Source organism: Tenrec ecaudatus, chromosome 4 (assembly GCF_050624435.1).
Source record: "Tenrec ecaudatus isolate mTenEca1 chromosome 4, mTenEca1.hap1, whole genome shotgun sequence".
NCBI classification, from domain to species: domain Eukaryota; kingdom Metazoa; phylum Chordata; class Mammalia; order Afrosoricida; family Tenrecidae; genus Tenrec; species Tenrec ecaudatus.
The window spans coordinates 92,959,651-93,219,005 of NC_134533.1; the positions used below are offsets into that span (position 1 = coordinate 92,959,651).

General features: G+C 41.0%; 4 protein-coding genes and 1 non-coding gene across 8 annotated transcripts; 1 reads left to right on the forward strand and 4 right to left on the reverse strand.

The window, feature by feature from the left end:
- Nucleotides 1-27,130: 27,130 nt before the first annotated feature.
- Nucleotides 27,131-27,631, reverse strand: LOC142445964 (high mobility group protein B1-like; the record flags this gene model as incomplete). The annotated part of the gene is made up of 1 exon (XM_075547809.1): nt 27,131-27,631. A coding segment is annotated over one exon (501 nt), but the record flags the coding sequence as incomplete, so codon positions are not given.
- LOC142447499 (U6 spliceosomal RNA) lies at nt 27,631-27,734 on the reverse strand. The gene has a single exon (XR_012784197.1). It is a non-coding gene; the product is annotated as a U6 spliceosomal RNA (small nuclear RNA).
- A 50,300-nt stretch (nt 27,735-78,034) lies between these two features.
- Nucleotides 78,035-100,170, reverse strand: FAM76B (family with sequence similarity 76 member B). 2 transcript variants are annotated; one of them, XM_075546479.1, is made up of 10 exons: nt 99,984-100,170; nt 99,097-99,161; nt 97,870-97,924; nt 96,860-97,015; nt 95,660-95,862; nt 88,939-88,986; nt 88,651-88,731; nt 87,899-88,031; nt 85,527-85,628; nt 78,035-80,696 (listed from the first exon to the last, which is right to left on the reverse strand). In XM_075546479.1, exons 1-10 carry the CDS (start codon nt 100,068-100,070, stop codon nt 80,607-80,609), a joined length of 1,020 nt encoding a protein of 339 aa, XP_075402594.1. In that variant the 5' UTR covers nt 100,071-100,170; the 3' UTR covers nt 78,035-80,606. The 2 variants fall into 2 exon arrangements, with proteins under 2 accessions (XP_075402594.1, XP_075402593.1); XM_075546478.1 differs by having other exon boundaries at nt 78,036-80,696; nt 87,899-88,034; nt 99,984-100,168.
- Nucleotides 100,171-101,107: 937 nt separating this feature from the next.
- On the forward strand, nt 101,108-124,954 carry CEP57 (centrosomal protein 57). 2 transcript variants are annotated; one of them, XM_075546480.1, is made up of 11 exons: nt 101,108-101,359; nt 110,671-110,821; nt 111,530-111,709; nt 112,004-112,125; nt 112,225-112,341; nt 112,967-113,044; nt 114,596-114,703; nt 115,223-115,300; nt 118,948-119,189; nt 121,878-122,022; nt 123,692-124,954. In XM_075546480.1, exons 1-11 carry the CDS (start codon nt 101,309-101,311, stop codon nt 123,923-123,925), a joined length of 1,506 nt encoding a protein of 501 aa, XP_075402595.1. In that variant the 5' UTR covers nt 101,108-101,308; the 3' UTR covers nt 123,926-124,954. The 2 variants fall into 2 exon arrangements, with proteins under 2 accessions (XP_075402595.1, XP_075402596.1); XM_075546481.1 differs by lacking the exon at nt 101,108-101,359 and adding an exon at nt 101,593-101,736.
- A 5,244-nt stretch (nt 124,955-130,198) lies between these two features.
- Nucleotides 130,199-223,308, reverse strand: MTMR2 (myotubularin related protein 2). 2 transcript variants are annotated; one of them, XM_075546482.1, is made up of 15 exons: nt 223,072-223,308; nt 191,321-191,426; nt 180,604-180,679; nt 175,249-175,343; nt 174,969-175,079; nt 167,615-167,716; nt 166,336-166,419; nt 159,702-159,851; nt 158,763-158,951; nt 152,066-152,251; nt 147,105-147,311; nt 142,253-142,345; nt 135,282-135,395; nt 132,188-132,364; nt 130,199-131,465 (listed from the first exon to the last, which is right to left on the reverse strand). In XM_075546482.1, the coding sequence occupies exons 1-15, from the start codon at nt 223,149-223,151 to the stop codon at nt 131,304-131,306; spliced, it is 1,932 nt and encodes a 643-aa protein (XP_075402597.1). In that variant the 5' UTR covers nt 223,152-223,308; the 3' UTR covers nt 130,199-131,303. The 2 variants fall into 2 exon arrangements, with proteins under 2 accessions (XP_075402597.1, XP_075402598.1); XM_075546483.1 differs by lacking the exon at nt 223,072-223,308 and adding an exon at nt 213,185-213,242.
- Between the last annotated feature and the right edge of the window lie 36,047 nt (nt 223,309-259,355).

Genomic DNA, 259,355 nt, shown 5'->3' on the forward strand with positions numbered 1-259,355 from the left:
AAGCGAAGGAGGACAATGTGGACAAGGTGCCCCCTTTTGCCCCTCCCTCACCTCTGTTCCTTTCACACAAGCCTTTCTCAGCTCCCAAACTCCATCCATGGAAGAATAAGAAAAAGGCTGACCCTTGAGAGAAGTGTTTGAGAACTTGGAATGAGTGAATATTTGTCCAAATGAGATCGTCACTGAGTTTAGGGGTAAAGAAACAGCGGTTGAAGGGGTATGTTGTAGAATATCACTTATGACTGGAAATGTTTTGCCCTGCTCAAGAACCTTGGACAAAGGGGGAGAATGGAGGGTGCCACGTACCCTGGGGAAACGAGTGGCCATCCTTCGGTTTCCCACAAAGGTTTGGTTTTCTCTCTAAGCTCGGTGTCTGACTGGGCTTCCTGGGTTCACAGCAGTAGCTATCTGAATTTTACACAAAGCCATCACGTCAACCAGCCGGGATCCCATCGATCTAGCTGGATTGTGGAAAGACACGTGTGGCTTAAAGAATGTAGGCTTTAAGGAAGAGCAATGAAGAGCCCCTGAAGGTCTCTAGATGGATGTGTAACATGACCAAAAATAAACAAAAATGCTTCCATCAGCAGCTGCATGCAGGGTAGATTGGAGCAGAGAGACTCGGGAAGCTACTGTGGCTGTCCAGGCATGAAGCAAAAGGGAAGATTCCACAGTATCCATGGAAACAGAAGGGGAAAGATATGAAAATTACTTTGGAGGCGGAAACAACAGAACCGATTGCTGATTGGATGGGAGCACATGGAAAAGGCGGCGGTACTAACTGACTCCGGGGTGAGTTTAGGAAGCTGTCCATGTAAATGTGACACAGAGACGCTCATCAGGAGGGCTGCTTTTGTGAGGGAAAAATTGAACGTTTTGTTTAGGGCACACTGGGTTTCACACAAAGACAAAATGCTTACATGGAAACGCTGCGTCTATTCATTTCGAAGGATGAGACTAGGCATCGCTTGCCACTAACTTTGTTCTCCATCGTTTCAAAGGCATTGGAAGCTCTTTTTGGTGAAGGTTTTTAGGAAGAAAATTGCCACTTCTTTTGAATTTGCTGAACCATGAGAAGGGTTATTACCATGGTCATCATCAATCTCGTCTTTAAGTTAACCCAAACCCAAAGTCACTCCCATTGCAGTCCAAGTTGATGCCAACTCACAGTGCCCCCTACAGGACAGAGTAGAACTGCCCCACGTGGTTTCCAGGGCTAACGTCTGTACACACCCAGCGTGCCAGATCTCTCTGCATGGGTTCAAACTGTTAACCTTTGAATTAGCGGCCAAGTGCTTAACCACCAGACCTCCTCTTCAAGTTAACACAAAGTGTTATTCAACATCTATTCGTGCTCATCGCTTTTTTAAGACCTACTTCAAATAACAAATTCTATGGCTTTAAGATATCTCCACTCTGAGACATCCACTATTTATAGAATAAGTACTTACCTATAAAGTTCATGGCCCAGTCAAGTTGACACATGACCTTAACCATCACAGTCAGCATTACTCTTGCCTAGTTCCTGGCATTGGTTACTGGTGGATTGACCCCATCAATGTGCAAGTCGGATAATAGACTTTTTACTGCTGTTGCAAATGCAAAATGTCAGATAAGATAGTGGATGAGAAGTAGGTATGATTAGTATTAACGTTCATCTGAGATTTAGTTGACTCTTTATTCCTATTATGTCATACTCTTCACAGATGCCAGAACTTGTGCAAGCCCGTGTACCTATTCCATAGGAAACGTGGACATTCGACACAACACATTCCCAGTATGTTGCACTGAATGACTTGAATGTTCTTCAAAGTCCCAATGTTTCATGAGGAAACAACTACTTTTTTATAGCCTCAGAGAATACCGGTCATGAGGGCCACTTTTTAAATGAAAAACTCTTTCCCTGACTTTTTCAAGCAGGGCTTCTTCTCTTGGAAAGATCCCAAAATGGCCTGCGTATCTCTGCACATGTGAGCAGCACTCTTCTCATTCACACATTGCTGTTGGCGTTGTATTCTCGGTCTTCAGAAGGAGGGAGTTGTTCTTTGCAGGGAGGTGTTGGGCATCTCCTGAGATCAATGTGAGAAGAGCTCTCTCCCACGAAGTCTCTCATGTCTTATAGAGGAAGGTCCATGGCAAGAAGGGAGAGAGAAGGATGGACATGTTTTCCTTCTTGAAGTTCTATGTGATCTGGTTCTGAAACACTTTGACCATGTGGACAGGAACCTGGCCTGGGGTCCTATCAGTCGCTTCAGGTTTTGGATCCATCAGTGGGAAAGCTGTGGATTTCTGTGCCAGTGTTTCCTCTACTGTAGAAGAGACTTCCCAAAGCCTTTACAGGATGCTGAGAAGAACAACAACTTCAATCAAGATGCAGACAGGCATGACTCCAGGTGAAAATCTGCAGGTGGGTGGAGTTCCCACTCCCACCGAGAGAAAACAATGGATTCATTTAGGCTTCTCTCTGAGTTGTAACCGCCCCACAAGTACTTACATAACACATTTTCTTCAAGTTCCCCTTAAATTGTTCACTGTACTAAGTAGAGGGTCTTTTTTTTTTTTAAGGGTGTTTCATCTTTCACAGCAAGTTCAATATATGAAAGTTTCAATTCTTTGCTACCCACACAGTTTCCTCTGGGGCCTTAGCCTTACCAGTGTGCTATGACTCACCACTTTACTCTTCATAAATAGATGCTACATGGTGTCCCTGATTCTATTGGAAATGGAGGATAAAAATATCCAAGAAAATGTTTTTAATGAATGCAGTGGGATTTGAATGGTGCGATAGAATTTTTGTTTTTTTTCCCCTTTTCTACTCCCCAAACTTCTTTTCATAAGCAGAGGTCAACAGAGATCAAATAATTCTATTCTCATATTTCTCACTCCCCAAAATAATTAAGCCTTTTTTGGAGGGGGGCGCACACTGAGGTCTCTCATAATGGAATGTGGGTTTTTTGTTGAACTTTGTTTTCCCTATTATTTTTTATTTATTAAATACTTTTATTTGAGGCTCTCACATCTCTTATCACAATCCATACATTCATCCAGGTGTCATGCACATTTGTACATATGCTGCCACCATCATTTTCAAAGCATTTTCTTTCTACCTGAGCCCTTGGTATAAGCTCATTTTCCCCCTCCCTCCCTCCCTCATGCACCCTTGATAAGTCATAGATTATTATTTTCAAATCTTACATCATCCTCTGTCACCCTCCACCCACTTTTCTGCTGTTCATCCCCCTACCCCAAGGAGGGGGTTATGTTGACCCTTGAGATTGATTCCCCCCTTCTCCCCTCAGCCTCCCCTAGTCCTCTGGTATCTCTATTCTCCTTGTTGGTTCTGAGGGGGTTATATATCCTGGATTCTCTGTTGGTGGGCTCTTATCTGTAGCAGTATGCATGTTTTGGTCTAATCCAATTTGTAAGGTAGAATTGAAGCCATGCTAGTGGTGGGGAGGAAGCATTAAAGAACTAGAGGGAAGTTGTGTGTTTCATCGGTGCTATACTACACCCTGACTGGCTCATCTCTTCCTTGGGACCCTTCTGTGAGGGGATGTCCAATTGTCTACAGATGGGTTTTGGATCTCCAATCCTCGCCTCCCCACCGCCCCTGGTGTGATTTTATTTTGGGTCTTAGATGCCTGATACATTATCCCATTGATACCTCATGATCACACAGGCTGGCCTGCTTCTTCCAAGTGGGCTTTGTTGCTTCTCAGCTAGATGGCTGCTTGCTTATCTTCAAGCTTCCCAGATGCTATATCTTCTGATAGCCAGTTGCCATCAGCTTTCTTCACCACATTTGCTTATGCACCCATTTTGTCTTCAGTAATCATGTCGGGGAGGTGAGCATCACAGGATGCCAGATTATTAGAACAAAGTATTCTTGTGTTGAGGGAGTACTTGAGTGGAGGCCCAATGTCCATCTGCTCCCTTAATTCTTAACATATAAGTACACAGATCTTTTCCCTCTCATTATATCTAAATATATAATCATATACAATGCTTGTATCTAGACCTCTATAAATGTCCTTTGTTTCCTGGTTCTTTCCTCCATTTCCTTTTACTTTCTTCTTTTCCCACCATCATGCTCAGCCTTCATTCAGGCTTAGTAATTCCTCACTGTTACATTGCCCTTGACTAAGCCCCATTAGGCATCCTACACGCCTTCTTTCCATTGATTTTACTTCACTTGCTGTCCCTTGTTGCTAGGTTGGTTGCCCCTCTCCCTTCCTATCCCCCACCTCCCCTTCTCCCATATTCCCCAAAGAACCATCGGTTCCATTGTTTTTGTCTCCAAACTGTTTATCTCGTCTATCATGTCTATCTAGAGAGAGATGCAGAGACATTAATAAATGCAAAAACCAGGCAAAGCCAAACAAAACAACAAAATAAAAGATAAAACCAACTAAACAATATCAACAACAACAACAAACCTCAAAATAACAACATAAAGAAAGCCAATGACAAAAAAGGAAAAGCCTATAAATAGGTCAAGGTCAGTTGGCCTTTGCAAGTGTTTTGCAGTCAAATCTGATAGGGTCCACACTCTGTCTCCAAAGTCTATTTTTGGTATTCCCCGGGGATTTCTTTACTTTGCTTCCCTAGCTGCTCTGTTGCATGCCCCTGGTGTTTTTCCCTAGAATGATGTGGTCAGATTGGGCACAATTCCCACAGTGTCTCCAGTGTGTCCCCCATAGTGCTATGGTTCTGTGACAGACATCATGTCTCTTGGTGGGTTCAGCCCTAACTCCTCTCTGTGCATTTTCTGCTCTGAGCAGGAATATTGTCCTCAGGACTTGGTGGGCCAGTATGTGTTCCCCTCCCTCTCCATCCCTCTTCGTTTCTCCTTTGTGTTCTAATCAGATGCGCCCTCTCCAAAAACTGTAGCTTTAGTGCTAGCCTCTGAAGTGCATTCTTCTGGGTGGGGGTGTCTACATAGTTGGGATTGAGGCAGGCCCGCAGACCTCTCTATAAGTTCCCTGGTACATGCCAGTATGTTGTATTCATGTGTTGGCACACCAGGTTGTGTTGGCACACCAGGTTGAAGTCTGGTTTCTCTCCCCCTCTCCTGTGGAGATATAAACAATACCCTCCCCTTGGGTGGGTTAGTGCTCTGCTCACCCCCCACCCATGTCTTTTTTTCTTTTCTCCTCCTATTTAGGTGGCTCCCATATGTATCCCTGGATTGGGTTTGATCCCTACCATAATACCTGCACCTCACCCCAGGAATGAATATATATATATTAGCTTTCCCTATGCCTCATTTTTTAAGCTTACCTCTCCTCCTATTTTATGCTCTCTTACTCATTCTTAGATCAACGAGGGTTTCCCTATTGGCCCCAGAATTAATGGGGTCACTTGCCCCAGCCAAAATTTTTATCGGGCTGTCATTGTTCTGGGTTACAAGGATGCCTGAAAATCCCCAAGGGCTCAGACTCAAGGAAAGCAAATATTCCCAGGGTATTTCAAAGCAGAGCTGGATGCAGTGAGCATTGCCACATTCCAATGGGCATGGTGGCCTAAAAGTAGCAACGGAAAAGAGGCAAAGTGCCTGCCTGAACACTGATACCACATTCTTCCAAGAGACTGCCACGGAAAGTGCTTCCCGTGGAATGCACGTGCATGTGCGTCTTGTGAGCAGAGGCACAGAGTGCCATTGCTCTGACCTGCCTTTTCAAGGATGTTTGCAGAGAAAATCGCCTTGGACAATAGTTTCTCCCACGGAGGAGGCAGAGAGTAGACCTGCTTACTTCTGACCATGGAAAAAGATCTGGGCTCTGAAGTTCAGAGTTGCTTTTTCAAGAACCACTGACTGTGCACCGATTACCCGACCTTCCTCATATTACCGGTGGGACTGGGGTCTTGGGAAAACCATCACAAGAAAGTTACAATATTCTGAAATGATATCCTCTGTCTCTGATCCTGGAATCTCACATGTCTTTTACCAGCATCAACAGAGCTGTACAAGCTAATTGGTAAAGTAGGGTAAAATCCAAGACTCTTCACAATTCTTGACAATTGCTCAGTATAATTATTTTTCAAATTGTCAGTAGGAATATTAGGCAAATAAAAATTAAGAGGCTAATATTTCTTCTCTATCAACATCTTGAAATTGTTAAGTATATCTGCCCCTCCCCCCTTAGTTCCCACCTCCATCCCTAATGCACCTTTTTACCTTTTGTAACGATGGGCCTTAATGGCCCATTTATTCAGTAGAGTGGATTTCTAAAACTCCATCTCCAGATTACAGTTTGTGTGCCAAGATTAAATTTGCTTTTATTAATAGAGAAAGGAGTTGAACTGCATATTAGAACTGACGTTTCAACCACTTCATCAACAAATGCATCCTAAGTACCTTCTTATGACTGTTCTAAGTGCTACCATAAAGCAGCCTCCATTCTCAAAGCATTTTAACTTCCTTTACTCTGGTAAGGAAAGGTTTCCCAATAAAAACAACCCAAATGTTCATGGTACCCATTTAGAGAGAGCAACCAAGAAAAACATTTTATAAAGGAGCTTTACATTTTTTTCTCTCCAGTGTACTCTGCTTCCAAAGAGGTAGAATCAATACCCTTCTGAATTTCCAGAACTTCTGACCTTCAGGGAGCCCAAAGACTTAAGAGTTCAGATCTAACAAGCGAACATTCTTTCAGTACTAATAAATTATTGTTATAATACAAGAAAGCATTGCTATCTGTCACTTCCAGTTATTTCGGTGTACAATGACTATTTGTCAGGGGGGAAGCAATGAGTTATCGTAGGGTTCTAAGAGCTTGGATAGGAGCCATGTGAACCTATGAGGGTTACTCAACAAATATTGCTACTTGGGTCCCAGGTCATACACGCATGGACTTGCTCCAAACAAATTGTCTGTATGCTCAGTGGATGGCCATGGGCACATTCTCTGTTCTCTACTCATGAAAGTGCCGTTGAGAGAAAAATCCAATCGAAACAGAAACTTCTGAGGGGATCCAGTAGACCAGTGGAACTCAAGGCTGAGAAGTCAGCTCAGAAGGTTATGGTGACAGTTCCTTGAGATGCTACAGGGATGACCTTGAAGGATTCAGGGAGGTCATGGGAGCATATTAGGAAGACTAAAAGAAAAAAAATTCAATTAAAAACCCTCATTGTAGGAAAATGATCAACAAATTTGTGCTGAGGATTTTTTCCCTTCTTTTCATCATGACAATGCACCTGCTCATTCGTCAAGAAAAGCAAGAGCTGTCCTATGAGAATTTCATTAGGAAGCCTTACCCCATCTGTTCTATAGCCCTGGTTCTGCTCCTTCAATCTTGTTTTTATTCTCAAAACTCAAAGAACATTTAAAAAGAAGGCAATTTGTGTCCCTCAAGAATACCAGAAGTGCTGTTTTGATGGGGAGCAAATAAAAGAATGGAGAATTCTTAGGGGTAAAGATTAAAGAGATAGAAATACTGCCTTCACAAGTGTATAGACCTACATGGAAGATATGTTGATATTTTACATTTTGATATTGTTCTTTAATAGAGGCTTCTGTGATATGATCACAATGCTTTTTAAACTTATCTTTGCATGTACACACACCTATAGTTCTGTATGTAACCCACTGCTAGCTAATTGATTCCCACTCACAGCAGCCCTGTGTGGGGTCTCTGAGAGTGTGCCTCTTTCCAGGAGCAGCAGTCTCATCTTTCCCACAGAGCTATGGCTGAGTTTGAACCTCAGATCTTGCAGTCAGCAGTCTGCCACCTACCCCGCACATCAGGGATCCTTCATTTATACACATGCATATATACATGCATATAAACACACATGTACATATAAATATGCAAAGATCCAAATACACATGAGGGGCCTTCACAAAATTGGTGGGGAAATAAAATTAAAAGATAATAGACATGGAGCATACAGGAGGAACATTATGACTCCTTCTTAGACATAATAAAGCTCATCAAGGGAATGGGGGATCAGGACCTTAGTTTCAGGGAACAACACGGTCTATTGGCATGCCATAATTCACAAAGACAATACTCTACATTCTACCTGGGTGAATAGCAGCTGAGGTCTTAAATGTTTGTGAGCAGTCACCTCAGGAGAGAACAGTGGCAAAAATTAAAAGACACATGGAACTAATGGACCACAAAAACATCAGTTTTCACAACCCTGAGACCAGAAGAACTAGATAGTGCCCAGCTACAATCAGCAACTACTCAGAATAGGATTACATTAAAAGGTCTTGGATAAAGTAAAAGGTCTTGGACAAAAACTGGAACCCAAACTCAAAATTACAAAAGAGGCCGTGCTTACTGGCCAGAAAGAAACAGGTAGGACCTCTGAGGCTCTGCCACTGATCCTTCATGTCTGGAATTAAACTCACCCTTGTGGTAGAATAATGAACAATTTAAGACTCAAGAGAGTAAGGAAAGAAGGAGTAAAGGAAACAGGAAATGCAGGAAGTGGGTTAAACAATGACACTTTGAGGGGATTACAATCGATGGGCTGACACAAAATGTGTATGAATTGTTGAATGAAAAACTGATGGTCTGTTCTGTAACTTTCACCTAATCACAAGAAAATAAAGTATGAGCTCTAATATTTTGAACAGGGGAGAGAATAGAATTGATCCTTGAACTTTTTCAAGCCCCCTTGCATATGTACGTACACACATGGTTGTAGATCTGTGCACAGTCATCCCTTGATGTCTGCGGGGACATGGTTCCAGGAACCCAGCAGGTCCTAACATCTGAGGATATTTGAGTCCCTTGCATAAAATGGCATCGTATTTGCATATACACATCCTCTGAAACAATGCAACCCACTGCCATTGAGTCAGAATTGGTGGATTTAAACTTCCTAATGTTTGACCTGTAGAACTTCCAGGGCTTCTTGAGAACATCCTACCATGCACTTTAAATCATCTTTGAGTTACTTAGAACACCTACCGGAAGGTACATTCTGTGTAAATAGCCCTTGATGCTCCTTCTGAGCCTCTTTGACCTATTGGTTTTCTGTCACCTCTGATCTTTTCCATCAATCGTTGGTTGAATACCAGTGACTGTGAGGAATGTGAGTGTGTGTGTGTGTGTGTGTGTGTGTGTGCATGTGTGTAAAATGAAGTCCGGCAAAGGAGCGAGTTAAGTCATCCCCAGGTAAGGAGCAGCATATCCTCATTGAAAGAACTAAAACCTCCAGGAGTCCCAGCCTTAGCACACCGGTAGGTCCGTGTCGCGGTGCTTGAGGAAGAGGGACGGTGACAGAGCAAAGGCATCTGCTGGCAACGCTTCTGAAGGGGTGTAAACTCTGGATAGCTACATACAGGCAGCCTGAGAATTCTCTCCAAGGAGTTTAAAAGCTCTGCTTCAAGAAATAAATATTCTAACACAGACCTAAGGGGGACATGGACTAGCAATGCCACAGAGGTGATCACAGAAGCACCTTCTAGAATTAGATGAAAAGGAGGGCACAGGAGGGTGAGCTGGGAGGAGACATTTCCCTTACGCATTCCCAGCATTGACCAGTTCACAAATGAGTTAAAGCAGGAATTCCTGTGATTCCGGATAATCTATGACCCTGCCTGGGTGTCGTTCTATCTCATCCTGCTGGGCACAGCGTCTCTGTGAGTCAGAACCTACTGGACAGCACCTAGCAACAACACGGGTTTCACTGGTCACAGTTAATCCTTACTGCGTGTCCATTATAACATCCACTGTTAAAATACAGCAAAGAGGAATCATGAAGAAGGATGTGGGCTCGATGTGCCCAACAGACAATCACTATCAAGGCTCCGGTGAGGAGCGTATGAAACATCGCTCTTCCAGAACATTGTTCCAGGGAGAGTACTCTGTCTCTTCTCCTCTCTGGGCATGCAGGGCACAGGGTGACAGAAGTATGACCCCAAGAGACTTTTGTGTGATATATTACTGTCCTCAGAGGGTGTGTTTTGACAGAATTAAATAGCCTGCCTGCTCTCAAGGCAGCCCCCTCATCAGCTTGCTGTGCTTGAAACTCTCCCCTCCTTGTGCTAAAGCAAACATCGTGTTAGAATGCTAATCGATCAGAGAAGATGATAAACACATTCAGCCCGAAGCTTGGACTCAAAACACCAAAGGAGGCCATTTGTTCAGAGAAGCTGCCAAAAGGTCTTGCTTCCAATGGCCATATTTTTCCAATCTAAATTTTGCTCATGTGGTTAGGCACGTAGAAATGTGATTATAAACTTCTTTTTAAAAAATTGAAATCACAGCTGTGCCCATAAGACTGGGATATCACGTTACCTGCGCATGCAGCCAGAGAGTAACAGAGGGGAGGAAGGGCACTGGGTCCAGGAATGAACGGCAGAGTACAGGGCGGCCCTCACCAGGCAGCATCGCAGACCTCATACTGGGGATGGCGGGAGAGGAAGGAAATAAAATTAACGCAGTGTTGCCCCTAGGTAGCCACAATGTTTCCACGTAGCCCTCACCACTCTTGCTGCAGGTCTTCAGAAAAACAAGTGCGGGAAACGTGGGCAAGGAAGACCCTCCCTTCTCTACCATACAATCTGGAAAGGGTGATGTCCCCTTCCATTCAGGGAGACCCGAGCCCTCCTCAGTGACAAGCCCTGGGCTGGGTGCTCGCCCTCCACTGGTCCAAGAACCAGTCTGTACAGGGCACGTTTCCATAACCACACGCCACTCAGGCCACCTCCTGCCTCCCCGATGCTGAGCCTCCCCAAGGCTCAGCGCAAACAGAAATCCACTTTTCTTCACACTTTGATGAACGGGCTTACTGATTTCTACAAAGACTTTATCTGTTTATTATTTGTTGCCACGTGTAACAATGTCACGCAAGCCCTAAGAAGGGGGTAAAGTGGGCCTTCAATGGGCACAGGTGGCTTTCATGTGAAAGGCTTTCACTTACCTGCAAAGGAGCCCTGGGGATATTTTCGGAAAGTCAATGTCCCAGCCCCCACTGTCAAGACAGCGCAAACGAGCTAAGGAGTGAAACAAACTAAAGTGGCTACGTGATAAATGAAGGGACCTGCGGATTCTTTCCATAGGTTGGGAAGCTCCCACCATCTGGAAGCCTTGCTGGGGGCTCCTGCCCTGGTTGGAGAGCGCCACCTACTGTGTCTGCCCTGGGAACGCCTCCAGGAACAGCCTGGAGCTTGGAAACCGCAGGGCCCACTGCAATCTCGCTACAGCTCCCTTTACCACAGGTGCCTTCCTGGGCAAAGAGGACGGGGCTTGGTGCTGCGGGGGCGGATTGGGGACTTCTTCCTCTCTCTGCCATCAGGTCGATTCTGATTCACAGCAACTCTGTCCTACAGAAAACCCCGTCTTTCTCCCCCAAAGCTGCAGTGGTTTCGAACGATGGAGGGAGCGCCACGGCAGAGCACCAGGCTCCTGCTGGCCACCCTGACGCCCAGCTTGAGGTAAGGATGTGGAAGATGGTACCAGAAGTCCTCTAGCTCAGGCCGCATCGAATGATGAGCCACAGGCCACGAGAAGAAAAGAATAAGGCAGAGAAGGAGAGCCAAGGAGACACCAAATAAAATAGCAAAGAAACATTACTAACTGCTCACCTAGGCAAATGATCTAAGCGTTCTCTGTTTAGATAGGCAGCTCTGAAATGGGGCTGGCAACAGCATTTTCCTCATTGCTTCCCTCATGCGGCTGATGTGAAATTAAATGAGTCCACACATGTAGAGTATATACAATCGTGCCTGCCACAAAGTGTTTCATAATGTTGTTATTATATGTTGTGGGTATGGTAGTCTTAGACAAATTTTAAAGACATCTTTGCAGGGGGTGGTGTAACTCTGGGTGGACAAGAGAAACAAATCCATGGACACACGAGCCCCTAATAAAATGTGAACAAAAAAAAGAAAATGATTAGGGCAAAGAATGTACAGATGTGCTTTATACCATTGATATATGTATATGTATGGATTGTGATAAGAGTTGTATGCGCCCCTAATAAAATGTTTTTTAAAAAAGAGATCTATATACAAGACCAATTGAACATTGAGAAAACATCCCAGCCCAGTACAGATCAAGTCCATAAGTCCAATATTAGCCCATATGTCTGATAGCAATCTATAAAGTCCTCTTCAAACTCACAAGACATAGGCAATGATGCCAAATGCAGTCTCCCAGAGTGTGAGCAGCGTCTCCCACCTCCAAGGAGGAAGTACCAGATTTCCCAGAATTCTCAGGAGAAGCCCAAGTTCACACAGAGGCCTCATTGGCTATGATCTGATTGACAAGCTAGACTCCACCCCTACACTATTAACCCTGAAATTGACAAATGATTATCTATCTACCACAGGGGGGCAGAGGAGAAGAGGAGCTGATCCCAAGGGCTCAATAGGAAGTAACTAACTAGAAAAGAGTGATGGCAACATACTGTATATACTCAGGCATAAGCTGAGTTTTTCAGCACAAAAAACGTGCTGAAAAACTGGGGTTCGGCTTATACACGGGCCAGTGGTACTCCAGTGAGGTGTAACACCTCGCTGGGGCGCCCCCCTCAGGTAACGGGACGAGCACCCACTATCTCGCGGGTGATTGCCGTTTCTCCGCTGCTCATTCAAAGCCCCGCTGACACTGCAGGGCTTTGAATGTTTGTTTACTCACATCTAACCAAGCAGAGCCATCCTATGATGTGTATCTTTGAATAAGCCTTTTAAAGACCGTGTGCGAAGGATGTGGCATGAATGGATGTCATCTGGTCAAGCCTGACTAACAAAAGGAGGAAATCTCATGAAGCCTGACGTAGAGTTAATAGCAAAGTGGGTTCGAGATGCCTGGGAAGACATTCCAGAAGACACGGTGCAACGTGCCTTCCAGAAATGTAGTATTAGTAATGCTATGGATGGCAGTGAAGACTGCTCTTTGTATGAAAATGACAGCAGTGATGGTGATGACGGCGATCTCAGTGAGGACAGCGTCTATGATGACCTCACACCAGCTGAAGCTCTGCATTGGGATACGGATGATGATGAGGAATCCAGTTTTGAAGGATTTTAACTCTTTACATTTTAGCTTGGTTGCTCATTGAGCTCAGGGTATAGTACTCTTAAGGTATCATTGTTGATACCTTATTGTTTTTGTTGAACCTATTTTCCACTTATTGTGCTGTTTACTAATGTTAAATGACTTGTTGTCCTTTTATTTATGTTTTTTATTTAAAATAAATATTTAAATTCATTATCCCACTGATATCTCAATTTTTAGTAATTTTATTTTCATTTGTTTTTATTATTGAAACTTACCAATAGCTTCTGCATCTTCCACCCTAGGCTTATACTCGAGTCAATCAGTTTTTCTGGTTTCCCAGGTCATAATTAGGTACCTCGGCTTATACTCAGGTTGGCTTATATTTGAGAAAATACGGTATGTACAAATATGCCTGATACAATTGATGTATGGATCGTAGTAAGCATTGCAAGAGCTCTCAATAAAACAATTTTTTTAATTAAAAATAATGTCATCTTTGCATTGTGTCAAGGAATATTCAAGAGGAAGAATGGACTTCACAATTGTAGCCCCAAGCCTGTGGATCCGGAGATGGGAATGCGCTCAACCCTTTGCTGGGGCTCAGCTCTACTACCAGAACCACCTCTCAGTGCTGCGGAAAAGGTGTGCCAGTCATTTGACCAGCTCAGACTGGATACACTTGGCGCTAAACTCCATTTGGAGTGAAGAGGGAGTGAGGCACTTTATCAATATCTGTCTCTTTCCTGTAATTTCTGTTCTTTTTATCAAGATAATTTATGTATGTCTTACCAGAAAAGTGAGGCTTTCCTAATTTTGGCAGACACTAGGACAAAAAGTTCTAGTCAAAGAAAAAAGGGGGAGGGTAATGAATTAAGTAGACATAAAGCAGAATTTAATCAATCTTTCTTTCACTTTCCGTTTCTACTTACTGAAAACATACTTGATTATCTTTTCCATTTTGGCTGTCTTCCCAACACATTACTTATAAGATCTTATTACCTCATCCTTAGAATATTATAATAGCCATGAAAAACAATGTACAGATTCCACATTTGGTCCTAAATCTTCTAGTTCATCGCAGCTGAAGGGGTAGGAAACTTTTCTTTGCTTTTAAAGTCTCACATTCACTCAATAATCCTGAGCCTCATTTCAATCCCTCACTCGTGGTGGGGAAAGGCATGACTCCATTTGTTCTCACGAATAGTCAGAAACAGGTTCGTGGCTGTATCTGTCTGTGAATGCAGCCAGCGATTGCTTAAGGCACAAGGGTGCAGGGGTGGCGTTGGAGATGAGCCCTGTTCTCAAGGATCTCACACTGGATTCAGAGAGACAAGCACTACAATAAACAAGTCAACAAATAAAGAAGAGAGTGGCTTCGGCTTGCAATCACTTCTAGGAAGGTTAGAAAGAAGCCGGCACCACAGCATGTGCGGGAGGGCTTCCTTGAGCTGCGGTTCAAAGGGGCTGAAGGATCCAGACCTTTCGAGAACAAGGCAGGGGAAACTCAAGCCTGGAAAGCATTTGGTTTGTAGCTAGAGCACATTCTCTTTGTCCCAAGGCCTCTTTGAAGAATCCCCCCCCAAAAAATAACCACGCCCAACTTCATCTTCCTAATCTCGCTTCTCTTTCCTTTCCTGACAAAAATAAAATGCAGTGTTTTTACATTGCGTAACAAATCTAAATCCCTAAGGCTGCATCATCTAGCCCAGGCCATTTTCCTAACTTTACCTGCCGCCATGCCTCCATATTCAGTCTACCTCAGGTTGGATTCTGTACTGTGTTGGGGCAGGAGTCGGCACCCTTTGGCAGCTGATGGTCCAGTCCTGTGCCTAAGAACAATATAAAAAGTATTTAAGAGCCATAAATACATTTTGACAAATGAAATCACATGATCTGAACCACATCCTTGAAAACCGTTCAGCTTTACTTCAGAGCCACGCGCGCCTACCGCAGAGCCACCTACGGCGGCGTGTGAGTCGCAGTTTGCAGACCCTTGCCCTAGAGAAAGAAGTCCAGTGGCACTCACCTATGGAGAAGAAAGAGATTTAATATGAAGAAGGAGTTGTTCAACAAAACGGCATCCCGGCCCTGTCTAGTTCCTATACCTCGGGGCTTGGTCCGACCTATGTATCTCTCAAGGATGAGTTGCAATGTTTTTCTCTCTTCATAGAAGTTTTCCGTCTAGTCCTCATAATTCTTTAAGTCACACACCGTCGATATAATTCCGTGGCACACACCCTGCCTCATAAAAACCATGTAGGCTTTATCATTTAATCTATTCATTTACATAGTCATGTGCTGTAGAGTTATGTCGGCGCTGCTTTTCCAGCTCCTGTCAGGCAGCCGTAATAACTGATATTTATTCATATCAAACAGGGCCTTCCATCTGAAAAGTACTTTCTCTTGATCTGATCCAGATCTTTTTTTCATTTCACTTTGAGTAATTCCTCACAGGGTTATCTTCATACGATACCGCTGACTATAGTGAGCAGTTTCATACCCTGCATCCTCTTAGCATCAACACATAGCAAGCAGGAAGATGAGGTAAATATGGGCCACAGTGGAAAGAAGTACTGGCGAAATTGAGCTAGTGGTGAGTTTTGTTTGTTTGTGTTCTTTGCTTTTTTTCTTTGATTCTAGAGGTTTCTCATTACCCAATAATCTTGAGCTTAATTTCGATCACTCCATCATGGTAAGGAAAACTGTGAATTTCATGTTTTCATTAATATTCAGAAACAGATTAATGCATTCAACCCAAACTATGAAGCATCACGGCTAAAATTAAAAAGGTTAGAGAAAGAGAACTGAGTTCCATTTCCATCTCTACCATTTATAGTTCACGGATGAGAAGGTTTTAGGGTTGCCACGACCAAATGCCATGAACTAATGGCTTAAACCAGGAGCCTTGGGGTGTAGCGGGTGACACACTGGACTGTGCGAGTCGGACCCGCCACTGCTCATGACCTCATGCTAACCTGACAGAGAATATCGCTTAGAACTCGTTTCCAAACAAGGGTACAGGGAGAGGTCCCAAGGGCTAGACTATCAGCATATCTTTTTTCCCCAAGGAACACAGTCACCTTGGGCAAATTTCCTGACGAAATTGAACTTGTTTCCTCCTATGTGAAAAGGAGATAACGTTCACCTCATGGGATTCGGTGGGAATCAAAGGAGCAGTAGGTGTAAGCACTTACCACAGGACTCGGTTCTAAGGGTTCTTGGTGGTTTTGTTTAGGTTCACATGGCCTAGCAGGGACTTTGGCCCACAGGAAGTACATAATATACTATGTAAATGAGAGCAGAATAGCCAAGAATAGGTCCAACCCGATCCCAGACCTTAGCTTGGCCATGCAATGGCAGACAGAACTATCTGAGAATTCAGCTCCAGGCTGCAGGCCTCAAGCCCAACATCTGTCCAAATACGAGTAGTTCGCTCAGGAGAACTCGCCCTTTCTACTCCCACACTGCCTGGTTTATGAATCCTTCTCTCCATTTCTACTTCTGTCTCCTTCTTTCCTGATCCAGTAGGATGTCTTCTTCGGTCTGACCCTTGTCTCTTTGAGGACACAGTTGGACAGTCATAGGCTGAGTCCGTAGGCTCTCGGCTCTGAGGGAAAGTTGTTTTCGCCTCCAATTCTGGCTCTGCAAAAGCCATCCTGTCCAAGGAAACCCTTCCATGGGGATCCCACCAAGGGATCCATCATTCTAAGGTAAGTATTTTTTGTACCATAAATTCCCTGATTGGCTTCTGGGAGGAGAAAGTATTCCGAACCAGAATAATTTCATAAAACTAGCTACCTGACCAAGGGGAAGAGATAGGCTGCAATCACCTGAATAAGAAACTAGCTAACATAGGCAACATATATCAGTCATACACTTATGAGATGAAAAATACACAATTCTGTGATCATATTTTCATTGGTTATTAGAAAATAAAGTATCTAGAAAAAAAGTCCTGCATTTATCATAGCTTATCCACTATTATAGACTAATGTTCATTACTGTTACTTCTTGAGCATTATAGTTACTATATATCATACATAATGCATACAAGCATACACTATGAGCTACTACAATAGGCATCCTGCAAGCATGATGTGTCAAGACCCAATGCAGCGGAATGACTATATCTGGGTCAAAACGTCCCCTTGCTTGCTTTCAGCACCATCCCCTGCCACACTGTCTAACTTTCAGTTTTCCTTACTATTTTGCTTTCAGCTTATTGTCTACGAATAGCCTTTACGTGTGGACTGACTTTGCCTTAAAGTGTTGTATGTGCAGTATAGATAATCTTAAAATACAGTACTTCACAATGGCATTTGCACTTTTATATGGGGCTCTTAAACAGCTCAGGAGAATGACCCTCTCTCAGGTGTCTTCACAAAGGTTGAACATTGCTTCTGTTCCTGAAATGACTTCCTTTGTGGACTTGGTCCCTCCACCACAAATGTTGGAGTCCAGCAGAGCAGGCGTAAGCAGGAGAGTGAGGGAAGGAAGACGCAGACTGCGGCCTGACCCTCTCCTTCCCTGGGCCCTGTGCATTGAGCAGCTCCATCATTGGCCCCCAGCTACTCCAAGCATGTTCAGGAAAGTCAAGGCCAGCTCTGAAAAATCTTCTCTTGGGTTGGCTTCTGACAGCAACTTTTCCTTGACAAGTGATAGCTCTTTTCTGGCAGCTCAACCCTGCGAAGGCTGGGTTTGCCGAAGCGCACAGTGGCCAGAGGTTTCAAAGCATCCCATTTTACACAGAAACTACGAACACAGAGAGAAAACAGCAGTGTTCCCAGCAGCACGACTCTTAAGGGCTCGTCATAAAGCCATACAGTTCAGCCTTCTCGGTGTTATTTCCAAAGGGCAGAAAATCAATAACAAACAAACAGAAAACTCCAGACCTGTTGGTGTTGATTCTGATTCAGAGTGAGCCTGCAGGACAGGGTAGGAAGACCTACAGCCTGTGTCTAAGGGTATCATTGTTTCAGGAGCACACTGCCACATCTTTCTCCCATTCAGGGACCGAAGGGTTTGAATCCCAGACAGCCACCAACCTTTCAGTTAGCAGCCAAGTGCTTTACCACTGCGCCATCGGGCCTCCTTTGCACAGGGATGAGAAGACCTAAATTCCGTGGCTCCAGAAACCCTAATAGTCCATTACTGTATTTTCCCCTAGGCCCACATCAATATCATGGAACTCACCAACTTATTTTGCTAACGAGAAAAACGAGCTATAGCTGGAAGGAAACTGTGAAAGAAAACCAAAACAACCAGTAAAAACACAACAGAATATAAAATAGCATGGCTGAGATACCAGAGTAACATATAGTCAGTTAATATGGCCCGACTAGCCACGATTCCTTATTTGGTGTCTGATAATTGTGGACTCTGTACCTGGGGTTCTGATCTCATTGTGGAGGGAGCACTCTGCTAAGGGATTAAGGTGGGGTTAAGTCCTGACTTTAGTAGAGGGAGTGAGACAAGCCATGCCCTTTAGGTATCTTTATGACTTTAAGGGTTGGATTTAAGACATCCTCCTTGGCTTTCCTTGGAGGTTATGGTTAACTAAAAGAAAAACCGCACCTCCATCAGAGCTATTCCTCGGTGTAGAAGAGTCACCTGGGACACAGAATCAGCTGAGGACAATTGACGAGAATTTCTGAGATCTCTGAAGTGGGGGAGGCCACCAAGACAAGACGCAGCAGACACTGGGATATCAGAAGCTCAGAGGAGCAGCACCGAGACTCTGGGGCACCTTCTCCTTGCCTGGCCAAGACTAGGAAACCATGAGACAGAGTGATGGGTGGACTGGCCCATGGAGACAAAGGCCAAGGGATCACATGGGTGAGAGGCAGAGGACCAGGAGAGAGACTTGGCTGCTGGCTGAGAAGAGGGGTTGTTATGGACCAATAACTGCATCCTTACTGTTTGCTGATCCTGACTTGTGGGGACCTACGCGTTTCCCTAATAAGCCCCTTTGATGGTCAATATTGTCTGTGAGTTCTGTGTAGCCATGGCAATGAATGATCGAAACCAGCAAAGATGTGTGGGAGGAACAGTTGGTGTCAAATAGGTAAAGAAGGATGGGCTGTGAACACTTGCCTGACGCCTACTTCATGGTATTAAGAAGCCAGAAGAGGTCAGATTTGCGCCCCCCCCCCTCCATGCCATTTATTGTAAGTGTCAGACTAAGCTCCTGTAAGATGATTCCTGCCATGATGGGAAGGTCAAAGACTTACTAGCTGACATTTATAAGGAGGCATACTAGAAGGAAAGATTCCAGCTTCATATACTAGTCCAAGTTTGTGTTGTGTTAGTCAGGTTATACCTTACTATAATTCTGAGGTAAATATTTTTGTACCATAAGTTCCTAGATTGGCTTCTGGGAGGAGAAAGTATTCCAAACCAGAAAAACTTCATAAAATAGCTACCTGACCAATTTGTGCAAACATGAGAGATAGAAAGAAAAAGCACAGAGAGATTAAACAGGGCAGCTAAGGAAAATTCCAGCCCATAGAGTACAACCAAATAAAAAATGGTATTAAGCCCGGTATAAAAGACAGAATGCTAATCAGGCTGGGTAGTGGGAGAGTGGAACTATTTCTAGCATCTTTCCCAAACCTCACATATCCATCCACACATAGAGTCTGATGAGCAAAACCTAGGGAAAACTCCCACCCTTCCATTTGAGTGACGTGCACAGTCATTGATGGGTGTGAGTCCTCCAGGGTGACAGACAGTGAGAGAAAGGGTGAGACTCATCAGCAAAATGGGAAAAACACAAAGCTGGAATCAGAGAACTAGAATTGGATTGGGGTCCTCAGACTTATAGACTCGATATAGACTGGGCTGCGATGTCTTCTCAATATTCAACTGCTCTTGTATATAAAGCTCTTTCTTATACACATGAGTGTCTATGAATTTGTTCCTCTAGTCAACCCAGACTCACACAAGGGCCTTCTCTCTTTTTCACTTCTCCTCTACTTTACCAAACATGGTGTCCTTCTCCAGGGACTGGTCTCTCCTGACAACATGTCCAAAGTATGTAAGACTAAGTCTCACCATCCTTACCTCTAAGGAACACTCTGGTAGTATTTTTTCCAAGGGAGTCATTTTAAAAGTCCATGGTCTCTGGGTAAATTCAAACCATCAACCCTGTAGGTAGCAGCCCAGCTCTTAAGAATTTGTACTGCCTTGGGATCCTTCCTAAAGCATGAGGGGGTAGGGGAGCAAAGCAGTAATAGCTATCTTACAAGTTTAAATTAAACATTGAATAAGATGACATATGTGATCATGAAATTAGATAAATGATCATTGAATTTGAATTACATCACTCATACTTGTGATATTTTAGTAAAACAGTTATGTCAAATTCTACTCGCTATTTTTATTTTACCTTATTTTATTTGTATCAACTTTTGTACAGTTTTAGTTTGTTGTTGTTTTTGTACTGGTTTATATTAAAAGATTTTTTGGCTATCATTTTGTGGTAATGATAGTTCTCAAAGAAAAGACTCTCTGCTCTCTACCCAATGGAATTTACTGGAATAAGATTTAGGAAGTTAAGAAAAAATAACTTGTGTACAGATAGAGTATTTGATTCAACATGGGCATTTCCTGTAGGTTTGGGCTTCTGCTTGTGGTGCTGTCAGTGACTCAGTGTGCAGCTGCTCGATGTACAGATGTGATGGCAGCATTAAAAGGAGAAAAGGTTTGGAACTATCTCAAGGAATCTGAATTCTATTCTCATCAGTGCTATCCGTTAGCTTTAAGTGGCACACGCAACCTCTCTAACCCAAAGTCGAAGAAATGCTGTCTACCACCATAGATAGATAGATAGACAGATAGATAGATAGATAGATAGGCATCATAGAATCTCACCACACAACGAGGCTTCTGAAAGCCTACACATTTCTAGACAGCATCTTATTTATCTCTTGCTATCTGTGCATTCTGTCATGTAACACAGATCAGCTCAAACTGCGGGACCTGTGGTTAACCACTCAACACCTAACACAGAGCCTTGGTTCTGAGTTGGGAGGCTCACCAGTGGCTCCTGAGGAGAAACAAAGGGTTGTCTAGTCCCGTAAGCAATTACAGTCTTGGAGAGTCACAAGGGCAATTCTCCCCAGTCCTTCAGGGTCCCTGTGGGCTGGAAATGACTCGATGGTGATGATGTAACACAACAAGCATTAGCGACTGGCGCACACACTCATCCTCTATAAGACCTGTGGTTTGGGGGATCCGATGAGAAGCTTAGGCTTAAACAGACACACTCCTACTTCCATCTAATTTGTTTTCTCACCTAACTAATGATTACTTGCTCTTTGGGAATCCAAAGTGACCATTGGCGACACTGACAAAACCATCGATTATTTCAGGCTTTTGTGGTTATAATACTCACGTTGAAATTGTAGAACCTCAGGATAAGGGTCAGATGACTTTTTTAAAAACCCACAGAGTATGTAGCGCTCCCTGGCATTGTCCCTTTCTCCTTACCATGCACCTCTCTACCTCAACCCACTTAAATTCCAAGAGAAAAAAAAATCAATAGGGGTCAATGAATCCCCTGTGGGTTTATCCTGCTCTCATTAAGTAGAATCGTGCCTGGAGTTTACAGGCTGTCCTAAACTGCAGTCCCAATTTAGCTGAGGCAGAGACTGTCCAGCACAGTCAAGGTGAACATCTAGCAAAGCACTTTGGAGACCTTCCTGGGAGAAAGCCGAAGCCATTAGTCACCAGAACAACAAGGGACACACACTTGTCCTAGAGATCGGTTCCTGCACCTCCTCCCCCGGCGGGGCCCCGACCAGCCTCCACCTGCCCTTCCATCAGTCACGACTGTGCTCTGTTGTCCATGAAATAATACCCAAGGGAACAGGAACTCAACCTTCACTCCTTTTTTATCTGGAATCTAATTTTTTTAATAGGGTACATTTTCTACTATGTGCCCCAGAAATGTTTATATCCACCTACTGCCGTGGCCTTGGTTCTAACCCAGACCAGCCCTGTGTAGGGTTCCTTAGGCTGTACATCTTAACCAGAACAGACAGCCTCATCTTTCTTCCACCTAGTGGCTGGTGGTTTTGAACCACCGACTTTGCTGTCCATACTTACCCTACAATGCTACCAGGGCTCCTTTCTAGATGTAGTTTTAAAACAAACACCCAAGAATTCTTAAAATCAGATCATTAACAAGGAATTCTGCTAGCCAGACTTTTCCCTAGAGAATTTCCTTTGTCTGAGAGAGTGGATAAATACTCATACATATTCCACTGTGCAGGTCGTTTGTAAAATAACCATCTTACAAGGTAAAGACACTCAGATTCAATGGTTTTCTTTGGCATGGTGTTAATTCTAGAGTGCTATCACTTCATGCATGGCCACACGCTATCACATCTCCCAGTGCAGACTTGTGTGCTGATATGATGACTAAGAAGTAGGAAGAAAGACCTGGAAATCTGCTTTTAAAAATCAGCTGATGGACACCCCATAGATCAAAAATATTTGATTTGAAACTCACCATGAGAATGGCTCAGGCCTGGGCAGCACTTTGTGTCACTGGGGACACCGAGTCAGGGGACAACGCTGCTTCAACTAACAAGAAGAGCAACCGCATCTCAGGCACTGCGTGTCCCGTGAAAGACACAAATCAAAGAGCTCAAGGTTCCTGCTGTCACAAGAACACTCCCTGTCTGTGCTGTATTTCAAGCCCTGCTGATAATCGCTGTTTATCAGGCCTCCGCTAAGTGGGAGCAACTGGGGCAATGTCTGGGTCGAAGACATTAAGGTCTGGTTCTGGGAGTTATTGTCCTCTGTTGACATTTGTGGACAACTACCGAATGCCGAGGGAATGGTCTCCAATTGCACAACGCAGCAGAAGCAATTACCACATTTGAACCCAAATAACCCTCCACACTTACTGCCATCAAGTCCACTCGGACGTACAGTGACCCCACAGGACAGGGTAGAACTGGGAAGCGGGGGAGGTTCTGGTATGGTAATGTTAGATGACCTGTCTTTCTCCCCTGGAAACTGCTGCCCTTGTGGATAGCAGCCCCACACAGAAACGCTGTGCTGCCGGGACCTGCTTAATTGAAGACCCCCGTTGGCTGCCTAACAGCCAGAACCTGAGAGTAAAGGAATTTTACTATAATGAAAAGACACTTTGACTTACTATGATGCAAAAAATGTAAATCATTCTATGAACGAGACAAAAGGGATTATTGTTAGATCTCTTTTGTGGGAGAAATATACCTTGGTCCTTGGCTTCACTGGAGAAAGAATTCACTCGGAAGCCTGGATCGCGATCAAAGTGAGTTCTATGAAAGCCAAAAGAAGCTTCAGGTTTACACAGGCATCTCAGGGCCTTTCACTCCAGCTGGGGAGTCCTGAGGCCAGAGGAGATTGCTGCCCGGCCTCCAGGAGCAGCTTGAGAAGCAGAAGGGGCCACAAGGCTCGGGATTCTGGCTTTGCAGGTCCTCCGCTGGGAGACGTGGTCGACAATCCTGCTCAACCCCATTGGCTGAATTGAATTCACCTGGCCCAGATGGGCCAATCCAGGTGTAATGCCCACCTAGGTGTATCACCCCTTCCTGGCCGTAAGCTCGAACCTCTCAGCATGTGCAATGCACACCCCAATCCCTGTGCTAGCTACCTAACATTATGTCAACTATACACTCCTGGGGAAGGGTAGGGGTCGGGCCAAAACTATCAACTGGGTCAGAGCCTGATGACCCCTCCTTGGTGTCATAAACCTTTTCGTATAAGAGTGAGAGACACTGGAAACCTCTGTGCCCCTTCGCCTTCCTGCTTATTGGGACTTTGCCTATCCCCAGAGTGGCCCCCATGGGGCTGTCAGCCACCTGAATGTTTCCACCGACTTTGGATCCATGGGACGCTGCCCTCCTGGCCAGTGATCTTCCTGCTTGCTGCTTCCCCTTGCTGTCACAGGCCTGCGCTGTGTGGGTCTGAGAGGGCCCTGACTTGCGTCAGACTTGTGGACTTGAGTTGGACGGGGCTGGCTGTCTTCTTAATAGAACAGCACTTCCTCATATAATGGTCTTTCTTACACATATGAGCGCCGCTGGATTTTTTTCCCCTTAGAAAACGTGGCCTAACACGCACACAGCTTCTTCAATTCACGAATGTTAATACAGTATTGCAGGTTGTTCCCCAGAGGCAGCGGAAGATAGTTTAGCTAAATGTCAAAACAAAATTGCTGAAAACAGGGGCTATTAACTCAGAGTAATTTCACATCGGACGCTACAGAATTTCACTTCCCCATGTAGCTTTTCAAAAGGGAGAGGACAGTCAATTGGATGTCTCACGTAAAACGGGCCTGCCTGATTGCCTCGCTGAAGAGCATCTTAAGTTTAGGGTTTCTTCCACCGTGTGACTTGAAGGGAGAAAAATAAACAATAACCCTCAACAAACAACGGCATCACTGTCTTGCTCGTGTATTCAAATGAGTTGACAAGCGGTCGATACCGTATGCTCCAAACGATAGAGCTACGTGGTGCCCTTAACAAAAATATGTGGGGGTGATGAAGATTTAAGGATCCCTGGTGGTGCTATGGGGTAAGCACTGGGCTTCTAACCACCAGGCTGGCAGTTCAAAACCACCAGCTGCTCTGTGGGAGAAAGATGAGGCTTGCTTCTCTATTCCTGTGCAGGTCTGATGTCTCAGGACTCCTCTGTAGGGTTGATGTGAGTCTGACTGCATGGCAGCAGGGCTGGGTTTGGTTATGAAGCTTTCCAGAGTCTCTAGGTGCCAAATGGATAGGCACCCAACTAGGGCCTGAAAGGCATGCAGCTCACCCCCACCCCCATCCCCATCCCCAACTACCACCACTACCACCTACCCCTCCCACCTCCCCACCCCCTGCCAGAGGCACCTGGGAAGACAGGCCTAGTGACCTTGAAGGCAGTAGGGTCATTGTGACTTGACCCTACTCCTTGGTTACCAGCACCACCACCAATGAAAGCGTTGAGACAGAGCCAAGGAGCTGTTCCCGTCTCTCACCACAAAGTGCAGCACTGCGTTCTGGGCAAAGGTGTGTGTGTGGGGGGGGGGGGGGTCTGTAGTGATCAAGCCAGCGCAGGAGGAGAGGAGGCAACCACCTGCAGATGACTGAAAACTATGCTAATGCGAGAAGACCCATGGTGATTGGCATCCTGAAAGGGAGACAGATGTTTCCTGGAATGAAGCATTTTCGAACAAGCTGCTGGCCGTGCTGTGGCTAGGCTTACTTCTGCAGCGCCATCTCGGCATTGGTCATAGGCACACCGGAACTATTGGCACAGCTAAGCTTCTCCCTTTGCATCCCCAGCAATGACAGAGGCCCAGCAAAGAGCCAGCTCATTCATTACAAGGCCGTTGCTAATACTGCCTTGTATTTGAAATGTGTTTTAACGTCTCTAAGGGGTTGTTATGTTCTGTGACACTTGCTTTAGGAACACTGCCTCTGCTCACATGCTACGCTCCTCAGTAATGCACCCCCATGCCTCCTTTTTCACAAAAACCATCTCGAGTGGATTGACTCCTTATATCTCTCCTTTTCCTATTAAATATCGTGAAGGAAGAAAACAATCCTCTTTTAACACAGCTCCACCTGACAAGTAGAACCTGAAGGTATCGAAATCTATTATAATGAAATCAAAACCAGCTTCATTCTATTCTACAGTCACAGTTCCATATGTGGCACTAGACGTTTCTCATTCCCTTGGGTAAACAAGTGGTCTATTGGGTCTTACCATTTATCAGTGTTTTTCTCGAATGCAACACTGGTTTCTGATTGCAAGACACACATATGGAATATGGGGTGTCCTCCTTAATTCTCAAAACTCAAACCAAACCCATTGCCATTGAATTAGCCCTGACTTGTAGGAGAACAAACAGAACTGCCCCTACAGAACTATTCTGGAGGACAGACTGCAAACCTTTCAGAAATCTTGCTCCCACCAAGGCCTCAGGGATCCGAAACGCTGCCTTAGTTAGCAGCCCAACCCTAACCCACTACGCCACTGAGCTCTTATCATCCAGAGCACAGCGACACGAACATACTTTCATGTGCTAAGTGATGATCGGCTGTGTCACATACATGGTCTTATATCAACATGTCAAAAAAATATGCAGCACTAAGTTACGGGCCCCGCTTTTTTTCCTACCAACTAAGGAAATAGGTTCAGAGATAGAACATTTGTCATAAGTCCATGATGACTCCTGACAGTCCCTTCTGTATCAGAGAAGAACTGCGTGCTGTAGGAGTTTCAATGGCCGACTGAAGTGGATCCCCAGGACTTTCTTCCAAGGTGCCTTTAAGTGGATGCTGCTATCCTTTCGGTTAACAGTCAATTGTTTAAACCTTTTACACCAGAGAGAGGCTTGCCGTTACATACCAATAGGGAGTTACAGGTTTTGCCCTGGCCAGAGTGTTTAAATCACTCTAACTGAAAAAAATGTGTACTGGCTTAAGATTGAATTAATGGGTGGTCTCACCAGATACTAAAAGCATTTGTTGTGCATGACCCTATGCAAAAAAAGAAAGAAAGAGAAATGGAAAATCATCCAGAGGGAATGGTCATATACCTTTCAAACAGTCGGGGAAGATTTCATAACAAAGATGGAACTGGCTGTAGTTGCAGTTATTCAAAGATAGCCTGGTTTTTAAAATAAAGCACCCCCTTGTTAATGGCATTTCTGCCCCCTATCCTTAAGATGGCAAACTTTTCTCTAGCTCAGTGGTTCTCAACCTTCCTAAGGCCGTGACCTTTTAATACAGTTCCTCATGTTGTGGTAATGCCCCCAACCAGAAAATTATTTTGTTGCTACTTCATAATCATAATTTTGCTGCTGTTATGAATTGGGAGACCCCTGTGAAAGGGTCATTTGAGCCCCAAAGGGGTCGCGACCCACAGGCTGAGAACTGCTGCAGCTGTCTCACAGAAGGGCTTCATGAAAAACAAAAAAAACAAAAACCATGAGAAAGGATTCGGGAAGCAGTGAAATGACCACCTTATACTTTCTTTATCCAGTGCAGGGGCAGTGAATTATTTAATGTGACTCTTCTTCTTTTTTTTTTTTACATTTCAATTTTTTTTCTTTAAAAGGAGTGAGTTGTGTACAGGGGGGTTAAATGCTTTATAGACAAGAAAAAAACTGTGCTAGCACCAACTTATTCATCATCATCTTCATCTTCTTCGTCCTCCTCCTCATCTTCCTCCTCCTCCTCCTCCTTCTTTTTCTTGCTTTGCTCGGCCTTGACAACTCCCTTTTTGGCAGCGTCGGGCTTCCCTTTAGGCCGGTACATGGCGATATCCTTTTCATATTTCTCCTTCAGCTTGGCGGCCTTCTTCTCGTAAGGTTGCTGGTCATCGGCCACAGTATTATCCCACATCTCTCCCAACTTCTTCGCAACGTCCCCGATGGACAGGCCAGGGTGCTCGCCTTTGATTTTGGGGTGATACTCAGAGCAAAACAAGAAAAAGGCCGAAGGAGGCCTCTTGGGTGCATTGGGATCCTTGAACTTCTTTTTTGTCTCCCCTTTAGGAGGGATATAAGTTTTCATTTCTCTCTCATAACAGGCCTTGTCCGCCTTAGCCATGTCTTCAAATTTCCCCTTCTCTTTAGCAGACATGGTCTTCCACCTCTCTGAGCACTTCTTAGAAAACTCTGAAAAATATGGAACGTTTCACGAATTTGCGTGTCATCCTTGCGCAGGGGCCATGCTAATCTCTGTGTCATTCCAATTTTAGTCTATGTCCTGCCCAAGCGAGCACTAATGTGACTCTTCTAATCAAAGTGCTCCTAACTCCCACCAGATGACCTTTCCTACATGGGTCTGAGTAAGAAGGTGGGGGAGCTGACTGGATGGCAATGAGGAAGAAAAGAGTGGCTAGAAAAGTTAGGTGCACGTTATCCTGTATCTTTTTATTTTTTTAGTAGTCTATTAAGTGGGCAATAACACTATGAAAATGTGAAACAGAAGCAACGAAATGACCACATGCTGTTAGAAAAAATGCTGAACACAGACCTGCCACAAAGTTGTACACACACACGCACACACACACACACACACACACACACACACGCACACACCCCACCCAGCAAAGTGCATTAAGGAAAAGAGCGATGCCTTACACTACTTCATAGGTGATTTAAGGATTTTCGAAGCAAACTTTTGTCCCTACAAATTTTACATCTAGTGTTGCCTCCTGACCTTCCCAGGATGTAAAAGTCACTTCCACTGGATGTGCATTTTTACCTGGAGAAGAAGTCTGTCTTTTGACATATTCTCGAGGAGTACTTAACCAACAACAATAAGAACCACTGATTTTCCACATCGAATCTTATCTGTTCTTTAAAATCTAACCAATGCAGGCTACCCTCTTGTTGAAAACATTTTAAAAGAATAGAAGAAAAAGAAGAAGGAGGAGGAGGAGGAGGAGGAGGAGAAGGAGGATTATGTGGCAAGCCTCGGCATGATTTCTTGCTTTGCCAAACTCTACCAAGGCTTAGCCAAATTAAACACTATTTGTGTGAGAGGGCCTCAAATTTCTTATTGATAAAACAAGGATATGGCCTAAAAGATCGTCTCCAAATTGAGTATTTCCATGAAGCATGAACAAATGGTCCCTTTCCCCAGACACATCTATTCATTTAACACAATGAGATACAACCCGACAAAACCGACATTGGCAAGATGGCAGAGCAGCAGAGACCCTCCGCCGTCGCCGGTAAAAGGAATGCTAAGTGATAAATCCACTTGGGAAAACTCACTCACTGCCATCAAGTCAATGCCGACCCGCAGCGACCCTATGGGACAGAGCAGAACTGCTCCTTTGAGTTTCCAAGACTTTGGAAGAACAGCTCGGTGTCTATTTTTAAAATAAAGTCTCACTATGCAATCCTACAATCACCCTCCTAAATATTTACCGAAACAAATAGAAAATTTATATCCACACAAACACCTGCACACCAGTGTTTACAGCAACTGTATTTATAATCACTCCAAACTGACATTAACCAAGATGTCCTCCAAGAGGAGAAATGCGTACATCTGACTAGTATTTGGCAATGAAAATAAATATGCTATCAAGCCACACAATGACATGGATGAATGTTAAATGTGTGTTACTAAGTGGGGGGAGAGGGGGAGGCAGGGGTGGGGAAAATCCACTCTGAAAAAGTCATATACTGTATCCTTCCAGTTATAAAACATTCTGGAAAGGGTCAACTATATAGATGGTAAACATATCTATATAGTCGCTAAGGATTCCCGAGGAAGAGGAGTTGAACAGATTAAGTGCAAGCAAGGGATTTCTAGGGTGGTGAAATTATCTGAATAATAATGTAATGAGAAACACAAGAAATCAAACATTTCACACAGCCTTAGAACTTTAGTGTATGCAAATACAAGGGAGCTTCAAAATTTTCGTGGATGACCCATGGCCCTACGGGGGACAACACTGGAGACTCAGTGTCGGGATTGGCCTGAACTGACCCTGCAACACCGAGACAAAACACTGAAGGTGTGCGGCAGAGCAATGTGGGGAGCAGAGGAGGGAGCCCCGAGGGAGTACAAAGGATAGACTCAGGGGCCAGAGCATGGCACCCCATCGGACTTGACTGGAGGACACGCCTAGAGTTCAAAAATCAGACCTTGATCTACTTACAGGTTTCTCTTTCTTTTTAAAATTTTTTCTTTTTTAAAATCAATTCCTTCTTTTATGGGTCATTGGTTGTCTTTTTTGTTGTCATCGTTGTGTTGTCTTTTGTTGCTTTGTCTTGGTATGCCCTTTTTTGGTGCATGTTATTATCCCTACAGATCTATCTTGATAAGATAGGCTGGAAGAACAGTCTAGAGGAGAAAACAATGAGACCAATGGTTCCAGGGGGACATGGAGAAGTGGAGGTGGGGAAAAGGAAGTGGTGTTGACCAACCCAGGGACAAGGGAACAACAAGTGATCCAAATCGGTGTGTAGGGTGTGACCAAGGGTAATGTAACCAAGAGGAATTACTGAAACCCAAATGAAGGCTGAGCATGATTGTGGGACAAGAGAAAGTAAAAGGAAATAGAGGAAAGAGCTAGGAGGCAAAGGGCATTTATAGAAATCTAAATAAAGGCATGTACATGTGTAAATATATATATGAGGATGGGAAAATAGATCTATGTACATATATTTATAGGTTTAGTATGAAGGTACTAGATGGACATTGAGCCTCCACTCAAGTACTCCCTCAATGCAAGAATACTTTGTTCTATTAAACTGGCATTCCATGATGCTCACCTTCCCGACACAATCGCTGAAGACAAAGCAGGTGAATAAGCAAATGTGGTGAAGAAAGCTGATGGTGACTGGCTATCAAGAGATAGCATCTAGGGTCTTAAAGGCTTGAAGGTAAACAAGCAGCCATCTAGTTCAGGAGCAACAAAGCCCACTTGGAAGAAGCACACCAGCCTGAGTGATCATGAGGTGTCGAAGGGATCAGTTATCAGGAATCAAAGAACAAAATATCATATCATTGTGTGCTCATCTCCCTGATATGATTGCTAAGACAAATGGGTGCATAAACAAATGTATTGAGGAAAGCTGATGGTGCTCAGCTATCAAAAGATAGAGCATCTGGGGTCTTAAAGGCTTGAAGATAAACAAGTGGCCATCTAGCTTAGAAGCAACAAAGCCCACATAGAAGAAGCACACCAGCCTGTGTGACCACTAGGTGTCGAAGAGATCAGGTATTAGGCATCAAAGAACAAAATATTATATCATTGTGAATGAGGGGGAGTGCAGAGTGGGAACCCAATGCCCATCAGTAGCCAACTGGACACCCTCTTACTGAAGGGTTGTGGGGAGGAGATGAGCCAGTCAGTTGCAGGGTAGCAATGATGAAACATACAACTTTCCTCTACTTCTTAAATGCTTCCTTTCCCCACTATCATGATCTCATTTCTACCTTACAAATCTGGCTAGACCAGAGGATATACACTGGTACACACAGGAACTGGAAACATAGGGAATCCAGGACAGATGAACCCGCCAGGACCAGTGGAGAGAGTGGCGATACCTGGAGGATGGAGGGAAGGTTGGAGTTGGGTAGAAAGGGGGAACCAATTACAAGATTCTAGATATAACCTCCTCCCTGGGGGATGGACAACAGAAAAGTAGGTGAAGGGAGATGTCAGACAGTGTAAGATATGACAAAATAATAATAATTTATGAATCTTGAAGGAGGGGGGAGGGAAGGGGAAAATGAGGAGCTGATATTAAGGGCTCAAGTAGAAGCAAATGTTTTGAGATTGATAATAGCAACAAATGTACAAATGTGCTTGACCCAATGGATGCATGTATAGATTGTGATAAGAATTGCACGAGCCCCCAATAAAATGTTTTAAATAATTTCATGGAAAAATGGAATGAAAAAATAATGGATTTTTAAAAATTAACTTTTTGAAGCCCTTGTAATTAAAAAAAATACGTAGGCTACAGGGAATTCCAGGAAGGAATAAAAATGTGGCAAAAGGATTTAAATATATTACAAATGAACCAAACAACCTCACTGAAGGAGGCAGGGAAAGGTGTTAAGTAAGTTTGGACTTGCGTTGAGCCTGTAGACTTCAAGGGATATGGAAATGTAAGTGAACACGATGCTCAGTCAGTGACGTTCTCACAGGGCACACTGCTGAAACCACTGCACACGTACACTGGAACGCAATAACTAACTAAGTGGATGGAAGATGGACAGAGCCAGGTTACAAATAAGTAATGTAAAGGAGCTCAGATATACATGTGCCGATGGATTAAATTTGGAGACTTCAGGGTAAACTCACGTTTAGCTTAATGTAGGCAGAGCTGAGCACACGTAGAAACACTTAGAGATATCTACCTATGCATAGATTAAATAGAAACACAGGGATCACCTTTTGCCATCATCTGTGAGAACCTAGAAGCAACAGGCATTTAGCACCCAGATCTTGATTTCCAACACCATTCCCAAGGAAAGGGACTCGAACACCCTGGAGAAAATGGCGCTGGCTTTATCCTGCCTTGCCTTTCTCCAGGAGAGAGGCTGCTGGGTTTGAGCTGCCAGCCTGGGGTTGGCAGGACTCTTCCTGCAGAGATGGATGCTTATGTTAAAATTTAACATCTTATCTTTGATTTCTTTTTTGATGCCTTTTTATTTGCTCTAGTTTTTATTTTCTACTTTCTTTTGGGCTGAAGTTTTTGTTTTAGTTTGTTGTTTTTGTTGGCTTTTTGTTTGGGGGTGATTTTTGTATGGTTTTCTTTATATGAAATCCTGGAGAGATAGATCTACAGAGACAGTAACTACATTCATATTTCTTAGAATTATGGTAAGGGAGATTGGAGGGAAATCGCGAGCTAATAATAATGGGTCCAGGAATGAAGAAACTGTTCCAAAATGGATGGTGGTAATGACTGCACAACTCTTTTAAATATATTTAAATCCTTGATTTGTATGTTATGCAAATTATACGTTAATAAAACTGTTAAAATATTTCAGATGAACCCGGAGCAAAGCCTGAGAAGCGAGCACAGTCAGGATGGGATGGTAAGACTCACACACATTCTGTGAACATGTTAGCAGGAGGGACCCGACCCCAGAGAAGGGCCTCATGCTTGGTCAAGTAGAGAGTGAGCGGAAACAAAGGCAGACCCTGGAGGAGGGCAGCAATGGGCTGGAACACAGGAAAGATCGCAGGGACGGCACAAGACAGGCAGTCTTTTATTCCTCTGTACACAGACTTACTCTGAGCAGGAACCAACCCAATGGTGCTTAACAGCAACAACCATGTAAGACGACAGACAGGATGAGAGGAAAGCGGGTGTGGGATAGTATACTTGCAACAATTCATTAAGTATGAAACTGTTACAAAATTAAATGTTAATTAAAAAAAACCTCCTTTCTACATTTAACAACTGTGACCAAGCTCTTTAAGCCCGTGCACTGTGGTCCTGGATGGGAGTGCACTGTGTGTGACACAGACCTGGCCTAGGCCTTGGGGAACTTATGCTTAATTTGAAGCAGTGAGGTGCAACAAAATAATAATAATAACAATAACAATAATAAACAAATCAACTCACTGCCATCCGAATCAATGCTGACTCATAGCGATCCTTTGTGGCTTTCCAAGATTGTAACTGTTTACGGAGTAGAAAGTCCAGTCTTTCTCCCAAGGAGATGCTGGTGGTTTCGAACTTTGGACCATGTGGATCACAGCCCAACAGGTAACCACTGCACCACAATACAAATAAAGACACAGCCCGTGTTGTAATGAGTTTATAAAGTCTAATAGCTGCAGAGAATGAAGTGGCATCCTGAGCCTGGCCTAAAGAGATGCTTCATACACATTACAGCCAGGGGTGGCATTTTAATAGAAACGGGTGGTCATTTTCTGTTTATGACAGAGGGAAGTATAAGGAAGGGTGTGAGGGAAGGGCAGCACATGAATGGGTGTATTAGAAGGAGAAGTCCTGGCATCAAATTCCATATCTCTTTTTAAATTAGTCACATGAAATCTTCAAGCTTCAATTATCTTGCCAGTAAAATTCCAGTCATAACACCTATTCTGAAGAGTTGGTACAAAGATTAGATTGTGTGATTCTACAAACTTCCCGGCACCCTGAATGTTCACTTCCAATGGGTTAGCTGGGAGCACAAGACCATGTGCTGAGGCCTGACCATGTCTGCTCCAGCACACTGTCTTTAGGACTCTTTCTCCAGGGAGTTCACAGACCACAGAACTGCTAACTATGTTTGCCCCCAAATTCCCAATATACCTCTCTCCTGGAGAACTCTTGCCTCTCCATACTTGCCTTTCTTATTGTGATAGTCAGGGGGCAGTATGCCAACATGGGTCCTGTCGGAACATGTTCCTGTAAGAACAGAGTTTACCCGTCAATCAGGTGGCAGCTTGATGAGAGGATGACCAAGATCATTGGCTCTCTGGAGGCTGGCCCCACTCTCTCACACTACTTCCACTTACCTGTTGATAAGCCACGAGGAGCCATGCCTAGACCTGCAAGAGTCCTGGAGATACTTTCACCACCAATGGATCCACAAGGCTTTGCACCCACCAGCCTGTGATCTTCCTGCTTTTTGCATCATTGTATGTGCTGCATGAGTCTGAAGAGGGGTTTTGGACTAATATCAGGCTTATGGGCTAATGTCAGACTTATGGACTTGATCTGCCGGGGCTGGGGTGTTTTCTTAATATACAATTACTCTTTAATATAAAACTCTTTCTTATACATAGATGAGTGTCTCTGGATTTGTTTCTCTAGTCAACCCAGGCTAACACACTTATCTATGAAAGTCTAGAATAGACTGGCTCTATAACTCAGCAGGGCTGTACAAGACATAAAACATGTTCTTTCTAGTTACTTTGCTTTCATACAAGGAAACTCAATTTATCTGGCAGCGGATATAGGAAGCTTTGTCCAATTTATTCCTGGGAGCAGGGATTATGCTCTTATGGAGAAAAAGACAAAACCACATTGGAACACAAAATCTAGGAGATGCTATCGCATTAATTTGCACACTATGAATTCAGATTCTTGACAATTTACATAAAATGCATGCAGTCCACTGAATAATAAAAATAGGTGCTGGTCATTATAGTGGACCAGCATTGAGTAATACATTCTATTTACGTTAATTGACTTGGTAAAATATTCCATTTTGAATGACAAGGGGGTATCAAAGAACCCGGAATTACGCTGGGTGGAGTGGAACTTTCATAGTACGCATTTGCCCTTGTAGATGAGCATCTAGCAACTCACAATGAGTTAGCGCACCCATTGGCATCACCTGGGAAGGTTCTAGCTGGTAATTTTTTCCATAAAAGCAGCTTCTCTGAACCTCATTTTTTTTTATGACCAGTTTAAGAGAGACAGCGTGGGGCTATGAAATTTTGTTCCCTGCTCTAGAAAAATGCCACAGAAACTGTTCTGATGTTGAACGCAGCTTACAAGGACAGCACTATGGGAAAACTCAAGTGTAGAAGTAGTTTTCTTGTTTCAGAAAAGGTGAAATGTCGATTGATAACAAACCTTGTTCTGGACATCCATGAACTTCCGAACGGATGAAAATGTCCTCATAGTGTATTTGGAGTTCGTTGCACCAGGTCAGACTGATAATCAAGCTTTCTATTTCGAGGTTCTGAAAAGATTGCATAACCGTGTGACAAAAGAAGCCTGATTTGTGGCAGGTGGGGCACTGGTTTTGCTACCACGACAATGCACCTGCTCATGCAGCCATCTCAGTGCTCCAGTTTGTAGCAAACAGAGCATGCATCTCTTGCTCCATGCACCTTACTCACCTGATCTTACTCGGTGTGACTTCTTTTTGTTTCCGGGAATGAAGAGGAACATGAAAGGACAAAAATTTGACCACATAGAAGAGGTGATGAAAAAGTGAGGGAGGCGCAGTCAGCCATCCAAGCAGGTGAGTTTGAAAAATGTTTCCAAGAGTAGAATAGCAGGTTTTCCAAATGTGTTAAGTGTAATGGAGAATATTTTGGAAGGGATAGGTTGTTTTGTTTTTGTTTTTTAAATTAAATAAATAGCTTTGAAAATGTATCTGTTTTGAGGGGTACCCCCTCATATATTAAATGTACCCATCACCCATTCCTACTCGCAGCAACCCTATACAGGGTTTCTGCAGCTGTAAACCTTTCTGGAGAAAATCGTCACATCCGTCTCCCACAGAGCAATAGATGGGTTTGAACCACCAACCTTGAGGTTCCCAGTTCAATGCTGACCCCACAAGCACGATGAGAGCTCCTACATTAAATGTATAGAAGCATACATTTTAACAAGCATATTTGAGTGTTTGGGTCACAATCATTCTGGGCACATGCGATTGGACCCCATTAGTATTCTCAAAGTTGAAGCCAAGCAGAAAATCATCAAAATATCTGTGCATGAACTAGTGCTAGACACACCATGCCGCTCGACTAGGAGTACCAGGGGGCCTCCCAATGAGGTGGTGCTTACCTGGACAGTCAGATACACTTACATCTCCTCTCCACCCGTGCCCAGGAGGCAGGAAGCTGCCATTACTGACTTCATTTAATTGAATGCAGCGGGGCATCTCTAGCACAAATCGAAGAAGTGGGTAGCTTTGCATCATCCCCACCAGCTCTGCAGGAAACACAGGATTCGACGTTATCCCACCTCCTCTCTCTGCATCCTAAAATCTGGTGAAGGCCCTGACTATTTAGGCAGAATCAACATTTATATCAACATTTCTATCTTTATCTGTAACACGAAGCTCTCGCTCAGCCTGCTATGAGGATGGAATAAGAGAAGAACGTGTCCCCTGGAACAAATACCAGAGAGATTACCAAGAAGGCTGTGATAGAAACCCATGCCTGGTGACATTTTTAATGAATTCTTTAATATTGCAAGGGGTTTTCCAAATGTTGTGAAAATATAGACTTGAGATAATCAGCATTTCCATGAACTTTTTGAAGCCCCTTTGTATATAAATTTTATTTTACAAAATAAAATATCTTCATTCCAATGCCTCATATTGCCTTACCAATTTTAGCTATTCATAATATTTTTTCCCCTATGGAACTACCCAAAGTACAATGAAAAGGGGTAAATTAAGAGAATGTGTTTTTAATACAAGCAACAAGATAAAACTCTTAACAGCCTTCTGTTCGTTATTTTTATTAATAGTACCCTACATTTTATTCTTCATGATTTTTTATAAATTTTCTTAATTTTATGCCCATTGGTCTGTTTTGTAGATGAAAAAATGTGTTCATAAATGCTACATTAAAGTCATATAGCAAGTAACTGTTGAATTCAGGATCAGATTTCAGGTCTCCTGGCTATAAAGTCCATGCTATTTGCAGTGCAATAATATAGTGGCACATATGGTTAAGCATGCAACTGTGGGAGGAAAGGCTGATGGTTCAAGTCTGCACAGAGACATTTGTGAAGACAATTGACTTCCGATAATACCATAACCTGGAAAACAAAACTGCACATATGAAGTCTCCATGAGTCAGGATAGACTTGATGACTGTTAGTAATAGTTTTCGTGTCAACTTGGGTGGCCCAGAATTCTCCCCTGATGATAAAACATAGTGTGGTCAACTCTTTGATAGGATCTTCTGTGAAGCAGCCAAGCAGTCGTGGGAAGAATGAAGGATACAATTGAAGGAAGCTTCATTTGGGGCGTGGCCAGCTCCTAGTATAGATTGACACTGTGCAGAAGATTGCATCACTTCCTCTGCTGGCTCTGGACCCTGCGTCTGATTTGTTTTCTATCGTTTGCCTGTCCCAGAAGCCATCATCTGACTGTTGATCTCAGAATCATTCAGCTTGCATCCACCAGCCTGTCATTTTCCTGTTTCATCTTCTTGTTTCCTGTTCATCAGTCCCTGTAGCTGCACAAATCAGGAGAAGCCTCCAGCTCACATCTCTCCCTGGTTGGGGAGGAGGGGTGTAGTGTTACATGCTGGGCTGCTAGCCACAAGATCAGCAGTTCAAGACCACCAGTGAATCTGTGGGAGAAAGACAAGGCTTTCTATTCTCATAAAGAGTTTCCGCCTCAGAAACCCACATAGGCAGTTCTACTTTGTCCTGACTTGATGTCAGTGAGTTTGGTGTGGTCGGTTTACATGTACAAATACACACACATCCAAGTGTCACTGGTTTTGCTTCTCTAGAGAACCCACCCCGTCTACCACAGTGGCAAATAACAATACAACTGAAGAGAGAGTGGTTTTATCAAAAGGTTATGATTCAAATTAAATTTTTATAAAATGTAAAGAAGCCAATGCGATTGTGTTAACCTTTGTCATATCTCAGGACAATTCAGCTACCAAACCATGTGTTCAGTTATGGGATGCTGAAGACAAATCACAGTGGGATTCAAGCCCACAACGTTGACTAATCTGAGAGCCTCCCTCTGTAAGATAACCCCCTCCCTGCGAAAAAAGAAGTAAAATAAAAGTAAATCAACTGCCAGAGCCCATTTAAACTCATAGTGGCCATCTCCTGTGGCTCCGTGGCATAAAAGATGAGTGAGGTGCCCCATCATTCTCCTGGCGTATGGACTGGGGCTACCACTTTACTGTTAGTGGTCCAGGATGGCAGTGGGAGTTGGTTTTGTTTAGTTGTGTTTTGTTTTATGTACTTGAGAATTCTGAAGACATGGACTTATTTGGATCATAGAAAGGTAACTTGGTTGGAAACTGTACAATTCTACTTGACAGGATTGAATTATGGAATGATAGATGTATTAAATCCCAACAAATGAGGAAAAAATGTGACTCTGTGCAGGGATATAGGAAGGCTATTATTATTAATACCATTTGACATGCAGATGACACCACCTAACTTGCTGAAAGTGTGAACTTGAAGCACTTGCTGATGAAGATCAAGAATTGCAGCCTTCAGTCTGGATTACAACTCAATGTAAAGAAGACCAAAGAATGTGGCATCAGGATTGGAGGAAGGCTTATTAACATCCTGCGATGTGCAGATAACACAACCTTGCTTGCTGAAAGCGAGGAGGACTTGAAGCGTGTGCTGATGAAGATTAAGAATTGCAGCCTTCAGTATAGATTACAGCTCGGCACAAAGAAAATCAAAATCCGCACAACTGGACCATTCAGTAACATCTTGAGAAGTGGAAAAAAGATTGAGGTTGTCAAGGATTGTTTTCTTGCTTGAATGTACAAGGAATGCTCAAGGAAGCAGCAGTCAGGAAGCCAAAAGCCATGTTGCATTAGGTAAATCTGCTGCATAAGCTATCTTTAGAGTATTGAAGAGTAATGGTGTTACTTTGAGGAGCCCAGGTCCAAGTCATAGTCCACTGAAAGTTGGACTCTGAATAAGGAAGACCAGAGAAGAACCGACGCACTTGAATTGTGGAGCTGGAGAAGGACATTGAAAGTGCCGTGGACTGCTAAAAGGACAAACCGAGTTGTCTCTAAGGCCAGAGTGCTCCGTAGAGACAAAGATAGCAAGACTTCATCTTACATCTATTGGACATACTGTCAGGAGAGCCCAGTCCCTGGAGAAGGACATCATGCTTGGCGGGGAAGAAGGGCAGTGAAAAAGAGGAAGGTCCTCACCAAGATGGATGGACACAGTAGCTGCACCAAAAGCTCAGGCGAAAGACTAATTGTGAGGATGACGGAGGAACTGCCGTTGAGCACAGGGTCTCCATAGGTTGCAGTCAACTCAATGGCACCCAACAACGACAGTGCGCAGGGATGAATGGATCACATCTCATACGTCCGTACTTGCATCAGTCAAGGTTCCTCTCACTGGAAATGACAGGCCCCAACTTGAACACAGAAATTTCTTACAAAAACAGAGAAGCCAAGATCACGTGCCTGGACTTCATGACCTTAAAGACTTTGTTTGTGTTAGGTGGAAGCTTTCATTTGGTCCAGGGTTGGGGGAAGGAGGGGAAGGAGATCGAAGAAGCTAGAAGACAGACCAGACAACTCTAAGAAGGGTTCCCTGTGTGGGGGTAAAAATTTTAAAAATCTGAATAGACCTGGGTTCAGAGAGATGCTCTCGAAGAGTGCCCACACCTAAGTAGAGAGGTCTTGACAAAGGTGGGGATTGGTAAGATCTTGAACTTTTGTAAATGAAAGCAAAGGGGCCGAAAATTCTGGGTATTATGCTAATGTGAATTCATTTCTACCCAGAGACTGGTGAGGCCTGGGGACAGGACTTACAGGTTTATTAGAAGTATGATACCAAGCAGGGAGAGAGGGAATCTCCCCACTCCAGTGGTACACACAACATGAGAGTACTGCATGAATGTGGTTTGGCACAATGAAAGAGCTGCAGTGCTGGGGACAACAGGTGGTGAGCGGGGAGGAGGGGGCACAGGCAAGCACCCTGGGCAGCAGCATCTGCTTTTAAGCTGATCGGCAAAGAAGTAAAAAGGTGGTGTTTGGGTGGGCGCATTCTGGTGAAACACTGAGGATCACCCAGAATAACTGGTAGAGATGCTTAAGGAACCTACAAGTGAATGAGGCAGAGACAAAGAAAGAATCTACATGTACCGCTATTCTGACCCTGTTGTTTTTACCCCCTACCTAGGGTGACTTGAGAAACACCATGCACCCATGAATAAAAATGTGTAGCTATATCTCTCTGTCTCTTAAGAGGTCTCTGAGGATTTCTTCTTAAGCACACAACTAAAAACACAAGTTGCCATCAAATTGATGCCAACTCATGGTGATTCCATGTGTATCAGGGTAGAAATGTACCCCACAGAGCTTTCTATGGTTGATGGTCCAGATGTAGATTGTCAGCCTCTTCTTCCCACAGGCCTCTGGGTGGGCTTGAACCCCAAACCATTCAATTAGCAGCTGAGCACATTAACCTTTTGCACTCCTTCGGGTGTCTAACTGTATGACTACATGGTACTTAATGTCAGGGAAGTTGTTGTGATGTTTATCTGCTCTTGTTCTGAACGGTGCCTGGTAGGAACTCAGGAAATGCTTACTGCTGTGATGTTCATCATGATGCCGCGCACACATGACATTGTCAGCCTCGTTTCCATTCAAAACCAAGGATTCCACCAGTGATACTAGTCAAAATGTCTTGAAGTGATGCATATGGATATGGCTATAGAGATCTTTTGAAATTCATAACACATCAGTTATGTTTCTCTTAAAAATATGCTTTGTGTTACATATGACTTGTACTCTTGATAATGTATAAATGACAGCTAATTATAAAAAAAGGCAAATAGTATTTTAAACACTGATCATTCCAACATTTTTTTGAGTAAATATATGGACAGGTAAAGGAAGTAATGCTTTCTCATCTACTTCTGTGGTAGATTTAGAAAGCTTCTTCCATAGGTGTGCAGGAAGGGGATAGCACTTCAGGGTGAGAAGAGCTTGGGTTTAAAGTCAATTCGACTAAAAATCTCATCTTTATTCTGCCAGTATCTAGTCATGTGACCTTAGATTAGTGGACCTCAGTTTTCTCCTCTGTATAGTGGGACTACCACTAATCTCACCACTGTCGCTCAAAGAACTTGTACATAGAAGCACTGAAAAAAATCACTACCATTGAGTCAACGCTAATTCAATGAACCTATAGGATGGGATAGAACTGCTCCTTTGGGTTTCCAAGGCCATTCATCTTTATAGGACTGGACAGCCTCATCCTTCTCCCATGGAGCCACTGGTGGAGTCCGGTAACCTTATGATTAGCCATCCATGGTATATCCCAGTAAGTCCCCAGGGCTCTTTTTTTTAAAAAAAATCATTTTATTAGGGGCTGAAACTCTTATCACAATCCATCCATACATCAATTGTGTAAAGCACATTTGTACATTTGTTGCCATCATCATTCTCAAAACATTTGCTCTCCACTTAAGCCCCTGGTATCAGCTCCTCATTTTTCCCTATCCATCCCCGCTCCTACCTCCCTCATGAATCCTTGATAATTTATAATTACTATTTTGTCCTATCTTGCACCATCCGATGTCTCACTTCACCCACTTTTCTGTTGTCTGTCCCCCAGGGAGGAGGTTATATATAGATCCTTGTAATTGGTTCCCCCTTTCCACCCCACCCTCCGTCCACCCTCCTGGTATTGCCACTCAAACCACTGGTCCTGAAGAGATCATTCTCCCTGGATTCCTTGTGTTTCCATTTCTGATATATACCAGTGTACATCCACTTGTCTAGCCAGATTTGTAAGATAGAATTGGGATCATGATAGTGGTGAGGGGAGGAAGCACTTAGGAATTAGATGAAAGTTGTATGTTTCATCATTGCTACATCACACCCTGATTCTTCTCCTCCCCGAGACCCTTTTGTAAGGAGATGTCCAGTGGCCTAAAAATGGGCTTTGGGTCTCTACTCCTCACTCCCTATCTCATTCACAATGATATGATTTTTTTGTTCTGATGATGCCTGATACCTGATCCCTTCAACACCTCATGATCGCACAGGATGGTGTACTTCTTCCATGTGGGCTTTGTTGCTTCTGAGCTAGATGGCCACTTGTTTACCTTCAAGTCTTTAAGACCCCAGATGCTATATCTTTTGATAGCTGGGCACCATCAGCTTTCATCACATTTGCTTATGCACCTATTTGTCTTCAGCGATTATATCAGGGGGGTGAGCACACAACGATATGATTTTTTTGTTCTTTGATGCCTGATAACTGATCCCTTTGGTACCTCATGGTCACGCAGACTGGTGTGCTTCTTCCATGTGGGCTTTTTGCTTCTGAGCTAGATGGTTCCTTGTTTATCTTCAAGCCTTTAAGACCCTAGAAGCTATTTCTTTTGATAGCCGGGCACCATCAGCTTTCTTCACCACATTTGCTTATTTACCCACTTTGTCTTCAGCAATTATGTCAGGAAGACGAGCATCATGGAATGCCAGTTTAATAGAACAAAGTGTTCTTGCATTGAGGGAGTACTTGAGTGGAGGCCCAATGTCCATCTGCTACCTTCATACTAAACCTATAAATATATGCGCATAAATCTATTTCCCCATCCTCATATATAAATATATTTACATATGTACATGCCTTTATTTAGACCTCTATAAATGCCCTTTGCCTCCTAGCTCTTTCCTCCATTTCCTTTGACTTTCCTCTTGTCCCATTATCATGCTCAGCCTTCATTTGGGTTTCAGTAATTCCCCTAGATTACATTACATTACCCTTGATCACACCCCTACCAGGCCTCCTACACTTTCCTCACCACCGATTTGGATCACTTGTTGTTCCCTTGTCCCTGGGTTTGTTAACACCACTACCTTTCCCCCCACCTCCCCTTCTCCCATGTGCCCCCCGGAACTGTCAGTCCTGTTGTTTTCTCCTCCAGATTGTTCATCCAGCCTATCTTATTTAGACAGACCTGTGGAGATAATAACATGCACAAAACAAGACAAAGCAAATCCAAGCAACAAAATAAAAGAAAACAACAAGTCAATGACAAAAGCAAAACACAACAATAATAAAGAAGAGCTTGTAGTTAGTTCAAGGACTGTTTGTTGGCCTTTAGGAGTCTTTTCCAGTCAAGTCTGTTGGGGTGCCAAGCCCTGGCCCCAAAGTCTATTTTCGGTATTCCCTGAGAACTTTATTGCTCTGTTCCCCTTGCTGTTGTGTTCCACGCCCTTAGTGTTTTGCCTTGGTGTGGTGGGATCAGATTGGGCATAATTCCCACACTGTGTCTCCAGTGTTTTCCCCTGTAGGGCTATGGGTCAGTGAGGGATGTCGTGTCTCATAGTGGGGCCAGCCATGTGGTCTTCATGTGGATTGGCTGCTCTCAGCAGGAATATCATTTTCAGGGCTTGACGGGCCAGGATGTGCTCCACTCTCTCTTCCTCTGCTTTCATTTGCTCCCGTGTGTTCTGATCAGACATTCCACATGGCTCCTTAGTACAAAGAAGGTGATAAAAAATTACCTCTCTATGGAAAGCCAACAAACAAACTCATTGCCATTGAGTTGATTCCAACTCATAATGACCTTCTAGGACAGAATATAACTGCCCCTGTGAGTTTCTGAGACTGGAAACTCTTTCCTGGAGAAGCCTCATCTCCTGCCCGGTGGCTGGTCATTTCCACCTGCTGACATCATGGTTAGCAGCCCAGACAGAAGCCCGCCATGCCGGCAGGGAACCTAAGGGAGCAGGACTGTATTAAAAATACCCACGCTGGGAAATAGCTTATTAAAGGCCTTTTCTTCATCAGAATGATGTCTTTCTCTTGTTTTCTCCATTTTCCATCAAGTAGACTCTGATTCATTTTCCCAAAGGCTTACTTTTTGATAATTGTATTGATTCTTTAAAATTTATGGGGGGAATTGTACGAAATAGCAATTGATGCTATGAGTTGATCTCATGTGGCGAGTAGTCTCTCTAACATGAACAGCCACACAGCTGCTCTGGCCATCAGTGGCTGTCAAAGGATCAATATGTGTATGTTTGCCACTGCAAAACGGTCCCTACAGCGGCTCCTTCCCCGTTGGTTCAAGGGCAAAGTTGTCCCTCAGAGGAAAAGGAGAACTCACTGCATATGGTAAAATCACTCATTTCATTCTATGACCTTCACTGATAACTACACTCCGTGGAAGAATGATATGAATCCGTCTGGAAGGAATCCGCAGGAAGGGTGCTAGAAGGTAGTGGCTTGAGGGCTTAAAAAGGCCAGAACACGGGTAAGAGGAATATGTTCCTCAGCGTTGGCAACTCTTGTCAAACAAGCCTGTCAGCACGTTTCCCTCCACCTAGGACATTAGTTCTTATTTTTAGTCTCTCATTAAACTCAGTAAGACAGGTGTCTGCAGAATGTGAAATTTCATTGATATGCTTGCTCTGCATATAGATAGAAATCGCATGGTCCCTTATTATCAGTAATGTTTGCTATACAGGTAGAAGCTTACAAGCTTGTTAATAATGGGATTAAAGGAGATCTTTAGTTTCCCTGTAGTGCAGATGCCGCTTCAAGTAACAATCTTTAGTAAAATCTTAGCTAAGTGTCAGCTAAGTGTCTTGGTTAAGTGTCCTGCTGCTGATGTTGTGTGTTTTAAACCAACTCACAAAATGAAGAACTGGGCACAGACCTGGTAGAAAAGTAGATTGCCCAGCCTATTTATTGTACAAGTGAGCAAATCAGAGCTCTCTCATAAGAGCTCATCTTCGTTAATGACAATTCTACCTTTCTAGATGCACAAGTCAAAATCTGGAGCCATATTGGATTCCATCTTCTTCTTTCTTAACTCAAGTCCACCTTACTCACAAATCCCATCATCTGTACTTTCGATCCCCACAATTACAATTCTTGTTAGCATCACCATTGTTGTGCCCGTACCCAACCTTCACAACTCTCTACCACGGCTTATTGCTGTGATCTTTTAACGCATGAGCTTGTTAAAATACCGTATAAACTCGAATATAAGCTGACCCGAGTATAAGCCGAGGTACCTAATTATGACCTGGGAAACCAGAAAACTGATTGACTCGAGTATAAGCCTAGGGTGGAAAATGAAGAAGCTATTGGTGAGTTTCAATAATTAAAAACAAATGAAAATAAAATTACTAAAAATGGAGATATCAGTGGGGTAATGTATTTAAATATTTATTTTAAATTAAAAAATAAATAAAAGGACAAGTCATTTAACATTAGTAAACCAGCACAGTAAGTGGAAAATAGGTTCAACAAAACAATAAGGTATCAACAATGATACCTTAAGAATACTATTCCTTGAGCTCAATCAGCAACCAAGCTAACTTGTAAAGAATTGAAATCCTTCAAAACTGGATTCCTCATCATCATCTGTATCCCAATGCAGAGCTTCAGCTGGTGTGAGGTCATCATAGACGTTGTCCTCACTGAGATTGCCGTCATCACCATCACTGCTGTCATTTTCATACAAAGCGCAGTCTTCACTGCCATCCATAGCATTACTAATACTACATTTCTGGAAGGCATGTTGCACCATGTCTTCTGGAATGTCTTCTCATGCATCTCAAACCCACTTTGCTATTAACTCCATGTCAGGCTTCATGAGATTTCCTCCTTTTGTTAGTCGGGCTTGACCAGATGACATCCATCCATGCCACATCCTTTGCACACGGTCTTTAAAAGGCTGCAGTACAGAGGCTGCAGTACAGATGTAAGCCCACCTGGAATCACGGCTAAAGTAACTTGACTAGATTTTTGCCAGTTTTTTTATGTCATCCGATAGGTGGGCTCTGAACATATCCCAAACAAGTAACGATGGCTTTTTCTTTAAGGCTCCTCCTGGTCATCGGTTCCAAATTTCTTCCAGCCATTTTTCTGTTCCATCTTCATCCATCCAGCCTTTAACATGTGCATGCATAGTAATTCTTGGTGGGAAATTGATCTTTTTAGACAAGGTCTTTCTTCTAAAAATAATGACAGGACGCAGCTTAGTTCCATTAGCCAAACATGATAGAACAACTGTAAAGTGGTTTGTTTTTTTTTCAGTTCCTGTGGTTTTGAGAAAAATGTTTTTTTCTCCTAAACTTGCCACAGTTCTGTTGCTTGGAAGATCAAAAGTCATGGCAGTTTCCTCCATATTCCCAATATCTGCCAGGTCATAATTATAAATCCTTCTTTGTTTTATAATCAGTGACTGGAATGACATAATTTTTTCTTCAAGATTTCTGGGAAATCTTTGTTCTTTGTCTCAAACATACCTGTAGGCTAAACCTATGCACGAAGCGGGTACACCATCCTGCTGACGCAGCAAATTTTTTAATGCCTGGTGCTTTATATGTCATCCTTAGCCGTTTGTAGAGCACGTATGCAGATTCCCATGTGTGTTACACAGTAACCATTTTGATGACACTCCATAACCCATTTATGCAATTCACTCTCTAGAGCCCCATAAAAAGACGTGAAACCATGTCCAGCTTTCTTAGCTTTTGGAATCAATTCCAAGTAGCCTTCATTTTCCACCACTCCCTCACTTGCTTTTCGTCAACACAGAATTCCCTATTTGCAATATTGTTATTGCTCTCTTCTGCTCTTGACACAACCTTCATTTTGAATCCAGCTTCATATGACCTACGTTTTTGTTTTGGTTCAAGAGTATCCATTTCTAATAGAATATAAAAACAAGACTTTGAAAAAGAACTTTCATGGTAATGCCACCCCCACCCCCCACCCCCGCGACGTGTTAGCCTGGAGGAGGGGGAAGGAGTCCGTGCAGGGGGGGGGGGGGATCCAGGATGTAAATTAACACAGAGACCAGAGGGGAGAGACAGAGTGCAGCCACAGACACATCCTTACCAGTTCAGCTGCAGGCGTAAGTGAATCACTAAAGGTGCTTCTGCAAATTGGAGCCGTCCTTGTCATAGGACGGCTCTGATTGGTTAGATGTGAGTAAACAAACATTCAAAGCCCTGCAGTGTCAGCGGAGCTTTGAATGAACAGCAGAGAAACGGCAATCACCCATGATATAACGGGCGCTTGACCCGTTACCTGGGGGGGGGGGGGCTGTGAGATGTTACACCTCGCTGGGGTACCACTGACCCATGTATAAGCCGAACCCGTTTTTCAGCGCATTTTTTGTGCTGAAAAACTCGGCTTATACACGTGTATATATGGTACATGTCTGATCAGCTCATTCCTCAGCTCAGAATCTTGCAGCGGGTTCATAAGTCATTCAAAGAAAAAGCTAAAGGCCTTACAATACCATACAAGGCCTTACATGATCCACTGAATCCCCCATACCTTTGTGACCTCATCTCCTGCTACACTCTTCCCCCCCCCCACACACACACACACTCTAACCCAGATACTCAGATCTCCTGCTTGCCCAGGTATACACTTTTTTAGAAGCCTGAGCTATGATGTACACACAGTAAAAATGCACAAATAATAAATGTACAGTTAAGACCGACACTGGAAGTGATAGCCATCCTTGTCTCCACTACCTAATTAAGACATAGAATATTTCCTCTTCTTCAGAAAGTCTCCTCGGGTCCTTTCCCACTCAATTCACATCCATCCTCATGGACAGCTCCTGCTCTCATGTCTGTCACCATAGATGAGGTTTTCCTGTTTTGAGAATTAATATAAGTGGAGCCAAATAGTATAAATGTCAATTCTGTATCCGGTTCCCTTAACTCAACATATTGTTACTGAGGCTCTTTCATGCTGTAGCATGCATGCATACTTATTTGCCTTTTAATTGCCACAAATACTCCATGACATGAATATGCCATAATTCATCTTCTGTTGATGGGCGTTAGGGAGGTGTTTATCTTTAAACCAATATGGCTAGAGCTATGACTGATATAAATATGAATATTCATGTTCAAGCATTTGTGCGGACACATGTTTTCATTTCTCTTAGCAAATATCTAGGAATGAGATGATTGGATGACAGAGTTAAGTGTGTTTAACTGACTTGCTTCTGTCCCTTGTTCTTGCTACACCCTTCACCTGCCATGGTCTTCCCCAAGCATCACATAGCTCACCCCCTTATTTCTTCCAGGCCACCCTCCCCTTCCCCTCAACCCTAGTTCTCACCGCTCTTAGTACACTTTCTAGTTTTTCCATAGCACTCTCTAAAATAGTATATCATGTTCGTTGACTCAGCGTTCCCACATTAGGATTACAGCAGGGCTTTTAAAAAATAAAATGTCTCATTTCTTAATGTATCACCATTGCATAGACCAAACTAAAAATCAAACTCACTGTCATTGAGTAGACTCCGACTCATAGCACCCATAAAGGACAGTGTAGATATGCCCCTATGCATTTCTGAAGCCGTTACTATTCACAAGCGTAGAAAGTTCCGTCTTTCTCCCAATAAGTTGCTGGCAGTTTTGAACTGTTGACCTTGAAGTTAGCAGCCCGATGTGTATCCGCTATTCCAGGGCTCTAAGAGATATTTATTAAATGGAAAGATGAAACAAGGGGAAGGAGAGGTCAAAGGGTAATTGATTAGTATTAACAAATTAATGATAATCATTATTATTGTTGATAATAATAAATTAATTATTAATGAGAGCAATACCATTCCAGTAGACACTAAAGATCTATTTATTAAATGGAGAGAGAGGTCAGAAGGTAATGTCTGAAATGCCTTTCAAAATGTTTCTGCTCTCTTCTCTGTGACTTCTCAGGTCTCCTAAGCGCCCAGGTGGTGCCCAGATGCTCCCACTGAATTCGCTGACGCTCTGTCGGGACTGTGCTGCTGTTTGTGGATTTCCCATCCTGCTTCCCATTAGCACATGCAAGCCGGTCTGTGGTGTAGAGAGCTTCCATCTCAGTGGGAGTTCCTCTAAAGTCTCACATCGGACAAGAGGCTTGGGCTTCAGCTTTGTGGGACCTGTAAGGTCTCCTTCGTCTCAACCTAGTTGTAAGGGGAGTTCCGGGCCTCCTTCTGGTCTCCCATTCACGAGCTCCCTGTGCAGCAGCCCTGGCCCCGAAGAGGCTCCATCTCCAGAGTTTTTTCATTAAAAGACTCATGAATTATGGTTCTCTTCAAAGCATCTGCTACAAAAAAACAAAACAAAAACCTAGCTATGATTTGCTACCTTACCTGGCAGAAAAATTTAAATGCAGCATTTCCTCAGCCCTTTCAAAGACAAGCCTCACAAACAGAACAACAGAACAAGGACCACTGTTTATCAAGGCCTCTCCTTTTGAGAACATCAAAAAGAGGTGATAACTCTGCCTTGCCCATAACAGTAATTCATGCTTTAGGCATGGTCCATTCATGGTCCTGCTACTCTGGTAACTCACTCACTCACGGCCATCCAATCGATGCCAAAGCACAGTGACCGAGACGACAGAGTGGAACTGCGCCTGTGTGTTGCTGAGCCTGTCACTCTCTGAGGGAGCAGAAAGCCTTGTCCTTTGCCCTCTAAATGCCTCGAAAGCCTCACTCCTCTCACCAGCTCAGAGAGGGGCAGTGGAAGGCTATGGGTAAACAGTGAAAACCCAACATCAATTTGCAGAGTTCCCAAGTGGATTAAACCTCCATTGACTTCCTTCTGACCAGTAACCAGGAATGTGAATGACCTCTTCCTCAGGCGTTGTGCATTAAAAAGTGGATTACAACCATTCCCCTCAACAGCCCAGTGAAGGGTCGTCTCCCTTATGGGCTAAGCTGGATGTCTCCTTGACTGAGAATGTTCTACTGGTGCTGCCTAGTTATGAGGCATGCCCAGACTGTCAAGGTCAGAAGACCCTGGACCAATCTTGTCAGCTCTTCGGTGTAGCATTATGCACATGTCCCCATCTTGGTCCAATTCCCATTTCTATAGTCCCACCTGTAGTTGTGATGTATCCATCTTCCACCTATCATGCTTCTGTGACAACTTGCCTTATCATTAGCCTCTGGCTCTCTGTGAATCCTCCAACAGCATTATGGACTTGTGCTCATGGACGCCCACATCTGCACGCGCTGTCTTTCTTTGCCTTCTCTTTTCCTGTTTAAGATTTAATAAATGTTTTCCTTAGATTACATTTGAGATTTGGGGGTCTCTTCTGCACCCTGCAACAGAACTCACTTAAAATGCATATCACCGGAAGTTTGAGTGGTGTTGAAGGAGCTGAGAAGTCAAACAAAATGGTGAAGAAACCCAGAAATTAGCCACGTCGGAGAGCCATTACTGTCCCTAGGCTAAAAAAATCGAGAACAGAAACAAATTTAGTGGGTCCTGGACCGATTGCCCCTGGGATGCAGGTGGTCTCATGACAGGCTTCCTGGACAGGAGTGAAAGCCATGGAAAGCTACACAGTTAAGCCAGGGATACCCCCGAAGAAGGGCTAAAAGGAACAAAATTCCCTGACATCCTCCTTTCTCTCACCCTTCAATCTCCTGCCAGGCTTCCCACTGGCCACACCCAGCCAAGACCCAACTAACACAGGAATCTGAGAAAGGACACATAGGGGTCAGCCCCATGGAGCAGGGGAAGGCAAAGAATAACCCAAGGGCAGGAAAAGCTAGAAGGAACACGCAAAATAGAATTTGGAATACATTCAATAATTTGTATCAAAGTACATGGCTCTTGGCCAAGTGCTATTTCAGTCCCATTTTAAAAAATTTTTTATTTCAGTCCCATTTCAAAATACATATTAGCATAAGGAAGGGTAAAGGGCTCATACTCTCTTCTTTCAGAGGGGAAAAAATGAAAGAATGACTACTCAATAGGAAAACATGTCTAGAATAGACACATGCTCAAGCAGAGCACGGGAAGGGGGGTCTTGTTAGAAATTCTGCTCAACATAACCGTCAGCGGTGAAGAAAGGAGGCCAGAAGTTTCCAAGTTATTTCTAGCTCCTCCCTTCCCCAGCCCACGCCACCTGGCCCCTTCCAGTTGCAGCACAGGAAAAAAAATACTAACAGTAGAGGTTCAGAGATTATCTTGATACTAATCTTGATGGTGTGTATATTTTTAGAGAAAGGAGACTAGGAAACAAAATAAAATTTGAAGGTAACAGGTTTTTTTTCCCTTCTTCTCTGGCTTTCTACTTCCCTTAACAACCAAAAAAGCAGCCTACAAAATAGATATGTCCATGAAATGCAAGAATTCATATAGTTTTTAAACTTTTCATTCACTAGGCAAAATGTTATGATGAGACTTACAATTAGGCTATTTGGCATAAGGACTAACTAAATTACGAGTACTCGACAGTATCCAGGATTTTGAGTCCTAAGACATGGACCTGAGTGAGTGACTTCCTTTCGGCAAACAACTCAACATCTCTGCACCTCTCAACCAAAAAGCTAACTCACTGCCAGTCTACACTGGTCCACAGTGACCCTATAGGGCAGGGCAGAACTTCCCCTGCGAGCTTCTGAGATTAGAACTGTTCCCGGGAGTAGAAAGTCTCACCTCTTTCCCTCCTAGCGGCTGGTGACTTCGAACAGCCAACCTTGCAGATCACAGTCCAACAAGAAAGCACTGCGCCACCAGGGCTCCTCCCAGCCTCTCTATGGTTCTGGTCAGGTCAATTAAAATAAAGTAATTAAAATCATGGCACTACCCTACAAGGTCATCATAAATCCTGATTAAATAAAATTGAGTAGGCAACCATATGGCATAAATGTTGCCTCTCTTAATTTCCCTTTTTATGTCAGGACACAACAATAAACCATCCTTTTATCCTACGCAAAGAAAACCAAAACACCAAACACTGTAGAGTCAGAAGCAGCCCTTAAAATAGCCACTATATAATTAACACAATCTTCAGAAAACAACTACAGGATTAGAGAAGGAAAAACACAGACAATTTTCAAAGCCTCCTTCTTGGTCGCAGCAGCTAAATGAAGACCCAACAAACTCACTCATGGTACCCAGATGTGCTAATGAATCTTTCCAGCCCTAAATATTCCAGATGTGTAGGACTCAGCTGGGTCTGAGAAGTCATTAAATAAGATAACCAATGGCTTTACTCCAGTGGATTAAAAAATATCAGAAGAAATGAAGATCACCTGGGAATTTTTGTCTTCACAGAATTGACAGGCACAGCACAAATAAAGGAAAAATTTTGTCGGTCCAGGATTCTTGCAACAGTTTTGTTACTGGATACCCCCCTAGGAAAACACACTTCTGACCAAATCATCGATTTCTAGTTTTAACTTCCATTCAGACTCCAAGAACCATCCATTGCAAATCCGCTCATCTTCTTTCCAAAGGCTTCATAGAACGACCTCCATTTCAGTCCCTTGGAGAAACTCAGCAGAGTATTCATGATACAGTATGTTTTGAACGCGTACGGGGTGCCATGCACTCTGGTAGACATGTGGGAGATACTGAGGAACAAAACAAAGCGATATGCAGGCTGCGGAGACAGGCACGAACCAAGAAACACATACCATACAGAGATAAGTACCCAGAATTTTAGTAGATCATAAATGTTCGCGCTTTAAGGATGTACTGTAAACAGGCAAAGTAGGATCAGGAATGTTTTATGTCGGGCTTGGGGTTGGGTAGGAATTTAACCCGCCACCTTCTCAATGGTCAACATTCACAAGAGTACGATTTCAATGAAAACACACAGTCCTTCCTCTGAAACAAGGTTCTAGTCTGGCAAATAATCATTGTGTTCCTTTCTTGTTCAAACAAGTAATGGAATTTTACATGGTAGTTTTCACTCTTGGGATTTCCACATCAGATTTTGTGGAACGACATATTGAAATACTCTGGTTTCAACATCCATTATATTTTATTAGTGCTAATTCAGCTTCTCAATTTTTCCATCTTCCCTTCACAAATAGGATAATTACCCGTCCGGGTCCTTTGACGTCAGAATAGTCCAACCACGCTCGGTGTTTTACCAGTTCAATTTAAGACTTTCATTCGGTTCTCTGTCCTCACTGGAACATCCTAGGTTCTGTTGCTCTTCATAAAGCCTCACTGACTCTGGGCAAAAGTTTGAAATAAGTAAACTCTAGGTGAGAACCTCTCCACAACTTATTTGTGGCCTCTTGAGTTCTTTTATCACTATGCCTCCTGTTATTTTTATTTCTTCTTTCACAGTCAAGAGTGAACATGGTTCCCTTGAATCAAGAGCCAGACACAAATTAGTCAGAAGGCCGTTTATAAGAAACAGAATCAAAAGTTCAGCAAGTTTGGCTGACCACCTTCATTTGTGCCCTGGCGGCACAATTGTGAAACCCTCGCTGGCTAGCCCAAAGGTCAGGGGTGGCACCCACCCACTGCTTCTCCAGGAGAAAGATGCCCGGCTGCTTCAGTAACTGCTGACAGCCTTGCAAACCCCACGGGCAGGTCCAATCCACCCCAAAGGGTTGCTTTGTGGCAAATCCACTAGATAGCTACAGGGGCTTTTCGTTTGGGTTGAGTTGTTTAGCTGTTAGCAGGAGTCCACAACACTCATTCAATCCAGATACCTAAGTCCCTTTAGCAGCCAATGTCCAAAACGAAAACACTAGATGTGAACAGCCAACCATTGTAAAGGGCATGCGGGATACTTGCACATCTAAACTTTAAACGTGAACCTGTGTAACCGGGAGCCTATCCGTTTGGATGTTCCTGGTTCTTACACAGGTATCTCACTCAGTAAACTCCTTTGACTCCCATGGAGTCATTGAGCACATTGTTCTTTGAACACTCCCTTCTACTCCTCCTTCCGGTTGACAATGTCCTAATGACACACCCATCTCCCCAGCCCCAGGTTTAGCCCTTGCGGGCCACTAAGCTGAAGACTTTCCAGGTAGTTGCTTGGCAATAAATTAATTCATATTTAATTGAGGTAGAGAAAAATAATTGCTTTAAGTGGAAGGGGATGGTTTCCTGGCTCCGTTTTACTTGGCTCGCGATCCCCAGAGCTCCCTGTATACCAGTAGCCAATGTACTTTTGCTGTATGAGGATGGCTGGCTGAAAAACATGACGGAGTGAAATGGAATTCTGACAGGCGGAAGACAAGGGGAATGTTGAGTTTAAGTAGGTGAAAGAGCGATGGGATCATGTTTCGCCTCTCACCTTTGGCTTCATCCCATTCTCTCGCATATTTTTATTTCACCATGGCTTATTTTAACTGCTTGTATCTACTACTGACTCCCTGAGTTCCTTGAGAGCCTATTTTTATAATATCAGCTCTTTGTGATCTTCTCTCGCTGGCAGGCACTATGGGAGAGCTCTCATTGCACACTCACTCCTTGTTTCCAGCCAGAAAGGAGAGCAGAAAGTTCCAGCAAGGAAACGCTTGGGATGAACTTGAATGTCTCTGGGAGTCTAACTTCATTCTTCCACTCATGACTTAACCTCATAGGTGAGTGTGGGAGAGAAAATCAGCAGGTTGGACTTTGACCTATTTATCTTCTTTTTTTTTTTTTTAACAATTTATTGGGGCTCATACAATTCTTATCACAGTTCATACATATACATACATCAATTGTATAAAGCACATCTATACAGTCTTTGCCCTAATCATTTTTTTCTCCTCTTTTCTTTTTTTACATTTTATTAGGGACTCATACAACTCTTATCACAATCCATACATATACATACATCAATTGTATAAAGCACATCCATACATTCCCTGCCCCAATCATTCTCAAGACCTATTTATCTTCTTGCACTCAATATACCCATCGTCTCTTCCCTCTCGTGGGGCAAGTGTATTCGGCCAGACCCTGTGGAGGGTGGAAGAAGCTATGGTAGCCTAACTCTTCCAGGAGCTTGATTGGCAAATCTGCCTTCCCAGTTATGAAGCCATATGTGGCCCACTCCGATGACAGTTCTAAACCATGTCTCTAATCAGCCTTACTAACAGACTCAGTTTTAAAGTCTCTGATATCTGCATCTACTCCTGTTAGTCTAGGGTATGACTCATAATACTTATTAGAATATCTTGTTGAACCAAAAAAAAAAGTGACTTTAATCAAACAGCATTGTCAAAGTGTTTGTGGTGGTTGCATGGGAATGTGAAGAATAAGCCAGATGCAATGTACAATGCAACTCCACCGCTCGGCAAATTGGCAAATCAGGGTTCATTCCAAAAATCATTAATGTACTCGCCACTCTAGAAAACAGATTCAGGACAGGAGGTGCTGAAAAGCCGCCAACCTTGATGCTGATTCAACGTCTCCACTATATCATTCATGAGTTGACCTTGAGCTAGGGTACATCACAGCAATATTTGATATCTTTATCCCTGGGATTGCCTTCTCAAAGTTTGATCTGTGGAGCTCCGGTTGAGCAAAGCACTCTTTGTAAACAGCAAGAATAGGTTCTAAAAGAAAAAATAAAGCATCATGGTCAAGAGTATGAATTCTTGAACCCATTCCCAGAGATCACCTTTCAGCTAAACCATAGACAGGCCAAGCAGTGAAGGATAAAGACCCTAAGAAAAAATGTCCTCCTCAGAGCAATCCACCATTGCGACCCTGGCTACACAAGGGAGAAGAAGAAACCACTCCTCACTAGCCCAGTGCCTAGTGCTAGAAGGTAGAAGTCAGTTATGTCTTATCTGAACCTTATTCTGACATCAACCACGCCTCTTGCAACACTCTACTTGTCTGCTGGACACAATGATACATTGCAGTAGCCACACAGAAGTCACAGGCAATACTTAAGATTATAGGGGTTTGGTAGGGAAGTTAAGAGGTTAACACAAGCTAGATTCCAAAAACATAAAGGATATAATCTTTCGTGTGCAGTACTTTTCCCCAACCAGCAGTCAAGTCTCTCTCTCTGATCCTCTGCCTCTCAGCCACATGGTCCCTTGGCCTCTGGTCTGCATGGGCTAGAAAGCCTGCTTGATACTCTGGCTCACGGTCTCAGAGTACTGCTCCTCTGCTCTGTCTCATGGTCTCCTTGCGTGAGCCTCTGGTCTTGATGAACATGACTTCTACGGCCTCCTCCACTTCAAGCAGGGAGGGATTTTGAAAGCTCTCTGCTAGCAGCTCTTCTTCTTTGATGGTCCCAGGAATTCTATTTTTTCCTGCTGCTGAGACAGCTCTCTTAAAGGGTGGTGTGGTTTTTGTCTTTCAGCAAACATACACAATGAAACAGTGGTGATTTGTTCCCTGTGCATCTAGTTAGAATGGAGACTCAGAGTTCATTCCACCTCAACTTGACTATTTGAATACAAGCAAAGTCCCTCCAAAATGAAATTATAACCACAGCCATCTCATTGCCATTGAATCAATTTTCAGTCATACTGTGACCCACTAGCAGACAGAAGAGTGTCTGGGGTCTTAAAGGCTTGTCTTAAAATAAGCAGAAATCTAAGGGAGGTGTCAGCTAAGTCCACATGGAAGGAGCGCATCAGCCTGTGTGACTCAATGATTGTAAGAAAATTCAAGCACAGAAGAGGGAATTGCATTATGGCTTACATTCTCAACACCCAGTTTTCTGTGAAGGATGACACAGTGAATGACAGTGAAAATCTAACATCCATTTGCAGAGTCCCCACGTGGATTAAGCTTCCACTGAATTCCCTTGGACTATTGACCAGGCATGGGAATAGTCTTGCCCTCAGACACAGTGCAAGGTCAAGAAGATTAATGCAGATATAGTGAGGTTAAAATTTAACACATTATCATTAGTTTTCTCTCTTGGCCCACCTTCAATACGTTCTAGTTTCTATTACTTTCTGTTTTCACTTGGATTGAGGTTTTTCTGTTTTACTTTGTTGTTGTTGGGGTTTTTTGTATGGTTTTCTTTATATGAAGTCTAGGACAGATAAGTCTATTGAGACAGTAATTATTTTAATCATTCTTTAGAGGTTTAGAAGTTTGAAAGCTAATAATAATAGGCACAAGAATGAAGAAAATGTTCTCAAATGGATCATCGCGATGACTGCACAACTCTTTTTAATATAGTCAAGTATGTAAAATACATGTCAGTCAAACTTGTAGCCTATTCTGACTCACAGTGACCCTCTCAAGCAGAACAGAGATGCCCCTGTGACTTTCCGAGGCTGTAAATCTTTACAGGAGCTGACAGTCTCATCTTTCCCCCACAGAGTAGATGGAGTTTCGAACCACTGGCCTGGCTGTTACAGTCTATTACATAATACACTAGGCTCCCAGCACTCTTAACCACAGGCATAGAGGCTAGAATTTACACTACATCATAAAAGGAATTATGGCTAGAAGGGGCATGTTGATTGACTATATCTCAGACCAAACACAAATTTCAGAAGGACAGGAAAGAGGGCTGAGTAGAAGCAGGATGTGAGAAGAATGCTATTGTACTGAAGGGATTACAGCTAATATTGCAAAACAAAATGTGTATAAATTGTTGAATGGGAAATTAATTTTCTCTGTAAACATCCACCCAAACCACAATAAAAGGCTCAAAAACGGTATAGGTTCCACAGTCAAGCTTCTTGGGTTCAACTTCCATCAAAGTCCCTCCTTATATAACTAATATAAAGTTTTTTAAGCATCCCAGGCCTTAAGATTGTTATTCGATAAATAATCGTCTACATGTTATAAAATAATGACCTGAAATAGATCATCTATGTGAAGCATAACTCACTGCCACCCAGTCAGTTCTGACTCATAGTGGCCGTCTAGGACCTAGTAGAAGAGGCCCTGTGGGTTTCTGAGACTGTAACTCTTTACTGGAGTAGAAAGCCTCATTTTCTCCCTCAGTTTCAAACCACTGACCTTGGGGTTTCAGTACAATTCATAACCATGACATAATCATGGCTCCATGGGAGTGTGTGTTTGTGTGTGTGAATATTTCTTTTCTTTTAATAAATCATTTTATTGGGGGCTCATACAGCTCTTATCACAATCCACCCATGTGTCAAGCACATTTGTACATAGGTTGCCATCATCATTTTCAAAACATTTTCTTTCTACTTGAGCCCTTGATATCAGCTCTTAATTCCCCATCCCCCTTCCCACCCTCATGAACCCTTAATAATTTATAGTTTTTAAAATAAATAAATAATAATAATTGATAGGTTCCCCCTCCCTATGTCTTACAGGGACTACTGTCTCCTTTCACCCATTTTCTGTTGTCCATCCCCCTAGGAGAGGGTTATATGTAGATCATTGTGCATCAGTTCCCCCTTTCTCCCCTACCTTCCCCTTCCCCTCCTGGTATCTCTATTCTCATTATTGGTCCTGAGGGGTTTATCTGTCCTGGATTACCTGTGTTGTGAGGTCTTTTCTGTACCTGTGTACATGCTGTGGTCTAGCCAGAAAGGTAGAATTGGGGTCATGATAGAGTGTGTGTGTGTGGGGGGGGGGGAGTATTAAAGAACTCAAGGAAAGATGTTTTGTTGGTGCTATCCTGCATCCTGATTGGCTCATCTCTTCTTTGTGAAAGGGATGTCCAATTGTCTCCATATGGGCTTTGGGTCTTCACTCTGCACTCCCCTTCATTCACAATGACATGATTTTTTGTTCTAGATCTTTGATGCCTGATACACGATCCCATAGACACCTCATGATCACACAGGCTGGTGTGCTTCTTTCATGTTGGCTTTCTTGCTTCTCAGGTAGATATCCACTTGCTTGTCTTCAAGCCTTTAAGACCCCAGACGCTGTATCTTTTGATAGCTGGACACCATCAGGTTTCTTCAACACATTTGCTTATGTGCCCACTTTGTGATGGGAAGGTGAGCATCATGGAATGCTGGATTATAGAACAAAGTGTTCTTGCATTGAGGGAGTATTTGAGTCGAGGCCAAATGTGCATCTGCTACCATAATACTAAACCCATAAATATATGTGCATAGATCTATTTCTCCATGAGACTTTCTACTCCCATAAAGAGTTACAGTTTCAGGAGCTCACTGGGGCAGTTCTACCCTGTCCTATAGGCCTTATGTGAGTCAGTATTGACTCAATGACAGTGAATATAGTGTTTTTTGGTCTATGCAAAGCATTAGATGCACAAAATAGTTAGTATACTAGGGGGTACCCCCCAAAAATCGATGCTTTTTTTTTTATGTGATGGGGACAGTGAATTTGGAGTTTGCTCCACCAGGTCAGACTCTTAATCAAGCTTTCCATTGAGAGGTTCTGCAAAGATTTGTAACAGTGCAACAAAAATGACCTGATTTATGGCAGATGCAGGACTGTTTTTGCCACCACGACAGTGTGCCTGCTCATGCCGCCATCTCAGTGTGCCAGTTTCTTCCCCAACAATCAGCATGCCTCTCTTGCCCCATGCACCTGACCCACCTGACCCCACTCCGTGCGACTTCTTTTTGTTTCCGTGAATAAAGCCGGACATGAAAGCACAGTGATTTGAAGACGTAGAAGAGGTGAGGGAAAAAACAAGGGAGGTGCTGTCAGCCATCCAAACAGATGAATTTGAAAAATGTCTCCAAGAATGGAATCGCAGATTTGACAAATCTGTCAAGTGTAATGGAGAGTACTTTGAAGGTGATAAAGTTGTTTTGTCAAAAAAAATTTAAATACATAGCTCTGGGGAAAGAAAATCCATTTTGGGGGATACCTCCTCATACAAGCGCTCAATGAATGGTTGTTGATAGTGGTGGGTGGCTTCTAGTTGATTCTGACTCACAGTTCCCCACAGTGACACGCTAGCCCCGTGAGTTAGATGTAGAACAACTAGCAGCAGGTCAGAGACTCAAACCTGCCAGCCACCCCGAGGGGCAATGACGAGGCTGCCTGCTTCTCCAAAGCATGCTGGTTCCAGAACCCCCCCTCAAAGTCACTGTGAGTCAGAATCGGTTCGATGGTAGGTCATTTGGGAGTCTGGGGATCTTTAAAAGGGACCATTTTCTCCCACAGAGCCTCTGGTGGGTTTGAACCTCTTACCATTCCATTTATAACCAAGTCTCTAACCATTAGGCCCCCAGGACTCCTTCACCACCAGGAGATTTTCAACAAATGGTAGCTTTCTTCGTAAGCCTGACAACTAAATTACCCCCCCTCTCTTAGAGCTTTGCAATGCAGGGCAGGCTCTGGAAAACCCAACCCTAAAAAAGATCTTTTCACCTTTATTCAACTTAGCATGTCTCCATTGTCTCCATTATGTGTCACCGAGAACCCTTCTTCTGTGGACTGGACACATCCCGACAGGAACGTCGGGAAGCACTGCCATGGGGCTGTGGATCTGGCTGAGGGCCACACACCCCCTGAGTGTCCATTCTACCTCAAAAACTCAGATGAGATTTAAAATCATACCCCCACTTGGTTGGTGGGGCGCGTATGAGGTCTAACCATACTGCCTCCCATCACCATCTGCCTTTTTGCGACCAGCACTAAGCACAGGCCTTGGCTAATGGAACATGCAGGGCGGGACCCCGCAGGCAGTGATCTCTGTACATATTTTTACTCGTCATCCAAAGAAATCAGAGATGAAAGCAACATCTAATGGCTGAGAATACATAAATAGCCATTTCCATTCACTTTCAATTACCCTGTAGAGGAATCTGGTCACAGATGAGCTCAGTAAATTCACAATATGTTACCCTCAGTAGCCAAGCTGAGCAAAATCACCCAATTTGTTAGCCCATTAATCCTTTAAAGCATGCCAACCTGAATCACTTTATGGCTTCCATTGCTTAATGGTAAAGAAAAGAAGACCCCCGGGATGCCCAGGTGTGACCTTCAGTGAGGCAAATGCACAGCAATTGTCCCGCTAACAAGGACGGAGCTTGTACTGCGTACATGTGGCCCACACCAGGGTGAACAGGGCTTATTCTGAACCCCAGTTTGCACAATAGGCCTTTCACAAAGTCAACTTGGAGCAACGGCCGCTGAAAAGCAGGGTCCTATTTCTATCTGTGTCCCCAGGGATTTGCATACAGGCAGCTGCATCGTGGTAGCTCACCAAATTTTTAAGTGAAAGATTAAGTTGAGAGGCAGTCACCCTGGGGAGGAGGAATAAATCTATTTTACTGATTGGTCTGAAGGTGGAGCTCGAAGTTCCTTTTGCTTGCTTCTCCCTGTGAAGCGGGCTTCGGAAGTGCTGAGACTCTCCGAGGACAATAGAGTACCCACCACAACACGGTCTCTGCACCCTACTCCAAAGGCTGTAATCTTGCCTTCATTTTATGAGGGCTTCAACCTTCTAGTAGCTGCGTGACTTTGGGCAAGTAAATCAGACCACCTGAGCTACAAAACTGCCAGATAGTGATAACAGTCAGAGTTGTCAGGAGGAGTAAATAAATTGCACATCTGTGTTTGCACATGTCTATGTTAGAAGAGGAGTGTGCTGTAGGCAGTGTATGGTTAGGTGCCACTGAACTGATTTCCACCTCATACCAACTCCATGAGCCAGAGCAAACACCTCCCCCGGCTTTCTCAGCTGTACTCCGTGTGAAGGCAGAGCTCCAAATCCCTCGGAGCCATGGGTGAGCTTCAAACCATGCACTTCCAAGCAGCCGAGCGTCTCACTGTTGCACCACTAGGGCTCCTTAAGGACTAGCTAAAACCCGTTGTCCTTGAGTAGATTCCAACCTATCATGACCGTATAGGACAGAAGAGAACTGCTCACTAGGGTTTCTAACGTGACCAATCTGTACAAAAGAGTCGATCGATCACATTGTTCTCCTGCACAGCAGCTGGTCGCTTTGAGCACCGTCTACCTGAAGCTAATCACATTGGTGGTTAATGGTCAGAAAGAATTCAATGGAGGCTTAATCTGTGCCGAGCTTTAAAAAATAGATTTAGGTCCCAACTAATAACAATTAGTTCTAATGTAACCATTAACTAAGGGAATCGCAGAATGCAGTGGAGAGTGATGAATGCAGATGCTTAGGTTGAAACTGAATACCTTAGCATGTGTTTTCCCTTTTGACCTATTTTAAATTTATTCTGGTTTTTATTCTTTTCTGCTTTCTTTTGAATCGAGCCTTTTCCGTGTTTTGGTGTTGTTGTTGTTGTTGTGGGGTTTTGTGCGACTTTCTTTATAGGAGCCTGAGGAAAAGCAACTCTACAGTTAGTAACTAGATGAAAAGGTTCTTCAGGGGATATCCAGATAGGCTGGGGGAAATGGGGAACAAATAATAATGAGGAGAAGAAAGAAGAAAATGTTCTAAAATTGATTGGAGTGATGATTGCACAGCTCTTTACTATGTTTAACCCGTTGAACTGTATGGCATGTGGCTATGTTGGTAAAGCTTACCATTTAAAGTGTTTTAGTGGATGTGGGCTCTCACCGTCAACTGTAGCGTTCCTCAGCCAGTGCTCAGACTCAAGTCCTTATAGACCGCCCCTCCCCACCCCCATGCTCCTCTCCGCTCTCCCGGATTAGAGTCCATGACTGCCTGTCGCCCATAATCCAAAATCAATTGCTTTACGTGTTTTTGTCTAATGTTTCTAGTTGTTTTTGGTGAAAGGGAAAATCTATTCTGTTAACTTTGTCACGCCCGGAAGTGAAAATCAAAAACTGTATTTTGCTCACTATTCGATTTTAAGCAAAATGGTAGCCTGACGTTGGTCAGCAACACATTTATTTAAAATTGACTGAATCTCCTCCTTCACAGGACATGCTCTTGTTAGCTGTCCTTGAGTTGACCTCTGGCTCATAAGGACCCTGTGCCCAATGGAGCTAAATGCTGTCCACTCCTACGGCACAACTATGATTGGCTGCAGATTGGACCAGTGTCATCCATTAGGTTCTCATGGGATAAGTTTCTGAAGCAGATTTCCAAGTCTTCCTACTCTGCCTTAGTCTGGACACGCTGCCGGACTACTGTCAGCATGTACAGGAGGTGCACTGGCTGGAACTGAATCCCGGTCTCCAGCACAGGGGATGTGCATTCCATCATGGAACCACTAATGCCCGTCTCTTGGAGTCCATAGTATTCCTTTTTTGTTAACAAACAAACCTTGAGGAAGAGTGGAGAATAAATAGATAAGCAAAAAAAGCCCAGAAGGCATTTGTGTCACCAGGATTTCCATAAAGAGACTCTGAACACTTCGCACTTGGCAGCAACCCCCTTGCTTAACCACCTTCCCTCACCCGCATCCTTGCCGCTGCATCCCCGGGTACCACGCCTCTCTCAAAATGTCCCCCAACAGAATCCCGCCTAATGCTCCATCTGTTCAGAGCCCAACCCCCTGTTCAGAGACTGTGTCAATGGACCACACATCAGGGAAGCTGGGAGATTCACTCAGGATTTATGGCCTTTAGTGAGGTGAACACCTGTTCGTTTCAGCAGATGCCTTCTGGAGATAACAGCTCTGTCTTTGTGGTCTAACCCCAAAGAGAACATATAATCAACCCAGATAGGAGCAGAAGCCCCCTGACCAGTCAGTGGTGGTGAACATTTTAATGAGATCAGGCCTTAAATGAATCTCCTGAAGGTAGTTAATAAGATGGGAGAACTTATAATAATGTTTAACCAAAGTATATCTCTCTTTCCAGTCTCCAAAAAAACAAGAAAAGGACACTTTCAAAGCAATTCCTATTTAATTGACCTCTGAGGGGTAATATGGTTCTACCTTGAGAGTGTTTACAGGGTTGTTTGTTTTTTGCCATTTTAAGAAAGTTGCTAAAGTGATGTTTAGACTCCTCTGTTTATTCATTCAAGAAACACTTATTTTATCCACACGCCGTGTCATGTCCAGTGCTACCCACTCCTTGGTGATGACTGAATGCACGGAGCCTTTCTGTGGGGCTGAATGGATGGATCCATCCCCAGGAGCTCACAGACTCCTGGAGGGGTACCCGAGGAACTGGGCCATCACAATAAAGGATGAAGTCCTTTGTCAGAAACAGGCTCAGAGAACTAAGGGCACAGAAGAGGGAGGAATTCTCTCTGCCCACAGGAAAGTTTTCCCACGCAAGTGTCCTCTCTGCTGTTGACTAGGATCAACAAAGCTCAGCTTCTCCAATCTGACGCCATTTTGAACGGAAGGCATTGCCATGTCAATACCCAAAGGAGCCAAACCGATTGCTGTCGAGTCAGTTCTGACTCACAGGGACCCTAGATAGGGTTTCTGAGGTGTTGATCATCTTTATGGGAGCCTCGCCTTTCTCCCTCAGAGCAGCTGGTAGGTTTGACCCTGAAACCCTTGATTAGCAGGCCACCACTTAGACATCGGCACCAGGGCAAGAGATAAAGGAAGCAGAGGAAACACCATACAACAAAGAGGCTGTGTGGTGTAACACCAGAGGAATTTCTCAGTTCAGGTTGAGGGAGGCGATCCTCCTGTTCAGTGCTCAGATCACCATCACAGAGAGGCAGAGGACGCCAGGGGCATGTCTCAGGTGGTTAAACGGAGGAGGGAGGCGAGCCAGCGTGCTGCGAAGGTGCTGAAGGAATAACAGCAAATGAAGGGACTAAAGTCACCGAGCAACAAGCATGCTTTCGGTCCTAACCTGAGCTTCATGAATGGGGTTCTGATGGACTGGAGATTAAAAAAACAACAGCCCTCCCTGAAATTATCTTCACATTTTTGGGTATGTACACATATGCACTTTTTCTAAAAAGAGGCTCAACAGCATTGATCAGATCTTCAAGGCGATGTGTTGGTTTTAGTGCTGCCGGGTCAGTTTGGCCTGCTACTAACCCCATGTACAATGGGACAAAGCACCACCTGATTCGACATCAGCCTCACCATCATTGACACCAAGCCCGTTGTTGCAGCCCCTGTGTCAATGCCCCTGACAGGAGCTGAGTCAGTGATGCTAACCATACACATGTAAAGAGGCGAACTTTTCTGTCAGGAATGTGCCTCACTCGTTTGTAGGAGAGGTTTACATTCAGTCTGATCCAAAAGACATAAGATGACGTCTCACCGGTTCTAAGGAACATTCTGACCGTCCGTCTTCGGAGACATATTTACGTGTTCATTTTTCTGGCAGCCTATGGTATATTTCATCTTCTTTGCCAGCGTCATCATTCAAATGTATTGATTCTTGTCTGGCCTTCTGTGTTGGTTACACAATTTTATGCCAATCTGCTCAAAGAATGGAGGGGTGGAGTCTAACCTATCAATCTGGTCACAGCCTGATTGATCCCTCCTTGTGGGTGTGGTCTTCTCATGAGGATTCTGGGAACTTCCTTTTCCTTCCCTGGAGGTGGGACACACTCTCTCTGCTACATATTCCTGTTGCCAAGCCACATGGAAGTACACTGATGACAGCCAGAGTCCTGGAGCTGGAGGAGCCATGTGGAGACCCACCCCAACACTGAGATGCTTCTACCGCCACTGGATCCACAAGGCTTCTCACCCCTGGCCTGTGATCTTTCTGCATTTGGTATCATTGCACATGCTATGTGAGTCTAAAGAGGAATTTATGGACTGGTATCAGACATATGGTGGGCTAATATAGGACGTATGGACTTGATCTGGACTGGGTTGGAATGGCTAACAAAGATATGAAAAAAAAATGCTTCCAGGAGATGCAAATCAAAACAACAATGAGATATTACTAGACACTGACAATGACAGCCCAAGGTAAAAAAAAAAAAAAGCAATGGCTGGAGAGGGTGCAGAGAGACTGGAACTCTCATACACTGATGGTAAGTCTGTAAATTTGTGGAACCATTGTGGAAAAGTAATTGACCCTACTTTAAACAACTGGGAAGAGAAATTCCATACCAGCCAGCAATACTTCAGCTGAGTATATATACCCTATAGAAGAGCCACAATATGAATGGACATTATGTACTTCCATGTTCACAATAGCAAGAAGCCAGAAACAACGCAGATGGCCATGAGTAGAAGATGGCGCAAGGGAAACTGGGCACACGCACACAGTGGATCACGATGCATTGCGACCACACGGAGCAGCTCATGGGTAGGCCTGGCGAACCCACAGCTGAGTGGTTAGTCAGTCACTGAAGGGCAGCTGTATGAGGCCGTGGCCGTCAGGACACAACCACGACTAAGACTTGCTTACAGCAAAAGGAACAGGAGAACAGACTTTAGCGGTTCCCAAGGGACGCAGAGGAAGGGTGGGAAAATGAAGTGGTGGATTAGAAGGTTGACGGGTGTTGAGTGAAAGGATAGGGGTGGCGGGTAGGAAGTGGGAGATATAAAGATCCATGAGAGAAATCTGGGGAGGAGGTGGCATAGACTACAGGGGAATGGGTGGTAAGTGGCTTGAACGGTTAAATGCAGAGTTGATGGTTTGGAATGTAACCCCCTCACCTAATTCACAGTTAAAAATTCATTTTAAAATGATCTTTTTAAGAACTGGAAACACAGGGAATCCAGGATGGATGATCCCTTCAGGACCAGTGGTGAGAGTGGCAAAACCGGGAAGGTAGAAGGAGGGTGGGTTGGAAAGGGGAAACCAATTACAGGGATCTATATATAACCTGCTCCCTGGGGGATGGACAACAGAAAAGTGGGTGAAGGGAGACGTTGGACAGTGTAAGATTTGACAAAATAATAATTTATAATTTATCAAGGGTTCATGAGGGAGGGGGGAGCAGGGATGGAGGGGGGAAAATCAGGAGCTGATGCCAGGGGCTTAAGTGGAGAGCAAATGTTTTGAGAATTATGATGGCAATGAAAGGACAAATGTGCTTTACACAATTGATGTAGTATGTATGGATTCTGATAAGAGTTGTATGAGGCCCCAATAAAATGATGAAAAACAACAATAAAACGATCTTTTGCTGCTTTCAAGGATGATGTTCTTGCTGCCCTCCCACAACTCAGCTCAGTAGTGTTCAATGCATCACATCCATTCTTGAGACGTTTTCTGAGTTTGCGTGGGATACACTCAAGGTGGTATTTTGGGCCTCAGAAAACTGTTTTAATTGCTTTCAATTTCAAGCTGACTTCCCGATGAGTGGTGGGTGGCCTTTTCTACTGTTGGCCCCCAGTCCTGTTTTGACTGATGATCTTGAGCTTTGCCATCATATGGTTCATCTGGTGAAGTTCAAGGGAACAGTTTTCTTTATGTTGTTGAAAAAGGGTGTTTGCAATTGAAAAATCATTGGTCTTGCAAAGTTCTATCATGGGCTCTCCAGCTTGGTTTCCATCACCAAGGTCAAATTCTGTTTCCAACTTTTACAATCAATGAAACTTGTATGCATGTTGATCAATTTCAGAGGAAGTGGGTAGGATTCTTCAATATTTTCATCATTGGCGTTAGTGGTTGATGTGTGTATTTAAATACTTGCATTGATTTGTCTTCCTTGTAGGTATATTGATATATTCCTGTCACAGACGGCATTGTAAAAGAAATCAGGAAATGTTCTATTTGATGAGGAATGTAACACTCTTGAATTAGTCCTTCTCAGCACCGTAAACCAGATGATTCTCCCCAGTTATCCACATACGGTCATTCTTGATGTGTCTGTATATACCTCCACCAGTTTCTTCCTCCCTCACGGATTGGAAACAAATCCCAGATAACACAGTATTTTAATCACACACATGTCAGTGTGTTCCTTAAAAGGCAAGCATTGGTGTGATCATGAGGTGTTGAAGGGATCAGTTATCAGGCATCAAAGAACAAAAAATCCTATCATTGTGTGCTCACCTTCCTGATCGCTGAAGACAAATAGCTACATAAGCAAATGTGGTGAAGAAAGCTGATGGTGCCCAGCTGTCAAAAGAGATAGTGTCTGGGGTCTTAAAGGCTTGAAGGTAAACAAGCGGCCATCTAGCTCAGAAGCAACAAAGCCCACGTGGAAGCACACCAGCCTGTGTGATCAAGAGGTGACAAAGGGATCAGGTATCAGGCATCATTAGAACAAAATATCATATCATTGTGAATGCATGGGGAGTGCGGAGTGGAGACCCAAAACCCACTTGTAGGCCACTGGACATCTCCTTACAGAAGGGTCTTGTGGATTAGATGAGCCAGTCAGGGTGCAATATAGCAATGATAAAAAATACGACTTTCCTCTCGTTCCTAAATGCTCCCCCCCACCCACCCACTACCATGATCCCAATTCTACCTTACAAATCTGGCTAGATCAGCGAACAGATAGGAACTGGAAACACAGGGAATCCAGGGCAGATGAGCCCTTCAGGACCAGTGGTGTGAGTGGCGAAACTGTGAGGGTGGAGGGAGGGTGGGTTGGAAAGGGGGAACTGATTACATGTATCTACATATAACCTCTTCCCTGAGGGACAGACAACAGAAAAGTGGGTGAGGGGAGATGTTGGACAGTGCAAGATATGACAAAATAATAATTTATAAGTTATCAAGGGTTCCTAAGGGAGGGGGGAGCAGGGATGGAGGGGGAAAAATGAGGAACTGATGCCAGAGGCTTGGGTGGCGAACAAATGTTTTGAGAATTATAAGGGCAATGAATGAACAAATGTGCTTTACACAATTGATGTATGTATGGATTATGGTGAGTTGTATGAGCCCCAATGAAACGATTAAAAAAAAAAGGCAAGCACTCCTTTTCGAACATGATGGCAATGATTACACTCACATTTTTAAAAACACGACCACAGTCCAGCTGATGGTGTTGACTTGGTTTGCCCCATTAGTAACCGGCCTAGTTCTTTCTCTACATGGCTTGCCACCCCGCTTCCTTCAAAATCCTGCCTCAGGTTTACACCAGTATCAGTGTTTGGGAGGCCTGATCAAGAAATGGACTGGGAGGCCTCAGTATTCAATATGAAGGGTTAAATACATTTCTAGCAAAGTCCTTTTGGCCTCAAATTGTGTCTGTTATCACGAAGCACCAGCTGTTTTCCAGTTGACGTGTCAGATTAGAACCGAGCCCTTAGGGTTTGGGTGACTATTTTGTCAGCGGTCATCACCAGGTCCGTCCCCACCCCCCACCCCGCCCCAATCTCCAGGCATCACTGGTACTTAAGCCATGAACCTTTTGGCAGACAGCGGTAACCTTGTGTAGCGCCCAGAGACTCCGGGATTGGCTGTGGCTATTATCTCCTCTCAAGTGAGCACGAGGAGGTCAGGCTACTGTGGACCCGGCTGGCTTTGAAAGTAGATCACCTGGCCTTTCGCTCCACTGAAACTGGTCTGGCTAGTGTACCTCAAATCTGAGCCCTGGAGGAGTCACACAGGCTCCCTCTGCTGGCAATGTTCAGGGCCTCTGAAATGCTGCTTCTCGCGATTCTATTTGACATGTACAGCTCTGGGGTTCGAAAGCTACCTGCGTGTTACTAGGACCTTTTAAAAATAAGGAAACTGGATGCAAAAATATAGATAAATAAGTTATTTTCTCAAGATCTCCTGATGCCACGCCTCATGTTTATTTCCCTATCTCACAAAGACTGTGATTCAGTAATCAATTCAACAGAAACCCCGTCTAGAAGGCATGTGACTGCATAGAAAGCCTTTCTCTTTGGAAGAGACAAAAAGGAAAGAGATAGAAAGCACACCAGAGTGCAGGCTTGCTGGTCGGACGGAGGCTAGTGGAATGCCAAGACTATGGGCCTTGGGCACCCTTCAGGTCTGAAACTAAGTTTACCTCCCTTTTCCGCCAAACAATAAATAGGCCTATAAGGAGAACAATGATACCAGTGAATGGAATAATTGACCATTTGGGATTGAGGAGGGCAGCAGTCACTCAAGGACAGAGAGTCCAGAAAGGCTAGGGGAAGAGGAGGAACAGAGACAGGAAATGCATTGTGGGGAATGCATTCAAAGAGATGAAACAACATGCACGGATCATTCAAAGGAAAACTGATGAGCTGCTCGGTAAACTTTCACTCACTTCACAGTATAGTGAATTTTAATATATATATTAAATAGGTATCAAGGTTGTTGTGTGTTTTTTTTAGGTAAACAAGTACCCTTGAGCTATTCCATTTAAGTCTGCCTTTTCAGGAACCAACATTAGACAATTACTACACAGCAGGCAAGGGGACCCGCAGTTCATATGTCCTTGCCAACTTGACATGGGCCACCTGATTTACTGTCATGTCAGCAATAAGGAAACGGGCTGAGAGAGGTGAAGTCACTGAACCAATGCTGCAGCCTGGTAATGGCAGAGCCTGGGTTGGAAGCACGCTCTCACACGGAAGGCTGGATCATCATTCCCTGTGGCTTCTCTATTTCACACTTCACCAAGCCCGATGTGAATTATGGAAAGGTTGGATTATGGCGATCACAATCCAAAATTCCAAAAATGTCGGAAAAGGTTCACCAAATATTGGTTTGAAACTTTTATTTTTAATTACACATTAGCAATCAGAGTATGAGTTCTGTTGGTCTAGTGGTTACGTGTTGGGTGCTAACAGCAAGGTCAGCACTTCGAAACCATGAGCTGCTCCGTGGGAGAAAGATGGGGCTTTCTACTCCCTAGAGTTCCCGGCAGGGTGCAGTATAGAACCAACGAACCATACAACTTTTTTCTAGTTCTGTAATGCTTCCTCCCCGCACTATCCTGACCCCCAAGTCTACCTTACAAATCCCTAGACCAGAGCATGTACACTGGTACAGAGAAGAGCTGGAAACACAGGGAATCCAGGGCAAACACAGGGAATCCAGGGCAGATAGATCCTCAGGACAAAAAATGAGAGTAGCCATACCAGGAGGGGAAGGGGAAGATGGGGAGTGGGGATGGGGAGAAAGGGGGAACTGATCACAATGATCAACATATAACCCCCTCCCCGGGGGACGGATAACAGAAAAGTGGGTGAAGGGAGACATCGGTCAGTGCAAGACATGAAAAAAAAAAGATAAATTATCAAGGTTTCATGAGGGAGGGAGGGCAGGGGAGGGGAAAATGAGCTGATACCAGGGGCTCAAGTAGAAAGAAAATGTTTTGAAAATGATGAGGGCAACAAATGTACAAATGTGCTTGACACAATGGATGTATGTATGGATTGTGATAAGAGCTGTACGAGCCCTCAATAAAATGATTTTTTTTTAAGCATTCGAGTCTTGGAGCCCACCCCACCCCACCCCAGGCCGTCCCCCCCCCCCCCCCCCCGTCCCATAGGTTCACTGTGAGTTGGCATCAACTCAGTGACAGTGGATTTGAGTTGTTGGTTTTAGCAGTCAGGAGAAATTACTTTCCTGATTACTTCTTACTTTGCAGTTTAGGGTATGTGAGTTGATCTTATACTCTGTGTATCTTTGCTAAAGTTTATCTTTATTGTTATTATTTTATTTACATAATTAAACTTATTCACATAAGATAATAAAATATTAAAAAGCCCTCAAGCAATAATTCATTAATAAATGCATACCCATATAGTTTTTCCTATGAAACCCATTGCCATAAGTTGATTCCAATTCACTGTGACCATATAAAGCAGGGTAAACTCCTCCAGGGCTTCCCTGGCTATACACTTTACAAAAGAAGATTGCCACATCTCCCTCTCAAAGAGCAGCTGATGGGTTCGAACCATCGACCTGTAGGTTAACAGCGGTGGCCTCTAAGCCACTGCACCCCAGGGGTCCTTTTCAAAAACAGTGGCCCTGAATTAAAAAGAGATCTTTCCAGAGACAAAATTATATGTTCAAACTCACTTTTATTGCGCGAACCACTTGACTGGATTGGCAAACTGTATCCGGGAATTGTGCAAAAGGAATCGCTTCTGCAAGTGAGCTCACGTACGTACGTAACAAAACCTTCTGTTACAACAATGACTGCTTTTCATTACAGTGACTCCTGGGAAGGGCTTCTGGATGTACAGTTGTTAAGCAAAATAAAGGGTGGCAGTTTAAACCCACCAGTTCCTTTGCAGAGAGAGGTGTGGTCGCTTGCTTCTGAAATTATTTATAACCTAGGAAACACTGCAGGGCAGTTTTAGTCTCTGTTCGGGTCGCTGCCCTGGGAATGAAGGCAGTGGTTTGGGTTTGTTATTTAGTAGTGAAGTGCTCCCTCTGGTGGACATAAGTAGGAACTTAAACAAACGTGTAAATCTTTCCAAGCATTTCATTTCCCTTAACACTTCAATCATAGAATCAGAGACAGGCAACAACCGCTTGGTGGATAGGCGACATAAGCTGTAGTGTCATAGAAAGACAGGTCTTAAAGCCCAGACCTTTCAGGGCCCTGTAAGAGCTCCGCTGCTCAGCCTTGGCTCTATGGCATCCTGAGTTACCTGACATGCTTGTGGGTGAGACTGTCCTGTAAGATGTCTAGCAGCCTTCCTAGTCTCTGCCAACTTGGTGCCAGTATCAACTGCCCCCAACTGTGACCATCAAAATGGCCTCCATAGCTGGCCAGAGAAATGACACGGCACGACTCATCTTTTAAGGGGCTTAGTCTTTTCTTTGCTTCTCCGTACCAGTGAGGAGGGGAGTTGGTGAGCAGTGGTCAAGTCCCGGGGTTTTAGGGGTTGGAAGGACAGACGCAGAGTGAGAGAGGAGGAGAAGCATTGAAGATGACTCCCAGGGTTTGGGCCTGAACACAGAACTGGGGGAACTGAGTTGCCTGCAGCCGAGGTGGAAAGACTTCAAGAGGAGCTGGCTCCGGAGGTCTGTGGACCAGAGGGAAGAGGAACTCATGGCGGTGGAAATGTTCCTCTTGAGAGTGGAGCTGTCATGTAGCATTTGATATATGGTCTGGAAATTAGGGAACAGGCCCAGGTTGTTGCTCTGTTTGAGAATCATTAGCTTGTAGATGATATTTAATGAGCTCACCCAGGAGGTGAATTCTAAGTTTAAAACACCACACAGAACAAGCTCAGAAGATATGCAAGGACTGAGCCCAGGGGGCTATTAATCTTCCAATGTAAGGGATTAGGAGAAGAAATCGGTAAAGGAAGCAGGCAGTCAGCAAAGTAGGAGCAAAACAGACATGCATATTATTCTGGAATTTATGAACCTTTGCACATAATTCTCCTTGTACAAAACTGTTTCACGTTAGGAACTGCTTTCCTAGTTACCATTTGTGAATACCGATAATGCACCATACTTTCCGCAGTAATTTACTCTCCAGGGGGTCCCTTCCTGATTACAGGCTTCTGGAAATGAAGACCCATCCTTGCATCTCAGTAGCACCTGGTGCCCCGATGCTAATGTAGCAGTGCACTCTGTTCCGCGACTATTGACAGTGCACAGCAACCCCCCCCTCTGGCGTGAAAAGGCCTATACGATACCATTGATTTAGATTCTCAACTACTTTAACTTCAGCTGTAACTCAGAGATGACTGCTTTTCCAGGGCTCTCAGCTAACTCCCAGCATGCTCCATGCTGGGTACATCAGACTTCAGATCCTACCATGAAAGGGTATCCTTGCCTTGCCTCCAACTAGGGTGTCTCGGCTTTCCATGGGTTCATATATGAAAAGCAGAACACTGCTTCCATGCATAAGAAGTAGGAAGCCTTGTCAGTTGCCATCGAGTGGGCTCCGATTCGTGGCAAACTTATGCACAACCCAATGCAACATTGGCCAGCCCCGCATTTGGCCTCTCCTGGCCGGCACGTTGAAGCCCGCCACTGCAGCTCTGAAGAGATCTACCTCACCAAGCGTCTTCCACACCCGCCCTGGCCTTCTGCTTCACCACCATGGTGCTCTCCCCCGAGACTGACCCCTGCTGTTGCTGTGCCCAAAGCAAACTGCCCAGTGGTCGGTAGTGATCCATAAGACCTTCCTGGGCTAAATTTTAGAAGTGAATTGCCTTCCTCCCTAGCCTGTCGCAATCAAGCAGCACTGCTGACACGTGTCTATCAGGGATTACTGGTGGCACTGCAGCCAGCATCCCAGAGACGCTCAAGCCACCACGGGGTGAGAGACTGAGAGGGGTGGTAAATGAAGCCAATGAAGCCACTGATTAGCCAGCCCTAAGAATCACATCAATGGGTAGTCTTGGAAGCTGAAAAGCACTTCAGTTACATGTTACCGTGAGTTTTTGTTTTGCATTTTAAAGTAATTTCAAACAGCAAGATAACCTCCTAATCATATTGCAACTTTACTATGTGCCAGATATTATGTAAAGTGCTTTGTAAATTGATATTTTATTTAACAACGATTAGCCACAAACCCATGTTGGAAAAGGTCTCAAGTTCTGTGAGAAGCCTTAAACACAGACAAAAGTGAGCAAAGCAATACCATGATCCTCCATGTCCTCCAGAAATTAACCTCCCACAGTTCATCTCTGTCCTCATTACTCCCCTCCCAGATGATATTCTTTGGATACAAAATATCATCTCTTCATGGTTATTTTAGGTGTGTCCAACAGAAACTGAAGATGCCATTTTTACACCTAAAGAACGACCATTTCTAAATCTCACCACATCTATCTCACCACAACTATCGTTAACCTGTGAATGGTTAGGTTTGTTTGATTCGAGATGCACATCTGGTCCCAGAACTGTGTTTGGTCGAGACTCCCAGGTTCTCCCGCCATTGCTCTCTCTGCTTCCCTTGCACTTAACTAAGAGAAGATCGTGTCATTTGCATCCTGTTGGTATCAATCAACGGGAGCCTGGAACTGATTTCCTATAAAGGGGCATATACATATCAGATGCCGGCGCGATCCTTTTGGTCAAAAGTTAACTCTATTAGATTGCATATGCTCTTCCACCAGAGAGCAAATAATTCCAGATGGCCCTTTTTGTGATTTGAGAGGCTACGGATGCCACTACGTACCTCATATGCAACGGACAGAAATTCCACGAGGGAGCGGCTTCACTGGCATCCCGGGTTAGTCGTGAGGTTGTCCAAAGGGCAACCATCTGAACTCGCCAGCTGCTTTGCAGTAAAAAGACTTTCTAATTCTATGAAGATTTCCAGCCTCGGGCACCCAAAGGGACAGTCTACTCTGCCCAGAGTCCCGATGAGTCAGAATTGACGTGGTGGCGGTGGGCAGGCTTGATATTTTCATCCTTCCTCTTTCCTCAATGGGAATGCTTTCACAGAGAAACTACCCCATAACTACAGTAGTTCATATGAGAAATGCAGAAAACACTGGTTCCTTTTCTTACCAATTTCCCCAATAATATCTGTTTCCTAGCACCCTGTAAGTGACCAACAGTGCTTCGTTTGTGTATGGTTTGCTTCTTCATGAGCCCTGGCTATGGAAGCATTGTACTGCTACCCAAGTGGCTGACAGTGTAAGCCACCACTGCGTAGAAGGAAGAGGAGGCAGCCGGCGGAAGGCAGTGAACGCAGTTCCTCGGTGTCGCTACACGTCAGAGCAGCCTCGGTGGCAATGGGTTTGGGGAGCTGCTTTGCCGTCTGGCATGACAAGGTGTCCCAGGCTTACCTCGAACACTTCCTGCTGAGATGCGGAGACAGGGGCCCTTTCGCCCACACAGTCAAGTCCCTTCTAGGGAGAACGGTGTTCCTGGAAACCAACTTTGCATATATTCTATTAGTTTGCCGACCATTTCTAGCCATTTCGGTTAGCAGAACAAGGAAATATGTCTTTTTATTTTTGTCAAAGAAGAAACAATGCCAAGTTAACATGGAAAACGCTAATTAAAAACACAGCAACACAGACTGTAACTTATATTTATCTCTTTTCTCTCTAGCCAAGAATCCAGGCCCTACGTGACAAATAGACGGATGGAATTAGAAATCATAGAAATATACACTTGCCTTACCCCACACTCTCAGAATAACAACACTGTCACCAACAATATGACTGTCCACAGTGTAACATTTGTGCCGCTCATTGTTCCTTAGGGATAAGCTATCCCTGGAGGGAGGCGTAAACCAGTGCATTTCATGACTCGGAACACACAAGTCCAGTGGAAATCAGATGATGTATAAAGGCTCAGTTGCCTCCAGGCTCCCTCAGTTGGTGGCAGCGGTCGCTGCATGTTCTGCCCACCCCACCTCATCGTGGCACTGTGGACAGCAGGACACACCGCCCCGTCCGGGCCATCCTCACAGGCGGTGCTCTCCCAGCATTGTTGCAGCCATGTGCCAAGCTAGCGCATTGAGTCTTCCTCTGTCCTGCTAAGCCCGTACTTTGAGAGGCATGCCTTCCAGGGACCGGTGTCTCCTGACAACATACTCGAAAGTATGAAAGTCTCGTTCGTCATCTTCTCCTAAGGCGCATCCGGCTGTACTTCTTCCAGGAAAGATTTGTTGAATCTCTTGGAAATCCATGAGAAATTTAATATTCTTTGCCACTACCATAACTGACAGGCATCAACTGTTCCCCTCTTCCTTATTCATTATTGAGCATGTACAGGAGACTGTTGACCACATCAGGGTTTCTCGTGTTTACTGGTCCCATTTGAAGGCTTTTTTCTTTACATTGAGGTATCCACACCAAAAGGCTATAGTTATTGATCTTCATTACTGTTTCAGGTCCTTATTTGCAGCCAGCAATGTTGTCATGTGCCAGTCACAGGTTGATGAAACTTTCTCCAATCCCAACGCTGTCTTCTTCATAGCGTCAGCTTCTTGAATGGTTTGCTCAGTGTCCAGATGGAGCCAGGATGGTGAAACAACCCTGATGCAGGTTCCCTGAGTTTAAACCCCATGGTATCCTCATGTCCCATTCCAACTGTTACTTGGTCCGCGCACGGGTTATGCTTAAGCACAAAGAAGCATTCTGGAATTCACCTTCTTCACAATGTTATCCCTAATTTATGATCCAGTCAAAAATGTTTGCATCGTCAGCAGCTACCTACTGGGGGAAAATGTGTATGATTTACTATATAAGCCTTAAATTGCTTTTGAAAAAATAATTAAGACACTTGTGTGCATGTGTTGCTCCATTCTACTGTGAATGGTAATATATGCTGTTTTTCATTTGCTTCTCAGTTAACAATGAATCCTAGTTTTTCACAGCTGTGTAATATCCATTATGTAGATGTACCATACTTGGTTAGCCAGTAACTAAGAGAGGCAAAATAAAAAATAAAAATTACAAGTCCACTGCCATTGATTCGATTCAGTGACCTTCTAAAATCATTGCACTACTATGCTACATGCTTCCTGCGAGTCTTTTGCCAATCCTGTAGTTGAGACAGACTTACTTAACCAAAGGTACAGCAGGTCATCCTCGTATGTGATTAAGTCAATTGTCCTGAGCAATCAGGGCCTTAGTTTCAGGGTCCCTTGGCGTAACATAGTTCACAGAGGCAATGTTGCTCATTCTAATGTGGTGAATAGTATCATCCAACATGCAACCATCACTTCCTGTCCAGAGGAAGGAGGACAACAAAATTCAAGAGGCTCGCCAATACTTAGACCAATGGACTATGAGAACATTTGGTCCAATGGACGAATGGGCCAAGCAAACACCAGTCTCCACAAGGCTGAGAGCACAGGAACTAGATGGTGCACAGGTACCGCCCTCTTCAAGTGAGGGCAATGGGAGGAAATGTTGGTCAGCCTCATCATCTTGGGAGAGCAGATTGATTCCTACCAGGCTGAATTTTCGCAATTTCAGAAAAGCATTCATCTTTTAGAGTTCGGTTTCCAAGGCTAACTACAGTAATCGTTTCTCTCGAGGTGTGCCTAGCGCCGCATTCCATGTATAACCCCGCCGCCAGGGTTCAACATGAAAGAAGGTACCCTTGTCAAAAGCAAGTGATGCACCTGGATTCTTAATGTGTAAAATGACCGAATCTTCCCTTCTTTTCAAAAAATCTAGTAGTATCGCCACTCAAGTCGCTTTAGAACGAGGTCCTAAATAACCTGTTTATTCAATTCTTCCCCAAAATACCTTCCACTTATCATCCCTTAATTATTAACTACTTTCTGACGACTTGCCCCCCTTCCCAGCCCCCACTCCACCCCCGCTGGCCCACCCAAGGAAAAATTTCATAAAAACAGTCTAAAAAATTTGGCCTCGGCTACTTTTCTCAAATTTGTATTAGGGCATCATACTGTGAGATAAGGGTTAAAACAACGAAACAACTTATGGTAGATTGGACAATATTACCCCTAATACCTGCAAATGTGCTTTCTCCTATGTAGAGATTTTAAAGGTTTGATTAATTATGAGTCTCAGACAGGAAGATCATCCTGGCTCATCTAGGTGGGTCTAATGATGTTAAAAGCAGTGTCCTCATAAACATAAAGAGGAAGAAGCCATAACCGGAGAAACATGGACAGTGGGAGCCGAGATTTGAAACGTTACCTTTTAGCTCTGAAGATGGAGGAAAGGGCCACGAGCCAAGGAACCCAAGGACCACGGCCCAAAGCGACGTGGCTTGATGCTTCCCCCGAGCTTCCATAAGGTACAAGTCCTCACAGCACGGTGAAACGGACTTGGGGCATAATGGTGTCAAAAGTGTAAGACAATTCATTTGCCTTGTTTTAACTCACTAAGTTTGTGTTAATGAAGGCACTAATACCCAGTTTTTTGACAAGTTTTTATTGTGAAATATTAGATTTAGAAAAAAAAGTACAAAATGTCAACAATCAGATGTATACAAGTACAGTATTTCAATAGTCTATACATGTGAACAGATTACCAGGTTCACTGCAGAATGCATATTTAGACCAATAAATCTAAAAAGGATTGCAATATTCACAAGCTATTGATTCATAAATAACCTGACCCAAAATGGTCCTTTCACTGATAAATGCTAATAGCTGAAAACAAGCTAAAAACACAATACAGCACACCATAATATCTCCTTACATATCCACATTTAAAAGATTATCAGCTCATTGTGTCAATACACTACAGATCCAGGACCGAGACACAGTTACTAGTTTATACAATTTCAAGACTTAAGTTATAAAATAAGATCATGGAATAAAGATAGGGCATTTAATTAGGACTGAATATGGTGAAGCATCTGAGAGGTTTTAGCCTTGGGCTTTACAGAGTTTATTTAGACGGATGGATCCTTTGTGACGTTCTAAAAAGGGAGTGGGGACAGACTGACTTTCGTAGCAGTGTCTTTAAGAAGAACTAGCACGCAGTGTATGTTAAAACCACAGTGACCACTGTGAACTGACAAGTGTCATGAAACCAGAACAGATACTATTATCAATAGTAAAGAAAAGTAACAACTAGCTTGAATGTAGGAAGTCCTCAAACATTTAAATCTATGTTATGGAAGCATCCTTGATATCATGGTTGAGAATACTAAATTTAAGATCATTACACACAAACTTCATAAAAATAAAGTAGTTAACTTTTCAAAGTCTGACTGAGTCAACCTTTTGCTGCTGCTAGAAATTATGCCAAGTTAAGTATCTTCAAACTGGACAAACACGTGGTATAATTTTATCACGAGTAACTATAATGGACAACATCTGTAAATGGAGGCGCTGAGGATGTTCCGTGGAGCTGCCAGACTGGGAAGAAAGGCCTGGTCATGTGCTTCCAAAGTATCAACTAAGGAAACCCCACAGATCCCACCAGTCTGACACGGGTCAGCAGAGTCAAGGGCAGCTAACACCAGTGTAGGAGTAAAGAATTGTTACAATCTTCATGTGTTCTTAGGAAACACAATCTTTGACAGACATTCATAATCAGTGCTTATTTATAACTACGATTTTCAAAATGAACCAATTTAATAGCTTTCCCTAAGTTCCTACATGGGGGGAAAAAAATCACTCTGCATAGATGCTTTCAGAAATTGAACTAAAGTCTGAACTGATCAAGTTCTTACTTTTAAATTACTCAAGTAATTAATTTCAGGCTGTAAACCACTGGATCAGAAATATAATTTAGTAACTTCACTACCCATCTCGCCCTTGTGTAACCTTTTATAGATAGCTCTGAAGATGCCAAGACAGTTTCCTTATAAATAGTGCCCAAATTTTATAGAAAATTCCAATTTATTCAAAGTAAAATCACCTATTAGATGGAAAAGTTATACAAATTAAGGAGTGTACATAAATATTAACTTAGATAACCACAGATATATGGAAAGGAGAAAAGATCAGTGTAGAAACATTATAAAATTTATAAAAGCAAAATATGTAACTCATATAGTATGAACATGAAGCCATGTAACATAAAAAATAAAATTACCAAAAGTGATTTAATATTAAATCTTTGGGGAAGTATTTTGACATAATCCAATGACCAATAGCTTCCCCTATCACATAGAAATAAACCACAAAATCATCTAAAATCTATATGTATTATCAGTTAGTTCTTAATGTACCTTTTACTAGCAACTTTGATTTTCTCTTGAAATAGGCTTCTGTACATATGCATTTATATACAAACATTTATTAAACATGATTTTAAAACAAACTTTATATACAAAAGATCAGCATTCCTATAAATAAAAACATTAGGTGGCAAAAAGGCACTTGTAAGTAAAAATCTACAGTTTTTACAAACCAAAAACACATTTTACCGTGATACTGTACAATAAAATTGTCCTATGCCAATAATGAAAATACGAAGTTACTAACTAATGTTAATGATGTAATTTTTGAAAACATATTTACATATACTCTGAAGTTTAATAAAAGCACCGTGATTCTTTCCTAAGTTCATGTTGATGCAAAGTAAAAACACAATTACCCCCCCAAACCAGTGTTCACCGTTTTCCTTAAAATCTTTGCATTTCTAAATTGAAAATTGTTTATCTGAAGTTAGCATCGTGTAAAAATAAAACAAAACAAATAAAACCCCCAAACTCCCTGCTACTTTGACGTTTTCAAACCATATCTACTCTATTATTGCATGTTGTGTTTTCATTAAGAGCACTACCCATGCACTCCTGTACAACTGTTCAATACTATTGCTGGCAAAAAAGTTCCTGGGTATCAAATCATTAAAAAGTTACTCCAAACCAGTTGAAGTTTTATTTGAATTCTTTGACAACTTAAAAAACGCTGCATCTCGGTTACAAAAGTGAATAGGAAACACGCCAAACCATTTGGTGTGCAAAAATAATGTTCACCGCACCGGATTTAAGGGCTGCACTGAGTTTCTTTTCCAAAGGGGCGTGTGGGTAGCGACACTAACTGAATGAGTACTCCCTCAAGGAGAGGTCAGTATACTTCCGCTTCTGTCAAACTTTTTACCCTTTGACAATGCTGCAACCTGCTTGAGCAGCTCTCTGTTTTTGGCCTGTGGGAAACAAAAACATTTAATGTATTTTTAAAAAGTGTAGTATCCTTATTAAGACTTATGCTGACTACTGAACTCTGCTCTTTTCCTGTATCTATAAAATGATGTCAGTGGAACAATAATCACATGGAAAGTGGTCTATTTAAGTTCATCTCTCTTCAAGTTGAATCGGCGGAAGAAAGATCCTTGATAGGTTTTATCGGCCTACTTTGTAGTTATCTAAGGATACAATTGCTTAAGAAAATATCACTTGAAAACGAATTCATTTAAAGAGGGTCCTCATTTAAGAAAAGGGTTGGGCTTTATCTTACCATCAAACCAACAAAAAACAATTACTGCTATTTAAAAAAGCAATGTTTTATAATAAAAAATGAATCAAGGACTGACTTGGAAGGAATATTTTCCAATAAACCGCATGGTGTTGCTCATATGTTTACCTTTCTATAGTATAATCATAAAAGGTCAGGTGTTTTGGCAAAAACATTCAAAGCTTTTTTAAAAAATCCCTTTGCCAAACAGATTCAGCAGCAATCAAGTGATGTCCTTTCGAAGTCTGCTCCTAAGGTTAGTTTCCTTTCACGGTGCTCGCTCCTTCGGCGCTGACTTTGTATGGTTTGCACAGCTACACGGCAATGTTTGCCAGGTCAGGAAAGCCTGATCATTTGGGGGTAAAGATTTTAAATCCAACCTGCCAATGGTCTAAACTGAAGTTGCACTTCAATATTAAATATTCTATCAATCGTTGACAAAGAAACTGCCATTGAGCAAGTGAGCTTCAGTGAGCACTTTCATATTTAGAGAGCCACTGCCTTTCTTATGCAGCCTCTTACCTGTGGGAACTTGGACAACAAGGATTCCCAGTGTACAAACGATCAACTACTTTGAAAGTTTAAAGCCAAATGAGAGGGAGCTTTGAAAACCATCTTGAACTTGAATGCTGTCTTAAATGTAACAATTGAAAAAAAATGCTCTGGCTTACGGTTGAAAGTCATTTTTGTTTCATGGTCTCAACATTTCTTAACCTCAGTGTCATCTTCTCTCTAGCCAAGCCTGCCTTAGACCTCGTGTAGCAGTCTCTTGAAATACGATGTTTAGGAAATGTGTTAAAGTTAGAAAGTTTTAAGGAACACCTTCAAAAAGTTTCTGAAAATTTTCAGGTTTTGTGCTTCTAGCCTCTTCTCCAATGCAACTTTCTCCAATTTAATGCCGATGGCCATCAAATTGCAAATATTCTCAATGTTATGTATTTATCAAATAGCCTTTTCTTTTTGGCAGCATGATTGACAAGGTTCTAGATATAGTTTCGTTAATGAAGACTTCCAATTTCCAAAACCAGTGTTTTAAAAAAAATTTCAAACTGACCTGTCTCAGAAAATGGTTGGGCAAATCAGTGAGACTGTCTGATGTTAGCGATAAGCTGATAAGTCCTATAAGTCCTAGTCAATGTGGGAGTTCCCCTTTTGTAACCTAACAGCCTATCATCTAATTATAACAAACAATAGACTCTCTGACAAAAGACAGAAAACATTAGAAGCCAAAAATCTAAAGACAATTTAATGAATGACATTAAAAAAAATAATTTTTCAGATTTGCTTAAAAGTGACTACGACAGGTCTGTAAGTTATACTGATAAGAAAATGTTTATATTGACATATCAAATTATTTAAAAGTGAAATCTTCAAATTATTTTCTCAATCAAGAAATAAATCATAAAAAGCTAAATTAAAAAAATTCATATTCTAAATGTGAAATGTAAGTACTCAAGCATTAGGTCTTGAAAGCAGTTTCTATTATGTTGGACACTTCCACCAATCCTCAATTTGCATATTTTAGTGTTTTAATCAATCACATAATATTTACTTATTTATAAATCATGTAAGAAAAAAGTATTTATGAAAAACAAACATGCTATCAGTTGTCAAATGAACACAAATCCAAATGCTTTACTCTAATGTGAATACATTAGAATTGAATTTCATAAAGAATATATAGTTTCATAAAATTAGGATATTTTGTCAGCTCCCCCTTCTGAAAAAAAATCAATAATATGATTTATGAACTCTTTTAAGAAAGTAAAAAATTGGTTAGAAATGCTGGCACGAAGGGAAGATGATTTGGATCAAGAGTTATATCAACCCTGCTTGGAAACCCAGCTCCGTAACTTGTCTCAGTGGTAAAACTAACACCGAGTCACATGCCTCCCACTAATGTTTAGGACTTTGTTAAGAAGTAAAGCACAATAGCTGGTGTGCACGGCAGACTTAGCTGTTAGTTCCCTCTCCGTTATATCCAGTCACCTACTAAACAAAAGCTAACATTTTTATTTGAGCTTCTTTGTATTTCACATCATTTGGAGGATGGTTGTTGCTTTTTTGTTTTGGGACTTTAAACAATTTTTGTTGTGATGCTCAGTACTTAATAGGCTTGGTGATTAAAAATGCTTCCACACTAATGTGAGCAAGGTAAGCTTCTTGTTACAGCCTTGGAAACCCTTAAACACATGTAACTAACTCCTTTTCTGGCCTTAGTCAAGAATCTTATTAGCACCCACCACCCACAAGCAACACGCATTGCCAGCACGATGATTCCAACTCAGTGACCCTATAGGACAAGGTGAATTAATGGCTCCCTGGGGTTCCTAGAGCTCTAACTACTAGAAGAAGATTTTAAGTGACAAGCTCATTTATTTCCTGTGGAGCAACAGATAGATTTGAACTGTTAACCTTGGAGTTTGCAGCCCCACACATAACCCACTATGCCACCAGGTCTGCTTTCTTACGAGTACAGTGCTGGTTCAAGGGGATGGAGATAAGGAAGGCACCTTAGTATCAGTGATGAATGGCTTCAGTAACAACCCAAAAGATACAGAAAAGTAGTCTAATAATAAGGATAAACCAGATAAAAATCAGTGATATGTAAAGTATGAGTCAGAGTCAAAAGACGTAGACTAGCGTACACCACATACACACATCCCCAACAAACAGCCTGGTGTCGAGGTGATTCAACTCACAATGACCCTACAGGACAGAGTTCTTCTCCACAGGGTTTCCAGGGCTGTAACCTTTAGAGGCAGACTGCCTCACTTATCTCCACTAGAAAGGCCAGTGGGTTCAAACTGCAGCCCTCCCATTTCTAAGACAAGTGCTTACCCACTAGACTACCAGAGACGTCTACTTATTAATTGTATGGCCACAGTTTTTCATGGTGAAAATGTCATACTTGTATAGAAATATTAGTTACTCTTTCAGCTACCAATCAAAAGAGATGGACTTAAGACACCAATCAGGATATGATGCCAGGGGTTTCGTTCTTACAACGATGTTAAAAAACCACAAAACAAAAAACCCACACTTCTTTTTTGAACAGCGGTACGTATCACATATAAATCTTATTTACAGTACTGCTAGCAGTTGTTCTTTATCTCAGTCTGAATTTACTCCAGAATTTTTGTGACATCTTGTTAAATCAGCGATCCCCTTTTGAAATGTTTTGTTCTAAGGAATTCTGCCTGAGTGACGACTATCATTCATTCACAAAGTACCCGAATGCCTCCAATGTGCCACCTTCTACACAATTTTTCTCTAAAATATTCTTTGGATGGACATTAAGGTCAGGCTTAAGAGTTGGGAAAACTACACTTCTAATTTCAAAGGTTTCCTACATTGACTTTTCAATCTTATTAATTTTAAGCTACTTGAAAAGATGTAGCAAGAGCACAAAACCAAAACATAATAATAGCAAGATTCCCTGGGGCTAAAAAAACAGGTCAGTATTAATCTTTTCTTCCCAAGCTGCTCCCTCTAATCAGTCAGTTGCCTAAGTACTGGCATCATCTGTACCTTTAAGACTTAAACGTAACCTTAAAAACACCTCTCTTTGGAGTAATTCTACAGTTTTAAAATGTGTCAATGGAACATGTAATTAATTTAGTGTAGTCAGATTTCTAGATTCCTGACCACGGGTGAGGAATGCTTCAGTGAGATGGATGCCCACTCCCTCTGCTAGTCAGATGTCAAACCTCTCTGTTACTGTGGGGACTTGTTGCTTTATCACAGATCACAGTGCTCTTTGTGTTTAATCCTGTTTATTGGGTCACTAGATGCTTCCTGCCATGACCAACTGCAGCACCATATTTGGCACTTTGCAAATCACATGACCGGGGCTAACAAGCATTCACACCTTGAATCAGGAACGAATTATACATTTCCTAACCTAAAAGTCACTGAGTATTGGCAAGTGTTGGTATACCCATGTCCTTCCCATGTCTGGGGGAAATAGGAAGAATAACTATACAGAGAGTGCATTAGCCAAGTGCTCAACTGTGAACAAAATGGTCACAGGTTCAAACCCACCACCAGGCACTGAGGGAGAGAGGCCTGGCAGTCTGTGTCTATAAAATCACCCTTTTAGAAGCCTGAAAAGGCAGTTCTACATTGTCCTACTGGGTGGCTAAGAATCAAAATTAAACAATGACAATGGATTTGACTTGAGCTTTTGTTTTCATAAATCTAATTTTAAATTTTGTACTTCGGGTTCTATGACCAATTCAACATAATCTGATAATATCCTCCTCTATAAAAACCCAGTTTGAGATTTAGGGCCGAGTTTCCAAGATTGCTGCACCGAATCACACTTTTTAATGGCACCAGGCGCTAACAACAACTCCAATGTCAAATTCGAAGCTGACAATGTATTAAATACTAATAAAAGCTCCAATTGAATATACACTCCAATACGCATACAAACCAGTCTAAGACAGTGAATGCTGTCACTTAAGTTTATTTAGACACCTTTCCTAGCAACTCAGTGTATGTAAATAATGCTACTTACCTGTAGTTGTTCCACAGTTTCTTTGTGAGCTTTTTCCATACTGTTCATCTTTGTTCTCAAATTTGACTCTTGATACTGAAAGTCTGCCTTTAGTTCAGTTAGCTGAGGGATTAAAAAAAGAAAAATAATGTCCACAAAAATAAATGAACATTTCTTCACAGTAAACCACACCCTTCATTATAAATATGTAAGATGCTCATAGCAATGTCCTGAGTTTTATTTAGAATCTGTTTTGTAAAGTGGCGAACTCCACCTACTTTATGACATACAAAAAACCCAAACCCATCACCACTGAGTCAATTCCAACTCATAGTGATCCTATAGGACGGAGCAGTAACTTTACAGAAGCAGTCTGGCATCTCTCTCCCTGAGAGTGACAGGTGGGCTGAGTGTTGATTAGTCGCTAAGCATCTAACCCCTGGGCAGTCAGGGCTCCCCAGACTTCCCGATGCAGTGAGATCATATCTGACCATCAGCAAAACTTCTGAGAAGATGGCCCTGTCTGCTTTAAACATTGAGTACCTCAATTCAAAGTAAGGTGACTGGTATGCCCATAGGAAAGCGTTAAGGGCCAATACCTTGGGATATGCTTTAAATAAAGTCTGGTCCACATTAGCAAATGTGCTTCACAAAGAAAACATTAAAACTGGTTTCAGGTTAAAATCATTTTTCCAACAAAATTTTTTTTAACATTGGGCAAGTATAAAGAGACAGTGTTTATTAAGCAATATAAACACATTATGATTTACATTCAGATGTAAGGACCTTTGACTACCCAACAGTTGTAAAACCAGAGAACAAAGCACAGATATACAGCTAGTGTGAAATGAAAAGGGAGGAGGTTCCCTTTACATTTTGGGAGGAAATCACATATAGGTAAAGAAAAGAAGTGTTTTCAGGAAGCAAACATGTCTACACAACAATTATTTCATAAATACACATGACATATACCAAAGTACAAAATCTTGCACCTTTAAACTTTTTTTAAAACTCGGTATTACACATTTTCATTCCAGAAAGTACCAAATTGACAAAAGCTGCAGACTGTTTTAAAGTGACTTTCATTACGTAAGCTTTAAAGGTTAACATGTTTGACATCGAAATAACCTGGTAGTTAGTTAGCAACCTGAAAGGGTACAACAAAAAAGAGAGACAAAGTCTTAGGGATTTACGTTTCTGAGTAAAAGTCACTGCTTTTGTCACAGTAAAAGAATAATTGAATTTTCTCTTCCTTTTTTATGTATCACAAAGGAATTCATATTTAGAAATGCCAATTTTCTACACTAAGAGTTGTTTCCAAATTGTGAACTTTCAGAAGGTAAAATTAAGTCTTATTCTTATGTCATCCTCATGACCTGGTACAGTGCCTGACTCTTGAAGTCATTCGATAGCTTTCAGTGCAACAAGTTCAGAAACGTAACTTTCAATTAACAAACATATTTAATATCACTCCTGATCTGAGACAGGAAGTTCCAATAAGTATATTTCCTTAGCACAAAATGAGCTTGCACACTTATTTACGTGCCAAAGACTACCAAAGAAGAAGTTCCTGTAACATCATTTTTTACCAATTATTTTATGTTCATTAAACAAATACAGCTATGATCCATATATCTAAGATGCTGTATCAAATTTCATTCTTAAATCCCAAGAGTCCACACAGTAGCCCATTTACATCTGTTTCAAATTAAGACATTAGGGCACTATTAATTTTTAAATTATGTTGAATAAAATCTAAGTATTACTCAGAAAAAATGACAATTCTAATGTACTTAGTTCAATTAATTCCTAGAACTAAAATTTCTAAAAAGCCTTTCTACCTATCTTCATTAGAGGATTTAGATTACAATTGGACTTTTGTAAGGTTATCTTGTAGGATGGAGGACAAACACCAACAAATTACTAAACTCTGTGTAAGGAGACCTGATGGGCTGTCAGGGAAGAGTTGGGCTACTAACCACAAGTCCAATAGTTCAAATCTACCAGGTGCTCCCCAGGAGCAAGCTCAAGCCGTCTGCTCCTAGAAAGATTTATGAAGACTCAAAAACCCTTCACAGGGTCGCTCTGAAGCAGTGTCAACTTGATGGCAGTGGTTTGGTGTTTGGGAGTCCTGGCAGGGAAGTGGTTAAGCTCTTGGCTGCTATCCGAAGGGTGGTGATTCAAACCTTCAGTCTTCTGGGGGGAAAAGTTTTGGCAGTCTGCTGTTATAAGATTTACAGCCTTGGAAATTGTATGGGGACAGGTCTACTGTGTCCTAGACGCTTCACTATGGATCACAATTGATGGCAACAAGTTTTAAAAAGAAGATCTACATTTAGCAAGCAAGAGGCAAGACAGACATCTTCCCAAGCTTCCACAAACCATGTTTTCACCTTTTTATCTTTCTCTAAAATGGTCTGGTCTCTCTGCTGTAAAAGACGCTTTAGGGACATCACTTCTTCCTTCAGCTGACTGATGAGGACAAAATTGTCTGTTCCCCCACTATCTGCTGACTGATTTAGAGAGCTACTAAAAAGAAAAAAAGAAAACACAATCAAACAATACAGCAGAGAAACTAGCGAGTGTTCAAATTGCATAAATTAGACAAGTCCACAAACATCCTTAAGGCTAATGCAAAAAAATATGTACCTGACAGAAATGGATGCAACTGGCAAATTACCTTACTAATGGCACACATTACATACACCTGCAGAAATATAATTCAGTATTAGCTTTTAGGGGGTCAATACTTCTAGTGTAAAGCAAAAGGCAGCCAATTTGTACAGTAACACGAGCAAACTCTTGGCTAATGAACAAAACCAAAATCACATATTTCAAATTTTAAAAAAGGTCAATTTAAAATAATACATCTAGTTGTGTCTCTATGAAGGATAATTAAAGAATTGTTCTCAATTTAGATGTTTTCCTCTTGCAAAACCCAAATTTATTTCCCAATAGAACCTAGTTCAGTGCCACTTTATTGCCAAAATTAAGTTTAAAAAAGTTGAAGCTTGATTATGTTTACTCTCCTAGATGATGCAAAGTCAATGTAGGAGATATGTTTCTATTCCTTTAATCATAATTGGCAATCAATGATTGTTCCACTCAGCTAAATTTTCCTAACACTAATGCAATTCATTTTTACCTATCTCCATTAGATGGCTTAGATTCCAATTTGGGCTTTTTCTTTGGAGTTTCATTCTGAATTGCTGCAGAGGATTTATGGCTGAAACCAAACAATAAGAATAATTAGAATAAAAAGGTCAGAGACTACAAATGATAAGCTAGTTATCTTCCAAATATTACTGAACATTTGATTTTCTTAAAACCTACGGAATGATTTAGTTCTTTCCTAAAATAACTAAGTTGAAGATATGTCACATTTAAAAATATTTATTTCAAAATACTTAAAAATACATATTAATGTATTTACCTTTGTTTCCACAGTCCCTGCTCTTGTTCTGGACTCAAATTGCTGATTCTGAAAAATACATAAATGATATCTAATAGCAGTATTTATCTAAAAGTGTAATTTATTAATAGTAATTTGGTCAGAAGGCACATTCAATTAAAATTTTAGACTAAGCCAATATATCTTGAATAATTCAGAATCTAATGAGATAAATTTTAATGCAATGATGACTAGTCAACCTTAGTGAAGGCAGGAGACTGACTTTTCCTTGTAATGAGACCATCTATAATTAAACGCTTGGGTATATGGGCATGAACACCGTCACAACAGTAGAAAATCTATGCCTCATTGTACAGACTGCCCTTATTACTTCATAAAGAATAGGGTGTATCTCACTTTAAAGTCAGACCTTCCTAATGATTCTAAGCAGAAATTTTCCCTGTAGAGGAACTTATATTGTCAAAATTTGTGTGAGGTTGAATCAAGAAATACACTAATTTGTTTTTTTACCCCCTATTTTCCATAAGAACCTTGAAATATAGTCAATTACTTACGGCCTGTCTAGCTATAATTCCTCATGTGATATATTTGGCTATAGTCCCATTTTGGTGGGAGTTCTCTGTTATTCTAATGGTCAGAATCGAAGTAGGGCTAAGTCTTGCTCTTAGTAGATGATGTGAATCAAGTCACATCCTTTGGTTCCTTAGGGCTGTCTTAAGACCACTAGAAGGTGTGACTTAAGACACCCTCCTCTGCTTTCTTTGGGGGTGTGGTTAGCTAACTCATTGCCCTCAAGGTATTTCAGACTCATAGCAGCCCTATCAGACAGAATACAACAAACTACTCAGGTGGGTTTGCACGATTACAAATCTTTACCGTAGTAGAAAGCCTCATCTTTCTCCTCGGATGGGCCGGTGGTTTTGAACTGCTGATGTAGTAGTTAGCAGCTCAAAGCAAAACCCACTCAAGGGCAGGCTTGAAAAGAATGGGAATTTCAGAACACTTCATTGTGTTTATGCAGATGCTGTACATGACACGGGAATACTGTATTGTTTAAAATCAAGAAAGGTGTGTATCAAGCTTTATCCTCTCACGCAGAGAAGTAGTCAGAGAAACTGGATTATATGAAGAACAATGTGACATCAGGATTTGGAGGAAGCATTAACAACTTTCCTTGTGCAGATGAGTGCGCTTACTGAAAGTAGAAGATTTGAAGTGCTTGTTGATGAGATCAAGGACTGCAGCCTTTACTATGGGTTACAAACTCAATGAGAAAGAGCCGAAATCCTCACAACTCAACCAAGAGGTAACTTCATGACGAATGTAGGAAAGATTGAAGTTGTGAAAGATTTGATCTTTCTTGGATCAACGCTCATGGAAGCAGCAGTCAAGAGATCAAAGGACGAACTCACTCACCCACCCACTCACTCTCTCAGTCTCTCTCTCACTCACTCATTCACTCTCTCACTCACTTACTCTCTCACACTCACTCACTCTCTCTCTCACTTACTCACTGTCTCACTCTCTCACATTCACTCAGTCTAACTCTCTCACACTCACGCTCAAGAAAAAAAAAAAGAGAGAGATCAAAGGTCACATTATATTAGGTAAATCTGCTAATATAAGACCTCTTTAAAAGTGTTGAAAAACAAGAATTTTACTTTGAGGACTAAGGTGCCATGACCCAAGCCATGGTATTTTCAATCACCTCACAGACATGTGCAAGTTGGGCACTGAATAAGGAAGACCGAAGAATTGACTGCTAAAGTACAATGGATTGCTAAAAGAACCAACAAACCTGTCTTGGAAAAAACAGTCAGAATGCTCCCTAACTGCAAAGATGTTGAGATTTTTGTCTCAGATACTTTGGACATGCTACCAGGCAGGACCAATGCCTGGCAAAGGGCACCATGTGTGGTAGAGGGCCCTCAACAAGAAGGACTGACACAGTAGCTACAACAATGCGCTCAAACTTAACAACTATGAAGATGATACAGAATTGGTAGTGTTTCGTTCTGTTTTACAGAATAACGAGTCAGAAATGGCACCTAAAAAGACTAATAGTGTGGGCTCAAAGACAAAACTTAGACCTACATCCAAGCTATTCCTTAGAGCTATCTCAGACAGAGAGAAATTCAGGCCTCTCAGAAGAGGACGTTATCAGATCTCTGCCTAAAGTGGTAGAGCCCTAGAACAGAAGCACAAGACACTGTGGCCCAGAAACTATGGGGCTGAGCAAGGGAAGTGCTGAGACTATGGACTATGAGGTGGACGCCAAGGGATCTCATACCCGAGAAGCCAAGGACAAGACTTGGTTGCTGGCTGAGGAGAGGTATTGCTGTGGACCAATGACTGTATCCATACTGTTTACTAACTTGTGGTAGGTAACCTATTAACTTCTCTCATAACACCCCACAATTCTGAGTATGGTCATTGCAAAAAAAAACCTATCAAAACCAGCATACAAGAGCTGTGGGAAGAGTAGCTGTCAGAGTAGGTTAAGAAGGATGGAAGGTGAAGGCATGTTTGCTCCTGCCTCTTGGCAATAGGGAAGAAGGAGGTCAGGTATGTCCTTCCATGCCGTTTAACGCAAACTCTAAAGTCCCGAGATTTTCCTTTAGTCGGTACTCTGGAGTCCTTTCAAGCTGAAAGTACTGGAAATGTCACAGTAACTGATGATACCAAAGTACACATAATATGCCTTTTAACTGAGCTGCTAACTAAGTCCAAAGCACATCAGACGTGGCTAAGACTCGAGCATTTGATTTGACCTTATACAAAACCCTACTGCCAGCAACTTAGTGATGCTGTAAGTTGTCAGACTATAAGTCTTTGTGGGCAGAAAGACTCCTCTTTCCCCCAGAGTGGATGGTGGGTTTGGACCACCGCAAGTTGTTTACATTCCCTCCACTTCAATGTCCTGATCTGTACCTACACCTGTAGTAGGAACGAACTAGACACGAAGAGTAAATGAGTAAAAGCTCTTAGAATGAGCTGGCCTAGATATACAAGGGAGCTTTTTAAAGGTTCATAAAAAAAAAAATTCCATCACTTTTAAATTCCATTTTTCCATGAACATTTTGAAGCCACACGTATATGTGCATATATCTATACATGTACATCCCCCAAACACCGCATTGCCATCAAGCTGATGCTAACTTACAGCAGGACACAGGGTAAAACTGCCTGGGACTGTGACTCTTTACTGGGAAGAACTTCCCGTCTCTCCCATGAGCAGCTGGTGGTTTTATACTGACCTTGAAGTCAGCAGCTCAACAAGTAACCACTCCACCATCAGGGCTCCTTATGGATATCCACACACGCACAAAACACACACACTGTTAACAAGTCAATTCCCACCCACAGGGACCCTGCAGGACAGAGAAGAACTGTCCACAGTGCTTCCTAACTCGTGATTATTACAGAAGCAGTGTGTAGTACCTTTCTCCCCCACCCCTACCACACACGTATAAAATTAAAACAAAAGCAAGGGCAGAACACATTCTCAAGAATGAGCTGTAAATAAACATCAAATTGGGGGACTAAAATCAACAATGCCAATGGCTGTACTTATATCAACCTGAGGTACTTTTAACTTATAGGAAGAAATGGTGACCCTACTGAGGAATTCAGCTTGAGTTGCCTTTTTGCTTTATTCACACACTTCATTATAAAACTACAAAATCATCCCGGGTCTAAGAGTACGATCCAGATCTCAAAGTGAGAACAATCACAGTAACGAGAAATGTTGGAATTTATAATCATAGCTTCTGAAGGCTGGCCACTACTGGATGCAGGTTGCTCTTAGTTCCCCTCTCCCAACACCACCATATACAAGTCAGAAAAGGTAATGCTACAAAGTCAGAGAAAACTTTAGGTGGTATTCAGAACTCTTGGACTTACGGTTTGGATGTGCTCAAAGGACTCAATCATTTTCTAAGGTTCTTTGAGTGAGTTTGGGGAACAAAAAGAAGCCTACGGCATCAAGATCAGGCCTGGAGGGTAGATGGGATAAAGTGTCTCTCCAAAATTCTCCAATAACAGCTCTGGCTATCTTCGAAGAATGAGCAGGTGCATTATCATGATGGAAAAATACTCATTAGCATAACTTTTGTGGTCCCTTTCTCACCAATGTTATTTTTCACATTCTTAAAATTTATTCCAACAAGCCTTCATGACTGCACTGACCTGGGACTTGAATGTAACTGGCCCAGCAGATCCTCTTGGAAGCCAGGTCTGACTGGACGTTTTTGGCAAGCACCCTAACGAGACTTCCACGCATATGAGTAAGAGAACCTACTGGCAGCCACTCACCCATCACAGGCTTGTCTAAACACATTCATGGGGAATAAACCACGCCTGTATAAACTAGAACTCGACTAGCAATATTTTTAACTCAACCTCGTATTAGAATATGTATATTCCTCATAATGATTTTAATCTACTAAAGATAAGACTATACAAAAAGGCTGCCTATTTAGTGGATATATTTTTACTGTTCAGTTAGTGTCTCTTGAGTACTCAAAAGGAAAATAAAAGTTAAAGTCAAAACCTTCCTTTACTTTTCAAACTTGTTACTGCCTTATAGTGAATGAGGAGGGGAGTGCGGGGTGGAGACCCAAAGCCCATTTGAAGGCCACTGGAGATCCCCCTTCTGTAAGGGGGTCAGTCAGGGTGCGATGTGGCCGTGATGGGAGGTACAGGTTTCCTCTGGTTCCTAGGTGCTTCCTTCCCCCACACTATCATGGTCCCAATTCTACCTTGCAGGTCTAGCTAGACCAGAGGATATACACTGGTACAGATAGGAACCAGAAACTCAGGGAATCCAGGGCGGATGATCCCTTCAGGACCAGTGGTGTGAGTGGTGATACTGGGAGGGGAGAGGGAGGGTGAGTCTGAAGGGGGAACCGATTATAAAGATCTACATGTGACCTCCTCCCTTGGGGACGGACAACAGAAAAGTGGATGAAGGGACACGTCCTACAGGCAAGATATGACAAAATAATAATTTATAAATTATAAAGGGTTCATGAAGGCAGGGAAAAAATTAGGAGCTGATGCCAGGGGCTTAGGTGGAGAGCAAATGTTTTCAGAATAATGAGGGCAACGAATGTACAAATGTGCTTTACATAATTGATTATGTATGGATTGTGGTAAGAATTGTATGAGCCCCTAATAAAACAATTAAAAAACCCCAAAAAACTTGTTACTGTCCATGGAATTTGATTTTTAGAAACATGCTCTAAAAAAAAATAAAGAAACATGCTGTGTTCTTTCACATCATACCAAGAGACATTTATCTTAAGGAAAGTGACATTTCAGCAGTTTTCGGAACAGGTCTGAAAAGTGGCATTTTGACTTATTTTCTTAGAGAGAAGCAAAAACAAAGTAGATTGTACATTCCTCTGCTCTTCCCCATAATCTAATACAAAAAGCAGTTGATTTCTTTTCAAATAGCAGGAGTAAGCCACTAGTTTGCTCTTGTTCACTGACATCCAGTTAATGCCAACGCATGGAGACCCATGGGCTCGGGGAAGAGCTCCTCCACGGGACATTTCAGGACTGTGAGCCCTTCTGAGCGGAGGCTGTCTTCTCAGGTGGGGGGGGGGGGGGCATTACGTATGGTACACGGTGCTGTAATGGCTACATGTTCAGCTGCAGAACAGAAAAGTCAGTGGTTCTAATGGACCCAGCGGCTCTGTAAGAGAAAGATGTGTCAATCTTCTCTTGAAAAGCTAACAGCCTAACAAGCCCCATGGAGCCCTCTCATTCCACCACATAGGGCTGCTATGAGTCGAAGTCCAAGCAACTGAGAGCACTACAACATAGCAGTCAAACGGCAAAATCACTGAAGAAAATACTATCAGCGACGCATGGAACTCAATCATCTATTATGTGCCTGCCTACATAAAATGAAATCTTGTTAATAAGACAGAACTCTATAATTACTCCCAAATACCATGATATGTTTCTAAACTGCAGTAGGGGTCCAATCGGGTTTCTCTAAATATAATTATTTTTGAACAACTACTTGCAATTTTAAAGACTCAAAGATAACCGGGAAAAAGCAGTGCATTCTTTTGAACATGAGCATCATTTCTCTGCCTTCTCCAGAGGAGTTCTCTTCCATTCTCTGCTCTTGATTTTCCCACGAAGACTAAATGGCATCCAAAAAACTCTTTATGCAAGAAGCATACTACCACTATGCAGCTTCTTCTTTTGTCCTCAAAGCTACTTACATTTTCAGGGCCTCTTCAGATTTTTTAATGTTTCTATCATGACCACAAAAGATAATGCTGAAATCTGTGTATTTCCTCTTTACTGGTTTAAATTTGCATGTGTTTTTTTCACTAAAACAAATTAATGATACTGGAAATAAAACTTTTACATAAAAATCCCAGTAATTCTTTAAACAAAGAAAGAATATCGTGGCTTTTGATAATGTAAATCAGTAAGATATCAATTAATGTTGGTATATAATTTTTTACTTTATGGAGTAATCATAATCTTATCTAGTAGTTCCTTAAATCCTATTATGGAAAATAACTAAACTCACTACTGGTGTCTAATTTTATAAACTCAGAAAGGTGGAGAAGTAGCTTTATACACTGATCGAAAAGCTTACCACGTATAATGGAAACTAGACTAGCACAGTTACTATTTGTACGAGGACAAGCCCCAACGTATGTCGTTAAGATGCCAGGGAGAATTTCCGCAAACACGCTTTCACAGTGCCACTTACTTGTGCTGGCCACTGCTGTGACGGTGGTGGTGGTGGTGGTGGTGGTGGTGGTGGTGTTTGGAATGATGCTGGTCTTTCTCGGTAAGAGAGGAAGAGGATGAATTTGAATGCGAGGACCCCAGGCTCTTCCTTTGCTCCTTTGTCTTCTGCAAAACTCTCTTGTATGATAGCGTGCAGAGCCAGCACAGTAACTTCCCATCAACCTTTTAGGAAAACAGCTGTAGTCGATCAAATGCATCCACAAATTGACTTTAAGGGAAATCGGGTAAAATTGAATGTTCAACTTCCAGCTGGATCTCATATACATACACACAAAGACTTTTGAAAAGTGGAAGCAGAATTAAAAACTTTCCTTGAACTTGGGAAATGCTTTTTAGAGGATAACATCAGCGAGGATGGTATGTGAATATCCCATTAGTTTGAAGATATTTTTTAATTTGGAGAAATATTTTTTTCTTTTAACTGGAAAGTAAGCACATACTGATGATATACACATCAAAGGAGTCTTACGTAGACACTCAACTGGATTCTAAATTACAATGTAATTGCTAAAATGGTAGTAATTTCCCACTAAAGATCACAAATTCAGAGAATGAAGGAACCTGCACGACACACATGTATGTTGGGGAAAGTGAAGACCAACAGAGGAGTGAGCTTCTGTGTTCAGTGTGTCCGCAAAAGAACTGCTGAACGAATACGTCTTACAACTAGGTTGAACGCATACAATGCTTTGGAAATTGTGGGGTGCCCCTCCCAGACCGCTCTCTTCAACATCAACTGAAACCGAGGTAGCTGACCTGCAGAGGCATGCGACACTCACATACACTCTGATTAAGCCACTGTAGGTACAGAAAAGCAAACAATGGTTTCAAATTTGAGGCCAAAGTCAAAAGGTACGTGCCATATCCAGTAGTGTTTCACACTAACAACTTCAGGGATCAGCAAAAGAGTAACTAAAATAACTATTTAATTTCCTGAAACAGCCGGAGATCACCCCAAAGTCCAGAATTTTAAATCACAGTGATTCCAACTGATCAACCTACATGCCACAAAAAAGGAGAAAATGTCGTATTCCTGCACTTTGATCTCTGCGTTCAAAGATCCAAGGGTAGAGCATCTCTCAGCAGCATTGTTATTACAATAATCCCCAACTAGTTTGGTGTTTTATTTGGTTTCCAGATGTCAAGCCAAACGACATACCTTTCTTCTTCCTTCTTCCTTCCGATCGAAAGCGCATTGTTGCTTGCACTGTTCACAAGTCTGAGGTGGTCCATATTTTTTTTCTGAATTTGTACAACGCTGACACTTGGTGCCAATAAATGCTGCAATTATGTTACAGTACTGACAAGGTTTGGGCTGAAAAACAAATAAAAATTTATCTTAAATATGCATTTAGAAAGACTAGAAATATGCTGCACACAACACACAAGTCTTGCCAAGTCTGTTTTTCTATCATATTCAAGCGCATTTACCATGTGTGTATTCATTCATGTATTTGTTCATTCAACCATACTCCACTGGAATTTTTAAAATAAGATCATGAGACTTTTATGATTTCACATTTAATAAAATACAAAAACAGGTTATGAAGAATGAAAATAAAAGGTACACACACAAGCTTCATATATTCAGAATTTGGGAGAATGAATTATCACTAACATCCTTGCTACCTTATTACAGTATTAATTTTAAAAGGCATATATTAACTTTTCACTAGGCACAGGTAAGGATGGGACGAGGAATATAAACTATAGGTGAATTTTCAATTTACGTAAAAGACCCAAACAGGATTTTATAGAGCCCTAAAACTAGAATTCTTATCAGTAATCCTTGCAATGCACACGTAGAAACTGAAGACAATTGACTAGAACAGTGGCATGAAGTTTGCAAATAAACATTTGAATTATGCTACTTATTAAATTCTTAAAAAGAGAAGTCTGGGAAAACTATGGAAAACTGAGTTCTCCACATTCAAGAATTTGCTGTATTTGACTCTTTTAAGAGAAGAATGATTTCATAAATTTCAAAATAAAATTCAACATACATAAAATACATATCGGAGTTCCATTGTTAAATTTGGAACACCTCCCCAATCACACTACAGTTCCATGTTATTTTTGACACATTAAAATGATTAAGAACACAGCAACACATTTTTAAAAGGAAGATCTTTGTGAAAAACAAATTGACTGTTACATAAACATACTTACTGTGCCAAACTGCTTCACATTTTGAGCACACTTCTTACATATTGTGTGAGTTTTGCTGAAAAGAAAAGTATATAAATGCTCAAATGTATATGGCTTTCTGAAGTAACAGCATGATGATGAGCTAAAGTAAAGGGATGAGTCAAAAGATTTACAGTACTTAAAAGGATTTAACAGGGACCAAGATTTTTTTTTAAACTACAAAGAAATCTTGCTAGGGTTCTATGATCCAAATTTACTTCCCTCCCAAATGTTAATTTAAGATAAATGATTTTATATTTAGTGTGTATTTCTCATAAAGACAGAAAGCAGTGTTTCTTATCTTACCTCAATGTTTACCTAGGTCCAAAATCTTCACACAGAAAGCTTTACGTATCAGTACCCTCTTAACTTGGACCATCTTCAGCGTAACGAATGTCTATACCTACTTATAGGAACTCTGTTGGTGTCGTGGTTATGTTTTGAGCTGCCAACTGCAAGGTCAGTAGTTCGAAACCACCAGCTGCTCCAAGAGAGAAAGATAAGGCTTTCTACTCCTGTAAAGAATTACAGTCTTGGAAACTCACATGGGGCAGTCCTACCCTGTCCTACATGGTCACTATGCATTGGCACGGACTAAATGGCAGTAAATTTGTGGTTTTATACTTACTAATAGTTATTTTCTCTTCTTTGGGTTACTTTCTTGCGTGGTTTCTCTAAGTCAGTGGTTCTCAATCCTCCTAAGGCTCCGACCCTTTAATGTAGTTCCTCAGGTTGTGGTGACCACCAACCATAAAATTATTTTCGTTGCTACTTCGTAACTGTAATTTTGCTACTGTTATGAATCAGGACACCCCTGTGAAAGGGCCGTTTGACCCCTAAGGAGTTGCGACCCACAAGTTGAGAACCACTACTTTAGACCTTTCTTCAGATTCACATTAGTAGTAATGTTTTACCAATTTTTAATAAAATGTTTCTAAAATAATTTAATAGCAGTTGTTTAAATTTGTTAGCAGGGCTGTATATTTCCATCAGGTAATTTACCCTGTATTTCTTCATGTACAAATAAGCAGTTTGTGTATGTGTGTGTGAACATTCTCCAAAGGATTTCCAACCTTAATTTGCAAAGTGAAACCATCTAAAAAATAATTTATTACAACTAGGCGACTGCCAACCCCAAGTGTTTAAAGACAATGCTTGGTCTTTGACAATCAAAAACTGTTCAACAAAAATGATTCACAATCAACAAACCTCTCTTGCTGAAATTCTGATCTGCAGTAAGTACATTTTACAATAGGGTGTGCGATCCGACATTCCTGCAATGAAACAATACATTCATCAGTACATCAGTCAATACGTGGCTTAAAGTCTCAAATCTTACTCTTGGGTGGGAAATCATTGCATAGCCTAGTTAGATGTTGAAAACATCAACACAACCTGTGTCCTGACGTGGACAAATGAATGATCAATCATGGAGGTGGCCAAGTACAGTATAATTTCTTAGGGAAGGCATAGGTGTCTTTGTTTCTATTAGATGTGGGTATGCTCCAAATAAATTACAAAAGCTGTCGGGGCCGATCTCAAGGACGGGTTAAATACGAAACTACTTATTATTTTGCACCGTTGCTCACAGACAGCATCCCGGCTTTATGGGATGGAAGGTGCTCCAAATCAGAGCATTCTGTGCCCAAGCCAGTCGCTTCGCTTTCCTGAACAGGGGAGGAGGATGCCATCAGCTTTGCGGCTTCGGGTTCCTAGCAAGAAAGTGCAAAAGCCGTCCCCTGCCTCCTGGTGGAAGGAGAGGACAGATCAGGTAGAAAATCGAGATGAAAACATCTCCACCCCAGGGTCTCTGCGGCATAGACAGGTGGCTGCTTCACTGGGACCCTTCCGAGACCCCCGTCCTGGGCCTCTCAGAAGAGGGCAAGATGCGTATCCCTCTGTAAGGACCTGCTCCCCCTAATCACTAGGCCCCTGGGTCTAAAGGGGTCCCCGACCGGGGAAAGGCTCCAGATCCCCACATCCCCGAGGAGCCGGCAGAGAGCGAGGCTGCAGTGCAGCGGGGCCCCGGCCCCGCGGGGTCCGGCCGAGGAAACCCCGCCCGTCGGCCCGCCCGCCCGCGCCCAGCGCCCACGGACCTTGCAGAGCTGCTGCCCCTGGGAGAGCTCCTCGAAGGGATAGCGCTGGGTGCACTTGGTGCAGGCGTACAGGGCCGAGGCCGCCATCCTGCTCGTCAGGCGCCGCCGCCGCCGCCCGCTGCGAGGCGGAGTCCCACGGAAGACTCAGGCACGGCCGCCACCGCCGCCGCCTGGGCCACAAGCCCCTCCTCCCCCCTCCCCGCGCCGCGCGCCCACCAGGGCCTCTTCGGGAGAGCCCGCGGGCCGGCGAGCGACGCCGTCGTCTCCCTCCGCCTCTACTTCCGCCCCCAGCCCTCCCGGCGACGCCGTCCCCGCCGCTCCCGCCTAGGCCCGATAGCGGCGGAGGGAGACGAAACGGAGAGTTGAGGCAATCTAGCTGTGCGGCCGCGGCGGATCCGCTTCCTTCTCCGCCTTCCTTCCCCGCCCCTGATTGGCCACGGGAGCTCTTGCGTCATTCGGTCGCCCCTCCCAACCCTTCACCCCAGCGACGCCGGGAGCTCCTACAAAGGGAGGAAGTGGTTGGCCAATGAGAGCGCCACGCTCGCGGCGCGCGAAATCGCCTTTAAACCCGCTCCGCCCAAAGGCCCGGGTCGCAGCGCTTTCTAGCAGCCAGTCCTCGGTTGGGGTGGGAGCCTCGCAATCTGATTGGGCAGAGGTTCGCGAAATGTTTCCCTTCGGTAGCGACGCTTCCTTTCCCTTGATTCCGATTGGATCAAATCATTAAGCCCCTCCTAATCCTATTTGTTATTCGCCAAAAGGTAAGCACTTCGATACCTGGAGAGGCGTCCCCCAAGTCCATTTAAGTTTACGCTCTCTCCCGCCTGTAGCCCCCCCAGGCACTGCGGGAAGGGTTTGAACTTCACATTCCCTCTCATTCTCTTTAGATCGTTCCACGTCATCGCCTCTGGGCACGACACACCCCCTCGCCCACAGTTCCCCCTGACATGGCCCGCCCCTCTGCCAAAGCGCCGCGCGGGCTCGCCGCCCACGAGATTGTGCCCCCCGCCCGCCGTCGGAGGTGCGGGTTACCTTGTGACGTCACGCGGGGAAGCGGCGGTCTCTCCGCCCCCCCAGAAAGGCGTCCGCTCTCTTGATTGGTTGCTGCCGACGTCCGTCAGCGCGTGTTGCCCCTTCGGCGTGCGCCGGGAGCGTCGGTGTCTGTGAGGGGGTGTGCGGCAGGGGTTCCATACCCAGGACCAGTACTCCCGCCCCTTCCACCAGGGGTTCCGCTGGAGGTCGCCCCTGGTGGGCGGCTCTTGAACCTGGAGGAAGAGCTCGAGAGCCCCGGCCCCGGAGCTGCGGTGGTCTGCCGGGCAGGCCGGAAGATGGCGGCGGCGGCGGCGGCGGTCCCTGCAACGAATAGCTCTCAGTTGTCGGTAAGAGGCGGCCGGCTTTCGAACGGGCTCCGGGTCGCCCCTGGCTCCTCTCCGCTTTTTCTCAGGCTTCCCGGCGCGCACGGCCCAGCTGCTCGCCCCCCCAGGCCCGGCGGCGGGCCCGCGCCCCGCGCCCAGCTGCCTGCCCCCGTCTCCGTTGATGCCCTGCGGAGGCCGGCGTCCCTCGGTTGCCCGTGAAACGCCCGGCTCGTCTCCGCCCCCCGCCCCTCTCCCCAGCCACCTTCGGGGCTGCCAGCCGAGGTTTCCGAACGTTGCCAGGACTCGGCTGGGGAGACGACCCACCCCCAACCCCGCGAAAGACTCGAGCCCCACGGGTCACGTGGGGGTAACGGCCCCTCTTGGAAACTCGCCGAGACCGGGTAGGTTGCCAGTCTGGACTGGACAGCACCCTGCGGGCGTCTCGAGTGCATTGCTTGCGTGGCCCACTGCCTTTCGAGCCTCCTGGGAGCCCCGGAGCGCGCCCTTCCCAACTCCTACCGTGGACTAGGAATGCAAGGGGTACACGCCAGTTGTCACTGCCTGTTGCCCGTATCTTAACACTTTTAAAGGAAAATTCTTGTTCAGAAGTGCAGACGCTGGAGGAACAGGGAAAGCTGATTATTTGTCCATTGAGAGTGTCGCACGCCAAGTGATTTGGGGGGATGGGAGGTGACGCATGGGGTGAGATAAGTAAAGGTGACAGGGCGGCCGGGTTATAGCTGGTATCTCAACATTCAGCAAATGCTGAGCATCTGGCATTAGCTATCAGGTTTTAAGAGCATATGGACGGAGTACCTACGGGCTCTTTAGGAGCAAAGCACAGAAAAACAACACGTAATTAGGTAATTATTACACAGTACCGTTTGAGGGTGAGAAGTTTTCTGTAGGAGATGGGGATGCATAAAGGAACTTTAAAATGCTGTTGAGCGAATAGGAAGGGGAAGGAGAAAAAAATCTCAAGCCTGTGGTAAAATCTTATTATGCTTTCACTAAACTGGAATGAGAGAAAGTAGGGTGGGGGTAGGGTTGGGCAAGATGGATTGTAAAAAGTAGATAAAAGTTTGATTCTTGGAAGACCTTTTAAGGAATCAAGGGCCCCTGGTGGCATAGTGGGTAAGCGTTGGGCTGCTAATCACAAGTTCTGAAGTTTGAACCCACTTGCCTCCCCGAGGAAGACTTGGCTTTCCACTCCCATGAAGAGTTAAGTCTAGGAAAGCTCTCAGGAACAGCTCTGCTCTATCCCATACAGTTGCTATGAGACTGGGTATTTACTTAGGGAGTCTGGCAGGGGGAGGAAGGAGTATCCCACTTTCATAACTTTTCTCTACCTTGATGTAGAGATGTATTCTTGCTCCCCACTTCAGCCAGCCCCCTTTAGTATAATAATTTGATTCATGTTCATGTTAAGTTTTTAAGAATCATCATTATTGATATGTGTAACTTAGATGGATGAGTGTATCATTCATGTAACTAATTCATTTATATTGTATAGAATTGAATCTTAATGGATTTGGAGTTTTAGATTTTGCTTGCTAGCTATTAGAAACAGTGTTACTAAAATCATCCTTGTTTGTAAATCATGGGTGATGTGTGCAAAATTTTATCTACAGTAGCCCTTTTAAAAGTGTCATCCCAGGATCCCTGGAGTTCATGAGAACTCCTCAGGGGGCCTATTATGATATCTTTCCTTACCAGCCATAGGATGTGTACCCCCCCCCCCCCCCGGAAAAAAAAGCAGGACTTTAATAGTATACATTTTTCCCCTCTAGGCAAGCATTGAGCAACTGGCTGAGTTAGTGCACCCAGTGGCTCCATCTGGGAAGGTTCTCTATAGTCACAGTGAATTTTTTCATAAAAGCTTCACTTGAACCTTTTTTTGTGTGTGATGTCCAGTTTAAGAGAACGGTGTGCAGCTGTGAAATTTTATTTCCTGTTTGGAAAAAGCCTGAGAAACTGTTATGATGTTGAACACTACTTACAAGGACAGCACTATGGGAAAAACCCAAGGTGAAATGTTGATTGACAAACCTCATTCTGGATGTCTGTCACCTTCCCTAAAGGATATACATGTCCACAAAATTCATGCACGAAGACCCACGGTGCTTGAAGACCCACAGTGGACCACTGAAGAGATAGCAAAGTTATCTGGACTACGTGGCTGCTTGGTTCAGCGAATTTTAATGGAAGATTTGGGAAGGAGATGCGTCGCTGTGAGATTTGTGCCTCGCATTCCTTGAGTATAAACATGCCGTACTTTGAAAGAACAGCTCCAAATCGACCCAGACTTTTTTCCAATATCATTAGTAGTGACGAGACATGGTACTGTTCTTACTACCCCAAAAGAAAACGTCAGTCAAAGTCAGTGGAAAAAGCAAGCCATCATCCGTGAAATCGCAGATCAAGATGATGCTCATTTGTTTTTGATGTGAGGGGGATAGTACATCTGGAGTTTTTCTACCAGGTCCGACTGTTAATCAAGCTTTCGTTTTAGAGCAGCACTTCTCAACCTGTGGGTCCCTACACCTTTGGGGGTCAAATGACCCTTTCACAGGGGTAGCAAAATGACAGGAAGTAGCAATGAAAATAATTTTATGATTGGGGGTCACCACAACATGAGGAACTGTATTAAAGGGTTGCAGCATTAGGAAAGCTGAGAACCACTGATTTGGAGGTTCTGAAAAGATTGGGTAACTGTGCAACTAAAAAGGCCTGATTTGTGGCAGACGGGACTGGTTTTGCTACCACGGCAATGTATCTGCTCATGCAGCCAACTCAGTGGGAAGGTTTTTGACCAAAAAAAGAGAAATGTGCTTCTCTTTCCCCAAGCACCTTACTCACCTGATCTCTCTCCCTGCAAGTTCTTTTTGTTTCCGTGAATGCCTAGGGACATGAAAGGACAGCAATTTGAAGAAGAGGTGAAGAAAAGAGGTGAAGAAAATAGGGAGGTGCTGTTAGCCATCCAAACAGATGAGTTTGAAAAATGGTTGCAAGAATGGAATTGCCCATTTGACAAATGTATTAAGTGTAATGGAGAGTGCTTTGAAATTGATAAGGTTGTTGGGTTTTTTTACAAAATTTAAATACATAGCTTTGGAGAAAAAAAATTCTTCTAGCCCCCCCCCCCATATCCCCATGTATATCTAGAATACCAAGTAGTCTTTGTGCATAGCAACCAAAGCAGTGTATCCTATGAAAATACTAATATTCACCCCAAAAGGGTTTTGTGAAAGTAGCCATATACATAGAAGCAGATGCCAGCTGCTGTGTGCCAGTCATTAAAAAAATCTAGGTTTCTATATCTTTAAGAAAATTTATATTACCAATAGCATGTTACGGATTGATTACTTTGAAAACCTAAATTTGCAACTTAACATTAATATGGTAGGTTTTAAGATGTAAACCTTTGGCAGCTTTAGTAGCTTTTCAGTGTGTAAAGTGGTCCTGCGATAAATTTGAGAGGGCTGGTTCTAGAAAGTAACTTCAAACTGTGGGTTGAGCTTTGAGTTACAACTCAGTACTTTATTGTGCCATGTGTTTGGTGGGCCAAATATGTGATTTGTCAAAAAAGGAAGAAGGAAAAGGGAAGCAGAGTTCAGGTGAATATACTGAAGAGTAAACTTTCTGGATTGTAGAGTATGTGCATTCAGCTTCAGTTGGCAATGCAAAATGGTGTGTTTTTGTTTTTAATATATTGTTTTTGGTGAATGTTTACACAAGTTAGGTTCGCATATAACAGTTTCTGTAGATACTGTTCAGTGACTGATTATATTTTTCACGCTGTAACAACAGCCTCATTTTCCTTATAGTTGTACCATTTGCATTAATCGAGCTTCCCCTTAACCACTAATAAATCTTTGAGTTAAGGTAAATGTTGACCAATGGATCCAGTGGCAGTTGAAGTATCTCAGCGCTGGCATGGGTCTCCACTGGCTCTTCCAGCTCTGGGGCGCTCAGCCTCTATCAGTGTCGCTCTATGTGGCTTGTCAACAGGAATGTTGAAGCACAGATTGTGTGTCCAGCCTCTAGCAAGCTATTTATCTTCATAGCATAGCACCAAGACCTCCAAATGAGGCCATGAAGCAGGGACCCCTGATTGACAAGCTAATCTCCAACCCTTCACTCTTAATAGTATCAAGTTGACACCAGATTATGTAACAACCATAGACCACCCCTTTTGAACTTGACACTTTGGCACACCTTTTTATCAAGTCTTCTCTAGTCCCTGTGAACCGGGTCCAAGGGTGTCAGTAGCCAGACTCAACCTGTCTATTGCTGCTTTCCTCCCACTTCAACAAGTGGATCCAGGTGGTCACCTAGCGAGGATTTCAGACTGTCACAGGCTCCCTTTAACTTCAGTCCTAGAAAGGAGACTTTTTTCATGGTTCCAAATTTTTCCAGCCTTAAGGACAAACCACTAGTTAAAAAAATCAAGAGTTCCCTTTTTTTCTTTTTTTCTTCAATCTGTCATCAGCCAGCCCCCTAGGCAAGTCTCTTTACCTTTGAATGTCCTGAGCACTTAAGACAATGGGTGGTGCCTTCTTTGCAGGCATGTCCTAAACACATTTAAGACCCAGTTTTAATGGCTGAGGACAAGTGGACTTAAAGCTCTCCATTCGTAGACCTCCCAATGATCATTTCTATCAATCATAATACTAATAATAATGATAGTCAAAAGAAAACAGTGTAAACCTAATACAGCTAGATCCTAAGCTCAATTCTTAAAACAGTGAAGTTCAATTCTCATTTATCTTAAATCTTATCTAAACTATTCCACTGAAACAAAATGCAGCCCTAGGCCTCTCGCTGCATTGCCTCAAGTCAGGGCCAGGCCTTCTGTCAGCCATTTTGACCTCCTATTATCCATTTTCAATAAGTAGCATGTCTGAGAAATTCAAGGGGAGATTTCTATCCCTGAGCTCAATATAATAATATATTATATATTAACAACATTCCTTTTTGCCATTTCAGAAAGAATAACCAAAGACAACAACCAAACAAAATAATGAAAACTTTAACTTCCCATATTCTTTGCAGAAAACAATCCAGTAAACTCCATGGACACATTTGACCACCAGCTAGCCAAAGAAAAACTGCCAAAGGCAGAGGTTCAGTAAGCACCCACTCCATCTTCATGATCTGTTTTTCTAGTCTACCAGAGCTAGCACATCTACTTCGTGAAATACCTCAGCCGGTATTCTGTTAATTCCTAGAGCCTCATGTTTCACCAGCACCTTCAATGCAGCTGGGGCTTCTCCTTCAGTGCCATCAGTTCCTGACCATATGCTGTTTCCTTTAAAGCAGTGGTCCTCAACCTGTGGGTACGTGACCCCTTTGGGGGGTTGAACGGCCCTTTCACAGGGGTCACCCAATTCATAGTAAAATGACAGTTATTGAAGTAGCGATGAAAATAATTTTATGGTTGGGGAGTCACCACAACATGAACTGTATTAAAGGGTCGTGGCATGAGAACCACTGTTTTAAATGATTGAAAATCCACCAATTCTTTGTTACAGAAACGGTATTCTCCCTATTTTTTTTTATGGTTCTTGGTTCAAGATTTTGCCCTTAGAATCTTTCAGTATTGCAATATTAGACTTGAATATTTTCTTCAGTTCTTTCTCCGTGTGTTAGTCCAGGTTTACTAGAGAAACAAATTCATAGACACTTGTGTATAAGAAAGAGGTAATGAGAGAACATTCCAGCACAGTCCAAACCCATAAGTCTGATATTAGCCCATATAGCCAGTACAAGTCTTCAAACTCACACAACACATGTAATGACACTGAATGCAGGAAGATCACAGGCCAGTGGGTGGAAAGTCCTGTGGATCCAGTGGCAGTAGAAGACATCTCAGCGCTGGCAGGGGTTTCCACTTTAATTTTTATAGCCACAGTGTGTATGTCTTATACATGCATTATCGGAATCTATGGAGGAAGCATCCAGGAAACTCCCAATTACCTCCCACCAATATCAGACTCCAAGTTCTTTATACAGGTGAAGTCAAAAAGTATTGCTACTGCCACTCCAATTCATACATGCATGGGTCTCTGTCTAATAAACGTTTAAAACATGCCTTTGTTATCAGCGAATGACTGCAGGGCAGCTCACTCAAACATACACTTGTCTTAGTCTCATGTGGTACCTTCTGAAAACAGTTTTTGTACCATAGGACAAAAGTGATTTTGAGATCAAGGCTAATAAATTTTTAACAAAACAAGTACCATATATACTCGAGTATAAGCCGACCCAACTATCAGCCGGGGCACCTAATTTTACCACAAAAACTGCTGTAAAAATGTGCTGGGAAACTCGGCTTATACACGAGTATATGCGGTCAACATCGTCCCATATCATTACAACATTTAAACAAGTAGGGCTAGAGATCCTGTCCCCATAAAACAATAGGTTTTTTCCAATGGATCAGTATTGTAAGAATGATTTTCCTCCTTACTGTCTCAAGAAACCGAGAGAGGAAGGATAGTCAACCTTAGTGAACGGAGAAACTAAAGTCGGTAAAATTAGTTCAGGAAAACAGACTTACCATAGATACTAAAGTTGAGACCCCCTCCGGCTCAGTGTTTTCAGTTTCAAGGGCTTAGCAAGCTTTCAGCTCAATGGCTGCCAGAAGCAAGCACTGCATTAGTTTTCTATCATTCTTTCTTTTACTCAAAATTGAAGCTAATAAACACAATTTCATGAAAGAAATTGTAACCAGGGCCAGATCTTGGAGTTGCCAATACACCAGAGGGCAAGGTCCATTCCAAACAGTGGCTTTCAAGGTAACCTGCTGGGCCAGTGAAAGCCAAGGCAAAGATCAGCTCAGGAAGTTAGGGTTACGTAGGAATTTGAAAGGAGTAATCTTGATAGATTTTCTCCAAGAACACCGGATGATCATCACTAGGACCTATTATGAAGACGTTTTACGAAAACTGACTATTGATTGTGGAGAAAAAGCTACGTACGTTGCCCCGAGGAATTTCTATCCGTAAGCACAATGCAGCTGCTCGTTGAAAGTACGGAGGCCCATCCTGCAACTTTGTTGGCAAACCTTTCTCATCATCTCCTCTTCAGTCCTAGTTGTGACCCCTGTGATTGCTTTTAAAACTCCAAGAGTACACAATTTGCTTCCTTGGAGGGTGAGAGTTGTTGATTAGATAGGTTGTAGATTTCTTTGGGAAATGATTAAGAGAAATACAGCCTTCGGATGCATAGACCTAGATGGAAAATGTGTCAAGAAATAATAGCTTCACATTTTGATATTTTAATAAAGGTTTTTATTGTTTCATAGGAGCACTTTGTTGCTTTCATATAAAATGGCTTAATGTTTGCATGTACCGTAACCTACCCACATCCTCTCATATACTGTATATCACCTTTAGATTGTTTTAATGCCTAGTACAAATGAATGCTCATTAAATAGTACTTTATTATGCTATCTCTCAGTCTTTCAGGATCCCTTTGACCACTCCCATCTGCAGATATGGATATTAGGGCCTACTATCCTTCATATCTTCTTTAAGTCAACTTAGAAACGAAAACCTTCAGTTTTTAGTGCAGGATGGGAATATGGATGGCCTTTGTGTGTTCCAGTAAGTTTTCTGAATATTTAAAATGTTATTGTCTCTAGTTTTTAATATACAAATTATTCTGGTACTTTACAGACATAGTTCTCCAAAGGGGTCACCACTCACTTTTATCAAGTTGATTCTGACTCATAATGATCCTATAGGACAGTGTAGAACTGCCCCTGGAAGTTATTGAGACTAGCTTTTTTGTGTAAATATTTACGGGAGCAGAAAGCCTCCTCTTTCTCCCTTGGAGGGGCTGGTGTTTTGTTTTGTTTTCTTTTGTCTTCATTACATAAACTTTATTGGATCACAGCATCACAGACAAGTCTAAAGGAATCGTCTAGACTGTCGCTGGACACCTCCTAGAGGTTCCTCATCAGCCTGCTGAACTGTTCCTTTTTCAGAAACAGATACCATCCCAAAACTTTCGGATATCCTGTTTTTAATTGTCGTGGCTTGCTGAATTAAAGCAGCGGAATTTGATACAAGCTCAATGTCGTTTCCTTCAAGAATCACCTCATCTTTCTGGGCTTGAGAAACGGAAAAGGCAACACCTGTCCTCATGCGAACCCTCTGGATGTATTTTTCACCCAAGAAGTTAACGGATTTCAACAAGAGACCCATTCTCCTGGATACCCACGTTGCTGGGGAAGTGGGCTCACACAGACCTCACTTGTATCGGGAGCCCAGTGTCACACCGTTGATCATGTTCTGGACGTGACTACAGATCGTGCAGACCGTAGCCCATCCTATTTCCCCACCATTTGTCAGCTCGAAGCCTTTTCTTCCCAAGGAGGCTGAGTTCTACATTGATGTGATTGAAGTCCCTCTGCAGGGTTCCTCCGGAGCCCTTCACCATGACCGTGCGCCCCTTCAGGGAAATGTCCACATTCTCTGCAATGTCCACAGTTTGATTGCTGAGAAAGGTCTTCATTCTCGCAGTAGATGCGGCAAAGAGGGGCTGGCGTTTTGAACTGCTGACCTTGGGGTTTGCAGCCTGACTTGTAATACTACACCATCAGGGCTCTGCTGGCTCTTCAAGCAGAAGGATGAGGTCTGAGAATTTAGAACCATTATCAGTCATATCGCTCAGTGTAACCTCAGCTTATCCATTGCTCCCCCTCTCTGTCTACTCTGTCTACTAACAGGAAGTCACCTACAATGAACAACTCCATAGTTGGCATCCCCTGGCTTGAAAATCATATGGCACTGACAGGATCACATTGAAGACACGAATAGCCTATATGTGGAAGAAAAATTACATTTGTGTTTGATAGCCCTTAATGCTATCTAATTGTATCCTGTATTTCCTTCTAATGAAATAGAAATTATTTGAATCAAGAACCACATCTAATTTTCTTTTTATTATTCCACAGAGCTTTATAGCTTTAATAAATATTCAGCAAATAGTTTATTAGGGTTGGGGGTAGATTACTACAGTTATTTGTGGCAGTTTCAGATCTTTGAAATAGAGTACAATGTATTAATGCACATTTTATTCATTATATTTAAAATGCAATATAAGTACTATATATATGGCATTTGTAATCGTGTTTGGGGCATTATTTGCTTTTTATGAACAGAGCTAAGCTACACTTAGAATTATGTGAAGCTTTTTGTAAACATGTCTGTTTTCCCTCTCTGTGTAATGTATGAACTTTCCAATTCGTGGTCATGAATACATATATTTTCATGCTGTTTGTGACCTAACCATATGAGAGGTAATTTTTTTGCTTCATATTTCAGAGCAGCTTACCCGAACCATCAAGGACAGATGGGAATATGGTTCATCATTCCTCATATGTAGTCTATCCACCCGATAAGCCTTTCCTTAATAGTGATATGCGACGCTCCCCAAATAAGCCTACATTTGCCTATCCAGAAAGCAATAGCAGAGGTAATGGCAGTTAACAAAATAGATGCTACTTTGTTTAGTCACTGTGTAAAATTTTTAAATTGTACCTCCACTTGTTTTATAGTTAAATGAGGAAAACCTATTTCCACCTTTCCTTATACCCTGTTCAGCTACAGCTACAGTGCGCTCCTTGTGTTCCTCGTCTTGGCTGTTAGCATCATCCCCCCCCCACATCACCACACCTCTGAGCCATCTGTGACTGCTGTCATCTCTGCTATCGTCTCAGATTCTACTGGCTCGCTCTTGTTATTCTCCTGTTTTGGCTCAGGCTCTCATTGTCTTTCTGCATAGATGATTTTATTACATAGATAAGTGTGTATAACTGAAATTGTGTTCAGTTCTATATGTTATCCCTTTGTTAGGCCAGAAAAAAGATGTAAGACAGCTAGTGTACTTTGAGTAGCTCAGAACTTTCTGTGATTAGTTAAATTTTGCCATTTTATAAAATCTTTGAAATGTTTATCATGATTGTTTGTGATTTTTTACTTGATTGACTAGCCCCATTATCAGAGTCAAAAATACTTTTTAAAGGAGTTTCTTTAAAAGTGCTCTGAGTTAATAAACATTTTGTTCCTCAAAGTGATCCTTTATTGGACTCAAAATTTAAAAAAAATTTTAATGTGTGGGGTTTTTTTGAGTGAACGTGCTCAGTGGGTATCATATCTTACAATATTAGTGTTTGTTTGTCAGCCATATTTTCTGCTTTGAAGAATCTTCAAGAGAAGATTCGACGTTTAGAACTTGAAAGGATACAGGCAGAAGAAAGTGTGAAAACCTTGTCTAGAGAAACAAGTGAATACAAGAAGGTGCTGGATGAACAAATACAGGAAAGGGAGAATTCAAAAAACGAGGAATCAAAGCACAATCAAGGTTTGTTTATTCTGCAGGAAATGAAATACTGTATCGCAATAGTAAAATTATTCTAATGGAATTTCACATTATTGATCGATAACTGCGGACCTTACAAAATGCATCAATTGTACGTGGGCGCACTTTGAGTATCGAGTGCCGATGGCATCCAGGGCATTCCCTAACGGAGGCCCTGAGCACTCGGGCTGCCGTACAGAAAAGACACCTTCGCCACAGACGATTTCACTTCTGTTGAAGCAGCTTATGAAAACTGTTCTGCCAGCCAGTTAATTCCTGCTTTGTGTCTTCTTCTAGAATTGACATCTCAGTTGGTAGCTGCAGAAAAAAAATGTAATCTTTTAGAAAAGCAATTGGAATACATGAGAAATATGATAAAGCATGCCGAAATGGAGAGGACATGTGTTTTAGAGAAACAGGTAAGGTATCTCAGATTCATACTCATTAACAGTATGGGGAAGATAAACCTAATGTTATCCTTTTTGTCAGATGATCATGCTGTGTTCATTGTTTCCCAGGTTTCTTTAGAAAGAGAACGGCAACATGACCAAAATCATGTTCAGTCCAAACTTGAAAAACTGGATCTTCTTGAACAGGAGTATAACAAACTTACTACGATGCAAGCCCTTGCAGAAGTTAGTAGAAATGGTTTTCACTGATTATCGTGTAATATGTTACAGATATGCGTAATTTTTACTTGATTACATCATTGAATATAGGAAAAAGCAATCTGTTGTGAAGAATTATGTAAGGATTTAGAGACTTAAAGATTCAGAGAAAATGTTTACATGTAACAATTGTGATGCGGGTAAGAGAAGGTTATTTTTTAAATGTTGAAAGAATGAATTTTTTTAGTATACCTAAACCTTGCATCAAAGGTTTAATGCACTTTCTGAACTAATTATAGCTTTAGTTGATTGACTAAATTGTAAATTATAGCTTTAGTTGAGATATTTAATACCCCTGAGATAAAGTTCCACATGCAGCCTGTTACTTACTTCCATACAGAGGCCTGTTCTTTGACCATAGATTTTACCCACAATTCCACCCCGTGACCTCATTACTACCTCACAAAATGACTCATAGTGACCATAAAGCAGAGCGTCGTGGACACTGGCAAGCTCTGAGACATTACTGAAGTAAATTCACAAGTATCTGTCCACTGTACTGTACTTTAAAACACTTCCTCAATGTTTCTGTTAAAGTTGTCTAAATGGACATATTTTTCACCATTGTCCTTTTTAATACTTTGATCACTAGAAAAAAATGCAAGAGTTAGAAGCCAAACTTCGTGAAGAAGAACAGGAAAGGAAACGTATGCAACTTAAGGCAGCCCAGGTACGTTGACATGTAAACGGGTCAGCTGTGCTTATTTTTACCATTTATATGCTTTTTAAAATGATTAGAATTGAGGTTCTTAGATGATATATTTTAACATGTGGAAAGTTGTGAACATGTATCTTTACAGACAAACCGTAAAGTTTGAGTTATTCCATAGATGGGGGATTGGCTCAGCAGAAAATAAATACATAAGTAGACAAATGTACACATTAGAAAGGTGCCCTGGCGGTGTATCCGAGGTACAGCTCTGCTACTAACCTGATGGAGCGCAATGTGAACCCACCAGCAGTTCCTCGGGAGAAACCAAACCAACACCAAGCCCGGTCTCATCAACCAACTCCAACTCACCCTCCATAGGGTTTCCTAGACTGCAAGTCTTTACTGGAGCAGACAGTCTCATCTATCTCCCAAAGAACAACTAGTGGATTTGAATTGCCAACCTTCCCACTAGTGCCTCAAGGACTCCTTATGGAAAAAAATTGAGGAAGCTCACCCAATGGGGTAGTTCTACTGGTCTGTCATTAAGAATTAACTCTAGCACACAATACACAAATAATTATGTAGAACTTGGTTCTTAACCATAGGTCACTGTCAGAAATGATCAAAAGCCATTCTTCAAACCTGCTTGTTGAGGACAACAGGACAAGTTGAGGTTGTGTCTACTACCCCAATAGCTTGTGACCCGCAGGTAGAAATGAAACACCATGGCTTCACAAACACATTGAGTATCTGTGTTCCAAACAACCATCTTTCTTGAAGATGGAGTGTGACTGCTAGAGCCCTGTAAGAGTTTTTCTATTGCTTGGGTAAAATCCTTTGTGTGACTTAAGAACTTCATTTGTTCAGAGATCTCTCATATGTACTCTTTCCCTTCCAGGGTATTTAACTTGTATGACATTTGCATATCTTTTTCTCATTGATAATAATTATCTCATTATAATATTAACCGCCCACATAGGTTCTAATTTTCAAAACAATTAGGATGGAGCCTCCACAGCACAGCTACTTCTGGTCAGATGCCAGCAGTGTCACTTCATGAGCATGATCACTGATTGGGGGACATTCTGTTATATTGTCTGAAAATTGGAATTTCTATCATGTAGATTAAACATTACTTTTAAATTAGTATAGAATCACTAAATATCTAGAAAAAAATCTAGATCTAGAACAAGAGGTCTGGATAACATTCGTGAATCTACTTTCAATTTTTTGGACATGTAGTTCTAATTCCCCCTTCTTATATTGTAAGTCTATGAGATTTTAAAAGAAGTAGTACATTTTATTTTGTGGCTGCTTTGTGTTTGTCATGGTGTAGATGTAATTTGTTAAAAAGAAGACAATAGTAAAGCTTTAGTTTGGGGGTGAGTGCTTTCCATTAAACTCATTTGATGTAATTCACGGAGCAGCTCCAAATAATGCACCTGCAGCTGAGAGCTGGGTTTCGTCAGACATCACTGCTGGTTTTTACCGACCCTCACATACCATGTCTCGGATTTTAATCCAGTTTGTTTCTGTCTCACTAATTTCAGGTTCTCGTATTTTTTCTAGTTGCAAACTGGTCTAGAAACAAATCGAATTATCTTTGAAGAAAAAGCCACTCCGTGTGTTGCCAGTGCAAGAAGAATTAAAAAAAAGAAATCAAAACCACCGGAAAAGGTATGAAAGTAAAACCAGATAAAATTAGCCTGCTGATTATTCGTGATTTATGAGAAAACTTTTAAACTGCGTGCAACTACAACCTTGGGAAAGTAAATTTTAAGAGTTTTGGTTTCTTCATTTGAAATCAAAGATAAAAATATCTACTTTGAAGTTTTACCCTGATAGCAAGACATAAAAAGCATCTTAGATCTATGAGGCTTATTTATGAAGCTGTACAAATGTTAATATTATTCATCATTGTGTGTATTTCTTTTGGCCCTTAAAATGTTTTGCATGTCTTTGCGTACATACACACATACACAGTTTCTCAGAAGGTGCCTGCTTTTTTGTCCGATGCCATTTTTTCCTCTCCTAACCTTTCATAGTTAGTACTGAACACACATTGGATAATGTTATTAAGGACTCAATACCTTAATGTTAGTCTATAGAAGGCAAATAGTAACTCAACAGTAAGCCAAGATTTCAGGCTGTTGATGTATCAACAGAAGAGTAACCTTTTCTTTCCTTTTCATTTAGAGAGGTCCTAGAAACTATTTTGCTGCTCAGCCACATTATAGACTATGCTTGGGTGACATGCCCTTTGTAGCTGGAAAGGTAAGTTGGTATATTTTCTTTGCAGGACTTAGCTTTGAGCACAGTGCATTTATCTCATGTAGACCAATAAATGTTGAAAATATTTTCCTGCTCTCTTTACCAAAGTAGATCATCCTAATCACAGGTTTTAGGGTGTGGACATGCAGAGAGAGAACTGTGATCATCCAATTTTCAACACAGATTCAGTGATAATGAGATGGGAAACGGTTTTATGCTGTGGACATGTAGAGGGAGAACTGGGGGATAATTTAGAGCACAGAAAACAATCAGTGGAAGGAAAACCATGAATAAGAGCCAAGCCCCTGCTTGGGAGAAGGTGTGGTTTCCGAAAGGGATTCAGGAGAGACGGAGCCCTTGTGGGTATGAGGACATCAGCATTATGCTAACATAGGTTGTTTTGGTTTGTTTTCAGGTTTCAGACCATCCATTTGTCTGATTTTTGATTTTGAAAATATGGTCTTAATAGTTATGTTGTATACTGCTAACAGCAAGTTCGCTTGTTTGAACCCACCAGCCACTGTGCAGGGAAATGTTGAGGCTTTCTGCTCTCTTTACGATTTACAACATCAGAAACCTACAAAAACCGTTCTACTTCACCCGTTATAGGTTCTGTGAGGCAGAATTGACTCAGCAGTGAGTTTGGTTGTTTGTGTGTACACGTGTATGTGTACACACACAAGCGTGAGAAAGATGGGAGACCCCAAAGCTTAGCCACTTCACCCTCCTCAAGGTGCTTGGTCAGAGCTTCCTTTCAGCCACCTCCAGGGCTCCACTCCCCACCTCAACACACCCTGTATTCGTGATCTTAGCCTGCTCCATCATGACTTCCTGCTAGCCTGGCCCAACCAGGCGGAGGCTCCCGGTCATTTTGGCATGCCATTAAACTCATTTCTTCCACACACCCTCTGAAAGTTTTTCTTTTCACCCAGCAATTTTCAACATAGAATCAGGCCGCATAGAATCTGGAAATGAAAAGAGGTGCCCACTGGCTTGGGGTGGCCATGGTTACATCGATAAATGAGGGTCATAGATGTATCACAGTATTGGAATTTCAGAATCTTAACCTGGAAATTTAATAGGTGATAGATCTCATGTCCAAATAGGTTCTAGGACTCATCCTCCAAGAGGCATTTCTACAGAGACTTTAAGCCTTATGATCCTTTAACACATTTCTGTCAAATATTTCTGATAAATGCTAACACTCTTAGTTTGTACTTCTTTTTATGCTGGCGCCCCCCTGTGTATAGATGCTTTGAATGTCTTTCAAGTTTGGGAAGCTTAGTGCTTTGTTTTGTTGTTTACTAAACACTCAATAAAGTATGGAAAACGGTTTTCTAGCTCTTTACTTACTCTTTGCACTGTGTAAGATACAAACTGCTCAAAGATCTATTTTCCCCGTCAACTTGATGCTGTCCTGTGCTTCAGTGCTATCCCTTCTCAGATTTCAGTCTATCATTTGACATTATCTTATTTTCTATTCTTACTATGTTTTTTATTTTGTTTCACTGTAGAATTTTTGAGTTGGATTATAAACAGCTTCTGGTTCCCAAGGCCTGGCCAACTGCTGAGGCTGTATTTTGAAAATGCAGTAACTGAATCCACCACCAGTTTACTGAATCAGAATTCTGTAGTTATGGGTTCCTTAAAAGTATTTTCTGACATCTTCCTAGTCTCGGTCTGATGTTCATTCAGATTTTAGACCTACTTAGTAAGAGATAGTTACTATAATAGAAATACTGCGCTCTGATGGTGTCATGGTTACATGTTCGAAACCACCTGTCATTCTAAAGGAAAAAGAGCGGGCTTTCTACTCTCATAAAGAATTGGTGGTGTGAGTGGCAATACCAGGAGGGTGGAGGGAAGGTGGGGTAGAAAGGGGGAACCGATTACAAGGATCTACATGTGACCTCCTCCCTGGGGGGATGGACAATAGAAAAGTGGGTGAAGGGAGCCGTCAGACAGTGTAATATAGGACAAAATAATTTATAAATTATCAAGGGTTCTTGAGGGAGGGGGGAAATGAGGAGCTGATGCCAGGGGCCTAAGTGGAGAGCAAATGTTTTGAGAATGTTGAGAACAATGAATGTACAGATGTGCTTCACACAATTGATGTATGCGTGGATTGTGATGAGAATGTTTTGGAAACTCACAGGGGCAGTGCTAGTCTGCTTTGTAGGGTCGCTATGAGTAGTCAACTTGCTGGCAGTGAGTTTAGGTTTGTATGTCTGTTTGTTTTAAGTTTCATTTTGATACTGTGGGTTAAGCACCTGGCTGCTAGCTGAAAGGCTACAGCCCTACCAGGTGCGTGTCAGCAGAAAGCTGAGGCAGTCGTTTTCTATAAAAAGTATAGAAACCCTGTGAGCAGTTCTACTGTGTTGATCAAGTTGTTGTGAGTTGATGGCAACACCATGGCAGTGTTGTTTTACTTTGGTTTTTAGTTAAGATATCTTTTTCAAGAGGATTCCTGGTGGCACAGTGGTTGGTAATGCATTGGGCTTCAACCCCAGGTCAACAGTTTGAATTCACCAGCTGCTCCGTGGGAGAAAGACCAGGCTTTCTGCTCCCATAAAGAGTTAGAGTCTCGGAAGCCCACGGGCAGTGCGCCCCTGTCCTGCAGGGCCGCTCTGAGCCAGTGTGGGCTCAGCCAGCAGGGATTTAGGTGGTAGGTCTGGAGTCCGGGTTCAGTAAACATCCGACGAATGCTACTCTGCTGAGTTGGAGCACAGCTACTGCTGATGATCACATCTCCTCACATCACTGTTTGACACAGCTCGCGTACGAACGTCATTCTCTGAAATGAGTGGAAATCTACTGGTTTACAAATTCTTTCACTGGTCATATGCCGGCCTTTAGAGATATAAACAAATCCTCATCTACAAAGGAAGCCTTTGAAATACTTGAGCTGAGTTTCAAAGAATTGTGTAAATTCTTTGCACAGTTGTACAAATACAAAGGTGCTTCAAAAAGTTTATGAAAGATTCCATTGCCTTTTCATTCCATTTCATCACAACCTTTTTGAAGCCTCCTGGTATGATTTGTCCAAATAATGAAGCGAGATTAGGAGACAGTTGGGCACTGGATCAGGTTTCAGCAAAATTGTAAGGAATAACATGAAGAGTCATTATTTTTTAGGACAGTATCCTCGACTAAACTAAGGCACTGCCCACTGAGTGGCTTTTACTCACAGCAAGTCTAGATGAGAGTAGAGTTGCTGCGTAAGGTTTTTAAACCGTCAGTCTTTCCAAGAGCCGACAGCTTCATCTTTCTCCCTGAGAGACATAGGAGGTTTGATCTTCTGACCTTGTGGTTAAATACTCATTGTTTAACCCATGCACCACCAGGGCTTCCTGGATCATTGATAGCACTTAACACTTTAAAGATGGGAGAAACTGAACAGAGAGACCAGGTGAAATGTCCTTATAACCAATTTGAGAAGGGGGCAAAACAACAGAGTGAATAATATTAGGTTAAAAATAAGGTGAAAGCAAGATATTTGGAAAAATCTAGTTGGTGGGACTTGTTAAATTAGCAGGTTTATGTCATAAGGGTGTGTGTGTGTGTGTGTGTGTGTGTGTGTGTGTGTGTGTGCAGGTTTAAATGGTCATGGCCTCAATAACTTCTTATTTTGATCATTTTTGTCTCTGTAGTCCACCAGTCCTAGCCATGCTGTGGTAGCCAATGTTCAGCATGTCTTACATCTAATGAAACAACACAGTAAAGCCTTGTGCAATGATCGAGTCGTGAACAATGTTCCCTTGGCAAAGCAAGTCTCTTCAAGATGTTGTAAAAGTAAGAAGCTGCCTGCACCACCGCCCTCCTCCAATAGCATTAATGAAGAGTTGACAGAAGTCTTACAGACGTTACAGGATGAGTTTGGGCAAATGAGCTTGTGAGTTTTGTGATGTGCTATTTTTTTCTTGTTTTTGTATTTTAATTTAGTTCTAGAACCTTGTTTTTGATGCCTTGATTTTGTAATCCTACTTATTGTTGGCCCAGCAAATATTTGTTAAGCACAATGCTTGTACCCTATACTAAGCAAATGATTGGGACTTGATGCCATTATGAAGAAAACATCTCCCTTTTCTACTGTTAATGTTTTGGATGGCTGGTTTAAATTTAGCGTTGCTTCCGTATCTGGGAGCATGACATACAGGCAGCCCCCTGGTTATGAACATCTAATTCAGGCACAATCCCCGCTTGCCCTTGAATGCAGGGCTGCCAATCAGTTTTCCAGTTGAAGCAAAAAAAGGAACAAACCTAAGTGTTAGGATGTATGTGGTTTCTCATAGTTGTCAGAATAGGAATAATTTTGAAGTTGAAGCTCTGGAATGGGAAAGAGGTATACTGAGCCCTCCCCACGGAGCCTGATTTGTGAGATTGGATTATCGGCATCAGGTACTGTGGAAAGCAGTATACATTCACAGTGTGAATTTCCTTGGCCTTGTCTGACCATGGAAGAACCAGCTTGAAGCCTTCCTTCGACAATGGAACCACTCCCTCAAAATCCAGCCTCTGTGTGCACTGATTCAATTCCGAAACCTAGCGACCATACAGGATACAATGGAATTGCCCCTGTGGGTTCCTTCCAAGACTAACTCTTTATGAGAGTAGAAAGCCTCACTATTCTTCTGAACAGCTACTGGTTTCCAGCTGCTGACAAGCTCTTAGTCATAGCAAGTGTTATCATAATCACCTTCACTTAGTACCTACCATATATACTCGAGTATCAGCCAACCCATTAGCGGAGGAGGTACCTAATTTTACCGCAGAAACTGCATTAAAAATGTGCTGGAAAACTCGGCTTACTCAGAGGAGACCATATGGCCCGCCCTACTAGCAGACACGACATCCCTCACTGACCCATAGCCCTACAAGGGATAACACTAGAGACACTGGGAATTCCACCCGATCTGATCCCACCACACCGAGGCAGAACACTAACGGTGTGCAACAGAACAGTAAGGGGAACAGAGCAAGGAAGTCCCAGGGAATACCAAAAATAGACTTTGGGGTCAGGGCTTGGCGCCCCATCAGACTCGACCAGAAAACACTCCTAAAGGCCAACAAACAGGCCTTGAACTAACTACAAGCTTTTCTTTCTTGTTGATATGTTTTGTTTTTTGTCATTGGCTAGTTTTGCTGTATGTTGTTGCTTGGTTTTGTTCTGTCTTGTTTTTGTGCATGTTATCTCCACAGGTCTGTCTAAATTAGATAGGCTGGATGAACAATCTAAAGGAGAAAACAATGGGACTGATGTTTCTGGGGGGGACATGGGAGAGTGGGAGGTAGGAGAAAGGAAGGTGGTAAGAAACCCAGGGACAAGGGAACAACAAGTGATCCAAATCGATGGTGAGGAGGGTGTAGGAGCATAACAAGGGTAATGTAACCGAGAGGAATTACTGAAACCCAAATGGAGGCTGAGCATGATAGTGGGACAAGAGGAAGGTAAAAGGAAATAGAGGAAAGAGCTAGAGGTCTAAATAAAGGCATGTACATATGTAAATATATATGAGAATGTGGAAATAGATCTGTGTATATATGTATAGGTTTAGTATAAAGGTAGCAGATGGACATTGGACCTCTACTCAAGTACTCCCTCAATGTAAGAATACTTTATTAAACTGGCAGTTCATGATGCTCACCTTCTAGACATGATTGCTGAAGACAAAGCAGGTGCGTAAGCAATTGTGAAAAAAGCTGATGGCGCCCAGCTGTAGCGTCTAGGGTCTTAAAGGCTTGGAGGTAAACAAGCGGCCATCTAGCTCAGAAGCAACAAAGCCCACATGGAAGAAGCACACCAGTCTATGTGACCACGAGGTGTCGAAGGGATCAGGTATCAGGCATCATCAGAACAAAAAATTATTGTGAATGAGGGGAAGTGCGGAGTGGAGACCCAAAGCCCATCTGTAGGCAATTGAACATCCCCTTACGGAAGGGTCGTGGGGAGGTCAGGGTGCAGTGTAGCAACGATGAAGCATACAACTTTCCTCTAGTTCCTAAATGCTTCCTCCCCCTGCCACTACCATAATTCCAATTCTACCTTAAAAATCTGACTAGACCAGAGGATGTACACTGGTACAGATAGGAACTGGAAACAAGGAATCCAAGGTGGATGATCCCTTCAGGACCAGTGGTGAGAATGGCGCTACTAGGAGGGTGGAGGGTGGGTGGGTGGAAAGGGGGAACTGATTGCAGGGATCCATATATATCCTCTTCCCTGGGGGATGTACAACAGAAAAGTGGGTGAAGGGAGACGTCGGACAGTGTAAGTTATGACAATAATTATAAGTTATCGAGGGTTCATGAGGTAGAGGGAAAAATGAGCTGATGCCAGGGGCTTAAGTCATATATATATATATAAATGGGTTAGCCTTTTGAAATTAAGAATTTTTCTTCCATTTGCCTCTAGTCTCTTAAAATTTGAGATGATAAGTGATAAAATCATCTTTGTTTTGGCAAATTGAGTCGTGCTGTCCTGCACAGCGGCAGTGGTCTTATGGTGAATGAGTTTACAATGGACAGATCCATGAAGGCGTGACACTTGACTAAGCCCCAGCTTTGCTTTGTTTGTACATAGTGATCACCAGCAGCTAGCGAAACTTATCCAGGAGTCGCCAACTGTTGAATTGAAAGAGGACTTAGAGTGTGAACTGGAGACATTAGTTGGAAGGATGGAAGCAAAAGCCAATCAAATAACTAAAGTTCGAAAATATCAGTCCCAGGTAACGCACTGTTCATTCGCTCGTTTGTAAAGATTGTTGGGGGCTGCGGTGGTGACAGTTTTTCTCTGATGACACTAAGTGATCATAGGTGGGGCGCCGAAGGCTTATTTCTTCAAATAGTAGGTGAAAAACACTTATTTCATTAATTAATAGATCTATGTTAAAGGATAGTAGGAGAGTCACACATTTCATCTCCGCTGTGAGTATAAATTCCATGAATTGGAATAGTGCCAAGTCTACCCAACTTTGTTCAGAACACCTAGATACATGTAAATCTGTGAAAAATGTGTAGCTATGTGTATGGCTCACTGGCATCGAGTCGATAGTGCCCATAAAGAACACGGTTGAACTGCCCCTGGGCATTTCTAGGGAGATGATTCTGATGGCTGCGGCGACCTTGTCTGTGCCAGACTGGAATGGTGAGCTCTGTAGATCTTAATGACTGCTTTTTTTTTCTTCAGTAGGTCACTGAGACTTTCTTGAGCAGGCAGATCTCCAGCCGTCTGGTTAGCTGATGATGTGGCCATCGGTGCCATGCAGTGTAGTTAAGGGATTTGTCCAACAGTAGAAAAGGGGCTTCCGAAAGCACTGTATATGCTTGTGCATAAGCTGAGTTTTTTCAGCACATTTTTAATGCCGTCTTTGTGGTAAAATTAGGTGTCTCTGCTGATACTCGGGTGGGCTTATACTCTCGTTTATACAGTAGGTGGGAAAATGGAATTATAAGATAATGGGATTTTTCCAGGAACTTTTTGAAGTCCACTCATACTAGTTCATGAGTACGTGACAGTGCTCTCCTGAGCTGAAAGACTGGCACTTCCAAGGCAGTCACCTAAGACAGGCCTGGAAATCTGCTTCTCAAAGACCACAGTGGTGAAAACCCTGTAGATTGGGTCTCTGCACATTGGGGACTGCCTACGTCAGCATCGACAGAGGGAACAACAGTTTAGCTAAAGTAGAAATAAACTGTGCTGTCAGGTAAGCTTTGGACTGTTAACTATTAGGTCGCTGGTTCCAACCCACCAGTCTCTGAAGAAGATGAGACTGTGTGCAGAAAAAAATTATTTTCATAGTATTGTTATTACCACTGCATCTTTTTTGAGTCTGAAACCTGCTGCTTTGCCTGCTCTCCTCCATTTGTTCAAATCCTGAGCCTTCAGCTCCTCAGACTTGGCGCAGTGGGCTACATGTCGGTCTGCTAACCACCAGGTTAGCATTTTGAAACTAGCAGCTGCTGTGCAGGGGACCAATGGGACTTTCCACTCCCATAAGGTCTGCATCTCGGAAACCCATGGGGCAGTTGTAGCCTATCCTATAGCATCACCGTGAGGCGTCACTGACTCAGGGCAGTGGGTCCTTGAGCCATCCCCCACCCACTCTTGCTGCTCTGTCAGCCTGTTCGGTCCTTGACAGGACTCTTCGCTCCCTTTTTACATGCACCAGGACTGATCCACTTACTTATTTGTACTATAGTCACCCACAGCATCGTATACAGAGTCTGGTGCTCACAAAAAAAAAGTGGGGGAGGTTAAATGCCAATTATAATAGTTTTTAAAACAAATGTCCTAGAATGTAGTACTTGGGTTTTATGAGCATTAAGCATAAATGTTTTGGTTATTAGGACAGAATGTTTTCATTCTCCTTTCCCTGTCTGGATGGTTTGTTGCAGCTGGAGAAACAGAAGATTGAGAAGCAGAGGAAGGACTCAAGATCCACCAAAAAGCCTCTTGATGAAGAAGGAAACAGCAGCACTCGATCTTGTGCCACTACAGGGACCACAGCTAAGAAGGACTGTGCCAAACTGAGACCTGGAGAAAAAAGCCGGAAAAACCTTCAGTTATTGAAGGACATGCAGACGATACAGAGTTCCTTACAGAGCAATAGCTTGTCGTGGGACTACTGACTGGTGCCAGGTCATAAATTTTATTCAGATAATCTGTACTTCATCAGTTTACCTTTCAGGTCTCACACTCTCTTCTGTTGGAATGCATAGCAGGTGTTTGGGACGCACGCTTCATTACACTGTCTTCCTGTGCTAGACGGCACGGCTAGTGTTAAGCCATGGGAATGGAAATGGGGTTTCTCAAGGCCGAGAAGCCACAGGCGCTCTGCTGCTCTGTTGGAGATGGATTTGCTGTACTGCTTCATTGCACTTTGTAAACAGATTACCAATTTTTTACTTGTGGGTGTGATTTTTTTAAAGTCATTCTTTATATACCTAAATAAAATTAGGTTTAAATGATCAAAATGTGAGGCTATGCCATAGGCAGCGTTTGCTTCAAAAGTCTCACTCTGAAATCCCCAGGCTTGCAGCCCTCATTTCCCCTTTGTAATGCAGCCAGTCCGTGTACTTTGATTATTGATGAACGTTCTCTATTATCTAAATACTGATGACACATTTAAGAGGATTCTTTTCAACTCCTCCACTGGTATCTTCTCGGAGGCTAAGTAAACATAATTAATTTCATTCCCTTCTGATTGCTTATCCTCATCATTTTGGGTTTGGGCATTGCAAACATTAATCAGTATTGAATGCTTTTGTATTGCTTTTTAAATCCACTGTGAAAAAAGGTTTTTAAAAAGGGAGAGGGGAGACTCTTGCAGTCCTTTTATGCCAGGTACCTGTAAAAACTATTTAAAGTTTTTTTTAAGTATAAATAATGAAGTAAATGAAATTTTGGAATAAAGTGGGAATGAGACAAGAGGGTGTTGTAAACATGTGTTGCTGTTTTAAAATGATAACTATTTGGAATTACGCTTCTCAAGCAGCCCGTGTTTAACCTTGAATATGCGATTAGTGCGCAGCATGTGTGCATTATTTACCACACACACACATCGTCATTTTTAGGTAATGTGAACATGAGTTTGAGTAGGCTGACTTGTTAACTTTTATAAATCAGCCCCTGAAGTCAATAAAGCAGCTTCTTCTTAGTCCATGTATGAAAGGAATTTCTTTGTTGCCCCTGGAATTGATGAAAATCTTGGGAGTGCTGGGATTATGTCTAGACCGCCAGCATTAATTGTGGTGGCTGCCTGGGCTTGTCAGGCCCGTTACTGAAGTAACTTTCTGCAGTTGAAGTTCTTAATCGAGTGTTTAAGGTTTTAGAGTACTTGTGAATCTCTTAAAAGCGAAGTGCTCTTGTTTGCACTTGCAGTTTTCTGATGAGCAGGTCTGTAGCTTCGGTGAATTCACAACACAGCCCATTAGACCCAAGGAAGGTAAGACAGACTACCTGCTCTGGTGATGTAATATTGCTTGTGTCTCAATCACTGTTTTAACTATTAAACTTTTGTTTTTTATCTCTTTGAATTTCAGGTCATTATATTGCGCACCCTTGTATTGTGATGGACACAGGCCCCAGTTAGGAGAGTAGCTTGAAAGCTGTAAAACCTACCCCTTCCCTCAGCTAGGATTCAAACGTAACCATTCCAGCTTGTGGGCCAGAACTGAGAGAAACAGAAAAAAATGTATTGTTTGTTTATCTGAGGGCACGTCAGAAGAATGAGTATGTTGTTATTCATCCATTTCTGTTGTAGCTGAGTTTCATCGCAATACATTTCAAATGTAATTACTTTTGATTCTTTGTGGTTACACCCCCCTAGAAAGTCCTTTGCATATTGAATCGGAGAATATAGAAATGCCCTTGTTGGACTTGGGCTGTGAATTTTCCACCACTTAATTATCAAGTCTGTGAACACAACACTGATTTTTAGCAGGCAGCTGCATTTGCAAATTTGGAATCTGCAGACACAGTCACCTGTATCTGTGTGAAGACGCCACTGTGGTTGCCAAACGTGGTGAGTGCACTTGCAGGCGAGGGGTTTACTGAAGTGCAGCAACAACTTCCTGGAAAAAACGCCCAGATTCTAGTGAAAAGGTTTTCCCACAAAGGGAGAGCCGTGCTGGGTAGGTAGGGCAGAATGAACAGAAACAGGCCAGACTGCAGTGTACTTTGGGGTTCTGAATGGCTGAGTAGTACTGGCGCATAAGATGTGAGCTATGAGATGAACTCATAAAGGCAAGCAGACGCCAGGTCACCGCACACCTAGGAGCTGCCATTGGATTGTGTTGGGTGCTGTCGGTCGACTCTAACACAGTGACCGAAACAATGCTTGGTCTTGACCAAGGCATTTCAACAGTCTGAGTTGTAACAACGGATAGCATTACAAGGAGCAGGAATTCCAGAGCACCTAAATTGTGCATACGTGGAACCTGGACACTGGCCAAGAGGCATTCATTTGACTAGAACCATCCTTGTTTGTTCCAGCCCATTGCAGCTACCGGATCAGTCCATCTCACTGAGGGCCTTCCTGACACATGTCCAAAAGTCCGTGAGCTGAAGCCTCGCCAGCCTTCTTAGGAGCATTTTGGTGCTGCTGCTTTCAACAGAGATGTGTTGGTTCTGGTGGCGCACGGTACTTCAGTATTCTTCAACATAGTTCAAACGCTTTCACATGCGGACACAAAAATCAAACACTACTATCGAGTCAGTTACGATTAAGCAGCAGCCTTAAAACCCTCTAAGAAGGTGGAACTGCCCCTGTGGGTTTCGTGGGTCCAATGCTTTCAAGGAATAGAATGCCTCATCTTCCACCCTCGGAGCAGCTGGTGGGCTCAAACTGCTGATAAAGGCTTAGCAGCCCAACGCCTAACCACTGAAGCAAATACCGTGGATTGAGTTAGGAACACCTTGGTCCTCAGAGTGACAGCTTTGCCCTTTAAAGAAGTCTTGTGCGACAGATCTACCCAGTGGGATATGTCATATGGTTTCTTAACTCCATGAGCATGGGTGTGGAGCCACATAGTAAATTCTCGAGTTTCAGACTCCTCAGTTAATCATATTGTCTAATGTGAAGATTTTTGTTAGTAATTGAGTTGTGATCCATACTGAAGGCTGTAGTCTTTCATCTTTATCAGTGCTTTTTAGTTTTTTGCAATGTTATTTGCATATTGCAGGCTGTTAATATGCTATCTTCTAGTCGTGATATCACAGTCTTCTACATTGAATCCAGGTTGTCAGATTATTTGGATTCAACACTTTTAGCACACACCCATCCTGAGGTTAAACCATTCAATATCCCCTTGTTCTGTTCAAATGAATGGCTCTTGGTCTGTGTATGGTTCCCCAAGCGCACAGTTCAGGTGTTCTGGAATTCCTGTTGCTTGCAATGGTATCTATAGTTGATTACTGAGACAGTTGAAATACCTTTGCATAAATGTAGGGGCAGGAATTATTTAATGTGACTCTTACAGTCAGCCCCAAGCAACCTTTTTGTACATGAGTGAGTTTTAAAAGGTGGGGAAGACACTGAAAAGAGTCACCTGAGAGTAACTGATAACCGAATACAAGGATTGCCATTCCTGCGGAGTATAAAACGAACCCGCTGAGGAGTGGGAGAGGAGATCTACCAGTGAGAGCCCAAGGGGAACACATTCTTCAACGCATCTGGTTCTTAGACCGGATTTCACCAGCTTCCACAGCATGGGCATGAGGAGGATCCGGCTGAATTTTCATTAGGAGCTTACCAGCACCAACAATACGTGAGCCAGTTACCTTTATATTCTAACTGGGGTGGCCATTACAAAAACAATTGCAGAATCCTGGGACGTAAGGGAATATCCTAAAGGGAGAAGGTGGGAAGTCATGGGAGTGGTACAGGCAGTGTGCAAAGGTGGGACGTTTGGGATATATTAAACCTCCACTTTCTTGGGACCAGACTTGTATTAATTTTCATGAAAGAAACTGTTAGTACAATATTAAAAAACAAACAAATTTTCTAGTATTTGCTTTCAACCAAGATCCCTGTGACATTAGACATGCCATCCCTTTTCCCTGCCTTCTGAATTTGACTTGAATTTCTCATAGCTCTTTGCCTATGCACTGCTACAACTATCTTTTTAATTATCCCCACCAACTGTTTGCATGTGATACTAAGGATGTGATTCAAGAATTTCTGCCTTCCACTGGGTCATCTGTCTTTGGAATGGTAACAAATATAGCTCTCTTGTTGGCCAGGTATGTGTCTTCTACATTTCTTGCATAGATTAGTGCTTCCAGTACCTCATCTGTGTTTAAGAACAAGTATCCCATCGGTTTCTGGAGCTTGGTCTTTTACTGAAGGTTAGACTTCTTGCTCCAGTACCCAACTTTGGCTTGGTTTTGAGCGTCTCCATCTTTTCCCAGATGCGGCCAATTTGATTCCTGTCTATATATTCCATGCAGCAAGGTCCCTGTATGCAGTCGCTGTTTATGTTGTTGAAAAAGGTATTTGCCAATGATGAAAAATACAACTTTCCTCTAGTTCCTAAATGCTTCCTTTACATCCCCCCCCCCCAACCCCCCGGCTATCGTAATCCCAATTCTACCTTACAAATCCGGCTAGACCAGAGGATGTACACTGGTACAGGTAGGAAACTGGGAATCCAGGACAGATGATCTCTTCAGGACCAGTGCTGAGAGTGGTGATACCAGGAGGGTGGGGTAGAAAGGGGGAACCAATTACCTAGACCTATTTAAAACCTCCCTGAGGGACGGACAACAGAAAAGTGGGTGAAGGGTGACGCTGGACAGTGTAAGACATGCCAAAATAATTGATGAATTATCAAAGGTTCATGGGGAGGAAGGGAGGGGAAAGTGAGCTGATACGAAGGGCTCAAGTAGGAAGCAAATGGTTTGAGAATGATGAGGCAATATATGTACAAAAGTGCTTGACCAAAAAAAGAATTTGCAAGGAATTTTGTTAGCCTTGGTAAATCCTATCATGCATTTTCCAGCGTCATTTCTACCACGAAGGCCATGTACAACCAGTGAGCCATTTTCCATTTTATTCCCATCGCCAGAATTATCTGCATCTTGATTGTTTTCCTCAAAGGACTAAAATTTTTCAACTCAACCTTGGCTGTAGTGTCGCAGTTCTCAACCTGTGGGTCACGACCTCTTGGGGGGGGGGGGGGAGACTGTGTGTCAAACGACGCTTTCATAGGGTCATCCGATTCATAACTAGCAAAATTTCAGTTATGAAGTAGCAATGAGATTTATTTTGTGGTTGGGGGGGGATCACCACAGCATGAGAAACTGTATTAAAGGGTCGAGGCATTAGGAAGGTTGAGAACCACTTCTGTAGTGGTTGGTGTGAGAATTTGAATCACAATTAACTGGTCTTATAGGCATTTAGGTACCTTACAGAGAGCAATGTACTCAAGATGATAAACGTGCAACACCATTTCACTTGAATTTGTCATTCCTGGCAGAGTAAACCAATTCAAAGTGTCCTGTCTTTATGCATTCAATTTCATTTTGACTACCAGTTTTCCTCCATTAATACTTTGAAAACATTCCACATTTGGATGGATCTTTGTAATTGTTTCTCGTCAGTTTGAGTAGTGCCCCATCAGCACTATTTGCCCTCCTACGCCATTAATTAAGGTCCACTCTACTTTGAGGAGGCTACTCTCCTGTTATATTTTGAGTTCCTTCCAACCTCAAAAAAAAAATCATCTCTGCACAATGTCAGACAATGTTCTGCTGCTATGAAGCTTTCAGTAGCTAACACACAAAACCATCTCACTTCTTCCTCCCTCATCGCTTCTTAGTGTAGAAGCTCTATTGAAACCTGTTCCGCTATGTACTTCAAATGCCAGCATAGCTCAACTACCATAGGAACACACAAGCCACCACAGTACAACAAACTAAGAGTGAGAGGGACTCACACTTCATCTAAATGTTTTACCCCTCACCATAAAAAATTAGAACCAAATCCACAGACGTTATACTTGTGCTTATATTTACATTATATAGCACATAAATATACATGAGGTTAAATCAAACATCATAGCTATAAAATCATAGAAACCTTATGAAACAAATATTTAGGTGATAAACTAGTTTCTATCCCTAATCCTTTATGAAGAATTCTGGGCTGTTTGATTTGCACATTAAAGTCCTCAAAGGACTCAAATTGTGTTCTTTTTAAAAGTTCAAAAGTTTGGAGAACAATCATCTGAAGGGGCAAGATTGGGCTACAGGATGGGTGGGATAAGGTCTTCATGCAGTTCACATAGAACAAAACCATGGTTCAGACTCATAGGAGTGTGAAGACATTTCTTTCCCCTTTAAAAATGTCAAATACACACTTCTACAAAAGAAGGAAAAATGCAAAGGACAAAGATGGAAAGTCAGTTGAAAGCTTATTTTAATTAAAGATTCATGGGACAAGCAGCTCCCCTGTTACAGTACTTTACATATGGCTCTTATAGAATAAAATAGACACCAGGCAGGGAGTCAAACTTACAATAGCACTCGATTCTTGCCTAACTGTAGCACATGAACAAAGAAGATTTCTTATACTGCCATTGAGATTGTAATATGTCTTTACATGCACTGTGTTCTTTGGTAGAATTACAGAATTTTCCAATGAAAATAGTAAAATTTGAGCACAGCACTCTTGCAATAAGCTATAAATAACCATGGTATCATTTTAAGATATTACCTCAAAATTTACCAACCTTCTGTGTGTGCAAAATGATAAGTGAAATGGGCTAAAGAGTTTCTAAACCCTTTTTGATGTTTTGGGTAACTGAGCAGGTGGAATTTTAACTGGCTAGATACCACCTTTTCTCCCTTACCCTCCCCTAAGCACTTTTATAAGGCATCATTTTGGGAAAGAGCTCTAACAGCTTACATAGGAATATAAATGGCAACTATTACTACACAATACTATGCTCAAGACTGCGTTCACCAAGAAATCAGGGTGCTGAAAGATGACCAGAGTGAATCAATTATGACCAAAAAAAACCCATGATGGAGGAAGGTACCAGATGACTGATCCATCATGACTTCACGGTCCAACAGATAGGAGGACGCCGTGAGATCTCAGTGCTAGATTCCTTTTAACATCGCGACACCACTCCCTGCTGTGCAGTGGACTTGGTCCCAGCAAGAGGTTTGCTTCTGAAGTGGTTTGGATACCCAATCTCCAAAATCTCCGAGGGCACTTCCTCTTAAAATCAGAAAGGCTTCCTACTGTGGATCTAGGAATTCAACATTTACATATTCTTTGGGTGCCTCACAAGATTAGTGTCATAGTCAGCATGTCATTTATAGATACACGGGGTGACTTCACTGAAGCCACCTGCACTGCTCCAGCTCTGAGCTCCTAGAGGAATTGAACATAAATAAAAGGACGGAATTCCCCCACAGACAGGGCCCAAATCTGACGACGCACTCAAGCTGCCCTTGTACGTCGAGAGCGTGTGGCGATAATCCAGTCGACCAGGCAGTTCACACCACAGTTTGGACAGGAGTGACACACTGTGCAGGAGAACTGGCTCTCTCGGAGGATGAGGTTGACCGGTTAGAAATCTCTCTCTGAAGTTCCTCTACTTTTTTCTGAAGTTCCGCTCGTTTAGCCAGAAGTTCTTTGTATCTGTTGTGAATGGGTTCCTACAAGAGTATAAAAAAGGCATTAAGTTAGGCAATACTAAACTAACTCGGAGTCAAATAAATGGCATATAGATCTTTCCCCAAATGCTGGAAATGTTGCAAGATGTGTATTTTCCGTCATGTGAACTAATCTTACACATAGGTCACAGGACATACTGAGACCACTGACATTTCACTGCCTTTTCTGATGCCACTGGGTGTTACCTGCGGCCGTCCAGAGGGCTCCCTGAATTGGTACTTTTTCTAAAGACAGTAATTGTGCAAGGGGAAATGTAAAAGCCAATATCCAAATATTCCCTCGCACTTAGTGGTAGATCATTGTAAAACAATTCTTTATATGTAAATATGACATTTTAAATGTTCCAGAATGCTGCTACACTTTGGTTCCTGAAAACTACCCAAAAAATTAAAATAAGACTTTTATAAGTTACCCAGAGGAGGAAAAGGACACGAAAATGATTTATCCAGAGTTATACATGAGGGGTTCAAAAAGGGTATGGAAAATGTAATTTCTCTTAAAAACAAAAGAGAGCTTAAGAATCGCTGTATCGATTAATTTTCTGATTAGTAATTTTTCTACTACCCTATCAATACTATAAACAAGCTGAGGAGAAGGTTTTGAAAAGGGTAAGATAAATGTTCCAGGTGCTTATACAGGGAAACTGAATGAAGTGATGGTGAAAACTCCCAGCCACATTGCAGAATATATACAAATTACATACCTGTGGTTTCATCCGTGGGTTCCACCTTATGTAATATCCCACCCAGAGCTCTAGGTGGCGCATGCTGGCTACTGGATAGAGGACATGATTGGAATAGCTCCCATAGAGAGGATTAGTGAAGTCCTCCTGCTGGCTATTTATGTAAGACCACAGTGACACAGTTCTTTTGAGAAGGTTCTGTGAAAAAACAAAAGGGTAGAGATTGTCTACAGAATAAGCTACTTATCCATTGGAAGCCTGATACTATACATAAAGCTTAGTAGAAGTATTTGGTCATTAGCAGGAAGGAACTTGGGCACTTCTGTGATCAAACTCAAACCAAACTCACTCCCTTAAAGGCCCTAGAGGGCAGGGTACAACTGCCCCTGTGGATTTTGAGACTAAATCTTCATGGGAGTAGAAAACCTTATCTTCCTCCCTTGGAGTGGCTGGTGGTTTTGAACTGCTGACCTGGTTAGCAGCCCAGTGTGTAACCCACTACACCACCAGGGCTCCTTCAGTGATTGCTAGATGCCTTCAAGCTGACTCTGACTCGTAGAAGGAAACACTGACCAGTCCAGAGCCATGTTCACAATTGTTTCTAAGGTTGAGCCTATTGTCGCCACAGTATCATTCCATCTTGTTGAGGGTCTTCTGCTTTCCCTGCCTCTTTACCAAGCATGATGTCTTCCTACAGGGGCTGGTCTCTCCGGAGGGACATGAGATGAAGTCTCCCCATCCTTGCCTCTGAGGAGCAATCTGGCTGTACTTTTTCCAAAATTCCTGTTGGTTCTTTCGGCGGTCCACGGTACCTTCAATACTCCTCACAGCAAATTTCAAGTGGACGGATTCTTCTTCAGTCTTTATTCAAAATCCAACTCTCACATGCATCTGAGGCAATTGAAAATGCCACAGGTTGGGTCAGGGGGTGTTATTCCCCAAGTAACATCTTTATTTTTCTGTGCAGGTTTACCCAATTCAATGGGTCTTGATCTCTTGACTGCTGCTTCCATGAGCACTGATTGTGAATCCATGCCAGACAAAATCCTTGACTTCAGTCTTTTCTCCATTTATCATGATGTTACCTTTGAACCAACTGTGAGAATTCTGATCTTCTTTACACTGAGTTGTAATCTACCGTATATATTCAAGTATAAGCCGAGGCACCTAATTATTACCTGGGAAACCAGAAAAACTGATTGACTCGAGTATAAGCCTAGGGTGGAAAATGCAGAAGCTATTAGTGAGTTTCAGTAATTAAAAAAAAATGAAAATAAAATTACTAAAAATTGAGACATCAGTGGGGTAATGTAAAGAGTTTAAATCCTTCAAAACTGGATTCCTCCTCATCATCATCCGTATCCCAATGCAGAGCTTCAGCTGGTGTGAGGTCATCATAGATGCTGTCCTCACTGAGATCGCCGTCATCACCATCACTGCTGTCATTTTCATGCAAAGCGCAGTCTTTACTGCCATCCATAGCATTACTAATACTACATTTCTGGAAGGCACGTCGCACCATGTCTTCTGGAATGTCTTCCCATGCATCTCGAACCCACTTTGCTATTAACTCTATGTCAGGCTTCATGAGATTTCCTCCTTTTGTTAGTCGGGCTTGACCAGATGACATCCATTCATGCCACATCCTTCGCACACGGTCTTTACAAGGCTTTTTCAAAGATACACGTCATTGGACGGCTCTGATTGGTTAGATGTGAGTAAACAAACATTCAAAGCCCTGTAGTGTCAGCGGGGCTTTGAAAGAACAGCAGAGAAACAGCAATCACCCGTGAGTTAAATAATGGGTGTTCGTCCTGTTTCCTGGGTGGGGAGGTGGGGCACGCCAGCGAGATTTGTTACACCTCACTGGGGTACCACTGGCCCGTGTATAAGCCAAACCCGTTTTTCAGCACATTTTTTTGTGCTGAAAACTCGGCTTATACACAAGTGTATACAGTATACTGATTTGGGTATCCTTTACATTGAGTCATATTGCCATCCTTGAGCATGTTTCCAATAAGAGGGTGTCATCTGCAGGTCGCAGGTGTTAATAAGCATTCTTCCAATCCCCCCACGTTCTTCCTATAAGCCAGTTTCTCTGATGATGTGCTCAGCATACAGATTGACTAAGTATGGTGAGAGGATGCAATCCCGATGCACACCTTTCCTCGTGTTAAACCATGCAGGATTCCCTTGTTCTGTGTGTACAAGATCCTCACAATCACAGGAAATGTTCTGGAACTCCATTCTCAAAGCTATCCATAGTTTGTTATGGCCCACACAGTCAAATGTCTGCAGTCAATAAAACATAAGCTTATCTTTCGGACATTACCTGCTTTCAGCCAAGATCTGACATCAGCAGTGATATCCCTTGTTCAACATCCTCTCCTGGATCTAGCCTGAACTTCTAGCAGCTCAATGTACTACTGCAACCATTGCTGTATGATCTTCAGCAAAATTTGACTTGCATGTGCTATCAATGGCTTTGTGCATTCTTTTGGGCCATCTTTCTTTGGAATGGGTACAAACAATGGATCTCTCCGTCAGTTGGCCAAGTAGCTGTCTTCCAAATCTCTTGGCATCGACCAGTGAGAGCTTCTAGTGCTTCATCAGCCTGCTGTAACACTTCAGTTAGTACTGTAACAATTCCTGGAGCCTTTTTTTTTTTTTAAAGCAAATGTTCTCAGTGCAGCTTGAATATTTTTCCCTTTAGCACCATTTCTTGCTTATATGTGACCTCTTAAAATGGTGGAATGTTGTCTAATTCTTTTTTACACTATGACTATTCATCTTCTTTTGACACTTCCTGCATCATTCAATATTTTGTCCATAGAATCTTTCAATATCAAAACTCCATGCTTGATTTGTTCTGTAATTCTTTCAGTTTAAGATATACTGAGCATCTTCTTCCTTCAGTGATAATTCTTAGTTAAAATTGGAAGCTTTTGAGTAATCTTCTATTTCTCAAAAACTGTAAGCACAGGACTGCAATTATGATATAGCAAGTCCAGTGCTAGGTATCTTACCTGAGTAAACTGAAAATATTCACACACACATTTGCATACAGATATGTAGTTAGCGGGGGGGGGGGGGGGAGTCATGGTTCATCTTTTACCTCCTTCCCTCTCTGCTGCTCACTGTTACAGAGGAATGTTCCAAATAAACAGCTGTAGAGGTGGTCCAAAATGGTGATGAGAAAATACTCGTTGAATTCAAATGCTGTGGGAAACTGCAAATTGAGACGATTAAGACATCCTTTTTAAAACAATCAAGTATTTCTAAGACATTAATGTATCAACTTGCTTAATTTTTGGTTCAAAATCCCTTAACCAGTTTTCTGAAATAATTCCTCCCCAAATCTCTTTTTCATCTATACTCAGACCATGCTATTTCTACTTCTTTCATCATAGGTGCAATTGCAACTTGCACAGGTTGCTGAATTTGGATTTGAGCAATTCTGACCTTGCTCAGTCCAAACTGACTATAAATAACAGCTATTTTTCTATACATTTCCAGCAAGATATGTTTCCAAGAATGACATTTTAAAATGTCAATAATGTCTCTAGAAAATGTCATTAATGACCTAAAATAAATAATGAAGGCAAATATGCAGACAATTTACAAATCAACCTACTTGTCTTTTCAAAGACTATCCCATTTCCCTGGGGTACATTAAAATTCAATATACTAGGAGTAACTTTCTATCAAAAGGTAAAGTCATCTTCTCTAGCCAGAACAAGTAGTTTGCTGTTCTAATTTTACATTGGGGGGAACTAGTCAGGGAAGAATCAAGAGTCCAGGAGGGTCAATGGCTTCATTGAATCCTACTCGGTGGTGCAGTGGGCTATGCATTGGCCTGCTAACTGTAAAATCCGTGCTTTGGAAACCTGAGTTGCTTCATGGGAGAAAGATGAAGCTGTTTCCATTTAAGGAAGTTAAACCTAAGTAGTAGTTCTACTAGGTCCTATAAGGTTCATATGAATGAACTCAATGGCCATGGGTTGGTTTTGGGGAATTAATCTAATATTTCAAAATCATTTGGAAGCTTCCATGGAAGACTGCAGCAACTACAGGGCTATGAAAGGGAATTCTATCAATTACTGGATTTCAGATTAGGGAAATAAATACTTCCTTCAACAATTTAATTTGTAGGAAGATCCCTATCCAGTAGTAGTGGAAAACAGCCAGAACTGGGTGCAAAAGGCAAAGAGTGCGAGCGATTTTGTCCTGAAGTTTCCTGAACTTCGGAAACGACAGCAAGGCAGTATGGCAAATGTCTCTTCTTGAACAAAAAGGGGTGACAATTATGCCTTGTTTAATTATTTTGCGTCTGTGATGCTGAATGAAGCTGGTGATCAAGCATATGCTAACATCAAAAAGTCAACTGATTCCACATACCTTATTAAATCATAGTCATTTAAACATAAATCTCATCTCTTCTATTTGCTACACTGAAAAGTCATTAGCCAAATAATGAATGCATCCTGACTCATTTGAAATAGCAACAAAAAGGAGCTAAGCCTGTGATTAGCTTTTCATCTTTCTTCTTGGCAAAACCATTAGCTCAGTTACGAGAAGACAGCTTAATTAGTCAGTTTCCTCAAAATGAAGCTAAAATAGCAAAGCATTAACTGCTGCTATTGCTTTTACTTTTGAAAGCCATACAACAGAGGTGTGTTCTACATGTTTAAAATCTGAAGGGCCCTTGGTCAACCATTTCTAGATCCCTGCGTGAGGGGATGGGGATGAACTGGGAGGAGGAAAAACCCACTGCCATTGACTAGGCTCACGGAACTGGTCTTGGGGTTTCCAAGGATGCAAATCTTGACGGGCTGAAAGGCTCATCCAATTTCCTCACAGCAGCTGGTGGGTTCAAACCACTGACCATTTTATTACCAGTCCAATGTGTAACCCACTATGGCACCAGGGTTCTCAGGTTAAAACGGGTGAACAATTAACAACCTCATCATCCTCTTTTTATAAGTGTTCTACATATGTCTCTGCACTAGTATTTACTTGTAAAATTGATCGTTACTAATATATATTATAGCTAACAATCTTGGTGGCACTGTGGAGTAAACATTGGATTGCTAACTACAAGGCTGGTGGTTCAAATCCACTAGCTGTTCAGCAGGGGGGAAAAGACTTGTCTGCTTCCATAAAGATTTACAAAGCCTTTGAAGTTACATACGGAGTTGCTATGAATCAGAACTGAATCAATGTCAGTGGGCTTTACCATGTTCTGTGTTCAGGAAGAGGCACCCTGGTGGCATAGCAGGTTAGGCGTTGGACTGCTAACTCTTCAAAACCACCAGCCACCCCAGAAACCCACTGGGACAGTTCTACCCTGCCCTATAGTCACTGTGAGTCAGAATCACCTAAATGGCTGTGAGTTTGGTTTGGTTGTTTATGTCAGGAAGAAAATAAACAGAAAAGCCTAAGAAGATATCAAAAACAAAAGAAGGACTACTCTAAAATAGCTAAAGCTCTACAAAAATAAACTGATTTTCTATTATTGAGAAACTTAAACCCAACATTGAAGCTCTGATATAATGGTCATGTAGCATGACTGCAATCGCATGGTTGCCAGTTCAAAACCACCAGCATCTCCAGGGGGCGAAAGACTGGGCTTTCTACTCCCATAAAGAGTTACACTCTTGGAAACCCACAGAACGTAGCTATGAGTAAGCATTGACTCGATGGCAGCGAAGTTTTGGGGGGTTTTTTGGTAAACCTAACAGGGTTAAATAACAACTGATGTTAAATGATGAAGTGTGCTGCTGAGTCCATTCCAACCTAAAACGACCTCCTGTGACGGAGGAAAAATGCTTCTGTGGCTTCTTAGGCTGAATGCTTTAAGGGACCAGATCACCAGGTCTGTTCTCCCAGGGATTCACGGTGGGTTCGTATCATCGCCTTGAGCTTAACCATTGTGCCACCAGAGCTGTTTAATTTAAGCCTAAAATTAGGGGAATTAATAACTGATTTTAGATATGTAGCAGTCAAAAAGCTAACAATTGCTAAAGAAGAAAGGTTCTTGTCATATAATCTTATGAAGGGAGTAGGTGTGACTGGACAATGTGATTAACTTTTTTCTAACAAATATATCAGACTAACATATCCAGGCTGTTAGCAACTACACGGATCCCTTTAGGACATTCCTTTTAAAATTCAATATACTTAACCATCCACGATAGCACTGTTCCAGAGATGTCCTACTCTTGAAAAATCAGATGGCAAATCTGATTTTTGCCAGCATCAAATAAACCACATTGTCAAAGATGGGTCTCACTCATCTTTTTCCTGCAGGGTGGCTGGTGGGCCAAGCATGCCCTTTGCCCTGCACAAAGGATAAGGAGGTCCTTGCAAATATACTGGCCCAGGGGGGAAAAAGTCAAACCTACTTCCAGAAATAATAAGCACTGTTAAACCAAGTCTATACCAATTGTCCCTACCAATTCTGCCTGCCCACATCCCTAATTTGTAGAACAAAACTGAATTGTGTGTTATCTACTAAAATATAAGGCTTATTGGTTAGGGCACTTATTAATGTCTCTGCATGTCTATCTAGGTAAGCTAGGCAGGATAAACAATTCGGAGATGAAAAGAATGGGACCAATGATCTGGGGGGATACGGAAGAGCAGGTGTGAGAAAGGAGGGGGCGGGGGAACCAACCCAGGGACAAGGGAACAAGTGAACTAAAATCACTGGAGAGAGGGCTTACGGTGCCTAGTGGGGCTTAATCAAGGGCAATGTAGCAGGGAGGAATTACTAAACCCGAATAAAAGCCTAACATGATGGTAGGACAAGAGGAAAGTGAAAGAAAATAGAGGAAAAACCAGGAGGCAAAGGGCATTTATAGGGGTCTAAATACAGGCATCTACATATGTAAATATATTTATATATAACTAGAGGGGAATAAACCCATGTACTTAAATCTATATGTTAAGAATTAAGGTTACAGATGGACATTGGGCCTCGACTCAAGAACTCCCTCAACACAAGAACACTTCGTTCTAATAATCTGGCATTCTGTGATGCTCACCTTCCTGACACGATCACTGAAGACAACATGGGTGCATAAGCAAATGTGGTAAAGAAAACTGATGATGCCTGGCTATCCAAAGATATAGTGTCTGCTTGGGTCTTAAAGGCTTGAAGATAAACAAGCAGCCATCTAGCTGAGCAGCACAAAGCCCACCTGGAAGAAGCACACCAACCTGTGTGAACATGAGGTGTCAATGGGATCAGCTATCAGGCATCTAAGACCCAGAACAAAATCATACTCACTATGAATGGGGGGTAGGGTGCAGAGTGGAGACCCAAAGTCCATCTGTAGACAATTGGACATCCCTCACAAAAGGGTCACAAGGAAGAGATGAGCCAGTCGGTGCAGTATAGCACAGGAGAAACACACAACTTTCCTCTAGTTCCTTAATGTTTCCTTCCCCCCACTATCATGACCTCAGTTCTACCTTACAAATCAGATTAGACCAGAGCATGCACACTGCTACAGATAAGAGCCCACAACACAGGGAATCCAGGATAAATAAAACCCTCAGGACCAACAATGAGAATAGATACCAGGAAGATTAGGGGAAGGTCGGGAGGAAAGGGGGAGAAATTGATCACAAGGATCAACATTTAACCCCCTCCCAGGGGGACAAACAAGGAAAAGTGGGTGAAGGGCAACAGAGGACGATGTAAGATATGAAAATAATAATCTATTTTATCATGAGGGAAGGTGGGCGGGGGAGAGGAGGAAAAAATGAGCAGATATCTAGGGCTCAAGTAGAAAATGCTTTGAAAATGATGGCATACGTGCAAATGTGCTTGACACACACAATGGATGAATGTCTGGATTGTGATAAAGATGTTAAGACTCCCCAATAAAAATATTTAATTAAAAAATGACAAATGATACAACATGGTAATAAATAGCTATAGTTTGTGCATTGTGAACTAGAGCTTAGATTCATATTGAAACTGTCAATATGACAGTAAATGATGAATTAAGTACTGAAATCATGCTCTGTAAAAAGGGATATATATTTTCCATTATCTTGATTTATTATGACATCATATGCTTATATATATATATGTAACATCTCCAAATTGGGTTGATATAGTATTAAGGAAAAATAGTTTTAAAAGGAGGAAAAAATATACATACGTATATATGGCTTATCAAAATCCAGTCATATTTACCACATCCCTTATTTGAACCTATTCATAAGATGCAAGCCAAGTAGCAATGCTTGTGGGGGGGAGGGGGGGAGAAAAGCTATTAGATACAGAGATACAGAGCTGGTGTGGGTTACGGATTACTAGTGATGTTTCTTTTTTATTGGAATAAGCAGTGTTTTACTGAAGCTAAAATATGGCCCTGTGGCCATGCAGAGTCAGCAGATACCCTACTTTATATCCATATGGCAGTCTAAAGTTTTTTTGATTCCTAGTTGTTTATGGCCTAATAAAACCTTGGCATTATAATTAACTCACATAGCAATAAGCTGAATCCAACTTTGTTTTTTTGCAGTGATTTCTCTTGAGGAAGCTGTGTTGCTATGACACCAGCCCTTTGACTTTACTAAAGTGATGCTGCCAGAACAGCCCAGTGTGGTCTCTTTCTCAAAGAGAATAGTACATACATTCACTTCACATGAGCATTGCAGAACATTGCTAACCAGCTGCTGATGAGCCAGTGTGGACTCGTGACAACGGCAAGCATGAGAATGAAACAGATCCACAGTGTGTCCACCCTGAATATTCCGGACGGGCACCTCCAGACCTTCCTTCCAGGGAGTGCTGGGTGGACGACTCTCGCTTTCAGTAAGAAGCTTGAGTGCACTGACTGCAGGTCACCCAGGAACTCAAAAAGTGGCTGGAATGTCTCAAAAGCAGTACAGCCACCCATGCCTGCAATGGTTAATTGGATTAACTATCTTTGCTAAGCTATCCTGCTCAGCTGTTTGGTCAAACATTGGTCTAACTGTTACTACAAAGTAGTTATTACACCCGTTGTCCTTCAAGAGAGCAGATTACTCACCACAATGTGGGTGGACTTCATCCAATCAGCTAAAGGCTTCAGAGCAAAAATAGACATTTCCCAGAGGGAACATTCTGCCTCCAGGCTATAAATAGACATCTTGCCAGGATTTCTCTAACTCCCCCACTATTGACCTACCAATCTTAGGATCCTAAACTGCCAGAATCTCCAGCCCACTAATTGACCTACATATTTTTATCAGCCACTGACCATAATTTCATGAGGCAATTCTTTAAAAAAAAACACTTTAAGAAAGTGTTACATACATATCTTTAAATATAGATATTTTTTCTACTATCCTTCCTTCCTTCCTCTCTCCCTCCCTCCCTGCCTCCTTACCTTTTTCTCTTACTGGTGGTTTCTCTCGAAGAACAAGAGCTTAATTTATTACATATTTAACATGCCATAATTTCCATCTAAAGATATTTTTTCTCCAAAAATAATTTCCTTGAATTATTTTACTTGAATCAATTGACTTACACCAGGCTTTTACTTTGACCAGTTCACCTGTGAAAGCATTTCTTTACCTCACCCATGTGTGGATAAGCATCTAGATGAGAGCATTGCATTTCTTAACATCGTTTGTTAAAAAGCAGAGGAGACCTCTGAAGGACTATTATGAATGCCACTCACATTGAAATGCTAATGAACCAACTAAAAGTGCTTAATGCAGTGCCTCTAAACATAACTTTTACAGTCAAAGGAGCCCTGGTACCATGCTGTTTAAATGTCTGGCTAGTAACCAAAAAGGTCAATGGTTTGAACCCACCAGCTACTCCGTGGGAGAAAAGATTGGTAATTTGCTTCCCTAAAAATTCTAGCTTGGGAAATCCTCTTGTAGGGTCGCTGTGAGTAGGAATCAGCTATGCAGCACACAAGCAACAACTTATGTAGTTCAGAATGAGGCGATAAACAACAGTCCCATCACTTGAAACTGTAAGAATCTACCTTTTACAGAAAAGCAATGACCCGGTCTCCCACGTCTACCTCGAGGTTTCTAAGAGAACTCTAAGGATGGATAGCCCAGAGAAGTTACCTGTCTAGTCATTTGCCAGACGCAGTCAATAAACTGAAGAAAAACTGGGGAGCGGTCTGCATCTGCGTGGTTCTTATCTCCATGGCCAACTCTCTAAAACACAAACATTACCGAATCATATGAGCGCTGTCTAGATTTTCAACTTTTGTTTTTTCCTTTTGAAGAAAAATCATTGTTTTATAATAAAATATTATGAGAATAAAACGTTGTAATATAAAAAGATTCTGAGTCTATTTTTAAAGCATTGCAAATAAGTAAAATACACAACCAATCCCACCAGCAGCATTTGTACATTTTTTTTGACACAGAATTATGACACAAGATTCCTGTAAAAGGAAATATTACTTTGTTTAATAAATGAAGCTCAGATACTGACATGCTAATTAAATAAAGACAGGAGCAGTCAGACCTCAGATTCTTGCCTGAAAATGTCATTATCTTTGATAATTGACATTTATTGGCACAGGGAGGAGGCAAAAGTCAGAATGTAGGTAAAGCAGAAATCTGTCACTAAAACGAGACAAAAGCATGTTAATACGGGACCCTTTCGAACACAGGCACATTTGAGGCCTATTAGAATGATACAGTGGCCTTAAGTTCTGGCTCTCCTGCTTCCCTGTACCTGCCCAGTGCATGGAGGAGACCTCATCTAACTCCTGTCCAAAAAAATTCACAAACCTTTCACAATTCCTTGACATCTCAATATTCAAAAGTGTACCAGGATCTACTTTCTTAGTTCTAACTCCAAGAAATTTTGCCCAATGACTAAAACCAGGCAATATCTTCTTAGTTTGAAGCAACCTACTTCTTAATCTAAAGCAATGATTCCAAAAGAGTGGTCCAAGGGTTTGTGACCTCCCAGAGGACAGAACTAGACATTATTTGCGCTGATGCAGGATAAAACTTCTGATGCCCTTGCATAATCATTCAGTGCAACAGTGTCAAACTATAATAGTAGTCACTGCATATTTGTCCTACTGTGTACTTGCAGTTGAGAAAAAACGTGGGGAGAGAAAATCTAGCTTCTCTAAACCAGTTTCCTTAAGAAAGCATTAAATTTTATTTTACTAAATATGAATATTTGAGTATACATTTTTACATATCTTTTATGACAAACAGAAATATGCATAGAGCATTTTGGTTACATTTTGAAGTGGGATGGAGCTTAAAGAAAAGTCTGTTTTTTCATGGAACTTTTTACTGGAAAGAACAATTGATAGGTAACGAGGTCCTTGAGACTTGGATATCTGGGTTTTTTTTGTTGTTTTCTTAATACTTTCATTGGCACATACAATTTAATAGTTCAATCATATTAAAAATTGTAAAATCATCACCACAATTTCGGAATACTTTCTTCTTTCTTGTATTCATTGTTAGCTCCCCATTTCACCACAACTTCCCCTGCCATGCCCCTAGGTATTTACTAATCCAGTTACTAGAGATTTATCTATCCAGGATTTCACATATAGTTAAATCATACAAAGCAAAAACAAGAAACAAACCAAAAAAAGCCAACAACATAAAAAAATAAAGAAAAACTCAATCGTAAAGACAGAAAATATTAAAACAGAAACAACTAAGATGAGTCCATAGGGAGAGCAAATGATAAGGTGCTCCATGTGAGCCTGCTACACGTCTGCCGTCACCGACTACAGCGCGCTCTGTCTGACAGCAAGGCCACTCACACCCCTGGACTGCTGTCAGGGGAATTCACTGAAGGCTTCATCCACGTGGGGTCCTTGCAAAAGGATTTGGGCTTCCACTGTCATCCATACTCTTCTGCAAACTATAAAACTTAGTGAGTCCCTATTTCCCAAATGACCAATATATGACATTACAAAACTATGCATACACAGAACTGCTCAAAGCTCAATAGAACCCAATGGAATTTAGTGGAACAAAGCACAAAAAATTCACTGATTGGGTTTCAGATTCCACATTGCAACTAACCTCTAAGAAACTTTGTTGACTTTTGAGATAGCAATACAACAGAAAGCCTTGCTGCTCCACTTATTGGTCCTGAGGGGTTGAGGGTAAGGGAGGGGTGAGGGGAAAAAGGGGGAACCGATCACAATGATCGACGTATGGCCCCCCTCCCAGGGGGATGGACAGCAGAAAAGTGGGTGAAAGGAGACAGCAGTCAGTCTAAGATATGAAAAATAATTATAAATTATCAAGGGGACATGGGGATGGGAGGGTGGGGGAGGGAGGGGAAAGAGTAAGGAGCTGATGCCAGGGGCTGAAGTAGAAAGAAAATGTTTTGAAAAAGATGATGACAACTTATGTACAGATGTGTTTGACACAATGGATATATGTATGGATTGCGATAAGAGCTGTAAGAGCCCCCAATAAAATAAAAACTAAAAAAAAAAAGGAAAATAAATGTTTAGAAAATGATGAATGTAACCAAGAGGAATTACTGAAACCCAAATGAAGGCTGAACATGACAGTGGGACAAAAGAAAAGTAAAAGGAAATAGAGGAAAGAACTAGGAGGCAAAGGGCATTTATAGAGGTCTAAATACAGGCATGTACATATGTAAATATGTTTATATAATGATGGGGAAATATATGTATGTACATATAGTTATAGGTTTATTATTAATGTAGCAGATGGACATTGGGCTTCTACTCAAGTACTCCCTCAACATAAGAACACTTTGTTCCCTTAACCTGGCATTCTGTGATGCTCACCTTCCCAGCATGATCGCTTAAGACAAAGCAGGTACATAACAAAATATGGTAAAGAAAGCTGATGGTGCCCAGCTATCAAAAGATATAGCATCTGGTGTCTTAAAGACTTGAAGATAAACAAGCAGTCATCTAGCTGAGCAGCAGCAAAGTCCACATGGAAGAAGCACACCATCCTGTGTGATCACAAGGTGTCGATAGGATCAGGTATGAGGCAACAAAGACCCAGAATACAAAAAATCCTATCACTGTGAATGAGGGAGAGTGCAGAGTGGAGACCTAAAACCCATCTGTAGGCAACTGGACATCCCCTTACAGAACGGTCGCGGGGAGGAGACAAGCCAGTCAGGGTGCAGTATAGCACCAATGAAACATACAACTTTCCTCTAGTTCTTTTTTCACTCCCCCTCCCACAACATTATGACCCTGATTCTACTTTTCAAATTTGGCTAGACCAGAGAATGTACATGGGTACAGATAAGAGCTGGAAACAGGGCAGATACTGATAGTAGTCATACCAGGAGGGTAAGGGGTTAGGGGTGGGGCGATAGGAGGAACCTATCACAATAATCTATCTATAACCCCCTCCCAGGGGGATGGACAACAAAAAAGTGGGGGAAGGGAGACATCAGTCAATTTAAGACATGAAAAAAACAATAATTTATAAATTAGCAAGGGTTCGTGAGGGAGGGAGGGAGGGTGGGGGAGGAAAGAAAAAAAATGAGCTGATACCAATGGCTCAAGTAGAAAATGTTTTGAAAATAATGATCGCAACAAAGTACAAATGTGCTTGACACAATGGATATATGCATGTGATAGAGTTGTACGAGCCCCCAATAAAATTATTTACCAAAAAGAAAATGATGACGGCAACATATATACAAATATGCTTGATACAATTAATGTCTGGAATGTTATAAGCGCAATTAGGAGCCCCCAATAAAATGACTTTTAAAATTTAAAAAATAAAACCGAAAGCCTCAGTTATCTGAAAAAGTTACTAAATAAATTCTCCTCCTATCTTCTGAGTGTGGCTGAAATTTCTTCATGTAAGTGAAACCCTAAGAAAGTGTAATATGGGGAAAGCAGAAAGCTGTTAAAGAAGAAAAACTTTCCTTCCACCAAATTTTCCACCAAATCAAGTGACTGAAAGTGGCTAGTGTGGACCCTGTCAAAGGCATGAACGGTGGAAGACCAGGAAACAAGGCGGCCCACTTGGGTCTGCCACTCGGTGGGTCAATGCACTCTATCTACCAGCACGTATATAACAGACTGGGAGGGAGAAGCATATAGGAAAAGTTAGCTGTCATTAAAAAAGTACAGTCTTTATTTGAAAAATATGCAAAAATGTATCACTCTTCTTTTACTTTGGATGAAGTCATATTTATATTAACATAACGGATTTATTGTTTAAGTTGATAAATATTTTCTTTCATTTAATTTCTAATACGAAGAATAGTTATGGCTATCTTCTACATAAACTAAGTTCTTTAACGTTGTCAACAATGGGGTATTGAAACCAAAAGTTTAGAGATAACACTAATATCAAAATAAATTTTGAGCCTAAAGAGGGTTCAAAATTTTGTCATTTTCACAAAACTATCTGTAGACATTTACATAGATATATAATCACACATATTTAGTATTTTAAGAAGTCTAATAGAAAAAGTGTGCATTTAAGTCCCAACTCCCACTCTATTTCTTTTGGCACAGCCTAATCGTCTTAGGCCTTGGTCCTTGATGAGCAATGCTATTCTGCATGGCTACTTTAAACTCAGAACAGTAACAAGCCGTGCTCAACTTGTTACAAGCCTAAAGGAAAAACTAAAAATGCCTGTAATTCCAGGACTTTCCTACAAATCTGAAATGTCACCAGTGAAAATACCCATCAAAATGGGTATTTTGATATAAATCAAAATCACTCTGCGATGACTAAGTTTTTACAAGAGATTGTGTCAGAAGATGGACAAACTGCCAGCCCCAGCTCCAAACTGCAGTCACGTCCGATTTTCTTAATGTTTTCTAAAACAAAGCAGAATGGTCTTGAGAGATTTAGCCTCCTAGAATAAAAGCCGTTTATAGATAATCTTCTAATGAACAAAAAGTGTACATTTTGCATGCCTTATTGATATGCATGCGCTACATCCGGGTTCTTTACTTACTAGTTGGAATCGATGTCCGAAGCTTAGCCATTCCTTCTCCACGAGGACTTCAAATCCTCGAATGGTTCTATAGTACCCATCCAGCATGAGCATGGCCAGGGATGTTAGCTGAGCTGTGCGGTCCCAACCATCACTGCAATGGACGACCACAGATGTCTTCCCTGACTCTACCTTGTCAGCAATCCTAAGCGCCCCTGCAAGAATGAGCTAGAAAAGAGACTTGTTAACGGGATTTTTAAAGAATTACACATGTGCTCCTTCAAATTGTACTAACAGACTTCTTAGAAATAATCATCTCAATAACATGGGAAGAAAAATCAATTGCTCCTTCCTGTCACTAATTCTTATAAATGTTTGGAAATGACTCTTACTTTTAAAACTAGAAAAACCTCATACACATATACGCAGACCTTTATTATCTTGAACAGTGAAATATCCAAATGAAAAGTGCCTTCGGGTATTAGAGAAATAAACAGTATGAGGAAGATCTATGAAGGAGTAGGTTCTAGTCCAGTTATCATATATTTAAATAGAATTTCTATGCCAACTGATGGTCTATTAGTTAACACAATATTTAATCAAATTAGAATATGTACCTGAAAGCAATAAAATTAGATCTCTTTCTAAAATTGATGGAGAAGAGGGTATATAACGCCAGGTAGGGCTTAATCAAGAGCAATGTACCTGAGAGCAAATGAGCATGATAGTGGGACAGGAGGAAGGTGAAAGGAAATAGAGGAAAGAAATAGGAGGCAAAAGCTATGTATAGAGGTATAGCTATAGGCATGCATTTATGTAAATATCTTAATTTATGATGAAAGGGATAGAGGCCAAAGTACATATATTTATATGGTAAGTATTAAGATAGCAGATAGACTTTGGGTCTCTACTCAGGCCTCCCTAAACACAAGAACACTTTATTCTGATAACCTAGCACTCGTTGATCCTCCCTTGCAGACACAATTGCTGAAGACAAAATGGATACATAAGCAAATGTGGTGAAGAGAGTGGATGGTGCCCAGCTATCAAAAGATATAGCATCTGGGGTCTTAAAGGCTTGAAGTCAAACAATCAGCCATCTAGCTCAGAAGCAAATAAGCCTACATGGAAAGCAAACCAACCTGTGTGATCATGAGGTGTTGATGGGATCAAGCAACATGTTATCAAAAAACCCAAAACAAACAACTATATTGATGTGAAAGAGGGAGGTTAGAGTGGAAACTCAAAGCCCATCTATAGGTAATTGGATATCCTCTCACAGAAGTAGTATCAGGAAGGGATGGTTCAATCAAGGTATAGTATAGCACCAACAAATAACACATCATTCCTCTAGTTCCTGAATACTTCCTCCCCCTGCTACCATGACCCAGTTCTGACTTAACAGATTTGGCTAGACCAGAGAACACACATTGGTAATAGATAAGAGCTCTGGACACGGGGAATTCAGGACAGATAAGCCCCTCAGGAACAGTCACGGGAGTAGCACTATCAAGAGGATAGAGGGATGGTCGGGGAGGGAGAAAGGTGAGAAAAGGAGAACCCATAACAAGATTGGATATATAGGGCCCCCACCATAAAGGGACAAATAATAGGAATGTGGGTGAAAGGTGACAAAGGACAATTTTGAAATAACAATATATAATTGATCAAGTATACAGGAGGGTGGGAGTGTGGGGGAGAGAGGGGGAAAAAAGAGGAGCTTTTATCAAGGGCTCAAGCAGAAAATGTCTTAGAAATTATGTTGGCAACATATGTAAAAATATGCTTGACACAATTAATGTATGGAATGTTACAAGCACTGTAAGAGCCCCCAATAAAATGATTGGTGGGGGGGGGGAGGGAGAGACACAATTAAAACAAAACAAATTAAATCTCTTCTAGTATACTATACAGTATTTATGTATAATTTTGACTATAAATAGCCAAGATTTTTATATGTGCCACAGAGTACAGCAAACACTGTTTAAATCTTTAAATTAAGTTACTTTCTGTGGAGATATCGTCAATGAATATGGCCTCTCTAGCCATGATCCCCCTATGTGATGTATTCTAAATTCTAGCCTCTTTGCCTGCCATTACACTCCTATTTTGGAGGGAGTTCTTAATTATGCTAATGGACAATATTAAGGTGGGATGTGTTGGGTCTCCCCACCTTAGTAGTAGTCACTACCCTTTGTTTCCTTGAGAGTACAGTCTGCTGAAAGAAAAACACCACACCTCCAAAGCCCTTTCTCGGTGTAAAGGCCACCTCAGAAACAAGAACACAGTAAAAGGAGAGCTACCAATAGAGCATGTTGGAGATCTGTTTGAAGTGGCAGAAGTTAACAGAGGTAATAGAGACTGACACAGACAGCTTATGACAGAGCAAAGGAGCCAGGCCAAGACCGGAGACAAAGGCAAGGAGGCCACGAGATAGAACAGAAGAACGATGCTGAGACTATGAGACTCTAAGCAAGAGCACCAGGCTGGCTTGCTGGCCCACAAAGGCAGAGGCCAAGGAACCAAGTTGCTGAGAGGCAGAGAACTTGAGAGACACTTGGCTACTGGCTGAGGAGAGGTGTTGCTGTGGACCACAGACCGGATCTTTACTGTTTACTGATCCTGGCTTGCGGTAACCTGTTCACTTCCCTAATCAACCCTGTAGTTTTGTTTGGTCTGCCAATTCTGTCTGGCCATTGCAACGAGTTAGTCAACTCAGTAGAGAAGTAAAGTGCCTTGGGAGGAGCAGCTGGTGTTAGAACAGGGTCAAAGAAAAGACAGAGGGCGAAGGCATGCCTGCCCTCCACCGCATTAGGGAAGCTAAAAAAGGTCAGCTACGCCCTCTGCACTGTTTTGCATTGTGATATGGTATGAATAAATATTCTCATGAGATCTGTATATTATCAGGTCAATTTACTGAAGAAGTAAAATAATTGTAGCTTACTTCCTAAGTATGTAGAGACACTGCAAAACAGTTTTCTGTGAAATTGATCTTGACATAAAACCAAACAGATGCCTCCCTGGCCCTGAAAAGTATAATTTTAAAAATGAACAGAACAGCATCATTCTTCTCTGCAATGAGCCATAATGACCAGTATGGTTTCACAAACATGAGTCCGGGCGAAGGCAAACAGATTTCATAGGCTGAGAGACGGCCAAGGCCACTTCACTGGGATCCTCACTGCAAATGCACTCCCGGAATGTACAACTCTGAAGCAATCTCCATCTGGACTATGCACGAGTGAGCCATGAACAACAACACCATGGGCCCCATTCTCCAGCGATATTTTCACTATTTCACCTAAGTTCCACCAATCACTCAAATGAATACTCAGACCTAAGAATCAGCAAACAGACGATTTAGAAAAGCTGAAAAGTTAAGGCTGACCCAGGAGCGAGTTTCTCCAAAGTCATCACTGTAATTCGTTCATCAAATAACCACTTTTGGAGTAGCTTACCATGGGACAGGCACTGCTTTCAGTATGGAAGGAGATAGGCATAAAGCCTGCTGAATTAAGATGCATTTGACTCTGGGGACCAACCAAATGCACACAAATCAGGGAAGATACAGCACGCCAAAAGACAGTGAGTCACAATGGTTCACACTCAATACAGAAGCGGGCTGGCAGAACTGTGTTGTACAGAGAGGCTGGGAAAGGACTCTCTCTGAGACAGTGATACTTGAGCAGGAAATCTGAGGAAAATGAATTGACAGCAACTTATGTTATTTTAAAATACAGTATTAGTTTTATATATGTTCACCAAATATTTTGAGAGGGGTCACATGAAAATGCTCTCAAACTGAAAAATTCCTAAACTTTTCTATGTTCAAAGGTATCAGATAAACAACAATAATAAACAGTCTATCGTCGTAACTCTCGTTAGTTCTGTTTGCCTTCTCTTCAATTTTGATTTTAGAGATTTTAATGTGAGTTTAAGTCTGCTCCTTCTTAACATGAAAAATTATAGTCCTCATTTCAGATTATTAATGTTTATATGCCATCAATACAAACACGGTTACATTAATATAAATTTGGTTATAGCACAAGTCTATATTTTGGTAAGTTATATTAACGTAACAAGATATGATGATGAAATTCAGATTTTATATATATATCACTTTATTAACTGAAGGAATCCTGGTGACCTAGTGGATAAAGCATTAGGCTGCTAACCTCCAAGTCAACAGTTCAAATCCACCAGTAGTCCACCAGATGAGGCTGTCTGCTCTTGTGAAGACTTACAGTCTCAGAAATCCTCTATGGGGTCATTATGAGTTGGAATTGACTCAATGGCAATGTTTGGTTTTTATATTAACTGGAAAGATAGTTTGGCCCTTCAAACATACTAGCAGGCTAGGCAAATTAGTATTTTCATCATGACTTCCCGATAGTTTTCACATTCAAATGGCCTAATTTATTCAACTACTCCAACTCATTTGCCTGATAAGACTGCCCCAACGTGGTCAAGCGGCCAAGAAGTGATCATGCGATGGGGTTGTATTCTGTGACTGCGACTGACACAGACAATACTACCCCAGCTCCTGAAGCGGGCATCAAAGAAATGTGATGGATTCTTCCCTGGTTTTCATAGGTGGCAATATACCTTAATTGGAACATAAAAACATTTCAATGAAGTGCAGGATCGTGCCTGAATGAGGGGGTTGGGGCGTGGCACACCATGAAGAGTTCACAGAAAATGGACACGGCTGTGGTCTGGAAAGACTTCAGAATGGAAGAGATGAACTAAGAAATGGGATCTGAAGAACAGGCAGAAAGCAAGTAAGACGGGAAACATCAGGAAAGAAAGTACAACAGAGCCACATGTAAATATCAAATTTAGAATCAGTCCTCATTTTCAGGGCAGTTATTTCATACAACATCAACCTTCATGTTGATCGTAACTGTAGGCAACATGTAAATCCAAAGCAGAGAAAGAGTTCCCATTTGATTGTCTATATAGAAACAGTAACATATACCCACCTTAATGTGTTCTAGCCAGTGAGTGGATTCCAAGTTAGATAACCAGTGAGTTTCCTCAATGTTGGGGTACACAATCTCTTTAAGCTTTCGTAATGATTCTCTCATAACATGAATGTTGTGGATATCCAAGAAAACTAGTTCTGCATTTTGATAGGCATCTTCACTTTCATAACCTCCACCTTTTGCCTGGAAAAGGGCACACATCTCAGGAAATAACGCAGGCGCATCCACTGTATGCAGACATCATCGAAATCGTTTCTATATGGACATCACAAAGTACCCTCGTGCACAAAAATGAGACATAAAATGGTGGTTAAAAAAAAAGCCTGAGGTCCCTAACTTAACAAAGGCTGATTTTCAAACCCATCCAGTTCCATACTGCAAGTTATGCCTAGTTCACTGACGATGACGGCTAAGAGAGCCCTCTGCGTCGCTCTGCTCCCACACCTGCAGTCCCCCGGGAATGCAATCAACTGCACGGCAACGACCAGCCCGAGGACAGGGCAACCTAGCACGATGTATACTTCTGTGCTGCCCTCCTTACATGGATGTGTTAAAATGGCAAAGGCTGCCACTGACTAAAGATGGGACCCATTTAGCTTCAAACACTAAATATCTGCAACAGTTAAAAAATATCAAACATGTTCAAATGCATTGGTTCCTAACAATACTTTAAAAATTTTGTCACCTTCTAGGGATAACAGGGAGTACACTTTTTATTGGGAAATTCATAAATAAGGGGAAAGAATCAAGCATTTACCCCATTTTTCTTACATCCCATTTTTTGTTTCATTGGTTAATGAAAATATAGATAAAATGAAGTGCCTCTTTACAGAAAGAGGTTCTAGAAAGAGTTCAGCTAATAGCTTCAGTAGGTGATCATGAAATAAGAGTATCACAATTTTTTCAGCCTTCTCAACTGATAACAGTTGCTAATATTTCAAAAGGCGGACTCAACTAGGCATTTCAGATGTGCCTCCTGAAATACAAGCTATATCAGCCACAAGAACCAAACTTATTCCCAAGTTAATTTGGACTCTTCATAACCTTATAGGAGAGAACTGAACTGCTCTATGGGGTTTCTAAGGCTAAACTTTTTATAGAAGCAGATTGCCACATCTTTCTCCTGAAGAATGTCTGCTGGATTCAAACCACTAAACTTCTGGTCAGCACTTGACCAGTGTACTACCAGGGCTCCTTTGTACCACCTATGTTGTTGTTGGATTCTGGCTCATAGAAATCCCATACACAACCTATACTGTAGAACCTACAGTATTGCCCAGAACTGAACCAAAATACAAATGATGCTCTGGCATTATCTGTTAAATTTGAAGGAAATACAGAGGATAGAAGAAAGGTAACCATATCGTGAACATATGATTAGCAAAATTCAGACTATAGGATACTGTACAAATTAAAAAATACAAACAGAGAGAAGAAAGGAATGCCCAACAACAGAATCTAGGGGCATGCACTATGGCACTGGACATAAAAAGACAGAGAAAGGAAAGAGCGCTAGGAAAGTTAGGTAGCGCTTACTTTCGGTGGCGGTACAATGTCATTTTGGTAAAGGGTGGACACCAGCAGTTTTCACCTTTGATGCGGGCATGAAGTCAAACCAACATCGTGATGCATAATGCTCTTATAAAAATGTCTTAATACAGGGGTGGACACTTTTTAACAAGGATGCATATTTACACAAATTAATAAAGAAGATATATCCACAGTGAAATATGTTTTTGAATAATTTCTTTCAAAGAAGATTGTAGAATGCAACATTTCACTCATTTTCTTTCTTTCTTTAATTTTCTGGACCACACTCATTTTTAATTCCATTAGTGAGTAAATCATAGGCTTTGAATTTGCCACTTTCTTGATAGACAACAATAAATATAGCAAACTACCCTCGAATCCAGAACAGCACAATAAATAAGCTTCTTTCTTTCTCTTTGGCATCCTGAACTACAAAGTTTTAAGGACCAATGATTCCAGTAATGATCTCCTCCAGTGTGCTGGACTACCAGCTCCTTGCTGATCCAAGATCTGGAGCTTACTCGCTCAACCAACTGCAGTCTCGCCTTCCACAGACATCCACAAAGCCCTCTGGGAGTGCTCCTTAGCCATCACAGACACGTCCATGAACACGCTTGAGTGCTCCCTCCACGGCCATTCTGACTGAGTCAGAAAAGTGTCTCTCCGTTTCCAAGTCACCATGTCCACAGGGAGTGCTCCCTCCACGGCCATTCTGACTGAGTCCGAAAAGTGTCTCTCCGTTTCCAAGTCACCATGTCCACAGGGTGGGTCTCTAGTAGCACTACCAAGAAGGGTCAACTAAAGTCAGCAGCAGCCATTTCCCCTCCCCAACCAGCTCACACTTTCTCTGCTTTTATCCAACTCACTGGCTGGTGATCTTGCTTGTAGGCACTCTGAAACTGTCTGTGCTCATTTCTCTCTGTTCATTTGCCAGTAAGTTCCACCACCTGAACAATGTCCTCGGCCAAACTCCCCACCTCTGCCATGGCATCAGGAGCTCTGTCGGAGCAGAGAGAGAGTGTCTTCCTGTGTCACCTGACATATTCTCAGGCGCACCAAACCTGGTGAGCACGTATGTAACAGGATATAGGGTCGGCTTCTGCCCTCTACGCTCTCTCCCTGGAAATAACATGAAAGCTCATTCCTGCTCATTCACACCGTACTGTAGAGCTTAGGGAGGAAAACCAACAAGTACTGGAAAAATACACACTGACCCTGGGCAATGTGCTTTACACACACATTATCGCATTATGCCTTGTAACTAAAGCATTAACTGATAATGGTTTAGAATGCCATATCCCTCCCAGGTCCTGTAAGGAGGAATATTTACAATTTAATAAGGAATGTCTGCATTGCCCAATGCGCTGAAAAAGCTAAGCAGGATGAAAGTAACCAGGTAAATGCTCTGAAACTTCATTAAAAGAACAATCATCCAAGATTGTTGATAATAGCAATAACATCACAACCAATCTAAAAACCCAACAACGGTGGCTTTGATTAGTTAATGAACAATTTAAACTAATGTTGCAGGTGAGTACTTACTGACCTTATGGCATGTAGTATGACTTAAAAAGAAGAAGTAAAAAATTATGCCACTCCTGTTACAAAGATATGTGTGTATGCATACACACAAGTCTGGAAGTGTAACAAGATTCAAAGGGGTTCCTCTCAATTACAGGGATTTCACTGGAATGCTTTAAAAAAATTTCTTCTTCAATGTATAAGTATGAGCAAAGGGGTTTCTAAAAGTTCGTGGAAAATAAAACTCAAATGGCATTTAAAAGACAATATACATATATTGCTTAGTGGTGGTAAAAACAAATACGTTTCCTAAAATAAGTTATTATTTTTTTGTTTTGCTAGGCAGTATCAAGTTAATCCAAACTTCTAGGCATAATGCAAATATTTATTCTACAGCAGAAATCAGAAATATTACTATAGCTAACTACAAGTTCTTCAAAGACTGAAGAATTCATACAGATGGAAAGAAGTCAGTAGTGACTTGTCAGTGAGAACATTGTTTTGCTATTCTTACTGATTAGTACTGTGCAAAAACTTAAGCTCAAGTCATTATTGCATCTGGAGAAGGGAGAAATATACTAATAACTGCTAATAATTTGATGTGTAACTAAGCACATAGCTAAGGGGCCCCGTTGGGATAGTGGTTACAGCAGTCTGGCTGCTAACCAAAAGGTCAGCGGTTTGAAGCTGCCAGCTGCTCCCTGAAAAAGGCTGTGGCAGTCTGTTTCTGTCAAGATTGACAGCCTTACCCATATATATACAAACACATTAATTATAATGAACGGGATCGAGGCCAATGTACATAGATTTATATGTTAAAGTATTAAGATGGCAAATGGACTTTGGGTCTCCACTAAAGGCTTCCCTAAACACAAGAACACTTTGTTCTAATAACCAGGCACTCTTTGATACTCACCTTCCCGACGACATCACCGAAGACCAAATGGGTGCATAAGCAAATGTGGTGAAGAAAGTGGATAGTGCCTGGCTATCAAAATATATAGCGCCTGGGGTTTTAAAGGTCTTAAAGCTAAACAAGCAGCCATCTAGCAGGAAAGCAAATAAGCCCACATGAAGAAGCACACCAGCCTGTGTGATCATAAGAAGTCAACAGGATCAGTATCCAGTATCAAAAGATCCAAAACAATTATATCGATGTGAATGGGGCGGGGGGGAGTTGGAGTGGAAACCCAAAGCCCATCTGTAGACAATTGGACAGTCCCCCACAGAAGGGTTACATTAAGTTGCCCAGATTTTAACATTGGTAAAGCAGGACACCGTTGACTGGTTGGGGAGTGGTGTGTGTTCTTGATTAAAACTTTGGTCTATATGGAGCAACAAAAATTTTCATAGAATGCAAAAATAGTATTGTAATATATTTTGATTTCAACATAAGTACTATTTACAGATATAATACATTAAAATTATGTATATTATTATTTTATTCTTTGGCATATTTCTCATTTGAGTGAATTTTTTTAGTAGATTGTTGTCATTGTTTAAAAGGTCATGATATTTTTCAGAAGAATTTTTAAAGTTATATTTCACACATAAAACTGCTTTCAAAGTCTCAACACTTAATTGTGATTTTTCTGATGTCCACACTTTATTTACTGTAGAGAAACCGTGTAGAGTGGCAGCATTCGTTCCTGGGAAGGAACTAATTTTCCCCCCACAAGTTTTAGTGCATTATTGTATGGAACACGGTTTGTTTCAAAATGATGAAATATTTCTAACCATTTGTTCTCTATTGTGATTTTTGCTGATGCCCAAGATTTAACCTTTTCCTTATCAATATATATTTTTAATAATGCTACCTCATTAAAAAGACCACTTTTGGAAATATTACTATATGGGAAATTTTGAGTAATATTGAATGATTTTCGCACATCATTCCAATTAAGTTCTTGTTTTAATGTAACCCGATGAAAATGTTCAATATCATTGTAATGTACCATCCACTGTTCTAAATAATCTATGCAGTTACTATAGAACTTTTTAACGTGATTCACGATATCAGCACGATTTATTGCACCTTGTTCTTAGCTGGCTTATACTATTACAGATGGTTAACGGAAGAAAATTATTTCCTAACCGCTCTTGACACTGAAATTTTAAATTATTAACTTCCATTTGCTACTTCAATTACCGAAATTTTGTCACCTTCAATAGGTTTTATAGCATTTTGGAAAAGAGTTACTTGATTGTGTACAAACTCTAGCCAAATTTTTGAAGCTTCTTTTTCAAAAAACTCTTCTACAATTCTAGGACATTTATCCTGTGACAGAATGTAGGATTTCAAAGGATCGTATATTTTCAAAATTCTTTCCACAGCTGGCAAAAGAGCTAACCAGCGCGCTTTACTGCATCCAAGTATTTTCTGATATTCGACTTCTACAGTTTCACACACACAGTGTATACACAGAAATAAGAATATATTTTAATAACAATATTTCCCACATCTACAGGGAACAAATTGGCAGCTGTTTGAACGGCGTTATGTATTATGTATGTTCCCTTCCCCTTCTCCCGCCGCTCCCTAGCTTGTCGTGCATTTCTTTCCAAAAATCACGATTTTTTTAAAACACCATGAGACACGGAACAAATGGTTAAAAATCGGGACTGCCCCGCCAAAAGCAGGACGTCTGGTCACCTTAGGTTACATGGAAGTGATGATTCTACCAGGGTGCAGTATAGCACTGACAAAACACACATCATTCCTCTAGTTCCTGAATGTTCCTCCCCCACACTACAATGACACAGTTACAAATCCGCTAGACCAGAGTACACACATTGGTTCAGAAAAGAGCTCTGAACACATGGAATTCAGGACAGATAAGCCCCTCAGGAACAGTAGTGATAACACAAGGGTAGAGGGATGGTGGGGGCGTGGCAGGGAGGGAGGGAAGGGGCAGAAAGGAAATGGGAGGGAGGGAGGGAAGGGCCATCACAAAGTTGGATATATAGCCCATCCCCTAGGGGGATGAATAATAGAAATGTAGATGAAGAGAGACAATGGACATTAACAATAACTGATCAAAGAATCATGAGGCCGAGATGGTGGAGTTGGGAGGAGAAAAAGAGGAGCTGATACCAAGGACTCAAGTAGAAAGAAAATGTTCTGGAAATGTTGATGGCAACATATATACAAGTGTACTTAATACAATTGAATGATGGATTGTCATAAGATTTGTGAAAGCCCCCCTAATAAAATGATAAAAATAAATAAAAGATGTATAGCCTTATAAACTTCACGGGGCAGTTCTATTCCATTCAACAGGGTGGCTGTGAGTTGGAATGAATTCTACAGCATTAGGTTTAGATTTGGGTACATTTATGTTATGTAACAGTTTGTTATTGGTTTTTTGTTATCTAACAGTTTGTATTAAATAATTTTTTGCTCCTAAAACAACCTTGGCAATTATTGTTATTTAGATTCTTTTAAATGAGCGATTAACATCTGAATGGACTGAGTGACTAATAAAGTCACAAAACCATCCAATAGGAAAGCCAGGATTGGAACCTACATTGTTATCCTTCGAAAGCCGGAGCTCTTTCCATTACACTGTGGCCCCAGCCAAGCTCAGCTCATTCAGGAAACGTGTCATTACAAGCTTAGTTACTGAAAGATAGACCATCTCACCTTATTGGCAACAGCATTAACGCTTGGCCGGGCATCAAATATGAAGATTTTATGAGACTGGGCATTGGAGTCCATGATGGCTTGAAGGTATCTCTCATCTTCCTTACTGCGTTTCCCACTGACTCCCACCATAGGCTGGCTACATCGAGTGATTGTGGCTTGACTTTCAGGATGAATCCATGATAAAACCTGAGTATGGGGAAAATGGTGACAAAGACCGTCAATGTGTCTCTCCAAAATTACTATTTACTCTAAAGAGATCTGCTTTCTAACAGGATGCAAAGGCTGATATGAAGGATAATTTAGGAAAAACCACTTTTCTCTGAAGTCACCTCTTATCATATAGAAAACGTCATCTAATTTCAATCCGCCGTTTATTTTTGAAATTCACAGATTACAGGGAAGTATTACTTCTGGGAGGAATAAAATCAACAAAGGCTAAAGTAAACCCTTTTAAAGATTTATTCTTATCACCAAAACTGCCCAACTGTAATGCGTTTAGAACCTATGAATTAAAAAAAAAAGAACCTATGAATTTTGTACCTAATGTGATTTGAACTCACCATTCTAAGATCCAAGCATTCACCATAAAGATGTAAGGCTTTGTTCTTTGTAGGACTTAGATCATTTACGACATGACTTGACTTTAGAAAAAGCAAATAATGCACCAAGCTCACTGTTATCCAGGCACAACCCTGCAACGTCACACAGTTCCTGAAAATCCATGTCACACTCTTTAAAGAGGGCTCTTTAAGTTTCCCCTCCAGCTTTATTAAAAAATTCAACGCTGGTTAAAGTTCTGCTGCTGTAACTACTTTCATCATGCATCCTAGCTTGTACCCTGCTTTCTGTGAGAGCTCTCCTTCTGCCATTCGTTAAGCTCAGTATTGTCTATCACACAGAAGCATTTACAAAGTTTCATCAAAGCTTCGGACTTACTGGGATACGGCCCCTTGATCTGAAGGATGCTACTCTCTTTAATTCTTCATCAGGAATGTTTGCTGGCACAACCAAGAGGGCGGGGTAGGTATCACACAGCTCATACCGTTCATTTATCTTTGTTATTCTCCAACTCTCATTAGGAAGTCCCTACATGTAAAATAAAACAAGACAAATTACTACCTAATTAAAATATTAAAAGGAACCCAAAGAAAAGCTATTCTATTCAACCTCTCTCATCTCCACTGCCCATTTCTCAAAGTTACTGTCTTCCTGTGGCAGGCAGGCCTTTAAGACTAGAAATGCGAATGTAGAGATTGCTGTGTTCACGTTAGCATCGACTCATATGTGAATGGATTAAATACTGTTTCAGCGCTGCGTCTGTTCTATGAATAGGCCAGGGCAAAGGAAATAGGGCAACTGTAAATGCTCCCTGTCTTAAAGGGAAAGAAAACTCATTCAACTTCACTAGATGACTGATATTACTGTCATTCATCTATACAAATATTTTGACAAGTAGGTACCAAATGTCCACCAGAATATCCTATAGTTACCACTTACACCATGAAAGTAAATTTTCACTCCTACAAGAGAGTGCACATAAGAATGTTGTTCATCTAAAACATAAAAGGAAAAAATAGGGAAAAACTTAACAGAAAAGAGCAAGACTTAAAACAACTTTTTAAAATACATGAATCCTTAGGTTTTCCCGAGCAGCTTGTTACACTGTACTACCTTACACGTAATTGCGTTGTCATCAAGTCAATTCCAAGTTATCACAACCCTACAATAACTTAATATTCACGTCTACAGAGGCTGTTAGGATTCATGGGAACCTTATAAAACAGTAGAACTTTCCCTGTGGGATTCTTAGACTGTTTATGGGAGGAGAGAGCCTCATCTTTCTCCCTTGGAGTGGCTGGTGGTTTTGAACTGCTGGTCTGGTCGTTTCTACTCTGTTCCAAAAGGGCACGATGAACTGGCACTGACTCGATGGCAGTGAGTTTGCTTTTTGGTTACTACTACTTGCAATGAATTTAAGGAATTATATAGGATTAAAAAACACTTTAAATTATCATTAAAATACAGTCACTTGGCAATTTTAAAAATGAGAAACTTAGATGTCATCTTCAGCCTCTCCCCTCATATCCAATCAATGATAAATTTCTATGATTTTTATTCCAAAAGTTATAAGACAGAGAAGTTTATTCACTTCTACCAATCCTTCCCTAATGCAGGTTATTCTCAAGTCTTGCCCATCTCAAGTTTCATCCCTGTGAAATTCATTTTCCATACTGCTTCCACAGTAATCTTTTAAGATTCACACATGAGCATGCCATTCCTTTGCCTAGGAAACTTTAATCATTATCTTGTTTTTATCCATAATGTATATAATTAATACTTTATGGAATTAGCACGACCCTTCACAATGTTGCCTTCTACAGCTTCTCAGCTTATTTGCTCAAAATAGTATAATCAAAGAACATTACCCCAACACAAAAATCTCCTAATTTCTAAGGCACTCAGTATTTTCCTTGTTCTGTTTGAATGACTGCCTTTTAGTCTACGTACCATCTTTGAAGAGTGGCCTGTACCACCTTTTAGCACCCAAGAGGGGAAAGAGAAAAAGGAACAGAGAGTAGAACCACTGCAGTACCATCAAGGAAGTAAGACCAGGAAAATGGGTGCATAAGCAAATGTGCTGTAGAAAGGTGATGGTGGCCAGCTATAAGAAGATATAGCATCTGAGGTGTTAAAGCCTTTTAAATTAAACAGGCGGCCATCTAACAGAGAAGCAACAAAGCCCACATGGAAGAAGCACACCACCCTGTGTGACCACAGGTATCAACAGGATCAGGTATCAGAAATCCTAAGACTCCAAACAAACAATCATATTGATGCAAATAAGGGGGGGGGGCTGGAGAACCAATGCCCATCTGTAGACAATTGGCCATTCCCTCACAGAAGGGTCACAAGGAGGGACAAGCCAGCCAGGGTGCAGTATAGTACCGAGGAAGCACACAACATCCCTCTAGTTCTTTAATGCTTCCTCCTAGTCACTCGCATGACCCCAGTGCTACCTTACAAATCGGGAAGACCACAGCACAGGCACAAATAGAAAGAAAATGTTTTGAAAATGATGATGGCAACATTTGTACAAATGTGTTTGATACAACTGATGTATGGATTGTTATGAGAGCTGTAAGAGCCCTCAATAAAATTATTTATAATTTTTTTTAAAAGAAGAAGAGAGAAAGATCAGGAGTTGGGTGTATATTTTGAACTTGGGGTCTCTTTGCTGAGAACCTCAGTTTTCATACAAAAAGAAACAACTTTTGATTGGTTAATTGGTGGGGGTTGGGGGGTGGAAAGGGGAAGGCACAGGAGGGCAGACAGGCTTTACCTGGGTGAAGGGGAAGACAATGTAGTACATGAGTGAGATGAGGAATATAAGGGATGGGGAAAAGGGCAAGCCATTGGGAGATATGATCAATTATTTAAGTTAAAATTTAAAGACTTAAAAAAAAAGGTAACTGTGCAAAAGCTAGCGAACACTTAGGTCCCGGAATACAGTTTCTATAAACATAGGTAAGAAACATGAAGAAAGAAAGTAATTATACTACAGCTTTCAACAATTAAAATAAAGCCAAACAGTGAATCCTGAGAAAGGTGGATAGTCAGATTTCTAGACACTCACATTGCATATGTGAAAGTGTAGTTTCCAAAAAAAAAAAAGCAAGGCATAAAAAAAACCCCATAAAAGATGGACCCTTATAAAGAAAAAATTAAGTGACAGAAATCAGACTGAATAACCCCACACAAACTTATAGGACAGAAACTAAAGTAACAGTATTATGCATGCTCGAAGAGCAAAAGGAAACACGTACGACTAAAGGAAATCAGTAAAATCAAACAATAATATAAAGAGAATGTCAATATAGAGACAGAAATTACAAAAGAAACCAAACAGAAATTCTGGAGCTAAAAGGTACAATAACTAAAATAAAAATATTCACTTCAATAGCACATTTGGACAGGCAAAACACTGATGAGTTTTAAGCTAGGAAAATTAAAATGATAGATTCCAAAGAGCAATAAAAATAACACAGAGATAAACAATCCGGAGGAGAAAACAATGGGACCAATGGTTTAGTATTAAGAGAGCAGATGGACATTGGGCCTTGACTTAAGTACTCCCTCAACACAAAAACACTTTGTTCTAATAACCTGGCATTCTATGATGGCTCACCTTCCCAACACGATCGCTGAAGACAAAGCGGGTACATAAGCAAATGTGGTGAAGAAAACTGATGGTACCCCGCTATCAGAAGATATAGCATCTGGGGTCTTAAAGGCTTGAAGACAAACAAGCGGCCATCTAGTTGAGAAGCAACAAAGTCCACATGGAAGAAGCACACCACTCTGTGTGATCACAAGGTGTCGATAGGATCAGGTATCAGGCATCAAAGACCCAGAACAAAAAATGATATCAATGTGAATGAGGGAGAGTGGGGAGTCAAGACCCAAATCCCATCTGTAGACAAGTGGACATCCCCTTATGGAAGGGTCACAGGGAGGAGACAAGCCAGTCAGGATGCAGTATAGCACCAATGAAACATACAACTTTCCTCTAGTTCTGTAATGCTTCTTCTCCCCCACTATCATGACCCCAATTCTACCTTATAAATCCGGCTATACCAGAGTATGTACATGGGTACAGATAAGAGCTGGAAACACAGGGAATCCAGGACCGATAAACCCCTCGGGACCAAGCTTGAGAGTAGCCATACCAGGAGGGTAAGGGAAAGGTGAGGAGAGAAAGGGAAAAACGATCACAATGATCTACCTATAACCCTCTTTCAGGGGGATGGACAATAGGAAAATGGGTGAAGGGAGACATAGGTCAGTGTAAGACATGAGAAAATAATAATAATTTATAAATTGTCAAGGGTTCATGAGGGAGCAAGTCGGAAAAATGAGGAGCTAATACCAAGGGCTTAAGTAGAAAGAAAATGTTTTTTAAAATGATGATAGCCACAAATGTACAAATGTGCTGGACACAATGGATAGATGTATGGATTGTGATAAGAATTGGACGAGCCCCCAATAAAATGATTTTTATTAAAAAGGAACACAGAGCCTAAGATGCTTGTGGGATATCATTGAAGTACCACGATATGCAATATAGGTTTCTCAGGCAAAGGAAGGGGCAGAAAGAGCAGTTAAAAAACTAATGGTGGAACACCCCCACCCCAAAACTTGATGAAATACAAAAATCTATCCACCTAAGAAGCTCAGAGAATTCCAACTATGATAAACCCACCTACACATTATAATGAAATTCTCAAAATCTGACGAAAAAGAATCTTGAAAGCAGTAAAAGAGAAATGAATCATCATGTATGAGGACTCAAAAAGTCGGTAGAAAAATTCCATTATCTTTTAATGTCATTTTCCATAAACATTTGAAGCTTCCTTATATAAATGAGTTACAGTAAGATTAAATGCTGATTTCTTAGTAGAAACCTAAAGGTCAAAAAGTAGTAGAGTAACATTTAAGATACTGTAAACAAAGTAGTATTGGAGATAGTAACTACATATATGAGAGGGCTTCAAAAAATGGAATTAAACCACATTTTTGATGCCCCCTTTAATAATAACATACTAGATATTACTTCATGTTAAAACAATGGTTAATGACCAAGCCAAATCAATGTCATTCTTAACACAATACAGAGTATAGTGTGTGAATCCTCTGTTAAGATGTCAAACTTACAAAATTTTATATGTTGTTAAGTTACACATAACAACTGTTTGTCTATTTTCCAAAATTAAATTATACAACACCTGAAATCGGGAACCCATATAAGGAAAAATCTAATTAATGAATATTATAATGAATATAAGTCCTATCTATACACAAAGGAACCCTGGTGGTACAGTGGTTATCACTGGGTTATCTGCATGGTCAGCAGTTTGAAACCACCAGCAGCTTTGAGGGAGAAATCATGGGCTTTCTATTCTGGTCAACAGTTAGGGTCTTGGAAATCCACAGGGCGGTCACTATGAGTCAGCACTGAATCCATGGCAGGGAGTTTGGTGTGAGAGTATATATGAGGAGGTACCCCCCAAAAACCCAGGAAATGTTCTACTGGGTGGGGCTTTAGTAGTACACATTTTCCCCGCCTAGGTCAGCATCAATCAAAGCACACTGAGCTAGTGCACCCAGTGGCGTTGCCAGGGAAGGTTCTCTCTGGTCACAGTGAATTTTTTCATAAAAGCAGTTTTGCTCAAACCTCTTTTTTTGTGGTGGCTGACTTAAGAGAATCAAATGCGTGTGGCTGTGAAAAGTTCACAGAGACTGCTGTGATGTTGAAAGCAGCTTACAGGGCAGCACTATAGGAAAAGTTCACGTTGCGAGTGGGTTTCTCGTTTCAACAAAGGTGAAATGTCTATTACTGACAAAGCTCGTTCGGGACATCCCAAACGTACTTCCTGAACAGACTGAAGTGTCAACAAAATTAGTGTACTTGTGCTCAAATATCAACAAGGGGCCATTTTAGAGAATTTTAATGAAAGATTTGGGAATGAGAAGGGAGGCTCCAAAATTTGTGCCTCGGGTTCTGACTGAGCAGGATAAGGAATGTCAACTGGAAAAACCCTGTGCTTTGAAAGAATAGCTCCAAAGTGACCCAGATTTTTCCAAGGTCAATACTGGTGAGGTGTCACAGTGCTATCCTTATGACCCTGAAAGCAAACATCAATCAAGCCAGTGGAAGATGCCATCCTCACCTCGCCCAGAAAAAGCTCATCATGGGATATCAAATGATGTGAGGGGGCTAGTACATTTGGAGTTAGTTCTACCAGGTCAGAATGCTAATCAAGTCTTCTTTTCAGAGGTTCTGAAAAGATTGCATAACGGCGTGCCACAAAAAAGGCCTGACTTTTGGCAGATGGGGAATGAGTTTTGCCATCCCAACAATGTACCTTCAGACATCTCAGTGCACCAGTTTTTGGCAAAATCATCCCAGCATGCCTCTCTTGCCCCATACACCTTACTCACCTAACCTTGTCCCATGCAACTTCTTTTTGTTTCCATGAATGCAGAGGGACATGAAAGGACAGCAATTGAATGATATAGAAGTTAAAAAAAAAATCAAGGGACGTGCTGTCAGCCATCCAAACAGATTAGTCTGACAAATGTTTCCAAAAATGGAATCGCAGATTTGACAAATGCATTCATTCAGTGTAATGGAGAAGACTGTGAAGGTGACAAGGTCGGTTTGTAGACAAATTTAAAGACATAGCTTTGAAAAAATATTCCAGTTTTTTGGGGTAGCCCCTCATCTACTCAACTCTATTTTCATTTATGAAAATGCTAAAACATTTTAAACAATAAACTCATGTAGTACTCACAGAATGTAAGAATTCATAAGAATTATTAACATATTCTGAAATGCTGTTCAACAGAAACTAAGTCAAATAATCCAGATAAGCCTACATTTAAAATATAAAAACAACTTTAAAGAAAATTTAAATCAGAGAAAGCTGCTTTCTCCTCATTACGTATTTGTAACGAGAACTTAAAACTACTAAAATTAAAGAAAGCAAAACACAAAAAGTGAAGGTCATACCTGCCGTCTGTGCTCTAAAACAGGATCGTACACCTTCCACCCATTTTCAGAGAAGACTTCTTTGTACTCAAAAGCAAAGAGAGGCTTTAAAAAAAAAAGCATACAGTATTAGTAGCTAAGTAAGGTATCAGAAACAAGGCTTTCAAAAAGGTTGTGGAAAAATTTCATTAACTTTTAATTCCATTTTTCTGCAAACTTTCTGAAACACCTTAGTATTTTATAATACACAAAGTTTTCATATTCTTACCTTATGCGTGACTTGCTACTTTAGTTTTGTTTTATAGTTTTGAAACATTAATTTTTATTTATTTTTTAAAATCTTGTTCAAATATATACTGAAACTCAGAGACTCACCATCAAGAGTTCACCAAATTTCAAAATATTATTTCTGCTAACTTTTGTAGCTGTTCTAAATTTGCTTCTCAAAAATAAGTAATATAACCAAGACAATACAGATATCAGCAAGTAAGCAACTTTGAAGTTTCTGTTATATGTTAAGTATGAAAGAACCTTTTAAATTTTGGCATGTAATTTACAACCTTGGTACTCACAAAACCCATTTAAAGTTATCATTTTTATAGACATAAAAACTCTGATGTAAAACATTTGGGAAACTGCTGTCAAAAGACCAGTGTTGATTCTCAATGCTATGCTCTACTATTTCCTTTGAGTTAACCGCTTACTATATTCTAGTTTCATCTCTAAATGGGGATAAATGAAATTACTGTCACCACAGAGTCATTGTGGTATTTAAAATTATAAATGTGTGAGTTTAATATTGTTAATAGCACACAGCCAAAATTCATAAATTGCTTCCCTTTCATTTTATACCAAAAATGTTCACCTTTATTCTAAGACCCCAGTGGCAAAGGAGATTTCAAATCCAAACAGAAGCCATGGTAGCACGAAGGTTAGGGGTTGAACTTCTAGCCACGAGTTCAGAACCACAAGCTGCTCTACAGAAGAAACACAAGGCTTTCTAGCCCACAAATAGTCTCGGAAACCCAAAGGACAATTTCTCTAATACTATAAAGTCATTTTGAGTGGGAATCAATTTGACAGCAGTGAGTTTTGTGTGTTAATAAAGAACTACATGTACCGTAGACAGGAGAGTCATAGTATGATAGAATATTAAGAGTGGACAGACACAAGCCTCAAAAATCAGCAAGTCTGGCTTCCTCACATTTTTATACCTGAATAAATTGACCCCAAATACTAGATTAAACAAACCTAAATGACACAATTGCTTGGAAAAGCAGGAAAAGGAATAAGACTTTACCAGGTTATTAGAGACAGGGAATGCATACTTCATTAGATTCTCAAATATGGACCTTCTCGTTCGCCCCTCGGGTTTATGAGCAAACCTTAAATTCCGGATATCCTAGGAAAGATTTATTATCTGAGTCAATCAAGATTACTTAAAATTATTACGTAAAAGATTAAGGCTTATTAATGTAGGATAGAAAAATAAATCACACAACGGATTTTGGAGGCAAGGAATTTATGATGACTTATTGTGAGAAATAAAAAGAGACAAAACACTTTAATATATCATTTAGGTAGCATTTAATATAGCACTGGAGAAGTTTTATATGTGAATATCATGAAAGACACACACTGTCAATGTTTTCTTTTTTTTAATGAGTAAGCCCATTTTCTGTCATATGTGTCTCACTCCCACTATGTTTGCTAATTATTCTCTTATATACTATGCCCTCCTCGGTGAAGGGATGAGGCTTTCTGTGCCTGTAAAGACTCACAGTATTGCAAACACACAAGAGAAGTACTACCCTGTCTTCTAGGGTCATTAGGAGTTGGAATTGACTCAAAGTCAGTGAGTTTGAGAGTTCCCCTCCCAGGACTCATTTACGTTGGATGTTCACCCCATAAAGCTTCCTCCTACTAGACTGTTGATGTTATATGGTACTTCCTCAAACAACTGGGAACAGACGTACCATATGACCCAGCAATAGTGTAGATGGTATATGCCCTTCAGAAATAAAGAATACACAAGATAAATTCATACTCATGTCCATGGCAGCACTGTGCATAATAGTAAGAGGACAGAAATAGCCTAAATGCCCACTAGTGGAACAATAGATAAATATTGCTACACATACACAACAGAGTACTATGCACTGTTATAGAATGATGATGAAACTGTGAAACACCTCATGACACGGGATGACTAATAGGTCATTATTCTGAGTGAAGCTAGTCACCAAAACACTAATTTTTTTCAAAGCTATATATTAAAAAAATTTTTTTACATAACAGCCTATCATCTTCAAGGTGCTCTCCATTACACTTAATACATTTGTCAAATCTGCAATTCCATTTTGGAAACCTTTTTCAAATTCATCTGTTTGATTGGCTGACAGCACGTCCCTTCTTATTTTCTTCACCTCTTCCACATCATCCAATCACTGTCCTTTCATCCTCTTCATTCATGGAAACAAAAAGAGGTCCATACAGCACAAGGTCAGGTGAGTCTGGTTCATGGGGCCAAAAACTGGTGCACTGAGATGGCTGCGTGAGCATGTGCAACGTTATGGTGGCAAAACCAGTCTCCCATCTGCCACAAATCAAGTGGTTTTTTTAAAAAACATTTTATTAGGGGCTCATACAACTCTTATCACAATTCATACATATACATACATCAATTGTATAAAGCACATCTCTACATTCTTTGCCCTAATCATTTTTTTCTCTTTTCTTTTTTTACATTTTATTAGGAACTCATACAACTCTTATCACCATCCAGACATATACATACATCAATTGTATAAAGCACATCCATACATTCCCTGCCCCAATCATTCTCAAAGCATTTGCTCTCCACTTAAGCCCTTTGCATCAGGTCCTCTTTTTTTTTTCCCTCCCTCCCCGCTCCCCCCTCCCTCATGTGCCCTTGGTAATTTATACATCGTTATTTTGTCATATCTTGCCCTATCCGGAGTCTCCCTTCCCCCCTTTCCCTGCCATCCCTCTCCCAGGAAGGAGGTCACATGTGGGTCCTTGTAATCAGTTCCCCCTTTCCAACCCACTCACCCTCCACTCTCCCAGCATCGCCCCTCACACCCTTGGTCCTGAAGGTATCATCCACCCTAGATTCCCTTTGCCTCCAGCCCTCATATGTACCAGTGTACAGCCTCTGCCCTATCCAGCCCTGCAAGGTAGAATTCGGATGATGGTAGTTGGGGGGAGGAAGCATCCAGGATCTGAGGGAAAGCTGTGTTCTTCATCGGTACTACCTCGCACCCTAATTGACCCATCTCCTCTCCTGAACCCCTCTGTGAGGGGATCTCCATTGGCCGACACTTGGGCCTTGGGTCTCCACTCTGCACTTTCCCCTTCATTCAATATAGTATATATATATATATATATATATATATATATATATATATATATATATATATATATATATATATATATATATATATATATATATTACACACACACATACACACATATATATACATATACACACATATATCTTTTTTTTTTTTTTGCAATGATGCCTTATACCTGGTCCCTTTGGCACCTCGTGATCGCACTGGCCGGTGTGCTTCTTCCATGTGGGCTTTTTTGCTTCTGAGCTAGATGGCCGCTTGTTCACCTTCAAGCCTTTAAGACCCCAGACACTATCTCTTTTGATAGCCGGGCACCATCAGCTTTCTTCACCACATTTGCTTATGCACCCATTTGTCTTCAGCGATCCTATCATGGAGGTGTGCAGTCAATGAAATGATTATTTTGTTCTTTGATGCCTGATAACTGATCCCTTCGGGACCACTCGATCACACAGGCTGGTGTGTTCTTCCATGTGGACTTTGCTGCTTCTGAGCTAGATGGCCGCTTGTTTATCTTCAATCCTTTAAGACCCCAGTCACTATCTCTTTTGATAGCAGGGCACCATCAGCTTTCTTCACCACATTTACTTGTTCACCCACTTTGGCTCCAGCAGTTGTGTCGGGAGAGTGAGCATCATAGAGTTCCAATTTAATAAAAGAAAGTATTCATGCATTGACGGAGTGTTTGAGTAGAGGCCCAAGGTCCTTCTGCCACCTTAATGCTTAAACTATAAATATAGACACATCAATCTATTTCCCTATCCTCCTATATATATTTGCATGTACATGTCTTTGTCTAGACCTTCATAAATGCCCTTTGACTCCTAGCTCTTTCCTCCATCTCCCTTGACTTTCCTCCTGCCCTACTACCATGCTTCGTCGCCACCTGGGCTAGAGTATACCTCTTCTCTACGCAACCTTACCCTTGATCATTCCCCACCAGGCCTGCAATTCCCCCCTCTCTATCATTTGGGGTCCCATGCTGTTCACTTGTCCCTGTGTTTGTTAATACCACTTCCTTACCCCCCCCCCACCTCCCCACCCAAAGTCCCCCCTGAACTGTCTGTCCCATTGTTTTTCCTCCAGATAGTTCATCCAGCCTGTCCTATTCAGACAGACATGTGGAGACACTAACATGCACGAAAACAAGACAGAGGAAAACAAAGCAACAGTATACAACCAGACAACAAAACAACAAAAACAAACCACTGACAAAGAACAGAACAAAACAGTTCACAAGAGAAAAGCTTGTAGTTAGTTCAGGGATCATTTGCTGGCCCTTAGGAGCATTTTCCAGTCCAGTCTGTTGGGGCACCACGCCCTGGCCCCAAAGTCCACTTTCAGCATTCCCTGGGGACCTTGCCACTTCATTCCCTTGCTGTTCCGCTGCACTCCCCCAGTGATTTGCCTCGGTGTGGTGGGATCAGGTCTGGTGCAATTCCCACACTGTGTCTCCGGTGCTGTCCCCTGTATCGCCCTTAGTCACTGAGTGGCATCATTTCTCATAGTGGGGCCAGCCATGTTGTTCTCTCTGTGGACTGGCTTCTCTACTCAGGAACATCCTCCTCACGGCCTGGTGGGCCAGGCTGTGTTCCACACTCTCCTCCTGCCCCTTCATCTGCTCCCGTGTGCTCTGATCAGATATGTCCATCTCCCAGAGCTGCAGAGTCAATGTCGTCCTTTGGAACAAATTCTTTTCAGGGGAGGGGCAGGAATCCACTTCATTTATGGTGCTGGGGCCAGCCTCCCAGACCTCTCCACTGGTTCCCTACTCCACGCCGGGATATTGCATTCACACCTTGCGGCACTGGGTTGAAGTCTGGTCCCACTTTCCCTTAAATCAAGTGTTTTTATATGGCACACTGTTAAGTAATCTTTTCAGAACTGCTAAATCAGCAGATCTCAGCCTGTGGGTCACGACCCCTTTCACAGGGGCCGCCTGATTCATAACAGTAGCAAAATGACAGTGATGAAGTAGCAACGAAAATAATTCTATGGTTGGGGGAGGGGGGTCACCACAACATGAAGAACTGTATTAAAAGGTCGCTGCATTTGGAAGGTTGAGAACCATTGCTCTAAATAGAAAGCTTGATTAACAGTCTGATCTGGTGGAACTAACACCAAATGCACTACCCACTTCACATTAAAAAAAAAGCGTCTTGATCTTTGATTTCACTTGATGAGTTTGGGGGGGCAAGGAGTTGATGGTGTCTTCCACTGGGTTGATTGATGTTTATTTTCAGGGTCATAAGTGTAGTACCATTTCTCGTCACCAGTAATGACCTTAGAAAAAAGTCTGGGTCACTTCGGTGCTGTTCTTTCAAAGCAAGGCATGTTTCCAGTTGACACTCTTTTCCCTGGTCAGGCAGGACCTGAGGCTCAAATTTCGCAGCGACTCCTCATTCCCAAATCTTTCATTAAAATTCTCTGAAGGAAGCTCCAAGACAGTCCCAATAACTTCCCCATCTCTTCAACGGTCCCTCATTGGTCTCTGAGCACAAGTGCACCAATCTTGTTGACATTTTCGCCCCTTTGGGAAGTTGACGGATGTCCAGAACAAGCTGTGTCATCAACCGACATTCCACCTTTTAGAAACAAGAAAGCCCCTCGCACACTTAAATGGTTCCCATAGAGCTGTCCTTAGAAGCTGTGTTCAACATCACAACCGTGTCAGAGTCGCACACTGGTCTCTTAAATAGACCATCATAAACAAGGTGATTTGAGGGAAACTGCTTTATGGGAAAAATTCATCTTTCCAGACAGTGCCACTGGGTGCCCCAACTCAGAGCGATTTGATCAATGCTCACCTAGCGGGGAAAATGGGTACTCTGAAAGCTCTACCCGGCAGAGCTTTTTTATCTTTTGGGGGGAGTACCCCTAATATAGATGTTTTCATGCCAAAAGAAACAGAATTTGATGGTTACTAGGAAGAGAGCAAGGATAGAAAGGGCAACACTGTTACAAATATACGTTAACTTTGGTGATTGGAACAGTAATATACTACAAGCGGGACGTGGATCAAACACGTGCAGCGGGAGGATCAGAGCAAGCCAAGGAAGGCTGCGGTGTAGAATGTAACAACGATGACCCAATAAGTAAAACCCCATCACCTAATTCACAATAAAACGTTTAAAGAAAAAATAATTTTAAATCATTTTATTAGGGGCTCATACAATTCATATCACAATCCATACAAACATCAATTGTGTAAAGCACATTTGTACATTCATTGCCCTCATCATTCTCAAAACATTTGCTCTCCACTTAAGCCCTTGGCATCTGGTCCTCATTTTTTCCCCTCTCTCCCTACTCCCCCCTCCCTCACGAATACTCGATAATTTATAAATTATTATTTTGTCATATCTTACACTGTCTGGCATCTGAAAAAAATCATTTTAAGACTATTCATTTTATTTAAATGTTTTACAATAGGCAGAACTCAAAATAGCTTTGTTACTCCCCACACTATAAAACTGAAAAGACACTTCACTACTGACGGCAATCATTGCTACATAGAGCTAGCATGTTCTAACTTGAGATACCTATATACTGCCTAATCTTACCACAGAAACTGCATTGAAAATGTGCTGAAAAACTCAGCTTATACACCAGTGTATATGGTATATTCAAAAATTAAGCAGAAGGCAAACACTATGTCACAAATACAAATAACTCTTTTGCCTTCCAAGAGTACTTATCTCAGAACAAGATTGAATATATTAATTCCATATTAAGTCCTATCAGTAGATAAACATGCCCTATATAATAAGCTCATTGCTCACATATAAAAGAAGCCAAGCATATGAGCAAGAAATTCACCATATTACAAATCTGATGCAAACTAGAATGTCAGGTTTACTAGTTTTAAAAACTACCACTTAAGGAACTTAAGCTGATGCCTTGCTTTTCCTCAGTGAATATAGATCTACAATTAGAAGAAATAATCAGAATCACCCTTAACCACAGAATTTCCCCAAAACTACCATAACAGGGCCCCACAAATGTTAAAAATTGTTGATAATCATTTTATTCCACAGAGTAAAATTAAATTTCAAATGATAGCATTTCACGGCTCTCCTTTTACCTTCTCTTATACTCTGTACTCTAGTTACTTTAAACTAAAGAAAAGTGATGAGAACAGAGAATGCTTGACACATGGCTGACAGATATATTCCCCAGAGCCCTTTTGACTATAATAGAAAAGCATACAAATAAATACAGTCATGACACTATAGTCACAAATCTCTAAGGAAGAATTGTTAAAAGATTTTGATCTAAGAAATCTGTGACGATGAGAAATTATTTTGAATTGCGTATGTGCCATTGCTTTTCCTTTGGGAACAGGCAGAACAGGAAATGGAATAAAGAAAAATCTTACCCCAAATAGTGATTTGGATAGGTGCAATTAGACCATAATAACACCATTGAATGGTGGAAGTAGTATATAGCATTAAATGCCTTTGATTTAGTGGTAAAAATGTAACAAATATAATCTAAGTTTCATTCATGAGACAATTCACTTAGAGTGGAAGTAGATAAGAAAACACTGAAGGGCTACAATATCAAAATTTCCCACCATTGTTTCAGAAGCAGAAAAAGCATGAAAGCTGGAAATAGAAATGCTAGATGATGATGACTAAATCATATCCACACTATCCACTACAAAGTACTATGCGTTGATTGTTCAGAGGCTCATGTTTCTAATTTGTAAATTTTAAGTAATCATATTGAACTCTAATTAAACACTTGGACATAATGTGTTCAAGCCTCAGTCAGGAACACAGAGGTGCCTGTTACAGTGCTGAGGGAGGAGGAATAAGTGGTTAATCATTGGTAGCATTTCAATCTTACAACATCTTATGTCTTCACATCAACTGTTACTCGTATTACATCATCATTTCTTACAGTTTTTGATGTAAAAATAAAAATATTTTCTTTGTATTTTAAAAATAGTATCTGTCACGCCTTTAGACTCTTTATAAGGCGCAAGTGAAACAATGGCCATGAAAGTATTTTATTTCCTGTATAGTATTATGTGCACTACGGTCATTATGAAAAGATGATGCTATGAATATATGTGATCATATGAAGATGAATATAGGCTGACTTGAGCCAAAAGTAAAGGTCAGATCTACCTTATGCTACATTAACATTTCTCTTTATTATTCATAAACAGTATTTATTTCTCTACCAGAATGAATATGAAATTCATTTGATATTTCTGAAATCAGTATCCAAACACACACCATATTTCAAATAAAATTATATTATAAAATTTACCTTACACACGGTTTCCAGTCCATAAGAATTTTCACCTCGACTGGAAGCACCACCAATTTTTTCTACTCTACTTATAACACCAAGAGAAGCATCTAAAACAAATGGAGGGTCCTAAAGGACGGAAAAGAAAACCAGCTAATTAAAACTGAGCAATACATACTGCATAATTATAGCTGAGAAAAACCCCAAAAGAAATCCTTCCATTAGGAAGGATCAGAAATGAACAAAACTGTTGCAAACATACAGATATACAAAAATCTAATTCAATAACAAGTCTTACCCGCTCCATGCTTTTGAAATAGAGTCTATAATCTGTGACAGTTAGAGTCCCTCTGACAGCACCAGTGAATGGACAGATATAAGTCACATCTTTGGCTGAAAAGGCAAAGAGTGCACAGTTTACTACACACAACACATCATTAAAAACTACATTCATCTTTTCACAAATAAAACTTAATAGAATTCTGATTGCTAATCTAACATTATGCTTAAAAGTCACAGAATCAATGATTCTTACAGACTTCAGAAGCCTATCCCAAGCATCTAACCATGCAGTAATCTGGGGAAGGCATGGGGAAATGAGGACGGAGTTCGACGAGGAAAAGGAACATCTCTTCCTGACACAGAAGAAAACGAAGATGGCCACTATCCCTCTTGGATAAAACGGGTGCGTGGTGGAGCAGGGTGGGGCAGTTGGTAACAGAGGTTACATATCACAAGGAACAGCCACAGTTGATCTTAGCAGAGTTTCTGGGCTGTCTCACCAATATGCTGGTCTTCCTATGGTCACATTCTAGTTTTTCAACACTGCCCTAAAAATGCAATATCCAAAACACACACATTAACATCAGGAACTTCTGACTGTTCAGTAGATTTTATTTCTGGGGAAAATACTGTCCATGAAATGTGCATGTTCTCAGAGACGTAATATTTTAATAAGAAGCTCTTTTATTCCTCGCCAAAAAACTTTCTAAAGACTCATTAGTATCCTTTCATGAAACGGTAAATGAGCAATCTAAACAATATTGTTTTTAAAAACAAGAATTAATTGATTACTGTATATACTCGTTGATATAGTTAACGTTTATGGTGCCAACCTGGCCAATTAACACATGTGGGGTTAATTGAAGGGCAGAGGGATAAATGGCTCGGTGAGCCTCACCTTTATAGTTCTCGGGTCTCTTGCTTTGTGATGGTCGGACCAGGGTGCAGCTGGCTTAGTCCATTCCTGCTTTAGCTAACCAGGCTCACTTCCTACAGGACATCCCTGAGGACAAGCCACATGGACCTACTCCGATACACCCCTGGGTGATGGAGCAGCCGTGTAGAGACCCATGCCAGTGCTGAGATGCTTACACGCTCACTGATTCGGCTTTCCTCCAGCAGTCGGTATCATTGCGTCTGTTTTATGAGATGGAGGAGGACTTTGTGGATTGGTGTTGGACATATGGGTTAATGGGTTGTGGGCTTGGGCAGCACTGGGTTGGGATGTTTTCTTGATGTGCACTTACCCTTTATATGAAAATCTCTCTTATACATATGAGTTTCTGTGAATTTGCTCTCTAATGTACCCAGACTAACACACTCATGTATAAGCCGAGTTTTTCAACACATTTTTAATATAGTTTTTGTGGTAAAATTAGGTGCCTCAACTGATATTCTAGTTGGCTTCTCCTCAAGTACATACAGTACATAGGATGATTCAGCCATCTAGCACTAGCCCAAAATAGTAAGTGATATGCCAGAATTCATAATACTTACATATAAAGTTTTATATCTTAAAATATTCATAAATTCTGCTACATCATTATTGTAGCAAATCAACAATTCAAGGACTATCACTCAAAGAAAGTAAGATGCTCTACTCTGGAATGACCAATTTCTAAGAACTTCCTTTCAAAGGGTGTTTGAGAAAACTTAGGACCATAAAATAAACTTAATAAGGCACTCCAAAGTCCTGCCTTAGCTTCCGAGTCATCACTTTGAAGGATGACTTCCTTGTATCTTTTATGGAATCTGAAACAAGACTAATTTTTTAAACAAACATGTCTACTCTTCAAAATAGTCCCTCTAGGAATATTCAAGTATGAACTACATTACTATAAATACTTTTTGGGCCAGTTCATTTAAAGAGACACTTAATAAACCCATCACTATGTAAAGATATACCATTGTGCCTTGCATGCACTTTCTTGCTCTTAAGAATTTTTACATTAAATCAGTTCTATTTTATTTCCCACCACATCATTGGAAGACCAATATGTTTTTTCCTATATCTTCTCCTTGCTCTAACGTCATGAAATAATACACATACATGAAAGCACTACTAAAATGTAAAGTATTATACAAATGCCAGGGTTTAAAACTCATTATCATTGGGTTCAACTTTGTTCTAATCCCTGTCTTTTCTCCTCAGGCTGGTTGGTGGCAGATAAGTCAATCTGAAGATAGAGTTTGTCATCAGCAGAGTTCATACAAACTATCAAGGAGATTTTGCCTAGAAAAGCTACCAGAAGAAATTCCAGCGTGAACAACCAGTACTGGTGATCTAGCACTTCAGAGTCCACAAACTACCTTCCAGTTGAGTACCTCCTTTAATACACAAAAAGTAACTGCTAAGATTAAGGCCTGAATCCAGTACCTCTTACCACAAACACTGTTCATCACGTCGTGCTGCCTTTCTATCTCAAAACTAAGCCAATAATTGAGCAAAGTCTGTTTAATATCTGCCCCTGTGCTAAGGGAGGACTTCCTAGGGCTACCTCTACTTCTAAGGCCAATATTCTCTGAAATTGTTATTTCTTATTCTGCTGATGTTCACAACACTCTTTCATTTTCAAAGAAAACTTCTAAACTGTGCTGCACATTAAGCTAACTAAATATCAAAGATATTTTCACATAAATCAACATATACAAAGTTACTCCAGCCTTATACTTTATATTTTCATTTAAATTTAATTTTTTTAACATAAAAATCAGGTCTGTATGGGTGATTTTGAGTTGGGATGTTGTCTCTAGCACATTAGATGTGCCTGTAAATTTTGAAATGGTAATTCTGTCTAGTGACAAGTAGGTCACTGACTGTGGGTGACGCAAATGGTTAGTGGCTTGGCAGCTAACTGAAATGCATGTTGGGTAAAGTTGACGGGCCAGCATTTCACTAACCTTTTGCATCACCCACAATAAAAGGCTTGCCAATTTACTTCTGAAACATTAGCCACTGAGCACCCGATGGCTTACATTTCTACTTTGACACACGTAGAGTTACCGTAAAACAGGGTCAACTTTACAAATGATGTCTCTAGTAGTACCGAAAGATTTTAGATGTAGTCATCCTCTCAAATTTTCACTGTGCCTGCAAAGGAGGGATCTATAATAGATTTTGTGACCTTGAAGTGAACACACAACTAGGTGAAGGATGGGAATAAGCATACATTAATATATGAGAATATACAATTTGTGCAGGAAGGGGTACAAAAACATACTCTAAGTACTACAAGAAGTTAAAGTCCATTCAGCAATGAGATCAGAGAAGTGCTCAAGTAGCATACAGCATCCAAGTAGGTAGAGATATAAATCATTTCAGATTTAGAGATGTTATATATAAGGTTCTTACAGAAGATGCAAAGGTGTGTGTCTAGGGAGATGTGTGTCTAGGAGGTTGGAGTAGTTATATAATCTGGTGTCAATTTGAGGATTAAGAGTAAAGGAGTGGCATCTAACCTGTCAATCTTGATATAGCCAATGAGGCCTCTCTATGGGCATGACCTTCTCCTGAGGATTCTAGAAACTCTGGTATTTCCTCCTTGGAGGTGGGAGACTCTCTCTCTCTCACCTCACTCCCTTGGAGACTCTCTACTGACAAGGCTAACTCCATGCAAGACATCCCTGAGAAGCCACATGGACCTACCCTGATGCAGCCCTGGGTGCTGGAGAAGCCATGTGGAGACCCCTGCCAGTGCTGACATGATTACAATGCCTCTGGATCCACAAGACTTCCCACCCACTGGCCTGCGAGCTTCCTGCATTCAGCATCATTGCATGTGTTTCATGAGCCAGAAGAAGACTTTATAGATTGGTATCGGACACATGGGCTAATATCAGACTTATGGACTTGATTTGGACTGGGCTGGGACATTTTCTCAATATTCTATTGCGCTTGTATATAAACCTCATTCTTATATACATCTGCGTGCCTATGAATTTGTTTCTCTGTCTACCCAAACTAACACAGAGGTATGTATATTTATATATACTAGGACATAGTAACAAATTTTGGACCCATCAGCATATACATGATAGATGAGGCTACTAATTCAGATATGGTCAGCCAAAGACAAAAGTGTCAAGGATGAAAACTAACACAGTGCTGATATTTACAGTCTTTTATGAAAAAACAGTTTTTCAGTAGAAACCCAAGGGCTTTAGGTTTAGAAGAGGGGGAAAAATTGTCAGAAAGCTGGCTTTAATTTTACTAGCTTGATAGTCTCTCTACACCTTAGTTTGTGCATAGCACTCAAAATTGGTTAACATCTATCTCCAAATAGTACTGTAAGAGTGATTAAATGAGACAGCTGGGTTACAATAATGATAATTATTGTTATGACACACTGTATGCTGTAACCTCAGTAAGTAGTTCAACAGAAGTAGCGTCTCAAGTATACAGCAACCTGGCAGGGGAAAAAAATGGATGAGGTATTCATTCAATCAAGGTAAGAGCAACCAGAGAGATACATCACACTAAGTAATAAGAAGTTAAAATTTAAATTCGAAGAGTAGAACTGATCCATTGGCTTCCAATGCTGACATCTTTATGAACAGAGATTATGGCCTCTTTCTCCCACAGAGTGGCGAGTGGTTTCAAACTGCTAATCTTTCTATTAGCAACCAATTGCTTAACCATAACATGAGCTATTTAAAGTGTAGTTTTCATGTTTGTGTTATTTTTACACAATAAAATATCACTTACCTATGGAAAATTAAGCACTTAAAACTCTTAAAAATGAAAATGGTTTTTACTTTGGCTCATAAACCATTAGCTTTAGTCTCCTGATATATTACATTATTTTTCATACTCCATGGACATTTTCTAGGTTATCCACACAGATGATGTGAAGTAAAAGTACAAGCACAAAAGAACTAGCCTAAATGCTTGTTTATAATGGCTAGTTCATATTATAAATGTATGCTTAGTTCTTTAGGTGTACAGAAAGGCACCTATATGCAACCTGCTTGCTTTGCAAGGAAAAGGAAATAGTTTCATGCAAACAACGACCGTGGTTAGTAACAAATAAGAAAACATAAAGGAAGCAATAAAGAGTGAATATGTTTTAGGAGAATTACTTGCACAACATGACAATTCAATGCTTACCTATGCAACACAATCTCCCAGTTCTGCCATTCAAAATAACAAAATATTTCACAGAATTCAACTTATTTGTGTCTTAGTCGTCCAAGTAGAAGCATTCCAGACAGGCCCAGTCCTAAGCTTGCCGAGCACACTGGGGGCTGGAAGGCTAGAGTTAAGGACTGCTGCCAGGTAGGAGGGGAGCTTGTTGACTGTGGGCCTATTTCTGTACTGACTCATCTATACAGTCAGAACGGAGAAGGAAATTAAACAAACAAAATTACAAACCCATGTCTTTAATATTTTCTCCTGGAAGCAAGGGTGGTTCCTCCATTTCTGCTAATTTGTTAGACTCCCTCAGAACCTGGGTTGGAAAAAGGGGGAGGAGAGACAAAAAAAGAGAAACATTTCTTATTCAAATGCTAATTTTTTCACTCAAATATCAACCAAGTATGCCTGTTCTCATTTAAAATTATAACACTGCATCATATACACTATTTTTAATCAAATTTTGAAATGTCACGTTGGCATGTTTAACATCTACAATGGCTGTTTTCTAGAAACTCTATATTGTCTAATTTGTAACATGTACTATGGAAAATGCTCAGCACATTTTCTCATCGAATAATGCTGCGTTAGTCACGGAGGAGGTGTTATTATTTCCATTTCACGGATAAGGAGAAAGAAACCCAGGAGAATAATTTACTTACTCAAGATTGCATCACTAACAAAGTACCAGAGTCTAAATTTAAATCATAGTTTGTTTTGACACTAAAACCCATTTTCTTTTCCATTAAGCCATAATGGCCTCTGAGCTAAGGAGGAAAAATATTCAGTGAATTACTTAATTGTGGCCCTTTTCAATACAATCTTGTAACTTCCACAAATAACTATGGAGAATATGCAAATGTCAGGTGTGTGAGGACTACTGGGGATTAGACAGCTTGTTAATAATGTAATTAAATGTTTACAGTACCTCTGTGGGGAAGGGATAGTGTAAATAAGTCTGCTGAGCACTGCTCAGTTTTGCCCTTGTGAGAATTAAAATGAGCCACCCTAGAGGCAGAATGGGAGATCTCATTGCCACCCCAAAAGTCAGGAATGGAATGTGTCCTTTGGACTCAGGAGCCTGTGCTGAGAACCTCCTCTAGCCAGGAGACAGAAAGCTGTGACACCGGAGACAATGTGAGATGGCAAGAAGCAGAGGCAGAAAAACAGCTGCGGAAGAGGCAGCAGAACCAAGAGGTGGAACTTCCAGACCCTCACAGTGAGCAGGGGAGGTGTCTTCCGGCAGGAAGCTTGCTAGCAGTGAGGTTTTTGGGCACTTGGTGGCGATAGGTTTACCAATCAACAGACCTAGAATTAAATGTTTCAGGTCAAAGATAATTGTCTGAGTAGGGTGCCTGTGATCCTTATGAACAGAGCTAAGAGAGCTTTGTAACATTGCTAGAGCAGGGTAAGAGGACAAGAAGCCACAGAGCTGCAAGGCTGAGGGTCAGAGAGAAAGAAGCATGACTGCAAATGAGGCTGTCTTGATTGAAGAACTGTATCTGTCTTGGAGGAAGTGCAGCCAGAATGCTCCTGAGAGGCAACGATGGGGAGCCTTTGCCAAGACGCTAAATACGCTGTTGGGAAAGATCCACTCTGGAGAAGGCCATCACACTTGGTAGAGTGGAGGGGTGGTGAAAGGAGGGAAGTCCTGGACTCAGAGGCTGCAATAATAGGGTCAAACATAAGAACAGTTGTAAGGACGGCTCAGGACTGGGTGGTGTTTCCTTCTGCTGTGCACAGGCCAGAATGAAAGGGAACTGACTCGACAGCCTGAACAACAAACAGCAAATACCTCCTTCTGCAGCTGCCAGGAGCCCCTCTTTACCTTCCCTGCAAACAGGACAAATTACCTGCAGCCCATCTCCAATCTTCACCCCTCATTAATTATTCAATTTACAAGACTTTGTCTTTGCCACCAACACTTTCCAGGAAACTTGTTCCCTTCCCCATAACTTCCACATTTTAAAATCAGTGGATATTTTCAGACTTTATTTTCCATTATTTCTTTTGAAACAATTGACACATTTGACACTGTTGTCAAAGAAACAAATATTTTATGATTGTTTATATATTTAGAATAGACAAATGGATAGAGAAAAAATGTATTAGTGGTTAGGAGCTGAGGGAGAGAAAAATTGGTAACTATTGCTTAAGGAGTAGAGTTTCTTTGGGATGATTAAAAAATAAAACATTGGAAATTGATAATGGTATGGTCTACAACATGGTGAATGTAATTAATCTCACCAAATTGTACACTTAAAATGGTGAACACAGCAAAATATAAAAATATATCTTACCATAATTTTAAAAGTTAATATGAAAATAAACTCTACTTCATGATATGCATTAAGAATCAATTATTTGGAAGTAATGACAGAAGATAGGCAATGAAAAACAAGTAGAATAAAATGGTAGTGGTAGAATTTCGATATATCAAAATTTCCTATTAAGTTTCTATGTGTTTAATTTTTTTTATGATACTAGGAAGATAAGGGTTTGAAGCTTGCCCAATCATGTAAAGAAAAAGCATGGCCCATTGGAGGTAGAGGACATGGTCAAAGAGGTACACAGACTGAACATAAGAGGAAATGGAGATACAATTAAGAGATCTAGGAGAAAACTAGAAAAATCCTAGATTAGTGTCCAGTAGTAGAAATATGACATACTTACTGGAAGAAGTGATCAAATTTGATCCTATATTTATGGAACAAATAGAACAATTATTTTTAACAACTGATGATTTTTACTTGATGTGAACTGCCTTTCAGATCTCAGTGGTAGAACAGATTCAGTGAAGAAAGGAGAGGCAAGGCAAAAACATCTGGACCTACCTTCATGTAATGGGGACTGAGATGCCAAGATTTTACATGTAACATAAAACACATTTGGAGTAGGGGGGAAAGGGTCATATAATTCTCTTATAGAAGAGGAGGGAGAACTACAGAAATGTCCTGGAATACACAAAACTATTCTTATAGTTGAGTCAAAATAATATTACCAATTTGCTATCTAAACCATTAAATATCCAGTGAATCCAGAGCTATGGGTATATAAATAGCTCAGATTACATAAGATCTGTTCCTTTGATCGTGTTTAATATAGCACTTTAGTTATTTTCTTATTATAAAGAAAAGTCAATCATCAAAATCTTACTGGCGAAAAGAATTAAAATGTATAATTCTTTTTTTATTCCTACAATATAAGCAGCCTAGTTTTTCTCTCCCAACCCCGCCTCCCCCATTTTTTATTTTTGTTTTCTTCCATGCCTACTTCATGAAGTTATATTCAAACTGCTCGGGCAATTCAGTAATTTTCCATGTAACCTGAACCTCCTTCTGTCCCTCACTCTCTCTTCCTCCTCCACTCATCAGAAACTTGCTATAAAGGAAATTTAGAAACCTTGTCTATAATAATGATCTGGATATTGGCAAGTTTATGAGTCAGCTTTCACCACGGAATGGTCAGAAAAACAGGAAAGAATGTCTCTGAAGCCTGAAAAACAAAATAATAATAGGCCAGAAGGGGAAAAATGAGTGTAGAACTTATAAACGATCCTTCCCACTTTCTTTGTACACTTAAAAAAATAATAATAATGGGCCAGATTAATTCTACTTAAAAAAAACATACAAAACCAATCTATTTACATCAATTTAAAAAAAATTTTATACAACTTGACTGACAAACCACAAAATGGGCAGATGAGTCATACAAACAAATATCTCAATAGAGGAGTGCCACGGACAAGCATCTGGGATAGATCTCACTGGCTCCACATTTGAAAGTACACCCAAATCCAAGCAGAGGGAAGCCCTTTCTTTTTATAACATAGTCAAGGACTATTTGGTTTTCAGCTGAAACCACAATATTACCAAGAGCTAGACAACATTACATCATCACTGAAACTTCAATAAGGAAAGATATGAGCATCTGAGGACCAATCTAGAAAGCATCACTTTATGAAAGAAAAATACTTTCAAATTTGAGTTTTAAAATCCAGTACTGAATTAAGTTCTAGACTACTACATAAATAAAAGATTAAGCAGTGGCATGTAGTCTATTAATAAGGCCCTTCTAGCCATAATTCCTTACGTGATGTATCTGCCAATTCTGGACTGTACACTGGCTGAGGAGCCCTGGGTGCAGAGTGGTTACATAATGGGCTAGTAGATAGCAGTTCAAAATCACCAGTCAACCCTGGGGAGAAGGAAAAGGCTTTGTGCACCCACAGAGTCTCAGAAACCCACAGGGGCAGTTCTATCCTGCTCCACTGGGTCTACTAATTCAGAATCAATGCAATGGTAGTGAGTTTTTGTTGTTCTTGTTATTTTTGAATATTTATGACTATACTCTCATTTTGAGGGAGTTCTCTGCTCCACTAATGGGCTAGATTAAGGTGGGATTTAGGTCTCTACCTTAGTAGAGAATGTAAATCAAGTGATGCTCTTTGTTTCCTTGTGGGGTATGTTCTATGGAAAGAAAATAGCCACACCTCCAAGCCACCTCAGAAGGAGGGAAAGCTCAAGGGCATCCAAAGAGCCTATCTGACATCTCTGTGTGAAGTGGCCAAGGCCCCAGCAATAGAGATCAGAGGCCCAGACAAATAAACAAAAAGTCAGAACAGAGGAGCTGTACCTAGACATAGGACTGTGAGGCAGAGCAGTGGGTGGGCTTCCTGGACCAGGGAGTTTGAGAGGGCAAGAGATCACATGGCTGAGAGGCTGAGGACCTAAGACACTTGGCTGCTGGCTGAAGTATAAGGTGTTGCTACTGACAATGACTATATCCTTACTGTTTATTGATCCCATTAACTTCCCTAGCATATCCCCATAATTGCGAGTTTTATCTGTGAGTTCTATGACCATTGATTCATTAATTATCAAACCCAGACTAGGAACAGAGTGCTGTGGCTGGTGTTAGATAAAGAAGGGAGAATGGTGGAGGCTTGTCTGATCTCTGCCTGGTAGCAATAGGAAAGCCAGAGGAGGTAAGGTAAGGCCCCATTATGCTGATTTTTGCAAGTGTCTTATAATTCATCGACTAAAGAACAATTCAATAAATGCCAGTTCCTTCTCTTTCTTGAAGACTTCAATTTTTTTTTATTTTAACAATTTATTGGGGCTCATACAATTCTTTTCACAGTTCATACATATACATACATCAATTGTATAAAGCACATCTGTACAGTCTTTGCCCTAATCATTTTTTTCTCTTTTCTTCTTTTACATTTTATTAGGGACTCATACAACTCTTACCACAATCCATACATATACATACATCAATTGTATAAAGCACATCCATACATTCCCTGCCCCAATCATTCTCAAGGCATTTGCTCTCCACTTAAGCCCCTTGCATCAGGTCCTCTTTTTTTTCCCCCCCTCCCTCCCCACTCCCCCCTCCCTCATATGCCCTTGGTAATTTATACATCGTTATTTTGTCATATCTTGCCCTATCCGGAGTCTCCCTTCCCCCCTTCTCTGCTGTCCCTCTCCCAGGGAAGAGGTCACATGTGGATCCTTGTAATCAGTTCCCCCTTTCCAACCCACTCACCCTCCACTCTCCCAGCATCGTCCCTCACACCCTTGGTCCTGAAGGTATCATCCACCCTGGATTCCCTGTACCTCCAACTCTCATATGCACCAGTGTACAGCCTCTGTCCTATCCAGCCCTGCAAGGTAGAATTCGGATCATGGTAGTTGGGGGGAGGAAGCATCCAGGATCTGGGGGAAAGCTGTGTTCTTCATCGATACTACCTCACACCCTAATTAACCCAACTCCTCTCCTAACCCCCTCTATGGGGGGATCTCCATTGGTCGACACTTGGGCCTTGGGTCTCCACTCTGCACTTCCCCCTTCATTTAATATGATATATATACACATATACACATACATATATACATATACACATATATACACATACATACACACACTTATATCTTTTTTTTTTTTGCATGATGCCTTATACCTGGTCCCTTGGGCACCTCGTGATCACACTGGCCGGTGTGCTTCTTCCATGTGGGCTTATTTGCTTCTGAGCTAGATGGCCGCTTGTTCACCTTCAAGCCTTTAAGACCCCAGACACTATTTCTTTTGATAGCCGGGCACCATCAGCTTTCTTCACCACATTTGCTATGCACCCATTTGGGAGACTTCAATTTTTTAAAAGCCTGTATCTCTCAAAAGTAATATAGCATTAACTCTATTATACAATTCACATTTCACTGCTTCTTTGACCCTTACACTCAACTAAATTACACTTCTGATCATGACATCATTCTAATGCAGCAGTAAACAATTGATAGAAAGAAGTAGACACCAAGAAAGAGATTAGAATTGGAGGGGAAATGGTGCAAGAGATCATATGATAGAATCTTACAAGGCCAATGACTGACTTCATTGGAAACACCTTATTGCAACCACTTAAATGGCAATTTATATGGATAGCATCAGATGAAAAATAAAAGAATCAAATGTGTGGAAAGAGAAGATGGAGAAACTCCTCGTTACTCAGGACAAAACCAGGAGCTGACTGCAGAACAGACCATAGATGCTCATATGTAAGCTCAATTGGGTTAAAGTTGAAGAAAGTTAAAACCTTCAAGATTCAAGTACAAGTCTGAGTATATGCCACTTGAATTTAGAGATAATTTCAAGAACAGATTTTTATGCACTGACTACTGAACAACAAAAAGAAGAGTTGTGGGATGACATTAAGGTTATCATACTATTAAAGGTCATTTAAAAGACAGGAAAGGGGGGGGTACTAAATGGATGTGAGAAGAGTCTCTAAAACTTGCTCTTGTACACATAGCTAAAGTGAATGAAAGATATAAGAGCATGTATATAGCTGAAGGAAATATGTCAAAGGCTAGCTAGAAAAGACAATGTATTAGAATAAAATGTACAAAGACTTAGAGTTAGAAAGCCAGAAAGGGGGAATAATGTCAGCATTTCTTAACCTAAAAGAACTGAAGCAAAACTTCAAGCAAATTGCAATACTGAAGTATTCTATGGGCCAAATACTGGACGTCCCTGAAAGCATTGACGGAGGGAATGGTAATATTCCCTGGGAAAATATGCTACAAAAGACCTCTTTAATTGTTAAAAAGCAAAGATACCACTTTAAGGACCAAGGTGTGCCTAACCCAAGACAATGTATTTCCAATCACTTCAACTACGTGGTAAAGGTAAACAAAGATTTGGAAAACAGAAAAACTGATGTACTTGAATTATGGAGTTGGTGAAGATTGTTGAATATACCATGGACTGCCAGAAGAGCAGACAAATCTGTCTTGGAAGAAGTACACCCAGAATGCTGAGGATGGTGACACTTACATACTTTGAAAGGAACAACATATGGAAGAGGGGATTCAACTAAAGCGCACTTTAGGATTACCCCACAAGCTAAAATCAAAGGATCAACACATTACGCATACTGTACACAGAGACACAGACATGTAGAAACACCACTACTCACTGCCCCTGAGTAATTCTGACTCATGGCAATCCTATCAAAGGTTTTGGGGACTATAACTCTATAGCAGAACAGGTAAGTCTCATCTTTCTCCTCTGGAGCGGTTGGTGGGTTTGAACCACAGACCTTGAGGTTAGTAGCCCAACAGTATACTCAGAGCTCCTCATATATGGACAAAGATATCTATACATTTTTCTTTTAAAATCCATTCATTCGTCTGTATTACATAATTACCCTGTACATGCCACTTAATTAATTTCACTGTGAATTTTTCAAATAACCTCCCAACATGTCTTCCTGTTTTGTATCTACCTGCCCCTAATTAATACCATCTGTTTATGTATCTGCAGCATCATTCTCCCTTCACCCTTACTCTCACCATAAGAGTTTATTATAACCAGGCGTCCTCAAACTGCGGCCCGCCAAGGACATTTATCCGGCCCGCAGGTGTTTTTGCCCCATTTGGTTTTTTTTTACTTCAAAATAAGATATGTGCAGTGTGCATAGGAATTTGTTCATAGTTTTCCCTTAAACTGTAGTCCAGCCCTTCACTGAGGGACAGTGAACTGGCCCCGTTTTAAAAGTCTGAGGATCCCTGATCTACATTGTTCCATACTTTGATGTTTAAGTGATCTTACACATTTTTTACATCCATAGATCCACTTTCTCAATGATTACACACTATTCCACGGCACCGATGTAAATACTTTATTTAATGGTAACCCCATCAATCGCCACATTTGAACTAAGGTGCTGGTAAAGAATATTCAAAGTACCATGAGATGTCAAAAGAACAAAAAAACCTATCTTGGGTGAAGTATGGCCAGAATGCTCTTTGGAGGCAAGGATGGCAAGACTTCATCTCATATACTCTGGATGTTGTAAGCAGAGACCAGCTGGAGAAGAACATCATGGTAAAGTAGAGGGACAGAGAAAAAGAGGAAAGTCCTCAACCAGGCAGAGTGACACGGTGGCTGCCACAGTGGGTTCAACCATAGGGACACCTGTAAGGACGGTGCAGGGCCAGGCAGTGCTTCACTCTGCTGTGGGTACAGTCGCTACGCACAACTTGATGGCGCTTACTCGAAGGCACCTAACAATAACACCATTGAAAGGCATTCACGTGGTTTCCAAAATTTGCCTATAAGTATGAGAACTCCTTTGTCAAATTTTAAAAAGCATTTCTTTTTTTACAGTAACCACATTTAGAGTAAGGAAAAAGATCTGAACATCTTTTCTATCCAAAAACAAGCTATATCTTTCTGTTTATTGAAGTCCCTCTACAGAGTTTTAAAAGTTTTCTTCAGATAGTTTGTGTAAAAGTCTTAAGTTTATCTCTTCGTATTATATATTTTTAATTACCGTAGATTCTTTCTTCCCCTTATATGCATTAACTGTTAGCTGTTGAGTCTTATCTGTCAATTTTATAACCAGTCACCTGATTAAATTCTGGTTTCTAATAGTTTCATTTTTTTTATAGATTTTAATTTTTTTTTCTCAACAACATGCCCCTTGTGTTAGACCAGGTTGACTAAAAACTCTAGAGGAAAAAATACCAGTGACACTCATAAATGTGTAAGAAAAAGCTTTATATTAAAAAGTAATTATAATATCAAGTATATAAGTAATTGTAAACAGTATCAAAAAAGCATCCCAGCCCAGTCAATCACAAGTCCATAAGTCCGATACGAGTCCATCGGTCACTCTTCAGACTCACATGCAATGACGCAGAATGCAGGAAGATCACAGATTGGTGGGTGCAGTTATGTGGATCCAAAGGCAGTAGCAACATGACAGGGATCTGGCAGCTCTCAGGGTGGCCAGCAAGAAGAAGTGGGAGGGGGACAGGGTGAGCAATCCCCAGGGTCTCATACTCTTATAGCATCAAGGAGTCATCAGGCGGCAACCTGACAGGTTTGACTCCACCCCTAACTTTCATACATCTTCAAGTTGACATAAAATTATCTAACTACACCTCTCATTTACTTTTTACCTAATTAAACTTCATAATACTTGTAAAACAATAATTAATTACCAGGGTATGAAAGTGGGCATCTTTGTCATGTTCTTCAATAGGAATGCTTGTAGTATTTAAATATTTCAATGCAAAGACAAGCCTGACTTTAAGTATTCGTGTATTCCTTTCTAAATAAGAGTTTAAGAATTCTGGAATTGTTGTTAAATTGTATCAGTCATCCTTTACTAAAGGATTTTTCTGTAATAAAATGATGATCACAGAGAAATATCTATGACTTATAACAGAAATTACAATAGTAGCATTATGCTTAGCTTTAAAGTCTAAAACTTTTTGTGTTCTCCAGAAAAACAGCATGTTCATAAGCATTTTACCCTTGACTGCCAACTGAATGGAGACAATACTACCTGTGTTGAATCATGAGTATATCAGATAGACTTTCAACATTTTCCCATACTTTCTAATTTCTGAACAATATCTACTTTGCTTTTGGTTGGAAGTATTTAGCCCATATTGCTAAAACTTATTCAGTTTTTACTCTTTTAAACCTGGTTGGGTTAGTTATACCTGAACAATAACATCAGAATAATTATAAGCTCAATAGACATGCAATAGACTGCATGTTTACAAGGTATCAGGGTTGTGGGTAGTTTCATAGAAATAAACTTTTAAGAGTGGACTACTTACAAACTACAATGGTATGTGGAGGCAGTACGGCACGGAGTTGAAGTGACTTGGGTCAGAACTAACGTGTGGAAGTTCGAATACTGGCGATACAATTTAGTAGTGCCAAGACCTTGGGCCTAGTACCTGATAGCTCTATAAATCATTATGCTCCTTTGTGAAATGGTGATAGTAGCACCTACCTTCCAGAATTGGTAGAGATATTAAAAAGGTAATTCAGAGACAGCACTTTGAATACTCCTTGGCGAATCTTAAGTCTTCAAGGAACGTTGTTATTGGCCATCATTATCATGGGCATAATCACAAAAAGTATCTTTTTTTAATTAATCAATTTATTGGTGGGGCTCTTACAAATCTAACAATCCATCATTCAATAAACAAAAGTCTTTCTATACTATACAGAAGTTCACTGTATTTTGAACTTAAAAGGTATCAAAATTAGAAATGAATTATGCATTTTTTTCCTTTAACACACACATAACAATTCCAAATCTCCTGAGTATTCTGGGATATTTTATAAAGACTTTAAGACTAATATTGCATAAATATTTCTGGTTTAATTTAAAATTATTCAGATATTAACAGCATTGGGCACAAACAGTTAACACAAAGAACTTCATCAGAACATAAGAAGAGTATCAATTCCAAAAACCAAACCCACTGGCTTGAGTTGACTCCAACTCACCGCAGCCCTGGACAGCATTTCTGAGATGGTACAGCTCGATGGACTCAGATAGCCTTATCTTTCTCCTGTGGAGCAGCTAATGCTTTTGAACCAAAAACCTTCCTGTTAGCAGTTCAATGCTTTAATCAACACTTACCCTCAAATCAGGAGAAAAGTTGTCTGCAGACGTTGAAATGGAATCCGATGATATGACAGAAGCTGATTTTGTGTGCACTGAATTCTCCGAATGAGAAGTAGAGGCACTACAAAATAGAAAAGTACAGTATGTTTCAAAGCTGGGGCTTTAAAGGCAAATTTCGTGAATTTTGTTCATTAAAAATCCATTATTTATTCACACTACCATTTGTCAATTAGCTAGCTCTACTTGGCCTGCTCAATTTTGACTGATAAACTGTAAATTCTCTATTCCTTCAAGTGCCAATAAAATTGTTGGAGGAAAAATAATAATAAATGAATCGTTACAGGAAAATAATGGAATGCTTACAATTAAAAGAAGAAGAAATATATATTCCACTATTGTGTTTCTTACAATAAACATTTACTTATGAAAATCATTGGAGAACTAGATCTAATAGTGAGGCTTGTTTTTGGAGCTCTGGGCTGGAAATTGTTATCAACCTTGCTTACAGAGATAGAAATGACATCCAGAAATATAGGCCAGATTTTACTTACAATTTTTCATTGCTTTCATAATTAGTGGTTTTTATAAGAAAGTATATTGTCTTTTAAAATACATTTGAAAATAATATATTTTAGCTGAGCAATTTCATTTTAAATGTCTTACACTTCAAAGTTTAGCTGTAATACCCAATATAAATAAGTTTATAAATAAAATAAAATAAAAATACTAAAAATAAGTAAATGATTGGCTTAGTAATTCTTCTTTCTAAATAAATAATTTAAGCAGGTTGAACTGGAACAAATATATAAAAACTCAACAGATTCAAGAGCATCCCCCTAGTAGTAACTGCAACTTTTAAGTCTTTAATGAGTACACGTACGCTAACCTGTTAGCCACCATGCACTGGAGCAGTCTTCTGCTGCAATGGCCGCGCTTAATTGGGAGCCCTTCCTCTAGGACAAGGTAAGCGATTCCAATGCACGGCTCCAGGATCACCTTGGTAAGTGCACATTTCACAGCACACTCGTTTTTCATTGGTTTTCCTTTGTAAGTCTCTTCCCACATTTAAAGGCCATATTCTATCTCTGAGAGTTTACTACCTTCCACATGACAAGAAACTGCCTTCACATCTTAGTCCTTGCAATCTAGGAACCTCTCCCTCCATTAAGTCCAGAAAATGGTTTTCTCTAGTTACTAATGACCTCCTGATGAAAAAAAAAGTTCTTTTTCTGATTTCCAATTCTATAAATTCTCCTCTCCCTTCACCAGCACATTATTTGGTTTACCCCAGGCTCTCAGTTTAATTTAATCAGTACCTTTTTAGCTCCTACTGTTTGCAAGACATTCCTCTTCTGGGTAGAGAGATAATGTTAGTTCCTTTGTGAGCTTTCTCTCCAATGAAAGAATTTAACACAAACGCCAAAACATAAAGTAGAACAAGGTAAATGAGCAAGGTAGAAACAAAGCCCCTAAGGATCTGGAGGCAGACAAGCTCCGGCTGTACTGTTGTCAGCTGCTGCTGATGCCACATCATGCCCCAATGTGTCCATGGGACTGCACCTACTTTTGCTCTCCTTTGTTTCAGTCTTATAATTCTGTTAGATTTCACAATAAATCAATACAGATTCATTGTTTTTCTTTAGAAGTTAAAAATTAACCCATCTCCATTTGAAGGACAGAACTCACATTTGCTGTTGGAAATGTGGACCCACCCCAACCCACTTTCAAGTTGTTTCCAACTCATAGAAACTCTGTGGGATGGAATATAACTTCCCATTTGGGGTTCCCAGTTTGTTCATTTTTACTGGAGCTAAAAGCTTCATCTTCTCCCACACAATGACTATAGCATTCAAACTCTGGCCTGGCTAGCTGCTAAACAAATAATGCACTTTATACTACCAGGACTCCAAGATACCCCTACCTATAAAAGAGAACAGATCCAAATAACTCCATATCACCCCCGCCCACAAGCCTTGCCCATAAAACATTCCTTCATATATTGCTGATTCATAGATTTTGTTGTAGAAGATCCACTCTGACCTCCTTGGGTACTTGTATTCAGTGAACACTCTTGCTCCTTCTGCCTCTGACTTCTGAAACAGGGTTACTCTTGGGAGGCTAGGCTAACCGGATGCTCCATTACGTCAACATTATCAGGACAGCCCAAGTCAAGGCAACCCCATTTGTTCTAGGGAGAATTGTTCCATAGGAATATCTTTGTTAAAATCTTGACAAAAGCAATTCACTAGGGCTTTGTTCTATGGAGCTGCTGGGTGGGTCTGAACTGCTAACTTGTGGATTAGCTGTCAATTGCATAGTGCTTATACCACACAGATACATGAAAAAGTCTTAGTTTATGGAATCAAGAAAGGCTTTAAGCAAGTAGATAACATTTTATGTAAGGTAGAAAGTAGAAACACTCAACACATGGGAGAAAAACCCAATTTCATGAAGTAAAGGAAATTTTGAGAAAAGAACAAGGAAATGGAAAATTCAGGGCATTTAAAAGCTATTCTGAGGGGTAGATCTTTTTGTTTAGATTACAGGATAGTTACAAAGCACAATTAGAGATAAGCCTGCAAAGGTAGGTGTAGAAGAGAATGTAGAAGGTCCTGAATGATAAAATATTTATTTCAGTAGTAAACCACTGAAAGTTTCTGTGTTTTAGAAAGGTCAGAGGAGACAATCTAACAGGCAGCAAATCTGAAAACCATTATACTACTCAAGTCAGAAATACTGAAAGCTTGAACTAGCAGTAAAAGTGAAATTGAGTGGCTGCCCGGGTCACTGTGGGGTAAGTCAACAGAACTTGGCAAATGATTTGACATACCAAGCGGGAAACATGAAAAGGCAAAATGTTGACCTGGAAACTAGTGGCACCAAATTAGGGAGCAAAGAAGAAAAAAGGTAATGATAAATTTCATCTTGGAATTTTTAGGACTAAGAAGATTTTACCTGGTCATTCATTCATTCGCCCATCCATGTAACCATCCATTCTGGAATGTTGACTTACTGCTTATTTTGTATAAATGGGTTGGAAGATTCACATGTGGTATAAACATACACATCTAGAATTCATACACACACACACACACACACACACACAGACACTTCCATAGAGTCAATCTGACCCATAACCACCCTATACAACAGGATAGAATTACTCCTTTGGGTTTCCAAGACTTTATTTTAGGAACAGAAAACCTTATCTTTATTCCACATAATCTCCTATGATACAAATCTAATAAAATCAGTCCTTTAAAAAATGCACATCTATGAATTAATTGAGATGAATGCCTTAAGAGTGTTTTTTTAAATTGAGGAAAAAATGTTATGCACATACACATTACGTTAGGGTAAAGAAAACAAGTTAGAGTTCCAGTTCATTACCAGTATGGATTTATTTCTCACTAAATGCGTGTAAACATGTGTCCGTGATCAATATATATATATATAGCTGCAGAAAAGTTCTCTCCAAAACAGTTATTTTAGTCTCCTTAGGGTGTCTTCACAAACAAGGTCCAATGAAAGCAGTAGTTTCCAGGGTACCTGCTGAGCCAGTTAATTTCAAAGCAAAGAGCTCAACTCTAAAGGTTCTGATAACTGTGTTTGGGGATTCTAAAGAGTTCATATCTTGATGGATTTTCACAAAGTACTCAGGACAACTGCAGTGTCTTATGAAAAACTTTTAAGAAAATGGAAAAGTGCATTGGTGAGACAAAGTCCAAGAAAGTTGTACCAAGGAATTTCCTGCCATTACAACAATGTAACTGCTTCAAGGGTAGTTAGGAGGTATCCTATAAAATTTCTCTTGGGAAGATCAAAAGTCCCAATCTACACCCCTGACCTTGCCCTTTCAGACTTGTATTTGTGCTCTAAACTAAAAGAAGCAGTGTTGTAAAATGTTAAGTTGTCAAAGGGCAGATGGAGGGCCATAAGAGAGAGAAAATAGGGTAGGACAGACTAGGGGACCTATGGTCAATTAATATGGCCCTTCCATCCAAGGTTCCCTATGAGCTATCTTATGGTTCTGGACACTAGACACCTATGGCTATGGTCTTATCTTGGAGGGTGTTCTCTACCAGACGTGAAACCTGACCTGGGTGGAAGGTGTGAATCAAGCCACACCTTTTGTTTCCTTGGAGGCATCTTTAAGACTCCACTTTAGTAGAAGAAGGTGCCCTGGTGGCTGAGCGGTTAGCAGTTTGAAACCACCAACAGCTCCAAGGGAGAAAGACTGGGCTTTCTACTCCTGTAAACAGTGAGTCTCAGAAACCCACAGGGATCACTATGAGTCAGCATTAACTGCAGGGCAGCGAGTGTGGTTTGTTTGCTTTTTAGTACAGGATGTGCATGAGTCAGAACTGACAATGGTTTGGTTTGGTTTTTGGTGTTTCAGAGCACATCCTTTGTGTCCTTGGGGTCTTTAATTTTATACTAAAGGGTTTAACTTGAAATTTCATCTTTTGTGGGACATAAAATGCTGGTTCTAGCCAATATCACCTCAACTGAAAATCTAAACCTTGATTTCTTAACTAAGCTGTGATAGAAGCAAGAAGACCTATGGTGACTTTTGGACATTTTTGGCTTCTAGCTCTGGACCGTATATTTGGCTCAGCTCTGCCTGGCACTCATATTTGGGACAGAACAGCACTCCCCACTACATGAAACATTTCCTCAGAGTTGTGTGAGTTTCTGTGGGACATTGCAGGGAATCACTGAACTTTGGGACTTGAAAGAATATGGCGCTCAAGGGAGGAGCGGGAGAGCAATGTAGCATAGTAGCATCTTGGAAGAGTTGGTCATTTGGGACATTTTCAATCTCAAACTCCTTGGAACTAATCTGGTATTAATTCTTACAATTCTTTGGAACCTCGTGATCACAGGCTGGTGTGTTCTTCCATGTGGGCTTTGATGCTTCTGAGTTAGATGGCCGCTTGTTTACCTTCAAGCCTTTAAGACCCCAGGTGCTATATCTTTTGATAGCCGGGCACCATCAGCTTTCTTCACCACATTTGCTTATTCACCCGCTTTGTCTTCAGTAGTTGTGAAGAGAGGGTGAGCATCATAGAATGCCAATTTAATAGAAGAAAGTATTCATGCATTGAGGGAGTACTTGAGTGGAGGCCCAATGTCCTTCTGCTACCTTAATACTAAAGAACAAAAAATTATATCATTGGGTGGACACCTCCATGATATAATCGCTGAGGACAAACGAGTGCATAAGCAAATGTAGTGAAGGAAGTTGAAGGTGCCCAGCTATCAAAAGATATAGCATCTGAGGTCTGAAAGGCTTGAAGGTAAACAAGCGGCATCTATCTCAGAAGCAACAAAGCCCACATGGAAGAAGCACATCAGCCTGTGTGATCATGAGGTGTCAACGGGATCAGGTATCAGGCATCATCAGAACAAAAAAAATCTTACCATAGTGATTGAGCGGGGGAGTGCAGAGTGGAGACCCAAAGCCCATTTGTAGGCCACTGGATATCCCCTTACAGAAGGGTCTCAAGGAAGAGACGAGTCAGTCAGGGTGTGATGTAGCAAAGATGAAACATACAACTTTCCTCTAGCTCCTAAATGCTTCCTCTCACCCCCTCACCCCCCACGCCCCACTATCATGATCCCAATTCTACCTTGCAAGTCTGGATAGACCAGAGGATGTACACTGGTACAGATAGGAACTGGAAACACAAGGAATCCAGGGCAGATGATACCTTCAGGACCAGAGGTGTGAGTGGTGATACTGGGAGGGTAGAGGGAGAGTGGGTTGGAAAGAGGGAACCGATTACAAGGACCTACATGTGACCTCCTCCCTGGGGGACGAACAGCAGAAAAGGGGGTAAAGGGAGAGGTTGGACAGGGCAAGATATGACAAAATAATAATTTATAAATTATCAGGTGCTCATGAGGGAGGGGTAGTAGGGAGGGAGGGGGAAAAAAGAGGACCTGATGCCAAGGGCTTAAGTGAAGAACAAATGTTTTGAGAATAATGAGGGCAATGCATGTACAGATGTGCTTTACATAATTGATGTATATATGGATTATGATAAGAGTTGTATGAGCCCCTAATAAAACATTTTAACAAAAAAAATAAAATTCAATCTAAAAAAAAATTCTTACAAACGAAATTACTACCAAGAAGGTAGGTGGGGGTGATGAGTGGTTTGAATTCTTGAATGTCAAATTGATGGTTTGAATTCACCAAAAAAAAAAAGGGAATACAATTTGAGTCTCTTGAGGATATCAAAACCATTTTGGTATGGTGTAAATCAATGAGAATTCTTCAAGGCTTTTGAATGTGTATAGACCGAGATGGAAGACATATCAAGAAACAACAGCTTCACATTTTGATAGGTTTCTATGATTTCCAAATAAAATTTTTTATTATTTTCATATATATGTGCATGTAATAAAATAATTCTCTGTGATTGGGAAAGTTTGGGATGGGCTTGAAAACTGTCATGTTTTCCTGACTACTAGCCTCCTCGTAGTATAGTAGTATATGGTGGATACCGTAGAAGAATAAAAACATTCTAGAGGGAAAACAGCTTAAGTAAACAGAATTTGGGGGCAAGGGGTAAGTCTACTTTAACTGGACTCTGTGGTTCATAGCAGGCGTGGAATCCAGAAACAGTGAGGCTATGTTCTATTTTCTGCAGCCAATGAGGAACCATCAAATATTTCTGAGGAAATGGGTTGTATAATTAATTCTATGAGCAGAGGAATGTTTTTGTTTTAATTTTTAGTGTGAAGACCTTTTCCGGATTTTTTTATAATACTAGTTTCCTATCATTGTCCTTTGTGACTGATTTACTTCACTGAGCATAATGTTCTCCAGGTTTATCCATGTTTTGCAGTGTTTCACAGATTCATCATTATTCATGAATGCCTATAGGCTTTCTTTATATATATGTCCTACTACCAATGTATGAAGTCTCTCCACATTTGTTTAATGGTTAGTTTTTAACTCCGCTATTAAAGCAAACGTGCATTATCTCGCTGCTTTTGAATTTGTGACACAGTTTTACCCTGAGCTGCTAACTACAAGGTCAGCAGTTTGAAACCACCAGGTGAGGCTGTCTGCACCTGCATAGATTCACAATTGTGGAAACCCATCTGAGCCAGCTCTGTTCAGGCCCGTAGGATCACTGTGAGTTGCAATCAACTCAAAGGCAATGACTTTGGTTTTGGCATTAAGGCTAATAACCATGAGCATTTCTTCATTATGGTTTTTGGTTGTCTGAAGGTGGTGATATGTAAAAATATTCCTTTTTTGGGGGTGCTACTGTAATTTAGATCTGTTAGGAGGCTATAATAATAGGCAATTAGATCACAGGTGAATGGAATAGGCTACAAAATGCAAAGATAGAAGAAATAGAAAGCATAGGTTTGAATGAGGTGCATGGAAATAATGAAATAGATGTTAATGTTATTAAATTTAAGGTGCTTATAAAGCATCCAAGTGGAAATATTCATTAAGCAGCTGAAAACTCAGTTTTAACATTCCATGAATAAATGACAGCCAAGTGATTGATAAATATATAAAACTGAAGCACATAGTTCAGGAAGAATGGTTAGGCAAGAAGAAATTTGAGAGTTAGTAATGGAACTACATCCGTATGCAAAGAAACTGGAGATAGTGGAGCTGGGACAGAAGCGAGGCTTAGGAGGGAGTTTTTATTAAGATTCAAGAAGAGTATTTCAGAACAGGTACTTAACAGTACCTAATACTACAAGTACTACAAGGTCGCTATAAGTCACAGTCCACTTGATGGCAGGTCAATCAAGGAGAATGAGAAAAATCTATTTATTAGTAAAAACAGGTTAAATCCCTTGCTAAGTTACCAAGGTCTGTGATGTTTTAGAAACACTAATCTACGAATGAAAGAACTGAGGTAATGAGACAGACTACCTTAACGCTTTGCTCCTCTCCCTACAAACTTATCTACCACCACATCATCCTCCTGATCGGATGGTAAGACAACCCTCCTCAGGTTTAAGGCCAGTCGTTCTGTGCTCTTGATCCTGTCCCAGGCAGTCAATCTCCTTTGGGAAAGGTCTTTGCACATGTGTTTTTGTGTGTACAGGTGCGCATATGCATGGTCTTTTTTCCAATGCTGGAAATGTTACAATGTTGATCATTAGTAAAGTGTCTTCATGGTGAAAATGGCTAACCCATTGGACTGCTAATCAAAAGGGTGTGCATGGCATCTATCCAGTGGCACTGCAGAAGGACTCAGTGATCTACTACTGAAAAGCAACATTGTAAATCCCACTGAGCACAATTCTACTTTGACACACATGGGTCTCCATGAGTCAGAGTCAACTTAAAGGCAACTGGTTTATGTCAGAATCCTGAAGACCACTGATCCTGAATTCCACCCTCAACTACTGTGGCAAAATACTGAGACTGTTTTCTGGGTGTCAATAATGACCCTAGGAACAAATCCAAGGGCAGTGTTAACCAGGCTCTCCTCTTCCTTCACCGTACCTTATTTGATACCATTGTTACTGGCTCTCTTGGAATTTGTTTCATCCTAAGCTTCACTGTCATCAAAATGTATTGGCTTTCTCTACAGTCTTACTTCTCTAAGTCCTTTTCTTCCAGCTCTCCTCTAAATATAGATTCTCCTTAAAGCTCCGACCTTGGCTTTGTTCTCTGTTCTCCTTCCCTATGAAATATCACATATTCTTATGACTTCAGTCATAGTGGTTTTAAAAATACTTTGTCTACAAGAGAGCAAAATTTGTTTTTTGAGGAGGAAAAGACTAAAAATGTTACTCATTTATGCATAGATATACATGTAATACATAAACTAATATATGGGATTATAGTATTAAATATGTATGGATAAAGGAGACAATAAGAGAAAATGTCTTAAAAAGCTCCTTTCAAATATATTAAAACCACTACATGGCTCAATTTTAAAAGGCCACATGACAGAGTGATAATTTTCTTTTCTTTTCTTTTTTAAGATTGAGAAACAATAGCCTAGATGCCTGGCACAAACAACAACAAAAAACACATAAAAATAACCAAAGACATTACCATTGAATCAATTCCAACTTATAGCCATCACAAAGCAACCAAAATCCAAAATAACCAAATCATTGCCACTGAATCTATTCCACTCAGAGCCACCCTACCGAGTCCATTCCAATTCATGGTTTGCAATGATAATGACACATAGTAAGGGCCAAAAAAGTCTGTTTATTTAATAAAGTAATACTGAGTGTTTATCTTTGCCAGTAACTTGTTGGCATATTTTTAAAGATTAAGTGAAGCAATATAAATCGATTTACACATTCTCTAAAACAAAAACATTGAAGCAATGTAAATTATCATTCTACCTTATAGAGGTACAGAAAAGTACTGCTATCAGAAAACTCTAGTTCATCTAAATGGGGTTAAATACAGAACTTCAGGATTAAAACAAATAAGATACTAACAAGGTGATCCTTAGGGAATCAAGGAACCAAATTATTCATAAACAGTACCTATCAGACAAAACTCAAGATAATTTAGTAAAGCAAATCAAACAAAAATAAATATCCATTTTGGGAACCATAATTTGACAAGGCTTTAATATCAAGACTATATTTTAAAACTCCAACGAAATAAAAGAATGTTTAAAAGACATGAATGCACATATCACCAAAAAAATGGTCAGCATATATGAAAAAGATTTTCGAAGCCATTAGTTACCTAGGGAGCTACAAATCAAAGCCACACTCATTCCCAATAGAAAGGCGGTAAAGGTGTTAGCAAGGGAGTGGGGCGCCCGCGTCGGCCACAATGGGAAGCAGTTCACCGACCCTCAAAAAGGCAATCAGTCAGAACGGACTCGATGGCAACCAGCGAGCACCACCCCACTTAGGTCTCAGTAACCCCAAAGAATGGAAACAAACAACTCGTAGACCAATGTCCACTGCCAGCACTATTCAGAATAGCCAAAAGGCGGAAATAACCCATATGTGCATCAACAGATAAACCAAATGTGATCTACACCAACCCGTTGATAGAGTGGATTCCAATTCAGAGCAAACTCATTACTTGGTCATAAGCAGCCATGAAACCCTAATACATGCTATGGCAAGAATGAATAAGAAAACATCACAAAAGGATATAATATGGTTCTACGTATATAAAGCACACAGGAAATATAGGAACCATAGCTTATTAGTGGTAACCAGAATTTAAAGTAGTTCCTGGGGGCGCAAGCAGCTTGAATGCTCAATTACTAGTTAAAAGGTTGGAGGATTGAACCCACCCAAAGCTGCCTCCTAAGTGATTCCTGGGAATCTGCTTCTAAAAGGTCACAGTTTTGAAAACTTGATGGAGCAGTTCTAATTCTGTAAACACAGGACTACTGTGATTGATTTATTCTTTTAACATTTTATTGGGACATAATCCTCATATCATATAATTCAATCATTAATCTATCAATAAAAGTTGTACAATCATTACCACAATCAATTTTAGAACATTGTCCTTTTCTTGTATTCCTTGTGACTATTTCCCCTTTTCCCCCAACCACCCCTGCCATACCAAAACAAACCACCAATCCGCTGATTGTCTCTATAGTCACTCGATTTCATATACTGGGAGTGCCACGATCTAGAACAGACTCCACAACAGCTAACAGCACAACACAGAGTTGGGAGGGTGGGGACTAGGAGAATCACTGCTGAAGGGACACTACATTTCTGTTACTGGTGGTGGGAGATTTGGAAAAGGACAGTAGTTGCACAAAGTGAACATATCAATGTCACTGGAATGTATACACAAAAACCGTACTGGCGTAAGTTTGACCCTTATATCTATTTACCACAATTTAGAAAAAAATTAATTAACCTACTGCAATTGCATATTTCCCCTCTTGTAACCAGTTCCAATTATTAATCCATTGTTGAACATATAAATTCTGTCTGCTTTTCATCTCAAATAAGGAGCCCTAGTGGCCCTGTCGGGTAAGCGGTGGGCTGCTAACCACAAGGCCAGCCATTCAAGCCCACCAGAGCACTTCCTGGGAGGAAGATGAGGCTATCTGTTCCCATTAGAGTCACAATGTTAGAAGCCCAAAGGGACAGTTGTTCCCTATCCCATAAGGTCGTGGTGAGTCAAAATTGACTTGAAGGCAGTGAGTTGAGTGGATCTGATCTCAAATGCTGTGCAGTATTTTATTTCATGCTGTTTATAGTTTTACAGTTTATGATTGCATGCAGCCATTCTAGAAAAAGTGCTTTCACAATATGAAGCAGGGGACACTCAGGCAACTGCCAACACTCAATAGTGCACGTGAATTTAAGCTAGAAGAGAATGAAAAATTAGGTCTCATAAATCACAGAAATTAATTTAACTTCTCCAAACCTCAATTTTATATTACAAAATGGGGATAAAAATACCTGATCTAATTTTATCACTGTGTAACTCATAAGGACCATGTGAAAAATTGCCATGTAACTACAAGATTTTTTTACATATAAAAGGGAAGAGGAGCAACATCCTTCAACTGCCAATGCATTGAAATGTGAAAAAGAAGTCTATGAAATTACTTAAATCTTAAATTTAACAGCAAAGGAAGAAACAGAAAGCATCTTCCCAGGAAGCCTTTCTAGATTAGCACTCCTCCTGAATGAATGCCCTCAGTGTAATTCACTGTCATTGAATGGATTCTGGCTCACAGCAACCGTATAGGACAGAGGACAACTGGCCCTTTGGGTTTCCAAGGCTGGAATTCTTTGCAGAAGGAGAGTTTCAGTTTTCTCCCACAAAACAGCCGACCCTCAGATTAGTCATCTGTAATCCACAGCTGCTTCTAACGTTTTCACACAAATTTGTTTTCTAGCTTGATAAGATATACAAATTCAGTAATACCAAATAATACTTACCAAAACAACCTCCCAAACAAAAGCCAAAATTTTCCCAGGTATAACACTTATAGCACTCAACTGTATTAAAAACAGTGACAATAAATTAATAGGCCAAATCTATTCATACTAATTTAAAAAGATAAGTGATTTATAGAAAAAATAAAGAACTTCAGAAAATCAAAACTTTCATTACAAAGAAAAGATTTGTGAATGATAATATACTTAAGAATATTTATGGGTTTGATAGGATATTTGCACATATATATTTATTTCTGCTACAAATCTACCCACAAGTATGGTAGAGCATCCAGGGCACAAAATTATAAAACTTATTACACATGATCAAACACCTATATGTATCTCATAATTGTACAGTGAGAAAACAAAGGAACATAGAAGATGCAAAGAAAACACAGAAAGAGAACATAGAGATAGGTAGAATGCTTGGTGCTACTATTCAACTGGTCAGTGGTAAAGTGTTCAACAAGTCGCATTGTGAAAATACAGCAGCATCTTCTTTAGACAGGAAATAATATGAAATCAAAGTTCTCCTTGTTCATTAAGAAACCTATTAATAAAATTAAAATGAAGCAAAGTACTTGGTTCTAAGAGTGATTTTCACTAAAGGTCTGTAAGTAAAATGGCTTCATTAACACTAAGTGAATATATAAACTTTTGAACTTAAAAAAATAAAGTTACTGTGAATTACTTCGAAAAATTCCATCTCACCTTTCTCTCTCTCTCTCTCTCACATACACACACTGTATAATTTTCTGATATTTCAAGCAAAAGAGTCCAAAACTTCAACCATAAGCTATTTCTACTACTTTTAGCAAAGCATCTACTCTCTCAGGCCTACTGGTTTGCTGGACTACTGAGATAGCTAGATGATCCCTGGAATTATCATTACTATCCGTCATACATATGGAGTATTTTGCAACAAAATTGAAATTCCTGTAACTCATGATTATGTCAAAATCCACTAAAAAATCTTACAAAAGTTTCTTTAAATCTTTCTAAACGACAGAGATGTGGCCAAACACGTAGCAGCATTATAACTCAAGGAAACGAAGAAACCTGGAACAAGACATGTGTAGGCTAGCAGACAAAGGCCCCCAGAGGACTTGGCTGAGTTTGCCTTTCTCTCATTTCCAGTCATTACAATAAGATCTAAACCACTTGCCTTCATTAAACTGCATCACTCCTACAGCCAATTCCATTTGTCTTCAGTAGTCCATGGAAAAGGTCCTTTTTGAAACACTTTCCTGTAAGTGCAATGTCCCGAGCACGCACAGAGCATGTTTGCCCTAACACAGCTAAGAATGTGTTCTATAGTCTGATTGTGAACAAGCTTCTCCAGGAATGCAAATTTTGCTCTCAGTGCTAACACAATGGGCTAGTGTCATAAGCACTGTTCATGTGCTATTAGTCATCCTGTTGCAAAATTTTACTTAAAAAGAAAATAATAATACAAGGCCTGCAGTGTGTATAAAGCATTTGAGACATAAAAGGACTTGTTGTCAGAATATGTGCAGGATTCTTAAAGTAGAAAAACAATCTCAAAAAGCAAGAGAATTTATAGCTTGCAATTATTTTCTTTAATGTTATGTCAGAGCTACTTTTTTTTAAAATCATTTTTGGGGGGCTCGTACAATTCTTATCACAATCCATACACACATCCGTTGTGTCGAGCACATTTGTACATTTGTTGCCATCATCATTCTCAAAACATTTGCTTTCTGCTTGAGCCCTTAATATTAGCTCATTTCCCCCTCCCTCCTCATGCCCCCTCCCTCATGAACCCTTGATAATTTATAAATTATTATTTTGTCATATCTTACACTGTCTGGCATCACCCTTCACCCACATTTCTGTGGTCCACCCCCCAGGGAGGTTATATGTAGATCCTTGTAATCGGTTCCCCCTTTCTATCCCACCTTCCCTCCACCCTCTAGGTATTGCCACTCTCACCACTGGTCCTGAAGGGATCATCTGTTCTGGAGTCCCTGTGTTTCCAGTTCCCATCTGTACCAGTGTACATCCACTGGTCTAGCCAGATTTGAAAGGTAGAATTGGAATCATGAAAGTGGGGGAGGTAGCATTTAAGAACTAGAGAAAAGTTGTTTGTTTCATCATTGCTACCCTGCACTTTGACTGGCTCATCTCCTCCCTGCGACCCTTCAGTAAGGGGGTGTCCAGTTGCCTACAGATGGACTTTGAGTCTCCACTCTGCACTCACCCTGATTTACAGTAATATGATTTTTTTGTTGTTCTGATGATACCTGATCCCTTCGACACCTCGTGATCACACGACTGGTGTGCTTCTTCCATGTGGGCTTTGTCGCTCTGAGCTAGATGGCCATTTACTTATCTTCAAGCTTTTAAGACCCCAGAAGCTATATCTTTTGATAGCAGGGCACAATCAGCTTTCTTCACTACATTTGCTTATGCACAAATTTGTCTTCAGTGATCATATCGGGAAGGTGTGCATCATGGAATGCCAATTTAATAGAACAAAGTGTTCTTGGATTGAGTAAATACGTGAGTGGAGGTCCAGTGACTAATTGCTGCCTTAATACTAAACCTATAAATATATGCACATAGATCTATTTCCCCACCATCCTATGTAAATGTATTTACATACGTACATGCCTGTATGTAGACCTCTATAAATACCCTTTGTCTCCTAGTTCTTTCCTCTATTTCCTTTTACATTCCTCTTGTCGCACTATCATGTTCAGCCTTCATTTGGGTTTCAGTAATTTCTCTAGGTTACATTGCCAGGAGAAGGTTACATTGTAAGGAGGTGGTGTTGACCAACCCAGGGGCAAGGGAGCAACAAGTGATCTAAAATTAGTGGCAAGGAGGGTGTGACAGGACTGGTCAGAGCTACTTTTTAAGTTAAAAAAATCTATAGGATAAAATTTATGGTATAAATGTTCCAATCATGTTCACATCTGATTGACCGAGATGAGATTCCACTTTTTATTCTTCAGGGAAACAAAGGGGAGTTGAGCTCTTATGTAACAGTCTTCAACCTGGCACAAGTTGGCACTTGTTTGAGAAATCAGAAGATTCTAGGTACACATAACCTAAATTGAGCTTAGTTACTCTAACTGTACTTCCAAGTCTATCAGCAATATTTCCTGAGCTAAAAACCAATGCCTATTATTTGATACTGTAGCAAGTCCAAAAAGTCAGCTCAGATAAAGAAATATGTATTATTTTCTTTCTTTAAAGGTATGTTTCTTTCTTTAAAGATCTTACTGGGAAAATATAAATACATAACTCATGGTAAAAAACAAAAGCACTCTAGGCAAAATGTGTATGCCCAAGCGATGGGTGGAGGACTGCAGTGTAGGAGCGAATGCCAGCCCCAACCCCAATATTCTCAGCAACCCCTCAGAGGAGCTTCTTAAAAACCTTTCAGATATCGGATTCAAAGCAGAGTACCAAGCCACTTCAGTCATGGTTGACAAAGCAAAGCTAGCACAGACGTCAATGGGTAAGATCTGAGGGATCCTGAACACTAACTGGAATGGATAGGTATAACAAGGAAGACTGCGACAAACCCTGTGAATCTTTCCAGAAATTAGTTTACTGCCAAGACGGTGGAGAGCAACACACATTCAAAATGGCACCATCAGCCTTTATCTGTGAGCAGAGCACTGTTGTTTCTGATGTAGTTGTTCAAGGGACTTGGTTGCTATGCAACACATACTGCCCTTGTTTCCTAAAATGGAAATAAAAGTTTTTAGCAGGGCTTTGTCCTGAAATTATTCTGGTTCTGGCTCACCCATATTTTAAACATGTGGGTACACCCATTCCAGTGTTGCTTCGGGAGCCATGATTGAACCAGATAAACCAATTAGAAAGCCTTATATAAACTCAGATGATGGCTAGATGACATTAAATTTACATGGATTCTTAACAGAAAACATTATATATCAGTTTAACTGAAAGACGTAAACTGAAAATCAGCCATATTAGTACAGCTTAGAACATAATATTCAGAAAACATATTTCCTTTTAGAAAGAAACACTTCCATCCCAAATTGAAGTTATCAATGAAGAACACTTATAGAAGGAAGCTGATCTGTTTAATAAATGTTTGCTGAAACATTAACCAGGACTAGAACAATGGAATTTGAAAAAAATCCATGGAACTTAAAAAAAAAACAGTTAAAAATAAAATTAATCCCCTCAAATAGAAAACACATATAAACAACCTCTCAGGCATTTTCTTACCCCTTTGGGCAAATCTGAATTCATTATTAAAATTACATACCAATTTTTTAGGTCATCTAGATAGATTTTTGGGTTTTTTTTTACTAAGCTGATAGTAAAATCAATTATTACTATTAATCTTTCAGTACTCTTTCAGTATAATGAGATAAACATTACGCATTTCAAAGTCATATAAGTGAAGTTCACCAAGGTTTTTTGGTTCCTTTTTTTTTTTTCAGGAACTGTGTTAAAACACTCACTACCAAAAGAAGATATTTTACAATTCTCTCTCTGACCTAGAAATATTAAAGCAAAAATCTAAGGCATTGGTTTCATTCAGTGACTTGTACTTACCAAGGGCTTCCCTGCATAACTGTGACTACTGTTCCATTCAGATTTTAAAATATTTAATATTTGACCATTTAATAGATTAATTTGGTTGATAGAAATCATAAACTACCAAAAGAGACTGTTTTGTGGTTGTTGGCTTGCTTTTATCACTTTTCTACGTCTCTATTTACATAACACTGAAGAAAACACGATTGTTTTGGGGTTTCATAAGCCATACTTGCATTAGCATATCTCTTCACAAAGGTCAAAGTGCATTATCATACACATATATCTTCCATACATATTGCCAATTCTAGGGAGAGATCCTGGTATTGAATTCTGATTCCCTCTCCTTCCAGATGTATGATCTTAAGAAAAGTAATTAACTTCTACATAACTTGGGTTCCTTATCAATAAAGTAAGAATAATTCTTATACCATGCAGGATTGTGGTGATTAAAAGGATTATTACATGCAAAACACTTAAAACTGTATTCTGTAAAAGACATTGCCATCAAATCAATTCCAACTCATAGTGACCCTTTTAGAACAGGGTAGCTCCCCTGGAGCAGCTGGTGGTTTTGAACTGCTGACCCTCTAGTTAGTAGCCCAACTCATAACAACTAAGGCTTTTCCTACAGCCCTCCACAGGGCTTTACCCTATATAAAAACCACAGAAGTACCAGTCATTGCTATGCCTTCATGACTGGCACAATCACCGTCAGTTTCCATAATGGTCGAGCAGCAGCAGTATCGTGTTACCCTCTCCCAGATGAAGGAAGCAAGGTTCAGAGCTATCAAGTGCCTTATCCAGAGAACAGAATCAGATCGACACAATCCAGGACTAAGAATAAGCCAAGGCTCTTCACTACTTTGGACTGTATCATATCACACAACAGATTTTTAAATTTCATATAGTTCAATGTGTTTCTAAATCTTGATCACTACTGTGTGAAACATTTTAACATGAAAATAACTTCAGATAGTACATACTGGTAGCCAGGCCGAGAATAAATCCTTTATCCAAGTTGTTAAAAGTAGCAGGAGCTCAGATTCCTAAAGATCAGTACGCACTGAATAATTCAGAAGACTAGACAAGATGCTGGAGCCCAGGGGCAGGCGAAGCTTGAGCTGCTAACTAGCAGAGTGGCAGTCTGAACCATACAGAGGCCCCCTGGGGAACAGAGCTAGCACTTGCACCCTTCAAGAGGGCAGCCCCTGGACCTGATGCAGCAGTTACTGTTAGCTCCCGTTGCCTCGCTACAACGTGGCCTCTCACCAAAGCAGGAAAGAGCAACTTGTCCACACTTTTCAAATTTTTAGAATTTCTTTAAATAATAAATTGTAAATATAATCCCTAAGACTTTATCACTTCTGTGTTATAGTTTATGTTGTGCAATAGAAACAGTAGGATATTTAGAGCTAAAGTTCAAGTTCTGGTTCCATATCTTCACTAAGCAAACATGTCACCTGCAGGGTTACTCATCTATCACATGAGGACCTACCGTACTTATCTCACAAAGTGGTTCTGAAGAATAACTGAGATGGTAATGTGAAATGGCTTCATACTCATAACAATTGCATAAAATTTGTTAACATTACCAGTAGCTACACTGATTGTATTAAGGTATTTATCAAATGTTCATTCATAGTAAACGCAGAGCTGCTAACCAAAAGATCGGCAGTTCAAACCCACCAGCCACTTTGAGGGAGAGAGATAAGACTATCTACTTCTATGAAGATGTACAAACTTGGGAAACAATTCTACTCTGTCCTATAGAATTACTTTGAATTTCAATCTATTCAAGGGCAGCGTGTTTACGCTTTCAATTACCATTTTCTTCTACAGAAATACAGAAAAACCGTGAACAGTTTTTGAAATTATGTAAGGTGACAGTGTAGACAAGCACAGAGAAAACTTTCGATAATCTGAACAGTATCAACTTAAGAGCAGTAGTTTGGATGTGGATACAGGATCTAAGGGGCCCTAGTGGCACAGTGGTTAAAGAGCACATCTCTAAACTGAAAGGTTGGAGAGTCAAATCCACCAACCGCGCTATAGGAAAAAACATGTAACAGGCTTTTTCTGTACAGATTTGCAGCCTTGGAAACCTTATAATTCACTGCCCGCAAGTCAAATTCTAACTCAGTAACTGTAGGATTGAGTAGCACTGCCTTTAAGTTTCTGAAACAGTACATTTTAAAAATTATTCATGTTATTGAGGGGGGGGGGGCTCTTACAAATCTTTTAACAATCCATCCAATGCATATGTTGCCATTACATTTCCGAAACAAATTTCTTTCCATTTTACACCCATAAGACAGTATGAAACAGTAACTCTTTAAGAGCGCAGACAGCTTCAACTTTTTCCTCAGTTTGATAAATCTAAACTGCTGACCTGTAGTTCCCAGCCTAACACCTAACCCACTACAATACCAGGGCTCCTGTGGAAATCCTGTAGGGTAATTCTAGTCTGTCTATAGCAGTGGTTCTTACCCTTCCTCATGCCATGACCCTTTAATATAGTTCCTCATGTTAGGGTGACTCCCAACCATACAATTATTTCATTGCTACTTCATAGCTGTAATTTTGCTACTGTTATGATCATGTAAATATCTGATGTGCAGGATGTATTTTCAGTGTTACAAATTGAATATAACTAAACATAATTAAAGCATAGTGATTAATCACAAAACAGTATGTAATTATATATTGTGAAGTATTTATGTGTCTTTGGATGGGCTTAGGCGACCCCTGTGAAAGAGTCGTTCGACCCCCAAAAGGGTCTTTAGGCTTCCTAGGAATTAAAATTGATGACAGTATTGGGTGAGTGGGTACTTATTCTAGGATCATTCACTTAAAGAAGTTCAATAAAATCTGAGCTCAAGAAATAAGAGATAAAAACAAATGACAATCACAAGCATTTTTCTTTCTGATTTTAAATTAAATAGTAAATGTCAATTAAATCACCAGGAAATTCAGTACACAAATCACCAAAGCAATAGCAGAACTTTATATTTGATTAAATTTTACTGTTTCAACGCATTTCACAAATATTTTAAAATATGCTAAATGTCATTTTGTTCACAAATATATTTAAATATTCAAAAGTCTTCCACATTCAGGGACATGCCTTATCATTAATTAGTATTCCAAAATTTTTTTAAAAGAAAGATTGACCGCTAACTTCCTTTTCAGAGCTGAATCTAGAAGTACAAGAAGAAAATATTTCATTTATTTTGTATAAATAGGCTATTTTAAAGATGTCAATTTAAAAATTTTTTCATAATTAAGATATGTCCCAAATTAATCCACAAAATTAGACAATGGCATCCTAAAACTAAACTTAGTGATCTGAGAACTGCAAAATATTCTAATAGAATAACTACAATTAGCAATGTACGGTTACAGTTGTACAACCAACTTAACTAGCAATACAACATCCAAAGCACAATATGAAATATATACAAAATTTATGAAAATTAACATTTACAGTTAAAAAATACACATTTGAGAATTACCTCAGATATTTATACTAGAGTATAAATATAAACTACCAGAATACAGTATTATAAATGTAAGAAAACTTTATTTAAGCTCTCTGGCTTATTGTAGAAAACATGAGATTCCATCCAAAGCCAATAAAAACTACCATATATACTTGAGTATAAGCCAACCCAAATATCAGCCCAGGGACCTAATTTTAACCACAAAAACTGCATCAAAAATGTGCTGGAAAACTCAGCTTCTACACGAGTATATACAGGACTCCTAAGAAGGGACTTTGAGAAACCCCAAGAAGAACCAAAGTTCCAACCGTAAGTTATTCCTGTTGTTGCAATCCGCACTGGTCTATCATCTAATGAACTCATCCCTAGTGGATGGAACTGCTTCTCTTCAGTGAGGCATGTGAGGTTGGCTAGTATTGATGCGTTCTTGAGCCTTGTACAGCCCACAAACAGGAGCCTGGGTGGCATAGTAGTCATACATTGAGCTGCAGACTACAAGGTCAGCAGTTCTAACCCACCAGCCTCCCCAAGAGAACAAATTGGCTCTCTACTTCTGTAAAGATTTACATTTTCAGAAGCCCACAAGGGTAGTTCTACTATATCCTATGGTGTCCCCATGAGTTAGAAATGACTTGATGGCAGTTGAGTTTTGTGAGTTTGAGGTATGAAACCCACACAGGAGAAAAATGAGGCTTTCTACTGCCTTTAGAGTTAGTCTGAGAAAGCTAACAGCAGTTGTTCTATCCCATCCTACAGGGCTGCTATGAGTGAGTAGCAATTTGATGGCCCTTTAGGAACCCCACTGGTGCTCTGGGCTGTGGGTGGACTACCAACATCACAAATGACAAGCTTGATGATTTTAAAATCAATCAGTCACATAATAAAGATGAAGAAATACTACATGTTTTTCATGCATACTATTCGTATGGTTTCTTTCAGGATCACCATTCTTATGTGTGGTGTGAGGGTGCGTCTATGTGTGTAGTGTGTGGTTCTGTAGACATGAATTACAGTGAAGCTGTTTGTCCTAACAACCACCGCAACCATAACTTAGAACAGCATAGAACCAGGGGTTGGGAGTGCAGTTCTGGCCCTGCACAGTGCTATGATCCAGAGGATACCAAAACAATTTGTGTTATCATTTATTGTTCCTTTGGGTCAATTATTGAACTTCTCTAGGTCTACTGCCTCATCTGCAAATTTACAGAGCTGAACTGAAATCTAAAAAGCCTCTGGATCTATGACTCAAATTTTAAGTGCAGATCAAGCCCGCACCCAGTGATTCAGGATATCTGAGCTAGGGCCTGGGAAGCTAAATTTTCACCAAGCACCACAGGTGACTGAAGTACAACTCTTCTCAATAACCTGTGAAAAACACTAAGTGGATGTCTAATGCCCTCCTACAGTAAAAAATATATATATACTGGGCCTCGGGACCAAGACCTTAGAAATTTGGAACACAGGATAGTGTGCAGGGCATAGTAGATGCTAAATAAGGATTTATAGATGGGAGGAAGTAGGGAGAAAGAAGAAGGAAGTAGACTGGGAAGGCACGAGGGAAAGAGTCTAACTAACTGGTTACACTTTTTACTAAACAACATACAAAATGGGAGTAAAATTAAAGCTGGGTCAAATACATAATGTACATAAACTGCTGGAAAAAGAAGACCCCAGTCTCTGCACACATACATATTTAAAAATAACATAAGCACTTCTCACTTTCTTCCCAAGCCGAGCTGTACAATCACTCAGGGGGAAACGGGGAAAAAAAAGGGACAGGGGAGCCAAAATAAGTCTAATGGAAAATTACAGATGAATAAAAGCTTAGTGACTTTTCCCAGGTAAAAGTGAACAAATGATTTGGGATAATATATAAATCCCAGAAATACTGCTGGCAATAAATTTTTATCTATTTTTAATTTTTTCCCCATTCACTTACATTATAATTTTTGAGATGTTTTATCTTCAGTTCTGATGATCTTCAAATGTCAATGGCTCTTAACACATTAACTGTAAACAAACACAAAGGAACTTAGGGGAATTCAGATATTTAAGGAATTCTGTAATAAATTATTCTCAAGTATTCTTTAAAGCCTGCGGAGGGGGATTGGCATCTACTTCATGTTTTTATATTTACTTGCTTCAAAAATGGCCTGTTCATCAAAATGTAAAACTATACTTTTGACTGAGTGCCCTCCTAATCATCAAAGAAAAAAAAAATCTCACCTTCTATTAGAATAAAACATTCAGTGCAAACAAAAACTATCTCCAAATATGGGCTTGCTCAACTCACTAAGGTATTGTGTATTTTCCTGTTCAATCGGGCAGCTCGTCAAGGGAGCTCATGCCTTTGTTACTGCTGCCCTATCCACCTATCAACCCTCTTAACGGACCAGACTCAGCCTGACCGTGAAGTGCCAGTTCTTCTAGCATGATCGAGTTTTACAACACATTGGCATAGTGTCTTGGTCAGACAGATGAGCTTAAACAGAAAATGGCTTTCTCTAATCTTCCACTTCCTCATCTAAAACAGAAGCAATAATACTGTCTGTATGGTTGCTAGCAAGGAGTGGAAGAGAAATACATATTAGGGATTAAACACCATGCCGAGCCAGAATATAATGAGCAGTTAATAAATACTAAGTGGTATTATGTACATTATGATTATTAATGCCATTATTTCTTTATTCTATCACTTATAAAGCAAAGCTCCAATACAGGTCCATCATACAAGTGGACTTCAGTAAGTTCATGAAAAATTTCCATGATCTTTTTATTCCATTCTTCCTAGAACTTTTTGAAGTACCCCTGTAGTGCTAATAATAACCTTTAAATGATATTAATTTTAAGTTTTTCCATTTTTAAGTACTGTCTTTGGTTATAAAGGAAGAATATGTCTAAAATCAGTAACCAAGGATATCTCTACACAATGTTTTATTTTTTATTTTTACGCTTTTCTGGGCACCTTGGTTCAACTCAAGAAAATTAATGCCTATATATTACTATGCCTTCACTAGCCAAAGTCATTACTTACTTTGCTTGTGCACAACCTCCAACAAAAGTCTGCTTAAACAACTACTCACTCACTGCCATCCTCAAGGCAATCTTGTTGCCAGAGGGAATTAATATACTTGTAACTCATGCTAAACCTTATGAAACAATGGATAAAAGCTGCAGCAATGCAGAAGAGGCCACTCTTTACTCACTCCCATATGACTCAACTATGTATGTTTGAAATTATTGGGTTAGAATATTACTATCTAACTTAAATGCTAAATGACACAAGAATGCATAAGACTCTGCTTTCTCGGAATTTTCAGTGACAATTTTAGATCAAAGCTATACAAAATATTGACAAAAGCATTCATTTAAAAAAAGCATTCATACACCAGCCTGGTCTAAAATGTCCACCTTTGTATCTCTTACGGAGGTCGTACCCTTAGAACTGAAAGGAAAAAAATATCTAAGAAAACCTGACACAATATTGTGGGGGAAAGAGACTATATGGATACCTGGCTTAGAAATAACAGTCCATTACAGTGAAGAGGAATATGCCAAGTAAGCCTCATCCTCTCACTACTACACTACCATGTAAATGCCTTGAGTACTTTCAAAACATAAGATATGAAATTGGTTTCCATTTGTCCTCTACTTAATGATATAGTATTGTAAAATGGTACTTTCATTTTATGGTCCCAAAGTAGGTTTGTTATGAGTCAGAATGGACTTGATCACCGTTGCCCTGTTTTGGTTTGTTTGGTTAAACGAGTGCCCAAAAAAGAGTGGGGGAGAGAAAGGTTAAAAAGAACTCAGAAGTTAAAGTATGACAGATTATTCCTCTTGAATGGAATTGCTCACAGGGTAAATCTTTACTGAAGCAGACCCGATATAACTGCCCTTGTGAGTTTCTCTAACTCCTCATGGGAGTAGAAACCCCTCCCCTTTCTCCTTATCATATACTAGGAGGGTCTTCAAAAACTTTGTGGGAAAATTCTATTATCTTTTCACTCCATTTTTTCATGAACTTTTATAAGTTCCCTTTGCTTTTTAAATTTCATTTAATTTGCAAAACATACGAATGCCTCTGACTTCAGTGAAGTTACAGATTTTAAATGGAAAATGACCGGTTTGTTGGTTTGTTTTTTTTTCTTTTAAATAATCTATTAGTAACGCAGAGGAGTAGCTGATGAAATAGCAGCAGGCTTCAACGTCCATTCTCCTTATTCCTTTATGACCAAATAACCAGCTGCGATTGAGTTGCTTCCCACTCCCGATGGAGCCCAACCATGGATGCAGAGGCTGCCTCATTTTTCTTCATCACACCGTTGGCTGGACCACCAACCTGACTTTCTTCTGTATTAAGGCTAAAAACCTAGTCTTCCTTCTTGCTAGGTACAGCCATGGGACCACAGTCTGGTCAACTAGATGTAAGATACAAAATAGTAATATGACTCCGGTTGTAAAAATTTCAATTAATTAACTAGATATACATAGATATTTATATATATAATATAAAACATAGGTTCACAAATATTCACGGCCTACTGCCTCCTTTTCCGAAAGAAAATTACTCAGTGCCCCCCTGGCAATTAAAGACTTTTAAGCTATCCTCCATAATCCACAACAATAATGTGTAGGTACCTACTTTTGCAGCCCCTCCTCTTCCATCGGTCCAGTGACCCTCAGGGGGCAGTCTCTCCTACTTCAAGAAAGAGTGGTTTAAAGAGGGGGGCGCCCTTCTTCTCTTCTTCCTTCCATTTACTGGAATCAAGATGCACAAAGACTCAAGGCTCAACAACCATTATGGCTCACGAGGTAACCTTGGGAATGGGAGGTAGTAATAAGAAAAACTGTTTCACTGACACTTCATGTCCACCATACGTGGGGGTGGGGGAATAAAATTTTCTCGTTTTAAATTTATGCTGGTTTGAATTTTGTTATACTATGCTAACCCTACATCCTAACTTGAAAAAACTCAAGGAAAAGTTTTCCAAATATCAGGATTTGCACGTTCTTAAATAAATTCATTAAAATATATTAAAGTTAGTTTTTATTTTATTGAAATTAGTACCTGCCTTATTTCCTAAGACTAAAAAGCATTTAAAGAATCCAAGAATCAATCACATCAAATATTTGCAAAAGAATCTCTGAAAAAAAATTTACTAGGAATTACTGTCATGGTTTCTATATACTTGGCCAGAGGAAGAACTAGGAAGTACCTATTAATAACCTTTGTCAATTTCTCTCTGTCACACACAGACACACACACACACACACACACACACACACACACACACAGCCCTACCTGCCCCCAATAGAACTAAAATCAATCCTTATTCTGGCCTCTCTAACTTTTTAATCTTCTTCATCAGTTTGGCTAAATCTTGCAGGAAGCACAAACATTACAAGTGCTTTATATATCCAAAACCAATTTCCTTAAAAAAAGGAAAAATATTCCACACTAAAATTTGGAGGATTTCCACTGGTCAAATCCTGTGTCACATGTAGCCTTTGCCCCTGATAATTTCAAATACAATAGGAGTAATCTGGCAGTTTTCCAAAATAAACTTACTGCTTTCTGAACATCTGCATCCAGTTTATTTCCTTCCCTTGGGCACAATCCCTGCGTTACTAACTCAGGTGACAACCCCCTGGATTTAAATTTTTTTTCTATACTTTATTTTTCTAAATGTAAATTGCCATTCATGTATCTCCTCAAGCTTCCATTTTTAAGAATATACTCAAAAAAATTTTTAACGTATTCTTTATCAGCGTAACTTAAGTTTAGATTAAAAAAAAAAAAGGTCTCAAGAAGTTTCCTAAACATCAGATAAAGTAAATCCATAGGAAATAACATTTATCTTCCACTACTTTGGTCAATATTTTTTCAAAAACATTACCAAGCAATAGGCTGATTACAGCTCTAGCATACTCACTTATTGCCATAATTTATTCCATTGCAGCTAAATTTGATATAGTGATAAGCCCTCAACTACAGACCTCAAACTGCAGCAGGCATCAAGGTCCCCTGCAAGGCTTCTGAAAATACATACACACTGTTGGGACACCCTCTAAAAATATTTTAATCAGATGTAAAGCGGGACTCAAGAACTCATTTTTAAATATTTCTAAGGAATCCTGATGCTTCTACTTTGATAATCACACATTAAAAAGCACTGATCTAGACAATTATAAGACAAGTCATAAAACCGTTAGGAGAAATGCAAAAATGAGTAGTGTCCAATCTTAGTTTCTGTACTAACTTGAATGCCTTTTACTAATAACCTCTTCATGTATTCTTTCTGAAAAACGTCAATAATAATTATGGTTTAGTTCACAATAATAACCACTCTTGTCTAACAGAAGTTAAACCTTCGTTTTCAGGATCCTAGAATAACAAAACCAAGATAGTGAACCAAGATTAATATAAATATATGATAGAACGTTAATTATAAAGCCAACGTTGAAGGTTCTGCCTGTTAGCTTTATTTTTGTTCCAAAGCTATAGCTTCTACCAGGAATCCTGGCTAGCTGCCTCAAAAGACATGCCAAGAGTCACACACAGGATGGGTAAGAATATGTGATTGGACATAAATCCATCACCACTATCAGAAAAGCAGCCCCAAAGCAAACACCTTACCAACATACTATTCCACAACTGCCATAAGACTGAAATCAGACATAGTTTTAACTATCTTGAAAACGCTTTTACCTCTTCAACTACAAGAATCATCACAATTCATGGCAACAGAAATCCAGGAGTCATTCTTTTCAAACAATAATAATTTTAGGAAGCATGTGAGATTTAAAATTGCAATTAGTTGGGAACTACTTTACCTGAGAAGGTACATTACACAAAAGGGGATTGAAAAAACATCCACAGAAAAGTTCCATTATCTTTTAAATCCATTTTCCACCAACTCTTTGAACTTCCTTATATATAGCTTCATTTTAATTTTTTAATGTAAGTTAGATGTAATTATAAGATATTCATAATACTAATGAACTTGTGGCCTCAGCAAATACATGTTCCCCAGAATAATTATAACACAATGGCGTATGATGGAGAAAAAAACACATCAGATAGAATGACTGACTATACAGAGAAAGCAATCAAAAGTAGCAGCTGGAATAATAGGTAGTTAAGGAGGGGGCATTTTATGTGTCTTCAAGAAATATTGCTATAGGCAGAGAAGAGCTAGTAAGGCCAATAAAATCAGCACAGTGGATCAAGAAGCCTCATAGGAACTTGACGGCTGTCAGGCTAAAATGTTTCTAACCCTTTGCGAGGAAACACCCAATGAACTCAGGGGTGAACAGTCCGCCTTATTTTATTCCAATAGTCACGGAGCACCTATCAGGCACCAGTATTTTAGCATTTAATTGTGTACCATCAAAAAGTGATCAATGACACAGAAGACAAAGTGGGTGCATAAGCCAATGTGGTGAAGAGAGTGGATGGTGCCAGGTTATCAAAAGATATAGCGCCTGGGGTCTTAAAGGCTTGAAGTTCAACAAGCAGCATGTAGCTGGAAAGCAAATAGGCCCACATGGAAGAAGCACAGCAACCTGTGTGATCATGAGGTGTTGATGGGATCGGGTATCAAAAGATCCAAAACAACTATATTCCTGCGAACGAGGGGTTTGGAGTGGAGACCCAAAGCCCATCTGTAGACAACTGGATGTTTCCCCCACAGAAGAGATGATTCAACCAAGGTACCGTATAGCACCAAAAGAACACACATCATTCCTCTAGTTCCTGAATGCTTCTTTCCCCCACCCCTCACCCACCGACTACCACGACCCAGTTCTACCTTACAAATCTGCCTAGATGGGAAAACAGATTGGTACAAATAAGAGCTCTCGTCACATGGAATTCAGGACAGAGAAACTCCTCAGGAACAATAGTGGGAGTAGTGATATCCTGAGGGTAGGGGGATGGTCAGAATAGGGAAGGGGGAGAAAAGGGAAACCCATCACCAGGTTAGAGAAATAGTCCCACCCCTGAAGGAAGTAACAGAAATCTGGGTGAAGGGAGACAGTGGACAGTGTAAGGTTATGAAATAATAATAATATATAATTGATCAAGGATTCACAGAGATGGGAGGGTGGGGGAGAGAGGGGTAAAAAGAGGAGCTTATACCAAGAGCTCAAGTAAAAAATGTTTCGGATATGATGATGGCAACACACGTACAAATATACTCAATACAATTAAAGCATAGAATGTTGTAAGAGCCTCCAATAAAATGATTTTATAAAAATTCAATGAAACCTACTCAAGCAGTACATCTTACAGTAGTGTACAAACTTAACGATAAAAAACCAGACTAAAAAAGCAGAACAGTACCAACTTGGTTTCAAAAATCCGCTGCGTAACTTGCCATAGTATATTCAGTAGGCTCAGCTCTCGCCGACTGCAGTCATCACATACAGATTACAGTACTGTTTTATCTATACAAGTTGCATGGGAGAAATATGAGGCTGTCTCGTCCTGTCAAGATGCACTGCCTCAGAAACCCTAGGGAACAGTCCTACCTTGTCCTACAGGGTCACTTTGCTTCAGAATGTACTCAATGGCAGTTGCTTGGATGGTTATATATGTCACACATTAAGAACCAGAGCAAGACCACTAAGAACAAAATATGGACTACAACTAGATTCTCAGGGTGCTAAGGTGAATTTTTTCACAACTGTCTCATGGACACGTGTGAAGAATAGACAATGGCAGGGCATACAAGAACTGCTGAGTAGCTTGCTAGTAGGATAGTCGCAAGTCAGTTTTATCACAGAAAATGACTTTTTCTAAGAATATAAGATGAAATAACTATAGCTGACTAGGATATTATTGTGTGCATATCATAGACAAACGAAATTGTGATTTTTGTGACAAAAGGGCTATCATAGCCTAGACAGCAAAGCAATTAAGAGAAGCAATTCTGCAATGACCACACACGTACATATACCAGAATGCAACATATGCTCCGTGTGAACTACAAAGTACACAATACCCCCCTTTCATCCACTTCAATGGAGAGTGGCATTTTCAAAACTGTGACCTAACAAGATAGGTTAGCAGATTTATTTTTCAGATTCCTCTCCTTCTACTTCCCAGAAGAACTTAATACATCTCTTGATTACATTTCAATATGACACAAAAAATTGGGATGTGGAAAAAATATTGGGGCTGTGTTCATCTAACAATGGAAGCATTGCAGAACTCAGAGAGGATCCCCAGTGGGGCAATGGTTAAGCACTCGATGCTAACAGAAAGAGCCGCATGTCAGCTAGTCTCAAGCTTTCCAGCCTGGGAAATTGTAGGGGCAGAATGTACTCTGTCCTTGAGGGTAGCTAGGAGTTGGAATCGACTGGACAACAATGGACTTTTCAGGGATAAGATCACCAATTTCAGTTGCTAAGCTAAAGAAAAAGACAGTTATTCTACAACAAACAGAAAGTTTACATAATTTTCTTCACAATTTTCTTTAGAAGATAAACTCAGCAGAAATGTATGCCAATCTAATGCATAAAAGATACACTGTGACACTTTAACATTATTGACCATTAAGTTGCAAGAGATAAGAACATATATACACAAGGCATTTTCCTAATTAAACATCTATACCAAGACTGGAAGCGGAAAACTACATTTGGTGACAGCAGTTCTACAAAAGGCTGAGATACTCTGTATTTTGCTTTGTCATAGGTTAACAAAAGTAAAAATTTAACGGCAACCTAGGTAGACCTAGCTACTAAAGCCATGATCCTCTATTCTGTGATTTGTCACCTGTTATTTAGTGACAGCCCATATTAAGTTTTCTCAATGTCTGCACTGCAGTTATTTTGCACTGTTGACTACAGACGTGCCACAAACAGGTATGATAATTATTTCCAATATATGAAAAAACAGAGTGACTTCTATGCAGCAGATAGTCAGTAAATGTTATTTTCCTACCTTCTAGCAGAGAGAAAGGAAACCTGAATTCCCTCACGGAAATTAGGAAACCACATTTATATATTTTTGTCCAGAAAAGATCAGATTAACCTACTATAATCAAACTCCTTTCAAATTCATGTCAATAACTTAATTTGGGGTTTGGAAGTTAAAATACATATATGAGCTTATGAAAATTGCTGGTTTTCTCTTTTATTAGGAAATATATATATAAGTAGCAAAGCCAGTTAGGTACATTGGTCTGTAATTAAAAACATAACATTTATTGATGGTGATGTCAAAAAATGTAACAAAGGTTATTTGTAAGAATATCTTAGTAACTGATAGGGGAGTATTCATCTTAATAAATATCATTAACATAGTGATAGAATTTGGGGCTCAAAAAGGATCTGACAGATTTGTTTTTAGATAAACCCCATAGCAAATGAGGAAGAAATGTATTGACTAGAAAGATTACTTGATACATGTGAAATAGCTAGCTGACCCAGATTTTAAAGCCAGTTGTTATATTTATAACTTCGTATAAAGCGATTATTTTGCCGGGGGTTTTTTTTCTGAATGAATTTTACAAATGAGGAAGTAAATTCTTGACTCTCTAATTTTCACAGTAGTAAATCATTTTAATTTTAAAATTTCAAAATATTTATTTAAATAAATGTACAATAACATATTTAATGCAATACTAAATCTCGTTTCTTAGCTAATTCAATCTACTAATTCTACCATTGAGTCCCTATTTATGTACGGACTGTTGGCTAGGCATTGAGAATATGAGCAGGATGTGAACCTTGCCTTCAAGTAACTTACAGTCTAGTTGAAAGAATAATTAAACCACAATTACAGAGTGCTTGCTAAGGACGATGAAAAAAGGATGGGCAGGGTGCTCTAAGTGTATACAGAGACGAATCTAATTTAAAACCATACTACGGACTTCCCTAAGCAGGTATGAGACAGGGAAAAAAAGAGAAAGGAGGAGGAATAAAACAGGCAGTCTTGCTCATATTTAGCAAAGTCCAAAGTGAACTAAAGAGGAACTTCAAATCCTTCAGGGGCGATTGAAGGTGTGTGGTCTTTCACATCCCAGCTCCCTATTACCTGTCAATTAAACCCCTTTTTCACTGGAAAAGAACCTGGCTTCACTGTGGCTGTATTATCACAAACTATTTAATACACTTTTAAATCCCTCAATTTAGAACCAAAGAAAAGACTGAACCCAACCCTCGTCTAGCCTGTATTCACAAGTGCTCTGTGCAGTGCAGCATAAACTAAAGTCTCCGTCTTAATTCCTCGATAAAATGTTCATCTAGTACAAGAAAATCACAACCTGGAGAAGCGATAGCACAGTAAGGAAGGAAACCACCATTTGAGGATAAGGAGTAATTAGATACCTAATTCCGACTTGCAGAGGGCATATTTTATTTACGTATTTAATCCAATTTGGGGGAGAAAATCAGAGTGAAGGGGAAAGGGTCGGACAAGAACTCCCGAACGGAAGAAATCAGAAAGGATGACAGAGAAGGCGCTGGAATGGAGTTACAAGTGGTGAGATGCGGGGAAAGCAGGGCGGGAACGAGAAGAAACATGGGGGCAGGGCTGTCCCAAAAAGAGCGGCGAGGGAATGAGGGAAACCCGAGAGGAGTTAGGGCAGCGTCGACGAGGAAGAAACCTAGACGGGAGCCCGAAAGGCCGCGGGGCTGCTGAAGGAGGGGCGAGCTTTAACCTCGGGGATTCCAGAGAGGGGGGACGCGGTGGCTCCGCTCCCCGGCAGTCCCAGGGAAAGAATCCCGGAGCGGCGTCCGGGAGCGGCATCCGCGAGCCGGGCCGGCGCGTCTCCATCGCCCGCGGGCTCGGGGCGGGGCCGCGGCGCCCGTTACCTGGACAGGGAGTCGGCGCTGGGCGGGCGCGCCGCCGCCGGCGGGGCGCCCACGCTCTCGCAGCTGGAGCTCCTCTCCATGGCGCCGCGGCGTCGGCGGGCGGCCGGGGCTGGGGACGCGGGCGGGCGGGCGGCAGCAGCAGAGGGCGGTGGGCTCCGCGCGAGGGCCGCCGTCAGGCGAGCGCCGGCCCGGCAGGGAGACCGGAAGCGGCCATGTTCCCCCAAAGTGCACCGCGCCCGGGGGCTGCCGGGGAGCGGGCGGACCCGCGGCGCCCCTCCGACGCCGCCGGGACGCCGTGCGCGCCTGACGTCGGCCGGCGAGCGTGCCGGGAGAGCGCGGGGGGAATCCTGGCGGTAGGCGAGAGCGTCCCGGAGACTCCCCAGCAGGAATGTGGCCAAGGGCAAGAGCATTCAGTGGAACGGAGACGCGGGAAATCTGAGACAGAGCTGTGGATGAGGGGCCGCGGGGAGGCTGGCAAAGAGAAATGAAGAGGCCACCAGGATGACGGGGAGATGAGAGGCCCAAAGGGCCGTCAGATACCCACTGCCCTGGAGTGGATTCAGACTCCAGGAGAGCCTCGGGGAGAAAAGGGCAGAGCTGCCCCTGTGGGTTTCCAAGATGGTCTCTCTTTAGTCGGAAGTCTGTCTTTCTCCCATGGAGCGGCTGCTGGTTTGGGGTTTCGAACTGTCGGCCTTGGGATTCGCCGCCCAGCGCGTGACTGCTACACCACCGGGGCTTCTGTTCTTCGGATTGAACAGGGGTTGGAAATGACTGTGGGTTGATGATGGATTCTGTGAAGGCTACTTCAGAGAATTTCGGTTCTAATTCGGCCTCTGTTACGGACCGCATGACCCAGAGCGCTGAACCTCAGCTACCTTAGGAAGAGGAGCGAATGCCCTCCACGGGTGGATGGACACCGTGGCCGTCATCTAGGCTCACACTTATCAGCAGCTGTGAGGGTGGCACAGGACCGGGCAGTGTTTCTCCGGTTGTCCACACAGGAAGGGTGGCAGAGAATTAAGAAGTGGTTGGTAGGGGAAGGGTAATGGGGAAAGTAAGCCATGAGAAAACTCAGTGCTTATTTTTCCATTTCTAGTCCATGGCACCACCCTTCCCTCACCCCATCTCCGTGCATCGTTGGGAGGCAAACGTACAAGAGAAGCTCAAACTGTAAGCGCTACTGTGACCTGTATTGAACAGATCTGTGTGTTCTAATAGTGCTATAAAACACAAGCACTTTGCCATTAACCCATTGCCCATATAAAGTAACACAGAAAAGGAAGTGGGGAGGGGACTGATAAAAAAAAAATCAGAATCATGGATTCAGTGGTGTCGAATAAAAAGCAAAGTTCTAGACATCTTTCCCTGCCCTCTCAAGTTCCCAAGCAGAGCTGGAAGGGAGGGGTGGAAGGAGAGAACTGTGTGATAAGACAGCAGGAACTGGGTCGAAGGGAAATGCTTCTGCTGCTGATTTTATTTTACAAAGGGCACCGGAAGGCAGGAAAGGGACACCGTGAAGGAATTTTTCTGACACCGCCTGAATCCCAGTCAACTGCACAATTAGGCAGAGACTATTTCTGTTTAAAAAGAGAATGTATCTGCAACAAAATAGTTCCCTGCTAAGAGAAAGAGGAGTAACACACTAACTGCACTTACGTGACACTGTATAACTGATTGTTTTTAAAGAACTTAATGTAGAAGGCTAGTGAAATATTAACTTGCCCATTCATTTGTAGAGCAACCTAGTCTAGCTGTGCTCGGGCGTAAGCTAGAGTACTTCTTAAGTAGAATATCTGTTCCACTCTCCATCTTCACAGGAACACATTGCAGCCATTCATTCTTATATTTGTGGTTTTAAAAGAGAGCGAGGTCTTAGCTGTACTCCTCGGAAAGGCAAATAAAATCGGCAGCCAGAAACGCTTTTGAGCAAGCGTAACCATCACCGATGATTCATAATCGAATTTGCTATTGCTTCCCCGTCATTACCTGCTTTTGGAAATGCTGACTCACTACTGTCACCTGATACTTCAGACTTATGACTTCCCAAGTAAGGTGAAGTTTTATGAACCGAACCCTTAAAAGGGAAAATTACAGTCTTTCTCCCCCAGTTCCTCTCTATCTCTTGCCAGAGTCAATCCCAACCCAGGAGACTGTTAAGAGAGCCTATGGAATTATCTGCTTGATACTAGGGACTGTAATATATGGTTCTATCTAGTGATTAATAAGCAACATAGTTAAGTGTAGACACTTTGGAATCTGGCAAATCTGCATTGAAATCCTGGTCCTATCACTTACTTGCTCTATGATGTTGTTTAAGCTGCTTCTTCAAATCTCCACTTAAACTAAAAAAAGGGAATCAAAATACCTCCATTCTGAATTGTCTCCACATAGAATCTGAGCAGGCTCTCATAGCATAGCAGGGTCTGTTGCCACTGTGCTTGTTTTTCTTCTAAACTTACTGCTTCACTCCTAGTTTAAATGGTAAAATAGTAACTTCTCTGAGCCAAAAAGAAAAAGGAAAGGAAACTTTATTCGCAGATGAAAGCGAAATGAGTGTTGAATTCTTATCCTTACAAGTAAGCTGCTGTGCCATGTACCCAAGGGAGAGAAATAACCTTGCTTGCAACTTTCTGCGCCTCAGATTCAGAATATTTCGGCCCATCCCAGGTTGTTCGCGAACTATGGCTATAATCTGAGATTACTTCTACCATCAGTTAAATTAAAATCTTCTCAGAAGTGAGTCTCTTATTTGTAATCTAGGCCAGTGATTCTTGAAGTATATGTGGAAAGGAAAGTGCCTTGTTTTTTAATTTCTAGTATGTCGCTACTTTTAAATAGTTGCTAGAAAAGTAAAGGCATTCCAAATGCAAGAGCGCTTTTTGTTGGAGTTAACATCTAAATGACTATAAACACTGCTTGAAAGTTTCTAAAGGTGGTCAATTCTGTTCTTATCTCAGGAACTGACAACTGTTCGGAGCCTAGATTCTGAGCACTAAGTTTGAGGAAGACTACATTGTATAGTTATTTTACAGCCAGAGCCTTAAGTCCATTTTGAGTCTCCATTTAGAGTCCAGCTTCTTTGAGTTATTTCTGAAAATTGACTACCAATGTTAAAAAAAAAAAAAAAAAAAAGCTTTGCACTCAGACTGAATTTGCCAGGAATCTCCTGACCAGTCCAGAGGGGCAAACTCACCCTCAGAAACTTGCCTGGGTATGTCCTTGGTGGAAATTGGAGTACTTGGACTACTGTCCCATAGGACAGTGGTTCTCAACCTTCCTAATGCCTCCACTCTTTAATACAGTTCCTCATGTTGTGGTGACCCCCTAACCCTAAAATTATTTTTGTTGCTACTTCATAAATGTAATTTTTCTACTCTTATGAATTGGGTGACCCCTGTGAAAGGGTTGTTCGACACCCCCTGCAAAGGGGTCCTGACCCACAAGTTGAGAACCACTGCTATAGGACAAGGTAGAACTGCCCGTGTGGCTTGATAAGACTCTTTATGGGAGTAAAAAGCCTTGTCTTTCTTCCAAGGAGTAGCTGGTGGTTTTAAACTACTGACCTTATGATAAGCAGCCCAACTTGTAACCCACTACACGCCCAGGGGCACTCTGAGTAGAATGGACTTGATGGCAGTGAGTTTGTGTCCAGAGTTGAGCCACTTGGCCATATGGCAAACCTGACAAAGGTAGTCTGAGGGCCCTGGATCCATTTTTGCTTTCTGATCTGCATTAGTACATGCATCCCTGTCCTGATTCTGTAGTCCCGACTGCACCTGTGATGATTGGTCTGCCACCAGTCATGCTTCCTTTGTTCCACGTTCTAATGAAGTAGCAATGTGGCTGTGAGTCTTTGGGTACCATGATGACCCCATGCTCATGAGCTCTCTTATCAGCAGTTTGTCTTTGCCTTGACTGAGATTTAATGACTGCATTTGAACTGGGGGTCCTTTTTACCTCTGCTGCTGTTCTTGTTGGGTGCCATCGAGCCTGTTCCAATCCTTAATGACTCTATGTACAATCAAGGGATCTTCTGCCCGGTTCTGCACCATCCCCATACCTGTGATGTTTGAGTTCATTGTGGCAGCTTCCATGTCAACCCGTCTCATTAAGGTTCTTCCTTCATTTAATATGATCGGGGAATTCAGAATGATCAATATAGAGAAGCCACATCATGAACAAGCTATGGAACACCAAAAATGAATGGGAAACGCTTGAAAATACCCAGAGAGGAATGACACATTGCATACAGGGCAACCACATTGGCAAGACCACCGAATTCCAAGCAGGAATCATAGACAACAGAAAATAATATAACAACATCTATTAGGTCTGTAAGAAGAAAAAGTAATATATGTACATATTTATATTTTGTATATATATGTATATTATAATTTGTATATTTATATATTTATGTTTATTGACTCAATGGCAGTGAGTTCAGTTAAATAGAGGGTCTTTATAAGTCAAAATTAACCTGACTGATGTGGGTGCAGTCTTCTCCCCCAAGAGGAAAGCAACAGGGTCAAGGTCTTTGTATCTGTATTTTAGGGTGTATGTATTCACCATCACTATGTGTCAGAACCCACTCAACAGCACCTAACTACGTCAGGCCAAAGTCCGCAAAGGAACACATAGGTGAGTGCATTCAAGATGTGCTTGGGCAAGCAAGGAAAAGGGGATGCTCAGATGGGACGCAAGTGGAAAGATCACGGCTCACCCAAAACCTCACTGTCCTCGAGTCCATACTGACGCATAGTGACCCCTGTGGGTTTCCAAGACTAACTGTTCTGGAAGTAGAAAGCCCAGTCTTTCTCTGGTGTAGCTGCTGGTGCTTTTGAACTGCTGACTATGCGGATCACAGCCCAGGACATCTGAACAGAGAAGGTAGTGCCTATTGACCCACTCCATGGAGCGATGGGTAGGGCTTATCAGCTCCAATCACATCCACCTCAGAGAGAGCAATAAAAGGAATTGGGACTGCTAATCTCCGACAAGATGACATACTGGAAACATGGACTCAGTCTTCTTCTCCCTGCTGAACCCTTTCAGTCACACATGAAACCTATGAGCAGTTTTTATTTTTGTTTTTGCAGAAGTTGCCTAAATCTCAGGTTATTTTCTGCAGAGCATCAAGTGTCACCCCAGCATCGAGGAATGGCAAGGGAACCACAGGGTGGCGCTACCATTGGTAGATGGGGACACTAATAAACATAGGTACGGCTCTGGCAGCATCTTGAGCATTTCCTTCTCTTCAGCTTCCTCTCTGCCACGTGATTACAACCAAGAACGTGAGCTCCTAGGAGAGAGCTGTAGCCAGGACAGAGATACCGGGGCGTTTTACAGGGGCAAGGGGTGGCAAACGGGGAGTGGTCTAGTCCAGGTTGTATTGCCAGCTGGGACAGCCCCCCAAATTGTCTTCAATTCACTAGGATGGACACCAAGTAGGGCACAGGCTTTCCCCAGAACATACATTATCAAGTTGGTGTTTCAAGAAGAATATGAGCTTGCAGGGAGAAATGTTAAAATCCGAGAAGCAGAATGACCACAAAAGATGAAAAGAGAGAGCAAGAACAGAAGCTATCCATAACCTGGACAAAACAAAAGGAGTAAATGAAGCTATGAGCGAATGGGTGACTGTAGTTCATTCTTTTTTTTAAAATCATTTTATTGGGGTTCGTACAATTCTTATCACAATCCATACATCCATCCATTGTGTCAAGAACATATGTACATATGTTGTCATCATTCTCAAAGCATTTGCCTTCTACTGGAGCCCTTAATATCTGCTGCTCATTTTCCCCCTCCCTCCTCACTCCCCCACCCACCTTGTAAACCCTTCATCATTCATATGTTATTATTATTTTGTCATATATTACACTGTCTGACATATCCCCCTGCCCTCTTCTCTGCTGTCCATCCCCCAGGGATGAGGCTATGTGTAGATTCCTGTCATCAATTCCACCTTTCTACCCCACATTCTCTCCACCCTCCAGTCATCGCCACTCTCATCACTGGTTCTGGAGGAGTCATCTGTCCTGGATTCCCTGTGTTTCCAGTTGCTACCTGTACCAATGTACATCCTCTGATCTAGCCAGATTTGCAAGGTAGTGGGGGGGGAGGAAGTATTTAAGAACTAGAGGAAAGTTATATGTTTCATCGTTGCTACCCTGCCTGGTTCATCTCCTCCTTACGGTCCCTCAGCAAGGGGTGTCCGGTTGGCTACCTTTGGGCTTTGAGTCTCCACTCTGCACTCACCGACCTTTTCAATGATATGATTTTATGTTCCTTGATGCTTAATACCTGATCCTTTCGACAGCTCATGGTCACACAGTCTGGTGTGTTTCTTCCATGTGGGCTTTGCTGCTTCTGAGCTATATGGCCACTTGTTTATCTTTGAGCCTTTAAGACCCCAGATGCTGTATCTTTTGATAGCTGGGCACCATCTGCTTTCTTCACCACATTTGCTTATGCACACGTTTGGCTTCATTGATCATATTGGGGAGGTGGGCACCCACTGATAGGGTTTTTAGCTCTTTGCTGTCTGATAACTGGTCCCTTCTGTACCTTGTGGTCAGACAGGCTCGTTTGCTTCTTCCATGTGGGCTTTGATGCTTCTCAGCTAGATGACCACTTCTTTATCTTCAAGCTTTTAAGACCCTAGATGCTATGTCTTTTAATAGCCGGGCAACATTAGCTTTCTTCACCACATTTGCTTATGCACACGTTTGTCTTCAGTGGTTTGTGTCAGGAAGGTGAGCACCCACTGATATGGTTTTTAGCTCTTTGATGTCTGACAACTGGTCTCTTCTATACCTCGTGGTCAGCCAAGCTGGTGTGCTTCTTCCATGTGGGCTTTGATGCTTCTCAGCTAGATGGCCTCTTGTTTATCTTCAAGCCTTTAAGACTCCAGATGCTATATCTTTTGATAGCCTGGCACTGTCAGCTTTCTTCACCGCATTTGCTTATGCACACATTTTTCTTCAGCAATTGTATCAGGAAGGTGTGCTTCCTGGAATGCCAATTTATTTAAACAAAGTGTTCTTGCATTGAGTAAGTGCTTGAGTGGAGGCCCAATGTCCATCTGCTGCCTTATTACTAAACCTCTAAATATAGGCGCATAGATCTGTTTCCCCACACTCATATACATATATTTATATATGTACATTCCAGTCTTTGGACCTCTATAAAAACCCTTTGTCACCTAGTTCTTTCCTCTATTTCCTTTTACTTTCCTCTTGTTCCACTATCATGCTCAGTCTTCATTTGGGTTTCAGTAATTTCGCTCGGTTATCTTGCCCTTGCTGACTCTCTACCAGGCCGCTCATACCCTCCTTGCTACTGATTTTGGATCACTTATTGCTCCCCTGTCCCTTGGTTGGTCAGCACCACCTCCCTGCCTCCTCATCCCCCTCTCCCATGTCCCCGCTGTAGTTCATTCTTTAAGTCGCCATAGAAATATGTAGGTCTTGGGTGCATGACTCAGAAAAACAAACTAGAAAGAAGGACGAGAGGAGTCCTGGTGGCACAGTGGTTAAGTGCTCAGCTGCTAACCCGAAGCCTGGTGTTCTTAACCCGGGGAGCCAAGATCTGATGATCCGCTCTCTAAAGACTGCAGCTTGGGAAACCCCGGGGGCAGGTCTACTCTGCTACGTGACACCTAACGACAAAAAAGAAAAGTCCATATAAAAGATATGAAGGATATTTTTAAAGTCCATAAAAACATTTCAGTCATTTCATTCACTTTTCCCAGGAACTTTTTGAAGCCCCCTCATATAGTAATTAAAATAAAGAATTCAACCCATGAAATCTTGAAAGAATGAGCTGAGTCCAAGATAAATGAATGAATGAATGAGCATAAGCAAAGCCACACTTCCGGAGAGAGCCATAAATATAAAATACACAAGAAGAATACAGGACAGAAAAACTGTTGGCATCAACATAATTGGAGATTACAAAGATGAAGGATCTGAAGGTGGGGGAAATATGTGAAGACATTTGACCAAACGTTTCCCAAGAGAAAGATGCAAAGCTGCACGTACTTGCAGACTGATACCGGCCTCCAGAATTAGTCAGTGTGGCCAAGGCCCCGTCTGACTCCTCCAGATTCACTGGGGGGAGGATAGTCCAACGCCACATAAACCCAAGGCCAATTGCCACCAGGCAGAGGTCAGCGGTCAGACGTACCACCACCCTCCATTCTTCTTTCACGCTCTTCTGACACCAACTGTTTCTCCCACAGCATTCTAGTTCTCTGCTGGGTTTGGTAACCCATCACAACGGCCCCACAGAACTCATCGACAAAACAATTGTGGGGGTTTATTTGGGAAGTTAAGAAGTGGCATAATGGGTTATGAATTGGGCTGCTAACTACAGAGTTAGCTGTTCAAATCCACCAGCCACTCTGTGGGTAAAAGAAGGGGCTTTCTACTCATATATATATATATATATATAAATTCAAGTCTCAGAAACCCATAAGGTAGTTCTACTCTGTCCTAAAGAGTCACTAAGATTCAGCATCTACTCCATGAGCATGAGTTCTTTTGATTTGGCTTGGTTGTTGGTTTGGGATTAGGGGTGTAAACAGGATACCAGAAGTGAGGAGCAGTAAACTGCACGGTGTCAGTCACTGGTCTGCAGCAGCCCCTTTCTTTTTTTTTTTTTTTAGCAGCCCCTTTCTTAACCCAGTCGCTAAGTTTCTCTTGTCTTCAGCTCTCAGCTACATGGCCCATTGGCCTCTGCTCTCCATGGGCCAGGAAGCTTGCCCTCTGCTCTGCAGTACTCACAGTCTCAGCGTTGCGCTTCTGCACTGGTCTCCATGCCTCAGCCGCTGGTCTTTGCCTGGCTTCTTTGCTCAGTTTCATGGAGTCACTACCCAGCCTCTGGTCCCAGCCTCCACCACTACAAACAGACCTTCAACATGCCCCACCCATGACGCTTCTTCCTGGTGGTGTGGGACTGCTCTCTGCTGCTGCTTCTGAGATGGCTCATCATTATATAGATGTGTGGGTGTTGTCTTCTCACAGCTCATACCTACCAAGAAACAAAGGGGAGTGACGACCACACCTTTTTGTAAGGCAGTGAATCAGAACCACTCCCACCTTGATCTAGTCATTAGAATAACAGAGAACTCCCGTCAAAATGGGATTCTAACCATAGGCAAGGAGGCTGGAATTTATAACTCATCACAAAAGGTATTAAGGCTAGAAATAAATAGAGGAAGATTTTCATTTTTCCCCAGATTCCAGTGCTACTTTTTAATTACAGGAGAAAGAAGAGGTGGGAAATTCTACTGGGAACCAATTCGGTTTTGTTTTTTTTTTTTAGAGTGGTGGTGTTTGTTTCACTCCCACGTTTCAGCATTTGTAGAAGGTACTACTGGGCTATAACATTAAGATCGCTACCTTTTGTGTTACACCAGTTGTTGGGGTTAATGTGTTGTAGGAGAAAGGCGGCTTATAAATGAATTAACCAACTTGAGTGTGTAGGAGGATGCAGGAAATGCTATACCTAATGTTTGCTCCTATTGTACAGTTGCAATTTGGAGTTGGGAAAGTGAGCTCTTGCTTGGCCCAATTCTTTGTATCAAACAAACCCACTTCAACAGATGTTTTGTTATGTTTACTTTATCTAACAAGGAGTGGGATTCTCAAAAACTCTTCTCTTCATCAGATGCTTGATCCCCTTGCAAAACTTTTGGTCTTTGAGCTCAGGTCTGGAGCTTTCCTTCATCGAGAATACGATGTTCCCATTGTAGAGCACGCTGAAGTTTGGGTGTATACAACATTCAAACGGTGCCTCAGTGAAAACCAATCTCACCTTTGTGCATAGCTAAGTGTCCTTAGCTAAGTGGGTGTGCTAAGTGTTTTCACCTCACCTGAAGCTGCACCACAGGCTTTTTTGATAAACGCTAATGGGTGAACTAATGCTCATTCGTAGGGCCATGGTGTCCTCGTGACCAAGTCTGCCATCTTTACACTAAAGTAGTTTAAAACCAAATAGAGGAAGCTTTTCCAAGTAAAAGATTTTAAAATCTAAGCTCTAATTTTATATGAAATGAAACTCATTGAAGTCTGAAGAAAAAAATAAGTGTATCTTCATATTTGCAAGCCTTGAAATGGGTCACATTCAAATCTATTTTAGAAATCAATTTGAAAGAAATGCTCAAGTAAGAGCATTTACTAGCATATACTTGTATATGGGATGGGAGTGAAGAGGCCAGAGGAAGGTTAGAGTATGCTAAGGAATTGTCTTTTTCAGGTTAGCGAGAGCTGTCAATTGGTTTAGGAAATTAAGTGGAAATAAACATTATCAGTGAGCTGCCACTAAATTATTCTCCAATAACTCCTAAATCTCAGTGACTGTACCATCAGAATTGTGTTTCTCACTCTCATGACATGTCAGTTGTGGGTTAGTTGTGATTGCGTTCTGTGTGTCATCTTCCTTCTAGTATCCAAGATCGCAGAGATAGGCAGATTTTATTTTTATCATAGAAAAATGAAAATAATAGCACAACTATACAATGACTCAACATTTCTGTTCAAATGGGGCCACATTAATTTTAAATTCCAGGGGCCAGCATAAGTTAGTGGAGTGAGAAATATACTTCTCCCACAAAGAAGGGGTGAGCTCAGTAAAGAGGGGAAATAAAAATCTTGGAACACATTACTTATTCTAATGAGGATGTAAATGTTCAAAGCAGCAAAAGAGAATTTGATTTGATTTGATTTATTCAAAGCAAAAGAGGAAAAGGGAAAAAAAGATAGATTGAGGGGAAAAGATAGTAAGAAAACAATAATTATTGATCTTTCTTTTTTTTCTTCTTTTCCAACCCATTTTCTCTCCTTGTTTCCCTAGCCTTTCCCTCTTCCCCTCCCTCCCCCAACTCACACCCCCAGCTTTGGCCTTGTCATAGTCATCAAAGTTTTTCCTTTGGTGTGAAAATAATTTTTCCCCTTTATACTAATGGTGTCACAAAATATTGATCCTTATGAAATTTATAAGCTTTGCTAAGCATAATGTCCTCCAATTTCATTATGTCATGAGGATTTGACAGATTCATGATTGTATTTTAAGGATGCATCTGGTAGTTACATAATTTTGTGTCAACCTGAAGATATAAAAATGTAGGGGTGGAGTCTAGCCTGTCAATTAGGTCATAGCCTGAGAGTACCTCCTTGTGGGTGTGGCCTTCTCATAGGAAGGTCCTGGGAGCCTTCCCCACCTGCCCCCCTCTCACTTTGCCTTCATCTTCATGCCAGCAAGTCATGCTGAGACCTGCCCTAGCCCTGTGATGCTTACACCGCCATTGGATCCACAAGACTTTGTACCCACCAGCCTGTGATCAATCTTCCTGCCTTCTGCATCATTGCTTGTGACTGTGTGAGTCTGAAAATGGACTTACGGACTTGAGTTGGACTGGGTTGGGATGTTTTCCTGATATAAAATGCTTAATATAAAACTCTCTCATACACACATATATATATATATAAGTGCCTCTGGATTTATTTCTCTAGTCAACCTGTCCTACCACAATGCATAATATCCCATTATGTGTAGGTACCAGAATTTGTTTATCCATTCCTCCACATAAGGAGTTTTCATTGTTTCCATATTTTTGGTATTAAAGACATTGCTGAAATACATATGGTTGTGCGTCTTTCTGGCATGTTTGTTCTTTATTACATTAGGGTATATTTCAAGCAGTAAAGGTGCACATTTATAAGGTATTATATTTACATTTGTTTAATAAGGAAGTGCCATACTGTTTTCCGTAGGGGTTGTACAACTCTACAATCCCACCAGAAATGTATGAGCATTACAATCTCTCCACCTCCTCTCCACCATTTATTATTTTCTGTTTCTTTGAGTTTTTGTAAGAGTGTTAGTGTGAATTGGTACCTTGTTTTTATTTTAATTTGTTTTACTCTTCTGGCTAATGAACACAAGCATTTCTTCATGGTTGTTGGCTGTCTCAATGTCATCTTTAGTAAGTTGCTTATTCATGTCTTATGCTCAAATTTTAAATTGGGTTATTTGTATTTTTCTTATTAAGATGTAGTTTTCTATAGATTTAAAAAATTAACCAACCATTATACCACCAAGGCTCAGAAGATGATACATATGCTCAAAACATATTAGGTGGTGAAAAAATATGAGAAAGGCATTGTAAATAGAGTAAACACTATGTGGACACCTTTCCACTGTGGGGATCTGATGTACATGTAGTTAGGATATAATTAATGAGAGTTCAATTGCTTGTTTTTATGAGTAATTAGGCATGAGATTTAGTCCCTATCATTCCCAAACCTCAACAGACCATTTCAAGCTAAAGACAGTATGGCACGTGGGGGAAACTACGTGTAAGTCACATATGTTGACCTTGATGAAAGGTGTAGCGTCTCCCCTTGAACTTCCATAACGTTCCTAAAATGCAAGAAGACTCCTAAATGGGTCTAAGAAACTCAAAAGGACACAATTTGGGTCCTTCACAAAGAGTTAGAGTTTCAGGTATAAGGGATATAGTACCGTATATACTCGAGTATAAGCCAACCCGAATATCAGCTGAGGCACCTAATTTCACCACAAAAACTGCATTTAAAATGTGCTGGAAAACCTCGGCTTAAACACGAGTATATGCAGTAATTACAAACAGGAACAGGATTTGGAGACATCACACATTTTTAGCTCTCATCCGATGTTGTTAATTGTTATCCAATCTGGTTCAGTAGAGTAGAGAGGAGTTTGAGGCTGATATTCCAGATACAAATAAAGGATATTTTTCTTAGTGTTCTCTATGCTTTGGATCCCTCGGTAAGAAGACATTTGGATCACAATCACACCAAGACTAATATACTCAGAAAATACTCTTTTAACATTGCTTTTAGATGGTGCTGGGAATGAAATAAAAGCCTTGGAAGTTATAAAAAGGAAAATGAGCTAGTAGCGACCATTGAAAAGGCAACCAGAATATTCAAGCAAAAGCAGATTTTATGTCTAGAAGATCTCACTAAAGTTTGTCATACTGTGTCTTCCTCAAAAATGCACCAGGCTAATACTCAGAACCATATCCCATTTTATGCTTCAAGCAACAAATGCAGCCTTTTAATTTATAGCTGTCAATGAATGCTCATCACTTGTCTATCAGTTTATCATACTGTGTTATGGAAGTGCTGAAAGCTCTGTCACTGGTATTTCAAATACCAGCAGGGGCACCCACAGTGAACAGGTTTCAGCAGAGCTTCCAGACAAAGCACAGACTAAGAAGAAGGAAGAGTCTGTCTACTTCTCAGGAAATAACCCCTGAAACCTTATGACCAGAATCGAATCTGGTCAGATACTGAATACTTCACAAACGGAAGCCGAGCACTGTTGCAGACACCGCCAGACAAGGAGCCCCTCGGCTGGCAGCGCTCAGAAGAATGAGGAAGAGCAGCTTTCTCCAAGTTCAGAACACCATCGTGATGTCGATGGAGGGGAACCTGTGCAAGTCAAGGCTTCAGGACCTCCATTTCCCGATGGGGCAGGACTCAAAATGGGAAGAAATGGCTGCAAATAACTATTAATAACCCGAACGTGGAATGTATGACTCTAGGAAAATTGGAAGTCATTAAAAGTTAAATCAAATGCATTTTGATCGATATTCTAGGTATTAGTGAGCTGAAATGGACTGCTATTAGCTATTTTGAATGAGACAATCATATGGTTTACTACATTAGGAATGACAAGATTAAGAATAATGCTGCATTAATTGTCAAAAAGGGTATTTCAAGATCTATCTCGGAGTGCAGTGCTATCTGTGATAGGATAATGTTTACCTACATATAAAGAAATTTAGCCAATACATTATTATTCAAATATATGCACCAACCACTAAAGTTAGAGATGCAGAAGCAGTCAAGAGATCAAACGACACATTCATTGCATTGGGTAAATGTGCAGCACAAGACCTCGTTAGAGTGTTGTAAAGCAAGGATGTTACCTTGAGGACTAAGGTACACCTTTGGTGTTTTCAACTTCCTCATATGCATGTGAAAACGGGACATAGAATAAAGAAGACTGGAGAAAAGGGGATACATTTGTACTATGTTGCGGGCTAAGAATATTGAAAGTACTATGGATGATCAAAAGAATAAACAAGTCTATCTTGGAAAAAGTATGTCCAGAATGCCTTAGAAGCAAGGATGGCAAGCCCTAGTTTCACATACGTGGGGCATGTTAGCAGAAGAGACTAGTCCCTGGAGAGGATATATCATGTTTGATAAAGTGGAGAGGCAGTGAAAAAGGAGGACCCTTGGGGAGGTGAATTCACTCAGTGGCTCAACAATGTGCTCAAACATAATAACCATTGTGAAGATGATACAGGATCAGGTAGTGTTTTGTTCTGTTGTTCACAGGTCACTATGAGTTGGAACTGATTCGATGGTACCTTACTCAATGAATGCTGCTCCAAATTCCTAGTTCCAAAACAAGAAAACATCAGGTATATTTTCCCACTCTGAACTTCTTCTTTTAACACGTTCGTGTCTCAGTATCTCCGTAATATAAAACGTATCCCATTCTATGTGAGGCAGAACTCTTTAAACTCCATAGTCTCTACAGCACATTAGTGAACCAAAGCAAGCAAACAAATGAACACAATCCCATCCCTGGAAGACAGGTGATGTTGTAAAGAAGGCAGTAAAATGCTAGACTTTTATTAACTGTCACATCACAGCATTATGCGCTCTCGTGACAAAGACAAATGTTTTAATTTGATAGAAATGAATATTCTGTTAAAGGGCACATTTCCAGAATGCATGCTTCTGTTAACACCACGCAGTGTTTGTCTAAGACCATGTAATTATGAATGGAGATTATGTAGAAATGGTCAAATAAATTTAGGATATTTCCATTTTGAAAACATTTAAAAGAAATTTTTAGTATACCAAGTACCTTATATATCCTAGAAAGGGAACTAAAATAATTTTTTGTTTAATTTGACTGTGGAATCCTTTGCTTATATTGATAAAGTAAAGAGGCTAGAATGAATGTTACATGATTCCTTCAGATTCACATTGATTCTTATGGATCCAAGAAAAAGTGCTGTGCGGAGAAGTAGGAGATCTACTTTTCTGCCTAACTCTCCAGGTTAAATGCTTGGCTGCTCAACAACAACAACAACAAACAAACAAACAAACCAACAACCAGAAGTTCAAATTATCATCTGATCCACAATAAAAAGACATGGTAGTCTCTTTCCATAATGATTTACTGTCCAGGAAACCCTATGGGGCAGGTCTACTCTGTCGTCAAGTTTATGAGGAAGAATAAGATTGACAGCAGCAACTTTGATTTTTTTTGTGTTTAAATCAAGTCTCTACAATCCTTGAACCCTATAATGTTACTAAAAGACTAGTTGGAAATATTTATAAAGTGGTCTCCAAATTTATTATTTTTTAACTTTTTGATTATTATGAATTGGGTGAATATTTACAGAGTAGATCAGTTATCCATTCTGTAATTCATTCATCTTGAAACTTAGATCGCAATGGAGCAGAAGCACTGTATCTTTGCAAAAAGAATAGATATAAATGTTTTTCTGTTTAAAATATGGAATGTGATAGTGCAGAATCACATGCTGTAGCTTCACAACCTAAAACAGTTTTGATAGTGTTTTGAATGTATAAAATAAAACTAAATTAGTACATATGTGTGGTATTTTGTTTAATGACATATCCAGCATTAATCTTTAGACACTTATTTTTAGATGATCAGTTTTTCTTTCATGCCTTGCACAGAGCTCATGTCACTTCACAAATAGCTTCTTAAGAAAAGCAAGACCACTCTAGCATGTGCCTGTATTTCATGCCCCCTATTGAGACATCTGTGCACATAATTGACATTCAGAACTCCCTGGCACACACTATTTTAGAAGTCTTTGCGTATTTAGCTTGCAAACCCCATCATTATTGTATTTAAAAGAAGTGAAACTTTCTCCCCCAAACTATTATCCACTGCCTTTGAAATGTTAAAGTGAGAGTCTTTGAAATGAGTTTTCAGGACAATCATGAATAAGCCACATCACCATAGACACATAGCACTCAAATGAATTCACCAATCACTGCCCTTTAACAGCTGTGGTTTTTCTTACAACCTTTAATTTTAACATTTGCAATTGTATTATAGTGTAACTATCGTGCATTCTCTATGAATATACTTTCTGGATAAAATAAGGGAACACAGACTATTTCTCCATAAGAAAGTAGTCATGTGGATTGAATTGTCAAAATCTAATCCTCACAAGACCACTCTTACTTGTTTTTGTGAACTGAACAAAGACATCTACTTTGATATACTCAAAGCAGGATTAAGACAGTCTACCAACTTTCTGATCATTCCAGAGATTTGACAAAAACGCCCGGCTAACTTTAACTCCAGGATCAGATATAGAATAAGTGTCTATCCTTTCAGTAAGCATTAGAAGGCAGAATTATGCATATGTAGACAGATATTTGGTCTAAATAGGGGTGGTGTATAAATGTCTTCTTATTTAAGAGCTTTGATATATATATATATATTTTTTTTTTAAACTGGGCTCTGAAAAGTGCCATGTTGCTATTGAGTTAGTGTATAAAGATGTAATGAATACAAACTACTTTGAAGGTTATTTAGGGTTTCATATTCATTTATATTGGACATAACATTTCTTAATGACTAAGTTTTATATTGTCTCAAGCTTAATGTTTGAATATACCATTGTGTTATTCTCCCCTCACCTCCCAATAGTTCCAAATCAAAGCCTTACAACAATTAAAATCTTTATTTTTCTAGTATTTCAATAGAATAAATGTCTTCTTATATGTTGTGAACAGAACTGGAAGTTGGTCAATTAATTTTTAAAAGGAAGGGGGAAATAGATGAAATACAGACTCAGATGTATGTTTGCAATGCGTACATATGTACATTATGCATGAGAGGGCTTCAAAAGGATCATCAAAAATAGAAGAGAAAAATTATGAATACTTCTCACAAACTTTTTGAAGCACTCTTTAAACCCATACACACAACAAATGAAATAGTTTAACTTAAAATATATAATTTACACATTTCTCATTTAAACCTTACAAAGTGCCTTTATTCACAAATCTTTTGATGTTAGGGCCAAGACTTTTCTTCTCGGTATGGTTTTGTTGATGAAAACTCTTCAAAGTCTTTCTTATGTGAATTATATACTTAATTCATCCTCTATATTTTCAAGTTTTGGGAAGAAAGCTTAAAGACACTCGCAAATAAAGCAATACTAGTAAAAAAGATCATACTTAGAGATCAATTTGCTGATTGATGGTAATCCTCCTCTCATCTTAACTTTCCTAATTTGACAAAAATTAAAAAATTATTTGTTGTGAATGTATCCAATCTATAAGGTATGAATAAGATATGTATGCAGAATTTAAAGTGTAATAATATAACAAAAACCTGTGTACACATTATCCAGGTAAGAGATAAACATCACCAGCGTATCTTAGAAAAACTTTATCTTCCATTCCTCACTGGTAACTACTAGGCTCACACTTATGATAATCATTCTCTTGCTTTTCTTTATAGTTATATCATCCTGTGTGTATCTTTAGACAATAGTTCCTGCCTTCTTGACATTTTAAGACAATGAAAACAAGCTGTTGATGTGTTTTACTATGACTCATCTCTTCCTCTCCATGTTATGTTGATGTGTTAGGTTTTTCCTTCTGTAACAGTATAACATTCTGTTTTATGATTGTCCATCAGTTTGTCCTGCTGTTGTTAGCCCTGGTGGTGTAGTGATTACCCATTTGGGCTGTGATCTCATGGCTGACAGTTTGAAATCACCAGTGGCGCCACTGAAGAAAGAGTGGACTTTCCACTCCTGTAACCAATTAGAGTCTTGGAAACCCACACAGGGTCACTAAGAGCCAGCAATGACTTGACAGCATTGAGTTTGGTTTAGAGTATTTACAAGGGCCTTAGTATATCAATTTAGTACCTAGGAAACATGTTAAATTCTTTGGCGTTTGCTAATAGATAACCATCCGCAAATAATAGTGATTTTGCTTCTTCCTAGGCGGTTCTTTAATTTATGCTCTTGTTTTATGAACTGACTGAGATTTCTAATCGCAGACTGAGTTAGAGTAATGATGGGGGGGTCTTCATGTCTTCTTCCTCTCAACTTTTAATACTCTTAAACCAACTTTGTATTCTTGGGGGAAAACCCAACTTGGTCATAATGTAGCATGCATTATTTTATTCTTTTTCTCAACTTCCTTTAGACTTATCCTGTATCCTTTTCTTACCTCCTGAAATGCTTTTCATTCAGGTGAGCCTTTCTTTTACAATGTGAGGACATAAAAATTATAAGAATAAATTTTTCTCCAACTTCTTTACCAACATTCATATTCTATTGCTTTTAATTCCAAGTATTTTCTATATTTTATTCATTTTTTATCGGCACATGAATTGCTTAGGTGAACCTTTAAAATTTTTCCAAATGAATGAGACTTTCTTATTTATCTTGTATTTTTTGGTTTTTAAATTAAACATTTATTCGGGGGGCGGTGCTCTTACAAATCTTGTAACAATCTATCATTCAATAATATTCAGGACACTTGTATGCGTGTTGCCATCAACACTTCCAAAACAATTTCCTTCTACCTGAGCCCCTGGTATCGGCTCTTGCCTTTGCCCCTCCCTCCTCGACCCTCCTTGTTTTTCATTTAATAGTCATTGCCAATGTAAATGAATTGTATTGGAGAATATGGTCTGCATAATATTGATTATTTGAAATGTGATACAATTTTATTGAGTTTCATAAATGTATGCTTCAATCACTGAATGTACTATTCTGTTCATACTGATCATTTAAGCTTTCTGTTTAATTTCTTTATATATATTACGAATAGGACTTTTTTTCAAATGCCCTCTTTTAGCTTTTTTATTACTAAAACAACTTCAGTGAGATAAAAATCACATACAGAAGCATTACCTTTTTAAAATCTACAATTCCATGGCTTTTATTATTTTCATGGGGTTGTGCAACCATCACCACTATCGAATTTCATAGCATTTACCCTCCAAAAGTAAACCCCATCTCTATTTGAAGTCCCTCCCACCTCTCATCTCTCTCTATAGATTTTCCTGTTTCGGGCATTCCATGCAAATGGAACCATGTAACACATAGACCTTTGAGATGGCATCTGTCACTGAGCAGATTATTTGCAAGCCTTATCCATGTAAAAATACGTCAATTTTCAAAATTGCCCAATAGTAGTCCATTGTGAGACAATAACACATTTTATCTATTCATTTGTCAGTTAATGGTCTATATGAATTGCATCCACTCTTGTCTACTGTGATGAAACATGTGCCAACATTCACAGATATGCTTTCTGCTTGGCTAGATGTTTTGTTTCTCTTGAGATTGGAGCTAAGAGTAGAAATGGTAGGCTTGACAGTAACTATGTCTTTAGCTTGTTCCTGTGCCTTACATTCCCACTAGCAGTGGATGTCGGTTTCCATTTGTAAACATCATCATTACAGTTTGCTTTTGGAATTTTAGTCACCCTAGCAGGTGTACAATGGTACCTCATTTTGATGTTTGATTTGCATTTCCCAGTGACTATGAAAGGAGACCTGGTAACTGCTCACTGAAAGGTAGGCCATTCAAAATTTTTCTCCTCTCCACAGGAGAAAGCCTTGGCAGTCTGCTTCCATAAAGATCATTCCCCTGGGAACCCCATGGGGTTCCCACCCGCTTGGTAGGTCTCAGGGAAAGTGGGCTGGACTTCGACAAGGGTTTGTTTGATGATTAATGGTGGTGAACATCTCTCCAAGCGCTTGTTGCCATTTGTGTGGCTCCGAGAAATGTCGGTTCACATTCCATGCCCGTTTAAAGATGGCCTTATTTGTCTTTTATTTTTGGAGTTGTAGGAATTCTTCCTATGTTCTGGATACAAGTCTCTTGCCAGAAACATGATCTCTAAGTATGGTTTCCCATTCTAGGTCTGTCCTTGCAATTTCTTTAGGGTGGCACTGAAGCACCAAAATTTTAAAATTTGATTAAATTTAGTTTCTCTATTTAGTGTGTGTATATGTATATATGAATATACATCTCTATACAATATTTATATGAAATGTTTTATTCCATTTCCATAGACTTTTGAAGCCAATATTATATGCATGTGTTTCATGGACTCTACAAAATAAATGTTTTCATATTTTTGAGCTCTAAAATTAAGTTGGCATTAAAAATGCATTATGTTAGACAAATGGTGGAAGATATGAGGGGTTTCAAAAGTTTATGGAAAAATTCGATTATCTTTTTGTTGTTGTTGTTTGGATTCTCGGAAAGCTTTCATGTGGTGCTCACACAATGTCCAAATCACATAATGTCCTATTTCATAGTATATATGAATGTTATATGAAGAATATACAAATATATATGTTGTTGTTATTGTGTGCTATTAAGTCAGTTTTCACTCTTAATCATACTCCCGCCCCCTCCCCCAAATTTTGAAGCTTCTTATACTTGTTAGCATACTTTCATCTTTCTCAGTGGATAATGGTATGGTTTATGAAATAAAGCATTTGTCTCATGCAGTGAGAGCTCAAGGATGGACTATTCTAACCTGGTACAGTGGTCCAACAGTTCTATCAGACTATTTTAATCATTCATCTTTTCGATGAGTCTGAAAGCTTCCTTCTTGTTCTTGTCAGTTTATAGGTGTAAGATGGTTACCTCAGCCTTATACCTATGCCCCAAGTTGTGAAAACGGAAAAGAACATGATAGAGTGTCTAAAGGGCAAAGGTGTGGCATCTTTAGCGAGTCTTTACCTCTTCACTTGAGAGAGGTTACGCTATCCAGAGAGTCATGCTTGCACGTTGCTGGCCATCATTGTGTCTTATAGACTTGCAAATCTTTAAATGAAGCTTGGAAGGGAGTTACAGCCTCTTGTATACGTAGGCCTACACATGGCATGTCCTTGAGAATATCAGAAAGATGTTTACTTGTGTTTCGTTGACTATGCCAAGGAATTCCACAGTGTGGATCATAACAAGCTATAAATAACCTTGAGAAAAATGAGAACTCCAGAGCACTTCACTGTGCTTATGTGGAACTTGCACATAGATCAAGAAGTAGTTGTGTGAACAGAACAAGGGAATACTGCATGGTTTAAAATTAGGAAAGAAAAAAATCAGGGTTATATCCTCTCACCATATTTATTCAATCTGTATACTGAACAAATAATCAGAGAAGTTAGATTGCATGAAGAAGAATGTGGCATCAGGACTCGAGGAAGGCTTACTAACATCCTGTGATATGCAGACGACACAAACTTGCTTGCTGAAAGCAAGGAGGACTCGAAGCATTTGTTGATGAAGATTAAGTATTGCAGCCTTCAGTATAGATTTCCAACTCAGTATAAAGATCAAAATCTTCACAACTGGACCAATAGGTAACATCATGATAAATGGAGAAAAGGTTGAAGTTGTTGTGGTAGTAACACAAGTTCCTGTCGACTTGATAAGTAAGAATGAAGAGGTGGAGTCTATATTGTCAATTTGGCCACAGACTGATGATCCCTCTATGTGGGCGGGCATTCTCATGAGGATTCTGGGACTTCCTCTCTACTTCCCTGGAGGTGGGACACAGTTTTTCTATCTCTGTTACATATTCTGTTGACAAGCCACTTGGGGCCAGACTGATAGCAGCCAGAGCGTCCACTGCCATTGGACCCATAGGACTTTCCACCCACCAGCCTGTGATCTTCAGCATCATTGCATGTGCTGTGTGAGTCAGAAGAGGAATTACTGGGTTAATATCAGACTTATGGACTTGATCTGGACCGGGCTGGGATGTTTTATTTAATTTTTTAAAAATAAATCATTCTATTGTCGGCTTTTATAGCTCTTATCACAATCCATACATCAATTGTATCAAGCACATTAGTAAATACATTGGCATCATCATTTTCAAGACATTTTCTTTCTACTTGAGCCCTTGGTATCTGTTCTTGATATCCTCTTTTCCCCCTCCCTCCCCACCCCTCCTACCCTCATGAACCCTTAATAAATTATAAATTACTACCGTTTTCATGTCTTATACCATCCACTGTCTCCCTTCACCTACATTTCTGTTGATAGTTACCCTTTGGGGAGTGGGTTGTTATATGTCGATTATTAGGATCAATTCTCCCTTTCTACCCTTTTCCCCTCCACCTTCTCCCTACCCTCATGTTATCTCTACTCCCAGTTCTGTTCCTGTGGAGGGGGGTATCTGTACTGGGTCTGTGTGACCTAGAGCTCTTATCTGTACCAGTGTACATGCTCGGGTCTACCCAGGTTTGTAAGGCAGAACTGGGAACATGATAGTGGGGGGCAGGGGGGGAGGCATTAAAGAACTATAAGAGTATTATATGTTTTGTTGGTGCTATACTACACTCTAGCTAACTTGTCCCTTCCTTGGGAATCTTTTGTGAGGAGATATCCAGTTGTCTACAGATGGGTTTGGGGTCTCCACTCTGACCCCACTCATTCGCATCGATGATTGTTTTGGGTCTTCTGATGCCTGATACTTGATCCTGTTGACACCTCATGATCACACAGGCTGGTGTGCTTCTTCTTCCATGTGGGCTTTGTGACTTCCCTGCTAGATGGTCCCTTGTTTAACTTCAAGCCTTTATCTTCTACATCTTCTAATAGCAGGGCACTATCAGCTTTCATCACTATATTTACTTATGAATCCATTTTGTCTTTAGCAATTGTGTTGAGATGGTGAGCGCCACATAATGCCAGCTTATTTGAACAAAGTGTTCTTGCATTGAAGGGGAACTTGAGTAGAGACTCAATGTCTGTCTGCTTCCTTAACATATATGTACATAGACATAAATAGCAATCATTATATATTAATATTCACTTACCTATATTTATACCACTATAAATGTATTTTGCCTCCTAGTTCTTTCCCTTAGTTTCTTTTACTTTCCTCCTGTCCCACTATGTTTGACCTTCATTCAGCTGTCAGTAATTCCTCTGGGCTACATTATCCTTGATCGAGCTCCACAAAGCATTTTACATCCTCCTTGCCATCAATTTTAGATCTCTTGTTGTTCCCTTGTCCATGGGTTTATTGGTTACCCTTTCCCTTTCTTCCACCTCCCCTTCTCCCCGGTCCCCTGGAACCGTTAGTCCCATTCTTTTCTCCTTGCGATTGTTTAGCTTGCAGATCTTAAATAGATAGACAAGAAAAGAAAAAGAAAATATAATATTTCAGGTATGTCTACTGACCCTTATGTATGTTTTCCTAATTGAGTTAGTTGAGCCTTGCCCTCCGAGTTTACCAAGCTTTGCCCTCCGAGTTTGCCAAGCCTTGCCCTCCCAGTCTGAAGTCAATTTTTGTGATTCTTTGACAGCGAGTTCTTTGCTTTGCTGCCCTTACTGCTCTGCTGTGGTCCCTTCGTGTTTTTCCCTGGTGTGGATGAGGGTTAGGTGGGCACAATTCTCGTAATGTGTCTCCAGTGCTATCCCTGCAACACTGTGGTTCAGTAAGGGGACACCATGCCTTATGGTGGAGGCAGCCCTATGGTCCTTTCTGTGTCTTGACTGATCTGAGCAGGAAGTGTCATCCTTGGGGCTTGATAGGCAAAGGTACAATTCACTCTCCCTCTTTTTCCCTCTTGGTTTGCTCTCCCGTGTCTTGGGAAGGCCTGCCACCCTCCCGGGGATGTATTTTCAGTGCTGTACGCTGCAGTGCAATCTCTGGGAAGGGGCAGACATAGCTCCGGTTGGGGGGGCCCACAGATCAGTTTGCTGCTTCATGCAGGGATGTTGTCTTCAAGGCTTGATGCACCAGGTTGAGGTCTGGTCCTTCTGTCCCTTTCCTGTGCAGACATAAACAATACCCTCTCTGTGGGCGGGTTAGTGCCCTGTGCCCCATAATCCACATCCTTTTTCCCCCCATTCCCCTCCTTTTTAATTGGCTGCCATTTGCATCCCTGAGTTGGATCTGACCCCTGCCAGACTGCCTGGCTCTCACCCCAGGAATTTATTATGCTTTTAGTGGCTTTTCCCCTTGTGCTTTTTACAGTTAGTTCAGTGGACTCATATTGTACTTGTCCTTTGGTGCTTAGCTTACTTTGCTTAGCATAATTTCCTCCAACTGCTCTCATGCGATGTGTACTTCATTTGTTCATCACTGCTTTTTAAGAATGCACAGTACTCCACTGTATGTATGTACCAGAGTTTTTTAATCCATGTCTGTTGATGGAAATTTAGATTGTTTCCTACTCTTTGTGATTGTGAACGGCACTTGGATGAACATTGGAGTGCAAATGTCTGGTCATGGTCTGTTTCTTACCTCTTCTGGATACATGCCCAGTAGCCGGATTGCTGGGTCATATGATAGCTCAATTTCCATTTGTTTTAGATATTGGCAAATTGATTTTCATAATAGTTGTACATGCCTACAGGTCCACCAGCAGTGGATGAGAGTTCCTATCTCCCCACAGCCCCTACAACACTTGTTGCTTTCTGATTTTTTGAATTGAGCTATCTTTCAGGGTGTTCGGTGGTATCTCATAGTTGTTTTAATTTGCATTTCCCCTTTGGATAATGATTGGGAACATTTTCTCATATGATTATTGGTCATTCAGATTTCTGCCCTTGTGAAACTTCTGTTCAGGTCCTTTGCCCACCTCCTCAATGGGCTATTTTTACCCTCCTATTGTAGGCTAGCAGAGTACTGCAGATTTTAGTAATAAAGCCTTTATCTGATGTGTCATCGCTAAAGATGTTTTCTGAGTCTGTGGGCTCTCATATTACTCTCTTGGCAAATTCTTCGATGTACACAGGTATTTTATCTTCAGTATATTCCACTTGTCAATCTGTGCTTCCTCTGTGTTTCTGCCTTCCCTATTTCCAATAGCCTATGTATCCCCTGCACCAAAGTTCTTTGATCTGTCCCAATTACCTAATTAATGGCTGTTATAGTTTGGGGTTTTACGTTGAGGTCTGTAATCCACCTTGAGTTTATTCTTGTGCATGGAGTGAGGTAAGAGTCTTGCTTCATTTTTCTGCAGGTAGATATCCATTTTTTCCAGCACCACTTGTTGAAGAGAACATCTGCTTCCCACTTGCTATCCCCTTATCAAAATCAGGTTTCTGTATGCTGATGATTTCATTTCTGGGGTTTCAGTTCTCTTCCATTGGTTTGAATCCCTGTCATTATACCATTGTACCAGTGTCATGCTGCTTTGACCACTGTGGCTGTATAATAAGTGCTCGAGTAAACCCTCTGACTTTGTCCATCTTCCTGAGGAGTTTTCTGCTAATTCTGGGCTTCTTCCCTCCCCATATGAAGTTGATAGTCAGTTTTTCCAAAGTTTTGAAGAAAGATGTTAGTGTTTGTATCAGGATATCATTAAACTTATGTAGTGCCTTGTGCAGGACTGACATCTTTGTTATATTAAGTCTTTCAGTCCACCAGCATGGGATATTATTCCATTTGTGGAGGTCATGCTTGGTTTCTTGTAACAGTGTTCTGCAGTTTTCCTTGTACAATCTTTTGTTTTTTCAGTTAGGTATATTTCTAGATATTTCAATTTGTGCTTGGCTATTGTGAAGGGTACTACCTTTTTAAAATCTCCTCTTTCGTCGTCTCCTCCAATGTGTATAGCAGTCTGACAGACCTCTGTTTGTTGATCTTCTATTCTGCCACTCTACCATGCTCCTCTATCGTCTTGAGCATTCCTCTTGTGGAGCTTGTAGGGTTTTCCAAATATAGAATCATATCATCTGAAAATAACAATAATTTCACCTCTTCTTTCCCCCAACTGATACCTTTGATGTTGTTATGTTGCCTTATGTTGTTAGCTAGGACCTCCAGTATGTTGTTAAATAACAGTGGGGACATGGGGCATCATTGTCTGGTCCATTTTTTCAGTGGGATTGTTTTCATCTTTCCTTCATTGTCTGCTACGTTAGCTGTTGGTTTTTTCATACATAGCTTGTATTATATTGAGAAATTTTCCTTCCATTCCTATCTTTTTGTATGTCTTAAACAGGAATGAGTGTTGGATGTTGTCCAATAATTTTTTTGTGTCTATTGATATTATCATGGCATTCTTTCCTTTTTCATTTCTTTTTTTTTTCAGTTTAAAACAATGGTTTATTATGTATTAAGTGAAGGTTTACAGAGCAGGCCACCAATTTCATATACAAAATCTCATACATTGATGCTTCAGCTCATCCATTGCAATCCCCTCAAGGTGCCATCATTTATCCTGTCTTCTCCCTATGTTGCCTGTTTCCATTTGTCTTTCTTTCTTAACCTTCTGAACTTTGTTGTTGAGTAAATGCCAGCTTTTTATCTTAAATTATTGATTCTTCTATCACAGAGGTGAATTCAGTTCCAGACTTGAAGGATGGTGAAGGATCATGGAATTGCTTGTCCCATCTGTCTCTACACAACCAGTAAGCCTGGTTTATTTTATGAGTTTGGTTTTTTTTTTTTAATGTTTTCCCCACTCTATCTCGGACCTTTGAACATGATCATTTTCAGAGTAGTTGGTAATGACACTACAAGTTCTGGTGGCAGGGTTGTAGAGCCTGACATTTGCTTCGTGCATTTGTTTTTTGGACTAATTGTGTCCATATATCATTTGATTTTTAACACTCTTCTTTCCTTGGGATGGGAAGAAACCCATGCTTGCACCTTAGATGGCTGCTTATTTAGTTGCTTATTCTCCTTGTTCATTTCAATGTGGCAAATAATGCTGATAGACGTTCAGATGTTGAACCATCCCTGCACCCCTGGAATGAATCCCACTTAGTCATGATGAATTATTCATTTTATATACTTTTTTATTCTCGATATTTTATTAGAGATAATGGTCTGTAGTTCTCAATTTCTGTGGGATCCTTGCCCACTTTAAGTATCAGTGTTATATTAGCTTCATAGAAAGAGTTTGGGAGTTTGCTGTCCTTTTTCTTTACTCTGGAAAAATTTGTGTAGGATTGGTGGCAGTTCTTCCCTGAATACTTGGTAGAATTTTCCTTTGAAGCTATCTAGCCCAGGTTTTGTTGTTGTTATTGTTGTTAGTTATCCCTTGATAACCTTGTCTATTCTATTGCTATGGGTCTGTGAGGTTCTTGATGTCCATCTGTGCTAATCCAGGGATGGATTGTTTCTCCAGGTATTTGTCCATGCTTCCAAGTTGTTGAATTCGTTAGAGTACAGGCCTTCATAGTACTGTGTAGTAGCCTTTTAATTTCATTAGGGTCTGTTGTAATGTCCCCCATTTCATCCCTCATCCTGGCTACTGAAATTTACTCCTTCCTCTCTTTGGTTAGGTTTACCAATGGTCTATTGATTCTGTTAATCATTTCAAAGAACTAGCTAGTAGCTGCATTGAATTTTTGGAATTGTTTTCTTGGTTTCCCTCTCCTGTATCTCAGCCCTGATTTTTATGATTTCTTTTCTTTTACTATTAGTAGGATTCTCCTATTGACTCTGTTTTAATTGCTGGAGCTTTTGTCCCAGGATATCAATCATATGTCTCTCTTCCTTTTTCATGTGTGCATTGATTGCTTTTGCTGTGTCTGAAAGGTTTTGATATGTCATATTCTCATTCTCATTGGTTTCTAAACACTTCCCTTTTCATCCCTGATCTGGGCCAATACCCCCTCATTTTGCAGTAGAGAGTTATTCATCCTCAAATAGTTTGCCCTTGTTTTCTTAAATGTCACTTTTTGGTTTCCAGCCTTATGGCATATTGGTTTGAGAGGGAAGTCTGAGTGATCTGTATGTGATTGAATTTACACTGGCTTGACTTGTGCCCTAGAATGTGGTCTAATTAGAGTATGTGCCATGTGGACTTGAGAAGAACTAGAACATTTTTGCATTTGCTTGAAGAGCTCTTAAAATATCTATCATGTCAAGTTGCTTAATTGTAGAGTGTTATTCTCTTGCTTCCTTGTTAAGCTTCTTTTTATGTGATCTATCTTCCTTGGAAAGTGGTGTATTAAAGTTACCTACTATGATTGTTGAGCCTGTGACGTCTTTTTCATCTTTTGGAGCATTTGATTGATGAAATTCACAGGTCTCTCATGGAGTGTGTATATATTTATATTGCTCACTGGTTCTTGGTCTTTGCACATTATACAGTGCCCCTCCTTATCTCTTGTTTTGGCTTGCACCTTGAGATAATTTTTTTTTCAGAGATTAGGATTACAACCCTGCTATTTTTGAATTGCCATTTGCTTGGTATATTTTTCTCCAGTCTTTAATTCTCAATCTATTTTTGTCTGCAAGCTTTAGATTTCTCCCATGTTGTGTTGTGTTTTCTAAGCCAATCTGCTAGTCTCTGTCTTTTAATGTGCGATTGATTTTCAGAGTTAATACATCCATCTGTGGACTCATTGATGACATCTCATTCCTTTTGTGTTGGGTGTTTTTGTACCTCCCTTCTTATTAGTGTGCTGGGCCTGGGTGTGTGTGTGTGGGGGGGGTACATTCTTGCTTTCTTTTCACCATTGAACCAATGCTATCTTGGGGGCTGTTTTCAATGTCATGACCTCTGGATGGAGTTGCTTAATGTGGAGGTCTCTTATTTGTGCTTAGTGAATGTTGTTCTTCTGTCCATACTGGGTTTATAAGAATTTTTTGCAGATATGGGTTTCTTTTATCATATTCTTTGAGTTTTCCTTTTTCCAGAAAGACTCCTGCTTCTCCATCTTTCTTGATAAATAATTTGGTTGGATAGAGTATTCTTGGATTTGCATTATTTTCCTTCAAATCTTGGCATATGTTACTTCACTCTCTCCCCTTCTTCGTGGTCTCCAATGATAGGTCTGAGCATATTCTTATTTGGGTGCCTTTATAGGTGACTGCCATTTTTTCCCTAACCACTCTTATGATTTTCTCCTTTCCCTCAAAGTTGGATAATTTAACTGTTATATGCCATGGTACATTTTTGGGAATCAGTCTAGCTGGTGTCCATTTGACCTACTAAATGGTTGCCTGATTTTTCATTCATCAATCTGGGGAAATTTTCCTCCAAGAATTCCCTCATTATTTTTTCCATTGACTTCTTTGTTGTATCTTGTTCCAGTTGTCCAATTAGTCCAATGTTGTTCCTATTCATAACATCAGACATGGTTCTCAAGTTTTCTTCAGCTTCTCTGATTATCTTGCTTGACTGTCTTTCCCACTTGTTGAAATCTACCTGGTTACCTTGATGTCACTGGTACGATTCTCTACTTCTTCTCGTCTGTTGTCGAAGTCTGTGAATTTGTTATTTGCTTTTGTTACCTCACCCCTTATCTCATGTAATTCTCTTTTGGTGCGTGGCCTTTATCGCTTCTATTGTTTCATCTTTTTTTATTATTGCTTCCCTCATATCCTGTATGACTCCAAGAAGCATTCTGAAGATTTTTTTCTGTGGCATGTCAATGTCTGCTTCTTCTATGAACATCTTCAGGACTTCTTTCTCCAGCATTGCCTTTTGTTTCTCCTGATTTTTCTTTGAGGTTGTTGGGGCCGTTTGCTGTCTGCTTGTCATTTTGGAGGAGCTCAGCGCCATTTTCCAGGGAGTCAAAGAGCCCTGGACTCTCTCTTTGGAAGGTTGGTAGGAATGCCTTTGTGGGCTTCTTGTATCCAATTGCCCTTGGGGTGGGGCTAAGGCTTTGTCTCTTGGGGATTTCCCTCTCAGCCCAGCCTATTCTGTTGTTTGGAGGTGGGTTCGATGGCCCTCTCAGGGGATGCTGGTTGGATAGTTTCAAGCCATGAGGGTGGTGTGTATAAGCTGATTGGATGAGGAGCTGCGGTGGCTTGGTGGATAGCATTTGAGGGAGGCCTTAGGGGGTGGATCACGGCCAGCAGTGGTCAGCAGACTGTGGTGCTGGTCCAGTGAAGGCTGACAGTGTAGCCTCAGATCTAGGGGCAGCCACACACTGGAGGCAAACTAGTTGTGGCCACTATTAACTTTCTTTAAAGGACACTTTCATGCCCCAAACTGGTAGAACTAGTTTTTTGGCCTAGGCTGACGCTTTCAGCTTCTGTTGGATTTTAGGGCATCTGCTATGTGTCTGTTTTGTTATGTTAAAGATATGTTAATGGACCAGGTTTCAGGGGCTTACATTCAAAGTTACACAAAGAAACACAGTCTCAGATAAAAAGTTTTCCGTTTTTGTTTTTTGTATTTAATAATGGGCTGAAGAGTGTCCTGGTATCAGGACTGTTCACGCTGTCCCCCAGGAAAGGAGGACCAGATTAGCTGACTGGGTGGGGGGGGGGGGCCACTGTGTCTTAATTGCCTTGGCTGACATTCTGTGTTGTCCCTGGCTCCCCGTTGCACAACTCAGCAGGCTGTGCTCTGAGGATGTACACTCTGCCATGGATAAATATCCTGTGGCTCTCCAATTGTAGCAACTTGGTGTCTGATTATTTGTTGTTACCCCTGCTGGCAGGTGGGGAGCTGAGCATAAGGGGAAAGGGATGGCTGATGCGAGGAGATGCAAAGCTTGAGAATGCAGGCACGAGGAGGGTTGCAGAGAGGAGACCTCTGGGGTGAGCCCTTGTGGCTAGTTCTTGAGGTTAGTCCATGAATCCAAGATTATGACTACCTTCAGACAGCAGTTGGGGAAACTACTGCACACAGTTGGTCTTGGATCATGGATGCAGGAAGGAGTTTTAGACACTGTCCTGCTTGACCTAGTGAAGGAATAGCCTCCCTGGTGGTCTAATTATGTCAGTAATTTTGTACCCAAAGCGGTACATTGTTTTGCATAAAATTTGTTGTTTTATATTGTAGGCCTGCAATTCTTAAGAATTTACTCATTTTAATCTCTCTAGTAGGCATTCCAGGTATGAAAAACTTTAATACACAGTTAACATTTACCCTGAGCCACACTTGGGATTACCGCCAGGGAGGTTAATGGAACCCACAGGCAGACTCGGTGAACTTAGAGTATTTCAGTGAACCGTTGAATTATTCTGTGGTCGAAAATCACAGGGAGAGGTCTGAACCACAGACCCTTGTACACTAGAATTCTATTTCTGAAATCCTGCCTCCCACTGTTGGCCACCTTACCTCTTCATTTTCCAATCTACGAGCAGGAGCACCAGGCAGGTGATTCTACATGGACACCATCTTGAAACCTCTTGGGATGTTTTATTGATGCATAATTATTTTTTGATATAAATTTATCTTTTACACATATATGAGTGTCAATGGATTTGTTTCTCTAGTCAACTCAGTCTAGCACATTATGCTTCCTTGGGAGTGGAGTACTAGAGAAACAAATAATAAAGATGGAGTGTGGATGCTTGTTTGATCTCTACCTCCTGACAGCTTTTCTTCTTTGGCTAACTGGAAGTCAGCTATAACAATGAAGTTTAATGGGTTGCTTTCTGGAAAGGATATGGGAAGTTAAAGTTTTGATTGTTATCTTTGGTTATTCCTGTTTGAAATGGTGAAAATGAATGTGGTGAATATATATTTTTAACTTAGGGGGGCAGAAATTGCCCCTTGAGTTTCTCAGAGACCCTGCTGCTTAGTGACAATCACTGACAGAAGGTCAAAATCTGTGACAAAAGCCCCCACCATGACTTGATGCAGTCAGAAGTTTGAGACTATATATTGTAGCAATGGAATAGTTTAGGTAATGATTAAGATAAGATACATAAGGATTGAACTTGAATGTTTTAAGAATTGAATTTAGGATTAGACTGTACTAGGTTTATACTGGGTTTTTTTTCTGACTATTGTTATCGATATAATGATTGGTAGAAATTATTGGGAAGATGACCAACTAGCAAGTATTTCAGCCTGTCGACAGGCACCCTTTAATGAACAGTCCTAGAGAGGACTTATCTTTTTAGCCATTAATATTGTATCTTTAAATGGGTATAGGACATGCCTGCAATAAAGATTCTGAAAAGATAAGCCCCACCCAGTGCTTTGGAGTGCTCAGGACATTTTTATTTGAAGAGATTTGCCTAGGGTACTGTGGACAGAAAGAAGGGAAAAGGAACTCTTTGATTTTTGAATTTTGAACTAGTGGTTTGTGTCTGAGGCTGGAAAAATGTGGAGCCATTATGGAGCTCTCCTCTCTAGGACTGAATGCTAAATGGACCCTGTGGGCAGGCTGAAATCCACGTGTTGAGTGGAAGTGAGAGAAACACAGCAACAAAGAGATGGGTTGAGTCTGGCCACCGACATCTGTGGACCTAGTTCACAGGGACTAGAGTAGAAGATAAGAGCAGATTGACTGCTCTGAAATTTATGACCTAGCACAAGGGGACTAGAGCTGCTGAGAAGTGGGATGAGGCACATGGTCCAAAGGCAAGGTGGCCAATGGACACTCTGGTGAGGCTAAGTGAGGTGTCCCACATTGAAGTGATCAGAACCCCACCAGTTGAAGTGATTTTTGAGCCTCTGAATTGGTGCATATTGCTGCTGACTTTATGGATGGCCTGTCCTGATTTGACTTTGCTTGTGGATGCGAATTCACAAGGTTCCAACTGGAATGAAGATTCTTCACATCAAAGAATATGATTGTCTCTTCAGAGCACTGAGTTGATGTAAGTGGGCAGTATAGAAATTGGATACCCAAAATGGGGAGGCAAAGAGCATGAAGTGGCTGGCTTACAAACTTTCATAAGTGGGGGAATATAATCATGGGATTATAGGATTAAGGTGTAGGTATTCACTTAACTGCAATTGTTAGGCATAGAATATTGCTGTTTTGTTCACTTACAGAATATTATATTTAAATGAGGCTGGCACATATTGAATTGTATGCAATTTAATTTTATCCTGTTAGGCACAAATATGACTTTACTATTGCCCTTCTTTTAAGAATTATATATAGCTTATGAGTTGTGTAAAGGTGTCAGGTTGACAAGGAGTAGTCTGTGGTACAAAATTTCATGTCAACTTGATAAATATGAATAAAGGGGTAGAGTCTAGCCTGTCAATCAGGTTATAGACTGGTGATCCCTCCTTGTGGGCATGACCTTCTCATGAGGATTCAAGCCATGGCATTTTCCATTGTTTCATATGCAAGTGAAAGTTGGGCATTTAATAAAGAATACCAAAGATGAACCAATGTATTTGAATTGTGGTGCTGAAGAAGAATATTGAAGTTACTATGGCTGTTCAAAGGACAAATTAATGTGTCTTGGAAGAAATATTCATTCTTAATGGCAGTGTCAAGCCTATCAAGTTAATATATGTCATAATGAAGCAAGGAGAGCATTTGAATATTAAGTATGTGGTAGTCCTGGGCCACCATTAACTGGGCACTCTCAATGCAAGAGATTCAAACCAAAATCCAAAGTCAACCAGTTCCATGCCCTTGGGCTAATAATCATCTGCTTCTTCTCACACTAGGGCGTTACAGCCTTAATCATAAGGGTTATTGGTGAGTTTGAGAGGTTTCTACATTGAGTCCTTTTGGAATTCTTTAACATCTTAAAGAGGACTTGTGTAACAGTTTGTCCAATGTGATATATCATTTGATTTTTTAACTGAGTGTTGACTATGGATCCAAGTAAAATTAAATCCTTGACAATCTTTTCTCTGTTTATCATGATGTTGTTATTGATCCAGTTGTAAATTTTGTTTTCCGTAGATTGAGTTTTAATTAATACTGAAGACTGCAGTCTATTATTTTCATCAGCAAGTTTTTCAAGTTCTTTCTCTGTTTTCATTAAGCAAGATATTATCATCTCTGTATCATAGGCCGTTAGTTATTTTCTTCTAATGAAGCCACATTCTTCTTCATATAGTTAAATTTCTCAGATTATTTGCTCAGCATACAGATTAAATAAATATAGTGAACAAATATAATTCTGATGTATACCTTTCCTGATTAAAAAAATCATTTTATTGGGGGCTCGTACAATTCTTATCACTATCCATACATACATCCATTGTGTCAAGCACACATTTATATTTGTTGCCATCATCATTCTCAAGACATTTACCTTCCACTTGAGCCCTTAATATGAGCTGTATGTTTTCCCCCTCCCTCCCCATTCCCCCCTACCTCATGGGCCCTTCATCATTCATAAATTATTATTATTTTGTCATATTTTACACTGTCCGACATCTCCCCCACCCTCTTCTCTGCTGTCCATCCCCCAGGGAGGAGGCTATACGTAGATTCTTGTAATCAGTTCCCCCTTTCTCTCCCATACTCTCTCCACCCTCCAGCATCACCGCTCTCATCACTGGTTCTGGAGGAGTCCTCTGCCCTGGATTCCCTGTGTTTCCAGATCTTTCCTGATTTTAAACTAGCAGCTTCACCCTGTCTTGTTCAAATGACTGCCTCTTTATCTACGCACAGGTTTCCCATGAACTCAATTGTTCTGGAATGCTTTGTGATATTATCAGTAATTTGATATGATCTACATAGTTGAGTGCTTTTGCATAGCCAATCAAACACAAGCAAACATTTTTCTAACATCTTCTGCTTTCAGTTGAGATCCATCTGACACCAACATTACTATCTCTCTTTCCACATCTTCTAAATACAGCTTGAATTTTTACAGTGCACTGCCGATGTATTAAGTAGCCCTGGTGGCGTAGTGATTATGCACTAAGCCTTCACTTGCAAAGTCAGCGTCTGAATTCAGCTGCAGGCTGGGAGTCTGATAGTTCTAAAAAAGATATTTTTCTTACAAGTTGGGTTGCAATCTGAAAGGTTGGCAGTTTGAAACCATCACAGCTTCCTGGAAGAAAGATGAGACTTTTGACTCCAGTAAAGAGTGACAGTCTCGGAAACTCAGGGGCACTTCTACCCTGCTTTACAGGATCAATATGAGTCTTCTTCAACTCCATGGCAGTGAGTTTGTTTTGTTGGTTTTGATGTTGTATTACTACAACTGTTTTTGAGTTATTCACAACAAAATTTCACTTGCATATCATATTAATGATATTGATAGAAATTTTTCACATGCTATTGGGTCGCCTTTCTTTGGAATAATGAGTACAAATATGGATCTCTTCCAGTCAGTAGGCCAGGTAGCAATTTTTTTGGTGTAGATAAGTGAGTGCTTCCATGGCTGCATCAGTTTGATGAAATATTTCAGTTGGTGTTCTATCAGTTCCTGGAGCCTTTTCATTAATGTCTTCAGTGCAGTTTGAACTTCTTTCAACACAATTGGTGCTTGATCATATGCTATCTCTTGAAATGTTTGAAATTCAAACAATCCTTTCAGCTACAGTGACTCTGTGTATCCCTTTTCTCTTCCTTTCTTGTCTCCCACATCATTCAATATTTTGCCAATATAATCTTTCAATATTACAACTTGAAGCTTGACTTTTTAATTTAGTTCTTCCACCTTAACATATGCTGAGCCTGTTCCTCCCTTTGGCTTTCTAACACAGGTCTTTGCACATTTCATTATAATATTTTACTGTTTTCTCAAGCTGCCCTTGAACACTTCTGTTCAGCTCTTTTACTTGATTATTTCTTACACTTGTTTTTAGCTACCCTATGTTCAGGAACTATTTTCAGAGTCTTTTGTCATTCAATTTAGTCTTTTCTTTCTGTCCTGTCTCTTTAAGAACATTTTGCATTCTTCATGTATGACGATCTTGACAAAATCATAGAGCTCTTTATTAAAATATAAAACAATGTAAACATAGGGTTTCTCAACATATCATCTATCTAGATCTGTAAATTTCTGACAGCTATGTGTCTATCTCTCCAACTCTTCCCTAAAGATTTCCATGCCACCTCTTACAACTCTTATCACAATCCATACATACATCAATTGTGTAAAGCACATTTGTACATTCATTGTCCTTCTCATTCTCATTCTCATTCTCAAAACATTTTCTCTCCACCTAAGCCCCTGGCATCAGGTCCTCACTTTCTCCCCTTCCTCCCCTCTTACCCCTCCTTCATGAACCCTTGATAATTTATAAATTATTATTTTGTCATATCTTGCCCTGTCCAATGTCTCCCTTCACCCACTTTTCTGTTGTCTGTCCCCCAGGGAGGAGGTCACATGTAGATCCTCATCATTGGTTACCCCTTTCCAACCTACCCTCCCTCTACCCTCCCAGTATCGCCACTCACACCACTGGTCCTAAAGGGATCATCTACCCTGGATTCCCTGTGTTTCCAGTTCCTATCTGTACCAGTGTACATCCTCTAGTCTATCCAGACTTGCAAGGTAGAATTGGGATCATGATAGTGGGGAGTGGGAGTACAGGGGGAGAGGAAGCATTTAGGAACTAGAGGAAATTTGTATTTTTTC

Coding starts and splice junctions, on each gene's coding strand:
- FAM76B (XM_075546478.1), bottom strand. CDS start 100,070: ATGGCGGCCTCGGCCCTGTACGCCTGCACCAAGTGCACCCAGCGCTAT. Junction 88,732..88,938: donor CAGGGACTGTGGAAACAAAG/GTAAATACATTA, acceptor GTTTGGTTTCAG/CCATAAATCCTCTGCAGCAA. Junction 80,697..85,526: donor AAACTGTGGAACAACTACAG/GTAAGTAGCATT, acceptor TGTTTCCCACAG/GCCAAAAACAGAGAGCTGCT.
- CEP57 (XM_075546480.1), top strand. CDS start 101,309: ATGGCGGCGGCGGCGGCGGCGGTCCCTGCAACGAATAGCTCTCAGTTG. Junction 110,822..111,529: donor TCCAGAAAGCAATAGCAGAG/GTAATGGCAGTT, acceptor TTTGTTTGTCAG/CCATATTTTCTGCTTTGAAG. Junction 115,301..118,947: donor TGCCCTTTGTAGCTGGAAAG/GTAAGTTGGTAT, acceptor TTGTCTCTGTAG/TCCACCAGTCCTAGCCATGC.
- MTMR2 (XM_075546482.1), bottom strand. CDS start 223,151: ATGGAGAGGAGCTCCAGCTGCGAGAGCGTGGGCGCCCCGCCGGCGGCG. Junction 159,852..166,335: donor TTTTAGAGCACAGACGGCAG/GTATGACCTTCA, acceptor TTTTACATGTAG/GGACTTCCTAATGAGAGTTG. Junction 158,952..159,701: donor GATCAAGGGGCCGTATCCCA/GTAAGTCCGAAG, acceptor CCCCATACTCAG/GTTTTATCATGGATTCATCC.